General features: G+C 39.8%; 6 protein-coding genes across 8 annotated transcripts; 3 read left to right on the top strand and 3 right to left on the bottom strand.

Annotated features, from left to right (window-relative positions):
* The first annotated feature begins 21,098 nt into the window (after window positions 1-21,098).
* il1rapl1a (interleukin 1 receptor accessory protein-like 1a) lies at window positions 21,099-168,132 on the top strand. The gene is made up of 12 exons (XM_063005967.1): window positions 21,099-21,366; window positions 52,276-52,376; window positions 103,028-103,313; window positions 115,748-115,934; window positions 116,025-116,178; window positions 135,769-135,843; window positions 153,271-153,403; window positions 160,532-160,677; window positions 163,346-163,492; window positions 164,739-164,909; window positions 166,062-166,106; window positions 167,417-168,132. The coding sequence occupies exons 2-12, from the start codon at window positions 52,292-52,294 to the stop codon at window positions 168,130-168,132; spliced, it is 2,145 nt and encodes a 714-aa protein (XP_062862037.1). The 5' UTR covers window positions 21,099-21,366; window positions 52,276-52,291.
* Window positions 168,133-194,020: 25,888 nt separating this feature from the next.
* gja5a (gap junction protein, alpha 5a) lies at window positions 194,021-195,265 on the top strand. Its single transcript, XM_063005565.1, has one exon. The coding sequence runs from the start codon at window positions 194,021-194,023 to the stop codon at window positions 195,263-195,265; it is 1,245 nt and encodes a 414-aa protein (XP_062861635.1).
* Window positions 195,266-197,051: 1,786 nt separating this feature from the next.
* Window positions 197,052-205,366, top strand: acp6 (acid phosphatase 6, lysophosphatidic). Of its 2 annotated transcripts, none has more exons than XM_063005921.1 (11): window positions 197,052-197,154; window positions 199,065-199,272; window positions 199,461-199,589; window positions 200,079-200,209; window positions 200,316-200,395; window positions 200,534-200,621; window positions 201,578-201,710; window positions 201,947-202,047; window positions 204,036-204,128; window positions 204,942-205,107; window positions 205,195-205,366. In XM_063005921.1, the coding sequence occupies exons 2-11, from the start codon at window positions 199,075-199,077 to the stop codon at window positions 205,339-205,341; spliced, it is 1,266 nt and encodes a 421-aa protein (XP_062861991.1). In that variant the 5' UTR covers window positions 197,052-197,154; window positions 199,065-199,074; the 3' UTR covers window positions 205,342-205,366. The 2 variants fall into 2 exon arrangements, with proteins under 2 accessions (XP_062861991.1, XP_062861993.1); XM_063005923.1 differs by lacking the exon at window positions 197,052-197,154 and adding an exon at window positions 197,753-197,829.
* A 2,714-nt stretch (window positions 205,367-208,080) lies between these two features.
* Window positions 208,081-215,167, bottom strand: si:dkey-229b18.3 (uncharacterized). The gene is made up of 7 exons (XM_063006536.1): window positions 214,718-215,167; window positions 213,300-213,373; window positions 212,953-213,187; window positions 210,385-212,588; window positions 209,999-210,199; window positions 208,638-208,740; window positions 208,081-208,476 (listed from the first exon to the last, which is right to left on the bottom strand). Exons 1-6 carry the CDS (start codon window positions 215,025-215,027, stop codon window positions 208,639-208,641), a joined length of 3,126 nt encoding a protein of 1,041 aa, XP_062862606.1. The 5' UTR covers window positions 215,028-215,167; the 3' UTR covers window positions 208,081-208,476; window position 208,638.
* A 7,184-nt stretch (window positions 215,168-222,351) lies between these two features.
* Window positions 222,352-231,083, bottom strand: chaf1b (chromatin assembly factor 1, subunit B). 2 transcript variants are annotated; one of them, XM_063005996.1, is made up of 14 exons: window positions 231,002-231,083; window positions 229,705-229,837; window positions 229,441-229,573; window positions 228,366-228,486; window positions 228,172-228,275; window positions 227,656-227,752; window positions 227,476-227,560; window positions 227,219-227,312; window positions 227,063-227,132; window positions 226,861-226,952; window positions 226,597-226,756; window positions 225,133-225,642; window positions 223,322-223,428; window positions 222,352-222,753 (listed from the first exon to the last, which is right to left on the bottom strand). In XM_063005996.1, exons 2-14 carry the CDS (start codon window positions 229,828-229,830, stop codon window positions 222,623-222,625), a joined length of 1,830 nt encoding a protein of 609 aa, XP_062862066.1. In that variant the 5' UTR covers window positions 229,831-229,837; window positions 231,002-231,083; the 3' UTR covers window positions 222,352-222,622. The 2 variants fall into 2 exon arrangements, with proteins under 2 accessions (XP_062862066.1, XP_062862067.1); XM_063005997.1 differs by having other exon boundaries at window positions 223,340-223,428.
* A 3,511-nt stretch (window positions 231,084-234,594) lies between these two features.
* LOC134324170 (MORC family CW-type zinc finger protein 3-like) lies at window positions 234,595-253,359 on the bottom strand. Its single transcript, XM_063005860.1, has 15 exons — window positions 253,293-253,359; window positions 247,581-247,653; window positions 245,262-245,388; window positions 244,845-245,068; window positions 244,536-244,689; window positions 243,002-243,137; window positions 242,750-242,881; window positions 242,496-242,615; window positions 239,873-239,970; window positions 239,576-239,656; window positions 239,116-239,160; window positions 237,349-237,391; window positions 236,227-236,622; window positions 235,940-236,055; window positions 234,595-235,809 (listed from the first exon to the last, which is right to left on the bottom strand). Exons 1-15 carry the CDS (start codon window positions 253,329-253,331, stop codon window positions 235,656-235,658), a joined length of 1,938 nt encoding a protein of 645 aa, XP_062861930.1. The 5' UTR covers window positions 253,332-253,359; the 3' UTR covers window positions 234,595-235,655.
* Window positions 253,360-264,512: the final 11,153 nt, after the last annotated feature.

Genomic DNA, 264,512 nt, shown 5'->3' with positions numbered 1-264,512 from the left:
GTCAATTGCTCCGATGTCCAGTTTCATGGCTGTGTGCCCATTTTAGGTGCTTTCTACGGTGGACTGCAGTAAGCATGGGCACTCTGACTGGTCTGTGTTTATGTAGCCGTATACACAGTAGGGTTGATGCACTGTGTTGTGACACATTCACATTCATATTTACATATAACGATGTACAGTACAACAAAATTCTTTCTTCACATATCCCAGCCAACAGTGGCTGCATGGCAGAGCTGGAATTTGAACTCTCAGCTTTTCAGTTGATAGCCCAAAGCTCTACCACTGTCCCAAGTACTGAAGCTGAGGAATGAATGATAGTGCACAAGGATATTTGTCAAGAGATAGTAACCCAACACTGGTTATTGAGCCCACTAGTGGCTGTTGGGCACTAAGCAATCGGTATGGGCAAGCCATAGCCTAGTGGTTAATGTACTGGACTAGTAATTAGAAGGTTGATGCTGTTGAGCCTTCAAGCAAGACCCTTGACCCATAGATGCGCAGACTGTATACTGTAACTGTAATGTAAGTCGCTTTGAATAAAGGTGTCTGCTAAATGCTGTAAATGTTATGTACATTTTGGTGTAACCAGCTTTAGTGAAAGAAACCCAGTAGAGTACCCAGAAGAAAACCATCCCAACACAGGACAAAATGCCTAACCACAGTTAAACCTCAAACCCTCTTGCCTATGACCCTCTAGCTATGTGGCACCCACACTAGTTACCTAGTTAAAGTGAACATACAAAATGTAAAGAGATGTTTGTTTTTTGCATCTTAGTGAGCTAATAAATAGGAAAAAAAGCAGTGTTTTCAATCATTTGCATTTCTTTCGTTTAAAAAGGTCAGTATAAAAATAATGTTAAAAATTGTTTTAGCTCATGGGCCTCAGAGTTGTAATCTTATATGATGTAGTTTGCTCTCAAAGTGGACTATGCCAGGCTCATCAAAGATTATAAACGTACTGATTTTAGCTGAACGATAATAGATACCTCACACTTTCAAAAGACTTCCTTCCTGTCAGCCCAGGAGACACAGTCTATCCTGGAGTTTAAAAATATCACCATGTATGGCATTTCCTGTGACAAAAAGACAGCGTTACATCATTCCTGTGTGGGAGGCTCAACTGTAGTTGGAGCTGTGAGAGGAAGGCCAAAGAAGAGCCATGTTATGAAAATGTCAGCGCTAATTTTAGTTGTAGAATGGATGAAAGAATGAGTTGATTCATCTACTTTATTTATTTCAACTGAGATATTTAGACACAGTCGATTTCATTCAATTAAATCCAGGGCTTTGTTTTTACGTCAACTGTAGGGTGTTTGAAAGGATGCAGGTGATGGGATTGCTGTGCTAGTGTTCTTTAGTGAGGGTGATGCTGTGATCTCGTCTTTTAATAATGGACTCAGAGTACACGCCATTCTCTGTCCAATATAGAATTTGAAAGCTGGATGCTTCATATACTGCAGGGTTTTTCAAGCGACCCACATTTTTTCCATGATTTGTACTGTGACCCAGGCAACACAAACAATCAAAATGAAACACAAAACAAAATATACTTAATTATTAAAAATGGTGGCAATCTAGTCCCACTGTGGTTTACAAGATGTAACAAAAAAAAACTCCACAAGGGGGCAAACGTGTTCAAGTTCATTTTGTGTTTATGTGCCTGTTATAATTAGTTTATTTAATTATTATTATTTTTCTCTGCGACCCTTTTTTTGGCTCGCAACCCACCCAAGGTTCTCGACCCATGGTATGAAACACCCCGATATAAGAAGAACACCTTTATGTGTCATATATACGTATACACATGTACAGTACAGTAACATTCTTTTTCCACATATCCCAACTTGTTTGTAAGCTGGGATCGGACCAAAAGGTCAGCTATTGTACAGCGTTCCTGAAACAGACAGGGTTACTGGCCTTGCTCAGGGGCCCGACAGTGGCTGCATAGCAGAGGCTGGATTTGAACCTACAATCTAACAACTGATAGCCCAAAGCTCTACCAACTAGGCTACCACTGTATACTGGATATTAGTGCTGGTACATTAAAACGTGAATATATGTGATCAAATAAACCCACTAAACATGCTAAACATTTCTGCTAGACTCTTGAATAATACTTTTGTTTTCCAATCCTTAGTTTGTGTGTGTCTTTGTGTGTGTGTGTGTGTGTGTGTGTGTTTAAGGGCAGCCAGAAGAAATGGATGCACTGCATGTCTGTAAATGCCTGGGGTTCGATTTTTATTCGTGCTATCAGATAGGTGCTGTTATGAGGCACTGGATGATCGATTTTTTTTCCTCTGATGTTGATAACCGACGGTGGCATCATGCCAAAGCCATGTCTTTAACCAAGTCAGAGAGGTAGTAATGTTAAGGAAAGGCCTATCATGTTATACTACCTTTTATATAGCTGTAAAATAAAGTGTGCACGGCTTAATGCATTAGCTTCGCTTCTTTAACCCGGCCGCGTTTCAGTAGCACTAGCTTTTAACGACCTGACGTTACATTACAAGCTAGAGAAATGTTCACAAAAATGTGTTAACTACCAGATCACGGAGATTTAACTGCTTTTATGTCGAGGTTCTCTGGCTTGTTTTTACAAGAGCCGTTCATAGGCTAAAACAACAGGAATAATGTTAAGCTTCATCCCCAAACTCCAAAACGTTTTATCAGAAGGATTTGCAGGTCAAGCGCGCTCATAGATCAAAATGACACCGATGTGTCTGTGTAGGCTATGTGGTGTTTATTATCAGACGTTCCTGCCAGAGATATGTAGAGTCAGGGTTGTAGTTCTTGAGACCTGTCTTGATATTACTGCGCCTTGAACGTGGTCTTATTTTGGTCTCGAGCATTTTTTGCATGTTTTAATCTTATCTCATCGACGGCTCTCACTGAGGAGGGGCCGGGGTGGCAGCGCCTGTTGTTATTACTAACCCCATTTCTTTATTTATTTCAACTGAGATATTTCGACACAGTCGATTTCATTCAATTAAATCCAGGGCTTTGTTTTTACATCGACTGTAGGGCGCAGGTGATGGGATTGCTGTGCTAGTGTTCTTTAGTGAGGGTGATGATGTAATCTCGTCTTTTAATAATGCTCTCAGAGTTAGTACACGCCAGTCTCTGTCCTATATAGAATTTGAAAGCTGGATGAAAAAACAAAAACGTGTTAACTACCAGATCACGGGGAATTTTAACTGCTTTTATATTGAGGTTATCTGGCTTGTGTTTACAAGAGCTGTTCATAGGCTAAAATAACAGGAATCTTATCTCATTGGCGGCTCTCAGTGGGGAGGGGCCGGGGTGGCAGCGCCTGTTGTTATTACAAACCCCATTTCTGGAAAATTAGGACATTTTGTGGAACAACAACAATCGATGTGATTTGTTAATTCTCTTGAGCATTAATTTAACTAACATTAGTACAAATAAATTAATCTCATTTGCGGCATTTTTAGCATGCGCTTTTATCCGAAGCGACTTACAATTATTACTAAATACAATTTGGGCTAACTGAGTATTAAGGGCCTTGCTTAGGGGCCCAACAGTGGCAACTTGGGGATGGTGAGGCTTGAACCCTCAACCTTATGATTACTAGTTTAGCAGCTACCACTGCTACATCTGATCTGCTATTTTAAATTTTTTAATTGATAACAGTGATGTTTCCTGTGAAGGCATGTTATGGAAAATACTGTCTACTACTGCATTTTTTTTCTTTTTTTGAATTCCATTTTCATGTTTTACCATCACTTTACCCCGATCAGGGTCGCCATGTGTCCGGCTTCCCCTGAATCACTGGGCGCAATGCATAATACACCCTGGACAGGACGCCAGTCCATTGTGGGGTCTCTGCTTGTGTGCCTTTTGTACATGGTTTTAAAGGTGGACATTAATCACTATGAGCATTTTGACTCACCTGTGACTATGCATTCATACACAAAATGATTTTATACATTGTGCATTGGGAACAATTTTTGCATTATTATTATGATCTGTTTTTTGAGCTACAGTAGCCTTCATGTTCACTGGCATCAAGTAGTTTCTGGCTTGTTCCTCTTTGGACCACTGTCTGTGAGTACTCAGAGATACTTTAACCCAGTCGACCGGCTCTAACAGTTTGATGTAGGCTTTGCCATGCACATTGTTCAGAGTGGTTCTAATGTTTTGGCTCACCAGTTTATATAAGAAAACTAGGCCTCAAATGGTATATTTTTATTACAGCTTTCACTCCTCTAGTAAGGTCTATATTTATTTATTAGGATTTTAATGTCACTTTGGTTACATTCATGATAGTTACTGGTTACACAAGATTCATCAGTTCAAGTCTTTAATGTCAAACACAGTCATGGACAATTTTTGTATCTCCAATTCACCTTACTTGCATGTCTTTGGACTGTGGGAGGAAACCGGAGCTCCCACAGGAAACCCACGCAGACACAGGGAGAACATGCAAACTCCATAGAGAAAGGTCCCGGACCGCTCCGCCTGGGAATCGAACCCAGTACCTTTTTGCTGTGAGGCGATGTTACCCACTGAGCCACCATGCTGCCCAGGAAGGTCTTATACAAGATTTTGGAGTGCTAATGTGACAACTTATGCCCACTCAATCAGACACAAAATGAGTAGGCAGGTATGAATGATTTATTTGCTTAGATTCATTGTTTTTTCCCCCTCTTTTTCTCCAAATTTTTTCCCCCCAATTTTCTCCCCTAATCTAGTCGTATCCAATTACTGACACACGCCCCCTCCGACATGTGTGCAGTACCGACTGCATCTTTTCACCTGCACGAGGCAAGTTCATATGTGGATCAGCCTTGTGCACGGAGAGCCACACCCTGATCAGCATTATTCCCCAATTCTGCACAGGCGCCATCAATCAGCCAGCAGAGGGCGTAATTGCACCAGTTATGAGGAACCCTGGTTTGGCTTGTCCCAGCCTGTGGATGGCAGAGCTGAGATTCGAGACGATGTGTTTGAAATCCCAGCTTTGGTGTGCTAGCGTGTTTTACCGCTGCGCTACCTGAGTGGCCCGTGTTTGTTCATTGTTAAATTATGAGTAGATAAAATAAACACACTTGCATTTTAAATATTTAGACAAATAGTTTCTAATAAAAAGCAAGTAAAAGTAGGAAGAAGAATATAAACTCAATTATAATGTATGTTTTTGTTCACCTACATTGTGCAATGCTTATTCAGTTATTCAGCTGTGTAGGTCATAGGTCAATATTTATTTTTATTTCTTACATGTTATTTATTCGTTTTGATATTAAAATTTGTTGTTTAATAAAACACACTGGCCTGTGTTAAGCCCCTATCGTAAAGAATATGACATGCTAGCATTTACTGTTTTAAACAACTTGACCCAGCGTGATCTTTCTTCCTGAACTAATCTGCATACAGACATTATAAAAAACGACAGTGATAGTGTTTATGTCCTGACATGCACTACATCTCACAACTGTTACTTCAGTAAACGTAACTGAGTAAATGTAGAACCTATGTAGACCTTAAAGGCTCTTCTGTCTGCAGGTCAGGGAATGTGTGTGAGTCAGTGAGGACATGATGGAGGCCCTGTTTAGACCTTCTCTTCCAGGAAAGCCCACAGAATCCTTCAAGCTCAGTCTATTGCTCCTGATGGCTCTGGCACATTTTTTATATATAAGGTACCTGCCAAAGACACACACACACACACACACACTCACACACTCACACACCATGGGCATCTCTAGTGAAGACTCATCTGGAAGAAAAACAGACAGTCACACTGTGAAATCAGCCAGCCGGATCCACACCAGCTGATATGTGTATGTATGTGTGTGTTTGTCATACTAAAACAGTCCATTTGTTCATTGCTTTCTCTCTCTCAGAGCAACTTTGTGGGGTGCAGGCAGGCTAAAATCCAGCAGTTCTGTGTTTATAGCCTGAAGTCTAGGTGGGATTTGAATGTTTTGTACTCAATGTTCAGAATACTTGTGTAAGTATGTTTACTTAGTGGGCACACTGTGAACTATCTGTGGTATGGAATTAATTCATTTTCTTCATCTGGGGGGTCCTGGTGCTAAGGCAGGTAATGTTGGTACTGCATAGCTCCAGGGTCCAGTTCACTTGGGTTCGATCCTCTGTGTCTGTGTGGAGTTTGTCGGAGCACATTTTTCTCCAGGTACTTCTGCTCCCTCCATTTCATTAGGTGAAATTACTTTTCTCAATTGCCCCTAAAATAGATTGGGGCTCTGTCCAGGGTTTACTCAGGGCTCGCAGCCAAGCGTTTCCGGAATAGGCTCCCAACACACTACTGCTCTGATTGGTATGAGACCTTTACTGAACATGAATGAATGAACAAATAAAGTAACTATTATACACTAGTCAGTGCTACGTAGACACAAAGTGAGGATTTTTTTAACAAATACATGGTGAATATTCACAGTCACATTATTATGACCACCAGCTAATATACAGAGAAACCGCACAAACAGCACCTACATGGGCTGGGAGTGACTCATTAAGGTCCTGGTAGGTTGTCACAGGTATCTGGGGCCATGCTGACTGCAGTGTATCCCACAGCTGCTGTAGGGGGCATGGGGGAGGATCCATAAAGCGAACACTACGATTGAGGTCCCACAGAAGTCTGGGGAATTAGGGGGCCAGGGTAGTACTTGGAAGTCTTGGTCATGCTCTTCTAACCAATTGTCTTGCTGGAAGATCCCATCCGCTCCAGGGAAGACAATTTTACCCATGGTACGAGGGATATATGTGCAGACAGCCTATCACACACCTTATATACCCACCAAGCCAGCTTACCAAACACGACTTTCTTTATGGGCTACACACTGCCACAGTTGAAAGTAGGAAGTGGTCATAATAATGTGACCAGATCTGGCCAAAAGTATTTGGACACCTGACCAAGAGGTTGTTGGACTTCTCATTTCAAACAGTATCAAAAGCAAACAACCTCTGTGTTATCTTTTTAAAAGAGCATTTATATGGCTGGGAACTTACGTTGGTCAAGAAAGCTTAATTGATGTTCCAGTTCATTCCAGCTGTGCAGTGGGGCTGAGGTCAGAACTTTGTTCAGGACAGTGGACTTTCTTTAAATCAAGCTTTTCTTCATGTCTTTGTAGAGCTTGCTTTGTGCACAGGAAACAGTCATGCTGGACCTTTGGAATGAACCAAATCATGTCTTGAGAATCAGGCCTTCTCCAACATCAGTGCCTATCTATTTGATCTAAATGGTAAAACAAATTTCTTAGACACATTTAAAAGTCACAACCTCAGTCAAAAAGAGAGTGGAGACTGCTATAGCTGCAACTCCACATTAATCATTAATGCTCATGGTTTTGGAATGAGATATATAACAGCTCATAGTCAGATGTCCACATATTTTTGGCCATGTAGTGTTTTGGTGTTTTAGAAAACTGTCATTAGTGGTAAGTGTGTGATGATTTAGTTTGCCTGATGCTACATTTGCAGCTATATGCTTCATTTCCTTGTTAGCAACATTAGCCTCATAGCTGCAGTGCTAAACAGAAGCAAACATTAAACGCAAAATATGTCATGACTGATGGGCTCGTGTGCAGGGGCAGAAATCGACACATTCCATCTTCCACTGAACACTTTCCTTAAAGCAGCGTATTTATTCCTGCAGAATTGGCTGCATTAACTGTGTTTTTTAAATAAAGGCCTTTAATAAGTCGTCTAAAAAGCAGACACGTGTTCTACACTTTGTAATTACTGAGCGTGGCGTATGGAAATCTAAACACATGATTTACTAATAGCAGGAGCCCGGTTGTGCGCGGTGGAGGTGCGTCGCCCTTCGCTATCTGTCTTACCTGTGTTTGTGTGCTTGTTAGAGAAAGTAATTGTGTTTTGTTTAGCTGCGAGTGCGTTTCACTCTGACAATTCAGCCAATTCTTCCAAAACCGTATCTTACCAATACTGCTATTAGAAGCAGAGCATCCATGCCCTGAAGCTGTTAGCATTTTAATATGCTTCATTGTTCAACCGCTTACAAAAAGCACTTTACCCCCCTTATTATTTCCACAGTGCACAGAGAGTTTCAGATGGTGGAGGACACACACTGAGGCTTGACAGGAATCTAAGGGCTTTATATAGACTCATATTAATCTAGTGGCCTTCACAAGTGCCTTTGATTAACCCACATAACCAGAATAAGATAATTACCTTTGCTCTTTTTCTCAGTAATTCTCCATGGATGTAATTTTCTGACAGTAGGCAGAGAGTCAGAGGGAGAGATGATTATCTGTGGATTGTTAATGTGTTGTTATTGTCTAATTAAGTCATATCATTTATCTGACATTCACATCCTTGTTAGAAGAGTCACTGCAGAGGTTTTCAGAGGTTTCTTTCATGCAGTCAGATAGTCAACAAACGTTCAGAATATCATCCTGTTTTCAGGTAATTATAGAGATACAGAACTTTTATTATATGCTGTCATTTATTATTTTGTGCTGCCTTGACTTCCACCTTTTACTTTATTTCTTTATTCCTGGAACATAAAATCTTTACCTTCATTCACAATCACCTGTTTTTTTCCACATAAATGGTGTTGAGACTATATACATCTCATCACATTTCTTCCTGCAAATAAAATGCCACAGTAATAAATGCTTTTAACTTCTATTATCATGGACGTTAATCCCTGATGATTCTACAGACACTCATGAACACAATTCTGAGAGAACCTAATTGGCACTGCTCCCCAGGTGGAGGGGATGGCATGGCTTGTGATTATAGCACCACTAACCACATTTAATGATCTGAACAATGCACAGCCTGAGCTGAACAAACAGACTTTCTGAACTGAATTGAATTAAATTAAAAATAGAGCTTGCCTACGAGGCGAGTGCAAGACCACCTGAGTTTTGCAATGTTTGCTGAGGGCAGCGTATGCTTATGTCCCTGTGGGGCGAACATCTTTTTTTTTCTCCTCTGGGCGAGCTCATTGAGTGTGATGTCCCTACTCCGACTGTCGCTCTAGTCTATCTGATGTTTCGTATGGATACTTGCCTATTAGTCCCAACCAATCAGAGCTGAATGAAGCATTGAAGAGCTGATTTAATTGACAAGCGTTACACATGGGAGGTCTATCAAAGTGCATTTAATCGCTGCATTCATGCACCATGGCATACTCAAACACACCCAGAGCGAGAGAAAGAGGTGAAGAGGTGACGGCAGCCAAAAGAATGTCTCTTATTATTATTACAGAAGTCTGAATCATTTTTAAAGCGGCATTTTAAACAAATGCAGCAAAGCCATCCACGTCAGCATCCACATCAGCATCCACATCAGGTTAGATATGTAACTGCTGGGTGTAATCCCTGTTTGATCTTCATGACAACTATTAGATTATAGTGATAAACTGCAGGCTTGATTTCACATTATGATGTAAATAATGGCATTATATGAATGCGCCGGCTCTGCCCACATAGTGTCGAGCGCCTCAGATTGAACTGTACATATGTGCAATCCATAGCATTATGTGATGTATCAGTGTAGGCAATGCAAAGCAGGGTTGTAACCCATCATAGTTATTATATGGTAATTCTATTTGGCTAGGGTTTTTTTAATTGAATGTGTCTGGTAGGCCTGGCAATACAATGGTTAAAATGTGTGTACGGATGGGGATTTGGTTCACTGGTACCATTTACATACTGAGATCATTAGATCCAAGCTGTAGTCTATCACAAAACACAGTGCAGAACTGCTTTGTATATAGTACATAATTTCTATGTGAAAGGAAGTGACAGAAGAGAAGATTTCATTCATACAAGACTCCGAATGAACACAGGTTGTTATTAAAAAGCACACCAGATCTTCTCAATAAATATCATTTGTTTACTATTTCTCCATGAAGAATTTTATTTGCTATGATTTGCATACTATTAGAAATGTACATATATTGCACATATTTACTATTATACATGTATTCCAATAAAGCTAAAATAGCCACACCTGTATAAAACTGGAAACAGTCTTATCAGTTTCTGTAGAAATAACAACTGGCAGCAACAACTTTCTTACTTTTATTTCATTTTACAAAATGGAAATGGTCTCAGTAGTTATATACACCTATCAGCCATAACATTAAACCACTTCCTTGTTTCTACACACATTGTCCATGTTATCAGCTCCACTTACCATATAGAAGCACTTTGTAGTTCTACAATTACTGACTGTAGTCCATCTTTTTCTCTACATACTTTGTTAGCCCCCTTTCATGCTGTTCTTTAATGGACAAACCCCCCACAGAACCACTACAGAGCAGGTATTATTTAGGTGGTGGATTATTCTCAGCACTGCAGTGACACTGACATGGTGGTGGTGTGTTAGTGTGTGTTGTGCTGGTATGAGTGGATCAGACACAGCAGCGCTGCTGGAGTTTTTAATCACCTCACTGTCACTGCTGGACTGAAATAGTACACCAACCAAAAATATCCATCCAACAGCGCCTTGTGGGCAGCGTCCTGTGACCACTGATGAAGGTCTAGAAGATGACCAACTCAAACAGCAGCAGTAGATGAGCGATCGTCTCTGACTTGACGTCTACAAGGTGGACCAACTAGGTAGGAGTGTCTAATAGAGTGGACAGTGAGTAGACACGGTATTTTAAAACTCCAGCAGCGCTGCTGTGTCTGATCCAGTCATACCAGCACAACACACACTAACACACCACCAACATGTCAGTGTCACTGCAGTGCTGAGAATGATCCACCACCTAAATAATACCTGCTCTGTGCTGGTCCTGTGGGGGTCCTGACCATTGAACAGGGTGAAAACAGTTTTAAAAAAAGCATGCAGAGAAACAGATGGACTATAGTCAGTAATTGTAGAACTACAAAGTGCTTCTATATGGTAAGTGGAGCTGATAAAATGGACAGTGAGTGTAGAAACAACAAGGAGGGGGTTTTAATGGCTGATCAGTGTATATATTTTCTGCCTCTAGGCCATGGACCAACTGCAACCCTGACCACCTGACCAGGAAGAAGCTATTATTAAAACAATATTTTTTTCCCACCCAAGTCAGCGGGCTGGCTATTTAATAAACTAAGACTAATTTGTCGGGAAATCCAGTCTGCACAATCTAGGGAGGAATTAACTATTTAAAAATCATGTTTTTATGTTTCGGGGCTCTTTAAGGGCAAACAGGGAGCTGCCTGCTGTATTACACTCACTATATTGGCCACAGGAGAAACGGCATTATTATTTTTTATACCAATTATTAGGTCACTTTTCTTTTTTCAATTTTATGCAGATTTTTGCTTGCTTTGGCACACTGTGATCAATTTCCCACTAGTACAATGTTAGGATCTTTATAAATATTAAAATGAGGGTTTGAGGCATTAAAACAGTCAGCGCTGCTGTGCTTCCAGAAAAGCACACGAATATTCGGGTGTACAGGTTTTAAAAGCTTACAGTTCAGTCATTCATGTCATTTATGCACCTCCAAACTGGCAAAGAGTTTAGTTTTTTTTTTTTTTTGTTGCTATGAATAGTCCTTCATGGCTTTATCATATCAGCCTGAACTGACTAGACTTACTAGCTCATTTATTATACTAGACTTTTATTACACTAGAAACACTAAATACCTCACACAGAAACATGGTCCCATGACAAAATTATTCAGATGCTTTGCTGTCTCCAAACTGTGTTTTGCTTTAAATATCATTGAGGTGTGTCTAGAACTCAACTGGACTCACCAGTTGCAATTTGAATTGATTGGGCATAGTCCAGAAGGCCACACACCCGTGTCTTTAGGGCTCACAATTTACACTGCATTATCAGGACAAAACACACCCATGATGACAAGCGGTGTGTGGCAAAAAATAAATCTTCATCAAAAATACCAAAAATTGAAATTGAAGTGTAATTCATTGAGCTTGTCTTCATTAAAATTCTCAGGGTTTCAATAATTGTAACACTTTTTTAAATAAGAGTATTTTAATTAAAACCTAACATTGAATTAATTAACTTTTATAGACGCTTAGATTTTTGCATATTTTTGTATGAGATGGGGTTAATTAACAGACTATTTTTTCATGTTCCTTTCCCCCCCATCTTTACCAGCAGTGCGAATCATTTTAAAGCTCTATGTGTGTGTGTGTGTGTGTGTGCGTGTGTGTGTGTGTGCGTGTGTGTGTACGCGCTAGGTCTGAAGAGCAGTCACACTCCCATATTTCATCGAGGCTGCAGCAGTAAAAATGGAACTTGTCAAGCCAGGGTCTGCTCAGCCTCTCTGGGAAATTGCCACTTGTACAAATTTGTTGGCTAAAATATTGACCTGGAGCGGATACTTTAGTGGGCGACCATAAGATATGTTTGAAAAAGAGCTGCCTCTGACAGATATAGTTGCTATTAAAGATAGCATGTAGTGTGTATTAAAAAAATATATGATACAGTTTGACAGACCTTTACAAATACACACAGGTTTGCGAGTATTCAGTCACCTATCTATTACCTAATAAACCAGCAGTAAAATCGAGTATATTGTTTTTCCATATGCACCCAGTTCACTTTTTATAAGCTACTAAACGTGCGAACCTAATAAACCGAGCGCGGTGTGCATGTTTATTAGCATACTGTTTACATTTACTGCGGTATAATCAGATCACTATTTAAGCTCATGTTGACGAAGAAAGCGGGTTTGATGACCTATTAAATGTACAGAGACACAGACGGGTGCAAAATCTGTCCGATTTTATATAACAACATATCTGGAGATTCATAGATATACGGGTTTAGTAAATTAAAAGGTCTGGATTTCAAAACTGAATATATTGTACCTGGTCTTAAAACTATATAGTTTGAAAGGATCCACGCAATAATACAATATTTCTTAACAACATTTAAAAATAAACATCTGTCAGTACAGCATCAATAATCTGCAAGTGGAAGATAATGGAACCACAAATTGTTCCCAGACAGCTGTGCCACGCAAGATTGAATCAAATGCCAAGGCAAGATTGATGCCTGTCTTCCTCGAGTTCTGGGTGAAGGATCAAGATGAGCAAGACTTGTGGCTCTAAGATTGTGTGGTACAGATTGAGGTTTTATGATGCTTGCTTGTAGGCAAGCATCATTGTTTAAATATGAAATAAATCCAGTGAAGAGAACGCAGCAGTGGGGAGATGTGGCAGTGTTTGGCAGCTGCGTTTGGAATCATTTGCAGGGGTTTAATACTGGACATGGGAGCACCTGCCAGGAGGAAGTTGCAGTAGTCCAGCCAAGAGAAGACAAGTGACATCATCCAAGGAAACAGGAATGATGTTCCAGGACAAATAAGAGAATAATTACATTTCATCAGCCAAAAAATGGATTCTGGATGTTTCAACAAAACAACAACCACAAACTACAGCCAACAGAACTCAAGACTGAGTTGTAGAAAAGCAGGTGACGGGATCTGCATGGCCTCGCAAATCTACTGACATCAATCCCATTCACAGTCCAGTCTTTTTTGTAAATACATATTTGGATTAATATAAACATAATGTACTTAATAATTCAGTTTATCCTTAGAATAATGGTTAGTCATTACATTCTGAAATCAATGAACAATTTAATGAAAAATAAGTAAAACCACTGTCGTGCCTCTAAAACTACTGTAGATAATTATGTTTCTCCATTCATTATTAATTCTCTGTTTTGTTTTAGTCTCATATGAAGTCATTTGAAAGAGGAAAAAAACAGTAAATGCACAAATAATTAAAATTTGTTCCACTCATTTACTGATGATGAAGCCAAAATCAATTGTAAGGGTGGGGAACGGCGCTGAATGTAAACAAACTACTCCCATAGTACAAGCACTAAGCTGGGCTGTTGTACTTCAGCAGGTAAGATGATCAAACTGGTGATCAGAAGGTCACTGGTTCAGGTCCCGCCATCTTCAAGTTGCTACTGTTGTTTCCTGGCATTAGCAAAGCGCCTAACCCTGGAATGCTTTACTGTGTTCAGTCAGTATTGTACGTACATTGCTTTGGATAACAGTGTTTGTTAAAAGTGAAGTAGACTAAAGGACTTTTATACACATGAAAACAGTAAAAAAAAACAAAGAGGAAACAGATTATAACATGTTAATATACAGTACATGAGGGATCTTCAAAAAGTTTCAGCACTTTTATATTTTGGTTGGAAACGGTGAGGGTGGGGGAAGTACTAATCGGTCGTGTCTGAGAGACTGAGAGACGCTTATAGTCCGGATTTAGCACCATCTGATTTCCACCATTTTGGATGCTCAAAGAAGCTTTAAGGGGAAGAAGATTTCCATGTGATGATGATGTGAAAGCAGCGGTGCATCAGGGGCTACACACTCAACCAAAAACATTTTTTGATGATAGCATTTAAAAAATGCATCACAAAGGAAAGTGACTATGTAACAAAGTGATGTAATTTGTTTTTGAAATTCTTAATAAATAATAGAGTTTAAAAAGTGCAGAAACGTTTTGAAGAGCCCTCGTAGTTCAGATTATAGAGATCTATTTTTCACAATAACAATAATAATAATACATTTTATTTATATAGCGCTTTCCAAGATACTCAAAGACACTTTACATTTGACATAAAAAGCAAATAATCATAAAAACAACACAAACCGTACAAATCGTAGTACAAAATTCACACACCACATTAATCAGCTTCAAGATAATAATTAAAACATACCAGGAGGAAGAAGAAGAAAACAGCATTAAGAAAACAGCATTAAGATTTTATTTCATTTGTTTTATTTGTTTTGTTTACTCTATTTTCCTTCACCACACCTCAGACAGTAAAAGATTATGTTGGAGTGACGAATTCTGTCTGTAATGTGCCTGACCCATCCAGTGACAGGATAGCACGAATTTATAATATTAAAAATGGCCACAACAGAGCACATGCGCTCACCAATTTACAATAGCTTAAATTAATCTTTAAGAAAAAAAAAAAGACAGGGGTGGAGGGGTGTCTTCATTATGAAACTGTTGTAGCTTATTTATATGTTTGATGTTTGATGTCTGCTGTGCCAGCTTTTCTAGATGGTACCAGTCTGGCCAACACACAAACCCCATCTAAAACCATTTAAGCAGACCAGCCTGACCAGCCAAGGCTGATTACGGGCTAAATGAGCTGGTTGGTCCAGCCTATTTTAAAGCAGGGGAATGTACAACTTTGCAAAATGTAAAAGATATATTAAATATTGTTCTTAATGTTTATTTAATAAATTGATTCTGCACATATTCACTTCTGATTAACGTTAATTTGTGTAAAGCTGGCAATAAGCTTGTGTATACAACCGTAGATAAGAGTTTATTAGGTAGAATGTGTGTGATCATGCAGTGTGCATGTTTATTAGCATCCCGTTTACATTTATAGCTGTATAATCATCTGACGATTTAAGCGTCTGTGGACAAAGAAAGTGGGTTCAATCTGGTTGAAGTGTGTATCCTAATTACACTCGTAATTCACTGTTTGTTCATCGATTTAACAAATCACTCTTTATCCACTCCATGCATAATAACACGTCATTCAAATGCGGACGCGGCTGGGCATTGTTTGCTTGCGGATGTTGGTAATGCAGGATAATCATTCATTATTAAATGTTTTGAAGAGTTTATGGGCCCCCCATCTCACAGCCAGATCTAATCTTATAAGAAAAAAGCAACTTTTTAAACTAAGCATTGTTTTAAATCTGTTTCAAACTGTGGCAAAAGAAAAGTAAGAGAACGTCTGTGCTCACATTCTCTCTCTCTGAAACCCGCCACTGCAGTCTGTGCACTTCAACCTTTAAGAGGAGTTTGTTCATAAACCAAGCAATCCAAGCCCTTAGTAACTTTCTAACTTTAGAAACCGTAAGATATAATTTAATGCAGCTGAGGTGGTGAAGTGGGTAGCGCTGTCGCCTCGCAGCAGGAAGGGTCTGGGTTAAAATCCCCTGCTGGTAGCCAGGGTTCTTTTTGTGTGGAGTTTGCATGTTCTCCCTGAATCTGTGTGGGTTTACTCTAGGTGCTCTGGTTGTCTCCTTCCAAAAGTCTAAAGACATGTGGGAGCAGGAGGTGCATGATAATGACCACCTCACATGTCATGTCTATAAAATGTGTCAAACTTAGCCAAATGTCCATGCAGCAGAGCTTCAGAATATTCCAACTATGCAGGAAAACTGTACACCTGGCAACCGGATGTGAAGTGTTTTAGGAAAAGGAACTACTAAATTGTGCATGTGTGTGTGTGTAAAACTGGTCAGTTGATCCTGGTCAGGGTCACAGTGTGTCTGGCTTTCGCAAAATGACTGAAAGCAATGCAGTAACACACCTCAGACAGATCAAATCCCCCCTGCCCACACACACACACACACACACAAAAGCAAAGCTGATCATGTTTGGCCGTAGGTGCCCAATTGGCCAATAGCATCATTGGGGGTTCAGACCCTGGATCCCAGTGGTAGTGGGCTAACATAATGTACTCCTGCGCCACCTAAGTGTGTGTGTGTATTTTTATATTTCTGCTGTTTATTATTATGCTTTTTTTATTTTGAAGTACTTGAAATGACTTTTGTTTATTATAGATCAACCCCTGCTCACTCTGAGATCACATCTGGCTGTGTGAGACTGTAGGTGGTGGTGAGGAAAGAGGTCGTGGTTTAGTAAAAGAAGCAGTAGAGCACAGATGCGTGGTGAAGCTGTGTATAGAGATGTGATACTGTATGTATTAGTAATACTCATCTGTGGAGAAGAACTGGACACTCTGGTTCGTGAATCCTCCGCGGAGAAGCTGAGTGGGCTGCTTTTACTGGAAGTTTGAAGAACTCTCTGATGGATAAATGTAGGAGTACACTCCTTCCCTCAGGCAGGGTGAGAGATGGAGAATTAGAGAAGTGTGTGTTTGTGTATGTGTGTGTCTGAGTGTGCATTTGCAAAAAAGAAACATCGAGACAGAATGACAGGGAAAAGTGAATATACGTGTGTGTGTGTGTGTGTGTCCTTTGAGTGGGCTTTTCTTTCAGCGCGAACCTCCTCATCGTTATGCAATGCACAGTGTAAGAGACTCACCCTGGACAGGACTGCAAGTGACTGGGACCACACACACACAAACATCAGCGCTGTCTCCTTTCTAAGCTAACTGACACAGATGTACACCCACATACAAGTACCTAAGTAGACCCAACATACGCACACTCTTGGACTGTTACCAGGTCATTTCAGCTGACGGGTGTTATTTCTTTTCTTGTGTTTACGATACCGTCAGAGTGAAAGTCGACAGTACTGATCGGTGGTATTTACTGGAGCTATGAATACTATTGGCTATAAAATTCATCACATTGTATGTTCATGTGATTGGGTGCCGATTTATTTCTTTGTTTACTGATCATCAGGGTCAGGTCTCACAAATTCAGCTGAAATCTGTAATGTAATTAGTCTGGAGAAAGTCTGCGCAAAAATTGGCTACTACAGTATTACAGAAATTTAGAAATTCAATTTTGCTGTCCAGTTGTCTCCCTAAAGAAAAGAGTCACTAAATTAATACTAAGTAATGAATATTTGCATAATATAATAAAACATTTTTACTAATGAATCTAGACTCCTCCAATCCACATGGCTTAAGGAGGCACAGAATGGGTGATAAATATAACAGTGATGTTTATCAAATGCTTTGGCCTTAACAGTTAACAAATCCCAACATATTTAATCACATACAGGAGATTTTGGACCACATTGTTTGACGTTGTTGCATTGTCCATCGCTATTCAAACTCCAGTTGAGAGAAGATTGTTCAAATCAATATAATTGCATTTCTTTGGGACAGTTCAGGAGACTAAAGCAAAGCTGATCTAGCAGTTTACTAAGGTGCTTTATGTTTCATCATATGACTATTTATTTTTTATCAGTGATTCCAAACCTTTACAATCAGGCTGCTACAGTGGCCGAGAATCCGTCTCATTTACATTTACATTTTCGGCATTTAGCAGACGCTTTTTATCCAAAGCGACTTACATTACAGTTACAGTATACAGTCTGAGCAACTAAGGGTTAAGAGCCTTGCTCAAGGGCCCAACAGCAGCAACCTAGCAGTGCTGGGGCTTGAACCAGCAACCTTTGGATTACTAGTCCTGTGCCTTAACCACTAGGCTATGGCTTGCCCTTGTCTCGAGTGCCACACACACATGCAGCATATTTCTTGGCTTAGAAAATCTTCTCTGTTTCAATTTTAAAATAAGCAGGGTTTCAAAGAGTTCATCTAACAGCAAGCAGCACTTTAGCCTGAAGATATGGACTCATATGCTGTACAACAGAAGGGGCGTATGGTTGGTTATGCATTATTTGGCAGTAATGCCCTGCTAAATAAATCCCAGCATTCATCTTCATGGGCGACCATGAGGCTACGGTTTATAAGGTTTTGCTTGGGACTGGAATGAGACAGTACATCATGGCTGTGTCATAGAGTGACAGAAGCACCAGGTGTAACCAGCACCTGAGATATTAGAAGAGGAACCCAATTTTTTATCCATGAAACAAAAGAAAGGAAAATGAAAAACAACCCCCAATCTACAATTTGAAGTGGGACTTGAAAGACACAAATTGAAGGATGGCTGGATGCATGACTGGAGTAGTAACAGTGCAATTCATGCAGTGTAAACACTAGAGATCACAGGAACACACACAAGGACAAACAAAAGAGCACTTAGGTGCAACTGAGCCAGCTACTCAGTCCACTCGCAAGATACAACCCAAATGCTCACCAGAGAAACAAGACAGGAAAATCTGAAAACCAGTAGTGGCTAAAGAACCCAGGAAGCTTGCAGTGTCACCCATGAGAACACTTTGGACCAGCAGGGTGCCCATGGCAGCTGCATAGTTTACCAACTGCATTCCCAGAATCAAGCTGAGACTGTGGAGTTAGTTAGAGCAATAGAATATATGAGGAGTGAGTCTCTACACCTGCTATTGTTGTGGCTGAAACATGTAAATTCAAAAATTAGGAATGTCCTAATACTTTTGTCTATATAGTATAAATGCATTGATTTTCTAATCTACACCTATCACACTTGTGGGTATGTAATTACTGGCTGTTGCCCATCTGGCGCTCTGTACTTTTGGTCCTCCACTGTGATGACACTTGTTAATGACATAATCATGTGTGTTCTAGTATGAGTTTATTAGGTGCAGCAGTGTTGTTGGGATATTTAAATACTGTTTAAACTTACTGGCTTCTATATTAGGAACACATGCCCTGTTAGTGCTTATTGTGTGTGTGCAGTTTCAGACTGGAGATGTTTACCTGCTACACATATAGTAGTGCAACACACACTACCATGTTATTACCATGTTTCATTGCAGTGCTAAGAATGATCCACCACCTAAATAAAATCTGGTGAGAGATTGACTGATAAATGTGGTACGGGGTGATGACGAGGAATACAGAGCTACAGGACTAATGTGAGTTTTCTGAAAATCTGCTGGCTCACAAATGTAAATATAACAACTTATTATTCTAAAAGTTTTACATCTTTATTTAATTTTCGTTAGTGATTAGGATCTTCGTAGATCTCTAAACGTGGATTATACATTTTTACAAGCCAGGAATCAACACAGGTGAACACAGGTTTCACTGTCCACAGTCAAGCAAGCATTACTCTTCATGGGCTTCAAAAGCAGCACATTGGGTATGTTCGAAAAGCTAGGGAGCTCTCTACATAGACAGCATTTTACGTCATCCTACGCGCGCTCCCGAGAAGGAGGCTGTTCGAAATCCTAGATGCCCTAATAAGCTGTCTAGTTAGGCATCTTAAAATTTCAATGTTATTTTGACTCAAGAACGAGTGAGCATCGGAAGCGTCCTTAGTGATCAAGGCAATCCCAGCATTCAGTGCGGCAGCTCTTCTCTCACAGAAAAATAAAAAAAACATGGCTGACGGTGCAGGGAAACGAATGGAGTTATTTTCAAACGTAAATAAACTATTATTGATTTTTAACTTGTATAAACTTGTACCGAGTGTTTTTATTTGCAAGTTTGGGCTTGTCAGCGAATGTAACCGTTTTCGGGACACGAGGGGGGTTTTAGTTGACATGCTAGCGCGCTGTGCCACCCCATCCCATTGGTTTGAATGACGAGATGCTAAATGCGAAACCCGATGGAATCGCTGTCGATTAGCACGTTCCAATAATCTGACTTATAAGTCATTGACTTATTAGAATCCTCTCTACTGAGGCAGCTGCCTATGTAGGCAGTAAGACAGCAAGGCAGCTCCCTAGGTTTTCGAACACACCCATTAAATCTCATCTGAAGTTTATTGGACGTCTTCTGAAAGTGAGCTTTGTGCTGAGATATAACAAACATTAAGTATTTTGGCCATAATGAATCTGATTTCTATGTGAGTTTAAAATAGAAGCATTTGGACCAGTGGGCCCAAGCTTTTGATCCCCACTGTAGGTAATTTCTGCTGGTTTAAATGGGCTGCATGTACATTTACATTTTCTGCATTTAGCGGACGCCTTTATCCAAAGCGACTTACATTACAGTTACAGTATACAGTCTGAGCACTTGAGGGTTAAGGGCCTTGCTCAAGGGCCCAACAGCAGCAACCTGGCAGTGGTGGGGCTTGAACCAGCGACCTTCTGATTACTAGTCCAGTACCCTAACCACTAGGCTATGGTGTAAATTCATGTAAATGAATGAAATCTTATTAACATCCAGGTAACTGCCAGTGCAGTCTTTTTTTTTTTGTAAACACGTTCCTCAAACTTGTATAATTTACATCTGAAACGCGACATGCCCTGTATAATGAAGGTACAGTTCTGGAATAATGACCCATGTGATGTTAGAGCGTGCGTGAGTGCGCGTGCTTCCGTACAGAACCAATGAGAGTCGGAGCGCTTCATCAGAGCTGCTGGAGCACCGAGCGCGCGCGCACACACGCGCACACAGAGCTCACCTCAGCGAGCAGAGAACCGAGCGGTTAAACGGCTCCATCTCTCCTTTATCTCTCTCTCCTCCGGATACCTGCCACATATCGCGATATAGACGTTACCTTTATCTTTATTTGTATGCTACATTGTTAAACTGACCGGTATTGAGCGGGAAGGAACAGTACCGGTCCGGCTACGAGGCTTCCCCAGTGAATAACCAACATTTCGGCTCCTTCTAGACTGCTGGACTGCTGGACTGGGCTGTTAGAAAGTCCTCAGCTCTCTGAACGTCGAGACACGAAGAAACCAGTTCCTTTTCTCCCAGTTACCACAGACCACAGCGGCGTTGGGATACATTTAGTGTAACGTGTGGATTGGTGATTTTATGGCCAATTTGCTCTGGACCAACCTGGCGTGATGTACCTCACTACCACAGACACCGAGTTTCACATCAACTGAGTCGGTTTGGGGAAGAGAGCTGACGGTAAGCACGGACAATTGTTTGTGTGTGTGTGTGTGTGTGTGTGTGTGTTTATGGCAAAGTTTTACATCCGACTCGTGCGTAAAAAGTTGCCCGTGTAAGGGTTTACACGACGCCAGTTTTATTCGCACCCGTTCTCAGGAGGAGCAGCTGATGGTGGAGGCTCGGTGCGCTGGTTTGAGATGGTAACTGCATGGTATCGTGGGCGGAATGACGTTGGCATGCAGTCTCAGAGCGCAGTAACGCTGCAGAAGTGATGATGCCTCGTTTACTGCATTCCTCTAAATCAGATGGCATGTGGGAATAGGAAGCCAGTCCTTTATTTCACTACTAGGGAAACTGCTACTGGGATTGGAACGGTTACTTGTTGGGTTGAGTATGAGATGAGCACATGGATGCAGGGATGCTGGTTCATTAGTGAATGTGGTCAGTGTTGCTGAGGAACAGATACTGGTGCGGTGTTGGCACATGACTTGGACCTGCTGCTATAGCAGGAGCTACACACACACAGGCTCACCAACACGCCATTATGAATGGCTGGATTTAACTTTTATTAGTATTTTATTTCAAAGTTATACTAATTAAAATATACAGTACTGTATTTTTATAAGATGGGAGATTATAGATCAGGTGAAAATACAACAACTAAACACACTTACCTGGGGAAAGATTAAAACCCAGGTAGCCTAGTTCCCCTGGTAAGTCCCAGCACCCACTTTATTAATGCCACCCAGCATAAAAATGCAATCCTGATCAGGGTCACGGTGCGTCGAGTGCTATATTTAAAAACCCTGGGAGCAAGTTCTGAACACACCCTTGACAGGGCACCAATCCATCGCTGGGCAGCACAAATTTACACATCTACTTACTATTAACACCTAGGGAGAAATTAAAAGTAGTCCATCACTTGTGGTTTGGGAAATGTTTTTGGGAGGTAGGAGGACACAGTTGTACCAGTATGAAACCCACGTTGACAGTGGAACTTCTAACAGGCAGGTTTGGCGAGGTTTGAACCCTGGTGTGTGTGCCACTTTGCTGCCCTTTAATTGTAGCATTAAAGAAGATTCAATCTGAACATGTGCACATTTCTAATGAAATATTTTTTTTTAGCTTTATTAGAATTACTAAGTAAAGTAAACGTCTAATAACAATCACAGACGGCAATAAAATGAAAATATCTTTATTATTTTACTTGAATAATTACAAAGAAATATTTGCTTATAAATAATTTTCCAGTATAAATAATCTCTGGCCCCATATTACACTAAATAATAAAAAATATGTCATTTTTAATAGTACATATATTTAGAACATGGAGATATTTGTAGCCCTAGTGAACAAATTACAAAAACATTAAATATAATCTTAACATTTAGGAAATAACGGTCAAAATGACTAATTCTATGAAATTAATGACAAAACTATTATATTATTATTCATATATTTGATTTAAACATGCAAAAAATGTAGATATCTCTAGTGATAATGTAGTCCTTACCAGTAAAATAATACCAATTACAATTTACTTAAAGCAGTTCTTTTAGCTTGTTCCCTTTATCAAATAAGGCGCTCAGGTGTCTGAGCTTACAAGCTATCAGCTGGCCGGGTGTCTACACAGACATGGTTGGCTATGTCTGAGGGATGGCTGAAGCCCTGTGATGGATTGGTGTCCTGTCCGGGGTTTTCCTGCCTTGTGCCCAGTGTTTCCTGATGAAACCGGATCCACCTCAACCCTGATCTGGATAAAGTGGTTGATAAAAATGTTTTTGAATAAAACTGCATCCTTTTAAGTAAAAGCTACCTATGTTTCGTTACATTTATGGTCATGTACATTTTTGGTTTCCATAATGAGATTAATACACACACACACACACACACACAAACACTGCAGTCTCTGTCTTTACTATCCACAACGAAGGGAGAAAAAATAACAAGGCAGATTTCTCTTTCCCTATATTTCCTACTTTACCTACTTTGTGTTGCAATAATATTGAAGTAAACGTTCACTTCAAAGTCTAAACTAAAGGATAAATCAGTACTATTGTACCGGATACAGGATCATTTTCTACTGGGGAATCAAGCTGGATTTATTGTCAGGGTAGAACCGAGACTGGGATTTATGCTTGTGATAAGATGATGAAGTACTGAGTTTCAGCCGCTTACTAACGTGCAGCCATGCACACACACCAATAAAATCTACCCTCCCCAACTATCAACACCATCCCACCAATCAGCATCAACACAACTCTGCCCGAATCAACGTAGGCATCCCATTTTTCAAGCTGCAAAATGTTCCCATACTTCATAAAAGCTGCAGCCAAGAGGATTAGATTGAAACTTAAAGGAATTGGTTTGGACAGCGTAATTGACTCCTTTTACCGGAAGTGCCACTCTGGCTTGGAAAAAAAAATGGTACCCTCGAACTACCCCACCCCCAGTCAGCTATAGTGATGGCTAGCAGTAAATAAGGCATGCAGCCCTGCAGTGCTGTTCATAGTACGTTAGGCTACGGGTTAATTTGGAAAGAGGCCACTTTAACAAGGTCAACCTTCGAGATACAGAGTGCACTCCAAAGTGCTTTCTCTAGCAAGACAAGCCATCGCTGTAGGCAGTGAAATGCCCTATTATCAAACAGGGACAAGTGGGTGTGTTTGTCAGCTTATCAACTATTTCCAGAGAGGATAGCTACGAACACTGTCAGTTTATAATAAATAATATAGAATGTGAGTTTTAATGTGAGTTGACTACACCACCAACACTAGATAATTAACATAATATTTCTGTTGAGCTATATTTAAGTTTTCCGCTGACTTTCACTGTAGAAATGTGTTTTAAATTGTTGCGTAAGCTAAATCTACAATATAGATATATATAACGGTATACAATATAGAATGTTATGGGTATACAATTACTAACTGTAGCCAATCTGGAGCTGTGTACACTTTGTTAACCCGTACCTCATTTATCAATCCAAGGGATGATTTAGTGATGGCTAGCAGTAAATAACGCATGCAGCCCTGCAGTGCTGTTTGTAGTGCGAGAGGCTGCTGGTTACACTGGGGGTGGGGTAGTTCCAGGGTACCATTTTTTTCCAAGCCAGAGTGGCACTTTCTGTAAAAAGAGACAATTACGCTGTCTAATACAATTAAACAAAGTTTCACTCTAATCCTCTTGGCTGCGGCTTTTATGAAGTACGGGAACATTTTCCAGCTTGGATTGTGAGATGCAGAGTTGTGTTGATGCTGATTGGTGGGATGGTGTTGATAGTTGGGGAGGGTAGATTTTATTGGTGTGTGTGCATGGCTGCACGTTAGTAAGCGGCTGAAACTCAGTACTTCATCATCCTATCACAAGCATAAATCCCAGTCTCGGTTCTAACCTGACAATGAATCCATCTCGAACAGAAGACCTCTGCAGGACCCTCACTGATGGGATATTGTTTGGTTGGTATCGTTCTTAGTACTGCAACGTCACTAACATGGTAGTGTAGGTTGTTCTGGTGCAATTGTATCAGGTACAGCAGTGTTGTTGGGTTTTTGAAATATTGTTTAAACTTACTGGCCTCCTTTAGCAACACATACTTTGTTTTCTTTTTTTTACTTTGAGTTTTGTCTGTATGAAGCACGTATTGTGTGTATTTTTCCTTTATATGGGGTTGTGTTACAGAAACTGAGCATTATTACATTTCAAAGGACTGATAATACAGAAGTGACTCTTCAGTTCTTAAAACAGACGAACCCTAGAAAATCATTTTCAAGTGGCTGCTTCTGTAGAAACAGCTAAATGTTCACTGCACACTGAACAGTGAGAAGCTACAGTGGCAAATCACACAAAACTAATTTTAAAAGTAGGTTAGAATTACGTTTGACCCCTGCATGCTCACGGTCTGCAGACATTCCTATATTTTGTTTGTTGTGGAGAATGGTATTGACGGTTTAGATGACCATTAACTAGAGCTGTTCTGAACGCTCTTGAACCTTTAGAGCTGGACACACATACTATAAAAAATAATAAATGATAAACAAAGCTTAGAAACGCCATATTTTCTGAAAGAATCTTATTTTTGCAAACATTATTTTTCTGTATCAAATCGAATACTTTTTTCCATTCAAATGGCACTTTCCTTCCTATTTTTTTCAAAATGTGATTAGTTACAATATTTGTTGAAACCCTATCACAAAAAAAGTAAACCTATCATTCATGTCAGCTTATTTTATTACTAAATTTTAGCTTATTCAAAAATTGAATAGCAAATACAGTGGGGTCAAAAAGTATTTAGTCAGCCACTGATTGTGCAGGTTCTCCTACTTAGAAAGATGAGAGAGGTCTGTAATTTTCATCATAGGTACACTTCAACTATGAGAGACAAAATGAGAAAAAAAAATCCAGGAAATCACATTAGGATTTTTAAAGAATTTATTTGTAAATTATGGTGGAAAATAAGTATTTGGTCAATAGCAAACAAGCAAGATTTCTGGCTCTCACAGACCTGTAACTTCTTCTTTAAGAAGCTCTTCTGTCCTCCACTCATTACCTGTATTAATGGCACCTGTTTGACATCGTTATCTGTATAAAAGACACCTGTCCACAGCCTCAAACAGTCAACCATGGCCAAGACCAAAGAGCTGTCGAAGGACACCAGGAAGAAAACTGTAGACCTGCACCAGGCTGGGAAGAGTGAATCTACAATAGGCAAGCAGGTTGGTGTGAATAAATCAACTGTGGGAGCAATTGTAAGAAAATGGAAGACATACAAGACCATTGATAATCTCCCTTGGGGTCAAGATCTCATCCCGTGGGGTCAAAATGATCATGAGAACGGTGAGCAAAAATCCCAGAACTACACGGAGGGACCTGATAAATGACCTGCAGAGAGCTGGGACCAAAGTACCAAGGCTACCATCAGTAACACACTACGCAGAGAGGGACTCAAATCCTGCAGTGCCAGGCGTGTCCCCCTGCTTAAGCCAGTACATGTCCAGGCCCGTCTGAAGTTTGCCAGAGAGCATATGGATGATCCAGAAGAGGATTGGGAGAATATCATGTGGTCAGATGAAACCAAAATGGAACTTTTTGGTAAAAACTCAACTCGTCGTGTTTGGAGGAAGAAGAAGAACCCAAGAACACCATACCTACTGTGAAGCATGGGGGTGGAAACATCATGCTTTGGGGCTGTTTTTCTGCAAAGGGGACAGGACGACTGATCCGTGTTAAGGGAAGAATGAACGGGGCCATGTATCGTGAGATTTTAAGCCAAAACCTCCTTCCATCAGTGAGAGCATTGAAGATGGAACGTGGCTGGGTCTTCCAGCATGACAATGATCCCAAACTCACCGCTCGGGCAATGAAGGAGTGGCTCCGTAAAAAGCATTTCAAGGTCCTGGAGTGGCCTAGCCAGTCTCCAGACCTCAACCCCATAGAAAATTTGTGGAGTCCGTGTTGCCCAGCGACAGCCCCAAAACATCACTGCTCTAGAGGAGATCTGCATGGAGGAATGGGCCAAAATACCAGCTACAGTGTGTGCAAACCTGGTGAAGACTTACAGGAAATGTTTGACCTCTGTCATTGCCAACAAAGGTTATGTTACAAAGTATTGAGTTGAACTTTTGTTATTGACCAAATACTTATTTTCCACCATAATTTACAAATAAATTCTTTAAAAATCCTACAGTGTGATTTCCTGGATTTTTTTTTTCTCATTTTGTCTCTCATAGTTGAAGTGTACCTATGATGAAAATTACAGACCTCTCTCATCTTTATAAGTAGGAGAACCTGCACAATCAGTGGCTGACTAAATACTTTTTGACCCCACTGTAAATAATTTATTATATATATATTGAATATAGGGGGTGGCTCAGTGGGTACCACTGTCGCCTCACATCAGAAAGGTCCTGGGTTCGATCTCCAGGTGGGGTGGTCCGGGTCCTTTCTGTGTGGCGTTTGCATGTTCTCCCTGTTTCTGCATGGGTTTCCTCCGGGAACTCCGGTTTACTCCCACAGTCCAAAAACATGCAAGTGAGGTCAGTTAGAGATACAAAATTGTCCAAGACTGTGTTTGATATAACCGTGTGAACTGATGAACCTTGTGTAATGAGTAACTACCGTTTCTGTCATGAATGTAACCAAAAGTGTAAAACATGACGTTAAATAATAATAATAATAAATAATAATAATATAGAATATAGAAGCATGCAGAATGAAATGTGCTACACAAAAACAAAACAATCTAAAACAACGTTAAGTTTCTCTTAAAAAGTAAATAATCATTCACAATAATTGCTCACAACATTGATTGGAATTCTGCTTTTTTTTAGATCACTTCTCAAGATTGAAAACAGAAAGAAAGTGATCGATTAGAGATTGGTGAATAATGGCTGTAATAATAGTTTGGTTAGTACCACATTATATGTGGTGGCAAGTGGATGTTATTATTGGTAAATTCTTATTTATTAATACGCAATAACAATCATCCACAGTCACGTCTCATGTTCAGAGATACTTGAGAAACATCTTGTGTAATGAATACATGCAATAATTTACCATTACAAGCCTAGAAGCTAAAAGCTCAGGTATCACATCCACTACAGTGATATTAAGTCGCTACTCAGACTGAAGTGGTTTTTGGTTTGGTCCATGTGGTACAATGAATTTTCTGTCAGGGTGCACACTGAATTAACCAAGATTAAGTGAGCAGATTTTTCGCTCCAAACGATGGCAGTGTGACAGGTTTTCATTTCTAAGCTTTTCCAGTCTGCACTGTGAGGTAAATAACATGAGCAGGAAAGTACACGCTGCTGCTGCTTGATGCCTTGTTGTTCAAAATGCAGTAACCTGATATAGAACTTTAATTTAGTTTAAGTAATTTGTCACCTTTTGTACAATGAAACTAATAAGAACCAGAGATTTCTAGTGTGAAAGCAGCGAAAATTATACTAATAATTCCATGCTATAAAAACAGGCCAAAAACACCCCAAGGACAAATTTGCTTTGAAGAATCACATTTTTATCAGCTGTGAAAATTCATGATTACTGCATCTCAGTGTTTGGTGCTGAGGATCTGTACTAGATCCATTTGATATTAGCAAAAATGTATAATCTTTGCTGTATGACTTCTGTTCTGTATTGATATCTGCTAATTTGCAAACGTTTTTGTTTTCAGTTTCTGAGTTGTTAAGCATTTCACCAAACGTTACACTGTTTTATCTTACAGGGTCTCTTGTTTTTATAATATTTATGCGCAGACAGTTCTCCATCCTGGAATAAAAAGAATACTATTCATAAATGAGACCCAAAGGTTCCTCATCAGGAACCACCATCAGAGCGGCAATAAACAAATAAATGATAATGATAATGGAAGCAAACTTCAGTTTCCGAGACGTTTATCTTCTATTTTCAAGGACAGTGCCAGGTGCTGCAAAATTCTGGAAACATGTAATACCCTCTTAAATCTTTCCAAACTCTCAGTATGGTGGAAAACTGCTGGTCAGCATTCTGTCAGCTTGTATCACCTGGATAATAAAACCATAGCCCTTATAGGTCGGTGCTAAGTCAAAGGCCATTGCATCACCATTACATCTCCAACCTTTAGCAATAAATCAGAAAGCATCTAACCTCGCTCAGCCTCCACACAAACTGCAGGGATACTTAGACCAGGCTGCCTTCTATTATACTGCAGCACAGGACAGCAGTTCTGCTTCTCAAAGCCCTTAAACCTGTGGCTTTCTTCAACAAAACAATTCAGAAAGTTTAGATACAGCTGTAGGACTTGCAGGTCTGTGTGTGAAAAGAAATGCACCAAGATGTTTATTTAAAATAAATTAATAAATAATTTATTAGTCATTATTATTTTTCTCTCTGATGTGGTTGCTTTGCTGAGTTCTCACTTCACAAATACACTAACTGAACAAAAGTATTGGGACACCCCTTTGAATTTTTAAACTCTCTCTTTCACCAACAACAATTGCTAACAGGTGAAATGAATCAATTGTTTAAAGGAAATGATTTGCTTCCAACTTTGCAGCAACAGTTTAGGGAAGGCTCTTTCCTGTTTTTAGCATGACTGTGCCCCTGTGTGCAGAGCAAGGTTTATAAAGACATGAAGAAACTCTAGTGGCCTGCACACATTTGATTATACAAAATAACTCAACTGAATTGTAATAATTAGTTTATTAATAAAAAACTGAAACTATAGTAATATAATATATAATATAATAATATAAAAGATGATAACACAACGTTAATAAGCAGTGTGTGGTACTTGGTCATAATAAAGCTCTTGAAGAAGTAGATGGTGCACTGTCACTGGCTGATGCTTTCGGACAAGAACATGAATTCATCCTTATTGAGTGCTAATACATAATCAAAACAAAACAAGCGTTTTACTGAATTATTTGCTTGTAATTTCAAGATAATTAATATACTTTAATAAATCTATTCCAACACAACAGCTAAACACGAGCTCTCTGAGGTTAAAAGAAATCCCGGATGTGATCCTGACGACTCAAGCATTCAGTTTTATTATTGAGTTGATTACTGAGTGTTTGATTACTTATACAGACACTTTTCATATGATACGCATTTTTTTTTATTCGTTCACCACAAGCCTTTTATATGATATGCAGCAAAATTGCTTTCTGCTAGTGCTACTAACTGACAGCATTGACAGTTTATTCATGTGTAGTTTTTTCATCTTCTACAATAAGGCTCTGGCAACCCTCGTTATCTGGAGATGTGAGAAAAGTGGCTTCATGAAACTTTATTTTTTTTTATTAAGCTGAGGGGGAATTAAATCATAATAAGGAGCTTCGAATTACAACAAGCGATTCCAGGATTAGGAAACTTGCTACCTATAATGCAATGTAATGTAACCTGGTGTCCACATTTCACAGCTCACTAGTCACCATGCCGAATTTTTCCCACAATGCTGTGGTTCTAATTTAAGGTGAAATAAAACAGTTCAGTGTTTTGAGAAACAGTGAGAATCAGTTTATCGTTATCTCTATATGCCATATAAACAATCTGTCTCATCGACTGTGCCTCGAGGCAGCACCGCCTCGCCTCGCTGCATAGGAAACAACAGCACAGCAGCGCTAAAGCAGCTTTGCCCAGCATCATGTGAACGCACTCACCAGCCAATAAGATTCATTTATTTTTGCATGGTACACGAAATCACGTACAATCTTGTAGCTGGACTTAATTTTACAAACAGCAAGTGGTGTCTGTGTTGTGAGCAGAAAGCATGAAATGTAATCATCGTAGTTAGGAAGTTAGCAAGGTACATTAGCCTGTATGTGTTAAAGCGCAAATGAAATTTATCAAAGTGCTGCAATGGCAGGACGAGGGCTGCTGGATTTGTAGTCAGAGCGACTTTTTAAGTTTAATGAAGAAAAATGGAGAGCTCTGGGAATGGCTGACCAAGTGCGCTGTTAGCATGGACCCAACAGGGTTAATGTTTTTAGGTTAGCAACAATGAGCATTACCCATGGCAGACAGGTTCTGTGCACAGTAATAAACTGTATAGCTTGGGATCCCCGCTGTTCTATAATAGGCGCGGTACTTGGAACCACTCTGGTTTTGCAAATATAGGTTCTCTGAATTTGGGATTTTCTAATGGACACAATCAATCTGTTGTCGTTAATGGCTGTTTCTGCACACTTGATGAGAGCCAATGTTCTCTCTTTATTTTACGCTGCTTGCGCGTATAATAAAGCTGTGTAATGTTCATGCTGTGATCGCTTCCATACAAAATTGCTTTCTCACCAACAGTGACCATATTAACCCCATAGAATACGTAAAGTATGTTCTTCCAGCACCTGAAGTTGTCGCTCACAGATGCCAGAGGTCCTGAAGAATGTGTCTTTGTATTGGATTCAATGCTCTGAGGAACTGAAAGCCTGAAATACACACTAAAGTCACAATCCAGTTTCAATTTGAGATCTCTCCGTGTACTGTTGTGCAGAAGCAGAGTGATAGAAATAGCTTCCTGTGGAAAATGAACTGTGAAGCCGCCGTCACTCAGAAGCAAAGTGAAGACGACAGTAATATGATTGCAGACTATTTCTGCTGCATCAAAACTTATTAGTGACTTTTTTAATCATTTGAACTTTTAAATCTAAGTCTGCTTAAATAAGTCTGGTGAAACAAGGAGCAGATTTAAATAGTGACAATTTAAATGTCTCCCTACTGTGCACAGATGCCTCTGTCCGTGTAATAGAGGAATCTAGTTGGCAGATTGAGCAATTAAGAAGGCTACGACTACGTTTAGGCAGCGGGGGAATTTTTTTTTTCACTCAGACAATCTTTGCTTCTTTACCTGTTCCAGTTCCAGGGTTTAAATATAGTAAGCACATGTTGACAAAAATACACTTCACTGTAGGAATGAGCATTGCTTAATGCACAAGATAAAGATCGGTTGTTATAAGGCACTATCATTAATAATAATAATAATAATAATAATAATTTCATGTCCATGCTTTCCATTGCTTAATCCTGGTCAGGGTTGCACTGGGTGGGGTTTCTCTCTAATCCCTGGGAACAATACAGTAACACACCCCGAGCAGGACGCCTAACAATCGATATTATCGATTAATAATAATAATTTCATTTCCATGTTTTACCACTGCTTTATCCTGCTTATGGTTGCACTGGGTGGGGTTTCTCTGGAATCCCTGGGCACAATGCAGTAACACACCCCGGACGCCTAACAATCACCTGACGCCTCACAATCGCAAACCCCAGACCAGCCAATCATGTTCATATTTAGGCGACAAGAAAACTGATAAAACTGCTGGGGGTGTGAACTCAGGGTCCCAGCCGTAGTGGGCTAGTGTAATTCATTTTAAGCACCTAATAATAATAATAATAATAATAATAAATTTGATATTTATCGAGTAATAAACACTGATAAACTGACTGTTCATTCAATCAAATAAAATCCATTTGCTTTCCTTTTTTATACCAGTTATTTTTAGGCACTATAGTGGTGTTCTAGTTCTAGGTCTACGAATGGCAAAATGACTTAAATAAACCAACTTTTATTTCAGATCTGTAATATATTCTTTGATCTGATGTATTACAAACTGAGTTGTTATTTTGGTATTATTGGCAGGGCTAACCTACAGCTCTTTTATACATTTGTCATGGTTTCAAGTCCCACACCATTTTTCCTGAGGGCATTGATAGTATTTTACAGGCTGCAGAAATCCTGCGTGTCTGCTGACAGGAGCCGTCACGAGTCTGCATCACCATGAAATAACAGTGTAACAAAATGCTTTGAAGCTGGTTTTCCTAAATTAGGCAGCCCCCCACCACACACTTAAATGACTTTTAATGCACATCACGATCTACACGGTAACCGGCTGATGCTTTTAGACAAGAGGATAAATGATTTTTTCTTGCTGGAGATAAATAACACGACTACTATTTATCCATCACTGAACAGTATTGCCTCTATCTCTGTCCCAAATGACAGAGCAGCTTCTAGTGCATCACAGCAGAACAGCCTTGCTTTTTAATGCCGTTATTTACTGATTGCTGCAGTATGTTCTGCTGCACTGCCCAACCAAACACAATTTATAGGACGATCGCTGTAACGTTTTTGGGATTACATCCATGAGGGATCTACTGAAAGCATCCAAACATTACACTTAAGGAAATGTAAAATGCTGAACAATTTTGACAGAAACCGATGCTGTTTCCATTTGAAGCTTTCTCCAGACTGAAGACTTCACAAATCATTTAAATCATGAAAAAATGCTTGACAGCTCAGCATCCTGTGCCCTTCTGTACTCCTTAAACTGTGCCAGCAAGTCTGTGTAATATCTGACTATTTATACACATGCATACAGCAGATTTTCAGGCACCACCCGATCCGTATCGCACATGCATAAACATTTCACTGCAGTGACTGATAATGAACGTTTCTCATTACCATGCTTATTTCAGTGCATATTTAGGAATTTCGTTTTTCCTGACCTTGTTTTTGCCGTGCAGCACCCATGCCACTATCTGCGCCAACGTGCCGCCTTTATGATTTATACAGTTACACAAAAAAGCAAAATAATACAACATCCTACACAAAACTAATCCAACATTCGGTCTTCAGTTTAGCCCATTTTGCTTAGAAATTGTTCATTTGTGGCTGCTTCTGTGTAACGGGGTGGATGCTGAATAAAGATTTGGCAGTTAATTCACGTTAAGAGCCGTGTTCTGCTGTGTGGCCTATAATGACAGTTTTCTCAGTGGCATTTTGGCTTGGTGTGTAGCACTGTTGCCTTACAGCAAGAAGGTCCTGGGTTCTGTTCCCAGGTGGAGCGGTCTGGCTCCTTTCTCTGTGGCATTTGCATGTTCTTCCTGTGTCTGCGTGGGATTCCTGAAAGGAGCTCCGGTTTCCTCCCACAGTACAAAGACGTGCAGTCAGATTAATTGGAGATACAAAATTGTTCATGACTGTGTTTAACATTAAAGACTTGAACTGATGAATGTTGTGTAACGAGTAACTACCTGTTCTGTCATGAATGTAACCAAAGTGTGTTGCTAAAATCCTAATAAATAAATAAAATAGTTCTCTATAAATATCTGTCTACTTTGTCAGCGTGTTGGCTGGTACACCTATTTTCTCTTGATGCCGTGATGCCAGATTACTCGGTCTGCTCTGGTTCTTGCTGACGCAGAATGTCAGCATACTGTTGTTTTCTGGGAGTCCGCCCTGGTTTCTCAGGTCGGTTTGGGCCTCACATGATGCACGTCCAGTTGCGCCACGACGTCCCAGTGTCCTGTGGTGAGACTCGGTCATAAATCCACAGCAGGCGCAGGTGAAGCCTGAGTAGTGTGGTCGGGTGCTCACCTGTTCAGGACCGGAATCATGAGGCACAGAAAGCTCTATTACTGTCCTTCTTTCCAAGAGTTTGGTTTGTTGCTGATGACAGGGGTGTGAGTGCATCACACATCGTGACATCCAGCTCTTATTGCTATGTTATGACTTTTCTATCCTCTGTTCTCTGTAGTGGTTATGAACCTTATATTTTGTACTTATTTTCTTTTATTAGTTTGTAACTTCCTTCTGATTCTCACATTTTAGTTTGTGGTTCTTTAGCCACAGTATTGTTCTTCCTTGAATTGAATATCTGTGTGTGGATTCTATTTTCTTTCCACCAGGTGTGTGGTGATTTCTTTTGCTCTCTCTGTATAGCGAGGCGCTTCCATCCCTGTCTCACATCTGCAGAGCTTGCTTAGTTTTGTTGCTTAGGTTTGTCAGCTTGTAAAATTATCTGCCAATGCAGAAGAAGAAGGTTGAATGCTCTGACACATTTTGTTTTCTCCAGGGTTATGTACTCCAGGATGCACTGTAGGACAATCCACCTCACGGCCTCCAGACTTTGAAGGAAATGCTGGTGATGTCCTTGTACCAGATACTGCAGGACTTAGGGTTAGGGTTAAGGTGGTCCTAATCTTTTGACTCATCAGGGTAAATACATGATACTGTAATTATTTCTTGTTTTGAAGAGTCTGCTTTCCACGTCTCTGTTTCGTCAGTCAGTGATTCATTCATTTGTTTAGTAACTTTAAAATGATCACTTTATCTTGATCAGGGTAGTGGTGGGTCTGAAGCCTACCCCACAATACTGGGTGCAAGACAATAATCCACCCTGAATAAAGTTACTATTCATTACAACTGTCATGTTTTTGAATGTGGAAGAAAACAGAACTATTAAAAGAAATCACACACATGGAGACCATGATACACCCCTGACAGACAAAAACGGAGACCCTGGCACCATGGGGCCACACACATACCCACTGTTTAGTTACGTGTAACAACACAACTTACACAGTACATACAGTTAGTACATCCAGTTTATAACAGTACACAGTTTATGATGCAGCCTTAGTCTCTGCCACCTGCTTTTTTCTACTTTCTTTTAATCTTTATTTTTGTAACTGTAAATAAAACAATTTCATCACAGAATAAAACAAACAACAAATGGAGCAGTTTTCTAGAAAAATGTGGCTTTTGTAGATAAGATAAGATAAGATAAGATAAGATAAGATAAGATAAGATAAGACTTTATTGTCATTGTAGTTATACAACAAAACTTTGTTTGGAAGCTCTTAGTGAGACCAGCAGCAATAATAAAGTGAACATAAGATAAAAAATACATAAAATTATATAAAAGATAGTGTATTTACGCGGTGATATGGATATATACACAGGGTCTGATTAGTAAAAAACAGAACATAAATAATATTAGTTATTATTGAACAAATTGTATTGAATTTATTTACATAATGTAAATTGATCTGTGCATTTAATGAAGTTTGTTTGTTTATTAGGATTTTAACGTCATGTTTTACACTTTGGTTACATTTATGACAGGAAAGGTAGCTACTCATTACACAACATTCATTAGTTCACAAGGTTATACCAAACACAGTCATGTTTAATGAAGTACAAATTAACATGAACCAAAACATTTTACTGTAAAGTACTGTAAGTAAAACTAGTCTTAAAACATGAGGAAATACAGTTCAGTACATCCCTAAACCAGTGTGTGTGTGTGTGTGTGTGTGTGTGGTTTGACGCTCCATGTATCCATGTACAGTATGATAGTCCTGCATTGCTTTTCAAGACTAATGAAACACTCCTCAGGTCAGGGGTTTCCAAGGGACCACTTTTCTGTGTGCGGTATCAATAATGTGTGTGTGAGTGTGTGTGTGTGTGTGTGTGTGTGTGTGTGTTTCATGGTTTGTGTGTATTTAATGAGCAAAATATGGTGGAGAGGCCTCATTATTTACCGGCTTGCGCTCCCACACCATTAAAACTGAGGGGCAGCGAGAAAGACAGCGAGACAGAAAGATGCAGCTTGATAGCTGAATGATTGAAACAATGAAGTGATTTCTCAGCCATCTTGTCAATAATGAAGGTTGTTATGAGTCTGGGGAATCAGCTCTCCACTGTGTAATGAAGGGTTCCTGCAGGCACGGCAATGAGAGTGGGAATGGCCCCTGCCCAGATGCAGATTGATCGGCTTCTCGGAGAAGAATAGCTATTGACTGGCAATAAGGGCAGAAAAGACACTGATTGGACGCCTGCTGCAGGAGATGGGAATTCCATTCTCACATGTGTCTGGAGGGAGGCCCTCTTTTAAAAGGTGTGTGTATGTAGTTGAACTGAATTAATGGAGATAAAATGTTAAGATTTGAAAACTTACACCTGTCAGTCATAAATAAAGCCTAATTCACGTCTGTAAAAATCACGTCACGAACCATAAAATGAGCCGCTTCCTGCTGTAAAATTTAAAATTTAGGGTTTGTGTCTAGTGATTTACCATTTTTCATTCGTGTAGTGTATGAAATATGAGGCGGTCCTAGCAATCATACAGCATCATACTGAAGTTAGTGTAAGAGACTTTTCTGTGCTGTAGTGTGCTGACAATGTTTGATGTACAACCCCTGGCAAAAATTATGGAATCACCACTCTTGGAAGATGTTCTGTCAATTGTTTAATTTTGTAGAAAAAAAATACATCACAGACATGCCACAAAACTATCATTTTTCAAAATGTCAACCTTCTGGCATTAAGAAACAATAAAAAAAAGAAACAAATATAATAGTTGTGGTCAGTCACAATTGCTTTTTTTAGATCAAGTAGAGGAAAAAAATATGGAATCACTCAAATCTGAGGAAAAAATTATGGAATCACTCTGTAATTTGCAGTTTAAAAACAAAACATCTGCAGCAGATTAGATTTGCTAATTATTCTTCAGTTTAAAAAGAGTGCTTACACCTCGGAGAGCTGTTGCACAAAGCAGATTCTCATGAATCATGGTTCCAACACAAGATATGTCAGTTGAAACAAATGAGAGGATTATAAAACTCCTTCAAGAAGATAAATCATTGTGGAATGTCGCAAAAGATGTTGGTTGTTCCCAGTAAGCTGTGTTTAAAATCTGGACCAAGTACAAACAAAATGGGAAGGTTGTAAAAGGGAAACATACTGGTAGACCAAGTAAGACATCAAAGCATCAAGATAGAAAACTTAAAGCAATATGTCTTGAAAACAGAAAATGCACAACAAAACAAATGAGAAACAAGTGGCCGGAAAGTGGAGTCAATGTCTGTGACTGAACTGTAAGAAATCACCTAAAAGAAATGGGATTTACATACAGAAAAGCCAAACAAAAGCCATCATTAACACCTAAAAAGAAAAGAACAAGGTTAAAGTAGGCTAAAGAAAAGCAATCGTGGACTGTGGGTGACTGGATAAAAGTGATCTTCAGTGATGAATCGCGAATCTGCATTGGGCAAGGTGATGATGCTGGAACTTTTGTTTGGTGTCTGTCCAATGAAATTTATGAAGATAACTGCCTAAAGAAAACATGTTAATTTCCACAGTTGTTGATGATATGGGCCTGCATGTCGGGTAAAGGCACAGGGGAGATGGTCTTCAATAAATGCCAAAGTCCACATTGAAATTTTGGACGCTTTTCTTATTCCATCAGTTGAAAGGATGTTTGGTGATGATGACTTCATTTTTCAAGATGATAATGCATCTTGCCATAGGGCAAAGGACGTGAAAACTTTCCTTCAAGAAAACATATAATGTCAATGGCATGGCCTGCAAATAGTCCGGATCTCAATCCGTTTGAAAATCTCTGGTGGAAATTGAAGAAAATGGTCAATGACAAGGTTCCAACCTGCAAAGCTGATCTGGCAACAGCAAGAGACAGTTGAAGGCAGATTGATGAAGAATACTGTTTGTCATTAGTTAACTCCATGCCTCAGAGAGTTTAAACCATTATAAAAGCCAGAGGTGGTGCAACAAAGTAATAATGGTGCAGTGTTTTCTAATGATTCCGTAATTTTTTCCTCAGATTTGAGTGATTCCATATTTTTTTCCTCTACTTGATCTAAAAAAAAGCAATTGTGACTGACCACAACTATTATATTTGTTTCTTTTTTTATTGTTTCTTAATGCCAGAGGGTTGACAGTTTGAGAAATGATAGTTTTGTGGTATGTCTGTGATTTATTTTTTTTCTACAAAATTAAACAATTGAAAGAACATCCTCCAAGAGTGGTGATTCCATAATTTTTGCCAGGGGTTGTATGTGTTTATGTATTTGAGGATTCCATAGTCAATGGAAAAGTGTACTTCTCTACACACGTTATCATCTCTCTGCAGTCTGTGCTCAAAAGAACAATCCAGTAAAGTATTCTGCTCCCGGTAGTCTGTCTATGTAAAGTTTATTTCTTTCGTTATAAACTCAACAAACTCTGAATCAAACGTTAGTCAAAATGTCCAAGATGTTGAAGTCTAAAGCAGCTAAAACATGACTGGGGTAACTGAGTCAGGTAACTCCCAATTGATTTTGTGGATGCAGAGACCAGTTTGGTCTTTGAAAGGGAGCTGTTAAGGTAGCTGTGCTGTGAATTGTTGCTTCCATTGATTCTGTAATTTAATGTGTAAGTGTAATTTAATGACTGACGTGAAATGTGGCTCTTCTCGTTAAAAATCTGTGAAATCTGTGATTTTTTAAAAACGGGGTCCTTAAAATGAAGCACATTTTCTAGTAAATTTAGTAGAGCCCTAATCATAGAGAATAGAGGATCGTAGAGGATCTTCAGCTCTGAGCAGTATCGTCAAGGGCGTTGATTCTCACTGTTCATGGATGTTTTACGTTGTATATAAACAAATACATTCAAACCCATTGTTAGATAATCGCACACACACACACACATTGACTCACACTTCACTGTTCTTGGTCGTTGATGACGTCTGACAAGTAATCTGTCTGGGAGTGTTTTGGCTTGGGCCTGCCTCACACTGTCACTTTCGCTATTACTGAGAGCTGACGGACTGTCAGAACCCTCAACGATTTCTCTGAACAGGATTGAAGCCTGCTGTGTGTGTATGCCCATGCATACGACCACAATGGAAAGTATGTGTAAGCAGTTTGGTTTAGAAATCACAAAAATAAAGAAGTGTGTGTGTGTGTGTGTGTGTGTGTGTGTGTATGTGTATGTGTATGTGTGTAATAAATAAATATAAGGTATATGCCATTCAAGGTAAGTCTGCCTACCAGTGCAGATTTTACTCTATATTTCACACACTGATATAGAGAGATTATTACAGCAGTGCACATCTGTGTCATTCTTTAGAGTAACATTTTATATAAAAGAACAAATCAAAAATGTATCTGGAGTGTGAATATGCTTTGGTTTTTAAAAAAGCTGACACTAAGCAAAAATACAAATCTCGTTTCCAGGAAAGTTGGGGTGTTTTGTAAAATGCATTAATAAGAAGAATCTGTGATTTGTTTATGTGTTTATTTATTAGGATTTTAACGTCATGTTTTACACTTTGGTTACATTCATGACAGAACAGGTAGTTACACAAGATTCATCAATTCAAGTTTAATGTCAAACACAGTCATGGATATTTAGTATCTCCAATTCACCTCACTTGTGTGTGTCTTTGGACTGCGGGAGGAAACCGGAGCTCCCGGAGGAAATCCACGCAGACACGGGGAGAACATGCCAACAAAAAAGACCTGGACCCCTCCACATAAGAATTGCTGTGAGGCGATAGTGCTACCCACCAAGCCACCGTGCCGCCCCCTTGTGACTTGTTAATTCTCTTCAGCCGTCTAATTGCCAGATTGTCACATGCTTCCTCTCCACCAATGCCGATCCCTGCTCTGACTGAGGACACGTGGGCAGCATGCCGTATGCATCTTGTCACCTACACTTTGACGAGTGCAGTGCAGCTCAGTGTTGTGTACGGAGAGACACACCCTGAGAGCACTCTTTTCTCATCCCTGTGCAGGCGCCATCCATCAGCCAGCAAAGGTCGCAATTGCACCAGTCATGAGAGAGAGACCCCATCCGGCTTAGTCCCGCCCATATCCGAACAACAGGCCAATCGTTGTTCATGTGGCCGGCAGGCAGAGCTGAGATTCGATACGGTGTATTTGAGATCCAGCTCTGGTTCCAGCGTGTGTTTTTGCCACTGAGCCACCTGAGTGGCCTATTAATGACACTTTTAAATAGTTTAGGAACTGAAGACACTAATCGTTGCTCTTTTGCAAGTAGAATTTTTCTCCATTCTTGCTTGATACGAGACTTCAGCTGCTCAACAGACCATTTTGAATCGCAGGCAAGTCAGTCAAGCACACACACTCTGTGATGGAGCACGCAGAATGAGGCCTGGCATTGTCCTGCTAAAATAACCATGGAGTTCCTGGGAAAAGACGTCACCTTGACGGCAGCATGTGTCTGTCTAAATTTCTAATATACGCCTCTGTGTATCTGGTATCTTCACACATATTCAAGTCACACATGGTCTGGGCACTGATGCTCCCTCATTCCATGACAGATTTTGGCTATTGTACCTTTTTAACACCTACCTATGGAGTTTTTGGAGCTATACCACCACCACTAAGATCTGGGATTGAATCTCAGCAGGGCTATCGTGTGTGAAGGGCAGTGGTAGCACAGTGGTTAAGGTCCTGGACTAGTAATCAGAAGGTTGCCGATTCAAGTCCCACCACTGCCAAGAGCTATCGTGTGTGAAGGGCAGTGGTAGCACAGTGGTTAAGGTCCTGGACTAGTAATCAGAAGGTTGCCGATTCAAGCCCCACCACTGCCAAGTTGCTGATTTTGGGCCCCTGCCAATTACTACTACAACCTTCTGATTACTAAGCCTCAATTGCTCAAATCATGTTTAGTCATAATTCTAAGTCTCTTTGGATAAAAGCGTCTGCTAAATGTTACCGTTGTTAGTATAGATGTATTGGCCGGTCAGGGATTTACACAGACATGATTGGCTATCTCTAGGGTGGGCAGGGGGTGTTTGAGGAATGGTCGAAGCCCTGTGATGAATTGGTGCTCTATCCAGGGCTCTATTTGAGCTTTTTGAGTTTTCACTTGGTCTTGTTCTCTCTCCTGCTTATTTTATTACTCATTCTCATTATTCTTTTAGTATTTTTTATTATAGAGAAGAAACAAGCCACTGGGGTTCCTACAGGTTGCAGGAGACTCCTAAGTGTTGCAGGAGTGAATAATGTGAACAGAAGGTGCAGTTTAATAGATGAGTATCTAGAAGGCAGTTATTCTGTGTGTGTGTGTGTGTGTGTGTGTGTGTGTGGCACTGGTTCAGGCTTATAAGTGTTATATGAGTGCTCTGTAAGCTCAGTGAATTGTATCTTGTTCCTTCAGTTATTGTATCTTAGGTCAATTTCTGGCCACACACATATGAAATAAACCCGCCTGCACATACTAGATTGATCACCGAGTCCCCTTCGAACAGGACCGCATCACCCCAAGCTTCAGAGAGGAGAATCCATTATTGAAGAACATGGCGTGTGAATGCTAAATTGGCTTGAGGCGATCATGGAAAGATGGTGAGTGCAAGGTCAGGCACTGCAACGAGGGATCAAATCTGAGACGAAGCCAACAAAGAAGCAGAAGTCTTGTTTGAGCCTGAGGCGCAGGGTCTGTAAACTTTGTGTTCTCGCTCGCCAGGTTTCATTTTCATTATTGTGTTTTTGGATTTTATTTGATCTTCTCCTTTCATTTTTCTTTGGCTTCCTAATATATTCGCGCCCCTCATGCCACCTGTGCGCGTGTGAATATTTATGTGTGTGTTTAAGCGCCAGGCTGGATAGCGGGGGACACGCATCACTAAATAATTAATCAGTACAGCAGTGCACTGAAGGACAGACCCAGGGGTCCCTTGTTAACCAGATCAGTGAGGTGTGGAGAGTGTGAAACTGCCCCCCTCCCACACACACACACACACACACACACACACATACACACACAAATACCTGAATGATTATTCATTCATTCATTGTCTGTTTTACCACCACTTTATCGTGGTCAGGGTTGCAGTGGGTCTGATTCATTGGGCGAAAGGTAGGATTGACCCCAAACAGATCGCCAGTTCATCACGTGGCAAACACACACACACACACACCTACTTAGAGCAATTTCTATTAGCTCCAATTGGCCTGACTGCACGTCTCTGGACTTGTAGGAGGACTCACATAAACACAGTAAGAACATACAAACTCCTCACAGACAGGACCCTCGTCACCCAGCCAGGCATATTCTGATGTGCTATGCTTATTTAGATACACATTATTAATTTGTTAATGTAAAAATTATGTAGTGTCATCTAACGATCAATTTTGTACCTAAGCCTACTTTAAATGCACCCAAAAACTAAAATGGACATAAAACTTTGGTCTCCTCAAAACCTGCCACGTCATGATCAGGAGGAAATAAATGCAAATGGTTAAATATAATCTAAGAATAAATAAAGCAAAAACTGTTTTCATTCAACTTTCTAAGAACATGTCTGTATATTTACATTTTGGCATTTAGCAGACACCTTTATCCAAAGTGACTTACAGTACTTTGACAGTACACTCACTGTCTGAGAGATTAAGGGTTAAGGGCCTTGCTCAAGGACCCAACAGTGGCAACCTGGCAATGGTGGGGCTTAAACCAGCAACCTTTTGATTACTAGTTCAGTACCTTAACCTCTATTCTACAACTGCCTTATACACCGGTCAGCCATTACATTAAAACCACCTCCTTGTTTCTACACTCACCGTCCATTTTATCAGCTCCACTTACCATATAGAAGCACTTTGTAGTTCTACAATTACTGACTGTACTCCATCTGTTTCTCTACATATCTCTTTAGCCTGCTTTCACTCTGTTCTTCAATGGTCAGGACCCCCACAGGACCACCACAGAGCAGGTATTATTTAGGTGGTGGATCATTCTCAGCACTGCAGTGACACTGACATGGTGGTGGTGTGTTAGTGTGTGTTGTGCTGGATGAGTGGATCAGACACAGTAGCGCTGCTGGAGTTTTTAAATACCGTGTCCACTCACTGTCCACTCTAGTAGATACTCCTACCTAGTTGGTCCACCTTGTCAATGTAAAGTCATAGATGATCTCTCATCTATTGCTGCTGTTTGAGTTGGTCACTTCTGAGACCCTCAGTGGTCACAGGACGCTGTTGGCTGGATATTTTTGGTTGGTGGACTATTCTCAGTCCAGCAGTGACAGTAAGGTGTTTAAAAACTCCAGCAGCGCTGCTGTGTCTTATCCACTTATACCAGCACAACACACACTAACACACCACCACCATGTCAGTGTCACTGCAGTGCTGAGAATGATCCACCACCTAAATAATACCTGCTCTGTGCTGGTCCTGTGGGGGTCCCGACCATTGAAGAACAACATGAAAGGGGGCTAACAAAGCATGCAGAGAAACAGATGGACTACAGTCAGTAATTGTAGAACTACAAAGTGCTTCTATATGGTAAGTGGACAGTGAGTGTAGAAACAAGAAGGTGGTTTTAATGTTATGGCTAATCAGTGTATATGTATATAGAGTGCTTTACAGTCACTGACTTGCTCCTGTGTATGAAGAGATGAATGATGGCTACATGGTAATAATACGTAAGTTAGGAAGGGTGTCCAAATATTTTTGGTCATTTAGCATTTAGTGTTTTGTGCTGTGTATAAATACTGCAATAAATGTGTGTGTGATGGTGTATAATGGTTAAATGTATTGAAGATGTTATTACAGTTTCAGCATGAGGTAGAAAACACCAACATTTATTCAGCTGAGCAGTTTTGCATTATTGCATTCCTGTGTAACCTGCAGCTTTTGATGTAAATATCTGTTGTTTTTGCACTTAGCTAGTGTAAGACTTAATTCCAACTAGCCTTAGCTGGTGCGTTGACTTTTATTATCATTTCAAAAAAATATTCATTTAATATTTAATGCTAATAGCTGTAGTTATCTACTTGATTGTGCTGAAAAATGCCTCAGCTTCAGTCCTTCAGTCCTCCGTGCACCGTGTGCTCTGGTATTTTCTCATGATGGGCTTGCTAATTAGCTAATGACTTGGAGCAGGTGTGTTTAATGCAGGAAAAACACTGAATGACACAGAACGAGTCTGCAGGGGACCGTATTGAGAAATATTGGTCTATAAAACAGTAATTCTGTCACTGTGGGTTTGAGCGAACCTGACATTGTGCAGATCATTTAATGCTCCCGCACGCACACACACACACCCACATGTACCGTGTCGTCGGCAGGGCTGATGTGTGGCACATTCGGCTGGCATGAGCAAGCTGGAATTGCCACACTAAATAAGGTAGGCCACCAAGAGGCTCTCTTATACTGTCGTACTCAGTGTGCGGTCGACTCTTTCTGTCTCTCACCCCCGCCGAGTGTCATACAGATCCTCAATATGGACGCCGTCTGCTGCTCCGTACATGTGTGTTTCAGTGTGTGTATTCAGTGTGTGTTTCAGTGTGTGTTTCAGTGTGTGTTTCAGTGTGTGTATTCAGTGTGTGTTATGTGTGTGTTATGTGTGTATATGAGAGAGAGTTCATTATGCAGCGGTGTTTCTCTAGAGGAACCGTTCTATCTCCAGCGTGGTAAATGTGTTCACTGTCAGGCTGGGGGCTGTGGAGAGTTTAAACTGGATTAAATCATAAAATCACCGCATCAATCAGCCACAGCTGTGCCTGCCAACATGCTCGTGTGAGTGTGTGTGTGCGAGTGTGTGTGTGAGTTTGATTAAACATATGCAGAGCGTTCTTTTTGCGGTGGATTTTGGCAGCTGTGTGTGTTTGCTTGGCTTTGAGCAGGCTCGAGCAGATAAGGCCTTTATTTTCTCTGTAACTGGCCTTGAAAAACATCATCTATAGGCTTTTTGCATCCTTTCAGTTTTGAGATCTTCTGAAATAAATTCAACCAACAGCGAGACATAATGGCTTGTCTCTGTTAGTTAGTCTCTTTGGTTTGTACTATAGGTAAGCAGAGGGAGTTTTCATAAGTGACAGAATAATGACTGCATCTGAACTGCATTCAGCCAGCAGCTGAACGGTGCAGCAGACTAATTAATGGTTACAGGAAACACTCGGGCCAAAACTAGGTATTAATGCTTCTGTGTCTGTATTGCTTTTTCTGGTCTCTTCTTGATCTTCCAAACCTTTTGTTTATTTTATTAACTCTTCAAACATTGAGATGTTAAAACATTTGACAGATGTTGCTGTTAAATATTAATTTTAGAATATTTATTACTACATGGGGCGGCACGGTGGCTCGGTGGGTAGCACTGTCGCCTCACAGCAAGAATGGGTTCGATCCCCAGGCGGGGCGGTCCGGGTCCTTTCTGTGTGAAGTTTGCATGTTCTCCCCGTGTCTGTGTGGGTTTCCTCCGGGAGCGCCGGTTTCCTCCCACAGTCCAAAGACATGCAGTCAGGTTAATTGGAGACACTGAATTGCCCTATAGGTGAATGGGTGTGTGTATGTGTGTGTGTGTGTGTCTGCCCTGCGATGGACTGGTGCCCCGTCCAGGGTGTTACTGTGTGCCTTGCGCCCATTGAAAAGCTGGGATAGGCTCCAGCAACCCTACGTGCAAACTTGATCCAAGATCAAAAATCTATGGGACACTTTATTAAATGTCTACATACACTATATGGGCAAAATTATAGGGACACTTCTTCATTATTATTATTATTAATGTTTTTCAGCCACAACATTTGCTAACAGGTGCAATAAATCAGTTATATAAAGAAATGATATGCTTCCAACTTTGCAGCAACAATTTAGGAAAGATCCTTTACTATTCCAGCAGCTCTATAAAGACATGAAGAAATACTAGAACAGCTTTGGAATAAACTAAAACATCAGTTGAGGTTTTCTTGACCAACATTATTAACCAGCCATACAAATACTCTTTTCAATAAATGGGCACAAATTCCCCAGACTCTCAGAAGAGTGATGTTGTTCCAGCTAAAAAGAAAACACATATAGGTCACTCTAATAGCATTTTTAATGGCGTGTCCAACAAGCTCATGATCAGGTGTCCAAATACTTCTGGCCATACAGCGTATGTGTAGCATTGCCGCAAGTCATTCTGAGAAAGGAAATTACATGTGTGTATACACCGATCAACATTAAATCTGCTCTTAGGTGAAGTAAATTACATTAATTATCTCGTTACAACGCCGCCTGTCGAGAGCTGGGATATATTAGGCAGCATGTGAACAGAACATCTTGGAGTTGACGTGTTTGAATAATGAAAATCGGCCACGCGTAAAAAATCTGAGCAACTTTGACAAATAGCGATAGCTAGAGAGCTAGATGTCTCGGTCCGAGCATGCCCAGAACATCGGGTCTTGTGGTCTGTTATCATGTTGTGGTGGTTAGTACTTACAGAAAGTGGTCCAAGGAAGGACATCGGTGGATCAGTGACAGGGAAACATTAATAACGGCATACGTGTTGCTGTCACAAGGAGGCACAAGATAATCTCAGCTCTCCTCGGTCAGTGCGGTCGGTGATGCAGGGATTAAATTAAATTAAGAGTACAAATAATTAAATGAAAGAAATAAATTAGATTCTTGCAGCATTGTGGTTCAGCTTTGATACATTCTTCTTGACTGATTGTTTCTAAGGTTATTAGTGACTTTATAACAGATAATTTGTGGTTTTTATTTGAATTTAGGTATAACTGTAGTACTGACAGGGATGTTGAAGTTGTCGGCTTTGGCTTTGTGTTTTTTTTTCATAAAAATAAATGCTTAATAAAATCACTGCATTACAAAACAATCACATATCTGAACCTTTCTTTGTTTGTATGTTACCATTACATAATCACATTTTTGATAGAGTGACTGAATACTTTTACCCTAACAATGTAGTATTTTTAACATACACATACAAAAGTGTTTGGACACCCGACCCAACAACATTTATTACTTTGTGCATGTTTTTATATACTAGCACCTTCGACTGCGTATGCAAATGAATACTCTGTGTTTAGGATCTAGTGAATCTCAGCCTTCTTCTCTCTTGCTTTTTTTTTCTATCCTCTGCTTCCTACACTAGCCCTGTGTTCTGTGAGAGTGAGTGATGATCACCCTTTTAGAGTGAGAGAGAGAGCGAAAGAGAGAGCGAGAGAGAAAGAGAGAGAGAGAGTAAATTCAATTAGGTGCTCAAAGCAGTGCTCATTAAGAGATGCTATACAATCTGCTCTTTGAATTTTCTTTGAAACATGCATGCAGAATGATTTTCTAATTTATTTCTGTGGTAATTGAGGAGCATGTTGGACTGAAATCTTTTCACATCTGGATCTGCTACACTTCACTCTTTAACTCAGTGAAAGGGAGATAAACATCAGAGTCGAGTCCTACTGTGTTGCTATTTTGGCCAGCATGTGGGGCACAGAGGCACAGATGATTAATGCACTTTGTGAATGTTAATTGGCTGCTACTTTGTCTGGCAAATCTGGATTTTTTTTAAGACTGTGATGCCGGGCTGCTTAGTTTTCTTCTGACATGTGATGCTGGCGTTCTGTATCTTTTTGGAAACTCACCTCGGCGTCACAGTGTTTTGGCCCTGCAATGGAACCTCCGTGGGAGGCAGATTTTCCCAGATGTGGCAAAATGGCAGTGCAGAAGGACACAGATCTTAATTTGACTCACTGCCCAATTCATTCAGATGAGTCCCATTACACTGATATACTGGCACTAGCACTTTATTCCAGATGTGATCATCGGTCATTATCTCTCACAAATGTCATTTTACACACCATAATTGCAGGAATTCTGCTCATTTAAAATCCTATTATTTACAGTCCTATACAGCCGGTATGAGAATGTAAAGGCTGACGTCCTCTGTCTAAAAGCACGAGGCGGCAACCACATCTCTTTTTTTTTGCCGCTACTCATTTTGAACACGTCGAATTCTCCTTTTTGTTTACATGAGCTCACAGATGCTCAAGAGTAAATTTTGTCCCGTTGTTTATTAACGGAAACAAGAATTTCATTTCTCCCTCAGATGACTTTACCATCATATGGGACTGAATTCAATCTCTTGACAATAAGCTGAACATTGTTTTGTGTTTTGCTTCTCGGGAGAACATTTCAGCCCTTTTTTTAGGCTCAGGACCAGAGTCTGGACATTTCTAGTACATAGATCGCTTCTTTTTACCTGCCAGGTCTCACAGTCCGCAGTTCAGGTGCAGAGAGCCACGCACTGCCCTTCATGATCAGCCACCCATGAGCAGGCACCTCGACTGGTCAGCAGAGGTCATAATTGCCCAGGAACGTGGATCCCTGTTTTAGCCATTGTTCCTCACACTACAATCATCAAGCTTGAGATTTCAGCACTGGTGGGATAGCACGTTTTACTGCTGTGCCACATGAGCGCCCTAGCATTGATTTTTTTAAATGTATACTTTGTGTGTATGGGTAACCATGATCATGTAACCACTACTGCTGAGGTTTCCAATCTCAAATTTCTGCTGCTCAAGCATTTGCACAGACTTGATTGGCTATGTCTGTGGGGGAGTGGGTGGTCGAACAGCCAAGCCATTGGGAGGTGCACTTGCCAGTGAGCTCTCAGTGCTGGTTCAAAGCCTGGACAAAATAGATAGGGTTGCGTCAGGAGAGGCACACAATGTAAAAACTGAGCCAAATCATTTATCTGGACCAGAATGATCCGCTGTAGCGACGTCTAAATACAGAAGCAGCCTAAAAATTAATTGCTGAATCTGTTGTGACTCATAAACCACTATGACCTTAGCGGCACTTGTTCCTGTGTAGAACCTGAAACACTTATTAGCATACGTCTTAATCACAGAAGCCATTCAGGCAGTGGTCATCTAATCTACAGTCCATTTGTGTTCAGTAATTACATAAGCTACTGTTTTGTTTTCTACAAAGCAATATACATTCATCCACGGTCACTGCAATGTACTGCATGATTTGCTATTGTGGAAATGGAAAGCACAGTGGAAACTTAAATAGTATTAAATATTATATAATGGTGGATATTACCATGGCCGGTCATCTTCAAAGACGTGACTGATCGAAGCTCTGTGTTGAACTGCCGCTCTGTCCAATCATTTTTAAGTACCTTCTTTATGTAACACATTTTAATCACTCCAAATAAATACTCCCTTTTAGAAGTATTTGCAATCCAAAATGCCAGGTTCTTTTTTAAAGGCGTTATTGAATCATATAAAATGCTACATAAAGTAGTTTGCTCTAATTCTCAATCTAGGATGTTTCCACCAACACTGGATTGATTTAAAAATACCACACATCATGTGGGACAACCAAGATAACAGAATGTTATTTTGTTATGCTTTTATAAGTGAACAGAAAGTTCTGGCTGGTCAGGTGAAGCCGGATTTCCTTGTAAAATCAAGCACCAAAAAGAAATAGAGGCAAAATCTAACCACTCAGTTCAGCTGTAATACCTTAATAATCGTGTTGTAGAAATAATCCTGATCTTTGTGGTAAAGTGACAGGGTTAGTAACTTTTCCACAAATATTGAGCCACGCTTAGTTTAGGTTAAGGGCGGCATGATGGCTTGGTGGGTAGTACTGTTGCCTCTCAGTGAGGGGGTCCAGAGTTCAATTTCCAGGTGGAGCGGTCCGAGTCCTTTATGTGTAGTTTGCATGTTCTCCCCATGTCTGTGTGGGTTTCCTCCAGGAGCTCCTGTTTCCTCCCATAGTCTAAAAACATGCAAATGAGGTGAACTGGAGATACATGTCTGTCATAAATGTAACCAAAGTGTAAAACATGACGTTCAAAATCTTAAAAAAATTAATAAAATAAATAGTTTAGGTTTATGGTTCTGTTTACTGTGTCATATGCTAGAACTAGTCAACAGTCTGTTTCATAGATCATCAGTCTTCATTCCTAAAATACTGTCCTATTAGATTTTTTAACAAATCCTTGGTCTTTTACCCAAATCAAAACCTAAATTTATTTCTTTTAGCTTAAGCCATGAGCCTGGCAGCTTAAGCACCACACACTGATTTCTGTATTTTCAACTCATTCCCCCGTCCCTAATATGTGTCACCTTAATTAGCTGTCAGTGCACACAGTTTTTCTTGGGTTTGTTTGCCCAGTGTTTACCCACTGTATAACTGTGGTGCAGACAAAGAAAAACTAATCTTTGTGATATAAAGAAAGTCTCTTCTTTTACTAACACTTTCAAATAGTACGAATTAGATTCTGCCAGAATTGTGAAGAATTAGAGCTTTTAAACAGTGCAGCCATTAAAAGAATTTGGTCAATTTTCAGACATCATATGTTTGAGTTTGAATGATGCCATAGCCATCTGTGGCCAGAAGTTAGAGAAAACCTAATTAACTCTGGCATTCTTATCTCCTCTGTAGAACTGCATCTGCCAATTGCAGACATCTGTTAGCACATGCATATGCACACTGTTTGCAGGATTTGTTTGTCTGAATTTGCATTTTATGAATTTAAGGCTTAATATGTGTACATTCAGTTTCATGGTCTGATTTTTTTAGCCATTTTCCTTTATTTGTTCATTTTCACTTTGTACAATTAACACTAACCAAACTGACATGTCTTCAAAAGGTGGGTGAAAAACAGAGTACCCAAGTACCTAACCCGCACTGAATAAAATAATTAAAAAACAGTATAAAAATCAGACATAGTCAACCATGTCTCTGTAGATGCCCAGCCGGCTGATAGCACTGCTGAGATTCAGATGTCAGTGACCTGAGCGCCATATAAAATAAATATTTTTTAATGCACAAATTGGTAACAAACTCACCTGCCATTGAGATTGGCGGCGTTGCTTGGTTACCCAACCATGTCCTCCTGCCGTAAAACATGGGCAGCAAATAGGGCATGGAGGGGCGGATGATTGACGTGTCAGGGCCTCATAACTGACAGTAATCTGTTGTCGCCTCATTGAGCGATAATTCACTCCAGGTGGAAGTGTCTCTATTTATCACGTTTCTGTTTATCATATGTGTCTTTCTCGCTGATTTGCCAGTTCCTTTGATGGCAGCTTTTTCTCTGGAACTTGGGTGCCCTGCTTGGTCCAGTCTGGTTTTCTGCTGGCGTGAGGTGCCTGCATACCTTTAACTTTTTAGTGGATTCACCCAATGACGGCCCTTTGCTGAAGCTGACCCCACGTGTGGGCAGTCGTTGGAAGCGAGATGCGCAAGTGGTTGGGGTTGGAATGCTGGTTGTGCATTGCTGTTCCAGGCTTGTTCTGGGTTTCCTTTTTTTCCTTTTTTCAGAGAACTGGCTTGTCACGGGCCATATTGTGACAACCAGTTTTCATTTCTGCTCTTTTCTTTTTCTATTCACTTTCTCTGTTGCGGCTGCAGATGTTTTTGTGTCCTTCATGTTTCTATTATTTTGCCCACCAAATGTACCTGTGCTTATTTTTGCACTACTGCTCCTGCATACTTCATCTGTATCAGTCATACATAATTTTAATATGAACCTTTAAGTTTTTTAACATAATTGATTGTACAAAAGTAATTTTCTCTACTCAATTAGAGTAGATATTTGGATGTGTACCACCTCTGCTCTCTCCACATTCATGAGGAATAAAAATAAATTAAGGGAATTGGACAGCCACTATAATCCAGATTTTTTTCCAGCTATAAAACAACCTGTCATGTTTAACACTTTTATTTCATCTTCCTACTCACGGGCCAAATGACTAGATAATATAAATGTCATTTTTAATATTCTTTCTCTTTACGTAAAATTAAAATGGGTCATTTTGAAATAAACGGAACATGAGAGTTAATAGAGAGAGACCTTGTTATACAGACGTCAGTAGAAGTCGGTGCAGTCTTTACGGCCAGTGCTTTAATAATGTATGGAACATGTTTACTCTGATATGTCCTGACATAAACCTGTGTGCATTTTTACAGCTAAAAGTTCTCTTCCACTCCTCCTAATATCCTTTAGGGAAGCAGATTTGTCTGCATTGAGTATAGTGCGGCATGTTGGTAGAAATGTGCTTTCTGATTGATGTATAACCCAGTCTTTTTTCTTTCCCCTCCCCCCTTTTCTCTGTGCAGACCTGAGGAGGGGAAGATGACAGCTCTAATCCCAGCACTGCTTCTGCTGGCTGGCATCTCTGTGGCATTCACTCTGAAGGTGGTGTCGAAGAGAGGCTCAGGTAGGCCCTGCTTCTGCCCTCCTTCCTGCCACGGTTAATCACGTGTGCTATCTCCACAATGATAAAGTACCTTTTTATTTTTATTCATGAGGGTCCTATACGTAGCCATGTGTGTACGTATATGTATGCACATAAATGTATGTGTATGTATATGCATATGTGAATATATAATACGCACACACACACACACACACACACACACACACACACACACACATATATATATATATATATATATATATATATTCCAGCTTGTTTGGAAGCAGGGGTCAGAGCACAGCGTCAGCCATTGTACGGGGTTAAGGGCTATGCTCAAGGGCCCAACAGTGGCTACATGGCAGTGCTGGGATTTGAACTCCCAACCTTTCAATTGATAGCCCAAAGCTCTACCCATTAGGCTACCACTGTCTCTTATAACTCATATATATTTATTTGATATTTATTTATCTGTCTCTATAACTTATCGTGCAATATTTGTCACATGTCATTTTACTATTTAATAATTTAATTACTATTTAGGTCTTACTTTTTACTGAAACTCCACCTCCTGCACATTCATGTATCCATTGCTTATAACTGCTATACTGTAGAGACTTAGAGACTTGTGTGTGTGTGTGACTTAATGGTATCCATATATTTATTTTATTTATATTAATCTTTGTTGTATAATGCTACTGTGGCTTTAATTTCCTTCGGAATCAATAAAGTATCCATCCATCCATCCATCCATCCATCTATCTATCTATCTACGTTTGAAAACAATGTAACCTGCTTTTAGTTCTCCGGTACATATGAGCACTTAGCACATGTCATGCCTGTACCTCAGTGGTGACATCTCTGTGTTGCAAATGCTCCACCAATTATAGGTGTAGGTACTGATATTTTTATAATGGATGAACTAGAGGGGGACCTGACAGATCGTGTATAGCAAGAAGAACTTGACATGAACTCTGTAGCTGACAGCTTGTTTTTCAAATCAGTCAGCAATTTTACTTGATGAAAGATCTCCATCCCAATTATGTGTACATTCATATGTTTTAAATCTACCGATACGTATCTCCTGTATTTATTCTGTATTATTAAAATAAAAGATTACTGCAGGGACACTGTGTATCAGTGTTTGCTATTTTAATCCTGCTGAATTACTAGCTCTCAGTGAACCCATTAATCGTAACAGATGTATTTATTTCAAATCATTTTCTTATTCCTTTCATTATACTATAAGTCTAAATTGCTTTCTTTTTTAATTTAAAAATATTACTTAAATCTCCAAGTGAGAACTCATTTATTATGATAAAAAACAGTTGTGTACAGCTGTTACATCAGTCTTGTTGCATAATGTTTTCATTAATCCCTTTTATATGTAAAAAAAATGCCAATTTGTCTACCTAAAGGGGGAACTGTTATGTCTAAAACCACTAATACAATTATTTTATTTTGCAATTGGCTATTATTTAATTACATTCTCTTCTTCCTGCCTATAAAATACAGTATATAGACAAGTGTTGGGACGCCCCTTCAATTTTGAATTGTCTTTCAGCCACAACAAATTCAAGAAGAATGCAAAATACAACAATTTTCACTAACGATCTCATGAGGGAACAATTGAAATGATCCCATGATCCGATCTATAAACTAAACAGGCAGACACAAGACAGCACCAAAACACAGACAAGTCATAATGCTGTCAGAATGAACACACACAATCTCTGTTTTAAAAATGATTTATAGGTATAGTAAATTATTAAATAAGCTGTGGAAGAAGTGCTAAATGTATCTATTTGCAACAGCCCAGCTTTTATTTAAATGATTATTATTAAACCTCACCAGATTATATTCATTAATACAAACACGAGATGCAGAAATAAAATGTTATAGGCAGATTTGAAAGATTCAGTCCACTTTAGACACAGTTATATAACCAGCTTGCATAAGTTTTAACACACACACACTTTACTGGTGAACCAAAGCCTGGCTGTGTTTTCTGTGTCTGTTCAAGACTTTTATTTAGACATTTTAATATTTGAAGATCTTTTATTCTTGATCTTGTGTCTGACGCAATGGAGTGCAACACATGCAGCTGAACTTTAAAACCAGGACCAAATTGGTGACCAGTAACTGAACATAAATAAATAAAAAGGATAAATAAAAATAAATCTTTAAAAAGTGTAGAATAATAATGAATGTAAAGGTAATCTATATTAGGAAAGTGACTTGTCATGCATTATTATCATGTAACAATAATAACATTTTTATAATAATCCCTTTAGAGGATGATTTTAATTGGTTGTGCATTCTTTGTCTCCTGTAGAACTGAGAAAGTCACTTTAATTAGGCTATTTGTGGCTGGAGCATTGTGGGTTTGACAGTATTCTTCCTCACTTCTTACTTGTTTGGTTTTCAGCCAAAGAAACATTTGTTCAACCTTTTGCAATAAACACATCAGAGATATTGCACTAGAAAGTGTAACAAAGGTTGTTTTTTTTACGATCTGGTGGAGATGTGGCTGCTGATTTGGTTTTTCACCCATCTGAACTAAAACAACCATTTTAAAATCCATATTTATTTTAAGTGAATCCACTGCTAAACAAAATGAAAATTAAGTTGAGTAAATCATGAGAATGAGTGCATGCGTTTTGTTTCTCATTAGAGAGATCATGGAAAGAATATTCTCAGGTTTCTTCTGTTTTGTGTTTCCAAGTAAAGCAACATAGGGCAGTTGTAGCCTAACAGTTAAGGTTCTGGACTAGTAATCAGAAGGTTGTCTGTCACAATTGTAAGTTGCTTTTCAACATATGCATTATATCTAACAATCTTGTGTAGCTAGTCAGCAAACCTACCTCAGAAACAGGGCTATATAGATATTATGATCACTGTCTTATAGTGTTGAATGTGTACATTGTTTTAATCTTTGTGAAATTATTGTACATTGTTTTAACCTAAATGATGAAAAATGTAAAGTTTATTTAATGTATTATTTTTATTATGATTATTATTATTATCATATTATTATTATTATATTATTATTATCATCATCATATTATTATTATTATTATTATTATATTATTATTATTATTATGATTATTATTATTATATTATTATTATCATCATATTATTATTATTATTATTATTATTATCATCACCATATGATTATTACTATTATTATTATTGTTATTGTTCTCATATTATTCTTATTATTATCATTTAAAAAAAATGAAATAGTGGCGTGGTGTTGTGGGATGAATTGGCAAGGCGTTTTGTTTTCATCAGCTCCTGGTTCCTGACGGGTTTGGCACTGTCTCAGCTTAAGCCTAGGAATAACTTTTCACCAACTAAATTCTTTCTAGGGACGTTTTAAGCTTTTTATGTAACAGATGACTCAAGGAAACGTAGGGCCAAATGCAGGATACAGTCCCAAGGTCGAAATCTCACACAAACAGGCAGACGGAGCTCAGGAAAGAATATAAACTAACACTGGTCTTCAGACAGGCTAACAGGCCACCAGAGGAGAGCATAAACTGAACAAATGGTATAAACAGCCAAAGGTCAATACTTAAATAAACAAGTCAGACTACAAAAGAATAAACAAAGCTCCGAAACTTCGACAGCGAAAGACTTCGCAAACTTTGGAGACATGCTCAGGAGTGTGGAAAGTTCTGATGAGTCCTTATTAAGAAACAGGTCACGAGTATGACGCAGCGTTCAGAAAGGTGGCGACTCCAAATGCCAGGGAGCGGAAGGGAGCACGGCTCAGGGTGCGACATCATGTCTGTCAGAAGATGCTAGTCACAAATAGCAATGAGAAGTTTAAAACGCACTCAGCAACCTTGCATGGGCCTCAAGAGGTTAGAAAGTGACAGTTCCATGACTGCAGCTGGCTCCAAAGTGGAGAACAGAGCGTTGGAATTTGAAACTCTCTGTCCTGCGGTCCCAAGGTTCCATTTGCACAATTAGCATATTTTAGACATCCTCCCAATGCTGCATATTTATTAAGGCGTCAAAAGGTAACAATTTCTGTCCTCTGTAGCATCTGTGATTGTGATTAAGCATCTGCGATTTGGATTTGGTTCTGCATATAAAGTGAATCCTTAGCACCAGTTGACAAAGTGTCCTCTGTGTGCAGAGGACGCTCACAGATCCAGCCTTAACTTTTGATGTGCAGCGTGTTAGAGATGAGCATGTTGATTCCAATAAAGTATCCACATTCATCCCACAATTTGTTTCAATAAACTGGTATTTCATCTTTCCAAATTTACCCACACACCTTGATTAGGTAAAAGTACTGTAATAGAAATATACATGTCAGACCTAAAGGTATCAGTCAAATTACTACTTGAATAAAAGATTAAGAAACTATTTTGTAAGGAAGATAGTAAAAGTAACAAAAGCACTTTATACTGGATCAGATTTCAAGAGAAAACAAGCAGAAAAGGTGATGATAACCAACAACAAAGTCATTTGAAGAAGTTAAAATGTTCTAATGCAGGCGCTCCAGGAATGCTTTTTTTCCTTCTTTTTTTAAAATTAATTCTTTATTAAGAGCCCCCCCCCCCCCCCTTCTTTTTTCCACCCAATCTAGTCATGGCCAATTGGAGTTTATCTTTCTCAATGAGGGCCCGAGTCCTTACGCACTCCTTCGACACATGCACACCTGCCGACCACTTCTTTTCATTTTTTTTGCTGCCGAAACAGCCCTGCAACTGTGATGCTCTGTGTATTCTAACACCTTTCTATCAGAACCAGCATTAACTTCTTCAGCAATTTGAGCTACAGTAGCTCGTCTGTTGGATTGGACCACACACGCCAGCCTTCGCTCCCCACGTGCATCAATGAGCCTTGGCCGCCCATGACCCTGTCACCGGTTTACCACTGTTCCTTCCTTGGAGCACTTTTGATAGATACTGACCACTGCAGACCAGGAACACCCCACAAGAGCTGCAGTTGTAGATGCTTTGACCCAGTCGTTTGACCCATTTTTCATTAACTTTAAAGTCAAAATGTTCACTTGCTGCCTAATATATCCCACCCACTAACAGGTGCCGTGATGAAGAGATAATCAGTGTTATTCACTATATGCCTGGTCGGTATATATATATATATATATATATATATATATATATATATATATATATATATATATATATATACACACAGTATATATACAGTATATATATATATATATATATATATATATATATATATATATATATATACATATATATATAAAAACTGACAACAGTTGAAGTAAAGTGATCAAAATGAGTGTACACTACAGCTTATAAAACAGTACGTAAAAACCACACAAAGCCTGGCTGGCTTATTTACATTCTGAATTAAAGTAAAGAGCCCCTTCCTCCATCCCAATTTTTTTGTTCACAAATGAAAATGTCAGACCTGCACACTCGCCTACATCTAATGATATGGTTGCTGAGGAAAACCTTTGCTGTCACAGTGGGATCTGCTGCTGAGATTCACCTCGAAAACACTAAAGTTCCACCTTTGCACCATTAACGAAATCCAAACAAAAATGAATCACAGACCAACACCAATAAAACACCCACAGACACTGCACAGCATCAGGACCAGGCCAGCAGAATTAATCAATGTATAGCACTTCAAAAAGATCAGTACATCAGCCATTGTATAACCGCACTGACAAAATACAGACTCAGTGCACAAAATGTATATTTTCTTTAAAATTGTTTATTTTATATATTTTCATAACAGTTTTTTAAATGCTTTGGCAGTACTGTATTTACTACAAGAGCGCATTTACATGAGAAGCGGCTAAACCAAATTGAACCTTTACCCATTTTGCCGCTGACCTTTTCAAAGCTTCTCCAATGAGACAAACTGTTTGATGTGATGCAATACAAGCAACTCGGACAGTACAAACAACTCTTAACGAGAACAAAGCTTAATGTGACTTATTGTATTATAACAATGACTGAGGAATTTCACTAGTGGAGAGAACTGATAAGCAGTAATAATGAAGTTGTTGTTTTTTCAATACATTAAACCATGTTCAGCTTTTTTAATGATGAACGTTTTAGACTCTCTTGGAAAAGCTGATTCTTACAATTTCTCAGAACCTCAAGCTGTAACACAAGTTTAAAAGTGAAACAGTGAGGAAAATCCAGCTAAACACAGATACATGTGGAGCTTTCAGAGTGGATTTGGCGGTTATTCCACACAAATGCAGATCCGTCTCATATTCACACTTTGATGACATTTTACCGCACCGCTCAAGCCAAGCTCTGAGTGAGTGAAGCGCAAATCGCTTCTCATGTGAATACGCCCTAACAGTCATGCTTATAAAGCTCTTTGAATTGAGCTGAAATAGTAGAAACAGTAAAATGCTGCTCCGCAGGACGTATGTTCCTCACGTGAAAGAGCAAAGTGTGTCATTTCTTTCCGATTCTTCTCGCCCCTCATTATGTAGAGTATATAGTGGCCTTGGCGCTCATTTCGTGCTCTTTTTCCCTCACATACACCCCCACTTTTACACCCCCACACGCACACACACACACCCACACACAGAGGCATCAGAGTAACACCTCTAACAGATGGCTGGCTGTGCTCTTTCAGACCTCTGCTGTGCTGAAAACTCGTGTGGGTGTTTTTATTCCACTGTATTTGTGGATGCGGATGTGCGAGCGCCTTTGTGCCTGGTAAAAAAAACACATTCACTCTTTCATACTGCCAGCACCTATACACACTCTGAGCACATCAGGGATTCCTCTGACTGGTCTTTATTGTGCTGATTGGAAAGGGTCATGCTCTGATTGGTTCTTTTTGTGGCAAGTGGATTGAAAGTCACGCTCCGGTTGGCTCTTTAAGGTCAGGGCGGGAGGATGTGGCTGTGAAACGCAAGAAGACGTCTGTTAAAGACTCTTTAAAGAAGCAGAGTTGCTTACGGGAAACAAGGGAAGACCCCCCTCCTCACAACACGCTCTTTAGTCATTTCATCTTTGTTTCTTTCTTTTTTTCTGAGCCTCTGTTCACAACAGACTGCTGCTGTGCTGCCGATTAGCTTGTTATTTCTTTAAACTTGTTAACTAGCCCTTAAAAAGAGAAATATGTGCAAGTCTGGATGTGACATGCTACCCACTCATGTGTGTGTGTGTGTTTAGAACTAAGTGTTTCAGCCACTTTGCTCTGTCTTCAAAAAGCTCACTTTATTAACTGTTTCATGTTAGAATAAAGGCGCTCGGGTGGCACAGTGGTAAATTACGCTAGCTCACGACCACTGGAATCCAGGGTTTGAATCCCCAGTGGTGCTTTCAGCCAATTGGGCAGCTACATACAGACACAATTAGCTATGTCTCTGTTTTACTCAGATCGTGGATTCTTTATGGTGCATGGATTAAAATCAGGAGGTCAGGTGGCACAGCGGTCTATTATGCTAGCCCACGACCACTGAAATCCGGGTTTGAATCTTAGCAGTGCTATCAGATGGTTGGGCGTCTACACAGACAGGATTGGCTTTGTCTGTTAGAGGGACGGCTTAAGCCCTGCGATGGATTGGTGCCCGGCCCAGGGTTTTCCTACCTTACTCTCAGTGTTTCCTGGTGGAATCGGATTTTCATGTTTTACCACTGTTTTATTCTGGTCATGGTCACAGTGGTTCCAGTTTCCCTGGAATCACTGGGGTGGTTTTTAGTTTCCCTGGAATCACTGGGCACAATGCAGTTACACACCCCAGACACAACGCCGATCCATCTCTGGCCTCGGCCACCTTGAGTCTGTGACCTGAAGCAACAAGAAAACAATCTAAAGCACAAATGCAGGTTCATTTCTGAATGGCTGAAGAAGTTGAGATATGGAGGAGGTCTAGACAAAGTCTTGACTTGAATCCCTATTGAGATTGTGCAGCAGGAGCTTAAACGGGCAGTTAATGCTATAAAGCTGTTTAATTAGAAGGCAATTACGTTTTCACACAGTGCCAGTTGGTGTTGGATGACTTTTTTTTCCCTCCACAAATGAAATGATTATTCACAAGCTGTCTGTAGAGTTTAATCAGGTCGTCTTGTAAGAAATATCTGAGTCTGAAGACCTGAAATTAAAAAGCATCAAATGTAAAAATTCAGAGAGGGGCAAAAACCTTTTCACAGCACTGGACACAGTTTATACCGTGCTTATGTGTGTGTTCTGAAGATTGTATACACTGTGAGGCCAAAAGTATTAGGACACCTGACCATGAACTGTGGGTAGCATGGTCAGCAAGTCACTTCAGAGCAAGAAGGTCCAGGGTTCGATTCCCAGGTGGAGCGGTCCGGGTCCTTTCTGTGTGGAGTTGTGCATGTTCTCCTTGTGTCTGTGTGGATTTCCTCCGGGAGCTCCGGTTTCCTTCCACAGTCCAAAGACATGCAAGTGAGGTGAACTGGACATACAAAATTGTCCATAACTGTCTTGAGCTCTTCTGAGAGGGCTTCTTACATGAATTTGAATGAGTTTGTTTGTCTGTGGGAATTTGTGCCCATTAGTCAAAAGAGCATTGGAGGTCAGGGCTCTATCTTTATAGACCCTGCTTTAAGCACATGGGGACAGTGATGCTGAAACAAGAAACGGTCGCCCATAAACTGTTGCTACAAAGTTGGAAGCAAATCATTTCCTTTATATAATTGATTTTTTTACACGTTAGCAGTTGTTGTGACTGAAACACATAAATTCAATAATGGTGTCCCAATACTTTTGACCATATACACTGATCAGCCATAACATTAAAACCACCTCCTTGTTTCTACACACACTGTCCATGTTATCAGCTCCACTTACCATATAGAAGCACTTTGTAGTTCTACAATTACTGACTGTAGTCCATCTGTTTCTCTGCATGCTTTGTTAGCCCCCTTTCATGCTGTTCTTCAATGGTCAGGACCCCCACAGGACCACCACAGAGCAGGTATTATTTAGGTGGTGGATCGTTCTCAGCACTGCAGTGACACTGACATGGTGGTGGTGTGTTAGTGTGTGTTGTGCTGGTATGAGTGGATCAGACACAGCAGCGCTGCTGGAGTTTTTAAACACCTCACTGTCACTGCTGGACTGAGAATAGTCCACCAACCAAAAACATCCAGCCAACAGCGCCCCATGGGCAGCATCCTTTGACCACTGATGAAGGTCTAGAAGTTGACGAACTCAAACAGCAGCAATAGACGAGCGATCGTCTCTGACTTTACATCTACAAGGTGGACCAACTAGGTAGGAGTGTCTAACGGAGTGGACAGTGAGTGGACATGGGATTTAAAAACTCCAGCAGCGCTGCTGTGTCTGATCCACTCATACCAGCACAACACACACTAACACACCACCACCATGTCAGTGTCACTGCAGTGCTGAGAATCATCCACCACCCAAATAATATCTGCTCTGTGGTGGTCCTGTGGGGGGTCCTGACCATTGAAGAACAGAGTGAAAGCAGGCTAAAACAGTATGTAGAGAAACAGATGGACTACAGTCAGTAATTGTAGAACTACAAAGTGCTTCTATATGGTAAGTGGAGCTGATAAAATGGACAGTGAGTGTAGAAACAAGGAGGTGGTTTTAATCTTATGGCTGATCAGTGTACTGTATATACCTTATAATATACTAAGACGCTCTTTAATAGCAACTGAGGAAACACAGAACGGTTTTACATAATAAAAAAGACAGACAGAGAAAAATGGATTTGCTAGTTTGACGGCCCTAAAGCTGAATGAGTTGTGATGGATGTGGTTTGTGACAGATGTGTTAGCATACATTAACATTAGCAGGTTCCAGTTCATGTGAGTGTCATGTAGTAAATGACAGAAACTACAATCAAATACAAGCTTTTCAAACACACACACACACACACACACACACACACACACACACACAGAGTATCCCACGTCAGCTTCACTACAGTCTGCATTTCTTGCTCTGTTTTTCCGTATCTGGTTTCTCCGTATGCTAATGAAGGATTAGCCAGCACTCTGGCCTTGGGTTTTTCTTGCCTTTCTTCTCTGGATTCTTGCGACACTCTCTCTCGGGTCTCTTTATTTTGCTTCCCGTCCTTCTGACCCTCACGCTCACTCTCATTCCAGTGGGAATTAAAAGACCCCCAAACACACCACACAAGAGGACAATATCCTTCTCTAGGAGTTGAATTTTACTATTTTCCACTTCAAATCTGCTCATAATAAGGGCTCTCAGCTCTTAGTGGTCATCTGAGCCACCTGCTCGCCTTGTGCGGTTGCTCAGCTTTTGTTGCCATGGCGGCCGAAGGCGGAGGTCAGAGCCTGAGAGGTATGGGAAAAGATTTGGGACGAACAGTGGCGGTATTGTCCAGGGTAAACTGGTTTCTCTGAGGTTAGTGGAGATTCTGATGGGTTGAACCGAGGTTATGGAAAGGTCAAAAAAAAAAAAAAAAGTGGAACCCAGTAATGCCACAGTGGGGGGTAACCATGGAGATGTCCCCAGACTTCCTTATAGATTCATAATGAAACGAAGTGAAGGTGCGACACGCATTTAAATGAAGATTTTTGTGATTAAACTTGGAGTGAAAGCTGAATGGCCGGGACACTTCTCTAGAGATTTTAATAGATCAGCAGGAGGTTGGATGTGAGGACCATTGCTTTTGGAGACACTGTTTGGACTTTATGTTCACACTGTACCTAAAAGTGACCCAAATCTGTCTCTCCTGTCTTTTAATGCCAATGTGATCAGCAGCAATGACATGAAATTTAGTGGTTTTCAGAATTAAACCTGATTCAGGATGCTTCACCAGGGCAGAACCATGATAGGGCTAAAGAACCACAAACAAAATGTAAAATGTATTAAAGGAAATGCAAATCAAATATCAGAGGACAGGAAAGATGTAGCAAATGAGAAGGAGGACTATTTGTCACAAAATGCACCAGCTGCTCAATCCACCAGCATGTGACATTCATCACGTCATCATGACATTCTGCCCGCGTCCAGCATGGATACACGTGTGGGGTCAGCAGGATCAAACAATTTACAACAGAGAAGCCAGCAATCGTCTGACACAGAGGTCGATATAATAAACACGCTTCTCTACCTGAAGCAGATTAATGCTTGATGAGGCACAGAGACTGCCGGTTAAAGAAACTGGCACTGTCAGTCAGATGCACCGCCATTCTCTCCCTCTGCTGGCTGTTAGTGGCATGCCAGGTACATGATACTGTAGTCAAATGACATGTTTAGATTGTTTTTATATGAAATGTTCTATTATATTTATATTGTAAATATTAAGTTTGATTTGCCTACACGGTTCCATTTATTTCACACACAAATATAACAAATCCCAAACGTTTACCTTTTTGCCATAAATGTGCTCTATATAAGTTGGAAATCCAGAGCACTTGGTGTTAATTGGCTTTTGAGATGCTGCCATGGATAAAATGAAGTGCCTGATGATAATATATTATTGTTTATAATTATAATTATCAAATTTACTGACCACTTACTGTGGTCAAAGTAGCAGTAGGTTCAGCATACACTATGTAAGGGCTCCACACTCACTCACTTACTCGCTCACTCACTTACTCGCTCACTTACTCACTCATTCACTCACTTACTCGCTCACTCATTCACTCACTCACTCATTCACTCACTTACTCGCTCACTCATTCACTCACTTACTCATTCACTCACTTAATTACTCAATCACTCACTCACTCACTCACTTAATTACTCATTCATTCACTCACTCATTCACTCACTTACTCGCTCACTCATTCACTCACTCATTCACTCACTCACTCACTAATTCACTCACTCACTCGCTCACTCATTCACTCACTCACTCACTCACTCACTCATTCACTCACTTACTCATTCACTCACTTAATTACTCAATCACTCACTCACTCACTTAATTACTCATTCATTCACTCACTCACTCACTCACTCACTTACTCATTCACTCACTTAATTACTCAATCACTCCCTTACCACTCACTTAATTACTCATTCACTCACTCACTCATTCACTCACTCACTCATTCACTCACTCACTTACTCGCTCACTCATTCACTCACTCATTCACTCACTTACTCGCTCACTCATTCACTCACTCATTCACTCACTCATTCACTCACTTACTCATTCACTCATTCACTCACTCATTCACTCACTCACTCATTCACTCACTTACTCATTCACTCATTCACTCACTCACTCGCTCATTCACTCACTCATTCACTCACTCATTCACTCACTTACTCATTCACTCATTCACTCGTTCACTCACTCGCTCACTCGCTCACTCATTCACTCACTCGCTCACTCATTCACTCACTCATTCACTCACTTAATTACTCAATCACTCACACACTCACTTAATTACTCATTCACTCACTCACTCACTCACTCACTTACTCATTCACTCACTAAATCACTTACTTACTCACTTAATTACTCTCTCACTCGCTCACTCATTCACTCACTCGCTCACTCATTCACTCACTCATTCACTCACTTAATTACTCAATCACTCACACACTCACTTAATTACTCATTCACTCACTCACTCACTTACTCATTCACTCACTAAATCACTTACTCTCACTCACTTACTCACTCACTCTCACTCACTCACTCACTCACTTAATTACTCACTCTCTCACTTAATCACTTATTTGCTCACTCACTCACTCACTCACTTACTCACTCATTCACTCACTCACTTATTCACTCACTCACTTAATCACTTACTCACTCACTTAATCACTTACTCACTTAATTACTCACTTACTCTCACTCACTTACTCACTCACTCTCACTCACTCACTCACTTAATTACTCACTCTCTCACTTAATCACTTATTTGCTCACTCACTCACTCATTCACTCACTTACTTAATCACTTACTCACTCAATTACTCACTCACTCTCACTCACTCACTTAATTACTCACTTACTCTCACTCACTCAATTACTCACTCTCCCACTTATTCACTTATTTGCTCACTCACTCACTCATTCACTCACTCACTTAATCACTTACTCACTCACTTAATCACTTACTCACTCAATTACTCACTCACTCACTTAATTACTCACTCACTCTCACTCACTCACTTAATTACTCACTTACTCTCACTCACTTAATTACTCACTCACTCTCACTCACTCAATTACTCACTCACTTAATTACTCACTCTCTCACTTAATCACTTATTTGCTCACTCACTCACTCACTCACTCACTCACACACAATTTTTGTGTGTTTCGGGCATCAGATTGTAAATGTATTGTGTTTTTAGAAGCAGATTTGGTTCTAGTAATAACTGTCAAATCTAGAAAACTTTGTAAACGCTGAGTTTAAATGGTTTTTACATTCATCTTACTGTTTTACATTACTGCCACATGTGCTACATCATTAAATGTTCATTAAATAAACATACAGACTTGTTTATGTGAAGCTCAGTGGTGTGATGTATATTTTGATGTTAGTTCACCTGTCGACTAATGAGGATTGATTATTGGTTAGAAAAATGGCTAAAATTAGAGAAACGGGTAAAAATGCTTTAAAATGCTCATTTTGAACAACCTAAATGTAATCAAAATGTGATTAAATAATTGTTTAATAATCGTCATTGATTCAAGGTTTTGTATCAGTACAATAAAAGCTGCGTTTATCTTTGTAACAGGCAGATATAAAGTGAGGTTTCAGTACATGGCTTTCAATGTACAATATCATATTCTCATTATCATGTATTCTATTGTTGCCATATTTGTTTATATAATTCAGCATCAGTCAGATGTGCTCATGCTGGTGTTCAGGCCTGTGTCGTATAGGTATTGTGTGTTAAATGCTAAAATGAACAGTATTACTAACAAACATTGGATTTGAAAAGAAAATCACAATTAAGCATGCATGTGTAAACAGCCACAGATACACTGACTTCAACAAGCATTAATGATGCGTACACGCAAAAAAAAAAAAAAAGAGCCCTGTGTTACCAGCCCCCATCATCACATTCGGTGTGTCTCGCTCTACGGAGAGCAGTAAAAAATGAAAATGCACTGCAGCCTTTATGGGTCTGGGTGATTGGATTTGCATGGCGCTGAGCCAGTCTGAAAAAAACACACGCATTCCAAACCCCCCCAATATAAACCCAAAGAGATCCAGTAACTCAAAGTCAACATGGCAGTTTTATTGGGGTGCAGTTTGAATATCTAAACCGAACAACCATTTTTAGCAGCCTCCAGCTCACCGCCCGAGCTTCAGAGAGAGAAAGAGAGCGGGCTGAGGGAACCAACGAAGGGAAAGAAAAATGGAAACAGCCAATCCAGGGAATCAAAGAGTCAATCAAGTGCATCTCATCGGAATGTGAAACTCATCTGGACAACGATCGAGCATCTTTACCTCTGTACTGAGCGGGTCAGCCTGGAGAAAAGTTCCATTAGACGAGCACACAGTCTCTGAGAAACTGGGAAGTGTCGCAAATGTTGGTTTTACTCGCTCTTCCAGAAACCGGCTGCAGCTGCAGAGTTTAGCAAGATATCATGCATCGTCCTATCTTCATAAAATAAAGTCCTTCTGTTTTCTCTCACTTTATTTTTGAAGGCTGTGACATTTAATTACGTGCAGTTCTGACTGACTTGTCTAAATCAATAGAATGGGCTGGATTTCCTGACATTTTTAATATTGGCCATCTCTCTCTCTCTCTCTCTCTCTCTCTCTCTCTCTCTCTCTCTCTCTCTCTCTCGCTCTCTCTCTCTCTCTCTCTCTCTCTCTCTCTCTCTCTCTCTCTCTCTCTCTCTCCCAACGACTGTCCTGATGCTGATGTATGAGCTCCCGTTCACATGTCCTGACCTCTGCTGTACTGGACTAAGTTTTATAATGCTGTGTTATTGTGACTGACTCTAATGTATCATTTATATAAGTTGAAAGTGTGGTTTGAGGGTGCTTGGGTGGTGCAGCTAACCAGCTACTATTAGCTGTTTGGGTGTCTAAACAGACATGACTGACTGTGTATGAGAAGGGTGGCTGAAGTCCTGCCATGTATTGGTGCCCTGTGTAGGGTATTCCTGTCTGGTATGCAGTGTTACCCAGTGAAACTGCACTTGTGGTGACACTGACCAGGATAAAGCTATTTATTTATACAATATTTATTATGATTTTAACGTGTTTTACATTCATGACAGGACATGTAGTTACTGGTTATACAAGATCCTGGACCGCTCCACCTGGGAATCGAACCCAGGACCTTCTTGCTGTGAGGCGACAGTGCTACACACCGAGCCACTGTGCCGCCCTTAATGGCTTTATAAAGCTGTAATGAAATAGATGTGGGAGTGGTGGTGTTTGATCCAGCATTAAGCACCCACTGCCTCTAGTTTTGAGCATAATTTCTTTCACTTGCTGGAAGTGATTGCCGAGAGTGGTTTCCAAGTCCCAGTGGATTCCACAGAGTGACATTACTCAGCTTGGGGTTTGTTTTTTCCTAGATTGCAGATTAAAACATTTACGCAGTATTGATTAATTATTACCATTTTATTATTATTTAGATAAATGCTTACCCACTGAGCGTGTTTTGGGCTGCATTTGTTACAAAACTCTGGCAAATCATTTGTTAAAAACAAATAAAAACTTAGTTCTAACAGAGTTTCAGCAGATTTGTGTTCTTGTACTGTTGTCTACTTCAACTAGAGTAGGGAAATGTTTACTGTGGAAGCTCTTCTGTAAGTCACTCTGGGTAAGAGCATCTGCTAAATGCCGAAAATGTAAATGTAAATCATAATATAATAACTATATAAAAGGTTTTAGAAGTTGCAGGTCTGGATCATTTAGTCAACACTAAATATAGATGATATATAGCTACAGGTCCAATTTAAAAAAGTATTTTCACAGAACTGACATGAAGTCTCAGCAGAGGAAGAGTAATTATTGATACATTCACGTAATTTTATAGAACGTAAGTTGACGTCAATGAAATGAAAAACATTAAGTTCTCTTGACAAATGTCCATGTTCACTATTATTCATGGCTTGATGAGCTCTAATAAGTGAATTCAGTAAATGCTGACAAGCTTCTGACTTTTCTCTTGTGGAATCTTCAGCATTCCTTTTGTGCAGAAGCTTTCAGCTCGTTGAGGTTTGATGGCTTTTGTGCTACATCTGCTTTTTTTAAATTCCACTGAAGAGACATAAGCCTGGAGACTGGGATCCACTTCAGGATATTTTAGGACTAATTCCTTGACCAAGCTTTGGTTGAGTTGGAACTTTGCTTGGGATCCTTGTCTTGCTGGAAAGTCCAATTATCATCAAGGTTCAGTTTCACAAAAGAAGGCAGAACATTCCTCCTCAAAATGCCCTGGTATTCCATTAAACCCATGATTACCAGTTTCTGCAGCACAAAACATCTTTACGTCATCACTGACCACCCTCATGCTTGACCATGGATATAAGATAACTCTCACCTTTCTTGTGTCAGACAAAACCACTGATCCATTTGAGCTTTGAATAGTCTCTCAATAGAAACGTGTCCTAGAACTCTGCAGACCAATCCAAATTCTAGTCGACTCCTGTGCTTGGTGTGTGTTGTGAAGTCGGGCTAGGTGAGGCCATATGGTTGGCACTGACACATTTATCACACTCTTTATCAGGTCTTAGCGTTCTTCCACGTCCAGACAGGTTTGCTGCTGTGGATAAGTGTGGGACCTCCAGACAGTATTAACATTAGTGTCTCTGGGAATGTTCATGGTTTTGGAAATCTTCTCATACCTGTCGGCCTTTTGGTGCAATGAAATGCAAGGAGCTTTTGTAACAGCTCTTTAGTTTTCACCATGGCTGCAACACACCTTGAACACTTGAATCTCTGGGCTTATATAACACATCGTAGCTGACGCAGATGAAGCCTGGTTATTGTGTTCTAATGGTTTAATCATGTTGTAATCCAACCTACTGCTAGTGTGTAGAGAGATCAGCAGTAGTATGTAGGGGTTTAATAGTTGTGGCATGGTAGTATGAACAAAATCTTTGTTTTTTTTTGTTCATTTGCTGCATAATTCAAGTTCATTCATTATTATTTTTATTAGTTATAAATTCTTTGTTTCATTATGGGGGATTCAAATATTTTCGATTGAAACTGTAAAACTCATATATTTGCGTTCAGGAAGGTAAATAAACCTGAACTTCCTGAATATATCTGAACAGAAAACCTATCAAGCAATGCAGCTAAGCATATTTCCTTCATTGTGTGTTCCCATCTCGTGACATAGCCAAGACTACATGAATACGTCTGTATGTTTATATTTATTCATCAGGCAGATGCTTTTATTCAAAGTGACTTACAAGTAAAGCAAAAATCAATCCCAGAGTACTCTGAACAGCAGTGGATTAAGGTCCTTGCTCAAGGGCACAAACCCACTACTTGTTCCGGGATTTAAACAGCCTTCTGGTTACTAGCAACCAACCATAAAAAGACGTTTCACTCTGAATGACCTGCGTGTCAGTACTTATATTTAATCACTACCAATAAATCAGTACCTATAAATAATTTTAAATGTATTTAATGGGTCGTTTGATTTATTGTTTGTGGCGATACAGCTTCAGGACTAGTCCATGTAGCAGTAATCGAACAGGTCCCAGTTAATCAGATTGTGGGTTTGCATTATGAGTGACGTGCACAACTGAGCTGCAATAAAGTGAATATCACCTCACAGCAGTGTAGTGAAAATCATTAAGCTTCTATAAATAATTACTGATAATCAGCAGGATTGGCTGGTGTTGATTTTTTATAGCTCAGTTTACCCTGAAAAATCCCTCAAACTTGTTTCTAAAATTCAACACATGAACACACATGACATGGAGATAAATGTGCTGGTTAAACTCTGGAGATGAACCATATGGCTACAGTGGGTGTGTTGGAAAACCTAGTGAGCGCTCTACATAGACAGCATTTTACGTTACCCTATGCGTTCTCCCGAGAAGGAGGCTGTTCGAATTTTTAGATGCCCTAAAATGCTGCCCACTAACTCACCTTAAATCTGAACGGTATTTTGACAGAATAACGAGGGAGCATCCGATGCTGCCTTAGCGGTGAAGGCGATACCAGCATTCAGTGCGGCAGAACTTTTCTCACAGAAAAAAAACAAATATGGTGGACAGTGCGGAAAAATGAAGTTATTTTTGAGTTATTTTCAAACGTAAATAAATGATTATTGATTTTTAACTTGTATAAACATGTACAAGTGTTTTTATTTGCAAATTCCTGCTTGTCAGAGAATGTAACCGTTTTCGGTACACGGAGAGAGATGTTAGTTGACATGCTAGTGCATTGTGCCACCCCATCCCATTGATTTAAACGGCATGAGGCTAACTGCATTAGCTTAGTAAGCGAAAACTGATGGAATCGCTGTCTAAGTAGTGCATTTCGAATGACCTGCCTTGTAAGTAGAATCCTTTCTACTGAGGCAGCTGCCTATGTAGGCAGTAAGACAGCAAGGCAGCTCACTAGGTTTTCGAACACACCCAGTATGTGGACACTTCTTCCACTTACTGAGTTCAGAGTCACTCACTGTTTAAAATAATTATATATTTTTTCAATTAGCCAATTAAACTAGCCCACCACACTTGGACTAAGGGGTGAACTTATTAACACTGTATAAGGACCCTGGTTGCCTAGGCTGCCTATACAGAAAGTGGAAAAGTGCAGAGATCGGGGCGTGGCTCTCCGTATGCGAAGCCAAATCTCATGTTCGGATTGGCTGCACTAAATCAGGAGGAAAGGGGGTAAAATGCATAAAAAGAAAAAAAAAAAGTAACTCCATGAGGCAACTTCTCTGTCCTACTTTTAGTACAACATGCACTGTTGGTGTGAGTCGATCCATATTTTTTTGGCTGTTTTTGTTTTTGGTTGTTGCTCAGAGGACAGCTTTGTGGTTACGTGTGGATCAAACACAAAACACAACCAGCAGAAAACAAAAAGGAAAGATTTTTGAATCGATCATCCTGTAGGCCACTTTGTTTAAAAAAAATTCTCACAAAAATACCTCAGACAGCTGATTCATCCTACATTTCTGTACAATACTTAATGTAGGATTTCATCGATTTGTTTTTCTTCCTTCACTTGCTCAAATGGCAGCTTTGTTATGTTGTTTTTCAACAAATATTGTAATTGAACTTCCATCTAAGCCAGCCGTAAGAGTGATATTCATGATACTTGGTTCATAACAAAAAGCCTGATTAGTCCAAGGGGAAGGTTTTGGAAGACTTGGGTTGGAAGTTACTAGGTTTAGAGGGTTTAGGGGGAGAATTACTTTTACACATGGGTGATGTAGGTGTTGAATAAATCTTTATCTTTAATTAATAGAATGATTGAAAAGCTGCATTTTGTCTTTCCTCATGTCGTCTTTATCTTATATTAAAATTAGCTGGAAGTTCTGAAATGTTTAAATGTGACAAATCGGCAAAAAATAGGAGAAATTGGGCAAATACTTTTTCACAGTACTGTATCTGGTATTGGTACTGTACATGGTGGTGGAGCATCCTTGGCATTCGATGGTGGCACAGAATACCGTATGCGTAAACTCTAAATAAGGCCAGCATAACTCCAGCCGAACACTTACTGCTGCAGAGACAACTATGCTGGGAATAGCTTTCAGTCGACTCATTCCACAAAAACCACTAAGAAGTGGTTTATGGACCACATGAAAGCAATTCTGCTTAAATGCAACATCAAACCATCTATCTTGGAAGCCAAGGCAGTCGACTGAGATGAGTGGAGATCCCTATGCCAAGCAGGTCTACATAACTTTCTAAACGAAGGGTTTGAAGCCAGTCAAAAACGTCGCGCAAAGCCACATGATGCTGCAGCAATTCCTAAGGTTGGCCCTCGTTGTCCACACTGTAATAGACCATGTGCATTGGACTTTGGCCTTCGCAGTCACCTACGGATTAATATGACAAAACCATTAATAAATAACTTTAGTACATTATCGTCATCGATAATCGATGGACTACTACTACTACTATCTGGTATTAGGATTTTTCCAGCAGGTCTACACCAGTATGTTGTGTGATAAATCATCCTGTAGTGCCATCTCTTCCATGATGCCCAATTATTCACCTGATCTCAGAGAAAACAGGATTTATTGGAGCAGTCCTGTTTCCATCGCTCTGATGTCTAGTTCTGATTCCTGTGTGCATACTGTAGATGTTTGTGACAGTGGACAGGAGTTGCACCCCTGATATAAATTAACTGTGTTGTATTTGAGTGACCTGGTGGCACAGCTGGCAGTTCTGGTGCCGGGAGGCATCAAAGGAATTAGGGTGTGGTTAGCATTAGCCTCTGTTCACCTCAGTGGCTTTTTGCTCGGTGGTGCAGCGTGACACAGGCGGTGCGGTTCATGCACTTTGTCATTTTTCATTCACACATTTTTCCGCTCCAAGAATTTAAGTCGATGACCGGAGGCACAAATGTAATGTGACGTCCCGCCAACATAAATGCTTTTTTTTGCTGAAGGCACCACGTTACTAAGAGAACACAAAGCAATACAAGAAAGACACAGACGAGGAAATAATGTTTAGAAAATGTTTAATTGCTCATTAATACAGTAGAAGTGAGTACTATGCTTCTCTTCCATCTCATACTCTGTTAGGTGAACTGGTTATAGGTGTTTGGGAATGTGAATGTGTGAGTGAGTGGGTGTGTGATGTCCTGTGATTAACTGGCACCCTGTTCAGGGTGTATTTATACCTGGGGCCTGTTGTATGTGTAAATGATCGTGCTGTAGAAATGCATTCCTTTCTGGAATTTCATGATTATTTCACATTGTCTCGCCCACTTCCACACTGGATTTCTCACCAGTGTAATACCCAGACTGGCAGAAAAAGGGTAAGTGAGAATAAAAGCCCTGGATATTTTTCTTTCAGGATTCTTTTACTACATTCTTCTATCTGTAAATAATATAGTGATTTATAGATACATCATGAGGAGCAAATGACCTTGTGTCTAATCAGCTCTTTAATTTATTTCTATTTAAATTGTTAGTTTTGCTCGAACACAGACCTTAAAAATCCTAAATCTGCTTTATTTACACTTACCTTTAATTCCAAACTGCATCATGACATAAGTTTTGTTCTGACTTGTATTTGTATAGTATTTATAATTAAATGTTCATATTTATTATACATTTATGAATAAACCTACTTTTAAAATCATTTCTTTATTGTTGTTAGAGTATATTACACTAGTCTACCACTGCTGAAATCTGGGTCTAAGTATTAGCAGTGCTATCAGCCAGCCAGGCATCTACACAGACATGATTGACTATGTATTTATTTTATAATTAATTATAAAAGCGACCTGGAGGACAGAGGCCAAATTGAAGGAGAATTAACACGTAAATGACTCGAAAGCAAACCCATGCTTTTTTTCTCTCCTCAGTCAGTCTTGCATTTTTGCTGCTGAATTATGTATGCAGTTATGTAAAACTGCTGAATTCTGGGTCTGAGTATTAGCAGTGCTATCAGCCAGCCAGCATCTACACAGACATGATTGGCTACGTCTGTGGAGATTGCTGAAGCCCTGCAATGGATCAGCAGGCTTGAGAGTTTAACTCCTCAGTGAGGATGGGCAAACACATTAGACCGCTGTGCCACCTTAGTGCCAAGTGCATGACATTTTCAGGGGGCCCATTTTTTTGCAGCACCCCAGCACTTACCCATTCACATTCTAGAAACCAATTCACCCCCATTTAGGGACAATATTTTTGTCAAAAAGTTCAGTCCACCTACTTGCATGTTTTTGGGAGAGCCCATGCAGACACTAAGCTCCTCGCAGGCCGTAACCAGAGGTGAGGTTTGAACAAATCCCCAGGATTCCGGAGCTGTGTGATACCTACACTGCCGTGCCGCTCCAGTAATGCTTCAGTATAAAGTTATTAAACGGATTTTGAAGCTGACCTTCTCTGCTCGAGGGCATCACTTCGTGGTTCTCTAAGGTAATCATTGTGTAGTACAATACAGAGATGTTCCACTCACATTAAATACAATTTAAACACGCTTTATTGTTTCTACTCTCCTGATGCCACCAAACCTCATCATGAGGAAGTCATTCATGAGTAATTCGTGTGTACTTACAAGCAGCTTCCTTTTCCCATCACTAAAGGTAAAGAGAGAGAGCAAGGCAGAAAAAAGATGTGTAGATGTAAAGAGAAGGATGGGAGAACCCAGGGGAAGGAACGACCTACAATTAGTGACAGTTATGTAATAGCTCATGGCCAAACTGCGGTAGATTAGCATATTTTATAATTGATTATAAAAGCGCCTTAGAGGACAGAGGCCAAATTGAAGAAGAATTAACACAGAAATGACTCGAAAGCAAACCCATGCTTTTTTCTCCCCTCAGTCAGTCCTGTGTTATTGCTGCTGAATTATGCAGTTATGTAAAAGCTATCTTCAGGTGTTGGGGAGTAAACAGACCTCATATATTGAACATGACCTGAGGGACTGCATTTTTGGGTGTTTTTGAAAACAGATGTACCTGTCAGTTATCTCAGTTGTTTACACACATTACTAAAAACAGTTCCTTTGCTCTAAAGGTCTCGACTCAATTCAGAAAACTTTACTCAGTTGTGTTTGAATCTGTACCCTCTATCTGGAAAAGCTGGGACATTTCGTGAAGTGCAATAACTGACAAACATACAAAAAATACTTCCAGTGAAATGGGGTTTGTATTATGTGCTCTATAAAACACTCGCTCCACAAAATAACATATAGACCCTAAAATATTAGATGCACCAATCATGTCAGCTTCTGTAGCAATGCAGATTTTTCACTGCAGTCAGAGATTGAGAGAATATGTATATGGACACTTGACCATAAGCTGGTTGGACATCCTGTTTTAAAAACAAATGGTATTAAAATAGAATGACCTCTGTGTGATCTTTTCACGTATAACAACAACCACTCATATGAGACTTTTCATAAGATTTTAAAGTATGTCTGTGGGCATTTATGCAAATTTAGTCAAAAGGGCATTTGTTTGGCTGGAAATTGATGTTGGTCAAGAAAGCACCGATTAATGTTCCAGTTCATTCCAAAGCTGTCCAGTAGGGCTGAGATCAGGGCTCTTTTTTCTGAGTTTCTGGGCGATTAGACTTCTGCATCTCACAAATGCGGGGTTACACCTTGCACCACAAGGTGCTTACCACCCCATGACAATTTATATATTAAATTTATATCATATTTTAGACGCTTAGATGCCAGAGTGGAGCGGATTTTGCTATTGGCCGGCCGGGAGTCTACTCACACATAGATTGGCGCCTCGTGTTTTCAGGTGAAACTGGACCTGCCACAACCCTGACCAGAATAAATGAATATTATAAAGCAGTGGCGGCTGCTGGTCTTTCAAAGAGGGGAAGCTCATTGTCGGCTTACATCATAAAATTTGTCAATTTATTAACACATAAATTCTGCCCTCTGTTCCTTTTACAAGAAAATGGCCTGAAATGGGTTACAGCAGTTTGTCTTTCGACTTCAAAATCCGCGATGGGACTAAAGCTCCTAGTGATTAAGTGACTAATGAAGTGTATTGCTTTGGCAATACGAATGTCCCTATTTGTCATGCCAATAAAGCTTCTTTTGAGTTTGAGTTTGAGAAGTGACGGTGTAGCGCTCAAACGAGCTGTCAATCAAAACGGGATTCAGCCTTTCCACTGATCCTCCAATCATCTTGCAGAAGCTCAGCGTCCAGACCCGGAGATGCTCAGCGTCCGGGGGCGGGTCAAAATCGAGGCATTTATTCAATGACCGGCGAGTTTCGGAGCATTAAAAATAAAACCTCAACGCAGTCCCATAGAAGTGAAGAGACGCTCAGCTTCTGCGGGCAAATGCATTGACGCTACGGGAATGTATGAGTTAAGTTAAGCAAATCGAGTCAATTTGTGATAATTAGTTGATTCTGAACGAACTCGTCTTCGAGATATACATGTTCTAACGCATTTGTAGTCAATGAAATGTTAACACAACTGTACATCAGTGTTGCCAACTTAGCGACATTGTCGCTATATTTAGCGACTTTTCAGACCCCTCTAGCGACTTTTTTTTAAAAAAGCGACTAGCGACAAATCTAGCGACTTTTTCTGGTGTTATTGGAGACTTGGAGACTCGAACGTGAAAACACATATTGTTCTGCAGTTATTGTCCTCAATGAGCAGCGGGTCCTGCCGTGAGCCCCTCCGCCCTCCCAAAGCACTCACGGGCGGTCAGTCTCACAGTCAGGGTTGCCAGATTGGGCGGTTTCCACCAAAATAGCGGATTTTGTTGGAAATTGTTTTAAAGACATGCAAGCAAAATAATTTGTCCTTTATAATGTATAATTACTGATCTGTACATATAGATATTAATTTGTACGTCATGATGGTTTAACTGATTTATTATTTGTGAAATGCTAAACATCATCTGCTTATCCTGTGTTTTGGGCGTTGTTTTTCATGCATTTTGACTGAAAATTACTGTCGCAATCTGGCAACCCTGCCCAGAGTAGCTCAGTGTTGTCTTAAAAAACAAGAACAAACCACGAATCAACAGAAGAATGTTTATTTGTAGTTCTAAACATATTTAGGGTGTTTTTACCCACTTTTTGTCTCTCCCACGATGTTATTCCTCTTTTCTACAGCGTCAATTACATGCAAATGAACCTTATGCAAATTGGTGATGACGTCATTTAGCGACTTTTAGCGACTTTTAGGACATCCAATAGCTACTTTCCTTACTGAGGAGTTGGCAACACTGCTGTACATATTTGACCATTTAATTTTGGACATTTTAGGGGAAGCTGAGCTTCCCTTGCAGTCTTAGAGACATCGCCACTGTTATAAAGTATAAATTAAAAATAGAACTGTACACCTGATCTGCATTTTAAATTCAGTTCAGCTCGTAATTTGATATTCTCTCCAGTCAAACAACTCTAAAATCAGATCCAATAATCCAATAATGTGCAAATTGTGTTTAATGACACGGTCAGCCAGTGTAGCCCTGAATTTCATTTGAGCAATTTGTAACTTTTCCCCTCTCTGTGCTTCCTCCATCCCTCTTGATTATACCGCACTTAGCAACACAGGCCCTTTATTCATGTGTCATCATGTCCGATAGCCCTGTTAGGAAAGTCTTTGGTTGAACCTTGGCAGGCGGCTGTACGCGTGTTACACACAGTAGATCACTGTGTGCTTTTCAGCATGAAATTAACCATGCAGAAATGCATTCTACTTTCTCTTTCTCATTAATGCAGTTTGTATTGAAGGTGAACTCATGCGAAATATATTTCCAGTTTTGCATCAGTGGTTTCAAAATGTCTCAGTTTAGTGGAAAATGTGTGCCAGTGTGCAATACTGGTCTTTAAACAATTATACAGTGGTTTACTACTGCGACTTGAATTTGATTTCAAGATTATTCCTTTATTGTGCTTTTAATTTGTCCCACATTTACAAAAGTAAGAATGCTTCATGCTGGGACTATAGAGACCTGACTTTTTTTTAGATGTGAAGCCAAATAATTGACATTTGAATGATTGTAAGCTTTAATGTCCGAACACAGCACTAAATGAATGTGATAAATTGTACAGATTCTATTTCTGAGTCTTTTTTTACTCGTTTTTTTTGTTAAATAATAAATGTTTTCCAGTTGGTTACATTTTATATTATGAGTAAGTCTGTGTACTTGGGTGGTAAAACGGTCTGTTACACTAGGCCGCCACTGCTAAGATCCGGGTTCAAATCACAGACATGATTGGCTATGTCTAAGAAAGGGAGGGTGGCAAAGCCCTGCGGTGCATTGGCACCCTGTCCAAGGTGTTCCGGCTGTTTTACTCAGACCCTGACCAGGATAAAGCGGTTGATGAAAATGTAATAAGTGAAATCATTTATGAGTAAGTAGTAGTCACTATCTATTTCAAAATGATAAAAGAATGATACACCTTTGATGTGTGACTCTCTAAGAAGTTTAGATGAAACTAAAACCCCCTCAATAACCCCTAAATAATCATTAAAGAAATACAGTACATAAAGCACAAATAAGATTTAAGGCTCACAGAGGTGTTGTGATGTCGAGATTGACAAGAATACAATTTATTTTACTGCATTTCTGTTGGTAATCATTATGATCTCTGTTACCCCCCTGAAATGTCCATCTTTTGTCTACAATCTTGTTTTGAACGACATCATGTAGGGTGGCACATGGTGGTACAACTGGTAGAGTGGGTGCCGCACAGCAACATGGTCTGGCTCTGCAGCTCCATTATTTGTACACAGTGAACCCTTGACTTATGAATTTAGTTGGTTCTGAAGGGCTGTTCTTAAGTCAAAATGTTCGTTAGTTAAACCTATTTTTCCCATAAGAAATCATGTGAATAGAATTAATTCATGCCAGACCTCCCAAACCCCCCCTTACCTAACCTGTCTTAAATGGTCTTTTTGTTATAAATAAACTATATTTTCCCCTAAATCTTAAATTATAAAATAGACATTACTGTAATAAACACACATCACATTTCAGTACAGTACGTGTGCTGTATCATACACTATAATACATTTCCTTTTTTTTAATATAAAATGTATCTACCAGAAACAACAAACACTCTCAAATTTCTCTATTATTTCCTTTTTTATTTCAGTATTGTTGTATTTTGTAGGTGTAATTGCACCAAAGAAAGAATACTTTACTGAGCCGAGTTCCTTCTTCTCTCTCACTCACTGTCCCCTCTGTCTGATACACAGTGACAGCTACTGGCAGGAGTAATTACACAACAACAAATAGTAATAGATTTGTTCATTTTCTCACCACTACGCCTTGGGGACATTTTAATATAGAACTTTACAAAATATGAAGAAAACACCGGAAAAACACTGTCCACTGTCCAAATGTTTGCTCACTGTATATATAGAGAGAGAGACGGTCAGAGTGAACATGTTCGTGACGTCACGTGTTTCGCGAATTTCGGTTCGTAATCCGAAATTTGTTTGTACGTTAAGTTGAAAAAGATCGCTTGTAACCCAAAATGTTCATAAGGTAAACGGTTCGTAACTCAAGGGTCTACTGTATATGTGAATGAGTAAGTGTGTGTGTAAGTGAGTGTGTGTGTGTGTGTGTGTGTGTGAACACAGTAATTGAGTGAATGAATGAAAGTGTGTGCATCTGTAATTTTTATATATTGTATATTATTATTATTGTTTTAAATTTGTATATTATACTTAAGCTTTGGCATAACGAATGCCCATATTTTGTCATGCCAATAAAGCTACGCTTGAGTTTGAGTGAGTGTGTGTGTGTGTGTGTGTGTGTGAGTGTGTTACTCTAAGATTAATTGCTGGCCTCTCCAGGGTGTTTATCTGCCTTGCACACAGTGATTCCACATCACAAGCCAGAATGAAGAGCTTAACAGAAGAGGAGAAAATGAATGAACGATGTAATTTGAGTTTTGTTCTTCACATTCATCGTTGTGGCCTGTCGTTCCACAGCTATCCAGGTAGGTGCATGTCGGCAATCAAACACAATTTTGTGAAAACCTCGTAAGCAGACGGCGGCGTAATTGCTTGTACGAGAGTGTAAATCATTGTTTAACAAGCTTGATAGCTCATGGTGAGTCAGTCTTTTCATGTCAAAACATCGCTACCAGAATGAACTCCTTTATCAAGAAAACAAAGAATTTTCTTTTTCTCTTGTTGAAGCACCGCTCAGCTGTGTTCAAAACCCTCTGCTGCTGTAATAACAATGTGTAAGCAATCCTGCAACACCAAACATCTGCACTAGAAACATGAGATGTATAAGCTCCAGCTGTTTATTCTTCATTATCATTACCTGATTCACTACACCAGGAATACTGGTCGATGAAAATGTATTAAATGAAATAAATTACAAGTAAGTTGTAGTTACTATCTAATTTAATATGATAAAAGAAGGCAACCTCTTTGATGTGTGACTTTAGAATAACCTAATAACCCCTGTATAACCCCTAAACAATCATTAAAGAAATGTGTAACTGTCTGCTGCCGTAATAACAATGAGTAAGCAATCCTGCAACACTAAACATCTGCATTAGAAACATGAGATAAAAGCTCCAGCTGTTTATCCTGCATTATCATTACCTGATTCAATACATTAGGAATACTTTTCATTTCATTTCATTCTGCTTTATTCTGGTCAGGTTGGCACTGGGTCCGGTTTCCCTGGAATCACCGTGTGCCAATCCACTGCTGGGCTTCTACCATAATGTCTGTATGTAGACACCTGAGCAGCTGACCAGCACCTCTGAGGATTCAATCCTGGTAGGCTGGTAGTGGGCTAGCACATTTTACCACTGCGCATACCAAGTGGCCAACATCAGGAATCAATAAGAAGTCAATACAGAGTCAATAAGCACTAGAGAAGAGAGCAAAGCACTTGCCAAATAATTTAAAAATGCTCTCTATCTTCAAGGGTTGGATTCGTTTAAAGCCAATAGTACTTCATGTACTGTTGTTCTTATCTGCACAGTGTTCTTATCTGCTGTGAAAGCCCGTTCATACAATACATTTATCTCAGGTACCCTATCTTCTAGTGGGCAATTTTGAACTTGCAAAAAGCTGTAGTGTGCTCTAGAAACACATAGCAGACATTTTTTTTACAAATACTGTAGCAGAAAGTTCAGTCAAATATAATACTTAAAGATGTATAAGGATGCACTGAAAATGTGAAACCCTGCACCTGCGAGGTCGTAGATGCACAGAGGATTGACAGCACAGTTTCATTTGATAGGCGTTTCAAGGGCGGTCTCTGCACCTCATTAAGCATAAGTATGATGCAGCTAAAAAGGTTCTTCTGAAAACCAGCCTTATTTGGTTATCAGCTCAGTGCTGGATTCTCTGTTGACCTGAACTATCTTTCTTTTTGAAGCCACCGTGCCAGGCTAGCTGGAGGCAAAGCAATTTTTTGGCTCCTCTTTTCTGCATTAGAACACCACACCTAGATGTGCCACACAAGCAGCATCAGTTCCTAAAGTTGTAGTTCTGCAGCATCATTATAGCCACTCCTAGATTGACTGAGTTCTGTCTGGGAACTTGGGTTCTCACATGCTGTTGGCACAGGTAGCTGGCACTTAGGAGACCCGGATCTCATTCTTTCTTTATTACTTCTGTCCTCTCTCTGCTTTGGACTGCAGATCGTGGGTTTGGTTTTCCTTTGGTTTAGTTTATTACTTTAGGCTACTACTTTTTGGATTGTGTTACCAGTGTTACCTTTTGATTAAGCATCTTGCAGCTGGGTTCAGTTCTCAACCAGGCACCTCCATGGTGACACATACTCCTTACTGTTACAACTGTCTGATCATCATTATATAGAAGGTTACATATGTGTGTTGGTTGCATGCAGGTGCGTGTGTGTGTCTGTGTGTGTGTGTGTGTGTGTGTGTGTGTTAAGTAGAATTGATTAGCTTTCCACAGACTAATCAATGCCTCTTCTGGTAAGACCTGACTTGGCAAGTCCATCATTCCCACAATCCCAGTCTTTGCCCTAAAAGTGTCACTCTTCTCATGATCACACACAAACACACTCACACACACACACATATACACACACGCCACTGCGGTTGAGTTTGGATCTTCAGGCGCAATACTCATTTGAAGAAGTGTAAGCAGTTTTATCTGCTGAAGAGCTGAAAGCTGTGTGTTTATCTGCCTGATAGATGGATTAAGTTTCTCTGAGCCTTTGTCAATATCCACTCAGTGATGAGCACACACGCTCCTGTCCTTCTGCCACCAATAACAAACCACTGTGTGCTTCTGAATGGATAAATATTGTTACATATGCTGGTTAATGCGGCTAAAAATGGGTGTGAGAACATGTGACACATGGTCCAGTGACCTTACGAATCTTCTCTGGTTACTTCAGTGTTTTTCTCCACCTCTCAAAACTTGCAAGTAGTTGGATTGGCTAGCCTAAGTTATCCTAAGTTACTCTTAAGTGCGGGTAGGTAAATGAAGTGTTTGATTCTGTGCAATGAACTGGCAACCTGCACCACAATCCTTATCAGGATGAAACAGTTATTAAAAATGTCACCTTTATGACTGGTAATACTGGCTGAGAGGATGTGGGAATGCATGTAATTAGTAAACAATAACCACTTTTTCCTGATCAGGGTCATGGTGGGTCCGGCGCTATCCATAAACTCTGGACGGCAGGCAGGAAAAGTAAGGTTATCCATAAATAAATGTGAACATGAAAACAAGGGGTGATAGTGCTGGCTCAGTGGTTAAGGTACAGGACTCGTAATCAGAAGGTTGCTGGTTCAAGCCCCACCATCAACAAGTTTAACCCTTAATTGCTCAAGCTATATTCAGCTGTAATTTTAAGTCGCATTGGATAAAAGGCATCTGCTAAATGGCACAAATGTAAATGTAAAAAACACTCCAGGCCAGACAAGGTTGTGACTGTGTGTGTGTGTGCTGTGGGGTAGGGGGCATTGGATAGAGTGGATTAGTGGTAATCCTGGGCACAGAGATTGATTCCCCCACAGAGGCAAAGTGAGCAGGCAGCTTTGAACCATTACACACACATACACACCCACAAATACAAATACACACCCTATATATAACATGTAAGACAATACTGTCCCAGGACATTTCCTATTGTGATAACACACACACACACAAACATTCATCAAAATCTCTGTGCACAAATGTGCGCAGTGAGGAACAAATCGGCTAATCCCTCTTTATTCAGTTTTTGTACAAAACAAACAAAAGGATTAAAATGTGTAAATGCTTCATTACCAGCGAGTTATTTCCTCCAACAAGCCACCGCAGAGCCCTGATTGGCTGAGCTCAACTAGCCCTCCACTCCACATGAGCTGCTGCTTCTCAATATTTCACAGCCAAATGTGGTTTCTTCCTGCAATCTCGTGTAACGAGTGGGACTCCGGAGAACACACACACCATCTGCACAGTTTTAATAGGGGTTTCACTGGAGTCCACGGCAGGGCTGAAAACACAGGCACGCAGGCTGAATGTTGCCAAATCTATTCCTAAGAAATTTATAAATAAAAGTTGTCAGGCTTGGGTCGAAATCAGTGAACTCTGTGCAGGAGTATTTAGAAAGTAAATAATCAATAGAAGTAGCTGAGTTGTTTAAAATAGTTGAGAAATGAGGGAGAATTTGGCTGAGAGCAGCAGGAAACAATGAGTTTCAATAGAGGAAAAAACAAGGAACAGGTGGTGGCAATTAACAGAGCAGTGAGAGCAAAGAGCAAGGACAATAAAAAACAGCAAAAAGCTTTAAATCAGTTTAACAAGCATAAACAGCCGAACGAGTCAGAATTATATTAGTCACAATTTATTTCATTTCATTTTCATCAACCGCTTTATTTTCGTCGGGGTGCAGCGGCCCGGTTCCTCCAGGAAACACTTAGAATAGAATGCTTTTATTTCTCATATATATACACTGATCAGCCATAACATTAAAACCACCTTCTTGTTTCTACACACACTGTCCATTTTATCAGCTCCACTTACCATATACAAGCACTTTGTAGTTCTACAATTACTGACTGTAGTCCATCTGTTTCTCTGCATACCTTTTTAACCTGCTTTCACTCTGTTCTTCAATGGTCAGGACCCCCACAGGACCAGCACAGAGCAGGTACTATTTGGGTGGTGGATCGTTCTCAGCACTGCAGTGACACTGACATGGTGGTGGTGTGTTAGTGTGTGTTGTGCTGGTATGACTGGATCAGACACAGCAGAGCTGCTGGAGATTTTAAATAACGTGTCCACTCACTGTCCACTCTATTAGACACTCCTACCTAGTTGGTCCACCTTGTAGATGTAAAGTCAGAGACGGTCGCTCATCTATTGCTGCTGTTTGACTTGGGCATCTTCTAGACCTTCATCAGTGGTCACAGGACACGCCTACGGGGCGCTGTTGGCTGGATATTTTTGGTTGGTGGACTATTCTTAGTCCAGCAGTGACAGTGAGGTGTTTAAAATCTCCAGCAGCTCTGCTGTGTCTGATCCACTCATACCAGCACAACACACACAAGCACACCACCACCATGTCAGTGTCACTGCAGTGCTGAGAATGATCCACCACCTAAATAATACCTGCTCTGTAGTGGTCCTGTGGGGGTCCTGACCATTGAAGAACAAGGAGGTTAAAAAAGTATGTAGAGAAACAGATGGACTACAGTCAGTAATTGTATAACTACAAAGTTCTTCTTTATGGTAAGTGCAGCTGATAACATGGACAGTAAGTGAAACAAGGAGGTGGTTTTAATGTTATGGCTGATCGGTATGTACAGGTGTACAGTACAACGCAGCTTGTTTGGAAGCTGGGGTCAGAGTGCAGGGTCAGCCATCGTAAGGCACCTCTGGAGAGGGTTAAGGGCCTTGCTCAATGGCCCAACAGTGGCTGAATGGCAGAGCTGGGCGCAGGGCAGGAAAACCCTGGACAGGCTGCCAACCTATTGCAGGGCTTTGGCCACCCCTCCCACCAGATGTATCCAATTATGTCTGTGTAGGTGCCTGATCGGCTGATAGCACAGCTGAGATTTAAAGGAAATATAACTGATCATTTCAAAAGGGATTTTCATTTGACCAAATAATTGGAACAGATGTTTGTAGCAGCTGTAATGCAGTTAATACATTTATGCCTAAAGTCCTACCTAATTTACGGCCATGAAAGTTGCCTCACGAACCGTAAAAAAAAGCCTTTTCTAGTGTAATATGCAATTTGCTGTGAAATTCAAAATTTAAGGTTTGTGTTTAGCGATTTAACGTTTTTCATTCGCTTAGCAAGTGCCTAATGTTTACTGGTTAATTTGCATTATAAGGCGTTCTTGCCTTCCTACTGCAATTCAGTTAGCAAGCGGTCAGTCAAAATGTTCAAGATGTCGAAGTCTAAAGCAGCTAAAATCACGACTCAGATAACTGAGTTTGGAAAACTCCCAACCAATTCTGTGAATACAGGGGGGTTAAACACAGACGAGTATTTTCATATTTGAGACGGAGCCTCGCACCGTCGCTAGATCTTCTGTTTACATTCAACCGTTAGGTAGGCTGTGCTGTGTATTGTAGCTTCCATTTATTCCATCATTCAATTTATGAGTGTAATTTAATGACAGCAGTGAAATGTGTCTCTTTTCTTTACAAATCTGTGATTTTTGGAAAACAACGTCCATGAAACATTTTCCCATTTCCCATTCCAATTTAGTAGGACCCTATTAATGACTTTTTCTTTCTCTTACAAGCACAGCCAAATGAACCTGTGTGGGAACTCAGGCAGTCATTAGCAAAGCTAGGATTCAAACTCAGATTCTATAGTTGGTGGGCTAGCTCATAAGATGTCTGTATCTGCACTGGTTCTTTTTCTTAATGCTCTATTCTTACCTAATGCTAAACTGACTCTCCCAAATGATCCATTTTATTCAATAATTTTTCTTTTGGTTGCAGATCAACACGCACCCTTCTGAACCAAAAACAAAATTCAACGAAGCTGTCAAACCTTTGGTAAACCTACAGCCGCCTGTGGGCGTAAGTCGACCTGTACATCACGACTATCTGTCGGTGTGTTCTTTCGCTTCGGTGCACACCGCGGCTCCTGCCGTCGTCCCGTGCTGCTGCTAAGCCTCCATGGCTGTTTGATTGCTTTGTGCAGCAGAGGCACAGCTGTAAGCTGAAAGCAGCAAATCTGGAGTTCATCCCTCTGATAAGAACTGTTAGTGAAGGTCGGGGAGGAGAGAAGAGCTCAGCGCAGGATAGACAGAGTGAATGAAAAAGGTGTGGATGTGTGCAGAATCACACATCGTTATTGGTATGATAATACTCTTTCTCAGGGGCTCTACAGCTTCTCATGTTGCCAGCCTGGTGGGTTGTCCAGAATGCGCAAACGTCTTGTATACTCGTATACGACACCGACACCTCACCCCGGAGACACCCGGCCTCTATAGCATACTTTGAGCTCAGAGAGAGGTTGATGATGTTAGGTTTGAAAGGAATGAGGAAGAAGAGTGGTGGAGAAATGCTAAAGGCAGAGGGGATAAAGAATATAAGATGACAGAGACTGTGTATACTATAGAATATATTTTAAATAAGAAGTAGGAAAGAAGGATCTAGATAGAGTGAGATAGAGACTGTATACTATAGAATATATTTTAAATAAGAAGTAGGAAAGAAGGATCTAGATAGAGTGAGATAGAGACTGTATACTATAGAATATATTTTAAATAAGAAGTAGGAAAGAAGGATCTAGATAGAGTGAGATAGAGACTGTATACTATAGAATATATTTTAAATAAGAAGTAGGAAAGAAGGATCTAGATAGAGTGAGATAGAGACTGTATACTATAGAATATATTTTAAATAAGAAGTAGGAAAGAAGGATCTAGATAGAGTGAGGTAAAGACTGCAGGAGAGAGTCGGTTTATTTTGTTTTTCATACTTATTAAGCACATGATGCCTCAGGGAGGCTTTACTCATGAGTATTACTCAGGCAAAGAATTAATGGCTTCTGCTGAGGACGCACCTCCACACATAAAAATACATACAAAATCTGCACCCCTACCTAAAGGTAATTAACACTAATCTTACCCTACTAAACATTAAAGAGATAAAACCAGCCCTTCTTACTACAGTATGAGGCGCAGATAACCGTCAATGTCGGTTCCTTTAATAGGCTATTTAGAAGGCAGTCTCTGCGCCTCATTAGGCATTAATACGCTGCAGCTGAAAGAGTTTTCTTTTAAACCAGCTCAGTACTGGCTTAATTGTTGACCTGAGAAAATATGTGTTCTCCTTCGTTGAGGCTGTCATGTCAGACCTGTTTCGGCCCGGCTTTTTCTGCCGGCGCTAATGTGGGCATTCTTTATCTTCTTCTGGGGAACTCAGCCAGTGGCACAATGCTCTATTTGGCTATGGTCCTTTTTATCGTTCTGGACACACCACATCTATATGCAGATGCTACGAGAGAATCCATGTTGGACGCAAGCGGTGTCAGTCGCTGGAGTGGCAGTTCCACAGCATCTTCTTTTATACTCTTGGATTCACTCTTTTTTAATAACCACTTTTTTATTGTTGAGAACAGGTGTTTGTAAATAGCACCAGATAAAGTGTTAAAACCTTTAGAAGAATATAAAGTAAAACCTTTAGAAGAGCTAGTCAAGTCAAGTTACATTTATTTGTGTAGCGCTTTTTACAATGGACATTGTCTTAAAGCAACTTTACAGGATGCAGCACCAACAGACCAAAAACCCTGTTAAGCAAGCCGAGGGCAACAGTGGCAAGGAAAAACTCCATTAAAATTACAGGACGAAACCTTGAGAGGAACCAGACTCAGCAGGGACCCACATCCTTCTTGGGTGGCCTGGAGGAGTAAAATTTATTATTGTTACCACTGTTAAAAAACTGAGTGTCCCAGTATTTTTGTCTGAGTGGTGTATTTATCTTGTACAGTCTGGATATGTGAGCAGTCTGAACATTAGTTCATGACCAAATCATCATCTTCTGAGCCCCCTGGTTCTTATTCTTAATGTTTAATTCTTACCTAATGCTGAGACGGCTCTCCTAGATGATCCACTTTATTCAATTATTTTTTTCCTTTTGGTCCTATATCAACATGCACCCTTCTGAACCCAAACACAATTCAACTAAGCTGTCAAACATTTGGTAAACCTACAGCCGCCATGACTGTACACCACATTTATCTGTATTTATTTATTTTACTGTGTTTATCCTGTACAGTCTGGATATGTAAGGAGTCAATGTCTGAATATTAGTACATGACCAAATCAATGTGGAAGTTGATTCCCTTGCCGACTAGATCTTAACCTAAATTATTGTCTATTGAATCTCATCCTTAGAAGCACAGCAATGTTTATGTGAAACATAACCCTTTTAGATTGCATGTTCATGGAATCAATGATTTGTGTAACATTAACAGCCCCACCACAAAAAAACTCAAACAAAAGCTAATCAGAGAGCTCTACATAAAATAATTGTCTCTTTTGTGTGTCTGCCTGCTGAACAAGAAAGAAAAATAATGCAGAATTCTCTACAAATGATTTTGTAATGAACATAAGAAAATACATATTTATTAAGCTGTCAGATTCACTTGGACAGAAAACCAGTTATGGTGGCATTTACAATAAATATAAAATATGAACAAATTCAAATTGACTTTATAATAATTGGATTTTGAAAGGGTTAAGTAATAAAACGATACTTCCACCTACCTCATTTAAATAAAAAATAAAGGAAGTGAATAGGTGCACGTGTGGTTCAGTGTTGAATTACAGGATGAAGCAGGTTAAGATCGCCAAACCACTGCAATGGATTGACACCCTGTTTTGGGGATTCAAGACCCTGACCAGGATAGTGTTTTTTTTCTTATTACATACCTGTTTATTATATACATCTCTCTCTCTCTCTCTCTCTCTCTCTCTCTGTGTGTGTGCGCATGCGCGGTTGTGAGCTGTGGAGAGCGGAGCGTGGTGAGCGTGAGTGGCGTTTAATGCCAAACTTTTTTCTTTTTCTACAGTTTTGAAAGTTGTTCAGATAGATTCTGAAGTTTGAGTGTTTGTGTGTTGTGTGTGTGTGTGTGTGTGTGTGTGTTTGTGTTTGCTTGCGTGTGTGTGTGCGCGTGCGAGGTGTGCGGGGAGTCTGCTACCGGCATTTTGCTGGGAGTATGGCGTTTCCAAACACTACGGCGTGCGAACACCTGACACGCCGGCACGGTGTAAAGGTGGAATCCCGGGTGAGCGTGGAGGAATGCTGTTTGGCGGTGGGGAATGTCGTGGGGCATTGTAACATTGTTTCTGCCTCACGCATGAATAAAGCGGTTGTGGTGTTTTTGAACTCGGTGGAAAAAACGAATGAACTGATTCAGAACAACATTGTGATAAATGGTCAGTTCACTCAGGTAATGCCCCTCAGTACACCAGCTAGGAAAATCATTGTGTCTAATGTTCCCCCCTTTATTAAAGATGAAATGATTGTAAAAGAACTGTCTTATTTTGGAAAAGTAGTTTCCCCAATTAAAAAAATCCCTCTTAGCTGTAAATCACCCCTAATTAAACACTTAGTGTCTTTTAGGAGGTTGGTTTACATGGTGCTCAGGGACGGTGCTGACGAGCTAGATTTAGCTTTAAAGTTCAGAGTGGAGAATTTTGATTATGTGGTTTATGCTACATCAGAAACAAGTATGAAGTGTTTCAGGTGTGGGCAAGTGGGACATCTTATCCGTGCTTGTCCCGAAAAAATTAATGATCATGTTGGCAAGGCTGGCAGTGCTGAGCGGATGGGGTCAGTCGTGGTGGAGCTCGTGGACGCTGTTCCCCCTACAGCTGATACGCAGCTGCCCGCAACAGTCCCCAATACTACATCAACACCAGAAGAAAATGAACCCATGACTGAGCATGCCACAGATGAAACCATCATGGCAACTCCAGTCATGGATGATCTCTCCTGTGTCAATCCAGACGTGGAGGAACCTAAGGTACAGGAACCTCACGGTGAAGAGCAGGATAGAGAGACAGGGGATAACTGTATTGAGATGACTCCAGACCAAATAGCAGTAAATGTGGCTGAAGTTGAGATAGAAATGGATGACGAGTCTGTGTTTAAAGTTCCTCATAAGAGAAAGAAGCGAGCACAAAGCAACAAAAAAAAACAGGCCAAGAAAGAGGTCAGAACAGAGGACAACGGAGAATCTGACAGTGATGGCTCCATCTCTGATTCAGGCTGGTCTGTGTGCTCACAAGAAGAGAACAGACCTATTAAATATACAGCTGAACAAATTAAAAAGTTCTTGCGAGTAACTAAAGGACAGAAGGGTGTACAGGTAGAAGAGCATTTTCCTGATAGTTCCCAGTTCACTCTTGATGTTAAAAAGTTAAAAAAGGAAGATGCTTTTAATGACTTGGAATTTTTCCGTTTAAAGAAAATTTTGACTAAACTTAATAAGATAAACAGTGAAGAAGAGTTTTAAATTATTTAGCATATCTATGGGTGAAATAGTTTTTATTATCAGTGTGTTATATCTTATTTATTTTTTAATGGGAGATTTTAAAGTCGCTACTTTAAACATAAATGGAGCAAGAGACACTGAAAAAAGGGCAAAGTTTTATGAGCTGTTAAAACAGAAAAATATTGATGTTGCCTTTGTACAAGAAACACATAGTGATGCCAGTAATGCTGCTGATTGGGTGAAAGAATGGAGGGGGCTTGCAATTTTAAGTCACAATACGTCTCTTAGCGGTGGCGTTGCTCTTCTTTTATCACAAAGTTTTATCCCATATTCATATACTGTAGATGAAATTTTAAGTGGGAGACTTTTAAAAGTAAGAGCTGTCTTTGAAAACCATGTGTTTGTTTTTATTTGTGTTTATGCTCCGACTGGGGGAATAGATAGGATGATCTTTTTAGACACACTGAGCAATGTGATTAGAGACTGTAGCACCACAGACCTTTTAATACTGGGTGGGGATTTTAACTGCACAGCAGACAGCATAGATAGAAACCATATAGAACCACATGCTGCTTCACGTAAGCGCTTACGTGAAATACTGATGGCTCAAGACTTGTGTGATATCTGGAGAAACCTTCATAATAAACAGAGACAGTATACATGGGCTCATGCCAGAGATAATACACTCTCACTGGCAAGGCTAGATCGTTTTTATGGTTTTAATTATCAACTGTCTGCTTTTACACATTGTTCGATTTTCCCAGTTGGTTTTACAGATCACTGCATGGTCCAGTGTACAGTCGCTAAGGGTAATGTGAAACCACGAAGTGCATATTGGCATTTTAACTCAGAGCTTTTAAATGATGCCAATTTTAAAGAATCTTTTATATTCTTCTGGGAGGTTTTTAAAGCACAGAAAACATATTTTACTTCACTGCAACAATGGTGGGATGTAGCCAAGGTACAGATTCAATCATTCTGTCAGCAATATACTCTCAATGTCACTAGGGACATAACTAGATCTTTAAAAGCTTTGGAGATTGAGGTAGTGGAACTCCAATGTTTAGCAGAGGCCACAGGAAATCAAGAGCATATTAAGACTCTTAAAAGAAAAAAAAAAGCACTAGATGATCTGCTAGGTACTACAGCTAAGGGGGCGCTGGTCCGCTCACGTTTTCTGAATGCCACTGAAATGGATGCTCCTTCAAAGTTCTTTTTCGGTCTAGAGCATAAAAATGGACAGAAAAGATTTATGCATGCTGTGCGAACAGAATCAGGGGATCTCTTATCAGAGCCCACTGAAATTCGCAAGCAGACAGTCAGCTTCTTCTCAAAGCTTTATCAGAGCGAGTGGTCAGTGACAAAAAAGGTAGAGACAGAGTTCTTCCAGGACCTGACAAAACTCACAGAACAATCAGCTACAGAAATGGACAGTGAACTCTCACTTGGGGAGCTATATGAAGCTCTTCAAGGAATGGAGAATGGCAGAGCTCCTGGCATTGACGGACTTACGGTGGAGTTCTACAAGGCTTTCTGGTCAGTGTTGGGACAAGATGTGCTAGATGTTCTTCAGAGGAGCGTGCAGGAAGGGAAGCTCCCTCTCAGCTGTCGGAGGGCTGTGCTGACACTGTTACCTAAGAAGGGAGATCTAACGTGTTTAAAGAACTGGCGCCCAGTCTCCCTGCTGTGCACTGACTACAAGCTGCTCTCTAAAACATTAGCCTCGAGACTGGGGAAGGTGATGGAGCAGGTGGTTCACTTTGACCAGACGTACTGTGTGCCTAGCAGATCTATTTTCGACAATGTATGTCTAATTAGAGATATTTTGGACATCTCCAGACTATTGGCTTTGAAGACTGGTCTCATTTTCCTAGACCAGGAAAAGGCTTTTGACCGGGTTGAACACGGGTACTTATGGAAAGTTCTGGAAAACTTTGGCTTCAACCCTGGTTTCATAGCTATGATCAAGGTATTGTATAGTGACATTGAGAATGTACTTAAAGTTAATGGTGGTTTATGTGCCCCTTTTAAGGTTCACAGGGGTGTCAGACAGGGCTGTGCACTCTCAGGAATGTTATATGCTTTAACCATTGAACCCCTGTTGTGTAAACTAAGAGAGAGAATCACTGGTTTTTATGTACCTAACTGTAATAACCCTTTATGTGTGTCTGCATATGCGGATGACCTTGTCATCCTGGTAAGCACACAGACAGATGTGGACATTTTAGTTAAAATTTTAAATGATTTTAAGGTTTTATCATCAGCAAAAGTAAACTGGCACAAAAGTGAAGCTGTATTAGTTGGAGAATGGAATGGAGGGGAACCTACACTCCCTGATGGACTGACATGGAAAACAGGAGGGTTCAAATATCTAGGGGTGTATTTGGGGGACAGTGACACTGTACAGAAAAACTGGGACAACATTGTTGAAAATGTAAAAGGGCGTCTCAGAAAATGGAAATGGCTGGTCCCCCAAATGTCTTACCGAGGGAGAGTACTTATTATCAATAACCTGGCTGCGTCCTCTTTGTGGCACAAATTAGCCTGTATTGACCCCCCACCACACCTGCTAGCTAACATCCAAGCCCTGCTGGTGGACTTTTTCTGGAACCGATTACACTGGATACCACAGGGAGTACTTCATCTGCCCAAGGAAGAGGGGGGACAAGGACTCATTCACCTGGCTAGCAGGACCGCTGCTTTCCGCCTACAGTTCATCCAACGACTTCTCAGTGGCCCCAAGGAGCTCGTCTGGAAGGAGGTGGCCTGCAGAATTCTACACACAGTAAAAGGACTAGGACTGGACAAAACCCTGTTTTTAATGGACACAAAAACATTGAACACGGCTGGATTACCGAATTTTTATAGGGGACTTTTAAAGGTTTGGAGTCTGTTTAAAGCAAAAAAACAGAATTCTACCACCTTACACTGGCTCCTTAAAGAACCTCTTCTCTATGGAACCCGTCTGGACATTACAAACACAACTACACCTGCACTAGACAGAATACTTATCTCTTCGGGAGTCACAACCCTCCAACAGCTGGTGGACGCTGCAGGACCAGAACTTACTGACACAGAGAACCTAGCTGCAGGACTAAGATTGAGGTCCCTGCGAGTTTCGGGCCAGCTCCTACACCGTTGGAGATCAGCACTAACTTCGGAAGAGCAAACAATGGTAAAGGACTATGGTGCAGGGGCGATCCACCCTACAGAGGATGACCCCTTTCCTGAACTGACTATCTCTCCAGTTCTACATGACTGTCAAGGACCCCTCATAGAGTGTGAAGGGGAAATGGAGATGAACTTTAATTCAGTTTCAGGTAAGCTACTGTATAAGGCTTGTGTAAAGGTTTTAAACAAGAAGAAGCTTGACAAAAGAACTGATACACCATGGAGAAATGTATTGGGGCTATGTGATGACACTAAACCAGAATGGAGGGCTTTGTACAAACCACCATTAACAAAAAAGTTTGCTGACCTGCAGTGGAGAATTTTACACGGTATTGTAGCTGTCAATGCTTTTATCTCTGTTTTAAATCCTGAAGTTTTACCACAGTGTCCTTTTTGTGCTTTTAGAGAAACTGTGTTTCATGCTTTTATGGACTGTTTTAGGCTACGTCCCCTTTTTGAGATTTTAAAGAATGTTTTCATGTCTTTTAATGAGAGTTTTACCATTCAGACTTTTATCCTTGGTTTTAAATACGTAAGGAGAAAGAGGTCCAAGTGCCAACTGATTAATTTTATCCTCGGCCAGGCCAAAACCGCGATATACATTACTCGAAAAAACAAGGTGAATGAAGATACAGATTGTGATGTTGTGAGAACTTTCTCCAGACTGGCTAAAACCAGGATTTTAGTTGATTTTAAATTTTATAAAAGCATGAACAACATTGAGAATTTTATAGAGATATGGTGCTACAGAGAGGCAATATGCTCTGTAATCGATGATGAACTCGTTTTTGCTCTAGAAATCTGTTAAATGCACATAAATCGTTTTTTATTTTTTATTTTTTTCATTTTTTATTTTATTTAATTTATTGACGAATGCATATTGCACAGTTTTATTTAACTTATTGAATGAAATGATTTAATTCAACTGTCAAGTGTCCATACTTGGTTAAAATAAAAGACCGTCAAAAATCAAATCTCTCTCTCTCTCTCTCTCTCTCTCTCTCTCTCTCGCTCTCGCTCTCTCTCTTTCTCGCTCTCTTTCATTTTTTTGTATTTCCTTTAAAGGTCACAGCATGCGCTAGCAATGGGTTGCCATGTAAATTACACCTGACAGCGGTGCACAGGGTTCTACTAATCCCCAAACCTGAGATGTGCAAGTCTGCATGCGTCATTTCATACATATGGAGACTGTGTGTGTGCGTGTGCGTGTGTGTGTGTGTGTGTGTGTGTGTGTGCTGCTGCTGCAGTACAGTAATTTAAAGTAGTTTACTGGATCATTGCATGTTATGTGATTTTTTTCTTCCCAGGTGTGGATTTCTCAGTCTGTTGTGTGTAATAATGTGCTGATTTATGAACTCTGTGGAGAACTGCTTCTATTAAATCAGCTACAGAACCCTCAGATCTCCTTCATATTAATGAATATAGGACTTGATTTGGGATTTTTTACGCAGGATTCTTTCAATGCAAATTGATTTATTTTGCATTGGTGGTCGGTCTTATTAAGTAGAATTTCAAGCGTGCAGTTTGTGTCTATTAATACAAAAGAATTGATTTGAATGATTCTAATGCACGAAAACACTTCCTAATGAATGTTTTTCTCACCATTTTCATGTTTTTTCACCGCTTTACCATTCAGTTTCCCCCAGAGTCAGTGGGCATATGGCCCGTGGATCCCAACGGTAGCATTATTCACTGCTGCACCACCTGAGCGCCATGAACTGCATTAACAGGCACATTTTGATTTTATGTAGCTTATTTCTAGAGGACTGCAGGTAACTGAATATAAAGTTTGTTTACAGCATGTCCTGCTTGTCAGAAGCGATTTGTTACTCTCAGTGTTTGAATTAAATTTTAGTGAGAATTTTTTACATTTTGATGCCTTAATATATTCATATCACAAGCAAATGTGTGAATTTAGTTGAACAAATTATTTATTTAAAATTATTCTTTAACACATGATAACACAAGCACAGTGTGTCAGTTTAGTCCTAGTCTTGAACATGTTACTAATGTAACCATAACTATTGAAGAGTTATGAATTTATTTGCATTTATGTGGTAATGCTGCGTAATACTGTGTTTAAGATAAGATATCATTTATTTGTCATATATACATATACAGGTGTACAGTACAATGAAATTCTTTCTTCGCATATCCCAGCTTGTTTGGAAGCTGGGGTCAGAGTGCAGGGTCAGCCATCGTACGGCGCCCCTGGAGCAGACAGGGTTAAGGGCCTTGCTCAAGGACCCAACAGTGGCTGCATAGCAGAGCCTGGATTTGAACTGCCAGGCTTCTGGTTGATAGTCCAAAGCTCTACCCACTAGGCTACCACTGTCCCTAATATTGGGTGTGTTCGAAAAGCTAGGGAGCTGTCTACATAGGCAGCATTTTACGTCATCCTGTGCGCGCTCCCGAGAAGGAGGCTGTTCGAAATCCTAGATGCCTTAAAATCCTCACTACTGAGGCATCTTATTATTTCAATGTTATTTTGGCTCAAGAACGAGTGAGCTGCCTTAGTGATCAAGACAATCCCAGCATTCATGGCTGACGGGGCGGAGAAACGAATGGAGTTATTTTCAAACGTAAATAAAATATTACTGATTTTTAACTTGTATAAACTTGTACCGAGTGTTTTTATTTGCAATTTCGGGCTTGTCAGGAAATTTAACCGTTATCGGTACATGAAGGAAGATGCTGTGCTACCTCATCCATTGGTTTTAATGTCAAGATGCTAAACGCGAAATGCGAAACCCGATGGAATCGCTCTCTAAGTAGTGCGTTCGAATAACCTGCCTTATAAGTCATTGACTTATTAGAATCCTCTCTACTAAGGCAGCTGCCTATGTAGACAGTAAGACAGCAAGGCAGCTCACTAGGTTTTCGAACAGACCCACTGTTTAATACTAGACTTAGAGCTCATCCCTATGTGTAGTTCTGAATGCAGTTCTGAATTTTAGCTTTTTTTGGTTTTAGTTGGATACTCTGGTACCAGAAGCTTGTTGGTGAACTATGAATAAGTGAGTGTGTGTTGGTCCATGATTGATTGGCATCCCTAAAGATAAAGAAGAATTACAGTATAAGGATAAAAGTATGTGGACACTTGAGCATGATCTTTTTGAACATCTTAAAGGCTTTTACAAGATTTTACAAAACATCAGTCAAAAGTGTTTGTGAGGTCAGGCACTGATTGACTAGAATACCTGACCTACAATCAGCGTTTCAATTCATCCCAAATGTAAAAACAACACAAATACCAACATCTCATTTACATGCTTTTTTTCCCCCTGTTTATTCTGTTTGTACACTTAATTTTGAGCCATTTAGTGCATTTTCAGCAAAAATGAAAAAGAACAATGTTTTCTCAGCAGGAAACAATAGTATGTTTTAGTAGCATGGTAGCAATAGTAGCATGAACCGTGATGACATTCGTTGGCGTGGCATGTTGTGGAGGAAAGAGAGAGCAATGATGGTGTTTTCTTATCACCAATAGGGGCTTTCAGATCAAACACATACAACTGTAACAACAGCACAAATTCTCACAGGTGATTTATGCGCTCCTCCAGCTTGTTACTACTGTTTCATTCTGTTGTACGTTGTGCAACACTCTCTGTAGATGATGCATTCTTGATTCTATGGTGCAAACACAGACCGGTTCTATGAATAGCACCAGGGTTCTTATAACCCTGAATGTAACCAGTTCAAGACCCAGAGCTATTTTGGTGGAAAAGAGCAGAACAGTGTGGTCTGGTGTGGTGAAGTGCACTTGTGATTCATCCCTCAGGACCACGGACAGCGAATCAGTTTCCCATCAGCACCATGGAAAGTTCTGTCAGATTCTCACACTGGTGTCACACCAGACAAAAAATTAGGCTGTGCTCACTGACGCAACTCAGGTGCAAGACGAAACTATTCAGTCTCTGAAGGAGTTTATATTTAACTGTCTTAGGCTGCACATTTCAAGTAAAGTACTGTTTCCCCCTTAGGTGATCCATGAAATAAATGTGGATTATGTTATATAACAGGCCAAAGTCTTTCAACAATGTACTTAAAAAAGAAAATATCAACACCTGTGTAAGACATTTGTGCATCAGGCACTTTTAACTACTCCAGAAAAAAGAGCACCTCTCATCTATTATTATGGTAAAGACTGTCCAAACAACAAATCTAATATGTTTTTATAGTTTTAGATTAGTGCACAGGCAGTGAACCAACCTCAGACCTCATGTAACGTGTCCACATGGTGTACAGAGCTGGCTGCTGTATCTGCAGTATCTGACTCACCTGTCAGCTATAAGCGTTGGCAGAAGACTTGGAAGCTCAGAGAAATCATAGTACCAATCCCTCGAATTAAATGCCTCTGCACCTCATTAAGCGCTGATGTGCTACAGCCATGAGAGAAGGTTTCTGGCTATTGCTGGGCCCCTAATCAAGGCCCTTAATTCTAAGTTGCTCGAATTCAGACGTAGGTCATTTTGGATAACTGGAGAACACTGCTGTACGTGTTTTAAAAAATTACAAACCATGCCATGCGAAACATTAAAGTACTATCCCAGCAAAAAATGTACATTTGAACTGATTAGTTACCAAACATGTAAATCAGCAGTGTGATTACTTAAAAATCATGAAATGATGTTGATGGATTTTTTTTGCTAAGAAGAAAATGAGCCTCTAAATCAAAATGAAAGTGCTGCAGATTCAGGTTGTGCCTGTGATTTCTGTTGAAAAGTGTTGTGGGATGAATGTTTTGATGGCTGTGTGTGTGTGTGTGTGTGTGTGTGTGTGTGTGTGTGTGTGTGTGTGTGTGTGTGAATTAGGCTGGGTTGATTTGTGTGTGAGGGAACAAGGAAAGAAAAGCCAGATAATTGATTCCTGTGTTAGACAGGATTGATTTGGCAGAGTTGCTGTTGTAGATGACTGGAAGGAGTGTGTTGTATGCTGGGTGGCTTTAAGTGTATATGTGTGTTTCACAGTGTTTGTGAACCTGCAGAAGGAAGAACACTTAACAATGTTTCTCCTCTTTCACCGTCGTCGTGCTTAACTTTCCATATACTCGTCACAAATAATGTTTGATCTTTCCTGACTTATTTTAAAATAAGTGGCTGTCTTTGGTAAGATTTACAACTGTGGTGAGGAAGAAAATGAAGAGTGTGTTTTATAAAGCAAGAAAAGCCCTTACAGAGTGAGAAAAAATACAGGCAATAAAAAGAAGGAGGGAGTGAATGACGTTTTGTCTTCTGCGGCAGAGGAAGCCGTGCTATAATGGGTTTCGCTTAATTTGAGCTCAATTGGAAAGTTATTAGAGAGCCCGATTTAGCCATTTGTGAATTTGGTCAAGGGCACTGCAGCGGAGCGGCGGCTCAGAGCGCCGTTTGGAAACAGCGATGTGGAACTAGTGGAGCAGAACTACACCGAGGATGAGTCGCTGAAACTTACTCGTACCGATTACTCTTACTCAGCCTGATCCTCCACAGTCATTTCTGCTAGCTCTGTGATTGAGAATAAACCTGTGTGTGTGTGTGTGTGTGTGTGTGGAGGGTTTGCTGCACTGCTGGTGTGTGTTTGTTTGCTCTGTATTCTCCAATAGCCGTTGGCAGGAGCTGTTCTTATCAGTCCAGCTTTCAGGTGGATTGTGTGTTTTGCCAGTAGGGGATTTTCTGGCAGAACCTTCTCTGTTTGTTCTGGAGGTCACTTCAACTTTATTTATTTATTTAGCAACAAAAGTAAAAATGGTGTAATGAATTACCAGCTTGCAACAATTATTCTGAAAGTCTGAAAACCTGTAGCCATGTAGCAAATTCAGTTTTTGTGAGTTTCAGGACGGGGACGGGGCATTTATGTTAAAAATGTACATCTTTTTAAAAAATTCATAAAGTTGAATTCAGTGTTTAGAAGCTAAAAATAAAGTCTAAAAAAAAAACTTCTTCCAATAAATGTTAAAATGCTTCAGTTTTAACACATTTAGTTTTTTTGTTTGCACCAGATCACTGAAGTTGAGAAAAAAGTACTATCTTATATCACTCAGCAGAGAAATGGACAAAATTATGTGCAATTTTTCATTACAAATGATATGAGGACCATCAGAAGATCAGTCACTGAGTACTACTGTAAACGAGTAATACTGTAAATTGCATCTGACGACTTTGAGCGGAAGAATTTGATCTCCTCAGTAAAAGCAAACACATCTGCAGCCATTGTTTACCTGTTATAAAAATGATCACACCATAGAGTTAATAAATCAATAATTCTTGTTTTTTTTAATGTTTTTAAAAACCAAAAGAAATTATTCGTCATGAAAATTTTTATTAAAAATGTATGAATAAAATAGCAAAATATCTGTCTATCTATCTGTCTGTATATCTATATGTCTGTATATCTATCTATCAGTCTATATATCTATCTGTCTGTCTATCTGTCTGTCTATCTATCTGTCTGTCTGTCTGTCTGTCTGTCTGTCTGTCTGTCTGTCTGTCTATCTATCTATCTATCTATCTATCTATCTATCTATCTATCTATCTATCTATCTATCTATCGATCTATCGCTCAGCTGGATTTTTCTATAACAAGCACATTTGTAGACCAGCTGCTGAGCTACTTTTAAATACATGAGTAAAAACAAGTAGGATTTTAGTACCAGGTATAATCTTCTGGTTGCAAAGTGTAGCAAAATGCACCGAAATAACTGCATTATAAAGTAGGTAACACCAGCACATAGCTAACAGGCTAGCTTACGACCTGCTTATCAAGGTAGCTGGGATTACTCATTTATGTTAAATGTCCTTCAAGAAGGAAGAAAGATGGCACTCCTAACCTAAAACACACACACACACACACACACACACACACACACATCTGTTCTTGCAAGTACTTAGTAGGTTTGTAAATCTTTTCATAAAATGTCACTTTTGTGCTTGTTGACATTTTTAAGCAAACAAAAATACTGAAGGCTGTAAACATGATCATGTAGAGACGTGGGGGGTTTTCAGCAGGAACATCAGCAGCAGGCAGCTCAGTGAGCAGTAAATCTGACCTGCTTCACTTTATGGCTCACCCTATTTATTTAATGAAATCTCCACTAAGCTCCGCCCCTTTTCTGATTTCACTGGTTACCAGGCTGGACCAGTAACAAATGTGTCTGCTGATTGGCTGACTGCAGGTTAAGAGAGAATTTGTATGTAATGAAAATGTTTCAATGCACAATAAATAATGCATCTATTAATTATTTATTCATTTTCATCAACTGCTTTATCCTGGTCAGGGTTGCAGTGGATCTTATTCACTGGGTGAAAGGCAGGACACACCCTGGACAGGCCGCCAATCCATCACAGGGCAAACACACACACATACACACACTTGTACCTAGGGACACTGTAGTTTCTTTATTTAAACTGACTGCACGTCTTTGGACCGTGGGTGGAAACCGGAGCACCCGGAGAAAACCCACGCCGACATGGGGAGAACATGCAAACTCCACACACAAATGACCCGGACTGCTCCACCTGGGATTCGAACCCATGACCTTTTAGTCAGTGCTATCCACTGAGCCACCATGCCACACCTTGTACCTTTATATCTTTACATAGATACACACACACACACACACACACACACACACACAATCATACCACCTAATGCCTAATTGCGACACTGAGGCGTAATTAGTTTAAGTGTAATTAGCAGAAGGGGTTCATTCTTTTATTACTGAATGCAAAATGCACAATGACTCACACCACCTTAATTTCTCATAATAATTATGATTACCCTTCATATTGATTAATTTCACGCTGTGTGCATTGTGTGCTTAAAGGGGAGGTTTGTCAAACATTATTAATTAACCGTACTCTGAACTCCTGAGTCGAGTTGTGATTCTTCCTCTGACCCAGTGCGTCACATCGTAAGCAGAAAACTTTGTGTAAACATAGTGTTTCTTCCCAGAGGCACCAAATATGTTCATTTACTAAAACAACTTGACTGAAGGTCAAGATCAGATCAACAGCCATCAAACAAGCGCTTGACATGCTTGTATTTTCTATTAGCAGCCTGACCTTTGCTTGGCTCTTTCTGTGTGGGAGCGCCATATGATTGCACTGTTATTTCAAACATCACTCGCTGTTTCTTATAGCTTTTCCACAAAATCCTTTCTGTCAATACACATGTTGGTCAGCACAAGCAGTCGGATTCCTCCCAGCTACAGAAATGGATGATTGTGTACAATATTATCAGAGATAAGCATCACTGTCTCTGCCACTGTCTGGTTTTTGTGGAACACAGTCAATCAGACACACGAGTAGAGATTTTTAAACTGATTTCACCCTAATGGAATATTTAACCTAGTAATGGACACGGTCATGTCGACAGGCCGCTATCCAAACTCACTGAAGTGTTTGTAATTAAAGCAGCAGTATGTGACTAATAGGAAATATTAAATCTGGTGTTGCAAGTTTCTGGCTGCGTTCAGAGTTTGAGTCACTGGAAACTGTCAGGTCCAATTTGGCACTACTTTTGTCTAGTTTATTTAGAACTGACCCCACAAACTCGAAGTCTGCAATAGATTTTGAATGTGCATTGACTTAGAATATGTAACCTTTAGATTAATCTGCACAAATGAGGAGTTTAAAGAGCAGTAAGATGTTATGCAGTGTTTCTCTAGAACATTCTGTCCTCTGTTTGTGTCCATTCACCTTTTTGCTGACCATCTTCTTTCTTGTTTTACCTTCAAATCTTACAAAACTGTAACCTGTTATTTAATTATGGCTAGTGACATTATGAATGTGCATAACTAAAGTCTTAGTGTACTGTTAAATAAAAATGTTAAGTAGTCATAGAAGCTGATCTTCATTTCACCATGTCACAATTATTTAACCCCTGTATAATATTGCTGATCTTACAACCTACTGCTAGTCTGTAGGACCTAAAGTTTGGTTACAACATGTTTAACCACTGAGACTCAATAAGCAGCCTTCATCTGCTTCAGCTGTATTGTGTTATATAAACACCACCCAGAGATTCAAGTGTTCATGATGTGTTGGATGTTTTTTTTTGCATTTCCCCCCCAATTTTCCTCCAAATGTAGTCATATCCAATTACCTGATTGCATTACGCTTCCTCTCTACTGATGTTGACCTCCATTCTAACTGAGGAGAGCCGTGACTAACATACGTCCCCTCTGACATGTGTGCAGTACAGGCTGCATCTTTTTCCCTGCAGGAAACGGGTTCATATGCGGATCAGCTTTGTGTACAGAGAGACACACCCTGATCCTAATTATCCCCCGTCTCTGTGCAGGTGGCATCAATCAGCCAGCAGAGGTCGTAATTGTAGCAGTTATGAGGAATTTGCCACTGAATTTGAATGAATACATGAGGGTGTGATGCCCTGCAATGAATTAATACCATGGTATATTTTTTGCCTAGTGCTCAGTGTTTTCATTATAGGCTCTGTACTTGCATTGACCCTGATCAGCATGAAACAGTTATTTAAGTATTAAGATTAAATTAATTAAAACTCTTACTCTCTCTCTCTCTCTCTCTCTCTCTCTCTCTGTTATTGTGTGTAGTGGACGGCTGTACGGACTGGTCAGTGGACTATCTGAAGTACCGGGTCCTGCACGGAGAGCCGGTGCGGATCAAGTGTGCTCTGTTTTACGGCTACATACGCGCTAACTACTCTCAGGCTCAGAGTTCAGGTCTCAGTCTGATGTGGTACCGTAGCTCAGGCCTTGGTCACGGAGACTTTGAGGAGCCCATCTCCTTCAACGGCCTGCGCATGAGCAAAGAGGAGGACGCCATCTGGTTCAGACCTGCCGAACTGCAGGACGCTGGCCTCTACTCCTGCGTGCTGAGGTGAGAATGGGATAAACACACACATACACACACACACACACACACACACACACTCCCTCACATATGTGCTCACTTGGGCTTTCATGCACATGTGCTACTACTTATGGAACATGCAACCTCTAATTTTTATCAAAGGTACAGAGACGTACAGAACGTGTGTGTGAGTGTGTGTGTGTGTGTGTGTGCTCATATTCTATATGTCTAACACATGTACATGGTTACCAATCACAGCCCACATTCAGTACAATATACCACTTCTCACCTACAAAGCTCTTCATAATCTCACTCATCATTACTTGTCTGATTAAATTACTTCATCCATGCAGTCTGAGACGTTCTCTTATAACCTTCTACCTGTTCTAATGTTTTAGCTCTTATCATTATGGGACAGTTCATCTGATGTTATGGCTCCCAAACTCTGGAACTCATTACCGCAAAACACACGCTGTAGAACCAAAAGTATTCTAGTTTGTTGGACGTCTAATTTCAAAAACAAATGGTGTGAAAATAGAGTGACCTGTATGATCTTTTAAGTTCTTAGCTTTTAAGCCACTCTTCTGAGAAGACTTCACACAAGACATTGAGTATGTCCGTGGAAATTTGTGCCCATTTACTCAAACATTTATATGGCTGGGCACTGATGTTGGTCAGAAAGCCTTAATTGATGTTCCAGTTAATTCCAATGCTGTCCAGTGGGGCTGAGGTCAGGGCCACTGAAGTTTCTTTTCTTTAAACTGAGCCTTTCGTCATGTCTTTGTGAACAGGGATACAATCATGCCAGAACTGGAAAGAACCTTCCCTAAACTGTTGCTGCAAAGTTGGAATTTCCTTTCTATAATTGATTTATTATACTTGTTGGTAATTAGTGTGGCTGAAAATTAGAGATGGGACGATCGATCGGCTATGAATCGGTATCGGCCGATTTTTAATCAAAATATGCTATCGGCGATCGGCGATATTTCCTAAAAGTAGCCGATCCGATCGTGTGATATATAAAGACCATGTTAAGTTAACAGCTCAGTGGATTGATCCAGACTTTGAGCTACGACGCGCCAACCATCACATCACCATTCATCAACCATCGTACAGAAACCACAGTGAAAGTTCTTCATGACCTAAAATAACATCATTAACGTTGTGCATCATACATACGATGTAATTTTGCTGATTGTAATATTTACTTTAAAAAGATAATTCAACCTGGTCACATCTGAGTCGATTCTATCAGCACGTTATATAAACTCCTGGTTCACTTTGGTAAATCGTAAGTGGTTCTTACTTGTGATGTAGATGAGAACAGAAAACGTTACAGAGCCAATCAGAGGCAAAAGTTTATTCATTACCAAATTCGTTAGTTCAGGATCATCTGCTGAACTTTTAGCTCCTTAGACGGAACGAGTCTGACGGTCGGTTACAGATCTGTGGTAATAGCAGTTTAATGAAGCTTTTTAATGTAAGAGAGTCACACAGAATGTTCTGTACTAGCTGGTGTTTATTTAAAACCACGACATTTAATTAATAACAGTAAACACGGAGAGATAACCGAGAAGAGAAACTTACGCTTCGCGAAAAATGACTCGTGAATCAATGAATCACTTATAGCGATACAGTGAACAAAGCGTCTCTTCTAAAGGCGCACACACACACGCACACGCGCGCGCGCTGCTCCGGTTTATCTTCCGGCTCTTTTTAAGTTTATTTATTTTATTTACTGCTAAACCCCCCCCTTTTTTTTTGTTCTTTCTGTCTTTTAAGACTTCAGCTGTTATCGTTTCCTCTGGTGTGTCGACCTTTTAACGGTCCTAACAACAAATTACTGGTTAGAAATTGAGCAAGAACTGGGAAATTGCACCCCAGAGACCTGTGCCACCTTTTTCTCATCACTGCTTGTTGCTGCAGGGAACATTTGGGAGAAAAAGCTGGAAACACACAGGGTGTGTTGGGAAACCTAGTGAGCGCTCTACATAGACAGCATTTTACGCCATCCTATGTGCGCTCCCGAGAAGGAGGCTGTTCGAATTCTTAGATAACTTAAAATGCTGCCTAATAAGGCACCTTAAATCTGAACGGTATTTTGACAGAATAACGAGGGAGCATCCGATGCTGCCTTAGCAGTAAAGGCAATCCCAGCATTCAGTGCGGCACAACTTTTCTCACAGAAAAATAAAAAATATGGCGGACGGTGCGGAGCAACAAACGGAGTTATTTTGAAACGTAAATAAATGATCATTGATTTTTAATTTGTTTAAACGTGCACAAGTGTTTTTATTTGCAAATTCGGGCAAATTTAACCGTTTTTGGTACACGAAAGGAGATAGTTAGTTAGTTGACATGCTAGCATGTTGTGCCACCTCATCCCATTGGTTTGAATGCTTAGCTTAGTAAGCAAAAACTGATGGAATCGCTGTCTTAGTAGTGCATTCAAATTACCTGCTTTATAAGTCAATGACTTATTAGAATCCTCTATACTAAGGCAGCTGTCTGTGTAGGCAGTAAGACAGCAAGGCAGCTCACTAGGTTTTCGAACAGGCCTATAAACTCCTAAAACCTAAATAGTCGTACTAGTAATACACAAAGGTAAATTCATTACATTTCTCAGAATATGAATGCACTTAGCGGTAAAACAAGCTAGCCCATCAGTGCTAAGATATTGACCTCTTGAGTTCAAATCTCAGTTCTGTTGTCAGTCAGCCAGATGCCTACACATACACATGATTGGTTGTGTATCTGTAGAAGAAGGGAGGGTGAAACAGGGTTCCTCGTCACTGGTGTAAATGCGACCTCTGCTGACTGATTAATAATCACGGTTGGCAGTACGTGGCTCTCCGCACATGATTCTGCTCTCTGTGAAACCCTGTCCCTTCCAGGTGGAATAAAGTGATCAGCACATGTCAGAAGGGGTGTGTGATGGTCTCATCTCTTATCGATCAGGGGTGGGGGTAGCAGCAGCGACGAGAAAAGAGCTCCAACTGACCATGACTAAATTGGGTGCAAAAGAGGAAAAACAAACATGAGTACAGTTTTGATTTGGGGAGTGTACATTTATTACTGTACTGTGTGAAGTACAAGTGCATTTTATCAAAAAAGGACAGACAGAAAGAAATGAAGGAAGGAAGGACGGACTAACAGGCGGACGGATAGATAGAAGAAAAATTAAGGGTGGATGGACGAGCAGGCGGACAGGTGGACAGGCGGCGTGTGTGAATTATAAAGCCAGTAAAAGTGACTGAGTGCAGAGAGACAGCAGAGGACAGAGTGAAGCTCACCCAGCCATCAATCAAACACTGACACGCTGACACCAGTCGCAAGCTTACCGCTCTCTTATTGGCTCAGCTGTCCATCTGCTTTAGGTTAAATCTGATAATCTACGCATCATGCCAACATTAGCATCATGCAATGTCACTTTCAATCCAGCCCCATATGTGTGCAGGTACACACAGGCAGTCTAACTTTCCATTTATTTGCATTGGATTGTGTTTTCTGAGCAGTGCTGATATGCAGTGTGCAGTAGGATCATTTGTGGCCTGTAATTATGTGCAGGGTCTGTGCTGTGTAATTCATCACACTCATTCAGGACCTGTCAGTGAATCATCAAGAAAATGTGTCATATTCAATCTGAGAACAATTTCTCATTTCAGACCAGTCGATACACCACCAATAGCTGGTATCATGTTCAGTTTTCATTTGTTTAAAACATTTCTTATGCGTTTATATACGCATTTATATACGGTGTCTCCTCACAGCAGGAAGGGTCTGTGTTTGATTTTCTCTGTGTGTCTGTGTGGGTTTCCTCTGGGTACAGAAACTTGTGGTCAGGCCAGTGGGAGCTTCCAGAAATGTGTGTGTGTGTTTGTGTGCTACCTTTTGTCATTAGGTCAGAATAGCATTTGTGAAGTCAGTATTTAAAGAGAAAAATAGAATAGAGAATAATGTCTTTATGTGTCATATATACATATACAGGTGTTCAGTACAAAAAGAAATTATTTCTTCACATCCTTGTTTGGAAGCTGGGGTCAGAGTTCATGGTCAGCCATCGTACGCCGCCCTCGGAGCAGATAGGGCTAAGGGCCTTGCTCAAGGGCCCAATGGTGGCTGCATGGCAGAGCTGGGATTTGAACTCTTAACCTTTTACTTGATAGCCCAAAGCTCTACCCACTAGGCTACCAGATGAGAAGGTCTGGCTCACAGTTAACGTTCCAACTCAACCTAAAGGTGTTTACAAGGGTTTTGTTTGTTTGTTTGTTTATTAGGATTTTAACGTCATGTTTTACACTTTGGTTACATTCATGACAGGAGCAGTAGTTACTCATTACACAAGGTTCATCAGTTCACAAGGTTATATTGAGCACAGTCATGGACAATTTAGTGTCTCCAATTCACCTCACTTGCCATGTCTTTGGACTGTGGGAGGAAACTGGAGCACTCGGAGTATACCCACACAGACACGGGGAAAACATGCAAACTCCACACATAAAGGACCCGGACCACCCCACCTGGGGATCGAACCCAGGACCTCCTTGCTGTTTGGCGACAGTGCTACCCACTTAGCCACCGTGCCGCCCTTACAAGGGTTAAGATTAGTTATTAACTTGCTTTAGTCATGCTGAAACAGTGTTGCGTTGCCACAAAGAAAGAAGTATCATTTATAGTGTAACCCTGTAACTAATGGGTATGGCTAAAACACATGCACTTATTTAGGAGTGTTGGTCTTACAGTTTAGTACGGGTAGTATTTATAGTAAAACATGCACATGCAACTATCTATAATGCTAGCCCACCACTGCCGAAATCCAATTTTGAATTTTAGTGATGCTATAAGCCAGCCATCCATCTACACAGACATGATTGGCCATGTCTAATGGGCGTGGTGGGTGGGGGCGCAGGGTTTTTCCTGCCTTGAGCCCAGATTTTCCTGGTCGAACTGGACCTATTGTGACCCTGACCAGGATCAATCAGTTAATGAAAACAACTGAATTAAATAAATTATCTGCAACTGAAGTCAAAATTTACATCTACTCATTAGTGTGATGGATGTCGAGGCAGCCCTGGGATTTCTCTGAATAAATTATTCTTTGAAAGGAAAAAAAACACCAAACAGCTTATGGTGCTTTTTACTGTTGTTGTTGTTTTAACTGACAAAAAAAATGAAAAAATATACACACAGTAATTTAGCTCAAAGTACAGTAATCACATATGTTGATTTTTCTGTGTCCATATTAATATCGCTAGTTTAACTTCATCAATTAGACTAAGCCTTAAGCCTTAAAATGTCCAGACACTCTGTATAAATCATAAAAAACCATAATCATATATGCTCACACATCAGGTGTGTCACCTGTAGTCCTTTCTAAGCAGCTACAAGTCTTAACATCGTCTGTATTAGCAGTAATATTTTTCTTATTAAATAGGAACTGGAAAAGTGGTGTGATTGTTTTTTGTCACGCTCACAAAGAAACCAAAACTGTCATGTTGTGATTAGAGAGAATTTGCTCACATGGCCGAATGTAATTAACACCTTTTACCAACCAAAGTTCAAAAGCACTGGGGTGTAATTGGTAATAATTAATGTCAAATAGCTTTCCTCTATTATGAGCCCAAAAGTTCCAGTGCAATACTAAAGACTCCAAATTAGCACACCAAACATGTCCGGGCAATTGAGCACAATTGGATTAATGGAAAAAAATCTGTGTCAATTTGATTTTACCCAAATGACTCATTTAATATTGCTATGAAATCTAACCGGCTTTGAAAATGATAACATTGATTTTCTATTAAGCGTTCTGCTCTTTTAATCGTACTGGCATTAGCTGAATAAACATGATAAAGCAGATGAGATCAGCAGTAAATCCACAAAAACCTCCTGATTAAATGTAAAGATACAAGGTGCTATTTCACTTGCACACATTATTTTAACTTTTGTTACTCATTAAAGCAAATGCAACTTCCTGAACAGAGTAAATAAAACAGATCATTTTACTGATACACCAACAATGACAAATGAGCCTTTATTGACCTTTCAAAGAGTCTTTCTAAACAACAATAATTTATCTGTATAAAACCAGTAAAAAGTGAAAAATGTGTGTGTGTGTGTGTGTGTGTGTGTGTGTGAGAGAGAGAGAGAGAGAGAGAGAGAGAGAGAGAGAGAGAGAGAGAGAGAGAGAGAGAGAGAGATGAAGACACAAGGAAATATGTAATTAAAAATAAGGCAAGGCAAGGCAAGTTTATTTGTATAGCACCTTTCATACACAGTGGCAATTCAAAGTGCTTTACATAAGGAAAAATTAAAAATTTAAAGCATTAAAACATTCCTGAGATCTAGAACCTCAGAAAGACTTCTTGCAAACATTTAGTTACAATTAAAAACATGAAATTCAAACAAGAGAGATAAAAATTAAGAACTTGAAAAATTAAAAGAAAATATTGTAAAATATACCCTACAATTTGGTAAATATGAAATTAAAACAAGAGAAATAAGCAAATAAAACATAAAAACTAAAAGAAAATATAGTAAAATATACCTTACAGTTTAGAGAATATGGAATTAAAACAAGACTAAAAGAAATATGGTAAAATGAGGGTAATAGTAAAAATATCGAGCTCAATCATAGGCACAAGAAAAAAGAAAAGTTTTTAACCTGGATTTAAAGATTTCTATGTTTGAGGAACATCTAATATCTCCTGGCAGTCTGTTCCAGTTATATGCAGCCCAACAACTAAATGCTGCTTCACCATGTTTAGTTTGGACTCTGGGCTCTACTAGCTGACCTGAGTCCATGGATCTAAGAGATCTACTGGGTTTATATTCTCTGAACATTTCTGAGATGTATTCTGGGCCGAACCCATTCAGTGATTTATAGACCAGTAGCAGCACCTTAAATTCTATTCTGTAACTAACCGGAAGCCAGTGTAGAGATTTCAGTGTGTGTGTGTGTGTGATCTGGTGTGCATGAGAGTGTGTGTGTGTTCTTGTGTGCATGAGAGTTTGTGTGTGTGTGTGTGTGTGTGTGATCTGGTGTGCATGAGAGTTTGTGTGTGTGTGTGATCTGGTGTGCATGAGAGTGTGTGTGTGTGTGTGTGTTCTTGTGTGCATGAGAGTTTGTGTGTGTGTGTGTGTTCTTGTGTGCATGAGAGTTTGCGTGTGTGTGTGTGTGTTCTTGTGTGCATGAGAGGTTGTGTGTGTGTGTGTGTGTGTGTTCTTGTGTGCATGAGAGGTTGTGTGTGTGTGTGTGTGTGTTCTTGTGTGCATGAGAGGTTGTGTGTGTGTGTGTGTTCTTGTGTGCATGAGAGGTTGTGTGTGTGTGTGTGTGTGTGTTCTTGTGTGCATGAGAGGTTGTGTGTGTGTGTGTGTGTGTTCTTGTGTGCATGAGAGTTTGTGTGTGTGTGTGTTCTTGTGTGCATGAGAGGTTGTGTGTGTGTGTGTGTGTGTGTGTTCTTGTGTGCATGAGAGGTTGTGTGTGTGTGTGTGTGTGTGTGTGTGTTCTTGTGTGCATGAGAGGTTGTGTGTGTGTGTGTTCTTGTGTGCATGAGAGTTTGTGTGTGTGTGTGTGTGTGTGTGTGTGTGTTCTTGTGTGCATGAGAGTTTGTGTGTGTGTGTGTGTTCTTGTGTGCATGAGAGGTTGTGTGTGTGTGTGTGTGTGTGTGTGTGTGTGTGTTCTTGTGTGCATGAGAGTTTGTGTGTGTGTGTTCTTGTGTGCATGAGAGGTTGTGTGTGTGTGTGTGTGTGTTCTTGTGTGCATGAGAGGTTGTGTGTGTGTGTGTGTTCTTGTGTGCATGAGAGGTTGTGTGTGTGTGTGTGTGTTCTTGTGTGCATGAGAGGTTGTGTGTGTGTGTGTTCTTGTGTGCATGAGAGGTTGTGTGTGTGTGTGTGTGTTCTTGTGTGCATGAGAGGTTGTGTGTGTGTGTGTTCTTGTGTGCATGAGAGGTTGTGTGTGTGTGTGTTCTTGTGTGCATGAGAGTTTGTGTGTGTGTGTGTTCTTGTGTGCATGAGAGTTTGTGTGTGTGTGTGTGTGTTCTTGTGTGCATGAGAGTTTGTGTGTGTGTGTTCTTGTGTGCATGAGAGGTTGTGTGTGTGTGTGTGTGTGTGTGTGTGTTCTTGTGTGCATGAGAGGTTGTGTGTGTGTGTGTGTGTGTGTTCTTGTGTGCATGAGAGGTTGTGTGTGTGTGTGTGTGTTCTTGTGTGCATGAGAGGTTGTGTGTGTGTGTTCTTGTGTGCATGAGAGGTTGTGTGTGTGTGTGTTCTTGTGTGCATGAGAGTTTGTGTGTGTGTGTGTGTGTGTGTGTGTGTGTTCTTGTGTGCATGAGAGGTTGTGTGTGTGTGTGTTCTTGTGTGCATGAGAGTTTGTGTGTGTGTGTGTGTGTGTGTGTGTGTGTGTGTTCTTGTGTGCATGAGAGTTTGTGTGTGTGTGTGTGTGTGTGTTCTTGTGTGCATGAGAGTTTGTGTGTGTGTGTGTGTGTTCTTGTGTGCATGAGAGTTTGTGTGTGTGTGTTCTTGTGTGCATGAGAGGTTGTGTGTGTGTGTTCTTGTGTGCATGAGAGGTTGTGTGTGTGTGTGTGTGTGTGTGTGTTCTTGTGTGCATGAGAGGTTGTGTGTGTTTGTGTGTGTGTTTTCTTGTGTGCATGAGAGGTTGTGTGTGTGTTTGTGTGTGTGTGTGTGTTTTTGTGTGCATGAGAGGTTGTGTGTGTGTGTGTTTTTGTGTGCATGAGAGGTTGTGTGTGTGTGTGTGTGTGTGTGATCTGGTGTGCATGAGAGGTTGTGTGTGTGTGTGTGTGTGTGTGTGTTTTTGTGTGCATGAGAGGTTGTGTGTGTGTGTGTTTTTGTGTGCATGAGAGGTTGTGTGTGTGTGTGTGATCTGGTGTGCATGAGAGTTTGTGTGTGTGTGTGTGTGTGTGTGTGTTTTTGTGTGCATGAGAGGTTGTGTGTGTGTGTGTGTGTGTGATCTGGTGTGCATGAGAGGTTGTGTGTGTGTGTGTGTGTGTGTGTGTGTGTTTTTGTGTGCATGAGAGGTTGTGTGTGTGTGTGTGTGTGTGATCTGGTGTGCATGAGAGTTTGTGTGTGTGTGTGTGTGTGTGTGTGTGTGTGTGTGTGTTTTTGTGTGCATGAGAGGTTGTGTGTGTGTGTGTGTGTGTGTGTGTGTGATCTGGTGTGCATGAGAGGTTGTGTGTGTGTGTGTGTGTGTGTGTGTTTTTGTGTGCATGAGAGGTTGTGTGTGTGTGTGTTCTTGTGTGCATGAGAGGTTGTGTGTGTGTGTGTGTGTGTGTGTGTGTGTGTTCTTGTGTGCATGAGAGGTTGTGTGTGTGTGTGTTCTTGTGTGCATGAGAGGTTGTGTGTGTGTGTGTGTGTTTTTGTGTGCGTGAGAGGTTGTGTGTGTGTGTGTGTGTGTGATCTGGTGTGCATGAGAGGTTGTGTGTGTGTGTTCTTGTGTGCATGAGAGGTTGTGTGTGTGATCTTGTGTACATATGAGGTTGTGTGTGTGGTTGGGTGTGCGTGAATGATTTAGAATGCATGTGTAGGTAGGGCAGTGGTAACTTAGTGGTTAAGGTACTGGTCTTGTAATCAGAAGGTTGCCAGTTTTAGCACCTCTATCTCCAAGTTGCCACTTTTGGGCCCCTAAACAAGGCCCTTAACTCTCAATTGTTTGTATTGTATTTGGTCATATTTGTATGTCGCTTTAGATAAAAGTATTTGTTAAATGCCACAAATGTAATTGTGTGTTTGGGTAAGTGTGTGTGTACATGGTTGGATATGTGTGTGTGTGTGTGTGTGTGTGTGTGTGTGTCTGTGTGTGTTTGTGTGCATCTGAGTGTGTGACAGTTTGCTTGTATAAAAGAAACAAGGAACAAACAACCCCAGACATGAGAGTACTTTACTGTATCACATGCAGTGTTGTTCTGTACTGATGTGTACTGTAGACTCATATATTATTAGAAATGTAATAAATAGAACTTACAGTCCAACAAACCCTCCTTTTATAATAAAAGAAGAGATGAAGCAGAGGTGATGTTCACCACAATCAGAGGTCTGATACTCATCCCAGGCTCATCCTGGGGACCAAATCACAGCCATAATGCTATTTGCGATAACTTACTCCCTCAAGTGTTTTATTGATTTTTCGCAGTGAAAAAGAGAATGAAGTGAAGAAAACACAACATTGTTTAAAATACCTGAATTTGGTCTCAGCGTTCTTCTTCATTAGAACTCGGGTGGTGCAGTGTCACAAGTTGGACTCTCAGTAGAGCCACTGGCCTGTATGGGCATTCAGACAAACACAACTGCCTGTGATTGACAGAGGGAAGGTCGTACAGGGTCTCTTCTCGCTGCTTTTCTGATATGTGATCTTCAGGGCTAATCTGGGGAAGGCACATAGCGCTTAGTGTGGCTTACCATATGCGATACAGCTCTGTGTTGGAACCCAATACTGGCAGGTGATAAGAAGCAGTTGCAGATTGGGGGTTGTGCAAGCGGCAGCAGATTTACAGTCGGGAATTGGAAATGACTACATTGGAAGATAAAAGAGAAAAAACTCAAACACAAAAAAAAGAAATGTAGTTCCATTTGTGAGGCGACAGTGCTACCCACCGAGCCACCATGCTGCCCTAATATCTAAATAATGTAAATGTTGCATCAAGTGGGAGTAACTCTGTATATTATTACTTCATCCCAAATCTGTGTACACAAGTAATTATGATTGTTCTATCAGTGAATTTTAAAGGTGCTTTTATGTTCCTATACATTTGTCAGTTAAGTATTTTTAATGAACAGTCTAATCACATCATACAATCCCCTGAGAACAGTTGCTTTTTCCTTTTTTCTGACACAACGCACTAATAAACGAGCATCACTCTCAGTGAATAAGACATTTTTTATGGGGGAAAAACAAGTTTGGAAGCGACTGCTCAAGCAATGTTTCTTCAGTCTGTTTTGCAGCTGGTTTGTATAATCAGTCACCTGCCTGCACGTGAGTAGTACAGCAGTACAGCAGTGGAGTGAAGTAAGAACACCTGAGAGGTTCCTAGAACTTAAAACTGTTAAAAACAAAAACACAATGTCCAACGATAAAGCAACAGATTGGTCACAGTGCTAACATGGCTAATGAGCTGAGAAGTCATTCATCAGCACTAATGGCAGAAGGACAGAAATGTCTCACTCGAGTAAACAAAATAATCTGGTAAAAGTTGAAGCAAAAATCGTGTTTGTCCCCTTTTCTCCAAATCTAGTCATTTCCAATCCCCTATTTGTAATTCCTCTTCTGCTTGCACTATTTTTACCCTGACCGAGAAGAGCTGCCGATTATCACGTGCCGCCTCTGACACATGCAGTCGCTGGCCACTTCTTTTCACCTGCTAGAGGTGGAGTAGAGTCTCGCAAAAGGCTGTATCACACACAGTGAGACACACTGTGATTTTTTGTGCAGGCGCCTCATCCAGACAGCAGAGGTGCCATTTGCAGCAGCAATAAGGAACCCCACTGACCTTTCTCCCTCAGGCCTGATCAAATGTATCTGTTGGATGCCTAGCCAGGTTAATAGCACAGCAAGATTTGAACTTGAAGGCTCAAGATGTCAGCAGTAGTGGGCTAATGCGTTAGACCTCTGCACCACCTGAGCGCCTCAGTCTAGTACACTTTTAATGCCACAGGAAAGATTGATCATTTTTTATCTGATACAAAACAGACAAATACTTCACCCACGTTTGTAAAATGAATCAGATTTGGTGCTTGATGATGCTCAGTAATAAATTCTGACTGTTTAACTATGAAAAAATCAGCTGCTTTAATTCCAAAGTAATTTATCTCTTTTGAATATTAAGGAATGAAAAGTATCGATTTTATTATTTGTAAATGTAGAAAGAAAAATGTTAATAATTACAAGAAATATTAAAATAAAAACTACAGCAACAAAGTAACATACATAAATGTTTCCCAAAAAATCATTTAATTTATTTATTTATTTATTTATGTTCAGTAATTTCTTGTTCATAATCAGGGTCATGGTGGAGCCAGCAACATCAGAAAACACTGGGTACGATGCAGAAATACCCCCTGGAGAGGGTGCTGAAACACTGCATGCCTTTCAAATTGTTAAAAAGACAAAAGTATCAAAGCATATAAATCAAACACACGTCCCAAGGACCATGGAATTGTGTATCACCCACAACTGTAGTATCACCACTGTTCACCACTGTTCCGCTCTCCTCTCTCAACCCAGTAAGGTCTGGACAGAACCATTAAAAAATGTAAAGTCTTTCTTGTGCTGGATGCAGAAAGGAAATGACTTTAGAGTAAAGTGAGAAAGTCTCAACTGCAGATTCGGTCCTAGTTATCACACTGACTAAACCATCATGTTTTCATTCAGTGAAAATCTCAGAGTGAGCCGTATGTGAGCAGTGTGTATCTGAGCAGTGTAGAGTATGAAGTCTGTTTCTCTCTGGATGTAACAGGAACTCGACGTTCTGCATGAAGGTGTCCATGACTCTGCTGGTGGCTGATAATGACACAGCGGCCTGTTATAACTCCAAACTTCGCTACACAGAAAAGGCCGAACTGGGCAAGAGCAAGGACATCTCCTGCCCTGATATTCAGGACTATGTCCAGTCTGGCCAAATGCCACAGATCACATGGTACAAGGTAGAGTATGCAGTATGTTCGCCTCCAGGCTGTTCTTCTTCTCTCTGTGGTTGGTAGGTTGACTTTAGTTTCTCTCTCTTTGGGTAACAGGAATGCAGTGAGTGGCAGTGGAGGACAAGTATACTGCAATCTGGAGACACGTTATCCATTCAGGAGGTGACGGAGGAGGATATTGGGAACTACACCTGTGAGATACCCTTTGCAGGCTTCTTGGTGCGCCGCACCACCCACCTGAGTGTGACAGGTAACGTGTCTGTGTGTGTACATTTGATCTGAATATTTTTAGTATGTTCCTGGAAATTGATTATGGTTCTGCTCATGCTGCCCTGTTGTAATTGTGAGATAAACACACATAAACACCACAGCTAACTGTTTATTACTGATATTTACACTGATCAGCCATAACATTAAAACCACCTCCTGGTTTCTACACACACTGTGCATTTTATCAGCTCCACTTCCCATATAGAAGCACGTTGTAGTTATACAATTACTGACTGTAGTCCATTTATTTATCTACATACTTTTTTAGCCTGCTTTCACCCTGATCTTCAATGGTAAGGACCTCCACAGGGCCACCACAGAGCAGGTATTATTTGGGTGGTGGATCATTGTGGATGGATCACTCTTGTAGAACTATAAAGTGCTTCTATATGGTAAGTGGAGCTGACTAAAGGACAGTGAGTGTAGAAACAAGGAGGTGGTTTTAATGTTATGTCTGATCAGTGTATATAAACACAATGTTTGAGTTGGGACCTGTTAATAAAAAAACTAGCATAATTAATTATAAACGTACATAGAGTGTATTGTGCCTTGACTGTATTTATGTCTGTATCAGTGGCAATGAAACTTTTGCAGTCTAAATAACACTACAGCTCTTCTTCACAAACTGTGTATGCCATTCCATGTGTTCAGCTGGCGGTTTAGCCACTGTTAGCTATTTTCTTGCAGTAAGCAAATAGAACCTTCAGTTTTTTGATGATAGATTGATAAAAGTCATCAGCAAAAGAAACTTTTCCAGCAAATTCATATCAGCTCATATTTATGACATTACAATGCTAAATTACATTGACAGCATTTCTGGACCGCACTTTGTGTTTTATTTATTTATTTTATTAGGATTTTAACATCATGTTTTACTCACTTTGGTTACATTCATGACAGAAACGGTAGTTACTCATTACACAAGGTTCATTAGTTCAAGTTTTAATGCCAAACACAGTCATGGACAATTTGGTATCTCTAATTTACCTCACTTGCATGTCTTTATGCTGTGGGAGGAAACCGGAGCTCCCGGAGGAAACCCACGCAGACACAGGGAGAACATGCAAACTCCACATAGAAAGGACCCGGACTTCCCAACCTGGGAATCACACCCAGGACCTTCTTGCTGTGAGGCGACAGTGCTACGCACTGAGGTGCCGTGACATCCAGACACTGTTTGCGATTGTGATCTGCTTCCAAAAAAAAAATAGAATAATGTGATGTCAAACATGTCATGTTACTATTTCACTACAAATCTGAACAAGTATTTACATGTGATTACTTTCTGCCAGTCTGTATTAGCAGTGCGTTCTAGATAATATATTGTGTTCTAGTGCATGTGTAGAGTAAAGAAGATACTGTTTGGAGCATAGAGCTTGTATGTGGAAAGTCATATAATATTCTTATGAATTTAATCACCGTATTGTTGTTGTTTGGTGGTGCAGCTGATAAAGTGAAGGTTTTAAACCCTTTGTTTAACTGAACACAGTCATTTTAGGGTGTTTTAATATCTGAATAGGCTGATTAATGCCTGTGAGAAAAAAGCAGGGGATCTCTAGACCAATGATGACACATTTTTACTTTTAGGTAGAAAATCTTTGACTCATTCCCCAATAGCCAGACAGTCTTACATGATAAATTAGGATGCCCATGATTTATCAGTGAAGAGGTAGTCTAAAGAGTACAGTTGACTTACCCTGTTTAATACAGACACTGAACGTATTGACTAATTTTTTTGGCTTGTTTGTAGTTGATAGTTTTGATGTAATGTATTTATGCATTACAGTTTTTCTTCAAGTAGTTCGATATAAACAAAATCCATCTGTGTCGACTGTTTCCATTTCAGACTATTTTCATAGCAATAACTCTATGATTTATTGGAACAGGGCTAACAATGTAGCACCAGACTTGGCTTTGTGGGTGTATTTAAGGTCATGTGAGTTCATATGCTGCCTGACATTTGAAACATTCTTCAGACACCTAAGTATAGCCTGCAGATAGAAGAGAATGGTTAGAACCCTATTGTCTGTCTCAGATGAGAATGGGTGAGAATGAAATTGAACAGATTAATGTATGTATTTAATACGCCCGTGCCTCGCCCCTCTCGAGGCTGTTTAATAAAGCGATTTCAGGGTGCTGTGTCTTCATAATGTTAACTGTGGTGATAAAGCACTTCATTATAGAGCAGTGACAGCCTAGCAGACCCACTTTACTACACTCACATGCACACACACTTAACTTCTATTATTTCTGTGACCTTCCAGCTGCTTTCTCTCTCTCTCTCTCTCTCTCTCTCTCTCTCTCTCTCTCACACACACATGCACACACACTCATGCTTATGCAGACACATGCACATGCCTACTAAAGACATACAGAGCAGCCTTATATTTGTCTTCCATTAAAATTCAATTCATGCCAGTACGACCTGCACAATTAATTGAATAGTAACTGGTCGAGCTCGGTTCGCTAATCGTGTACGGCAGCACGCGGTGCGTTCCATTTGTAGCATGTTCACTGCTTCAGAATTAATCATGCCAACATTACTCAGCAAATGAGCTGTAGAACAAACCACAGAGACCTCTGATGAGCGAGCTGGGAGTCCAGTGACCAGCGGCAGATGTTCCTGTTGAGTGTTCTGATAAATCACAGCCATTCACGTCGTCCATATTAGTCTTATTCTGTGCAGTGAATTTTGTAGTCAAATGTGTAATCCCTGTTCTCCACAATCACATCCATCAGAGAAATAATCACAGTTATCATTTTAGTCTAGCATGAGCAGTCAGCTCTGGATATTTAATCATCTGCTGATTATTGAAGCGGAATAGGAAGTGGGTAGCAGAGTGTATAAAGGTTAGAAAATATACTGGGACGTACAGTTCAGTCTGTCTGCTGGTGTTTTAGTGTCTTAATTTAGTGCTGCAGTCAGTGATGCCAATGGAAGCCAGGATAAGGATCAGTGCCCTCACAGGGAGCGCCTTGTATTATATAAGCAACAGTTTGCTGTATGTAGAATATGTAACTTTCTTAAAGGGCAAAACAAAGGTGGGTGAAGTAACCAAAAATAATACTTACATAAACATATCTGAGTGAAAATCATATAAATTACAACTTTAATAAAGTAAAGGAAAGACATTAGAGCTAGTTTGGCTCTATCCATTAAAAAGTACTTAATACAGTGGTCTGTTTTTTAAGTTTGGAAAGAAACCCAAACTGTTACATTACGCTGAGAGGAAATATGTTCAAACTGTCAGATCTAATCCAAGATCCACTATAAGAAAGTTCTGCCATAAACAATACGCTGCTGGAACGCTGGTGACACAGTCATGAGCTTAAAGACACTGTGCATAAAGCAGGTCAGAAAGAAAACACAAACTGTCACCTTCAGTTTCCAAGATCATCTGTATCAAGCAGAAGCTTAGACTGCCTTTTTTGTCCGGCAGCCTCTCAGCTCATGATGATGAAGCTTTAGCTTTAGCTTTTTTTAATGAAAATAATGTTTATAAAGAATCAAACAATGTTTCTCAGTATTACATCCATTTAATCTTTAATGTCTGTTAACTGAGTGAGTTAGACATCAGAGCCTCACCTCAAGAATATCTGAGTCTATTAGAATAACATAAGCTGTTTTTTGTTTAGCTAATACAATTGCAGTGATATGGTTGTGCAGTGGGTAGCATTGGGTATGGTCCTTCTTATGGTCCTTCTCTTTGTGTCTACATGGGTTTCCATCCAGTGCTCCAGTTTCCTTCCACAAGTTTAGGGACATGCCGTCAGGCCAATTGGAATGACTTCAAAACAAACTTTATAACATTTATTGATTCATTTAAATGTTTTAAAATTAGGTTAGAAAAGCAGGACAGTAAAAGCAAGGTTATAAATTCAAATATCAGAATTAGAAAGTGAAGAAAGCCAGTTTAGCAAGTCAAAAAGCAATGTTAGAAATAACAAATGCAATGGTAGAAAGTTAGCCAGAGAAAAGTAAAAAAATTGCAAAACAAGGTTAAAAATTCAGAAATCTGTGATAAAATGAGATGGAAAAAGTTACAATGCAGAATAAAAGACACAAAAGCCAGGTAAGAAAGTGAGGAAGCCTGGTTAGAAAATTAAAAAGCCAGGTTTGCCAAGCTAGAAAGTGAATAAATAATGTTATTCATCAACATAAAAAAGTTAGAAAATCAGGGTTAGAAAGTAAAAACACGGTTAAAAAGTGATATCAAGTTTATACACTCAAGCAGTAAGTACAGGAAGAACAAAATCAAGGTTAGAAAGTTAAAAAGCAAAAAGTAAATAAAATAAAGTATATGCTTTCAATAACAGTTTGGGGAAAGTCTTTTCTGTTCCAGCATGAAATAAACACATAGTCTGATGAGATGGAGGAACGCCAAATTTCTTAATTTAACCGGGACGAACTCCTATGAGATGAATTAGAACATCTGATGTGAGGCAGGCCTTCATATTCAAACAGCAGTGCCTGGTCTCAAAAAATGCTCTTTTGTACTGAACAAGTACAGTCAATACAACTCGGCGTTGCCACCGGTCGGCTGGGTGTCATCTAGCGGGCATAATTGCCAGTGCCTGCAGGGAGGGATGACTGGAATATGTGGGTGGGGTCTTCAAACGCTGTGTAAGGACCGTGATTGGCGGATAGAGGCTCCTGTGCAGAATGCATGGGTGGAAAAGTGTACTGTTAAGGGCTGCACATGGGTCGTGAGCAACAATATACCCACCTCAACTGCAAAAAATCAGGGATCCCCAGCAGTGGGGGACAAATTGACTGCGCTAAATTGGGAGATAAATTGGAGAAAAATGCATAAAATGTATATATATAAAATCCACACACCCAACCCCAAGTCCCGCCCCCTCCCCAAATCCAGCTAATCTTTCAACATCAGAGAATGAGCTTTAATCATCGGCCTTTTTGTGGACCATTTACCATACTGATAAATTTGAAACACTAATGAACATGCAGGGGATTAGCTTCTCCACAGCCAGAAACCATGTACGTTCATGCTTCAGTGCTTTCTCTGCTTGTAATCACACAGATGGTCTGCGATTAGCAGCAATAATCAACAGGTCAGGTGTTCACATGATCAGCAGTGCTTCAGACATGCACGCCCACTGTAGTCTGATCGTCTTCCTGCCACAAGAACAGTTTACCGCTGTGAGACGGAACGGTTGCATCACTGCAGCGTTTTTACAGTAACAGAACAGAAGGTTCAGTTCTGACTACAATTAGCTGAAGCTTTTTTTCTTTTTCATTTAAAAAAAGTTCAGAAATCTCACCGGTCGAGCTGTGCACAAATGTTATTTGTCAGTGGGAGTCCCTCTGAGTGCTTGATAGGACTCACTTCCAGACTCTGACCATTTTCAACAGCAGCATGGTTACAGTAATTGCTCTTCTGTCTGCTTCTCATGCTACATCAGTTCTCTGGTGGAGTTTGATGGCCTTTAGCCTGAGAGACGTGCAGCACAGAGTCTCAGAATGGCTTTCTTGTTTTTGACTACGTCCTGACAATCTATTACTGCAAACATGATTTTAGTCCTTCAGGCTTTGTGTGTGTGTGTGTGTGTGTGTGTACAATTGTGCAAGCAAGGTAGTTTTTTAAACCATTCAAAATTAACATGAAATTTCTTGATATGAATGACAATGTGAGGTCTCAGTCAGCACAAAAATACACACACACAAACACACACACACACACACACACACACGCTGGCATAGTCTCATCTGAAAGAAAGTCTATCATGGACAGAATCGAATTAAAATCTCACAAGGAAGATAAAGATATCACCTCTGCACACTCCTGGGTTTGCACATGGTGTGTGTGTGTGTGTGTGTGTGTGTGTGCAAGCAAGGTAGTTTTTTAAACCATTCAAAATTAACATGAAATTTCCTCATATGAATGACAACATGAGGTCTCAGTCAGCACAAAAATGCACACACACGCACACACACACACACACACACACACACATACACACACTCATCTCTGGCATAGTCTCATCTGAAAGAAAGTCTATCATGGACAGAATCTAATTAAAATCTCACGAGGAAGATAAAGATATCACCTCTGCACACTCCTGGGTTTGCACATGGTGTGTGTGTGTGTGTGCGCGTGCGTGTGCTTGAGCAGAGCACTGATATTATTAGGGTAGATAAATGGGAACAGAGATGACTGAGTATGATTGAGTTGTCAACCGCTATCAAATTATATACACACACAGTCTCCTCACACAGTCCTTCACTCAGACACACAATGAGCCATCCATAATAGTTAACAGACAATAACAACAAATATTCTTCCATTACATGTGACACCTTGGTGATTTTTTATGTTGTGATCGGTCCAGCAAATACAGTGAGGAGAAGCTATTTCAGTATTCCACCACTTAAAATTCAACGTGTTCAGACACAACAAATTATGAACTAATGTGTCATTCAGTTTTGGCTCATTTCTCTTGGCAATATGGCTTTAATTTCCCAAACTTTGAGTCACATTTTTAAAATCCTCTTTTATTTTCAATAGGATTGAAGTCAAAAGATAAAAGACCAGGCTGGTCCTTCCAAGCCCCTCTCCCTCCTTTTCTATAAACCAGCCTTTACTTTATGTTTTGTGTTGTTATGCTGAAATGCCCTGATTTGGTTTCTGGCATTTTAAATTCTTCACTAGTGTATCTGGTATATTGTAGCATTTATTAATAAGAAAAGCACTTTATCTTCCTGAGAGCTCAGCTGGGGTCACAGCACTTTTCAGGAGTCACGAGGAAACAGCTCTGGATGAGCAAGTTGTCTCGGACACAGTGTGACGATCCTTTTCCAGATCAGGCCCCACATTTGGACCCGTGCTGGGTGCACGCTGTGCCAATTGGTAGGGTGACATGCTGCTCGGGCGCTGCCGTCCCTGGTGTCTTCTGAGTTTGCTTTCTTTTCTCTTTTTTTCTGAGAACTGGGTTGTTACAGCTGCTATGACCAGTTTTCCATACTGTGACTATTTCTGCTCGTTCCTTTTTTCTGTTCACTCTGCCGTACATGTTTTTGTCTTTCATTTGTTACTTTGCTTTTTTTTACATTGGATCACTTTTTGTTTTACTGTTACCCTTTTTGTTTGTGGCTTTTTAGCCACAAAATTGTTTAGTTTTTAAACCAGGCTACACCTGGTGCCTCAGTAGGGATGTACAGCCCATCTTATTACGGTAATACAGGGATTATTTTCATTTTTAAAAAATCTCCTATAAGAAATTCATACCTTTGTTCATATTTTGAAGTAGATGATCAAGACACCGTCTCTGTACACATTTGAAGTGGAAACATGCAATAGAATATATTAAAGAACATCAGAAGTAATTGCATACTTGTTTCCTCTCACTGTATATATTAAATTCTCTTTTTTAGAGGTTTTTAGTGATTCGCTTAGATATTTTTCCCTCTAAAAAAATCTACATGGTACATGCACATGCCAGGCTACTGGGAAGAAAGGACCAAGCTAAGAGGACTTCAGTAATAAAGACTTGAACATTGATTTGTAACTAATTAGCAGAACTGTAGAGCCACTTATCAACACCAACACCGCTTTAGTCTCTGCCACACTAAGTGTTAGAAGTCTAATTGCTCGTCTCTGAGCTTTACATGGGCACAGATTCATCAAAGCAGCACTCGCAAACCCTCGCGCCGACGTACTTGCACATTTTTCCGCGTGAAAGCTATTTCAGATTACACGGTTTCCATGGCCACCTGTGTGGTGTCCATGCCAACAGCAGATTGGGACTGGATGCTGTGCAAGGATACGGATGTTCGTGCGCGAGAGGGGCCTGTGGAGGTGTGCCAAGGGCGATGCCAAGCCTTTCTCTGCCGCACACACCTATGCCCACCTGTGCCCACGCTACTGAGTCACCATGGAAACAGAGAATAGAACAGAGGCACTTTGGTTTAAACACGAGTGCTAGAAGTAACTTCGGAGATGAAGCGGCTTTGAAGATATAATGTAGCAAACTGGAGGGAAAGCTACACTGATGATTCTTTAGCTGTGAACATTCTACACCTCTGCAAATACAGTATATGGACAAAAGTATTAGGACACCCCTCCTAATTACTCAGTTCAGATAATTCACACCCATTCCTAACAGATGTATGAAGTCAATTATGTAAAATTGAATATAAGCCCCCAAATATGTGGCAACCGTTTGGGAAAGGTCATTTCCCTTTACGTGTGACTGTTCCACAAAGCAAGGTCTATAAGACATGGTTTGACAAGTTTGGTGTGGAGAAGCTATACAGCAAGACCGTCTTGTTCAACAAGGGCATCTGACTTCACAACTGTTCTTTTGACTCTTTTGAAACCTTTTCAAAAGAGTAAAGTCTGTCATTGGTAGTGCTGCCACCATAGTAATACCTACTTTTTTAGAATTGGGTGTCCAACAAGCTCATTGTAAGGTGTCTGAATACTTTTGGCCATATAGTGCACTTCATCTCTGGAGGATTACTAGAGGTGCTAATGCTCTAAATGCATACGGTGCCTAGTTTTCAACCAACCTAAAAGCTGCCGCATCACCCCACTGCTGCATTCTCTTCACTGGCTTTCAGTAGCTGCACACATTCATTTTAAAACAATGATGCTCGCCTACAAAGCCAAAGATGGACCAGCTCCAAACTATCTCAGAGAGCTCAGTAGTGCCACTAGTCTCGCTCGCCTTGATTCTCCACCCAGAACTCAAGGAAAACAGGCATCAAGGTTCTTCTCTGTACTAGCGCCCTAGAAACTAGAGTTTCTCGCTGTCTTCAAAAAAACAATTAAAAACCTTCATCACCACTAAACACTTAAGCTAAGAACTAACATGTACTTGCTAATGCTCTTATTTATTTCTTATTTATTAAAAATGGAAACCTAGAGCTAACAGAGTTTCAGCAGATTTGTGTTCTTGGACTGTTGTTTACTTAAACTAGAGTAGCAAATGTTTACTGTGAAAGCTCTTCTGTAAGTCACTCTGGATAAGAGCAGAAAAAGTAAATGCATAGGGTATTTTTTTTAAATCTGGAGGTAAGACATGTATCTGGATTAACTGCATCTCTAGAGATGCTGCACACTTGCTGATTGAGCAGCTCTTTAAATAGGGAAGTCATGGAGACAATGCAGCTCTGAAAAACAGCTCTAAATGTAATAACACACTGAAGACACTTAAGCTTTAAAGATTCCACTACACTGGAGATCTTGCTTCTCTAGAGAACATCACCCTACTGTAGCAACCCTACAGACACTGCAGCTTTTAAAATAGATCAATACGGGAGGTAAAGATTTCAGTACTTCTGACCTCTAATGAATACAGCAGTGTGGAAGGACCTGAATAACATGGTAGAGGGTCATTTCTCTCACTAGAGATGCTAAAGCTCTGGAGATTAAGAAGTAAGAGAAAACTTTTTAATGATCACTAGAACATTACAGATATGCTGTATATCAGGATGGGTCACCTCTGGAGTATCTGCAGTCTGCAGCTGTGGGGATACAATAATAGAACACCGCTGTGGAAAAACCATCTATTCTCCTCTCAGTTCTTAATTAGCATTAGAATTATAAAAGAAACCTGCAAAGTTTTCAGATAACATGTTAATTAACAAACATTTAAAGGTAATAAAATAAATAAATAAAATATATAAACACCTGATCATAGTTAGCCATCCCATTTGAAAACCAATTCCATGAAATAGAAACACCCCCCTGTTTTGTAGCTGTGGACATTGAGTTTAAAGAGGATTTGTGATTTCAGGTACTGATGCTGGATAAGAAGGCCTGGCTTACAAACAACACTGTACCAGGTTCACAGCTAATTGATTTAAAAAAGATTAAAGGTCATATGGAAACATGTTAGGTTTGCTGTATGAGGTGTGCTTGTGTATATTTATATTTATGTGAACTTAATTTTGTTAAAAAAAATTGTTGTTTGTTATAAAAATGAAACTTTTACCTCTTTGGATGAAGGAGTTGTAGTAGTCACAAAAAGAACAGTAGTAGAAATATTGAAAATCCTATGACTAGATGGCCCTTTTGAACTTTAATGTATAGCAACATTAATTATGTGTATAATTATCGACTGGTTTGTGTCTGTACGGGGGGTTATAATGATGATTCATTTCACTTTTGCTGATGTTCATCTGAGCTCATTTGGCTTTGAAATTTCCCATGGTACTCTGGGGTTGTGATCACACATCCATTACACATGCTTTCACTGCCATGCAACTGTTAAGCCTAATCAGGGTGAGGTGTGTGTATGCGTGCAGCGGGATGTGTGTGTGTGTGTGTGTGTGTGTGTGTGTGTGTGTGTTTGCCCTTAATCAGGGTTGAGTGTTATGTAATTATAATTATTTAAAGCTTAATTACAAAAGCTGCTAAATTCTTGCTAAAGTGTCTCTGCACATCAGCACACATACACACACACACACACACTCACACAGGGATCACATTTGCATGCCTGATCAACACATGAATTCTTTTTAAAATAAAATAGAATAGAATAGAATGCCGCTATTTGTCATAATATATACAGCTGTACAGTTGTACATATTACATATGTACAAAAGTTCTTCCTTCACATTTCCCAGCTTGTTTGGAAGCTGGGGTCAGAGCGCAGGGTCAGCCATGATACGGCGTGCCTGGAGCAGAGAGGGTTATGGGCCTTGCTCAAGGGCCCAACAGTGGCTGCATGGCACAGCTGGGATTCGAACTCTCAACCATTCAGTTAATAGCCCAAAGCTCTACTCACTAGGCTACCACTGTCCCTTTTGTGGTTTTTTTATTTGTCATCTTGTAGTACAGCCTTTATTTCGTATTACAGTGTTTCTTATCGATGCATGATAGTAAAGTAGCTTTTACATTTTGTTTGAGTCCAGACCCCGGAAAGTTCTAGACATGTTCAGGCAAGGGCCTTACACACAGTCCTCTCAAACCCTGAATCAAATCTGCAACAGTTTAAGCATGTCAATCGTGCAATGAATCTTATGTTTAATAAGGGAGAAAAAGAACATCATGTTATATGCACTATGTACTATGTTGCTGCTTATCTTGGCCAGGACTCTCCTGCAAATGAGATTGTAAATCTCAGTGAGATTAATTTTCCTGGTTAAATAAAATAAAATTAAAATAAATAATAAATAAATATCAGCTTTAGCCTAGACAGGATGCCAAAACATTGCAAGACTTTGGCCCTTCCATGCTCAGGCATAGCCAATCCCGTCTGCGTAGATGCCCGGCCAGTCAATAGCATAATTATGGACTAGCTTAATAGGCCGGTGCACCACCAGAACACCTTTTTTTCTATTTTTTCTCCTTTTCTCCCAATTTAGTCGTAGCCAATTCGTCTTCTGCTGCTGGACACTCCAGTCATGTCTGAGGAGGGTATTTTTGCCTCCCTCCGACGCGCAAGCAGTCCTAACCCCTTCTTATTCGCCCACACATTCAGTGAATTCACGCCTAAGGCACTGATCACACACTGATCTTCATGCTCCTCCTTTTTCTGTACAGGCGCCTCAGGCTACTAACACAGCAGTGAAGACCGCACCCACTTTTAGTTCTGTTTTTTTTCCACCCAGCAGATTTTATTGGCCAATTTTGTCTGCTGCAGGCATTGCCAATTATGCCTGCTAGGGGGCACCCAAACTTGGGAAATACAGAATCCCAGCACTGGTGTGCTAGCAGATTGTCCTGTCGTGCCACCTAGGTGCTCAGAACACCTTTTATTATTATTATTATTATTATTATTATTATTATTATGGTCTGTGATTATCCTCTGATCACTGTTATAAAAATGAAAGACACATGATTAATTTATCAAATCATGATACTTGATTCTCAGTCTTAAATGTGGATCATTTTTACACACAGTGGGTCTCACATCCACACGCATCTGAAGCAAATTTCAGATCTTTGTTTTTATTTAAGTACCCAGGACTGCATCCTGACCAAACATACCAAACTCAGGGTGTAGTCAGACCTGGATCAGGAACAAAAGTGTAATTGTGACATAAAGAATACAGGAGCAAAATTCTGCAGCATCAGGATGGGTTCTGCACCTCCGCCTACCATATTGTGCTCCCCGAATAGTTCCCTGTGTCCTGTGAAGCATCCAGTCTGCCCTGCTTGTACTGTTTTGCTGGGTTATATCCCAGTTGCAGGGTCACAGCTCGGTTAAGAGGAGGACCAATCCACGGTGCGTGTCCGAGCGTGATGCGGGTTTGAGTTGTGTGTAATGCCGCGCAGGACCGCGTATTGTATTGAGGTGTGTCGTGTTGAGCGAGTGTGCACTGGAGCGCTAATGGAAAAGCATTGTAACAGCTTCCAGCGGTTGAGGCAACTTTCAGAGATCAGTTCTATTATTCACGCTGCACAGCACAAACACTGCAGGGAAACTGGTGTAATACACACCAGAACCCGGGCTTGCAGATGCTTACTGTTACTGTGTGCACGTGTGTGTGATCTCAGAAGGAGTCTGTACCATGACTACTCTCCATCTGTCTGTCACAAAGCACATGAACAGTCTGCCAGCGTGTACATGCATGCGGGTACATTCTACACTGAGACAGACTGCAAACACACACACACACACAGGGAGGTAGAGGTTAAATAGAGGACCACTTTGCCCCCCCCTTTACTTTTTTCAGTAGATTTCACCTCGCCATTTCTAACCGCTCACCCACAGCGCTGGCTCTCATTCCATTCTTTACCTTTTCTCCTGCACGCCACGCCATCCCTACATCACACCCTGCCTGTAGTCCTGAGCCAGTCCACGATACAGCTCCAACATTCTCAGCAGGAACAAAGAAGTGGACGTGTAAGAAATCATCTCACTGCCACCTTCCCCCCAGGAGGCCTCAGAGTTCTTTCTGCATTTTCTTAATGAAAGTGTTTAGCATATAAAACACAATGTTTTCCACCTACTTTTCCTTCCTTTTTAAGAAATGTTAGTGTTAGGGAAAATAACCCAAGCAAAAAACAAAATGCAAATCAATTCGATATAATAATAAAAAATATGTTTACACATAAAATGGTTAATGTACGAGGGTTCTTCAAAAAGTTTCTGCACTTTTTTAACTCTATTTATTAGGAATTTCAAAAACAAATTACATTATTTTTCTACAGTCACCTTCCCATGCATTTTTCTCAGCATCATCAGCAAAAAAAGGTTGTTGGTTGAGCAAGTAGCCACTGATGCACCGCTGCTTTCACATCATCATCACATGAAAATCTTCTTCCCCTTAAAGCTTCTTTGAACGTCCAAAAAGGTGGAAATCAGACAGAACTCAATCCGGACTATAAGCTCTCTCTCTCAGTCTCTCAGACACGACCGATTACTGTTTCCAACCAAAATATAAAAGTGCGGAAACTTTTTGAAGGTCCTTTGTAGTAACACTATGCTTTGTCATAATGCTGGCAAACAATGAAAAACATGTCAGGTCAGATTCCATTCCTGCCATTCTTCTTACTTGTTAAAAACTACATCATAAATAGTTACAAAAAGGAATCAGGAATCAAAACAAACCCAGTCTGATGCACAGTTTGCACCATGATTGCAAGGCCAAAACCAATTCATACAATTTAAAGAATATTTTAAAGATACTCGGGGTGACACTACATTTTAATTCCTGAGTCTTAATGGTTCACCTGGCCTCGTCTTGTGCCTTAATGTCAAAACTGATTGTCTGAGAAAAAAAAGAGTCAAAAAGCTTTCTGGCTGAGGCACTGACATGAATGGCTGATGGATACAGAGAGCCTGGGATGGAAATCTCCATTCGTAAGAATTCACCACTGTCAGGTAAAGAAAACCAACCGTGGCTTCACATGTCAGAGAGGACGTGTGCTAGTCTGCAGCCATCCTTGGCCAGCATGTATTCATATTATTGTTTTACTTTATGAACAAAAACAACTAAAAAGTTACACTTTTAGATTCTAAATTTCTCAGACTTTTTTGTTGATGTTGTGTTTAAATATTTGATTAAAGATACAATAAGAACTAATTAGATTCCCTCCCTTATATAAAGATGCATATTTAAACAATACAAGACAAGAGGGAGTGTGTTATAACTAATAAAACTATGCTTGTAATTTGGTTGCAGCAGATCATCACAACTGTGATTTTATTCGCAGTAACACAACTTTGAGTGTTTTATTACTTTTATACAACAGCTTTGGAACGTAAACAATAAAGCCGTTTCTGATCCCAGTTCTTCCACACGTTGCTTGTTGCTATGCGACAAAATAAAGCATAAACTAATGCAGGGCTGGATTAGTGTGCTACTTTTATTACAGATATACTCTCTCCCCATAACATCTTTTCCTTATATATAATTAAATCCTCATCTATATCTTATATATAATTAAATGATAATGATAAGAATAAAAATAAATATAGTGGCAAGCAGGGATTCTGGGGTCCAAGCACAAATTAGCTCATTGTGGCCCTGTATGTAAGTTTGGGACTGTTCCTGAAGCAAAATTTCTTGTTAATCTTTGTTTGAGTAACATTAGCTTGCATGTTATAGCGCCACCTAGCACTGAAGTTACACCATATTTTTGCTATAACGTACAAACCTTCTATGCTACGTGCCTCTGAAGTTTGGTGATCAGTGCAATGCTTTCTGAAGAAGAGCTGTGTATGTGTGCTTTATGCTTGCCGCTGGTGTTTTTACCATGGTTTTGATTGGCATCTGGCAAAGAAACTGAGCTATTTGTTTTTTTGTTTTTTTACTTTTTAGGGCATGAGACAAGTAATCAGGGGGGAAAATAATTTTGTCTTTATGCCATACAGGGTAGGAAATATGGACCTCGAAAGTTGATGCTCCCCTATAGGGCCACCACTGGGCCAGTTGGGCTGAGCTTGAGTGCCTGAGTAGCAGGAGGGACTAATACCCGTTAACTTAGTCTCATGATCATATGACTTATGGTTTGGTCTGTGCATTTCATTTTACTGGAGAAAAGGAAGAACAAAAATCCTTACAAAAACAACAGAACCTCCAATACTACTACTACTACTACTACTGGTAGTGGTAGTAGAAGAAGAAATAATAGTAGTAGCAGCAGCAGGAGAAGTAGTAGCACTAGTTGTAGTAGTAGTAGTAGTGGTAGTAGAAACAAAGAAGTAACAGCAGTAGTAGTTGTAGTAGTAGTGGTAGTAGTACTAGATGTAGTGGTTGTAGTTGTAGTAGTAGCAGCAGTAGTATTAGTATTAGTAGTACTAATAGTAATTGTAGTAGTTGTAATAGTAGTAGTAATTGTTGTAATAGTTATATTAGTAGTTGTAGTAGTAGTAGTACTAGTAGTTGTTGTTGTAGTAAAACCAGCTACAGACCTCATAATATAAACACTACTTCTGTTTAAGGGAATTATTTTCAGGGGTGCTGTGACCATGAAAACTAATGCAGATCATTTCATGTATTCATAGTTGTAAAGCATTGTGTGAAGTATCACAGTGTGTGATGATTACAAATGGATTAATAAAGCACTGTAATATTCTAACTGTTACCAGTTCAGTTTGGCTGCATTTCCTCCTAATGTAGTCCAGGCTACAGTCTCTGCTAAGTGTTCTTCATTATTATTTGTTAGTAATCTTACATTATTGTTAAAGCAGTGGACACAGCACTTACCCATTAGGACTAAAACCTAAGCTAACATAAGAGCTACACAACAGAACTGAAAAAAGCTACACTTTAAGGTTATGCCCTGCCAATAGCAATATTGTACAAGCATGTTTGTTAGAAGGGATGTACAGATAATGTTCCATTACAGTATGGTTTACACTCACAGTTCCTCAGTCCCTTTGTTCTTATCACCGTTGTTCTCTTTCCCTTTTTCTTTTTTTCGATTCATTTTGTCGACAGAGTACACTCTCATTCAAATGGACCCAAGTCACGTACAGTACATGCTAACACAATCAAGCCTTTTAGAGAGGTTCCATTACCCATCAGTGGTTACAGGGATCTTCCTACTTTGTATCACCCTTTAGGGACGCCTAATGCTTGATGCCTCGGGTGATTCCATGCCTCGCCTGTCTCGTATCACCTCTGAATAGCCGCACTTTAATCATTTATTTTAGGCACAATCCATGTTCCTTCATGTTCTCTCAAAATCAAATATTCACAGTCAAGTAAATGGATGAAGCCATGTGATGCACTGGAGTCCTGTCTGGGGTGTATTCCTGCTGCCTTGTGCCCAATGTTTCCAGGAAAACTGAACACACTGTGACCCTGACCAGGATAAAAAGGTGGTAAAAATTCAAATGAAATTAATTAAAATGAATATATATACGTATATACACACACCGATCAGCCATAACATTAAAACCACCTCCTTGTTTCTACACTCACTGTCCATGTTATCAGCTCCACTTACCATATACAAGCACTTTGTAGTTCTACAATTACTGACTGTAGTCCATCTGTTTCTCTGCATGCTTTGTTACCCCCCTTTCATGCTGTTCTTCAATGGTCAGGACCCCCACAGGACCACCACAGAGTAGGCATTGTTTGGGTGGTGGATCATTCTCAGCACTGCAGTGACACTGACATGGTGGTGGTGTGTTAGTGTGTGTTGTGCTGGTATGTGTGGATAAGACACAGCAGCGCTGATGGAGTTTTTAAACACCTCACTGTCACTGCTGGACTGAGAATAGTCCACCAACCAAAAATATCCAGCCAACAGCGCCCCGTGAGCAGCGTCCTGTGACGACTAATAAAGGTCTAGAAGATGACCAACTCAAACAGCAGCAATAGATGAGCGATTTTCTCTGACTTTACATCTACAAGGTGGACCAACTAGGTAGGAGTGTCTAATAGAGTGGACAGTGAGTGGACACGATATTTAAAATCTCAAGCAGCACTGCTGTGTCTGATCCACTCATACCAGCACAACACACACTAACACACCACCACCATGTCACTGTCACTGCAGTGCTGAGAATGATCCACCACCTAAATAATACCTGCTCTGTGCTGGTCCTGACCACTGAAGAACAGCATGAAAGTAGATAAAAAAAAGCATGCAGAGAAACAGATGGACTACAGTCAGTAATTGTAGAACGTCAAAGTGCTTCTATATGGTAAGTGGAGCTGATAAAATGGAGTGAGTGTAGAAACAAAAAGGTGGTTTTAATGTTATGGCTGATCAGTGTATATATATATATTCCAGTAGCAGGAGAGAAGCTCTTAATTGTAGTCAGTAGTTTAGCTCTGCATGCTTTAGACAGGTGGTACTTGCATTTTTACTTGATCCCAATTTAAACTGAATATTTTCTGTTTCACTGCACACATTTTTTTCCAATTTGTGCTTCATTATAGTTGAATCTCATGGGCTAACTGCTGTGCATGACAACAATTACATTTTTTAACTCATCCTTACTGAGAAGAAGAATGAGCTTTTAATGGGCAGAATTCCCAGAGAATTGTCACCTCATTGACCTTTAAAACTTGAACATTTTTGCTTGATTGTTAGTAACTTCATTAACTTTTTCTGAGTTGTTTTCTAAGCTTAGTGATTTGGTTTTTTCTGGACAAGAACTTTTAAAGTAACAGTACTGAGTTAACACAGACGTGGACAGACTGGTGCTTTTTAATAAGAGTATTATAAATGAAAGCTGATTCAGTGTTCTTTTTCCACTGGTGCAAAGCTCTGCCTGAGAAGTGTGTGTGCATGTGTGTGTGAGAGTAATTCATTAATTTGCCGCATGCCGTCCACCACTGGGCCGCACTAATCTGGCGGGAAGGTCCAGTGCGCTTTCCGCCGGTGAAGGAAAATTGGATTTTGGATGAGCGATCATACAGCTTAAAGCGTCACCATTGCCCCCGTCTGTTAACCACACACAGCATCACACGCCCTAGGCTTAAAAGCAGTCTGAAACAGAACCCATACGCCCGTGCTTTTTAATAAACCTGTCTTAATTTCATCAGTTTTCTGTCATTCACACATCCAAGGCTTTACTCGTACATGTTCTATTACCTTACTTGCTGCACACAAGGAAATACACAAGCAAGAAGGCAAGAAGTGGTTCATTGTATTAGCATGTGCTTACATGACTGTAACTGAACAAATAAGGCTAAAGCAGGTTTTCGAGTGAAGGACAAGGAGAAAGAAAACTAGAGAGAGAATGAGAGAGAGAGAGAATGAGAGAGAGTGAGGATGGAAATGGGAAGGAGCGCTGAGCTGGGCTGGAAGGAATGACCTGTAATTTGCAGCCTGCCTACACAGAGAGGAGAGATTTTAAAGTGATGATAGAGACTGACTGTGCAATTGTGTGTGTGTGTGTGTGTGCGTGTGCGTGTGTGTGTGTGTGTGTGTGTGTGTGTGTGTAAAAGGCATTGTGTGAAAATTTTATATCTGTGATCTATCTGGTTATGAATTGGTAGTTCTTTAGTGAGTTCAATAGTCATTCTAACGTCCTGTAGACTTTGCAGGTGCCCATGTGGCACAGTGGACTGATTTTAAGCTTTTAAGCTCTCAGTTGTGATATTAACCTGGCTGGTATCCAACAGGCACAATTGACTGTGCCTGAGGAAGGGCAGTTTGAATAGGTTCCTTATTACTACTGCAACTGCAGCCTCTGCTGGCGCGTCGGGATGCCATCTTGCAGTGTGTAACTCTCTGTACGCTATAGGGCTCTCGGTAAGACGAACAGTGCATGTGTGTTGGAGGAGCCGTGTGATAGTCTGGGGCTCTCCTTGGTCAGGGTGGAGGTCTGCATGCAGTCTGAAGAAAAATGCAAAAATAGAATTACAAACAGCTTTTAGATATATAAAAAATGTCTTTACAGTGTGTACAGTCCTAGCCTGTTCCATTTGTGCTGTTACTTAATTGTCATTTATCTATATATATTGTCATGTATGTATAGATAGATAGATAGATAGATAGATAGATAGATAGATAGATAGATAGATAGATAGATAGATAGATAGATGATAGATAGATAGATAGATAGATAGATAGATAGATAGATAGATAGATAGATAGATAGATGATAGATAGATAGATAGATAGATAGATAGATAGATAGATAGATAGATAGATAGATAGATAGATAGATGATAGATAGATAGATAGATAGATAGATAGATAGATAGATAGATAGATAGATAGATAGATGATAGATAGATAGATAGATAGATAGATAGATAGATAGATAGATAGATAGATAGATAGATAGATAGATAGACATTGGTTTTTAGTGAATCAGCCCATAGTAGACAGCGCAGCTTTAGACACCTTGGTGATGATTATTATTATTACTGCAAGCTGTTGGTTCTGGTGTTTAGAAGCTTAAGGGACATTCACAAGCTTGTGCTTTGTAGACTGCAGTTGGCAGGACTGGGCAGAAAAAAGAGACTGGATAAATACTGCTCATCCTGTCAGTATGGGTAGCTTCTCTGGAGAAGATCAGTGTACTCCTGCCTTGCATAATGGTTTATATATGTTAATTTGTTATACATATTTAATGTCGTAATTTCTTGTCTTTTTTGCTAAATGTCAGGGATGCACCATGCTGCAAATGTTTTGCTTTAACTCTGAACTTGTGTGTGTGTGTGTGTGTGTGTGTGTTACAGCTCCTTTGACTGAAGAGCCTCCAAAGATTCTGTTCCCTCCTGAAAACAAGCTTCTCACCTTGGACATGCAGATGGGTAAGACTGAACACGTGTGCATGTGTAAACAAGTATAATGAGCAGGGCTCTGTTGGACTGAGGATGAAGGGAACTACTTTCTCCTGAGTTTGAAAAAAATGAACAAAGAAAATCCACTGCGCATTCCTGTCCCCTGTTGATTAATTCCTCTACTTATTATTCAGGTATTTACATGATGCAAATGATCCAGTAATTACATTAACTGCTTTTCAGGAGCTACACTTTAAGTAATATGTACGTTTTCAGGGTTGAGTATCGTTGGAGAGCTAAGTTGTTATTAACCATTTAAAATCCACATAAAATCTGTAATCAATAATGTTACTGGAGAACAGTGGGTCGCTTTTTCTAGTCTTCTGATTCTCTTTTGTTTTTAATAAAATTGGCCATTTTCATTTGTTTACTCACGTTTTAAAAATGGGTCATAGGGGGTGCAGCTTTCCCCATTCACTGAGCACAATACAATAACACACCCCTGACAGGACACCAATCCATCATGGGGCCTCAGTCTCTCCTCCAGACACAGCCAATCATATCTTTATCTAGACATCTGACAGGCTAATAGCACAGCTGGGGATTCAAACCCTGGATCATAGTGATAGTGGGTTCGTGTAATATACTGCTGCACCACCCAAGCACCCTATAACCATATATGTTTACTTTCATTATATTATAAATTTACTAGTTTAAATATTATAAGTAATACTGTTAATATAATCATTTATTTTTTATTGAAGGCATATTTTTGTGTGGTTTTAACATACATAAATCATCTGCTAACTTACTGTTTATGCAATCTATTATGTTTTAAAATCTATTTATAATAAATATAAAAATAAATTTGGATAAATGCACTTTTTTCCGACTATATTAACCTAAGATCCATATTTTGGTTATTCTCTATAATATCACATTGTAACATTTCTTCTACTTTATTTCCAATTCAAAATGATAAATATTCTGTTTGGTTATGCAGGTTTAAGTGTTGGGAGTTGATCAGACAGCTAGATTAATTCCGTGCTGCACTTATTTCATGAGGAGTTTCACTATTGCTCAGCTAAGCAGCATCGTTGTGGGTTTAAGTTTCTTGGTGTCGGAGGAAATAAACAGCCACTAATAAACGGTGCTGCTCTGTTTATAGCTCCAGACAGAAATACAAATCCTTTACATCCAACAATAGTGGCTTTATGTGCTGCTGAAATATTTACGACGGCGCCACATTGATGTGTATGCGTGCATATACGTGCGCTCACTTGAGCATTGGATAGAGGCGCGTCTGTTTGTTTGGCCAGGAGTCAGCATGCGTGTGTGTTGCCTACAAGAGCGGAATGGAGCATATTGCGCAGACTCTGGACCTGCTCCTGCTTCAAAGCGAGGGGGGAAAACAGGACTGCACAGTGGCTCCAGAGTGCTACACATGTGATGCCTTAGAACTCTCACTGCATGTGTGTGTGTGTGTGTGTGTGTGTGTGTGTGTGTGTGTGTGTGCTCCTGTCGGTCTGACTGCATGCCTGTCCACTCTCTTGCTTGGCATTTTCTCTCTCTCTCTCTCTCTCTCTCTCTCTCTCTCTCTCTCTCTCACACACACACACACACACACAGAACCTTCCTGGCTAAGATAAGAATAGGTGTAAGCTCTTGGTGACATCTAATTACACAGAGAAAGCATTTACAGAGGGAGAAAGAGCTACAGAAAGCCATCAAAGGGAGCAGAAGCACAACGGAATTAGCGAATAATTGGCCCAGCTCTGCGCTGACTCATACACCGCCACATTTAAAGACCTATGAAGGAAGAGTGCTTTTTGTCAGCTGTATAATGTTGGTGGGAGTTCTGTGTGCCATGAAGGAGTGTGGTTAAATCTCACACATCTGTTGCAATAAGAGTGATATACTGGCATTATATAATAAAGCTCACACTGTGCGTTAAGGAATGAAAAATGAGCTTTGAGGATAAGTCATTTTTGGAGTGGAATGATGGAAGGAATGAGCTTAGGCTGAACCCATCATAACGTTATTAGGGGCTGCCAGGGAGGGCACGCTCACACACACACACACACACCACGGTTTAGTGGAAATGATGTTTGCTTTGTTACTACTGATCTCATATTATGCACTGGGGGGAACACTGATATTTGTACTCCAGTATTTTGCAATCTAATGTTTGTCTACCTCATTTGTAGCATATCCACCGAGCAGACAGGACCAACCCCCGCCCTCTTCCACAAAATGTGCTTGGCAATGCCTAATTTGCAACTATTGTGTCTGTGCAGATCAGTGATATATATATATATATATATATATATATATATATATATATATATTTATATATATATATCTACTGATGTTGACTAACACATGCCCCCTCCTGTGCAATAGCCGACTGCATCTTTTCACCTGCACGAGCTGAGTTCGTATCGTATGTGGATTAGCTTTGTGTACGGAGAGACACACCCTGTCCATATTATCCCTTGTCTCTGTGCAGGCGCCATCAATCAGCCATCAGAGGTTGTAATTGCATTAGCTATGAGGAATCCCCTCTGGTACCTTCCGTGAACAACAAGCCGATCATTGTTCGTGTAGGTGCCCAGCCTCCCCATAGCAGAGCTGAGCTTTGAACCGACAAGTTTGACATTTCAGCTCTTGTGTGCTAGCATGTTTTAACGCTGCACCACCTGAGCACTCGATCAGTGATATATTAAGTGTTGGCCTGTAGTTACTTGTTGTACACATATTGAATATTGTAGATATTCCAAACAGGCAGCCACGGTGAGTACCAGTTGACAGTGGTCCAGGAATGGATGAACCATGACCTGCCGACAGGTTGCTGGATGGCCAAGACTCATTGATGCAACAGTAAAAAAAAACTGTTTATTGGGCAGTTTAGTTGCAGGCCAGTCAAAGTACACATGATTACTCTTGTCTACCATCAAAAGCACCTACAGTGGGCATGAAGGCATCAGAACTGGATGCTGAGAGCAATGAAAGATGGTCAGCTAGTCTGGCAAATCTACAAGATCATGTGGATGACCAGGCACGTGTGCATCGTGTACCCTTGCAGGAGATGCACTAGGATGCAGTGTCAGGTGAATCACCTTACAACATACAGAAGATAAATGACTTGCTGGTCATGTCCTGGTATCACATACCACAGGACCATGTCTCAGCAGGTCTGGAGCTGTTTTGACAGCATGTTAGATGTGTGGTCTTAATGTCTTGGTGTATATGATGAACAACAACATTTCTACATATTTCTAGTACCAGCTAACGAGGTTCTAAAATTCCAAAAGAATCATCTTTCATACATTGTAATTCCAGGTTATCTTTGCTATCTGTTTGCTTTCTGGCCACCAGAAGCTATACATCATAATTAAGGCCCTACCTAGTTCATGGCACGTTACGAACAGTGAAGCCGTTTCCCTTGTAATATGCTGTAACTTGCTGTGAAATTCAACATTTAAGGTTTGTGTTTAGCAGTGTAACATTTTCATTTGATGACTCAGGTCACTCCCAACCAATTCTGTGGATGCATGTTGGGGGGGGGGGGGGGGGGGGGGGGGGGGGTAGGTGTTAAAACACGGACAAGTATTTTCGTATTTGAGTCAGAGCCTCGCACCGTCGCTGGATGTTCTAGGTTTACATTCAACTGTTAAGGTAGCTGTGCTGTGTATTGTAGCTTCCATTTTTTCTATCATTCATTTTATGTGTAACTTAATGACTGCTGTGAAATGTGTCTTTTTTCTTTAAAAATCTGTGAAATCTGTGATTTAAAAAAAAACAAGGTCTGTGAAATGAAGCACATTGATCCATGAATTCAGTGGAACCCTAATTATAGAGTCAAACAGCCTTGTGTGGGGGGACTAAGATTTTCCCAAAACATAATTAGTCCTATATAATCCAGCTGATAACATCCTATCAGTGACCAAAACAAGCATCCAGTTCTTTGATGTAGCACAATCATCAGTGTCATATGCTTTATTTGTAGAGGCAGAATAATGTTCTAAGCCATCTGACTCTCACAATGGATTAAAAATATACTGCAAAACAGAGATTGCATGTAGTTATCCACATCTGTGATGGGATCCATTGCCTAATAACACTACTCTTTAAATATAATTGGGACGTGTAAACAGTGCCGCGTATACAAGTGTATCTATTTCTTTTCTGAACTGTAATCCCATGTTGTTAATGCTAATGCTCTGATTACTAACTTATTTTATTATGTTGAGCCGTTCTTTCTACATTTTAAGCTGAATGTGAAAGCTGGCTACATGAAGTTACACAACATACACTAACACGACCATGAGCTTGATGGACACCTGAACCCATTTCAGAACCATGCACTATAATATTGATCCCAACCGCCTTTATGGCTTTAACAGCCTCTACTCCTCTGGGAAGGATTTACACAAGATTTGTGATTTTATGCCCATTCTATCAAACATGCGTTTTTGAGGTCAGACACTAATGTTGGAGCAGAAGGCCTGACTCTCAATCAGTGTTCCAATTCATTCCAAGGGTGTTTTATGGGGTAAGGTCAGGGTTCTTTTCCTTCTACCAAACTTGTCAAACTTTGTCTATATGGATGTTTCTTTGTACATTCGAGCATAGACATGCTGTTCATCTAGGAAAGGGACAAACAGTTTTCTCAAGTGTTTTCATAATTTATTTTATTATGGAATTAATTTTGTTCTTAAAACCTGTGAAAGTCAGGGGGTAGAATACTTTTTAAATCCCTGGTATGCTTAAATTGTATAGTAATTTAAAAGAAGTCAGTTTGTGTAACAGTAAACATTTTCTAGGGGCATTCCGTCAGTACTGTTGTCTCCTGCTGAGTGTTTGGCCGCTCCATGCTGCGTTCACATCCAGACCTATTGTACAAACACATCCACTTTAACACACTCATGTTTCAAAAAGTGTTCAGAAGCCTGGGCAGGCTAGCAGTGTGTGGGAGAGGATCTTCTTTATGCCTGCACAATGGAACCTATGATATACTACAACATGCCTGCAGCAATAATCGACTGGAGGAACCATCACACAGATGCAGAAATTCACAAAATCTACAGCGGAGCAGAAATACACAGTAGGAACAGAAGAGATGATAGAGGTGCAAAAAGAGAGGAAATAAAACAAGAACGTAAGCAGAAGCCGTTTCCTGTCAGAGCTCTGCGAGCCATGGTGGAGACGTGAGAAAGAGGGAGTGCGGAGGAGGGAGGTCACGGGGAAACTCTGCCTCGTCTGCGTGCAGCACATTTGTTTGATTTGAATCGAATTACATTTCAATTAAAGCGAATGAGACTCTTCTCTATTACATCCCTAAGGAAGTTAAGAGATGACAACACTCTGGCTCATGCACACACACCCACTCCAAGCCGAGAGAGCGTATTTGTGGTGCTGTTCAAAGGACACTTAATATTAATCACACTCTCCAAAAATAATACTGTTGTTGCTTAGCAACAGCCAGGCCTCCTCGGGCGATAAAGGAATTTCTCTAAATAAATAGTGTTCCTGCACAATATCGGCTGTAACGTTATTGAAAGTGTTGCTCACTCCATACAGTGCAGATGTGTTGTAGTTCTGATTGGCAGTTAAGATTAACTTCTTTAGTTTTTCAGTAAAAGTGATGAGAATGTAACAATATCAGTTCTACATTATTCACAGTTCTGTTTCTTTTTTTAATGAAGATTTTTTTTAAACTTAGAAAAAAAAGAGTGCCCAGTTTATTACTTAGTAGTAAATCATTATAAACTGGCCATTCAGTCTGTGTGTGTGTGTGTGTGTGTGTGTGTGTGTGTGTGTGTGTGTGAGAGAGAGAGAGAGAGTGTGTGTGCATGTGTGGACCTGATCCCGATCCTTTGTTTTTTATATTGAACTGATTGTGAAAAACACTTGAAAACACATTATAACAGCAAACAGAAAATAAAACAAGCACAGAATCTAAATGTTTGTTAAAATCATTCATTCATTGCCTGTTTACCACCCCTTTATCCTGGTCAGGGTTGTGGTGGGTCTGATTAATTGGGAGAAAACCAGATAACACCCCACACATTTCGTCAGTCCATCACAGAGCAAACACACACACACACACACACTTAGGGCAGTTTTAGTAGCTTCATTCGATCTGACTGCATGTCTTTGGACTTGTGGGAGGAAACTGGAACACCCAGAGGAAACCCATGTGGAACATGCAAAGTCCATACAGAAAGGACCCTGGTCAGGGAATCAAACCCAAGCCCTTCTTGTGAGATGAAAGCACTGTGTGCTATGCAACAATTTTTAATGAATAGTGAATGTAATCCACAAAAGTCAGAGAACATTTAATACATTTGATAAAGCAAACATAAAAACTGCATGGCATACAAACCTTTATTACTATCTAAACACAAAAATATGTAAATGTAAAAAAAGACATAATTTACCTTATTTTACAAGAATCAGAACAATGTGTAGTTTAATAACTACCACAGCAGAAACATGTAGGAGGTAAAACAGAATGAACTATATTATAATAATTTAAAACATTATTTTAGTTAAAACATGATCACATTAACCTTTACTGTTTTACAAAGCAATGTATTTATAAAGTTTTAAAAAATCATGTTTTTATTTTAATATTTTTCTATGTAAAAATATCCTCTCCCTCACCTCTATCTGTGATCTTAACCTCAGCTTACTGATTCTGATTTAGATTCTCAGCTCTCAGTCAGACCCTGAACTTTAACCTTCATTCCCAGACTTGGCATCCAGTCTCTAACCTTTACCCTTGCTTCCTTGTATCTCTCTTCGCTTTATGCTCACTTTGCTTCCTCCCTGATTTGCCCTCAGCTCTGGTTTTCACCAGGACTCCCAGTCTCAACCTCAGCTTCTAGTCTCTAATCTCTCTACATAGACAGCATTTACATCATCCTACACGCTCCTGAGAAGAAGGCTGTCCGAATACTTAAATACTTAAATACTTAAATACCTTCAAATCCTACTAAGGTGCCTTATTTTGAAGTGATAATCTGACTGAATAATGAGGGAGCATTCAATGTTTTCTTATAGGTAAAGGCAATCCCAGAATTCAGTGCGGCACAACAAGTTCTTTTTAAATGTAAATACATTTTTTAATTCATTTTTTTCGTTTTTGTTAGCTGGCAAGCTAGTGGGTTGTGCTGAATTGATTTGAATGGCCTGAGGCTAACTGTGTTAGTGTAGTAAGTAAAAACTGCAGTGACGTAATTGCCGTAATTGCTGTCTACATAGTGGGTCTGAATAACCTGCCTTATAAATTCGATGTCTTATTAAAATCCTCTCTACGTGGGCAGCTGCCCAGGTAGGCAGCAAAGGCAGCTCTCTAGGTTTTCAGACAGACTCCTAGACTCAAGCTCATAGTACACACCCGTGGTTCTCAGCATCACCCTTCGCTCCCTGTCTCCCTCTCACCTTCTGTTCACAGACACACACACAGAGCTCCACGTCGGCTCCCACTCTCACCTGCAGCTCCCTGTCTCACCTGCATTCTCCTGTCTGTCTGTTCAGGCTCAGTGAGGTTGGGCTCTAATCAAGCACATGCTCATATAAGAGCCAACATGACCTTTCAGGTGCTGGCACTTTCTGGCGTGACCTTTAAGAGTGAATGGCTGAGCGTAGAGCTGAGACTAATGCGCACCGTAATGGAGGATAATGTGAACCGCCTCTCAGGGCTGCGCATACTCCGTGTGAGAGACACACTTATCTACTGTTTCTCTCAGTGCCACAATCACACACCGCTGATCCAATCCCCTTTCTCTCTTTTTCTTACTCTCTATCTGACTGTTTCACTTTTCATCTTTCTCTCTCATAAACTCTCTAATATTCTCTCTACATTCTCTACATTTCTCTCTAATACCACCTATTTCCTCCTCATACCTGCTCTTTTGCTCTTTTCCTCTCTAACAGTATTGGCCCTTTTTTGTCATCTTATCACAAAGTGACTGGCCTTGTTTGATCTGACAGGTTGAATTTAGGTTTAGCAAAGAAAAACAAAACAAAAGTACGCAGCGTTTCCATTTTCACAAATAAAATCTATTAGCCGAGACGTTTTACTTTAATGTAGTTTCATCGTTAGTTTTGCATAAAATCTATAAAGTTAATGTAGCGCACAAGTACTGAAGGTTCCACTCAACAGATTAGATGCATAACCACTCACTTTTTTCTTTCGCTTTTTAGTTTATTTTCTCTCTGCGTGTCTCTCTCTTTCTCTAAGGCTTGATTTTTCTTTTATTTATCAGCATAACTTGTATTTGTAATAGAATTGTTTTTTATTTTACTTTAATATTTTATATTTTTGCACTCTTAGAGGAGAGTAAGTGCCTTTATTCACACTGACAGAAAGGGCATAATGGCTCAGCCTTGTGTACTGTACTTCAAAATCCAAAATCGTGTTCTAAAATACACAACCTCCCAATTTTTCTCTTGTTTTTTTCTGTCTTGTTTTCTTTTCACACCTCTCTTAAAGTATTTATCTTTGATTCTTCTGTGTGTGTAGTTTTATGTTTTTGTAACAGTGTTCTCTTTTATATCAGATCATTCAACATGCTTTTTGCCCTCTTGAAATAAAAGGAGACATTTAGCAAAAAATATATAAATATATATAAATATAAAAATAATACATTAACAAAACTTCCCAACATCACCTCAAACATCTGTCAGTTATTAAAAACAGCTTCATTTCCAATGTCTCATACAATACATACATAATTTATATCTGTCTATTTAAAGAGTTAGTTGATCTCATGTTCTCTTTTTAATTTAGGGTCTTTCTTGATCAGTTTTCACATTGATCTGTTTGCAGTTTTGTCTCTTTTATTTTTCCTTTTCTCACCAGAAAGTGACTGTCTTCATTCTGACTGACATGTAGGTCATTAAACTGACACGTATAGGCCAATTTAAACAAAAAGACCTGATCTATAGTGATTAGTTCTTTGGATTCCAACTGACCAAAAGTGTTGTCTATAATTATATAGCCACACACTGTTCAGCTTCTCTCCACACAACCCTCTCAGAGTTCTTCCATTCTTTTTATGTATTTGTAACAGTATTGTCTCTTACGTTTGCTTGCTCCACCTGTTTTTGCTCCTTTATTAAAAGGTGTAAGCCCTCATGCTACTTGGCAGCCAACAATTCCCCAAAATACAGTCGATTAGCTTTCTAATGTTTGCTTATAACTTTTGTGCTTAATCTAGAAGACTCAAATTATGCTGATAATTACACGAGTATAAACTGCACACAGAAGTCGAAGTGTTTGAAATGCTCAAACAAAGCCATTTCTTATTCTTCTACCTAGTCTCAATGCTGTAGAGCTGTCAAAACTCCAGATGCAGCTTAGTTATATAAGTTTTTATCCATGTAAGGTGTTTGAGAGGCTTGTTTCATCAAATATTAATAAGAAGATGAAAGTGTGTGTTCCATACCTACTTTCATTTATTGTAAAAATATCTAGGGGCAACACGGTGGAGCAGTGGGTAGTGCTGTAGTCTTGGTTTGATTTCCCAGCCGGGTGTCCAGGGTGCTTTCTATGTGGAGTTTGCATGTTCTCCCTGTGTCCGTGTGGGTTTTATTTCAGGGTTTCCTCACACAAGTCCAAAGACATGCAATCAGGCCGATCTATTAGAATCGGCCCATTTGAACTATTCATATTTTTCCAATCAGTTCTTCAGGTTTGATATAATGAACTTGTCACTCATCTGCAGTTTCAATATCATTTGAAGCATGTATATGATTTTAGTCATATATTCATGAAAATTAAATAGATTATTATTTGGCTCATACGTCATAGCTTCAGTGCAGAACTAATAAAGAAACCGTCACACGAAATGCGTGGTGGATGATTGACACGAACATTTTTTAATCAACCCATTTCTTTAAACTCAGTGTGTAATTAGTGTCTTCTTGCCGCTGTTTGTGAGGCTTTAGTGCAGATGGAACCTCAGCTGGGCCTCTGTGCTTAAGTAAAAGTAAATAAACCAGTGCATACGAAAAATGAACAGCAGTTGTGCTAAAACTGACTCAATCAGTGTAACATATCTAGAACACTAGGATGAAGAGGTATGAGTCTGGTCTCCCACGGCTTGAATTCCCCGCATGAGACCGTGGTTTGATGACAGGCCCACAGAGAGACGGATGAGCGAGAGAAGGAGATGGGATGGAGAGAAAATAGGAGAACAAGAGAGCAGGAGAGCTGCGAGAGGAAGCTAAAGAGGCTGTGGGTTGAATGCCTACGGGAAATGGCCTGCCGATGTGCTTATATTACACTGACTTTAGATTCATCTTGGAGATTGAAGCCAATTCCCAAGAGAAATGAAGCCGGTGTGTGTGTGTGTGGCTCTCATCTCTGATTCCAGCTATGGAGAAGAGCTGCGGGGTACTTAGTAAGAAAAGAGCAGTGGGTGTGTGTTTTAGGATGGAAAATAGAGTGCTTCTTTGTTCCCTATTCACCTGGCCAATATCATGGTTATTACTGGCGTGTTGGGGCTGTGTAAGGGGGGAGAGCGACAATGACTCTATTATGTCATCAAAAAGGAGGAATCAGTGGAGAATGGGGGATAAAAAAGGGAGTAAAAAAGGACCTGCTCATACGGTGTGATTCTTTACAGCTAATTAAAGCTTTCCGTTGAAGGGAGGGCTAAAGAACAAAGGGAGAAAATAATAGAAGGAGGGAAGAGGAAGAGGGAAAATATCACAGGCTCTCCAGTCAGATCGCAGTTGCTGAGGCTAAAGTGGTAGTGTTATCCTCTCTCTCGCTCTCTCTCTCTCCTAATGTACTAAGCTCATAAGTGTCCTTTCATTAGAGCAATCATGAGTATGGTTTGTTTGTGCATTTACCAGAGAATCTGAAGTTTCTCGCTTGTTTGCACAGTCACGGTGATGATGTGTACAGAAATCGAGCAAAAAAGTATTTAGTGCACTGAGAATTACTGACATCACACATCCAAAACACACACCGTACCCCCCACACAACAGACACAGTTAACAAAGCCTCATACAGGAGCTCAAGCTCCCCCTCATGGTTAAATCATGCAGCTTAAGCAATAGCTGAAGCATTAGAACTCGTTTAGGGTCATAATTTAGCCACACCACCACCTTCTTCTTTTTCCCATTTAATTTCATTAGTACAACCTGCCACACAAAGCCACACAGCAAACAGCTATTTGATTAATAATGAAAAACATTTCTTTTAATGTCCCTCACACCATTAGCTTGGTCTTCAATTTGATCTATTTAAATTAGAGTTTCTGAAGGGAGACATTAAAAGCCCAGGGTTATATTCTACTCAGAATTACCATTTAAGATGACATGGGCTTTTAAAGTCAGAAATTTTCAGCTGTAGCTGGAAGTGGAATTGTCCTGTGATTCTGAGGTGCTGGTTGGTGAGTGGCTTTGTGGCTCAGAGTGGCTTTGTACTCACTGGTTTGTCTGGGTGTGGGAGGAAATGGGAGGTAGTTGTACAAACTATATTTATTATCGCAGGGTTTTTAAAACTTTTTTTAAAAATTTAAAAACCCACATTTTGTCTATGATTTTTACCATGACCTGGCAACACAAACAATGCATCAATACAAACACAAAACTAAATATACAATCTGGTCACACAATGGTTTACGAGATGTAACCTAAAGCCTTCACAAGGGGGCGTGTACAAGTTTATTTTGTTTTTTGTACCTTTTAAAATTAGTTTATTTCATCGTACTTTTTTTTTGCGACCCATTTTTTTGGCTCGCAACCCACCCAAGGGTTTTAAAAACCCTGTATTACACCATCTTGGATTGAATTGAATTTCATTTACATAGACCGCTTTATCCTGGTCAGGATCATTGCAGATCCAGTTCTTTCAGCTGGCATCTACACAGCTATGCCTGGTGTGAGATATGCCCTGCGATGGATTGGCACCCTGTCCAGAGCATTTGTGCCTTGCCCCTAAGTGATGATTAAAATTAAATAAAAAAATGTAAATCTTGTAAAATGCTTGAGATAAGCAGCAAATTATGTACTTTTTTTTAAAAAAATTCTCAACCAACTACAATAAACAAACAGAAGATTTATTTATTAAACTTGGTAAATCTAAATGCCAACAGCATTTCATGATTATAATGTTTGTTTGTATCCTCTACAGTGTTTAACTACTACCATGACTAAACAGATTGGTAAATAAACTGTTTTAAAAGCAAATAGAACTCGAGATTGTACAGGCAAAAGCCACATACAGTGAAAAACACACTAACATGGTATGTGCACGTTCTGTCCTTTACTTCAACAAAGTCCTAATTAATTACCATTGCACTTTCTTTTATTAATCAATAAGTCTTCTTCAGTGCTTATATTCAGGGTCACTGTCTGGCACCTTGAGGGAGCCTGGAAGCTATGCCAGAATTACTGGGTTTTAAGGCAAAAATCCAGCTTGTATACACCTAATACATCACAGGAAATCACATGCTTACTTACTTACACTTGCTTAGGGAGAATTAGGAGTAGCCATTACACCTCCTGGTAATGCCTTTGTTTTAAAAAGGAAATAAGAAGGTTAGCCACACTGACACAGAGAGTACATGTCTAACTTTACAGTGACAGTAACCAGAGGCAAGGATTGAACCCAGGTCGTTAAATGCAGACACAGTGTGGCACCCACAATACCTGCTGTACCACTGTGCAAGCCGTGACTACAAGATGTAAAATGGATCATCGATGAGGCATCACACACAAAACAGCACAGAATCAACACAATCAATAGACTATTTAGCCAAACTAATTAGCAGAAGAGAGAATAATTATTGGCACAGCACAGACGGATAAACATTTACAAAAGTGCACAAAACAACAAAGTTCTTGTCTTATACAGTATTTCAGCCAATCACTTACACTGTATGGACAAAGTATTGGGACATCCCTTCTAATTATTGAATTCATGTGTTTCAGCCACAACAACAGGCTGGAATAAATCAATTATATAAAGGAAATTATATGCTTCCAACTTTGCAGCAACAGTTTAGGGAAGGCCCCTTCCTTTTCCAGCATGGCTGTGCCCCTGTGCACAAAGCCTGGTCTATAAAGACATGAAGAAAGTCCAGTGGCCTGTACAAAGCCCTGACCTCATCCCCACTGAACAGCTCTGAAATGAACTGGAACATCAACTGAGGCTTTTCTTACCAACATCAGTGCCCAGCCATGTAAATGCTCATTTGACTGAATGGACACAAATTCCCACAGACATACTTTAAATTCCGAAAAGCTCATGGTCGGGTGTCCAAATACTTTTGGCCATATTGTGTATTTCTGTTTGTAAATAATAAGGACGAGACTCTGGAAGCAGTTCATGTGATTGGATTTTAGAGCATCACTCCTAACCACATCGTTTCAACCTGCTGTAATTCTAACTAGGCTCATTGTTACAGTGTGGCATGTTACACAAGGTATCATATTTACAAAAACAGCAGCTGAAATAAGGGGATCTTGTGCCTCCTGTTTGCACTGGCGTTACCAGTCTCATCAGAAATCAGAAGTAATCTCAGTATTTGCCAGGGCTCACGGCTTTGTCCAATCACCACACTATTTTCATGCTAAACATGTAAGCAGCCAGACATGCTTTTACAGTAATTGAAAGCATGCAGCTAAGCCATGAATAATGCAGAAAGAAAAATACATTTGTTAATGAATAATTCAGCTTAAGACAGACAAAACAATTTTCAAGTGTTTTACATAAAACTGGAGGAAATTATTTTGTACGTCTTTAAGTCATGCAACATTGTTGTAGACCACTAAAAAGTTTATATTTGGCTCGGCTTGTGAAGAAAGCCAGAATTATGCCTGAAGGGATTTTGTGAGGCATGATGACATCTAAAGGTTTTCATTTGTAAGCCCAATAGTGGTATTAGGTATTAGCTGTGAGGTTTACTGCAGATACCTTCAGATGCTACGGTCAGACTAGCTCAGAATAAGACAGCACTACTAGATGTCTTAACCTAATAATCTAATACAGTATAACCTAAAAGGATGTAATAATGACTGTTTACAGATTTTTAGGAAAACTTTTTTGATAAAGCAGATGTGCATAAAATGTTAAGCTTTATTACCTGTAGAGGATTGATAAATTGTCTTTAAACATATAGAGAATAATTCAAAAATAATTACATTTATGTAGCTAACACCAGAGCTGAGGGTCTACCCTGGTTCAAATCTTAGCTCTGCTATCGGTTGGCTGGGCGCCATCTAGCAGGCACTAATGGCAGTGCCTGCAGCAGACACAATTGGCCATCGAGTCTGCTGTGTGGGAAAAGACCAGACTAATAAAGTGGGTGGTATCTTCAAACGCTGTGCAAGGACCCTGGTTACCGGACAAAGTCCTTGGTCGAATAAGAAGGGGTCAAGGTACTGGGCACGTGTCAGAGGGGGTGTGGAGCAGGTGAATATACCCTCCTCGAACGCAGTCCGGATCCCCTGCTGAAGAAGGCTAATCAGGAGAAAAAGGGAGAAATTGCATAAATAAATAGAACTAGAAATATGACATTGAAGTCATTAATACTGCTCATGAACAATGCTAAAAAATAATGTAGAGATTGTTTACTTGAATAAAGTGTTAGATATCACGTTATGTGAATTACAACAGACATTGAATACAGAACCAAAAACTCCTAATGAACGGCCAAGCGCAACAGGACAAACTCCCCAAATATTACAGGTAAGAAACCTTGAGAGAAACCAGACTCCTGACAGAGACCTCCATCTTCCTTGGTGTCCTACAGGATCGATCGGATGTATTATTATTGGATTAAATAAACTAGATGTGTAAAAATTGTATTATTTCTAACAAACATTATAACAATATGACAAGTAAAGAATTAATTTTAAGTTCATCATGATTTAGTTCAGTCTAGTGCTGTAATAAAGTCTGATGGTGAATTTTTAGATATTGTGAATGCAGTCAATGCAGATTCCCACCACGTCCATCAGTACCTGCATTGTTGGTATGAAAGCCTCAAACCTACATGCTTCATCCTCAAGTGGGTGAAAAGGTTCACATCAGAACCATGTTGGAGAAGATTTAGTTAAAATACGATATGAACAAAATCATTAATAATAAGATGTGATTTACATAAAACATGTACATAGAAAGTTTATTTGTCTTTAACAAGATTAAAATGACCACAAGATCTTTATGTATCTCCATTGTCCTGCAGTATTATATTCCACTGCAGTATGCAGTTTCCGGGTACGTTTGAGACCATGATCTGATCTTTTGGTAGACAGGATGGGTGCAGGAATGTCATCTTTTTATGGCCGTATAGAAGAAAAGTGCAGAAGAAGTTAGTTTTAATGAGTGCTTGCTTGTCACGGAGCTGAGAGGAGGTGTAAGTAATTGTGACAGGTTAGGATCTGATTGGCTGTGTGAGATCTGAGAGCTGTTTCTATACTGTACATACTGATGCCACTGACATCCCTGTTGACGCACAGTTTTATGCCCCAGGGAAAAGTGTGTGTTCATGTGCATTTGTTTTATCCAGTAAGTGTGAGATAAAGTTTAGTAAAATTGCTAGTATCAGCCACTGAAGACATTTAGCATCAGTAATGTTAGCAGTAGTTGCTAAACAGATTGCACAATGATGAGAAGAAATTTTGATAATTCTGGGTAAGTACTAAACATCCTTTCTGTTTTAATACAAATTTCCTTTATTTTAAACACTTTGGTGCTTTGTTCAATTGTTTTAGTGCATCATTCACATATTTAAGCTTTAGCTGACTGCATTGGCATTGTCCAATACAGGTAATGATACAATGAATCATTTCCCCTCAATGATTGCAAGTTACCTAAGTCCAGAGGCAGCAAAATATACCAAAACATGGATGCATCTTCCATCATGCTTCACAGTTAGACTGAGACTTAATGTTGGCATTTTCCTTTTGTCTCAACTTTCATCTGAAGTTTTTATATAGTCCTGTCTCATGGTTTGTTTTTGCATTTTTCCCTATATCTAGTCATATTCAATTAGCCAATTGCATTACGCTTCCTCTACTGATGTTGACCTCCACTCCTGATTGAAGAGAGCGAGACATGACACGCCCCCTCCGACACGTGTGCAGTAGCCGACTGCATCTTTTCACCTGCACGAGGCGAATTCAAATGCGGATCAGCTTTTGTGTACCAAGAGCCACACCCTGATCAACACATTATCCCCATCAATCAAGGCACCATCAATCAGCCAGCAGAGGTCGTAATTGCATCAGTTATGCATTGCATCAGCTCTGGCTCCCCACCCTGTATGAAGAACAGCCAATCGTTTTCGTGTAGCCGCCCAGCCCAGTCGGATGGCAGAGTAGAGTTTCAAACCGACAAGTTTGAAATGTCAGCTCTGGTGTGCTAGCATGTTTTACCGCTGTGTCACCTGAGCGGCGTGTCTCATGTTTTTTTATTGATTTATATTTCAAATTGTGTTTGTTTAAAATGATGAAAGTTTAACTGAATTCTGCAGATCTTTTGGCGCTACCAGTTTTAATCAACTCCATTATAGTTGCTGTGGTGTTGTGTTCTTGGTGTGATCTTTGCAAGATGACCATTATTATGAGTGTAAAGTTTTTTTTCCCCTGGTTTCCCTATTGATTCACAAACAACATTTAATTCACACATTGATTCACACTTTAAAACATTTGTTAGCCTTTTTGCTGTCTTGTATCTCTACATTTTTGTTTAAGGTTTTCAGATTTTTCGTTTTTCAGGACAGTTAATATGAGCAGATCTTTTTTAAAGTAGTGTAGACTTTGTGTGTGGGTGTGAGGGGGTATTTTTAATGATAGGGCACCACTTCTACAATCATTAACACAGAGACTGGCCTACTATTTATAGCCTGAATGGTGAATGATTGATTTATAATGTATTTTTAATATCATTAGTTTTATTTGTTTCATTGATGTGTTTTAACATCCTCCAGTAATAATAATATTCATGACAATTTAAGAGACCAGATTAGATGTCGGTTTTGACGGTTTGAAGAATTTAAGAAAAAATATCTGATGCCTGTAAGGCAAATGGAGAAAAAATTAATTTGCCAGTCTAAAAGAAGCCTTCTACTCTGCGTCTCTAATGAGCTCTGGAGCTTGACCTCATTAGATAAGTGTGTAACACCTGAGTGCTTCAGTTCTGAAGAGTAGACGTATCCGCCCCAGTACATTACAACTACTGCTCTCAGTGCAGTAAAATTAGAGGTATCAGTGGAAACAACAAGGCGTAAAAAGCATTGGAAATGTTAATTACCTGGAGGCACCTTTGTGGAATTGACAATGCCTCAGAGTGTCGATTCCATCATGCACGCCACTCATCCTGATAAGCATGATGTCTTTGATGTCAACTCCACTTTACACAGGTGTGATGTGACTCATGAGTGCACGTGGGTGAATGTTAAGTGTGTCTTTCTGTGCCCTCGCCAGGCTCTTCGGTCAATCTGACGTGCCGTGCGTTCTTCGGCTACAGCGGCGATGTCAGCCCTCTCGTGTACTGGATGAAAGGGGAGAAGTTCATCGAGGACATGGACCAGAGCCGCATCCGCGAGAGTGATATCAGGTGAGACTAAATTACCCTGAGGACAGATTACACAGCACACTGCAGAATAAAGCTACTGACCCAACACACAGATCAGACACTTTGCTAAAGGCTAAGACACAAAAGATAAAACAGAGATGGTAATTGTTTACATGAGCTGAACATAATGCGCCGAACGAGAGCACATGCTGTTCAGATACACATCTCAACAAAGGCCTGGATTCTGAGAGTACATCAATTTCACATGGACTGTTTCCCACTGATCTAAAAGCTGAAGTCATATTGAATAATTCACTGTAATAACTCACGCCGAGTGCAGAGTATATCAATAATGCAGCTAATCGACTATGCACACTGAGTGCAAGCAAGAAAGCCAAGAAAGGGCCATGTATACAAAAGGTTTGCATACCCTTAGAACAAAATTAACAATGTAATTTTTGTGTTACTGATATTTTGCCATTTAATAAGGCATTTAACAAGTAATAAGGATGGCTACATTGTGTCAGTAAAACATGCTAGCTCACCACTGCTGAGATCTTGAGCTCCTGAAGTTCAAATCTCAGCTTTGCTATCAGCTCTTGGGGGCACCTACACAAACATGATTGGCAGAGGGTGGCCAAGCTGAAAGGATTCCTATTTAATGTTACAGTTGCACCTCTGCTGGCTGGTCGAGGCTTCTGCACATAAATGATGAATAATGGAGAGCAGTGCTTGACTCTCCATATGCAATACTGCTGTCTGTGTGAACCCGCCACATGTAGAGGTGATAGATCTGGGGAATTCGATACAACAAGATCGAGAGAAAAAGGGGACAATGCATTAAAAAATCTTTTTTAAGTCCCTGAACGAAAAACGCTTTTATTTCAGATGCTTACATAATTAAAACACATTATAGAGGCAAATTTATCATCACAGTGCAGAATTGTAATTTTCTGATTAAAACAGTGACTTACAGAGCAGCTCTAAGAAAGAAATTGTAATCACAGAGATGTAACATTATATTTGATTGCTTTATAAACATGCAAATATGTTGTTCAACTTGTTTTATTATACTATTACACTCATTAACATTTTTAAAATGACCAGCTCACCCATTTTTAATAATATAAATGCTTTTAATAGTAAGTGTTAGGCAAACCCTTTGCCTGTATAATTCCTTTTATAACACTAATAATTCCAAACAGATCTGCCAGGTTTATTGACAAATTTGCTTGCTATTTCTGCCATATTTATATATGCCATATTTATTCTGCTTGTTTTTACACTAGCTGTTTTACACTTGCTATTTCAAATCAGACAAGGTTTAATGAGGTTCAGAGTAAAATGATTTTTAATTGGTTCTGTTTCTTTTTTATTGATATTTTTAACATGCATGTTTCAGTGTTGTACTTTGGAATTTGTTTTTTGTTTTTTCTGGATGAGGTGATTTTTTAGTATTTTCAATTTTAAATGTAGGAGGATAAAAATAGCATTTAAGTGTACATACTGTTCAGCTCATGCACTCACAGTGTAGATCACTTTCTTTTCCTGTACTTTATCTGTATATATCTCGGTTAGGGTTAATAGACACCCCCGTTTTAATGCTCTAGTCAGAAGCTGCTAAAATGGAATCAGCCAGTTTAGACTTTAAATATGTTTTCTAACAGACAGCATGATAAATGACTACATGTTATTTTGTTCTGTATTACTGTTTAAATTGGCAGTGCTTTAGTCCTAACCGAAGACTTTCTACACAGACTACTTTTCCTCTGGGGCTAGACTAAGCTCCATGCTGAGAGCCGCTCTGGAACAGAGTCAATTTCATGATGACAAAATTACCTGTAATGCACAACTCTGTAATAGGCCTTAGATTGCCTTGCTAACAGTGGGCAGGCAGCCTCGTCAGGTCACTGTCCTGCTGTGTGCTAACATGCTCAGGGCAGTAAGCAGAAGGGAAAGTGGGTGAGTTCTCAGCTTTGGCAGACTCGGGCGTGACCTTCCCCTGAGAGATGTATGGCATTTCCATGATGCCCTTAAGTTCTAAGGAAATAAGGACAAGAGGGCTGCTATTAGTATATAGCTAAGCATAAGAGAGTATTAAAGTTCCCTTTTATGGCTGCTCAGGTGGCGCAGCGGAACCAGAGCTGGGATCTCGAATACATCGTATCAAATCTCAGCTCTGCCTGCCGTCTTGGCTGAGTGGCCACATGAACAACGATTGGCCTGTTGTTCAGATAGGGGTGGGATTAAGCTGAATAGGGTCTCTCTCTCTCATAACTAATGCAATTATGACCTCTGTTGGCTGATTGACGGCGCCTGCACAGAGGTGAACAGTGCTGAGCTGCACTGCACTCGTCAAAGTGTAGGTGATAAGATGCATACGGCATGCTGCCTACGTGTCGGAGGGGGGCGAGGTTTAGCTTCGTTCTCCTCAATCAGAGCAGGGATCGGCATTGGTGGAGAGGAAGCATGACGCAATCGGGCAATTGGACGAGCTAAAAAGGAAGAAAAAAGGGAGAAAATGCATAAACAAAAATATATTTTTTAAAAGTTCCCTTTTATTGTGGGGGGTGGGGGTATAAAACTGTAATGACCAGTTTTTGTTTGGGGTATCACATTACAAGAAAGAATAGCAAACTGGTTAGAATGTAGACTTTGACACCCACCTATGTATCCCAATAAAATAAAAATATCCATAGCCATGGTTCTTCTCCCGAGAAAGTCTTTTAGCTTGATTTAGGATAAGCAGCACTATTTTGTGTCAGTTTACAGCACAGCTCCAATGATCTATATATACCACGCTAGAAAGTGTCAAGCCAGCCAGCCCTAGCCAACCGTTAACTTATTGTCATAAAAGTATTTTTTAGTCACACTGACAGTTTTCCACCAAGCACATCAGCAGCACTGCCGTCACATTTAACCAAAATACAATACTTTAGAAAACAGCTGCTGCCATCTGATTTTTTTCCTCAGTAGCTCACAAATTCTGCTCATTAATGCTACACTACAGGTACTTTACAGAATCTGTTATAAAAAATCCATACTGTTTCAGATTTAAACTGGTCCTGATTGTAAATCATTCCCTTTTAGGAACCTGTTTTGGTAAAGAAGTTTGTTGGTTCAAACCCACCACCATCAAAATGTCATTGTTGGGCCCCTAAACAAGGCCCTTGACTCTCGTATTCTTTTAATCGTATTAATGGAATTGTTGTAATGGAAGTGTCAGCTAAATGCCATACATGTCATTTAAGAAACTGTAACAGTCCCAGTCCTCTTCATGGCATGTACATTAACTCAATCTTTTTGTTTTCACCCTTCACTCACTCGAGTCACCGCCTCTTCTCTCTGATTGGTTCTTTGGTTCATTATTCCCAGCTGCTCCACATTTCATCCCTGATTGGTTTGTGTATGTTTTACCCGCTCAGTCCTTGTCTCTTTGCCTGACGTTAATGATGCTGTGTGTTTTGACATGTTGATGGGTCTTTGTTTATTCAGTTTGTGCTCATCGATTCCATGGGGGTTTTTTCTCTCTTTTGATTTTCTGTTGTTTCTCTATAGTTTTTGTTTAAAGTTCTAGGTTTAGTTTGGTTGGTTAGCATTGTTTCTGGGTTGAGAGTTCATGTTTGTTCCTAGTTCAGTGATTTGATTAGCTTAGCTTGGGGATTAGTTTCAGTGTTCTCAATGTTTAGCATCAGTTTTTAGTATAGTACAGGGATTAGTGTCCATGCTTTTTCTTAGTCTAGTGATTAGCTTAGCTTAGCTTAGCATGGGGGTTAGTTTCTTTGTTCAGTGTTTAGTATTACCAGTCAGTGTAGCGTTGGTTATTGTCTAGTGTTCCTTGGTCTGTGTTTATAGTTTGTTCCTGTTGTGTTCATCCCTGATTCCCCTTGCTGGTTATGTATTTTTGTTACTATTGTTTTATTTTATCATGTTCATCATGTCTGCACACTTGCGTCCTGCATACTCAACCTATCATTACATAAAATCAATTTTTATGTTTTAACAAGGCAAAAAAAAAACTGAATATGAAAACTTAATAACTCTGCTTTCTTAAATATAGAATTAATGGTGGTTGCATGTCCTGGTTCTCTCCTGCTTTGAATGTCATTAAAAATAAATGAAGGATTTGAAATTTGCAATTCATCACCCTTTAAGTCTCATGTCTGAAGTAACTGAGAGTTGCATCTGAAGAAAAACACGATGAGCTTTGACTTTAAACAGCACTGAAATTAAGCAACGTTGCACAACTAGGTATACTTATGTTGGCTATGAATTTAAACCACATTTTTACAAAGATTGTTTCCAGCTACTTTTAAACAAAATTAACCAACACATTCTCTAGAATTTCATCTGATCAGGGGAATTAAAGGAACAGGCCAAAACATTTGATCATATTTATGAGTATAAAGACAAAAGAGGTGTGTAAATGTAAACAGTGGAAGTATAATAAATAGCCAAAAATAGATGACTTACTGTTATTGTATTGGATGGCATTCTATGCTAAGGTCAAAGGTAAGCACATTCTGAAACCCAGTTTATTTTTGCTCTTTTCTATGTGACTGTAGAATTATAAATAGATCTGAGTAATTTTTTTTTTTTTTTCAGTACAAACCCTGTAACTCTAGGTGTAAAAAAATGTCATGATGTCTGCATTATGTTCTCATCTGATGTAACATTATATTTTTTATGTTAAATCTGACCAAATATACAACCAGAACTGCTCTTCAAGAAATGAAAATAGCGAAATGTTTGTATTTATTTAGTATAGCAAGCTTTGCAAATCTAACAATCCTGTGTGAACAGTAATTGCGTATGACATTTGTGAATTCCCCTTCGTGAACGAGGTAATATTTCTGTGGCGTTTTTGGTGTTTTTGCTCATTACATGGAATGCTATGCAATTTTAGCAAGTCTCTGATTTGACTGCTCGGCTGTTAAACTATTTCATCTTCTTCAATCACTCTGACGTGACTGTGTTTTGGATTATATTTCTGCTTGACCTAGCTGTAGCTCAGCTTTACCTCACATACAAATGATTTTTTTTACACTCTTGAGAAATTTTGGAAAAGATGAAGGTCATTTTTAGCTTGAGGTTTACACATGAAGCAGACTGCTGTTTTAAAACCTAAAGAAATCTAAAACCTAAGGAGAACTACCTACCAGCTCAGAGAAATTAAATTATTTTATTTTATTAAAAGTAATCATTGTAAAACAACTAGCTAAGTATGTTTGTTTTTGCTTGTTTTAATATTAAAACAAATACACCAGCATATGAACCTATCTACAGCTCATTACTCCTATTAACTATACATTCAACTATACAGAATTCAAACTATACAGAAAACACTTCCACGTCAAACTTATAAACTTAAAGTACTTAAAATAACATCCAGAATTCTGGATGTACTTTACAGTATGTGACCAGATACAGCCCATTAGCAACAGCCTTTAGAAGATTAGTGTGTTAGCTAAGGGCAAGTGTAGTTTAACTAGTGCAGTCCAAATTTACATCACTGAATTATCACCAGATATTTCAGAAAGCCAGGCATTTCACTATTCATCTTATTCAATTTGATTTTGAGTAAATAATAAAGGCAAATAGTAAAGAGACTCGCAGCTATCTGCTATTAGCGTTAGCACACCAAATCATAACATTAGCACAGCAGGTTAGAGCGAAGCTTTTAGGATCTAAGATTAAATTTGCTCATCAAATACTTAGCAGTTTATATTACTTTTTTTTTAAGAATATAACAAAATAACTGTGAAGTAGATGATGTAGATAGTGCTGGTCAATAGTAATGCATAGCCTGAGCATAGCATGTGCATTAGCCAAGAAGAAAGCACACATTTTGGGGGCATTGTCATTAGCTAAAGATAACTTTTAGCAAGTTGTGCTTGCTGTTCTAGAGGTATCGACTTCTATTGTTTAAGTAAAGAGTTTAAAAAAAAAAGGACAGCAAGATTTTTTTGGCCCCTTGGTGACCATTATTGTACAGGAGCTCATCAGTCATCAGATACGAACAGTACATTTTCAGTTACACCTAATTTACAAAGCTGATGTTCTGCTATATGAGTCTGTTTATTCATGCAACCTGTGTGGCAACAACCATTACAAACAGTAATTAATGACTTGCAAAGAGGTTTTCCTCAGCAGGAACAGAATCAATTTGGCATTGATTGCATTCTGTTAATGCAGGGAAATGTGGGTGTAAAATTAGATTAATAACGCAAATAAACGAGTTTACCATTAATTACAGACTGACATAGTCAGCATTTTGTAAGGTTCCATAAGCAAACGATTCAGACATCCAAACTGTTTCACTGAACGCCTCATTGTTACTTCACAGCAAACAATAGTGTTTATCAAAGTGGAACGGTATCGAGGTTCAAATCTCGTCGAATCTCTTTAACACTTACAGTCCCCTCCACAGTTATTGGCACCCTGGTAAAGATAAGTAATGAGGGTTATAAGAAATAAATTTTCTGATGAATTAGCTCAATCTTACACTGGAAAAAACAGGGAAACTTTTAACCTTTTTAACATTTCTAAAATCTAACGTTTTTGTTAGTGTTAGATTTTAAAATGTAAGTTGCTGGATTGGCAACTTAAAGTAACTCTAGGTGTAAGTAAGTGTAATGAATGAGTGTGATGGGTTTTATTTTTAGCTTAAAATACATGCTGGTAGGTGGGTTGCTCAATCAGACTGTATTCTTGCCGTGCTCCCAGTGTTTCCAGGATGAATTGTTACTGAAGAGTATGCATAAAAATGGCCGGCACGGTGGCTAAGTGGGTAGCACTGTCGCCTCACAGCAAGAAGGTCCTGGGTTCGATCCCCAGGTGGGGAGCAGTCCGGTCCTTTCTGTGTGGAGTTTGCATGTTCTTCCTGTGTGGGTTTCCTCCAGGTGCTCTGGTTTTCTCCCACAGTCCAAAGATGTGCAAGTGAGATGAAATAAAGATACAAAATTGTCCATGACTGTGTTTGATATAACCTGGTGAACTGATGAATCTTGTGTAATGAGTAACTACCATGTCATGAATGTAACCAAAGTGTAAAACATGACACTAAAATCCTAATAAACAAACATAAGCATAAAAATAACAAAAAAACAGAAAACTACATAATATTTCAGTCTTTAAGTCTGTCCAGTCACACATGATTTTTTTTTAAAGGACTATTCGGGAGCACCTGGGCGAGCAGGAAATGTCCATCACTTTGACCATAGATTCATTAGAAGAAGGAGATCTGGGCAATTACTCGTGTTATGCTGAGAACGGAAACGGAAGACGACAAGCAAGCATACAGATCAGCAAACGAGGTATTTATATATGCATTTATATATTTATATACACGTTCAGTACAGTGAGTTCTGCAGTGAGGAAAAATAAACCGTGTTTCTTATAACCTTCCTACGGGTCTCCTTCAGGCGTGCATTATCATTTAGCGTTTCCTTTGAAGACAAGCAGCTTTAAAGGCTTCTCATCTCCTCTTCATATAGCAGTTCAGAAGAAGAGACGGTGTCAGAAGTATCTGAAATATTCCCTCTCAGCTTGTCTTCAGACAGGCGCATACAGCACACGTGCACACACACACACACACACACTGTAGTTCACAAACCAAAACGCACACCCTCCACATCTTAAAAGGAAATACGAGACTTCAGCTGCTCAACAGTCCATGGTTGGCATAGTCTGGTTCTTCTCTCCATGATGTGCCATACATTTTCAACAGGAGACAGCTCTGCACTGCAGGGAGAACAGTCAAGCACATGCACCCTATCAACAAAGCCACATCATTTCTCTGTATTATTTGAATCTTTTCACAGTGTGATGTACAGTAGATGGTAAAATACCTATATTATATTCAGTCTTGCATTAAAATTTTTCTTAATTGATTCACAAATTTAGCACAAGGTCGTGTGGCACAACCCAAATCCTCCAAAACCCAGTTGTAATTACCTTATTGCTAGGTACAAAACATTTTATGTCATGTATGAGAATGTACAAATCACAAATCTGTGTCCTTATTGCATTTTACAAAATGTCCCAACTTTTTCAGAAATGAGTGTGTATTATATAATAGCAAAAAATAAATAAAAGGACATTGTAGAAATAAATCTCATTAAAATGATCAAATGCAGTTTTTGGTGTGACAGTTATCAGCTAAATTGTATAATTGTGACAGACCTGTTTGTCAGAGTAGTTTTAAGGAAAAAAAGTAAGAAGGTTAAGTAGTTTTAAAGAGTTATTTTGAAAATGTACTTTTAATTATGCTGTCACATTCGGTCCTATTCTTTTGGATAAATGCTGCATGTAGGTGCTCATCAGAAAAGTGCCTGTACACCCACAACATGAAGAAAAGAATGGCAGTTCACAACAATCATCCTTATTTTACTTTGTAATATTAAAAGCAAACTGAATTTTAGTCCTTGATTTACACAGATGGGCGACAAATCAAAGGAAATACATTTACATTTTCAGCACTTAGCAGACGCTTTTATCCAAAGCCACTTACAGTGCTGTGACAGTATATTATCTAAGCAATTGAGGGTTAAGGGCCTTGCTCAAGGGCCCAACAGTGTTCACCTGGCAGCAGTGAGGATTGAACCTGCGACTTTTTGGTTACTAGTCCAGTACCTTAACCACTAGGCTACAACTACCCTTATAATTTATAAAAACTTATAATTTATTTAGTCGGTTGCTATCACCTGTAACTGGAACAGCTTCAGCGTGGCTTTTAGATTTTCTGAAAATGTACTGAACCCCATTCTTTCGGAAGACACGTCCCTCAATTAGTGGACATCACTGTCTGGTAGGTTATACTGGACTTTTGTTTTTCCTAAACTGGGAGAAGATCTATTAAAATATTAAAACATATAGTGACTGATATCAAACATGATTTAACCAGTCCAGTCACCCCTCTTGCTCTGAGGATGGGGACATTGTCATCGTAAAAGCATCCTCTCACCACGATCAGGTCTTCCATCATATTGATCAGGTGATCAGTCATAATAAACCTATATTGATTTGCTGTTATTCCTTCCTCTGATGGGACAATTTAATCCAAATTATGCTAGAGAAATAGCTCCACAGCATCTGCATTACTGTTTCTTTCTTTCTTTTTTATTATTTTTTCTTTAACTTGTCACCCAGGGACAAATTAAATTAGGACGTGTGAACAACAGCAAAGATTTATCAGGTTTAATTAGCTATTTGTTTATATTTAATCACATTTAAGTAGCCTAAAGTGCAACGTCACCTTCTTAACACTCGGCGCAATAACAAAGTTGTGAAGTGAATTCAGTTGAAAAAGATTTGGACAAAACATTAAATATTAACCCTCTGTTCTGTTTGGGGTCCCTGAGACCTCAGAGCTTTAACAGCTCACACAATATGCTAAGCCTTTTTCAATCAGCTTGATACTTCATACTTCACACCCCCAAATATATACACTTCTGTATGGGGTATCAGAGACCTTGGCTAGAATACATGATTAAAGGCAATAGATGTTCATACACACACAACTCTTAACAAGATTTAACCCCTCTTTCTCCTGGCTTTGACCTGGTAATTCCAGAACTCTCCATTTCTTTCATTTTAGCCTAGATTTAGTTTATATCATTTATTAACTACAACTGTTGGTAATTGTTGTGGCTGATACCAAAAAAATTAGAAGTAATGTCTCAATACTTTGTCCATGTAGTGTATGTCGTGGAAGGAAAGCCATTTGGGATTTGGCATGTGTGTTTACAGATATTCCTGAGCGCAAGTGTTGATAAAAAGTATTTTTGTTACACGTTTACCAAAGAAACCTTACAGAAATGTATGTTAAAATGCAGCTATATTGTATAAGTAGCATTCTTACTGGACTGTTTTTTTCTTTAAAGATTTATTAAAATAATTAAAATGACCAATGTCAACGCTAAACTAACAGTTGTGTTCTTGCTAAATGCCCGCATGACGTTTGCTTCCCCGTTTTGCCCTCAGTGGAGCTGATGTACACCATGGAGCTGGCTGGGGGATTAGGAGCCATTTTGCTGCTGCTCGTGCTGCTGCTCTCAGTGTATAAATGCTACAGGATTGAGCTGCTGCTCTGCTACAGACACCACTTCGGAGGAGAGGACTCGGATGGCGGTAAATACGCGCTGCATACTGGGAAGTGTGATCCAGCACTGCCCTCCAATGCACAGAATCAAGCATAACACCTTCAAGAACTAAATCCACAAGATTTCCGGCCACCCAGCAGTTTAAATTAAGAACGACATGAATTCTTGTTCTCTTTGGGATCCTAAAAATATCAGATCCTTTTTTTACTTTGCGCCTGGGGTCAGATTTTGCACTGTTTATTCTATTTTCTATTTTGTTTTTCTTTACGCCACTCCTGTATTTAGGGGCTGCCAGTGTGGCTCATCAGTTGTCAAAAGATTCAATCCACATATCTAAGGGCCTTGCTTAAGGGTCCAACATTTGCAGCTTGGCACATCTTGAACTTAAAACTTTTTGATTGAACAGCCCAGTACTCTACTTAACCTTGTTAGGAAGGTCAGACAAGAAAAAAAGAGCTTAAGAGGGAAAAGAGCTCTTGGACATGTACCTTGTCTGTTGTAAAAATAATGAAAATTATTGTGTTATTATTATTCATTTGATTTGAAAGATAAAATACGAGGGATCTTCAAAAAGTTTTCGCACTTTTATATTTTGGTTATAAGCGGTGAGGGTGGGAGGAGTAGTAATCGGTCGTGTCTGAGAGACTGAGAAAGAGCTTATAGTCCAGATTTAGCACCATCTGATTTCCACATTTTTGGACCGTTTAAAGAGGCTTTAAGGAGAAGAAGATTTTCATGTGATGATGATGATGTGAAAGCAGCGGCACATCAGTGGCTACATGCTCAACCAAAAAACATTTTTTGCTGATGGCATTACAAAGTTGGTACGACACCGGGCAAAATGCATTGGAAGGTGACTAAGTAGAACAATGATGTAATTTGTTTTTGAAATTCTTAATGCATAGAGTTAAATAAAGTGCAGAAACTTTTTGAAGAACCCCATGTAAAACTCACTAGGAATCAGGAAAATTCAAAATAAAATCTTTTTGTCCTCAGCAAGAAGCTGAACTGGCGCTTGGTTTAGTAGTAGTTTAGACTAGATCTTGGGAGGACTAGGTGTTTTCTAGAAGCTACTTTTGTACATAAGCATCCTTACCTCAGTTATGTATGATGTTGTTAGCATTTTAAAACATTTCTGATCCTTAAATGCATCCCACATTTTCAAAACACGTTACAGCTATTAGTTTTTAAATAAGCCTATATATGTTTGTAAATTTTTGGTGCAAACATACACTATTATAACATCTTTCTTCCTTTTTCTGTTTTTTAATCAGGTCATAAGGAGTATGATGCCTACCTGTCCTATAGTAAAGTGGAACTAGATCAGTGGGGGCAGGAGCTGCAGGAGGAGGAGCACTTTGCCCTGGAGATCCTTCCTGATGTTTTGGAAAAGCACTATGGCTACAAACTCTTTATCCCAGACAGAGATCTCATCCCCACCAGCAGTATGTGCAGCTCGTCTGTGTGTGTTTGTGTCTTTGTGTCATTCTGTTCAGCCATCAGTCTGTAGTTGTATACCTGTGTGCCTTAGTGTTGTGGCATTAAGATTCATAGAATGATGAGGGCATTCAAGGCAAACAGTTTTGAAGGAGTATGATAGCTTTGTACAGACCTCAGTGGTGAGCTAATAAAAGCCCTGAAATGATACATTTCCAGTAAGTACTGTAGCTAATGAAAAACTGTCAGACACGGCAGTCGCTGCATGCTGTCAGGTGACCAGCTGTGCGCTCGTTTCCTTGAATTAATTTAAACTCCCATATAAAACCGGCTAGTTTACAAACATAATTTACATAAATATGACTTGTTGGCTGTTTAAACCCATTAAAATGTACACAGAGCAGTGGTCTTGTGTCAAGGTCAAGAACAAAACCCAGTCACTTTATTCTGAGGAGACATTTATGTGAATGGTCAGGTGTAATTTAAGAACCACCATAAAACAGGTCTGCCAATAATTAGAAGCTGGTAAAACGTCAGTGTAGAGACTGTAGATCAATCAGCCCCTTCATGCTTGACTTAGGTTTGTTGCTGACCTCATAGACTAAATAAAAGCAGGAGAGAGCTTTTCTTCTTGTATTGCAGTTGGCAATGGATAATCCTTTAGCCGCCCCTTATTTAGGGGTCACTACAATGGATCATTGTGGTCAGTATACCTGACTTGGCACAGTTTTTATACTCTGAATGCTCATCCTGATGCAACCCTCCTTATTTTATTTAGACTTGGGAGTGGCACTGAGAGCACACTGACAAGTGCACCTCCATATAGTTAGGCTGTTCCACCATTCCCCCCTCAGACATAGCTAATCATGTCTGTGTAGATACCCGACCAGCCAAGCAGTAATAGGCTAACATGATGCACCACCAGAACTCCCAATAATACAAACACTGCAATTAAAATAATTTACCAGTTATTAAACATAAGCTTAATTAACCAAAATCATGACATTTTTATTTGCAGCATTAGAAATGGAACAATGTGAGATTCGTCGGTGCATGCTATATGTGTAGTCACTGTGTGTTGTTTAGCGTCTGTGTCAGATACTACGATTGTGTTGTGTGTTTTCATATTGCTGTATGAAAAGTTCAATGTTTATGTTTAGGTCTCAGCAGTGAACATTACCAGGATGAGACACAACTTGTTAGAGGTAGAGTTTCATCTCAACACACATCCAAACACATGTGATCTAGACTCTGTTCAAGCAGTTTCAAACATTTACAAGATTATTTCATGTGTCTTGAATGTGGTTGTATAATTTGTCTTTGGTGTTGTTTGTCATTTGTTATTCATTTTATTTACATTTATAGAAATTGTGCATGTCAGACAGATTCTCTGTATTTTCAAGTTTCATGTAACACAGATAGTTCACCTAGGCAGGTTGGTCAAACCCTGGCACAGTGAAGTCCAAATCAGAATCTGTAATAAATATTAAGGTATGTAGCGACACAGGGAAGTCTTTTTAAACACGTCGACGTGGACATGTGGACCATTCTTAGCAGTGCAATACCCCCAACAATGGTAATAACAGGACACCATTTTGACATGTTTTTGATTTCTAATTCTCAGGGACCCTACGCAGTGTCCTTGTGTTCCCTACACACTAATCATGTTATGTTGGCTAAGGGAACTTCAGTTGGTTTAATCCCCTCATTCGAAATGCCCTGCAACATCATCACATAAACTTTAGAGTTGCATTGACAGCAATCTTTGACTGTTATCTTGCTTTCTAAACTAGCAAACTAATAAAGCACATGTTTTATATTGTTTATGCAAACGTGATTTTATGGACACACGACAGGTTTGTGTCATGATTACATTAAATTGATTAGCTATGTAAAAGTTAACAAGCTAAATAAATTTTTTGGCGAGTTTTGCAGCGTTTCTAGACACTCACTGGATACTTTCCTGTAAATGGTAGTTTTCAGCTTAATGAATTAAACATTAGTCTGACATAATCCCACTTATACCGTTTGCTGCTGTCAGATAATGAGCCCGCTGTCTTAATGTGCAAGACAAGCGATGACTGATGGGTAAATTTTACTGTCAACTCTCTTTGTAGTGATGAATCAATGAAGTTCCCTTCTAACTTAATGCTTTCACTCCGTATAGTTTAAAATCTCACTTAAAATGGCTAAATTTTCTGTGTAGTAAACTTCACATGGAACTACCAGGGTTATTGGAATGCACCCTGAATCTTGAATAATCTATTCTTACATTATAAGAAGTCATAACTGGAATGGCCACATGCTGAGAAACTGGAGGAGCTGGAGTTACGAACTGAGAGACAATAGTTACCAATTGCGGAACCTTTAAAGTTGATGCAGTGATTTTCTAAACACACCAGAGAAATAAAAGGGAAAACGTACACAGGTTAAAATGACAGAAATAAGCCAAAGCAATAAGAAAAGCGAAGGGTACCATAAAAAAATCATCTTCTGTTTCTCTGTGTGTCTGCAGCATACATTGAGGATGTGGCACGCTGTGTGGAGATGAGCAAGCGTCTGATTATTGTACTGACTCCTGGCTATGTGCTGAGGCGTGGCTGGAGCATATTCGAGATGGAGTCGCGCCTTCGCAGCTCTCTAGTGTCAGGCGAGATCAAGGTGATCCTTATCGAGTGCGCGGAGCTGCGTGGTATCATCAACTACCAGGATGTGGAGGAACTCAAGCAGTCGATCAAGTCTCTAACCGTGGTGCGCTGGAGTGGGCCAAAAAGCAACAAGCCTGGTTCACGTTTTTGGAAGCAGCTGCGCTATGCTATGCCATGTCGTCGACCGCAGCCCAGCCTCCGCTCCCCCACGGTGGATGCAGGAGAGCCCAACCCATTTGCCCACCTGCACACGGTTTCGGCTATCTCAGTGGCCACGGCGGCATCCACAGCGGCCGCTCCAGCTCGCCCAGAGCTTCGGTCTGCGCTGCGCAGCTCGTACCGAGCGCATTCTCTGGCAAGGCAGAAACACGCCCACTTCCGCAGCTATGACTACGAGCTACCACTGGCTGCAGGGGCCACTCTGCCCGCACAGCCTACCTACTGCAACCTGCCACTTACGCTGCTGAACGGCCAGTGGTCAAGCACCAAGAGTCAGCACAGCCTGGATGAGCCGCACGCCAACAACAATGCCATGCTGCCACTGCTGCCCCGTGAAACCAGCATCTCCAGTGTCATCTGGTGACGGAGAGTGAGAAGGGATTATAGAACTCCTGTAGACAAACTAAGCTTGGCCAAAAACTCCTAGCTTGTAGGTGACGTAGAGAAGTTAGGCCAAACAGATATACAGAACGGCGTTAGCATCAAGCGAGCTATAGTCGTTCTGTATCCAGCTGCTAGATCTGCTGATCTCATACTGAGACCACTGTTGAAGTCAAGCTCGACAGTGAGGAATTAACTACATAGTGCCATATTAACTTAGTGGGAACTCTAAAGGTGACTAAATGAGCCTCACCACCTGAACGGAAACAGGGTCCCGTGCAGACGTCTGCAGTTTATGCATAGCATCACCGTATCCCTGTCTCTGTATGTTCAGTTTCGATCACACTGCCTTTTGTTTCTCTTTCATAGCTGAAAAGGTTCATCAGTGTGTTCGTTGTGTCTAACTGATGATCTTTTTACCGTACTTCTTAGACTTGCTGTTCATTTACTTTTAGTTGAAAGCAGTGTAGATCATTTTGAATTAAAGCCTGATTAAGTGAAAGGTTGAACCTTTTGTTTTCCCCAACAGTTTGCTCTACATGTCGATCCAAGTATGCATTTCTGTTGGCTTCTCTATGGTGTGTATTTATGATTTTTACTGGACACTTTGTAAGGGGGAAAATCACAGAGAATATGCAAGGAGTGGAGCCCATCCTCAAATAATAAAAGGTATTTTAAGAATCAAGAAATCTATTTTTATAAATAAGAACTGTTTCTCTCTAATATAACAACATCACCAGAAGAATGGTGTAAAGAACTTGTGCATTTGGGGTATTTTATAAATTTTGTTACATTGTTTGTTTCTGTTTGTACAACCTACAATAAAATAACTTGATGTCCTGAAATAAATTTAGGAAACAATAGTAAACTGCATTTCCTATAGATGGGTTGAATCTACATACAAGTACATGAAGTTTTCTTCTTTTCTTTTTGAATAACTCTTGAAGCTTAAAAGGACTTGAAATCCTGTGGGAGCATTTCCACATGCGTAGAGGATGGATATGTATTATGATTTGGATATTTATATTACTATGTATTATAAAACCACAACAGCCACTTGAAAATGAAGTGTTTATATTTCTAAAGGCACAATCATTCTTGTTTCCTTTTTTGTTTGTCACTGTGCATTAAAATCGCCAACCGCTGTCAGTGTATGTGTAGTGAATGCTGCGTGTGTGTGTGTGTGAGTGTGTGTGTGTGTGTGTTAGTTTGTGTAATCCAGCTGGTATAAAACAAAATGATGAATGGTTTACATGAAACACCCCACTTTATAAAGGTTTTTCGTATAATTATTCAACAATAATAATAATATTAATCTGTGGTTTGTTAATTCTCTTAAGTTCTTATTTAACTCATAGAAGTAGAAAGAGTTCCTGATAAACTGTGGATTGCACACAAATGTTGCTTACATATGGGGGTTAGGTTTTAAAAAGAATTTCTTTGTCTTTTTCTGCTGCTTTTTGAAGGGTCTTTATTCAAAACTAATCTGCTTTTTATAAAGTATTTTATTCATTACCAAAGTTGAGGACTTCACTCACTTCCAGCTACATGACTGTGGCAGATGTAGGTTAACACCGTATCACATCTATTAGAGTGTGTGCTGCACAACAACATGAGGTCCGAGGATCTTGGTTCAAGTCTCTGAGTGTGTTTCATCTTCTCATGGCCAACTGAGTTTTTTCCTGATGCTCTGGATTGCTCTCAATGATTGGTGAGTAAAATCATGAGTGAGTGTTGTTTTGCAATGGACTGGCTAATTGTCTAGAATCTGTTCCGGTTCTGAGCCCAGTATTTGGGTGTGACCGTCAAAGCAGTTATTAAAATTAAATTAATTACAAATTATGTAGTTAAGTTTTTTTTATTGGGAAAAAAAAAAAAAAAAAAAAAAAAAAGTACAGGATTCACTTGTAACAAATCCAGTGTCACAATTAATGTTTCAAATATTGTAAACCAAGAGTACAATTCCTGTTACAAACAAAACACACAGGTGTTTAAATTATTGATAGCAAAGATAAAACCTTGTATTAAAGGTAAAATAGCTGATTGGTATAAATATACATAACTAACCTTCTTCTCAATGAAAGTCAAACATTTAACACTTCCAAAGTTTCCAAACATTTATCAGTCAACTAGATAAATATGATATTTTTGTCTGTCAAGTGTATTTACAGTAAGTACCAAGCAAAAACTGCACCTGCTAGATAATAGTGTACAGAATAAGATTTCAGGTTTAGTTACTGAGAGAATCAATTCTGATATTGGAAATGAAAGTAAAACCACATTGGGGACAGGACTTTTAATCAGCAAGGGAAATTTATAATAATAAGCATTCTACTTCATTTAAATTGACCCAGTAACTAAAGTACAGTAATGTTTTGTACTATAACTATATTACAACCTTTATGTACATAGATGACATGCTTGTGGTGGGTGAGAGGTTTGGGCTGAAGAGGTTCAGGTAACTGATGGCACCATGGCAATGTTTATGTATGTGGTTGGCCAGGTGTAGAGGTTTGACAAATGACTTTAAATTCTTACAGTGTCGTACAATGGAAACATACGGTGGAAATGCATTTTATATTTGCATTCTTCACACAGAAGCCCCTTGGTGACTCAGCCAACAGGTGATTCCTTTCTGTGCACATTTCTGAAGCTCTGAATAATATTCTGTGGCATTTAAAACTGTAACTGAACTATAAATGTACTTTTGCATTTGAACATTTCTGAAGCTTTGTTCCTGAAAAATGCACCACTGTTGCTAAGCAAGCTGCAGCTCTCTGTTGCTGTGGTACTAAGGGTAAAGTCAGTTTAAAACTGAGCAGTTTAACCAGTAGTTGCATATTGGGTGAGCCAGGACCGAAAGTCATGCTTGGAAGGAAATACATGTTATTTTCTTTCTTTAACTAGAGTTTTATTGGGGAACATTTTGCAGTATATTTCTTGTCCACTGGAGGTAGCAAAAGTTTTACCAAAAATGGTAATTAGGTAATGACCAAAATGGCAGCACGGTGGCTTAGTGGGTAGCACTGTCGCCTCACAACAAGAAGGTCCTGGGTTCAATCCCCAGGTGGGGCGGTCCGGGTCCTTTCTGTTCGGAGTTTGCATGTTCTCCCCGTGTCCGCGTGGGTTTCCTCCGGGTACTCCGGTTTCCTCCCACAGTCCAAAAACATGCCACCAGGTTAATTGGAAACACTGAATTGTCCTATAGATACCTAGCCGCTAGATGCACTAGTGCATTGTAGTGCCGGTCCCAAGCCCGGATAAATTAGGGAGGGTTGTGTCAGGAAGGGCATCCGGCGTAAAAATTGTGCCAAATCAATGAGCGATCATGAGGATGACTCGCTGTGGCCACCCCTGAAAAAAGGGAAAAAGCCGAAAGAAGAAGAAGAAGAAGGTAATGACCAAAATAGCAAAAGTTACAAACAGGCCAGTTCAGGTCAATTGTTCAGTTGGCTTCTCCAGGTCGCCTAGCCTCACTTTTAGTCCTTGTCACCCCACTGAGCAGATCTGAATAGATGGGCTCTGATAGCTGCTTTTTAGTCAGTCTCAGAGCCTAAGCTTCCAGGCAGACTCCCTCTATGCACTAGACATCTGAGAACGGGATCAACAAATTTCCACTGTTACCCCACAAAGTCCAACCCCAGGGATCATGTCAAAACTAGGGCATGTAGAGTAGCTTTATCACTGCATGCTCCAAAACGAGAGATTTCTTCTTATTCAGCAGTCTTTGAAATGCAAAGCAAGGTACGGCTGCTTGCAGCTGAAGTGGCATCCACAATAGAATGCACTGTGTAACTTTAATACGTATAATGTTTCTTTAAAAAGGAAATTTAGTGCACCTTTAGGTTCCATTAGTTTTTAGGGTTCAGGTGTGAGTAGGTGCAAATGAGCATGTTATGAATTGGCTCCCAATCCAGGATGTATTATTACCCTGTGTCCTGTGCTCTTTGTGTCACTGTATGTGACTCTGAGCCCACCACGATCCTGACCAGGATTTAGCAGTCACTGTAAATGAATGAATAAATGCATGAATAGAGAACAAGTAAGGGAAAAGCTAGGCTTGTTTTTGTATGCAGTTACAGTCTTGTGCTTAACAAGTGGAAGTAGCACTAATAAAACCACTGTGTACTCACCCACAGGAAGGCAGGGTGTTATGGGCGAGGTTAATTTATCTGTGATAAGGTGAAATTTATGATATGTGTGAGGAAGTTCAAGCATAACGCTGTACAACACACACACACACACACACTTTATCGCTCACAGATAAGTTAAAACAATAGCTGGCTGCTTTTGGGCAGGAACACACCAGGTTCACGACAATCTTTAGCCAACGTTTGACCACAACTGTATAAAGGTTTACATACACCCATGAAAAAAAATCTTCTATGAATTTGCAGCTGCTGGACCATGGATGAAATTCTCCACAGTCAAAGCTTTACACCACCATGAGCTGAGAGGCTGCTGAGCAAGAAAATCCTCCCTGCTCCAAAATCAGCACCATCAAACTCAACTTCAGCCTTAGAAAAAGCAAAAGCAGGGGCTACTTTATTGAACTGTAGCCTCTAAACCGATTTAAGGATACTTGATTGTGGACAGTGTCACTCATGATCCAGCAGTTTCTAATTTACTGCAGACCTGTTTTTGGTGCTTCTTGGAATACATCTGATCATCTGGATGAATCTTTGCTCACCATAATCTGACACCTTGGGGTTTTATTTCTGACATGAGCATGAGAAGCCAGCAGTCAATGATAAGAGGACCATTACAAGTTAAATGACTTTTTTTTTTTTTCAAATTACCAAATTAATTAAAGTTTAACTGTTGTGTGTTTAATTATGTTGTAGTTTCTGTGTTGGTGCTATTTGTGCCTTTGTCTTCTTATTGGCTTTAGCTCCAAGTCTTTGACACTCTTTTGTCTGGATTTTTGAGTTTTCTTTCAAATCAGGGTACACAATGTTTTCCTGACCAATTTTTTTCAATTAGTTTGATTCTAGTTGGTTAGTGGTTAAATCTTTTCTTTGAATAACTGTTTCACATGTGAAAGGCAAAAGTAAACACGTTTTATAGTACTTAAAAAAATTATATATAAATATATAAAAAAACGAAATATCCTTTTTAAAAGAAAAGTAATTAGATACTTTATTCAGTGCTTTGTAGAAGCCCCTTTGGTTGCAAGAACAGCTGCAAGTCTTCCTAGACACATCTCTATAAGCTTTGCACCTGGATTTATGCAGTTTATTTGATTGTTCATGGCTGATTGTTTTGTGCTCTGACAGATTGGACATCTTCAGATCTCTCCATAGATGTTCATTGGGTCTGGGTGTTGGCTGGGCCACTCAAGGACATTTAGAGACATACCCTAAAGCCACTCCAGTTTTTTTTTTTTTGCTGCATGCTTTGGCCTCACGCCCCAGTCTGAGTTTACATGCACTCTTAATGAGGTTTACTTCAAGGATGTTCCTGTATTTGACTGCATTCATTTGTCACTCAGTTCCCCATTACGTTTTACCATAGAAATGGTGCTAAATAAAAAAAATTATATTCATCACATTTTGCAGGTTTAAACATGTAAAATATTTGATATATGTTCATTGCATATTTTGAACTATGGTGAGGTAAAACTGTACTCTTATTTATAGATTTAAATTCATGTACTGCCCAAATGATTCTTATTTCTTCTGGGAACCCACTTTGCCCCTTTTCAGTAATTTAATGATTTAAACTAAATGAACAGAAGCATTTTTACCATACAAATACACAGCTTGCACTGAACAAACAGATGTTGGATGTTTATACACACATCAGGTTTAAACAATTGCTCAGCCAACCTAAACTCCAGTTCACTGAGTTTTTCTGCTCCAGAAGGGCAGCAAGTCCTTCAAAGCCAGGGAGCAAATAGTCATGCCCCGGGCCAGCCATCATTTAAACCAGCCGACTGAGGTCATAAAGAATATCTTGATGGGTTTGAAGCCTGGCACTGCCTAGCTGGCATTGTACTTGTGTGGAACTAACGTGTTGATCTTGGACCGTGGTGAAAGAGCTGGCTGTCTACAGCTTCCTGTGGTCTCAGGATAGACCTGACCCAGCCCCACAGCTGACCTCCACACAATGCCTGACCCCCATATCTAAAATATCATTAGTGAATCTTAAAAAAAAAAACAATAAGCAGGATTTATAATATTTATTATATGTAAAGGCATAGCATAGCTGAAATTTAATGCAAAATAAACAAATACAGCCATAGATCTTTTTTTCTTTAAAAATATTTCCCCAAAGCAGTGCACACATTATTGGTATTGGGTAGAATGTCTGAATGCTATTGACTAGTGGTTGACGAGCAAGTAAATTTACTTCCTTTTACAGTTGGTCCCCGTAGTTGGTCATGGGTGGTCTACAAACGTATTGACAGCTTATAGGCTGTGAGAGGAAATACTCCAAAAATCATTGCCTACACCATTTATCATAATGACAATTGCATGTCAAACTTGGTTTAATAAAAACTGTATGGATTATTTTGTAATGGGACGGGTCACGCCTCACTGGTGAGGCCTAGCCAATGCTTTGTCAAATTATTTTAAAATATAATCGACCTGTAGCAGCCAAGTCTTCTCTAAGACACCTGCAGACTAAATGAACTTTTGGAGAAAGTGCTACTTTAACTATTCAACAACTTGTGTTGATATATCAGAATCAAGGTCTGAGTAAAATGCATTAAAGTAATTATGACTTAGAGCTGTTTAGGTGTACTGGTTTTCATATTGTAGTCATATTCAATATAGCAACAGTGGCTTATGATCATTCCTTAACTTTAAGCTGTTTTGAAAATGAGCCTACAAGAATTGTGGCTGTCGGCCTCACAGTTTAGACGATATAAATCAAAATATAAAATACTGAGCTATGTTGCCACCCATAGGCTGACTGGTCTCAAGCACACTTGCCTGAGTAAACGGATGGAGTCCCTCTCATTTACAAAGTTTTATAATAACTTAGAAGTTGGTCTGCATTCTCTATTTTGTCTGATAAACAATGAAACTAATCTTGACAAAAACAATAAGGTTTTAGCAGTTGTGGTGATTTAATACCTAGTGAACAAATCATTAATTATTTAGACAGATGAAATTAGATGATAATTATTATAAGGGTGATTGCATGGTAACATTTTATCCTGGAGACTTAAAAGTTTTTAAATCATTTTGGTTTGGCAATCTTGGTTCTCAGATTCTTATTTGCCCAGCTGAGGCAGGAATCTGAGTGGCATCAGGCACATGGACACAAGTTTCCCTTTCAGGCCTTTCCTCATATTGAATTATAAAGTCTGTCATATTCAGTCACTTCCTACAGTAGACAGAACCACAACATGATCACTAGCCTGTCCTGTACCACAAAGGAAATAGGGTTATTGTAACATTTGGTAGAGGATTGAAGGAATCACAGTCTTGCTGAATGAGTCAGTAACCAGTTTGCACCAGATACAGTTAATATTTGTGGATTTGGACTGGAAGTGAGTGAGTCAGGCTTGTCCGTGGGAAGTTCTCATATGAAAGTTCTCTTGTGAAAGTGTTGGTTTGTTTACTTACTTACACTTGTCATGAAAGGTCACACATCCAAAACAACATATAAAACTGAAGTGAAATGTTTGCACACACTTGTAGTGGTTGTATTTGTGCAACCTTTTTTTCTTTGACTGAATGATTAGAGCAAATGCTTCTTTGTCTATAAAATAGAAAATCACACATTCGAGTTTAAATCTGCTGGGTTAAACTATACATACAGCAATGTAGATAATGTTATTTAACTTTGTGACATCCTCAATCTGTTGTGTGAGAGGCCAAAGTGTGGCTCCTTAATCTGTTAATCGTGCTAATGATTGTATGCAGCAGGTGACTTTTCTGGGCCAGTATAAAATGTTAGCCTGTAGCCTAGTGGTTAAGGTACTGAACTAGTAATCAGAGAGTTGTGGTTCAAGCCCCACCAATGCCAGGTTGCTGTTGTTGGGCCCTTGAGCAAGGCCCTTAACCCTCAATTGCTCAGACTGTGTACTGTCATTGTCCTGTAAGTCGCTTTGGATAAAGGCATCTGCTAAATGCCCAAAATATAAATGTAGTTTAGTATATGAAGCAGTGGTCCCTTGACCAGGCTTGGGTACAAAATGCTATAAGAAGATTTGTGTTGATTAAAAAAAACAGATTATAAAGCACATGACACAGTAAAAGAAAAATAAGGGTTCATTAGGTGTTTCTTCATGTCCGTAGTAAAATGATGCTCCTGATTTACCTGCCTTGTACCACACAGCTCACAGGTATGAAAGATACAATGCTTGTAAGTAAAAGTGTAGTAACTTAGATGTAAGCGTACACAAAAACTTAAACCTGTTTGCTCTCACTTAAATCTACATCTGATCTTCACAGATCATATTTCTAAATATAACATAACCCCATCACATGACAGAACTACTTTATATCTGAGAAGCTGTGGATGTGGAGTATCAGGGTAATGATTGTAATACACAAAATGGCCTCGTGTTTACATAACTAGAACAACATTTCCTTAACTGGCACTCTGAACCTTGCTCTGTCTGTGCTTCTCTCCTGTAGAAGGTTATCAATTCCAGCTTCATTTCACTTCACCAAAGTACAAGTACAATGAAAATAACTAAGCTTTAGGAAACACATACAGTTCTGTGAAACATGCTGTAAAACAAGTTTTTCCTCCTGATTTCTTCTGTCTTTGTATATTCGCCACATTTAATTGTTTTAAACTAGATTTAATAGAAGTCAAAGATTACACAGGTAAACATCAAGTAAAGAAAAAAGTTATTTACCACCTACGCCTGACAACCAATTATGTGTGTATAACAATAGTGCTAATGGGTACAATTAAATACATGTAACATTTATAAATCACTGCTTTTTATTTGCATTATACCTACTGTCCCAACTTTTAGTTATTGGATTAGCAAAATAACCCAGTGATCTAATTATTAGGAACCACAGAAAGCATGTAAACTGAATTCAGTCCATCATTAAGAAGTAAAGAAAATGAAACCACAGCCACACCACTCAGGATAGGCCACCACTACACTTTTAGACAGTGAGGTGGAAAGGCATTTTTAGAATAATCTCTTTATCTCTTTATCCCGTGTAGATCTTTGAAGTGCATGGTAAATCATTTATTTATTCATTCATTGTCTGTTTTACCACTGCTTTATCCTGGTCAGGGTTGCAGTGGGTCTGATTTGTTAGACAAAAGGCATAAAACACTCCATCACCAGTCCATCACAGACACACACACACACACATTAACAATTTTTTTTGTAGCTCAAGTTGGCCTGACTGCATGTCCTTGGACTTGTAGGAAAAACTAGAGCACCTGGAGGAAACCTACATGGACACAGGGAGAACATGCAAACTCCACACAAAAAGGTCCCTGACCGCCTGGTCGAGGAAATGAGCCCAGACCCTTCTTACTGGTCCATAGTAAATCAGAAATAATTCAAACTACACAATGTCACTATCACTGTCTCATTTACCTCTGGTATACTACGCTCTAAATCAATCTGGAATAAGTGACTGCACAAACACACCCTAAAGCAAGGAAGAACACACACACACACACACAGGCCCTGTAGGAAGGTGGAATCAAATGCTGAAGATACACACACACACATATGTCATACACACACATTACAGACACCCTTCAGCAAGGTGGATCCAAACCTAACAGAGTAACACTACAAATACAATGTATATGAAAACCTCAGTTTATTTCAGAGTTGTACAGTTGGGAAATATAAACTTAGATTTGATTGCTGATTCATCCTTATCAGGGTCCAGTACTACCTGTAAACACCCTTAAAAAGTTCATGATTTGAATGATATTTTTTTAGAGGTGGGAGAAAACCAAATTACACAGAATAAACCCCAGTGGACATGGAGAGAAAATACCAAATTCCTTACACACAGTGATCAAAGGCAATACCTACTGTTCCACGTTCCAAGTTTACGTCCACCTGTGAGGTATGTGTGTACTATGGTAGTCTTGTGATTTCTGTTGCTCTTGAAAATGTTCTTTTATATCAGTTGGAAAATTAACAATTAAGGGAAAATTACACTTTCAAATAAAGGCTCTTCTATCAGAGGAAGCCTTTCTCTTATTAGTTTTTTATTTAATTGTTTATTTAGTTAATTTACAATTAATTTAGTTGTATTTAATTGTTCAGCCTACTTTATTTCTTTTGGGTCAATGTGCTTTTGTAACCTCTTTTGAAATTCAGTCTGTACCTAATAACTAAATAAGCCACATATACACCAGCGTGAACCGTTAAAAGTCCACACGTAGCCTGAGTTAAACACCTATTGTGTTCCAGTACAATCTCACTTCCTTTTCTAATGCTGTGGTATTCTTCTCACCAAAATAAAGTGCCAGCAAGTGAAGAGGGGGGCAAGAGACGGAGGAAAAGAGGGTGGGAGAACATGTATGTCTGTGTGTCTTAAGACGGGGGGTCAGATAGGAAACACTCCCAGAATGGTCCAGTATTTTTCTGTCTGTCCACACTCCTGCCCTCAGTCCCATAGCTCGATGAGAGTGTCACCAGATTTAGAACAAGTGTAGCTAACCAGCATCACACACTCATACACACGTCTCCAGATCCCACAGTGTACATCATACCCACCTCTCAGCAAGCACCATCAGGGCAGGACTCCCAGACTCCAGGAGAACCAGGACCAGGACTTTCTTTCCTTATCTCCAGAACAGAAGTGGAGACAAACAGCTGTCTCATCTAATCAGCAATAAGACAGGTAATGATGATCTTCACTTACAAAGTCAGGAGTTCCATGTCAGAGCTTTCCTGCTGTTTCTCTGACAAACATGATGATAAATAAATAATTTAAATAATGATAAATAATAAATGCAGATGATAAATATTAGGATAATTAAAGACTTAAATAAAAAAAGTAAATGTGAGTTTTTTCTTTGGGTAAAATAGCTATAAAAATATTTTTAGTCATAAATGATGACGTGAAATTAAGTGTTGAGCTGAAAAAAATGCTTTTCAATTGTATTTGTATTTAAAAAGTGGTTTTTATTTCATTTCATTAGTGGTTTTAGACTTTTAACCCCCACTGTATACATATACAACAATCGATTTTTAAATATTTAAAAATATCTATTAATAATTAATAGCAATTAAAACAATAAAAATTAAATATATGTGTTGTGATAACATTGTAGTACCTGTTTCCAAAGTGATATTTTGAAGACATCTGAGTATATAAAGTTATATTAATATTCATTCATTAATTTTACCACTACTTTATCCCGGTCAGGGTCATGGTGGGTCTAATTTAATGGTTGCTTTATCCACTTCTCATAAGTTCTTGTTTTGTACTTCATAATCTAAGTTGTGTGTGTTAATGCAATGGTCTTGAAAGAAACCGTTTCCAACAGTTTTCAGTTTTATGAACCTCACAACATACCGTTTTAACTGGGTCAGTTACTTGACTATTCAACTATGTAGTTAATTGTGTGGGTCTGATTTTAAGGAATTACCAGCTAATTTTAAACGAGCTTCAATTTGCCAGTACTGTTACTTTTCCATGTATGACATTATCTAAAAATATTTAATATTTTTCCAGTATTGGTTACTGATGCACAATTCTTACATCTTAAATGCTAATTTATGGCACACATAAATGCGGTTATTAACCTAACAAAATCTGTCTGCACACAGCTCTTGTTCTTTTTTTGTGAAGAGCAATCCATCATGAAAGTGTACTCTGTGGCTTACCAAAGTTTGCTTTCTGTGTATAAAAAGTGTAAACCACTTACTATCACCATTCAGTACTAATATTCACAGTCTGAGCTTTTGGTTTATGCAGCTTTAATCTATTAAATTATTATTATTGGCTTTGATAGCCACATTACAAAAGACTTTCACATGATCAGTAATTATGGGTGTGTGGGCAGAAAATGTACACTGTTAATGTGTTGAAGTCATACGCCACTTAAAAATTGTAAAATGGTAAAACCTCTGAACCCTTTTCCAATATGTTTATGTGATATGTACAATAATTGTGGGCTTTTTATGGATATTCAATTACTTACTCTAGCCCATCTCTAGCCCACCTCTTTTTTATCCCATTTTCAATTGAAAGAGACTCCCACTGACCAGATAATGCTTGGAGGGTGGATCGTTCTCAGCACTGCAATGAGACTAACATGGTAATAACATGGTAGTGTGTGTTATTCTGGTATATGTGCAGCAGGTGCATCAGTGTTTTGGAAATCTTTAAACACCTTTTTGTCCCTGCTGAGAGAAAAATAGGGCTCCAACCAAAAATATTCCATGTGATCAGTATCTACTGATTAAAGATTATAAAATTACGACACATTTTGCATGAAAAGAAGAAAATAACTCCAGTTTCTAACTGCACACTGTACACCTACAACAAGATGTGTGTTCCTAATTAAGAGGGTGGTAAGTTTAAACATTATTTAAAATTCCCACCAACACTGCTGCACCTGATACAATCACACCAGAACAACACACAGTACCATGTTATTACCATGTAGTGTCATTGCAGTGTTTAGAATGGTCCACCACAAATCATCTGGTCAGTGGGAGTGATATAAGGGTCCTTTTCATTTAGTAATTTGGGTACAAGGAGGAGACAAAAAGTACAGAGCAACAGATGAGCTACAACCAGTAATTGTATACCCACAAAGTTCATCTGTATGGTAGATCTAGCCCATAAATTAATGACAACTATAATTATTACTATACATAATATTAATCCCACAATTACATACAGCTCTGCAATTGTTGAGGTTCATGACTGGACATTTGTACTCATGACTACCTTTACCTACTATATACTAGTGTGGACCATTTACACTGTACTACAGATAATAAGGGTGGTGTTAGCATTAAGCAGTGTTGAAACACCTTGTAAGGTAACACATTATTCCTCTCAGTGGTAAAAGAAAGTTCTTTTACCATGAATGTAGTTGGGAAGCATCGTAATGTCTGGAGTTTCTGAGTTTTTGTTGGCTTGTACGTGTAGTGGTGGTTTTTCAGGTTTTGTTTGATTTAGCAACACTATTTTAACCCTTTAACAACACTTAAACAACTGCTCTGCAATTTGAGTCACTGTCCCCCCATGTGCATATCCAAGTTCATAATCATGTTTATGCACAGGTTCAGACTCTTACTGGAATTGATGCGTTACTCTATCCAGTAACAGGGAGTTATTTGTGGAAGCCTCAGCCCGTCTCCACAGCTGTCATAGAACACACAACTGATTTTCTGATGTTTGGAAACTTCATTCATTTCAAAATGATTTAATCTCCAGTTCTTAACTGAATTGCTGTATTTGGCAGTAATCTAAGCATACAGTGCCTTTAAAAAGTTTTTATCCCTAAACTTTTTGTTGTCTGTTTTATTATTATATTTTATTATAGTAATAGTAAGCTTGTTACTGCTTCATGATGCATACCCTGTTTGTCACAGTTTTGTGTCAAATGCCCTTCCTGACACAACTGCCTGACCGGCCAACAGCATCCCGAACCTCGGATCTCCATGGTAGCGTACTAGCTCATTTTATTGCTGTTCCACCCTAGAAGTGAAGTAAGTTATAATACAACAGTCCCAACTCTTTTTGGGATTGTAAAAGATTTGTTAAAAAACAATTTCCACAAAGAGTAGCAATCACTTACTTAAAAGTTATAGAATAAACCTGTTTTGATATCTGATTACTGACACTAAATTAAAAAAGTATGGTAGGAATTCTAAGCTGTAAGTGTGAAATGAGATGTGTTATTAAACTTTGGCAAAACGTTAACATTTTATTATGTAGTAATTTAAATAATTTTAATGGTATATATATATATATATATATATATAAAGTAATTTATAGTGCTAAACAGAGGTCAGCTACACACAAATTCAGTTGGGACAGCATTATATTCAGTTGATGGGACTGCAGTAAGGGGTGTGACACTGATTACGGTACTTGCTGGTTTTAGGTTCAGGGGAACAGACTAATGTAAATATTTATTCTTAGCTGGTAAACCTAGGAGCCATGTGTAAAAGCTACACATCCTCTTATGGTGCCTGCATCAGTGTGCCTACGGCAGCATCAGCACTGTGAGGAAAACCAGTGAAGCAGTGTCTGCCAACACAACCTGGCATCCTCACAGATCGTTGCTAGAACATTTCAGAGAGGTTAAATCAATGTTCTTAAAACAGTGGAGATTGGTATGTTAGTCTTAGGTTTATTTTTTGTTAATACATCAGCTTGACAGTGACATATTCATAGAGAACAGTTCATGTTATTAACAGTTTCACCCAGGTTAAGACCAACAGTCCCTCCCAAGTGTCGTTATACACTGTATTGACAAAAGTACGCAGACCTTCCCTCTCATGTGTTTCAGCCACAACAACAGCTAACAGATAAAATGCTAATAGGTAAAATACACCATTTATATAAAGGAAATTATATGCTTCTAATTTCCAACTAACAGTGTTAGTTAACTAACAGGGAAGGCCCTTTCCTGTTCCAGCAAATCTGTCCCCCAAACCAAGCTCTATGAAGAAATTAAGAAAAGTTAGGTTTAATGAAACCTCACTGGCCTCCACAGAGCCCTGACCTCAGCCTCACTGAGCAGATTTGGAATAAACTGAAAACAGAGGGAAAAAATACAGAGGGAAAACTCAAGACCTTAGATATTGATTTATACTCTTGCCCTGATCTATGCCCTGCCGTCACTTGATTGCCAGGATCCACAGACAGTTCTGTGGAATTTATAGTTTGGTTTTAGTTTACAGCTACTCTGTAATGCCGAGAAATGATGTTGGCAAGAAACACACATACAGTGCTATGTATAAACAACAGTGGGTATAATTAAGCACCCAGCAGTGGGCCTAGGATTTTCAGAAGACAAGAGACTGTCATCAAAAAAAATACTGCCCCACTAAACTTTTCCAGTTGAATTTTCATTTTTCCATGTCATCACACATCTAGTGACATTATTTACTTCCCACTTCCATGTAAGGCTAATAAATATTTACCATCAAAACTGCATCACTTAGGGCCGCTCAGGTGGCGCAGCGATAAAAACACACGCTAGAACCAGAGCTGGGATCTCGAATACATCGTATCAAATCTCAGCTCTGCCTACCGGCTAAGACTGAGCGGCCACATGAACAACGATTGGCCTGTTGTTCAGATATGGGTGGGACTAAGCCAGATGGGGTCTCTCTCCCATGACTGGTGCAATTACGACCTATGCTGGCTGATTGATGGCGCCTGCACAGAGATGAGAAAAGAGTGCTCTCAGGGTGTGTCTCTCCGTACACAACACTGAGCTGCACTGCACTCGTCAAAGTGCAGGTGATAAAATGCATAAGGTTGCTGCCTATGTGTCGGAGGGGGTGTGGGTTAGCTTCATTCTCCTCAATCAGAGCAGGGATCGGCATTGGTGGAGAGGAAGCATGATGCAATCGGGCAATTGGACGTGCTAAAAAGGGCATAAAGAAAATGCATAAAGAAAAGTTATACTGCCTGTATAACACTATATGTATTGGGACACAACTTTTATTTATTGAATTCATGTGTTTCAGCCACAACAGTTGCAGTAACAGTTTAGGGAAGCATTACTGTGCACAAAGTAAGTTCTATAAAGACATGAAGAAAAGTTTGGTTCAAAGATACTCCAGTGACCTGTACAAAGCCCTGACCTCAGCCCCACTCAACAGATTTGGAATAAACTGGAACATCAATTGAGGCTTTTTTGACCAACGTTTCAGTTCTTTTGACTTTGGTGTACTTCTCACACAATAAAAATCATGTTGCTTCTCATAAATCCTCATCTCTTCTCTCAGCTTAGTTTCCACTCTTTCACAGATGTTCATGCTGTGGCGAATATAATGTGTGCCTCTGAATATTACTGCAGCTTTGCACATCACCTCTGTGCTTACAAAATACAATCAGGGTGGTCATTCAACATGTTAAACATCAATTTAAAGATTAAGGGTAATAATATATGTTAGCAGTAACTAAAAAACACCAAGTAATTCCAAGGGTTCACAAACATTTCTCACACACTTGAGAAATCAGCATTGTTTAGGTGTGTGTGTGTGCGTGTGTGTGTGTGTGTGTGTGTTTCCCTTCTATTGTTTAAGCTGTTAGGAAAAGAGCAGATTTTGTTGTCCCTGTTTGTTACACTTCATAAATGTCTCATAATAAAGCAAGGCTGTATGATGGAGTGTCAGGTACATTGTCTCGGTATGTTGATATATAACCAGAGCGAATGACCCTATATGTCCCCTTTATGACCCCTCTCTCTGTTTCACACACTATGAGAAAATGTAAAGGAAAACTGGTTCTCCACTTACACTGTGACTTTTGTGAGAACTGTTTCCTCTAAAGTTCAGAGACTGGAGGAAATCATATTGTTTAAAATTGCTTCCTAGGACAAAAAGAAAAGGAAGATGGAAAAAAGGAAAACAGAAAAAGGATGGAGAGGGGAGGATGGAGGATGTGTGTCTTAAGATTTGTTCCCACAAAAGCACACATACACACACACACACAAACACACACACACACTTTTTTAAATTAATTTATTCATTCATTCATTGTCTGTTCTACCACCGGTTTTCCTGGTCAAGGTCGTGGTGGGTCTGATTTATTAGGCAAAGGCAGGAAAACCCCCTGACACGTCACTAGTCTGTCACACAGTATACACACACATACACACTTACACCCACACTGGGAGGAAACCGGAGCATCTTGTGGAAACCCAGGTGATCACAAGGAGAACATGCAAACTTTACACAGAAAGAGCCCTGGCCACTTAGCCGGGGATTCCCAGGGCCTTCTTGCTGTGAGGTGGCAGTGAACCAGTTAAACTGTTTGAGAACTGTTAAACTTTCCAGTTTTACCAAAACTTTATCTATATTAGATTTGCTTGATTCATTACACAAGACAATCACAGCATCATATTGTTCATAATGAACAATTACAATTATAATACCATCAATAATTAATAACAATTTATTTCTTTATAAATTTACATTAATGGGTCACTGTATCAAAGCTGTGTTTTCTATTTCTCCAGTTTTTATCTTCTTTTGAGTATATTTTAGGGAAAAGACCACACCCTAGACAGGATGCCAAACCACTGTGGGGGAAATGCATGTTTCCCTATAGTGTAACATTCAAAATCTGAAACAGATTAGGTTGGCAGTGTCACGTGGGAGAAAGGAGGACTCAAACGCAGAGATAATAAAAATTAAAGATCTTTATTTTTATTTAATAAACAGAAATATAACAGGAAAACAAAAACCCAAACTAAAAAACCGATCGGAACCTCCGACGGAAGCTGCCGGTGAAACCGACAGAAAAAAAAAGCAATAAGGAAAACTAAAAGAGAGGCGGACACGAACCCCGGTCTTTTGGGTGAGAACCGGGGACTTAAACACCGCGCCAACCAGGCACGGAATGAAGTTACGCGTGGGCGCAGAAAGTGCTACTGAAATCAGCAGCGGAAGCTACAAGCTCCGCTGAGCGTTGACCCCAGCACAGCGGTAGGCTGGCGGGGAAGTGATGCGGAGCGCACGGCTTACGGTCGCGGTGACAGGGGCACTCCGATCTAAAAAGGGGAAAAAGAGACAAGCACAGTTAGGAAGCTCCACTTGCGGATTCGAACCGGGGTTGGTGGCAGACCGGCCAAGCGCTTAACAAAGTCGCCACCCAGCGGTTACCGAATCCAAATACAATGTTCAATATGAGATACTGCAGCGAGGTAGCACCAGCGCCACACAGTGGTCCGGTGCGCACCCGCTAAGCTAATGGCTAAGGAAACAACAATAGGCAGTTCGAAGACTGCGCGGCGTCGCACCACCCTATTTCAATGAAGACGAAAGAAAAACCTCAATACCTCAAACCTTGCGGTTTCTACATGCCCGAATGGCCTTATGCCACCAGGGCTACCACCTAAGGCTATGAAAACGGCGTGGGCGAGCTACCACCGGCAACAGGAAACAAACAAAAGGTGCGACACCCGCCACTGTGTGATGCTGGCTTAAATAATCATCCCCACAGCTGCGGGTGATCAGCCCTAATTGGTGACCCACTACTTATGGCCTTGTTTTCTGAGCTCTGTAAGACCTGTTTCGCTGGGAACCCGGGGCACGTTCACCAGCTACTACAGGCTTCGTTATAGAACCCCCTCCTCTAGGGACAGCTCCTGAGGTCCCAAGACCCGCAGCTCGGTTCCGTCGGAACTCGCGGATCAGTTCCGGGTCCAGGATCTGGCGAGCCGGTACCCATGAACGTTCCTCAGGGCCGTAACCCTCCCAATCCACCAGGTATTGGGTGCTACCCTGAACCTTCCTGCTATCCAGCAGTCGGCGAACCGTGAAGGCAGGGGCACCCTGGATGATACGAGGGGCGGGGGGTTTGGGAGGGGGTAAGACTCCCCCGCACATAAATGGTCGGAGATGGGAGACATGGAAGGTTGGATGCACTTTCATGTGGGGAGGAAGCTCCAACCTATACGTCACCGGGTTTATCCGCTTTACCACCTTGAATGGACCAATGTACTTGGGTGCCAACTTGTGTGGGGCACCTCGAACGGGGAGATCCCTCGTCGAGACAAGTACTCTTTGTCCAGGCCGGAAGGTAAGAGCCGGCTGCCGCCTGCGGTCAGCCTTGCGCTTCATAGAGCGCTGGGTGGCTACAAGGGCCTGCCTAGCTTTCCGCCAGGCGGCGCGGCAGCGGCGGACATGAAGCTGTACAGACGGGACCGCTACCTGCTGCTCCTGCTCAGGAAAGAGCGGCGGAGGGTACCCGAACTGAGCTTCAAACGGTGACATGCCAATCGCCGAATGATGCAGGGTATTGTGAGCAAACTCTGCCCACATCAGCTTATCCGACCACGTGGTCGGATTCCCTGCCGTCAGGCACCTGAGCATCTTGCTCAGATCCTGGATCAGCCTCTCCGACTGCCCGTTGGACTCCGGGTGATACCCGGAGGATAAGCTGACCGTAGCGCCAATAAGTTGGCAAAAGGCCCGCCAGCACTGGCTTACAAACTGCGGGCCCCGATCTGACACAATGTCTGATGGGACCCCATGCGCTCTCACCACATGTTGCAGAATGATTTGCGCGGTACCCATGGCGGATGGCAGCTTGGGCAGCGGAACAAAGAGGCAAGACTTGGTGAATCGGTCGACAATTACCAATACAGCCGTGAACCCTCTGGACTTTGGCAAGCCTGTCACAAAGTCCAGGGAGATGTGGGACCACGGTCTAGCAGGTATTGGTAACGGATGAAGAAGGCCCCTTGGGCGTTCTCTGGGGCTCTTGTTCAGAGCACACACAGAGCAGGTACGAACAAGATCACGTACCTCATTCTCCATCCCCGGCCACCAAAATCTTCGGCGCAACAAAACCAGGGACTTAGTCACGCCTGGGTGCGCCGCAAACGGGGAAGCATGAGCCCATTCAAAAACCTGACGCCGTACGGATGAAGGTACGTACAGTCTGTCAGGAGGTCCCCCATCGGGGTCGGGTTCGGCCCTTTGGGCGTCCCGAATGACCTTAGAAATGCCCCAGGTGACTGGGGCCGCTATCTGGGTCGAGGGGATCACGGGATCAGGTCCGGTCTCCGACCTAGTCGGCTCCCACTGTCTAGACAGGGCATCCGGTTTAATGTTTTTGGATCCCGGTCTGTATGACAGTGTAAAGTGGAACCTTCCGAAAAATAAGGACCACCGGGCCTGACGAGAGTTCATCCTCTTTACTTGTTGGATGAACGACAGATTCTTGTGATCCGTCCAAACAAGAAAGGGATGTTTGGCCCCCTCGAGCCAGTGTCGCCACTCCTCTAATGCCAATTTAATGGCCAAGAGTTCCTTGTCTCCAACCGGGTAATTCCGCTCGGCTGGAGTCAAGCGGTGCGAGAAGAAGGCACACGGATGCAACTTCTTCCCTGGCCCCACTCTCTGGGACAGCACTGCCCCTACTCCGACCTCAGAGGCATCCACTTCGACCACGAAGGATTCCTCTGGGTCAGGTAACTGCAAGACAGGTGCAGTTGTTAAGAGAGCTTTGAGCTTATCAAAAGCTTGTTGGGCCTGCACCGACCATTTGAAAGCGCCCTTACCTGTAAGGGCCGTCATTGGAGCAGCGATAGAGCTGAAGTTCTTAATAAAACGCCGAAAAAAATTTGCAAAGCCCAAAAATCTTTGCAGTTGGCGTAAAGAACCTGGAGTTGGCCACTTCTCCACAGCAGATACTTTAGCCGTGTCCATGCGCAGGGTGCCCTGGGAAACCACGAACCCCAGGAATGAAACCATGGGGGAGTGAAAGACGGACTTCTCCAACTTGACAAACAAATGATTGTTGAGCAGGAGCTGGAGAACTCGTCGGACATGCCCTATGTGTTCGTCGATGGACCGACTAAAGATAAGAATGTCGTCTAAGTAAACATAGACGAATTTACCAAGAGTCTCCCGCAAGACCTCATTGATAAATCTCTGGAAGACTGCGGGGGCATTCATTAACCCAAATGGCATCACCAGATACTCATAGTGGCCAGTGGGCGTAATGAACGCAGTCTTCCATTCATCCCCCTGCCTGATCCGGATCAAATTATACGCGCTGCGAAGATCGAGCTTTGAAAAAACGGATGCTCGCTGAAGGGCTTCGAAAGCCGTGGCCATCAGCGGCAGCGGGTATCGATCCTTGATCGTTAAGGCATTTAGACCGCGGTAGTCGACACAGGGGCGCAGGGTGCCGTCCTTCTTACTTACAAAAAAGAACCCTGCCCCAGCTGGGGAGGACGAAGGACGGATGAACCCCTGTTTGAGGGCCTCACGCACATACTCCTCCATAGCGACCTTCTCTGGACCGGAGAGCGAGAAAAGGCGCCCTCTAGGGGGAGTAGAGCCAGGCAACAAGTTGATGGCGCAGTCGAACGGTCTGTGGGGGGGCAAGTCCTGCGCCCGGGACTTGCTAAAAACCTCCCGTAAATCATGGTACACAGGAGGAACTGTGGTCAGATCCGGGGTCTCCATTCTGAGTACTGGCGGAGTATGCCTCGTGCCAGCCTGAAGCAGGCACGAATCCTGGCACCGTGTTCCCCAGATGAAGATTGACCCGGTGACCCAGTCGATCTGGGGGTTGTGTCTTTGCAACCACGAGTGACCCAAGACCACCTGGAGGTGAGGAACGTGAGTCACTAAAAAGGTGATCCGTTCCTCGTGGTCATCTAGACGCAACGTTAACCATTGCGTCCGATGGGTAACCGGGCTGCCCGCTACGGCTCGACCATCCACAGCATGGACCGAGACCGGCTTGGTTAGCGGTTGGACCTCTATCCCCAGCCTGTGTACCAGATCGACATCTATAAAACTCTCCACCGCCCCCGAATCAACACATGCCCTAAGGCTTGTGCCCCCCGAACCCCAAGACAACCGGGCCGCAAGAAACAGGCCCTGAGTAGGGATGTTAATTGGGCCCTCTCTCGTGTCCCTGGCACGAGAGCGGCCTAGTTGTTTAACGGAGGCCTAGATCGAAAGGTCGAGCCCGATGCCGGGCGGGCATCGGGTCTTGACGATCCAAGCTGCATGGGTTCGGGCTCTGGTTCGGGTGGAGGGGCAGTGGGAGTGGCTTGCGCGCGAACAAACTGAGGACAGATGTTCCGCTCGCGCGCACGCTGGCGAAGGCGAGTGTCAATGGAGATTGCCAGCGTGTAAAAAGCCTTAAGTGTAGTGGGTGGATCCCTAGTGGCTAGCTCATCCTTAACTTTACCTGCGAGGCCACGGTGAAAAATGGCTGTAAGGGCCCCCTCGTCCCAGCCGCACTCTGCGGCTAGCGTTCGGAACTCTACCATAAAATCGGCTACCGATCGATTACCCTGGGTTATCTCGAGCAGGCGTGGCCCTGCCTCACGGCCCCCCAAAGGGTGAAAGAAGGTCTCCTTGAGAGCCTCCTTAAATGCACTTTCGGAAGAGCACTCGGGGGCGTTCTGCTCCCAGAGGGCGGTAGCCCATTCTAATGCTCTTCCGGAAAGCAAGGAGACGATGTAGGCGACTTTAGAGCGTTCAGTAGGGTAGCGAGAGGGTTGTAGCTCGAACGCCAGCGCACACTGCAGGAGAAAGCCGCGACACCTCTTAGCGTCCCCCGAAAACCTTTCGGGGGGAGGAATAGGGGTGTCGCGGACTACAGGCTCCGCAGATTGGGCTACGGGATTAGGAGTGGGCTCCAAGGTAGGCGGGTGCCGGGTAAGTGCTGCTACCCGTTGAGCCAGCTCATTGAGGGCCACCTCATGTCTGCCCAACGCCTGCCCTTGGTGGCGTAAAGCGTCCGCGAGGGGTCGGGGCTCTGCTGGGTCCATTACTGGTCGCACCTTTCTGTCACGTGGGAGAAAGGAGGACTCAAACGCAGAGATAATAAAAATTAAAGATCTTTATTTTTATTTAATAAACAGAAATATAACAGGAAAACAAAAACCCAAACTAAAAAACCGATCGGAACCTCCGACGGAAGCTGCCGGTGAAACCGACAGAAAAAAAAAGCAATAAGGAAAACTAAAAGAGAGGCGGACACGAACCCCGGTCTTTTGGGTGAGAACCGGGGACTTAAACACCGCGCCAACCAGGCACGGAATGAAGTTACGCGTGGGCGCAGAAAGTGCTACTGAAATCAGCAGCGGAAGCTACAAGCTCCGCTGAGCGTTGACCCCAGCACAGCGGTAGGCTGGCGGGGAAGTGATGCGGAGCGCACGGCTTACGGTCGCGGTGACAGGGGCACTCCGATCTAAAAAGGGGAAAAAGAGACAAGCACAGTTAGGAAGCTCCACTTGCGGATTCGAACCGGGGTTGGTGGCAGACCGGCCAAGCGCTTAACAAAGTCGCCACCCAGCGGTTACCGAATCCAAATACAATGTTCAATATGAGATACTGCAGCGAGGTAGCACCAGCGCCACACAGTGGTCCGGTGCGCACCCGCTAAGCTAATGGCTAAGGAAACAACAATAGGCAGTTCGAAGACTGCGCGGCGTCGCACCACCCTATTTCAATGAAGACGAAAGAAAAACCTCAATACCTCAAACCTTGCGGTTTCTACATGCCCGAATGGCCTTATGCCACCAGGGCTACCACCTAAGGCTATGAAAACGGCGTGGGCGAGCTACCACCGGCAACAGGAAACAAACAAAAGGTGCGACACCCGCCACTGTGTGATGCTGGCTTAAATAATCATCCCCACAGCTGCGGGTGATCAGCCCTAATTGGTGACCCACTACTTATGGCCTTGTTTTCTGAGCTCTGTAAGACCTGTTTCGCTGGGAACCCGGGGCACGTTCACCAGCTACTACAGGCTTCGTTATAGGCAGCACAGGTAAAGAACGCTTAAAGAGGATTAAAATGTGTTCACAAAGTGAAGCTAACAGCAAAACAACTAGTATTTTTCTGTGGAAAATATGCAACTAAATTAACATTAAAAGAAATACGAGCTCATTCTATTTACATAGCCCTGATTCAAACATATTCTACATATCTGTGATGGATTGAAATTATGATTGCAAGGCAGTAACTTCCAGTTGATTCCAATAAGTTACCTAATACCTTTACATTCATCCATCGAATAATTTGAAGTACTCTTTGATTTCTGTGGATTTTTTGTGTACTACGCTATTAAAACTAAAGGTTGCTTCACTACTTGTTTACTTTATCCTCAGAACTAAACATAGCATATTAGATTGTGCCACAGACATTTCCTGCATGAGAAACATTTATCTGGCATCATATTACTAATACTGTGTCCTCATTCCTGACCCTTCACTGTTTAAACATGCATGAATGTAAACTGCTCATTACAAATGTTGTATATGGCATTACCAAAGCACTTGAAAATGAAAAGACTTAATAGCTGACAGTTGGTCATGATTTCTGCTCTTTATAGATACACTATATGGACAAAAGTATTTAGACAGTGAATTCATGTGTTTCAGCCACAACTGTTGCTAATAGATATAATAAATCAACTATATAAAGAAATGATATGCTTCCAACTTTGCACAAAGTAAGTTCTATAAAGACATGAAGAAAATCTTGATTTAAAGAAACTCCAGTGTCCTGCACAGAGACCTGACCTCAACTCCACTGAACAGATTTGGAATGAACTGGAACATCAACGGCTTTCTTGACCAACATTAGTGCCTAGCCATACAAATGCTCTTTTCACTAAATGTGCACATACATTTCCACAGACTTTAAAGTTTTGTGAGAAGCCTTCTCAGAAGGATGGCTGATATTATAATTGAAAAGATCACACAAAGGTCACATCATTTTAATACTGTTTGTTTTTTAAATGGGACATCCAACAAGCTCATGGTCAAGTGTCCAATTATATTTAGCCATTTAATGTAAATTGTTGCTGGTCTGTTGTAATTTAGAGCTATTAAGAGCCACCAATCTTTTACTTGTAGGGTCTGAGCAGTAAAAATCAAGGAAATCAATGCAGACACACAAAAAAAGCATCTCAGATTTCACAAAATCAGTAAACAGAATGACTTTGTGAAGAGAGGTTGAGTGCACCAACACTACCTGCTACATAACTAAGCTGAGAACTATAGTGAAAAATACAGAGAGGCAGGGGAACAGCATCTTTGTCTACATTGGTCACCCAGTCTGGGATAGTGGGTCATCCAAAAGGGCAATTCCCAGGCTCCTGGTATAGACTGCTGAGCTTAAGACTCAACCCCCACCAACCCTGAAACTACAGCTGCCAGGATTAGAAACACTTATCCCTCTGTGCACATACTTTATGCTGGGTAGCTACTTTCTCATAGACACATGTTTAACCCTTATGTACAGTGTAATCTTACTGGGTCAGACAGGTGAAGCTAATTTAAGTTATACAAATGTTGTGGGTAGCTTATAAAAAAATTATCTGGCACAGTACAGGCGAGATTTTTGGCCAGAACAATGGCAAGTTAAGATTTGCCATTGTTCAGGCACCACTGAGAAAGATATATGTATTAAACAAGTAAACCAGTGTTTATAATAAAATGCATGCTCAGATAAGTTAGGGCAATTGTACTATCCTACATACATTCCAAACTGTATGTTTTACTGGGATGATACTACAGTGGAAAATTACGTGAGATGATAAATGAAAACAAAGATTACAGTTGACTGGATTGGAAGAATTTATTGGCTTGATTGCGGGTTCTTACAGAAGTGGAATAGCTGAAGAACAAAGAACAAAGCTGTGGCCCTCCCTTTAAACTGATCTAGTGAAATCACATTGGGTGTCGGACTTTGGAGCCTCCATTCTGTGCTAACTGTTTTTTCTTATTTGCTTACAACAGACATGTTGCTTGTCTCTGTACTTTAGACTCCCAGCCACATCTCAAGCAACCACATGACTAAGAATTTAATGCACTAGCAGCATAAAACTAATATTCAGGTGACATTAGTAAGCAGAAAGTCTAATTTTTCCATAACAATACTCTCAAGGGTATGTCTTTACACATATAGTTTATATGGAAAGTGAATTAATTACCAACTCATGTAATTGGTTCTTAGGGACTCTTACCACTGAGGGTAGACTCAAATAGTTTAAAATATATATATTAAAACTTATCTGTACAGATTCTTTTATTGACCGTGTACAAAATCAAAAGAGTAGTATTAGTGCCCCCTGCAGTACAAACTAAATATAGTAAAACAAAAAAGAAACATTACAAGTAACACCTCTAGGTCTTCCTTGACAAAATGGCACTTCCCTACAGAGATACTGTCAGTTTAAAATGTTCCCTTTTTATCTTCCATAGGACATCAAAGGTGCTGAGGAGTAATGGGGGACTGGAGTCTCCTTGGAAACTTCCTGGAAGAGGTACAGGAACACTCTACCTCTGTAGGAAAGGTATGGCTCACTATCCTCTTCATCTTCCGCATTCTGGTGCTGGGCACAGCGGCCGAGTCATCTTGGGGTGACGAGCAATCCGACTTCATGTGCGACACCCAGCAGCCTGGTTGCACCAACGTCTGCTATGACCGAGCATTCCCTATCGCCCACATCCGATACTGGGTACTTCAGATTGTCTTTGTCTCCACTCCCTCTCTTATTTACATGGGCCACGCCATGCATACTGTGCGCATGGAAGAAAAACGAAGGCAGCGAGAGCAGGAGAAGCAGGAGGCAAATGATGGAGGAGTGGGTGCTAAAGGTGGTGACAAGGACTACCTGGAGCAGAGGGAGAAAGCATCTGAAGCACCAGCCAAGTTTCTCCTAAAAGGAGCACTTCTGCAGACATATGTGTTAAGCATTCTGATTCGTTTGGTCATGGAAGTGGTCTTCATTGTTATACAGTACATGATGTATGGAATCTTTTTGGAGGCTTTGTACCACTGCAACACCTTGCCATGTCCCAACCCAGTCAACTGCTACATGTCACGGCCAACAGAAAAGAATGTCTTCATCGTGTTCATGCTGGTGGTTGCAGCTGTATCCTTGTTCCTCAGTGTTCTGGAGCTCTACCACCTTGGCTGGAAGCAGTGCAGGTGCTGCTTTCAAATGTACATGAACAGACATGCTAACAACAGTGACACTGACACCAGCAGCAAAAATGCCAAGATTTCTGCTCCAATGTTAGACATGCCAACTGCTGGAATGAATATTTCAGACTCCCCTCAGGTGCGCCAGTCTATAAACTGCACCCCACCACCAGATTTCAACCAGTGCTTAGCATCTGCAACAGGAACAGTTTCACCTCATCTTCATCACCATAATCTTAATCCTATCCACTCAAACTACCAGCCCTTCACCAACCATTTGGCCCACCAGCAGAACTCAGCAAACTTGGCCACCGAGCGCCACTCCCGCCGCAGCCAAGACAACCTAAAGGTAAATGAGGACTTTCTGAGGATGAGCTATGAGCCTTCGCTAAGTGTTGCACCTTGTAGTCACAGCCTTTGTGCAGCAACACCAAGTGCTCCCTCCACACCAAAATCCAGTTCCAGCTTCAACACAGACAAACGGCACCTTAGTAAGACCAGTGGCTCCAGTACCAGCAGAGTCCGGCCGGACCTGGCAGTGTGAGACAGACAGAAACTAGGCAATGTGCTGGTGTTCTGAGACGTGCAAATTTGTGTGTTTGGGTTTTTATTGGTTCTACCAATAATTGTAACTATTTTTTTAGCCAGCTCTTTAAATTAAGAGTGCCTTAAGAGGCTATCAGGACGAGAAAAAAATAATGGAACTAGAACAACGGTAACGTGAGAGCATCTGTATCAGAGCACCTAAATCAGTTTCATTGAAACTACTGTATTATGTTGGAAATAGGATGATTACAGGGTAGTCCCAGTTTACGGACTAAATGTGTTACAGTGTGTGTGTGTACTGTATGTACAGATTAATTGATTTGTGGATTGTGTAAAAGACATGGGTAAACAAATGACAGACATGGTTAAAGAACAACATGCACTCTAATATAAAGAATAGCCCTTATTCCTCAAAGCTGCATAAAAAGTGCACAGAATGATGCATGAACCTGTGTTGAATCAAGTGCCTGCAGTTGTATCTGATTTACATTGAATTTGCATATGGCACACTTCAATTCAACCTCATTTACATGAAACGTAGCATAGTTCATAGAGATTTAGCTTAGTGTGGCCCAAGATGGAAAAAAAAGAAAAAAAAATGTATTAAAGAGAATTTCCGTAAAGCAAAATTAAAAAGCAAAGTCTTGGGTAGCTTTAACAGATTATAAGCCACTGCTCAGTTTGTATCACTGCACAAATTCAGACTTTTGCAATTTACATTACAACAATTTCGCAAATTACAATATTTAAACCTAATTATCCATCATTGTGGTATGATGACAAAAAAGTAGATTTTCTTGTGCTTAGATAGTTCCCAGTACTTAGGAAAAGGGAAGGACATTATGAGTACCCTCTTAACAACGCTCTCAGTCTCACATTGTCGATAAAAAATACAAATCAAGCCTGAATCACTATGAAATAGGCACTGTTAAATAGAGACCACACTGTGAAAAAGGACTTCAGCTATTTATTTAGAGTAATAAAGTGCAATGATACTGTGAATGTCAGCGAGATAGACTTTTAATGAGACTTTACAGTTCCTGTACACATGCCACATGTCAGAAAATTTGCTTGACATACCAAGACAAACTAGGCAAGCTAAAACAGTAATTTGCATGATATTCATATTTATTGATAGATGATTTCTTGTGGATGTAAGAAAATCTTTCTGTTTTGAATCTTCCAGATTAAGAGGCCAATGTTTGCTGGTTCTTCTTTGAAAATTTGCCATGAAAGAATAAACCACAATGCTTTAAAGATCTATTATTTTTTAATATAGACATTTTAAAGCAGCCAGTAATGGCATTGTGACAAATACCGGTTATTAATGTGTGGTGTTTAAACACATTTTTCAATTTATTTTACATTTGTGCATGTTTATAAAAACATATTTTTGTAATTACAAATGTAAAACGTTGTGTTTTAGTTTAAAGTTTATCTTTGCACTGAATATACAAAAACAAATGTTTTAATGCCCCATATCAACATTGCCTCATCTTTGCTTTCATGTTAAAATCAATAAATTATTTTCGATTGAACTTCAACCCACGTTTCATTTTTGTCTCTTGGATTGTTTACATTGAATTTTTATGAAAAAATATAATCATGATTGTATGAGAATAAGATTGTGATATACAGTATTTAGCCTACAACATTTCGTTAAAAAAATCCCATTGTGATTGTCCAGGTTTATTATATAAATATAATAAATCACACAAAAATTGTAAACTTCAGTAAACACATTCAGTCGGGGGCAGCATGGTGGTGCAGCTGGTGTAGTTGGTGCCACATGGCAGCCTGGGTGCCCTGTACAGACTGGATCCCCAATGTGTGCCCAGTGTTTCCAGACGATGGCGGACTCGCCGCAACCCTGATCAGGATAAACAGGTTGGTTAAAATAAAGGATGAATGGTAGTCTAGCAGAAATATCAGTGACAGAGCTTAAGTGCCATGAAATATAGTCAGTTGATAGATCATATAGTTCATTTGACTCGGTGCTTTAGAGTTCATTAAGGGTGCTCAAATTTTGCCAGTTTCTTTTATCCGATTACCGACGAGAATTAACTGATTACCTTAAAACCTGAAGCGTCCGAACATAAAATACATCACAGAGTTCCATGTGAACATGTTTTGTACTTTATTTAATAAAGAAACAGCTTAATGCAGTGAACATTGCAGTAAAGTGGCAACGCTAGTAATGCTAGTAATGCTGACGCCGGCATGTGGAATCGACTCCATGAACATATTCAAACAGGACTCGACTCCTTGAAATCGACACTAGAATGAATCATGTATTACACCTGGGGGTATTTTTGTAATCCTCATATAACACAATATTTACGGTACTAGATGAACACGTTGAAGCGGGTGTTGCTGATTTTGGGAATTGTAGTTTTTAGGTCTTTCTTGACATATTGCCTGATATTAGACAACCACTCGGAGAAAACTACAAAGTCCAGCAGGCGGCTCTCATTCAGCCGGTTTGTGCCTTTTTAAAAGTCAAAGTTTGCCTGCTGGAATGAATGTAAGCTTGGTAATTTAAGCGAAGACCATTAAAGTAGAGTAAGTAATTTGATTTTGAGCCTATTCTTGTAATATCCGTCATTTATTTGTTTAACATGACTTCGTAGTCGCTTAGCATATTGAGCGTTTAGCAGCAGTATGCTCACGGCTTTTGACAGCTAGCTGGTAGTGGTTACTCATTCCTCTATCCAAATTTAAAACTTTACTAAAAACCCATCTCTTTTCTCTGCACTTTTCCCCTTCCTCCCCTGCTATTTTGGTGTGATTGTTATTTTTGTTATTTTTGTTTGTAAAGCGACCTTGGGTTTTTGTGAAAGGCGCTATATAAGTGTAACTTATTATTATTATTATTATTATTATTACTGACATCAAGCCAAGCCAGATGTCAAGTCGGTGAAGTTTTAAACCTGCTGGTGTAGTTGACTGACTTTCAGACTGGTGTGAGAGTCCACAAAAACTGGATTTGCTTAAGACATTCAGTGTTCTTGATAGACAGTTTGTGTGTCTGTGTGTGTGTGTGTGTGTCTGTGTGTGTGTGTGTGTGTGTGTGTGTGTGTCTGTGTGTCTGTCTGTCTGTCTGTCTGTGTGTGTCTGTCTGTGTGTGTGTGTGTGTCTGTGTGTGTGTGTGTGTGTGTGTGTCTGTCTGTCTGTGTCTGTCTGTGTGTGTGTGTGTGTGTGTGTCTGTGTGTGTGTCTGTGTGTCTGTGTGTGTGTCTGTGTGTCTGTGTGTGTGTCTGTGTGTGTGTGTGTGTGTCTGTGTGTGTGTCTGTGTGTCTGTGTGTGTGTCTGTGTGTGTGTCTGTGTGAAAGAGAGAGCGACATCAGTGGTTTTTAGGAATTGATTCTCATTACCAAGAGCAAAAAATGGTATTTTTATTTTGACATTTTATTATTTACCAATTAATAACACCCAACCTGTAATAGGACTAATACTCAACCTGAAGGTCCTGGGTTCAATCCCCAGGTGGGGCGGTCCGGGTCCTTTCTGTGTGGAGTTTGCATGTTCTCCCTGTTTCTGCGTGGGTTTACTCTGGGTGCTCCGGTTTCCTCCCACAGAGGTAAATTGGAGACACTAAATTGTCCATGACTGTGTTTGGTATAACTTTGTGAACTGATGAATCTTGGGTAATGAGTAACTACCGTTCCTGTCATGAATGTAAACAAAGTGTGTAAAACATGACGTTAAAATCCTAATAAATAAACAATACTCTAAAACTCAGACCTCTAAAACTCAGACCCAGTCAGTGAGTACGTTTTTCTCTTTCTTTCTCTTCAGATAGAGCATCATGTGGGCCCGTGTGAGTGCTATGGCTACAGCAGCCCTCAGTTCCTCTGTGTTTTGGGCGCATCAGAAGGACACAGAGCCTAATGGTTCACATTCAACTTCTGACCAGTCTTCATCACAGTATGAGCTCAAACTTGTTCAAGTGTTGTTCAGACATGGTGCAAGAACACCACTGAAGTCCATACCGGATGTTTTAGAGGTGCATATAATTAATTACTGGTTTACATGTGATATACACAAAGGTACATTCTTGTAAATGTTATTTACCACTGAAGCAAGGCCACAGAGTTAGTTCATCTGTCTATGCACTCCACAAATATGTTAGGAATTTGCAGCACATTCAGGCATGATTTTAATCATTATGTAGGTCTGTTGGTCTTTTTATAGGCACACTGGGTTCCTGAGCTGTTGCAGGTTCCAGAACACACCAAAATCAACCATGTGGTCACAGACCTACAGGGAGGCCCGAGACCACCATCTCCAGTGGAGGACAGTTACAGATCCAAAATACTGACGGTCAGTACAAGTGTATATGTTGCATTAAACGCATTAAGTAGGTTATTAATATTTATTTTAATGAATCCACCAATACTGTATAGCTTCACAATGCCAATCCTTCCCCCAAATAAGTGATACTTATACACTGTTCCCCTACATTATTAGGTGAACGTATCTTGTATACATATTTATTGGACAATTTATGAGCGAAGTGAAGAAATTGACCCCCTACTTTGATGTTTAAAGACTGAATCTATCATCCAGCCATGATAATAGCCATAGTAGCTGACATGGCATTAAGAATTAAACAAACAAATGTGAAGTGTATGGAGCAACGATTGGGATACAAACTGTAATTGCATATTCGCAAAATGCATCTATGTGTGTTTTGTAGCTAATAAAACAGATTGTCACAATGCCTCTTATACTTTTTTATTAACTTATTTCTGTGTTTTTCCTATAAGCCTGTCAGTCTTGGGCATTGACTTGTAACTCCTTACATTTCAGGGTGGCACATATCCAGGTCAACTGACAACAGTGGGCATGCAGCAGCTGTATGATCTTGGAGTGAGGCTAAGGAAGAGATACATTCAGGATCTGGCCTTTCTAAGCTCATCTTTCAATGCAAAAGAAGTTTAGTGAGTTTTTTTGTGGATTCTTTCATTTTTTTAGGATCCCAGCAGTAGACTCTTGACTCTTACTGCAGCTATGAGTTTGATTTGGAGTTTGCCTTTTCCTCTACAGCATTCGCTCAACCAACATTGTCCGTACCATTGAATCAGCTAGGTGTTTGGTGGCGGGACTGTTCCAGCAGAAGCAGTCAGGTAAAGACTACCTTTTTTTATGTGTAAAAAGTAAAAAAAAAAACATCACCGTTTATTTAAAGTCCTTTGTGTGTGTGTGTGTGTGTGTGTGTGTGTGTGTGTGTGTGTGTGTGTGTGTGTGTGTGTGTGTGTTTCCAGATGTTGTACCTATCGTCACACAGTCAGGAGAAAGAGAGATCCTCTATCCTAACTACTATGCATGCAAACTGCTTAAGCTGCTCAGTGGGTGAGATTCATGGCTTAATAGGGAACTTTTACTGCTGTTTGGAGAATTGTTATGTGTGGAGAATTATTATTCTGGCATGCTGGGCTAAACAACAAAACTAGAACCACTTGACATCACTTATTACTTATACTAGAACCACATCACTTATTTAAAAAGTATGTATGCCAGTACTGCTACGTGCAACTAAACAAAGTATCATTGTGCAAAAATATTCATGGCATTCATTAGCAGACTCCTCTTATCCAAAGTGACTCACAATTGTGACCATGCTAGCAATACAATGCTAGCAACTAAGGGTTAAGCACATTGCTCAGAGGCCCAGCAGTGGCTATGGTGGGGTTTGAACCAGCATCCTTCTGATAACTAGTCCAGTACCTTAACCACTTAGCTCCCACAAGTATATTAACACTAAACACCATTCTCTTCTGAATTTCTTAGAATGTAGACAAACATCTTTATTCAGATGGTAAACAATGCTGACCTGTGCTCAGCGGCTTAAAGTAAAAGCTTGTTGTTAAAGCAGAGTGCTAATACATACACATACTCTTTGCTGTTTGTCTGTGTGCTCATTCATTTGTCTGCACACACCACCAGAGAAACAAAACCCGAAAAGCCGTGTTTTCATGGGAAAAGCCAGTAAATGTTTGCACCAATTACAGCCAATATTTCGAAATATATTATAGAGTATAAGAATCCCTATACTTAATACCAGGTTATAGTTATCAGTCAGATATAAATGGTATCAGATATGGGTTTGTTTACGTTGCAGTTTTATGTGAACTATTTATTTTATTTGAAGCTGAAAAAAATTGTCTACACGTCACATTTTGCTATTTGAGATAACATTGTTTCATTTCAGAGGATGTGCCTAAAAACAGTATCTATATTGTTTTAAAAAAAAAAGTAAAACAGATGTTGCATTTACTCTGTACCTAAGTGACTTTTCTGGACTGCAGTTCTCGCTGGGCAGAATCATCTACATTGCCAGACATTGCTTCAGATCTACAGCGCATTCGGAGCGTGCTGGGTGTCGGGCCTCATCAACATCTCGACTTCATTCTTATCAGAGATGACATGGTGGCCAGAGAGGTTATTCATTTGTTATTCACATTTATCTGTGACACTGTAATAGTTTTTAAGTAGTTTTATAATGTCTAGTGATCTGATAATTTTTTATATTATATTAGTACTAACTAAAGTTAATATCAGTATTGTGTATATGTAGAATTGAATATAGAAGCCATGTTTGCAGAAAGATAGTTTTTTTGGAAACTCTTTTAGCGTCAGGCTGGATGTAATCAATTTTTTCACTTGTTTTTTTATAGACTCACGGTTTGCCGGCTCCCTCAGTGCTTAATAGCTGGAAAGCTACAGTAGAGCAGAGAGCTGTGGATATGATTTACCACGTGTATGACCCCAGTAACAGGTTAGTGTGAAAATTTAAGTTTGCACATGTCTATATTGAAGTGGTTGAAATATTTGGCTGGATTGGATCAGCCCCAGAAGAGAAAGAGGGTGGGGTGTTGAGGTGATGGAATGGAGTAGGAATGGGATGACATGGGTGCCGGGGGATGGGATGAGCAGGGCCGGGAAAAGGGCTGAATAGAGCCGAGGAGTGATGAATAAGGGGTGAGGTGACTAGGGGTAGGATGCATAGGGTTAGGGATGGGATGAGTAAGGCCAGGATAAGGGATGAATAGAGGAAGGAGGTTGGGACGAATGGGAGTAGGGGGTGAGATGACTAGGAGTAGGATGCATAGGGTTAGGGGTGGGACTATTTGTGTGGTGTGTGTTTGTAGTAAAGGATGGCATTCTTATGTCCCCAGGAAATTACTGGATGCTATAAAGATGGGCTTGATTCTGCTAGAATGCTTAAAATAAGAAGATTTTTCAAACTGTCAAAAATGACACTGTGGGCCGCTCAGGTGACGCAGCAGTAAAAACACATGCTGGAACCAGAGCTGGGATCTGGAATACATCGTATCGAATCTCAGCTCTGCCTGCCGGCTAAGGCTGAGCGGCCACATGAACAACGATTGGCCTGTTGTTCAGATATGGGCGGGACTAAGCCGGATGGGGTCTCTCTCTCTCTCTCTCATGACTGGTGCAATTACGTCCTCTGCTGGCTGATTGATGGTGCCTGCACAGAGATGAGAAAAGAGTGCTCTCAGGGTGTGTCTCTCCGTACACAACGCTGAGTTGCACTGCACTCGTCAAAGTGTAGGTGATAAGATGCATACAGCTGCTGTCCACGTGTCGGAGGGGGGCGTGGGTTAGCTTCGTTCTCCTCAATCAGAGCAGGGATTGGCATTGGTGGAGAGGAAGCATGATGCAATCGGGCAATTGGACGTCCTAAGAAAGGGGAGAAAATGCATAAACAAAATATATAAATAAAAATGACACTGTGTTGGGTCCTTAAAGCACTCGGGTGGTACAGAGGTAAATTACACTAGCCCACTACCGCTAAGATCCAGGGTTCAAATCCCCACCATTGATATCGACTGCTCTGGCATTTACATACAGATGTGATTGTCTATCTCTAGGTTGAGGGAAGGCAGAGATTCTCGATTGATTGGCATCCTGCCAGTTCAGAGAAACTGGACCCACCATGACCCCTTGAGTAGCTAAGTCCTAATCTAAAGTCCTTATCTAAACATCTGTAAGGAAATCTCCCACAGATTTTGCTATACATCAAGCTCCTCAAGCAACCTGGCAAAATCTGAGTTAAATGACCTATTCCTTTTCCGAAATTTGTGTCAGTGTACACAGTTAGTTAAATAAAAATTAAATAGCTGTGAAAGGATGCTCAACCAAGTACTCGTTACATTTTTTTTAAATTTTATTATTATTATTTTTTATATAAATCTCATTCCATGTTTTATGTTATGGCTACATTTAAACCCCTCAGCAGACCTTGAGATGAGGTTTAAACTGATGACTGTGCTTTACCTGTCCAAATTCAAGTCACTTCTCAAAACTCATCTATTCAGAGTGGCATTTAACTTGTAACAACACAAAATAAATGCTTTTATTTTTGCTATTCTTTTTAATAGTTTTTATACTTAGATCACGACAGAAATGTGAAGTCCTAGATCCTAAAACTTGTAAAGTTTTCAGTTTCCTGATTGCATGTAAATCTGTCCTGCTTCTGTCTAATTTTAAGAAATTGTTCTATATTTGTTGTTCTCTCTCATAATTTAGCTAATTTTTAATGAACTGTCTTATGCTGCTCTCTTTGTTTTTATCTTAATTATTCTTGATGTTGATGTACTATTTTGATTTTGTACTATGATTTGTATGGTGTATGTACGTATTTGTTTTGATTATTTGTCTTATGTAAAGCGTCTTTGAGTATCTTGAAAAGCGCTATATAAATAAAATGTATTATTATTATTATTATTACCTTGTATTTAGGCAGAGTCTACAACTCACTGTGGGTCCTTTTCTCCACACCCTTCTAGCCAACATGGAAATCAGAGCTCAAGATAACGCGTCTGATCCAGATAGGTGAGCTTTTTGAACTACTTAGCAAGCCTGAGTGCTAATTCCAGTAGAGCATTTATCCACTAGACTATGGCTGCATTTTAGGGCCACTGTTAAAAAAATGAAATAGTCTTTGAAAATAAAGTTTAGTATTGATATGACAGAAGATTAAGTATTTCTTTGTCAGTGAAACCCAAAAGTATAACTTAACATGAGAAGGCTGCCACACTATATGGCCAAAAGTACAAGTACATGTCTTAAGAGAGCTTGCTTTGTGCACAGGGGTACAGTCGTACTGAAACAGGAAAAGGCCTTCCCTAACAGTTGCTGCAAAGTTGGAAGCACATAATTTTATTTTGTATAATGGATGTTTTACACTGTTAGCAATTGTGGCTAAAACACATTAATTCAATATTCATGTCACACTACATTTGCCCATATTATACTGCAACTATTCCACTTTAATGTCCTAATTTACGACTTTATTCTCGAAATATTATGATTATTTTTTAAAGTCTACTATTTTTATTTTGTTTAATGGATGTTTTACACTGTTAGCAATTGTGGCTGAAACACATAAATTCAATATTGATGACACACTACATTTGCCCTATTATACTGCAACTATTCCTGGTAATAATGCCACTTTAATGTCCTAATTTTACGATTTTATTCTCGAAATATTATGATCATTTTAAAGGCTACTATTTTTATTTTGTAGTGTATCTTGTATATAGTGGAGCAGCAGACGCATAACATGGTGTAAATTGTGTTCTGCATCCCCCTAGTGTTCAGACTTTAAATTGTCTTGATAAGTCTCTCTGTGTGTGGCTTAAGGAAGCTGTTCCTGTACTCTGTGCACGACACCACACTGATGCCATGCTTGATGGCACTGGGTGTGTTCGACATGAAGTGGCCACCGTACGCTGCCGACATCACACTTGAGCTGCACCAGCATCGGCACACCAAGCAGCACCACGTCAAAGTTTCTTACGCCGGTCAGGTAAAAGCCATCACTCAACCACTCACACTTGCAGGTCCAGGGCGCTTTCATCCATTCACCTTTCTGCTGTTCTTGTGTGTCTCCAAGGATCAGAAGATTCCAGGCTGTAGTGATGTCTACTGTCCTCTGGGAGAGTTCAAACAAGCGCTCTCTATATACACATTGTCCGAGGAGAGCTACCACAACCTGTGTGATCACACCACAGACCGCGCTCATACTACCTCACGTCTTTGAAAACAATATATGCTCTGCACATGCATACAGCTTCCTTTCCTTTTAATTAGGTTTACACACACTCGTACTTGAACCTGCTTTTCTCAGTTTTGGTTTGCTTCTTACTGGATTTGTTCTGGCTTCTACTTAATGGTAAATGCTGATTTAGATTTCTGTTTAGGATAAAACAAAAAAAAACTGGAACTCCATACTGAGTCGTTTTACCTAAGAACATGTAAAACACGTATGTTTGACTTCTCATGTACTGTGAATTCTAAGAACATAATTTTTTTTCTCATTTAATTTTTATCACACGCCTTTTACTGGTTAGGGGCACAGCGGTCACGGCTCCATGGAAAGCAGTGGCTACTGGCCCCCCGTGTCTGTGTAGATGCTCGGCCGGACTGTAGCCAATAGGTAGTGGGCTAATGTAATAGATTGCTGTTCCACCCGAGCGCCAGACTGCAATGAGGTATTGTATTGCTAAAAATTGAAACCAAGGCTGATTATGGTCTAAAACAATGTCAGAAAGCAGATAAAATTTGTCTTTATTATGGCAGCAAAAAGCACCCATACATTTTTAACATACTGAAGTAGCTTTTTGAGGAATTTGATGTGATTTATTTTATTAATTAAATTTTTCCTTCTTCCTAAGACTGAAGCTTTTAATAATGGATATTTAATCATAAAATAAAAGAATAAATGTAAGAGCAACACACTGGAATTATATTTATTTTTAAATCGTTTTGTTTTATTATATATTTTTTTTATTTGTGTATTGATTGTGAATTGTGAACTATGTTCAGGTGCCAGTTGAATTTTAAAAGTTAGTGTAAAATACAAAAAGCCTGTTTTACTCAGTTAGTGCAAACAACTTCAGATTTTGTTCTGTGAAGTGTGCAGTGACACTCATGTAGTTGACATCGATCACAGAAGTCCAGTGGTCCCCTGCGAGAGCGACACACTTTGCTTGCTCAAGCATGTTCATTCTTTATGCCATCTCGCTTTCAAACAAAGAGTGCATTCTTGATGCGATGGTTCCTCTCAAGGGTGGATTATACAAGGTGTTTTCTTATGCCATTTGAAAGGTTTCCCTCAATCCATCATCATCTCTTATGTTAATTGGAAGTTTTAGCTGTCCAGTTAACCAAAGCAATAGTTACCTTCTCACTTACAGGTTTTATTATTTGTCCGTGAGTTCCACACTCTTGTAATTTAAACTGACGAGGCCCAGAAGAGATGCTTTGAGATGATATGTCAAAAACAAACGAGTTCTGTGGTATTTAAATTCATTTTTGCAAACTGTGCAGAAATGCAACTTTTTAAACTAGCAGCAACTTTTTAAAGAAAAACTGTCAAACAAGCCCATCCTTGTCATTATTTATCTTTAGCCAGGATGTTCCAATTTTAAATACTTCAAATGAACAACAACAATTAAGTTTGACAGCACTAGTGTACTAATGTGAATCAGGAATAAAATCCCACCTTTGTGTCTGTAAGCTATGCAAACATGTTTATCAGCAGTTGGTTTTTGCTTACCATGACACTATTAATCATTTTTGGAGTTTTAAGTAATAAATAAATTCAAACAAATCTGAACTTTGACACTCATGTTTTACTTCATTTTTATGAATTCTGCACAAATACTTTTTTTTGCACAGTTTGCAAGTTTAGAATAATATCAAAAGGACACTCAGCCACGGTTTGTTTAAAATACACCTTCATCAGCTGTTGAAAACCCAGTGAAAACAGTGATAACCATACAGCTGCTGTCCAGGGTCACAGACTTCCTGGTACCATGTATTAGAAATGAGATCCGATACCAGACTGTGTGTCTGTGAAAGTGTTCATTCTTCCAACGCATTTCAGTAACCATAATATTGTACAAGGCTGTATGGAAGTGTGAAGTTGTTTCTGTTGTGAGTGCTGGCAGAAAAACTGCTATGATGGCATAAAAGAGAGCCAGGTTAAATTGAAACCAGAATGAAAATGTATATATTTCATGTTTGCCACAGTTAAGGTTGTCATGCACATTCAAAAGACTGCAGGACAGCTATGAACAGTTGGAACAATACGGTCCATACTGCAAAGGTCTTCAGGGATACAAGTATTAAATACAAGACAGACTAGTAGGAATAAAAAATATTCTCATATTGCAACTTTTCCTTATGTGCTTTTGAGTCAATTCAAAAGACAAGACGCTCAATCGATGGTATTACAACATTGTCAGACAATCAAAGAATAAAATGCAAAATTTATTTAGATTGATATCGGCCTTTAACAGTTTGAAAACATTTGTGGTTTCAAGCTAAAAATCACTACATTCAAAACTTCATATAACTTTACTGCATTAAATCCTGTGGAAGCTTTGAATAAAAAAGCTCTGAAATTGAAAAGATATCTGATGAACTCCTTAATAACAAATATCCAAAACAGTAATTTACGGAAACTGTCATTGTAAAAAGTCACATTTAGACCTGTTGGGATTCCCTCATTTTAAAATAGATGCAGAGTCTTATTTTAAACAACACTAAAAACCCTGCCCATCCACACAGCTGGAAAAGATGCAAAGAAATGCATTTATACTATTTTACCAACCGTCCCTCTTTACTTGGAGAACAATTCAGTGCCTGTAACCTCCATCTGGAACAAAGAGCAAATCGCAAGCCTCCTCCTCAGCAATCATTCAAGTAGATCCCAGAACCTCTCACCTGACCGCTTCACAAGTATTCTTAGGTTTAAAAACAAAGCTACTTTAAGTGCACTCAAAAGATTATACTATTTATAAAAATAATTATAATAACAATAATAACATAATTGCAGTAATTACAATAGTAGTAATCATCTTAAAGCATTCTACACAATCCTCATTTACAAATATTACCATTATCATTGGGCTCCACCCCCTGAGAGAAACGTCACTGGTTCAAATTTCGCATCTACAGCAACGGCAAAACTTTTTTAAGTTTGGTTATTTAAATAACAATTACAATAATTGTACAGAAGAAATCACACAATGCCAATAACCATAATTACAACTATAGACTGGACTTCATTCTCATGTTACACATTTAAGGTATTTACAGTTTCATATTTCTGGAAATTATAATAAAAAAAAAAAATCCTCCTTCACTGTCTCGTCTCAGTGTTCTCCACCTATAGAATTTTTACAAAATATTAGCAAATTAGGTACTGTTCATAAACCAAAATTTGGTGGTCAAAATTTAATTAAAAAATGTTTGTTAAAACATATTATAATACTAATACAACAGCTACTACTACTACTAATAATAATAATACAAAAACACAATTGTTACCTTAGGAAGCAGCAATACATTGGCGACATTTGTAGAGTTTAGGATTGTGTGTCTTTATGTGATTTCTCACATTGATCTCTCTGAAGAATGTCTTGCTGCACAGCTGTAAGAATGTCAAAGGAAGATTGGAATTAAAAGCACGTTTCTAATCTGTATAAATATCATATCATCTGTATAAGCCGTAAATTTTGGGGTTTTGAGATTCTGACCATCAGAACAAATGTGAGAAGAATGTGACATTTTGAGTTTCCTTGGTAACCTAGGCAAAGGACCACCGTTTTATGTACACCAACTGGTCACAACTAGGTAGACACCTGACCATGAGCTTGTTGGACATCCCATTCCAAAACCACAGGAATTAATACAAAGTTGCCCCCACTTTGTAGATATAACAACCTTGACGATTTGAGGAAAGATGATAAGTTGTTTGTATGGTCAAGTCCTGATGCTTGACTAACAATCGTCATTCCAAGGTTCAGTGGGGTTGAGATCAAAGCTCTGTCTAGGCCACTGGAGTTCCTGACATTCACTGTGCACAGGGGCACAGTCATGCTGAAACACGAGACAGCCTTGGAAAATTATAAACCTGAAAGTATCCACCTGTTAACAACATCTGTGGCTGAAACTGCCAAATGTAACAATTAGGAGGAGTGTTTATAAATTTTTGACAGTGCTTAAAGGCTGTTGTTTGTACAGATGATCTTGGGACCTGTGGTGACTCAGACCTGTGACATTCCTCACTTTCTATCATCACTAAATTCACACTTTTTTGACAAAGTATTCAAATTAAAATCATCATTGTCACAGAAGTTGCAAAAAACTACTACTGAATAAGCATTGCACTGCATGGTGAGGTAATGCTGTAGGGTTGGGAAAGACCTTGCATAATATAAAGAACCACACAGCAAAGTCAATAAAAGTACTCGGTTGCTGAGGTCAACTGGTTTGGATTTTTCAAGAGAATTTTTTACTAGATTATTACTACAATCTAGGGCAGGGCTACATCTGCTTGTGAAAACAGATTCATTTTATTTCATTTACATCAACTGCTTTAACACTGGGCACAAGGCAGAAACACCCTCAGATTAAGACAATCATGTCTGTTTAGATGCCCAACCAGGTTTGAATCTCAGCGGTGGTGGGCTAGCACAATGAACTGCTGTGCTTTATCCTGGTCAGGGTTGGGGTGGGTCTGTTTTTTTCAAAATTGGGCGCAATGCAGTAACACACCCAATATGGAATGCCACTGAGGGTTTAAACCCTGGATACCAGCAGTAGTGGCCTAGCGCTACACAAGCTCCGCCCCACCAACTTAATTTCTTTTAAAATAATGTGCACTGTAAAATAATGTAAGCACTTACCGGACATGGCCAGTGTTTGCCTTCAATGTGCCTGATTCGATGCATGATGAGGCTATCACAGTCCCTATAGGATGCTCTACACTGCAGGCAAGAGTGGACTCCACTGGAGGCCTGGCCCCGGGTGGGCTTAGGCTGGTTGACACAAGCCTGTCGGATGGACTCCATCATGACGGTGCGCCGACTGCTCACAGGGTGCAACTTCTTCAAAAATAAAAACATCAGAACCAGAGTGCAGATTTTAAACAGAGTATGTAGCGAACAGTTCATCACAAGCTTTTTCTAAAAACTCGTGTTGTTATTATGAGATGATAAGCAGAGTTTTATCTTCTTACTAGAACATGATAACAAAACGTTACATTACAAAATACAAAAAATATAGCAATTACCTTGGTCTTTGGTGGCTCTTTTTTAACTTTACAGCTTTTCTTGCCGACTGAAAGCTGTGAAGTACTTCTAATGGCTTTTGAGTGATGAGATATGCTCGTTTTCTCCTCTTCCTTCTTCACACGGAGAAACAATCCTCGAGAAGATGACGTTGACCTGTTTCCAAGTCCAGCCCAGTGAGGGCCATTTAGGCCAGATCCATCCGACGAGAGCCTTGCCTGTATGCGATCTCTTCGGACAGCGGCAGGTGACATGTTGCTGTGGGAGGTGCTACTGTGCGAGACAGAGCGGGTCAAGCAGATGTCCACACTCTCCTCCTCTCTTTTAATTCCTCCAGGTGGTCGGCAGAGCCCAAAAAGAAAACCCTGGTCCAGCAGTTTTACAGGTGGTTTGCTCTGACGTTTACCGAGGTCTGAGACATCACTAGTTAAGAAGGACTGCGTCAGGGGTAAAGGGTCAGCTGGCTCTTCTTTTATAGCTTTGTAAAGCGGATTGTTGTAGTGCTCGTGGTTGGTATTGGAAAGATTCCAACCTCTGGTACCCTGTACATCTGTAGCATTTTCTTCTATTTTCTTTTCATGTGACATGTTCTTTTTGTTCTTTTTGACCTTAGCCATGCAACTTTGCTCTGGTTGAATTCTTACTTTTAAACTATTCTGTCCTTGTTTGGACTTTTCTCGGACAGATTGGTTTTGTCTGATGAGTTTGTGCTTGTCGGTTGTTGTAGATTCCATGTTATAATGCACCTTGCTTTTAGATTCTGTAGTGGTGATTGCTGATGGTCGGCTGACTGGTGGACCAACCTTAGGTGCTGAAACTCTAGCTTTAGAGGAAGCCACAGGTGGCACCTGGCGACGTCGGGTACCACTTGGGGCAGGCTGTGAAATTATGTATTCTGTGGGTTCCTCCTTTGTCTTGAAAGACGTTTTCTTTGGTAAGGCATGAGCTTCTCGTACTGTGACCCTTTCTCTGCCTGCAGGTTGAGGTAGCGGATTGCCTGAACGCCTGGAATGGCTTCTCAACGGACGGTCATTAAAGGACCCTGCATGCAGTGACTGGCTGCGTGTGGTTCTGACACTTAACTGCTCTATTTGCCCGATTGTGTCTAGTTTCCTCTTTGATCTCTTGTCTAAGCCAACCTGAGGTTCTACTTTTATTACTTTATTGAGAAGATCCATTCTGGTCATGTCACAGAGAGAAAGAGATGAGCTGACACCTACAAAGCCTCCCAGATTAGTTGCATAGCTACCTTGACTTTGGGTACGTGGTTTACGTCGGACTGTGAGAGAGTAGTCACTTACTTTAAGTTTCCTGAGCCTTTTCTTTTGCCCCCAACCTGCCCTCTCCTCTGGGCCAGGAACTAGGGACCTCCGCTGCAAGCCAAGAAAACTAAGTAGGCGATATTTCTCCTGAGCACGAGGACTGTGCACTTCATCCTGTGGAACAATGCAGCACATATCCTCCACTTCAGCCTCCTGCTTCACCTTTACTGGTGTAACCTGTGTCGCAGAGTTATCGGACTTTACCCTATAGGGCCGGTGAAAAGAAGAGGACTTTCTCTTCCTCTTGGTAGCGAGGTCAATTTTGGGCAGGAGTCTACGAAGGGCAAGTGCAGCTCCTGGGGAGGAACGGAGCAGCCTGCGGGATGGAGAGGACGACCGAGTGGCAGTGGACGGACTCGAGGAAATGACTGATGAAGACGGCCGAGGGGATAGTTTCCTTTTGCTGGATGGAGATTTGAAGTCCATAAGTTTCATCCGCCGTGTTGGGCTGCAGGGAAATCCATTATCTTCTGCCTGGGGACTGAAGAGGACCTGGCTTTGACACTGAGTGGGTCCTGTTTGGGCAGACCAACCTTCTTGGTCAGATTCATCTGTGCCTTCTACCATGTGGGCTCTGTTCTGCAAAGAAACCCCAAACCGGCCCTTCTCCCTCTTTCTTTTAGACCCCACTGTCCTGTCTAAAGAGAAGCTGTTCATGAAGGAGGAACCAGACATTGCAGAGGATGCTTCAACGGGTGTCGACAGTTTGGCAGATTGCAGGCCAGCCTCTTGCTCACTCTGGAGAGCAGAACAGGCCTCCAGGGCAGGCCACATGCGAAGGTGGCGAGCCATTGCAGCTACTTCCATCAGAGTACCCAAGTTCAGTGTCAATGTGGAAGTATAGGAAAATTCAAGCAAAGCAAGCAAACTTTCCTCACTAAAACCTAAAAAAAAGCCCAAATAATACATAGTTAGTAAATTATGTTCCAACACCTACAGGTAAAGTTTACACATACTTTTAAAGGACATGTTTGTCATGTCAGGCTCAGACATGATTAATGATTAGAGCACATACTCCTTAGAGCACAAACTCCTTTTGGCTGCTTCAGTAAGGCATCACCACAGCGGCACAGTTTTACGCCGGATGCCCTTCTCGACACTCTCCTATTGAGAAATGTGTCTGTTCCGTACACGCCCCCATCCCAAATTGCTAGATTCACATCTGTAAGAAAATCCCAACGGCCACCTTATGCTAAGAGGAACTTTGTAAGCTCAGCCTAAACGAGAAGTTGTTTACAAAATGCTTACCCGTAAGGTCAACATGCGGCTGAGGTTCTGCAGCAGAGTCCATCTCGGTAAATAATTCCTGGAAATATTCACTTACAGCTGCCAACACAGCCTTGTGCGCAACAAACGAGTGTCCGTTGCCCGTTTTAAGTGTGATGTCACAAAACAGCCCAGTTTCTCGTTGACTGTTCAGCTTGCTTAGAACTTTATGGCTATGTGATTTCACCATCTTGGAGACATTTCTTACTTCTGAGCACTAAAAGTAAAGGGGAAGAGGAAGACAGATGGACAGACACAGACATTGAGGAACGTCCAAAGATGTCAACAAGACCAAGGTAAGTAGTACAAAACAAAAGATGGTTTCTTACATCTACTTTTTTATTCCACATCAGCTGGCATTCATCACAGCTCAGAACAAAGTCTCTCACCTGAAAATACATTCCTGAAAAAGGACAAATTGATAACATCACAAAAAGGACAACAGTTTTATGCCAACAACATAGTGTCATTTGCAGTAATTTAAAAGATTCTAGATTGTTACAATATCACTATGCCTCTCTGGCATAAATTAATCTAATAAACAAAACATTATATACTTAAGCAAGTCTGTGTTTTTGCTATGCCTTTTAATTCTTTTGCAATATATTATTTTGCCAAAAAATATGATAGTAGTCATATGCATAAACCTACGAGCACTTGGAGCACTCAAAAATCCCAACACTTGCCACAAAATTCAGAAACATACAATTTGTGAGCTCATGTGGCATAATGTTAACCAGAATATTGTCTTACACCTCTTTTACTAATCCTGCAATCACACTAGCTAGTTACAAGTTCTCATATTACTTGCAGTGTGATACCTGTTGACATCCATTGTTATGCTTTTTTTTTAAAATCTGATTAATGCTAAAATATACACTGTCTAGTGTAAAAATAAATATATGCAACTCTATTACTTCTATTTTAAATTTTTTTAGGTTGTGTAATCAACCCCAGAAACAGATGCATCCACAATTAAACATTTAAAAAAACTTTAAAGTTTCAGTAATCGGACAAGAGTTTTCCTATAGCAATAAATCCCTTGCACTAGCATAAGAGGGCTGAAACTTTCACACACCCCCTTGGACTGCAATACAATAATTGGGTATGGTTAGACTGGAAGATATATTGTGGGGAAAATGTAAAATAGCCACCAAGAACACTGCATTATTATTATTTATTTGTTTGCTATGATAAACATTTCCAGGATCACTACTTGAAAGCACACCCCAGACCCTAACTCACCCATGCTCATAAACTGCTTTTATATCTACACAGGAAAAGTGTGGAAATTGGTCATTGCTCAAACACTAGCATAAAGGATGCGTTTCAAATTGAAAGTTTCTTTAACTTTTTAAATATGTGCAATACCTGCTGTAAAAATACTGTTTATATTTTTGTAATTTTTTATATATTCCCACTTTCTACTTTTTAATATATATATGTACATATGTGTAAACACTTTGTATTTTTATATTCTTGAAAGCTGCTGTAACACTGCAAATTTCCCCCCATGGGATAATAAAAGGCTATCTTATCTTATCTCATCTTATCTCATCTTATCTCATCTTATCTCATCTTATCTCATCTTGGCTGGAAAAGTTAAAACTATTGCATGTGGTACACTAGGGATGTGTTGAATATTAAGATGAATAACACCATGGGGGACGGGGTTACTACATCACTGAGTCTCTTACAAGTTCTTAAAAATCCTGCTTCTATATTCAATTTGGAAACTAACTCATACCTTCCCACCAGTAGTGCTCGGCGACCAGGCGGTACGTGTCCTCCAGGGTGTGGTGAGGCGCCCCGGGTGTCTTGACGTGAAAAGCCTGGATGAGTTGGAGCCGCTTGTCCTCGGCCAGCACCTCGCGGTACTGCACCTGACCTTTCTCTAACTTTTTACGGTACAAAGAGCCGCAAATGGTCTCGAAGAAGGGCGACGAAGAGGCGTAGGAGGAAGAGGAGGCGCCGTTGAGGTAGCCGGAGAAGTGCTGATGTAGCTCCGTGTGGCACAAGCGTGTCTCATCGCCTGCGTGTGAGCTCTCATCGGCCATTTCTCCTGGTTTAGGTCTGGTTTTAAAACGAAACTAGGTCTAGATCCGTTTCCGTGTTGTGTACGCGTGTAAACAGGTCAACATCAGGACGATCAACAATGTCTCAGATCCTGGGATGAAATCAAGGATGCTGAAATGTCACTTCACAAACTTTTGACAGGATCGGATAGAGCCAGGGCTAAAGCTGATCACAGGTGGCATCGGTCGTGATTATATGGAGCTTGTAATAGGTAAATGATGTCGTGTTAAAGCTGCTGAATTGTTTGTAAATGAATCCAGAGCATCAGAGCAGGAGCGGGTTGTGAAAAGGGAAATCCATCCATGTGTGGTTCAGGATGCGCATCACAACGCCATGGCGTCCACAATTACATGCGCACTGCTCACATTCAAGTTGCAATGTGTATCAGGTTATCAGGTAGAAATATAATTCGATGTGATAAAGCTGCTGATTAAAGAGAAGTAAATACACATAAACATTTAGGCAGTATTTAATTCTGTAAGGTATATATGATGGATGAATGAGTCAAACACCTAACCCAACAACTCTGCACCTGAATTTGCATCAATATTGTGGAGAGACTCCCAGCACAAACCCTCTACTGATCTTATTTACTTCATCTTATTCCAATGATACTACAGCAGCAGCATGTGTTTTTTAACTTTCTGATAATTTCTGACACATCAGACTGATAAAACAAATCCAAAACTTAAATGAGCTTCACTTGAGACATCAAACTTGCAAATCGTGTTATTAAAATGTTCCAGTTGTCACAGGATCGTCCTATTCTTCTATTAACTCACACATAAAATATTGCACCAGAGCAGAACTCCCAGCTGAATCCAGGATCTATAAGGATCTATAAGGATCTGTGAAGATCTATGAGGATCTGAGGCTTGTAGTTACAGATGCGTGCGCACATGCAGCGCGTCTCGTGCTAACTTGTGCTTTCTTTAACTCGGTAGCAACATGCTGCGCCTCTCCATCGCCCAGCATCGCCGATCCAAAACACCTACGAGTCCCTCACCCACAGCGGAGCGCTAAATTCCAGAAACGGCATTACCCACCGGCGCCCATCCAGTTAAACCAGCTCTGTGTGTGTCCACTTCGCCGAAAGTCCAGTCACAAGTCCGAATAATTCGATTTTTTTTTTAAAACTCGTCACCTTCTGCTAGATACCGTCTGTCAACCTAACTTCTTCTCGACGCCCAACAACTCGCCCCGCCTCTCACCGACGCCTATTAGTAGATTCTTTAAAGAGCCTCTATTACGAGCGCTCTGATTGGTCCGAGAGGCTGTCAATCAAGTGCGCTCTGTACCCCCCCCCCCCCCCCCCCCCACCGCACACACTCCTCTCTAGATCAAGATAGGTTGTTGACGTCAGAGCTGCCTCAACGAGTGAGCCCGGTTAAGTTCATCATTATGGAAATGAGAAACAAGGTGGCGTTCACTTAGCTGCCTTTCAGTGTTTTGCTTCTGGTTTTACTTCTTAATTAAACCACTTAAGAATCGGATCGACATTGCACACGATGTACATTTCTTAAACATTATTAATTGTCAAAAGGTCACGTACATTTTTTGCAACTACACATTAAAGTATAAAACAGCAGCTGAATCAGTGGTCACAAACACTGGGTTAATGTCCTGTCTGCATTTCATTTGTTCACTTCTCAGCTGACTAGTTAAATTAAATATAAAGTCTAGTATCCTCTGACCGACCTGCTGTGTGGAACACTGTTAACCCCTTGGCTGTCCAGCCTATTTTTGTGCATTTTCCGCCTAAATGACATACCTAGTTTCTAAGGCTTTTCATTCAGAAAATTTATAAGATAACACAGAATTTATACTTTAATGTTATTTAAAAACCCTTTAAAGTATCAGAAAAAACAGCTAAATGCCATGATGATATTTAACCATGCTCAAATGATGATAAAAAAACCCCAAAATATAGGCGCTTTTTACAATATTTTTTAATTCCAAAGTTTCAGTGAGTGTAAGTAGGAATGCAGGTCTGCAATGCCATTACCAACACTTTATTTCTGTGGCAAATGTTGTTTACTATCACCATCCCAAATTTTAAGCTTCTAACTAATTCTGATCTGGAGTTATTGAGGTTGGAGTAAATCATACAGTGCTTGTTCATGTTCCCTCTAAGGTTATCTATGTGATAATCAAAGTGTGGTACAAATACCTGTAATAAACCTCTGGATGCTTAAAATAAATGCTTGTTTGTCATTTATATATAAAAGTAGTATTTATTTAGTTCATTATATTTTCATCTGCTGCTTTATCCTTCAACAGAGTCGCTGTAGGTCAAGTTCCACCGGGTAACATGGGGGGCATGGGGGGCATGGCAGGAATACTCTAGCTCCAATTCATCACAACTTCAGCCACCCACCCCTCAAACACAGCCAATCTTGTCTGGATCAACAATTGCTAGCATACAAGACAGCTGCACCACTGGATCATGCTATTTGTTTAATAAAGATTTCTGCTATGCAGACACCAAATTTCACTACAATTACACATCATGCATGCAAATATCAATAATAAAAAATAAAATCTAGTATTAATTCATGGCTGAAGGAAACTGACGCCAGGAAGAATGATGCCAGCTTTGATGGCTCCTGCATGGTATATAAGAACAAAAAGGATTTTTTAATGTGACATCTAAAGTTAACAGACTGCTGTGTTTGTGCTAGCAATCACTTACAATGTTGGTGGTACAGTACAGTTTATTGAAGTTTGAGGTGTACTCTTGACAGGACAGAGGAAGTACCAAAATGTGCTAAAAAGACTAATTACTGTAAAAAAAAGTGTGTTCTTGTGTAAGGGGAAATACAGGTAGGTGATTCTTGAAAGTTTTTGGTTTAATCAGGGGTGGTATTTGGAATTACTGCTCTGCATCAACAATCTTATTGCAGAAAAAATCTTTAACGTTTAGTTTGACCTTTTTAGTTTGAAAGGTTTGACCTTCTCTTTAATCCCCAAGTCTAGTCATCACTGTTTGAAACTGTATGGAACACTAATGTTACTAATAACACACAATATCTACATCAACCAACAATCCTCTCCTATCAATGTTTTTACATCTTGTCGATGCATCTTCAGTATTTGTTTAGCACTTAATACTAAAAGATACTGAGAGATTGTACAAATTATTTACATCTTGTTATTGGTTGAAAACTATATTGGTTTTTAATCTTCTCTAAATATTTTACTAAAGAAAAGACAAATACAATTTAACTTACCTACATTATTTTTAAGTGGGCATTGATAAACATAGTTCTTAAACTGTTAGACCATTCACTCACACAGCTTTTCGCAAAGAGGTGAAACTCGATACAGAAGTCTGCTGCTCACCTCCTCACCCGCTCACATCACATTACACTCATCCTGCAACATCTTAACTGTCTTCCTGTAAAATCGCATACAATTCAAAATTCTTCTCACTTACAAAGCTCTTCATAACCTTGCTCCTTTCTTGCCTGATATAATTCCTCTTTACAAACTAGTTTGTACTCTCAAGTCTTCCTCTGCTGGACTACTGACTATCCATCATCTAACCTACATCGGTATGGTGATCATGCAGCCCCGGTTCTGGACTGCTTTGCTTGGGGGGGGCAGTAAAACCTAATGAGGGGGCATGTTGATAGTCATGTTTTTGAAGCCAGAAATATATTCAAGGCTTGATTTGTGCATGAATGATGACAGCCAAGCTATTGATACTGGCTTAAAGTGATGTATGAGGTAAAGAAATAAAAATGCATGTTTTCGAACTTAAACTTAAAACCCAATGATTAAAAAATACATGTTGATTATGTAAATGGAGAAAAAAGATTATCTAATTGTATTTCATTTTAATACGCCCCCTTAATTAAATTGCCATTACTAATAGAACAACTCTATTTCTTGAAAGGCTTTAATACAAATTTAAGTCAAAGCTGACAAATGTACCTACACACAGACTGAGAATATTCAAACGTGGAAATAGGAATGAGTGAGAATATTTATATTATTGGGAAATTAAAATATAAAGAAAACAAAAGAATACTAATTCTGTAAAAAAAAAGTGTTTACCAGTATACCTGCCTCTCGCTCACACTAACAGAACATATACTGCCGAACTGAACTGTTTGGGGCAGTCTGCCGATTTTTATATGACTCAAAGAGCCAATCAGGAATAAGCAAGGAAATATCTTCACACTGTAAAACAAAATGCATTTTTGTGATTGGTTCAGAGATAATTTTAAAAATAGCCGTTGCTTGCATTGTGCTTGGGGGGGCAAAGACACAATTTGGGGGGGCAATGCCCCCCTCAGCCCCCCCCTAGCGCCGGCCCTGTGATCATGCCTTCTCTAGGCTGGCTCACAGACTCTGGAGCTCTCTCCTCTTTGTCCAATCCTATCTGCATATTTAAATCTAAACTTAAAACCTATCTCTTCTCTCTAAACCTACAATTGTTCTCAACCTTAAATCAGACCTCTACCAAGTCTTGTTTCTGCCTGTCTTCATTGTTCTGTGTTTGGAAATTTTAAGCGTCATTTATTGACAAGTGCTATATAAATATTATTAACCTAGTTCATAAACAGAGCCTTTTGTTAATGCTCCTTTTGCGAGTAATTATGATACCATCACCCTTTACGTTCACTTTTTACCTGTGTAAATTCTTGATCATTCAGAGATGGCCTGGCTTAGTTGTACCGATTCATCCCAAAAGTTTCCAGCAGGGTTAAAGTCTGGACCCTCTGCAGGCCACTGGATTACTCCTCACTGGAACTAAGTGGTCTGGCCCAAACCCTAAAATAACTTTAACCATTAATCATTATTAGTTAAACCTGAGCAACAGACAAATCATTTAATCTTTTCTTACATAAGTAAATGTGCCACTAATTTAATATTCTATGCAGGCAGCTTTGCCACACCTCTCTATGAAAATAAGCATCAATCAAAATATTCAATACACAAACCCCATTAACAGTTTGGGTGTTAAAAATTCAATAAAAAAAATTTGATTTGATAGTTCTCTTAAATCTTGGTTAACTGATATGAGTAGAAAGAAAGATTTAAAATGTTTTCACTGATTAAATTTGTATTTTTTGTATTGTATTTCAGAACTTGAAGCCTGCAACACACTCCAAAAAAGTTGTGACTTACGCATGTTTAACACCATATTTACCTTTACTATTAATGAGACTTTACTCTAGTGGATTTCTGTTGCTCAATGCTCAGCTTGGTCATTACTAAAATACTAACACATGGATGCATCCATAACCAAATACTGTTGTCTCAATGATTATGCCATCGGTTGCTATGATGTCAATAATGCCAGATTACATTGGCAATTAGATGGACAGACTCTCATTCACTTCATTATTTCTGTGTTGCCAAAGCCTAATATTGAACATTTGAACACCAATATTCAGCTTTAGAATGTATTTAATTATTATTATTCTCAAACACCTGACCAGGGAATTGAACCCAAGCCCTCCTTGCTGAGGTGACAGCACTACCCACTGCGCTGATGTGCTGCCTAGAATTACTGTAGATACAGTTGTGTTCAAAATAATAGCAGTGTGTTTAAAAAAGTGAATAAAGCTCAGAATTCTTATAATAGCTTTTATTTTCATACACACAAATGCATTGACAACACTGCACATTCTTTTCCAAATCAAAACATGAATTAAAATTGATCAAATGTGTTATTACTTTACAGAAAGTGAAGAAAAGGGAATATTAGGCTGTTCAAAAAAATAGCAGTGTCTGCATTTTTCTTTACAAACTCAAACATTTACTGTTTAAACTGAAAAATGCTTCAATATTTAGCTTTACTGTAAACCACTAAACTAATAATCAGTTGTATAACCATTGTTTCTGAGAATTGCTTCACATCTGTTTCATGGAGTCAACCAACTTCTGGCACCTGTGAACAGGTATTCCAGTCCAGGACGATTGGACCACATTCCACAATCCCTCTGCATTTCTTGGTTTTGCCTCAGACACAGCATTTTTTATGTCACCCCACAAGTTTTCTATTGGTTTAAGGTCCGGAGATTGGGCTGGCCAGTCCATAACATTAATCTTGTTGGTCTGAAACCAAGATGTTGCATGCTTACTGGTGTGTTTGGGGTCATTGTCTTGTTGAAACATCCATTTCAAGGGCATTTCCTCTTTGGCATGAGGCAACATGACCTCTTCAAGTATTTGGATGTATTCAAACTGATCCATGATCCCTGGTCTGCGATAAATAGGCCCGACACCATAGTATGAGAAACATCCCCATATCATGATGCTTGCGCCACCATGCTTCACTGTCTTCAGTGTACTGTGGCTTGAATTCAGTGTTCGGCGGTCGTTGAATGACAAACTGTCTGCGGCCACTAGACCCAAAAAGAACAATCTTGCTTTCATCAGTCCACAAAATGTTGTGCCATTTCTCTTTAGGCCAGTGAATGTGTTCTTTGGCAAATTGTAACCTCTTCAGCACATGTCGTTTTTGCAACAATGGGACTTTGCGGGGGCTTCTTGCCCATAGCTTGGCTTCACACAGGCATCTTCTAACTGTCACAGTACTCACAGGTAACTTTAGACCTTCTTTGATCTCCCTGGAGCTGATCATTGGCTGAGTCTTTGCCATTTTGGCTATTCTTCAATCCATCCGAATGGTAGTTTTCCCATTTTCTTCCACGTCTTTCTGGTTTTGGTTGCCATTTTAAAGCATTTGAATCATTTTAGCTGAGCAGCTTATAATTTTCTGCACTTTTTTATGTTTTTCCCTCTCCAATCGACTTTTTAATCAAAGTACGCTGTTCTTCTGAACAATGTCTGGAACGACCCATTTCACTCTGTTTTTTAGAGAGAAATGCACCATAACCAGCATGTACAACATCTGCTGCTTTTATACTTTAATAAGGGCCACCTGTTTGACACCCATTTTTTCACAGAATGAATGACCTCACTAATTGAACTTTACACTGCTATTATTTTGAACACACCCCTTTTAGTTACTTATTCAATTACACAGAATCAGCAGCATGCATGTCATGATGGTTGGGTCTGTTGGTTTTTTATTACTCTACTACATCTACTAGTAAGTTTTTTTTGCCATGTATAAATATAATTTCTACCAAAAACAGTGACTGATCTGGTTAGTGATGTTGGACTGCTATTATTTTGAACACAACTGTATGTGATTAATACAGTTTATAATATTTGTACAGGTTTTGGTGCACCTGAATACAGTATGCAGTACAGAAATTGCCCGAATGGCTTTTTGTAATTAATCTAATAACAACAAAAAATAAGAGGTTTTAAACAAGGTAAAAGTTTTATATATATATTTTTTGTATTCAATAAGACACTGTTCAATGAAGTCAACAAAAACAACCAATTACACCATTTTGCAAAATTCATTTAAACATTACTGAAGAATACAAGGTATAAATACATCATTAATCCTGCCGGTCATTAGAATGCTGCTTAGATTCTGTACTAAGACCAAGCCATCACGTTTAACTAAATGAACACCAGGAAGCTTTATATACAAAACGTTTTGAGGAGCTTAGCATGAGGAGCTCTGGTTCCCGTTACATGCTAATTATGCATCCATAATTGACTCTGCTGAGGCCTCAGTGCTGTTGTTGCTACTTTCACTTGGAGCTCCATCTGTCTTGGGGCGCTTGGATTCAGGTGGCTTGCACACTGGGTCATTTGGAGGAGATGGCCTCTCTGAAATGAAGAAAAAATCATTTGCACACTTAGTACCTCATACAACAAACATTAAAGAGCAACAACTTCACAAACAAGCACTCGGTGGCTCAGCGGTCTATTGTGCTAGCCCAACACTGCTGAGATCCGGGTTCAAATCTCAGCCATGCAATCAGCCAGGCATCTACACAGACGTGATTGGCTATGTCTGAGATAGGGATTCTTGGGGGTGGATCGCGAGTCAAAAAAAAGGGTCACAGAAAAAAAATAAGTAATTAACTGATTAACAAGTACATAAAAACAAAATAACTTGTACACAAATGCCCCCTTGTGGAGGCTTTGTTACATCTTGTAAACCACAGTGGGACCAGATTGCCACTATTTTATTAAGTATTTTTCGTTTAGTGTTTTGCTGCATGGTTTGTGTTGCCTAGGTCACAGTAAAAATCATGGATAAGATGTGGGTCGCTTGAAAAAAAGCCTTGTGCCCAGTGTTTCCTGGAGAACCCGAGACCACTGCAGCCCTGACCAAGATAAAGCGGATGATGAAACTTCATACCATAATCATTATGTACGAGTTAACACTTACTAGGTTTAGTTTTCATACCATGTTTAGCTTTTTCTGTGGACGAGGGAGTAACAAAGGTCTTGGCGGAAGCTGGAGTTCTGGAGATAACTGGCGTCAGAGAAATTCGCCTGTGTTCAATGAAAAGAAGAAACAGCATTTGTATTTCAGAGTGATACTAATGCAAACATCGTTTGTTGAGATTGATTCAACTCATGAAATAAGAAGACTTAATACTTACTACAATGGAAAACACAGTGAATTAAAAAAGTATTTAGACCTCTTAACTTTTTGCATGCTTTGTGTTGTAAATTTGATTTTAAATGGATATAAATGAGATTTTAACCATCGCCACTCATAATGAGTTTGTTTGCGATCTAGATAAGATCTTTTTTAAAGATGTTCCTGTATTTGTCTGCATTTAAATGCCCATTATTCTTATCAGTCTCCCCATTTCTGCAGTTGAGACGCCCTATAGCATGCTGCCACCACCATGTATTAGCAAAGGGGCACACACTGCACATCACCTGGCTGTTTGGTCTCATCAGACCAAAGAATATATTTAAACAATAATTAAACTCCAAACGAGCAGTTGTGTCTTTTGCTCAACAGTGGATTCTGTATTGCCCCTCTGCCATAAAAGCCTGATTCGTGGACTGCTACAGAGATAGCAGTCTATCTAACGGTTCTCTCATCTCTCCATAGTGTGTTCATTGTCTTCTTTATCTTCCTGACCAAGGCCCTTCTTGCCAAGATACTTAAAATGAATCCCAATTTGACCAGATTGCCAACTCTAGGAAGGTTGTGCCAAGCTGCTTCTATTTTGAAAGCAATGTAAACTTTGGGCCACTAAGGACCCATGTGAGTGTCTTTCCACACAATGGCTAATCAGGTCAGATTTCAAAAGTTAAACTCAACTTGAGATCTAGACAGACATCAAGAATCAAAGAACAATTTCAAATGATTTCAACATTTGGAGTGCCACAGCAAAAGGGACTAAATACTTTTGTAGAGATTTTAGTTTTTAATTTTTTCATCAAATTCGAAAAGCATTTTTGTACATAATTATGGGCAATTTTATTCATTCAAAATTAAATCCACAGCACAATGTGTGCAAAGTCTCAGTGGGATCTACATACATTCTGATTACACTGTATAAAAGTGTTTATTTACTGGTCTTCCAAACAAGATGGATTAAAGAAATTCACAAACACATGAGACTGGCCTAAAATACAGGGCAAAGTAAAGAGGAATTGTTTACAGACAAACACAGAAAGTGGAACTGTGTATAATTCCTACCAACAGTATGACAGCACCTGGCAACTTGTACTATATTCACTATATTCAATAATCAAACTGGTGGTGCCATGTTAACCAGATATCACAGTGTTGGCACACTGACACCAGTAAACCAACTATTCTTGCCTTTTACTGAATGTTGACTTTCATAGATTTTGTTTTTAAACACCAACAATCATCATATAATCAGTACAATCTCCCCCATTCTTAACGCCTTATTAAAAACAATTGTATTCTACAAACATTTGTGAATTGTTTATACTTGTTAGTTATTTCTTCTTCACTCCACACTTTACTTTTAAAGATCTATACAACTTCAGTAACAGGCTAGTAATGACGCAATACTGATCTCCGTGTGATCCTGCCCCACACAGGTGAAAAGAAGCGGTTGCCAACTGCACGACTGTTGGAGGGGGCGTGTTTGGTATGACTGACATCAATCAAATGTAAGGTTTTGTACTAGATTTAGTTTAAAATAAAATAAAAACATTAATCTGCTGCTCACAAAACAGTTCACATCTAAGTAGCTCTCTTACCTGGGAGTGGGTCCCTTAGGTGTTGTTGCATTTTTGGCATTGACTGGTGTAAGCGGGGTGCTTGGGGCAGTGAGAGGTCCCAAGCTATGCAGTGGAGTGGTAGGGGCAGATTTGGGTACACTAGGACTGCTTGTAGGAGGTGCAGTGGGTGTTGCTGGGGATTTGGGGGTGCTTGGTTTGCTCCAACCCTCCAGTGTGTTGAGGGTAATGCGTCTAGGCTTAGAGTTGGCTTTCAGGCCTTGTGGTGTCTTCTTATCTTCAGGCATAGCAGAGGAAGCTTCTTTCTCCTTCTCCTGTGTGACGGGTGAAGGGGTGGGCCGGGGAACAGGCGAGGCCGTTCGGCCACTGCCTGGTGTTCTCTTGTTCTTTTTCTCACCAGCATTGACCGGGGTGATCATTTCTAGTTGTGGTCGCTCTTTTAGTGGTGTGCCCAGCTCTAGCTCCTCAAAGGAAACAAATGAGCAATAGCCATCAGTGGAGGACACAGCAAGGAAAGAGCCATCACGAGACCTGAGAACAAAAAGAACATCAAATGAAATTACTGCAAGTCTACAGTAAGATGCTAAGATGATAAAAAGGTTCTGACAACTCCTCCTGCCTAAAGACGGCAACCTAATGACAGTCTTCTGCCTGTTAACTCATACAATGTGGTCTTTTCTTGTAGGGTCCTTTATCTTTTTTTGGTCCAGATTTTATTTTTTAGTAAACAGACTGGTCCTGTATCCTAACTGTTGAGCTACTTCTACCCACACTTACATGTGTAACTGAACACAATTTAAGCAATTGAAAGTTAAGGGCCTTGTTCAGGTCCAACAGTGGCAACTTTTTCAATGGCGGGGAGGCGCTTGAACCAGCAACCCTCAGATTACTAGCCTTACCCTAACCACTGATATACAACTTCCCTACATGAACCTATGCATCAATCTATTTTAGGTGAGCTTGAGCTCAGAGGAGGGGTAGCATTTTTTCAAGGCCTAAAGAAATTTGTTGCAATGTTGGTGCTTGAACCAGCAACTTTCTGATCACTAGTCCAGTTCCTTAACCACTAAGCTACCACTGCTCTGTTATTCGCAGGGGTCCACTAATGGCTTTTGGCCTTGTGTTTAAGTCAGCAATCCATTTGTAATATTATGCACGTTAGACAGAAAAATGCCTAAAATCATTGTTGGATGATACAGGTCCTGATACCAACCTTACTCTTAAAGAACTAGACCCTTCCTGGGTGCTTCTTCTGTAACCTAACATGCTTTGTGTCTGTTTTAACATTTTACAACATGCCTAGTTAACAGCTCATTCAAACTTATTGGAGGCATACATTTCAGAACCACCATATACTTATATCAATTTATTAAAGCCAAACATTAAATATCTTGTCTTTGTACTGTTTTTGTTTAAATACAGGTCAAAATGGATTATAATCTGCTTTTCTATCGATAATGGAGATTTAAAATAAAATATGTTTACCAGCTGAGGTCACTCAGGGTATGGTAGTGTATATTGGACACATAACCAAACGGCAGCGTCTGCTGGGTGTCGTAAAAGAAGATTGAGTCTTCAGATGCCACAGCAAACACCAGACGGTAGGGCAACTGAAATGTGTTGGGCAGCGGTTGCTCTGATCCATCTTCAATACCAATAGAAATGGAGAGAGGAGAAATTAATCACCAATAGAAAAGAAATAGTATAATAACTACAGTAAAAGTGATGGTATAATACAATGGGACTCACCCTCTCCCTTCTTGGTTCTAAGCTCAAAGTAGACAGGGCAGCAGCGTACAGCTAGTGTGGCTTTAGCAGGGCAAGGCAGGTGGGCTATTGGTCTGATATAACAAGACAAACACATGAACACATTTAAAGAGCCAAAACATAAATACAAACATTGTCTGGAACATGGCAGAAAAAATATCAAGCCATTCTAAAAATGGACAACCTTTTGAAACTTTTCCGAGAGAAGACATAGGTGGTGTTTGTGACGTTTTCTCCCGTCTCCACACACCCAGCTAAAGATAAACACAAAGCTGATTATTAAAACCAACCAGGACCAAAACATGCCATTTCCTCTTATCATAGAACAGGATAAGCATACCAGGTGCCAGCAAAAACGAGCCGTCTGGTGTGAAGGAGAGGCGTCTGAAAAACGAGCGCATGCTGTCGTCGTGGAACATTCTGTAGTTCTTCACCTGAGAGATGCAGGGTGGATAATTTCACAAAAAATGTATTATAATGTGTTTTTACATTACACAGTATTTTCACATTTCATTTCTAGGTTTTACCACTGTTTTATCAGCAATCGCTGGATGGATGCAGATAGAATAACAACAACAATTTTACCGACATACTGACCTCTCCCTCTCCAGCAGAGCCCGATGTCATCTTGCTCACGCTGTAGGCCCTTTTCTTTGTGTGCACACTATACACACGCATAACCCTGGAAAAGCGAAGGAGGGAAAGGAGGCGTGAAGAGTGTAACTACCCAAACAAGATAACAGCACCTTAGCAAAGACTTATACACACACACTTTACCTGTCACAGCTAAGAGTGCTGATGTACTGGCCGAGTGGGTCCCAGGCTACACCCTGCACGTAGCTCTTATGATCATTAAAGATGTATATCTTCTGACCTGCATGAAATGCACATGACAGAAAATTAAAGGTGAGACAAGTTTTGTGACTTTTTTCATAAACCACCTTATTCTGGACAGGGTTGCAGCAGGTCTGGCAGCAGGGCTTCCGCCACACCCCAACCAAACATAGCCAATCATTTAATATAAAAAACAATTATGACTAGACATTTAAGTGCTTTATACCCCCATGACACACATTTAGTTTTACTGCTTTCTTTGTTGTATGATTTGATGTCTTGTGTATTTCTGTTTTCCATTTATCACTAATTATCCCCATTCTGATGAACTTTTTCAAAAGGACAATATTAAATAATTTGGTTAAGCAGGCGGCAGCAGATTTAAAATTGGGAACTGCAAATGACACTTTGGGAAATAAAAGGGTGAAAAATCCATAGTAAAATGGCTTCACTTCATACCCTTTTGAACATCCCACATGATGGCAGTGTTGTCCACTGAACCAGAAACTAGGAACTTTCCATCACTTGTCCAGGAGATGTCATACACGTCCTCAATGTGTCCCCTGTAACACACAAACATCAGGTGTTCTTTTAAGTTATAAAATAACTGGAGTTTACAAATAGAAATGATAGAAATATGACGGAAAGATTACCTGAGAGTCTTCACTACAATCCAGCTTTCCTTGTTATGCTGATTATCTTCATCCTCCTGAAACACTGGGGTCTGTTCAGGCTCTTTACTGTCATTTACTTTCCACAGTAAAATTGCTGCATCTGAATTAATAAAGAAATTCTATTTATTATATACACCAAACTGTTCACTTTTGTATTACTAATAAAATGAATATTTACTTTTAGCCTTTGGTTAACTTAACAAAGAATGGAGAAGAGTTCATATTCTACAGTACCAGATCCTTATGGTTACATTTACAATTTTACAAGCCCTGTTTAAAAATGATAATATTTCGTTAAATTATCATGTTTTCCCAGAATTACAGGGTGCAATGCAGTAATTTACCCCAGACAGGATGGCAATCCCCCTCAGACATAGTCAATCATTTCTGTGTGTAAACACTTGACCAGTCAATAGCAATTGGCTGTAATAATCAACCCCTGGATCCCAGTGGTAGTGGGCTAACGTTATGCCACCCGAACGCCCCTGTTTAAATATGACATTAACTACATTAACTAAACTTCGACACGAACTCTAACAGGTCATGTTCCAGAATGGACCCACAAGCACAAAAAAATCAAAGATTTAGCCACAAGGTTTATGGAAATTAACACCCTGGGAATGTCTGAGAAGAGCTGTATACATGTATACATATATTCCAAGCTACAGCTGATTAGTACAGGGCTTTTCTTAGGCCATAACCCAAAACTGCCAGAGTGGAACTGCAAAACTAACATAAAATTTATATAAATGGTGATCTAACCGTATCAGACATAAACTAAAGTAGCCCAAACGGGAATCTTGCCAGACTGAATGTGATTATTCTTTTAAATATAAATAGAAATATCTTTCAGATTAACATAACACATATGTTTCAGCACTGCTATAGGAAAACAAACCCCAGATAGAATAGCCTTTAGTCACATGTGCCGTGATCGGATTAGCCAGACCGACTGCTTTACATGAAATCTGATGTTAAAAAAAAATTAGAAATGTATAAGGGTATGAGATTTCTAAGTGCAGGGGGAGAAAATAAAAAAATAAAAAACACTTACCATCACCACCCGAGGCGAGTATCTCTGAGGTTGGGGAAAAGCGAACCACATTTACTGCCTTAGTGTGGCGAGCCAAGTTTGACAGAAACTCAACTACAGCCTTTCCGTCTGGTCCTGTATCCACACGCCACATCTGTACAAGACAGAACAAAGGACATAAGAAGAGACTGTTCCCTGCTAATAAGCAGTTAAACCAAACAAAGTTGCTCCTTCAAGATTTCCCAATTCAGAAATCATTTAAGCATGCCAGGAAAGCTTACTCACGCGCACAGTGGTGTCCACTCCAGCGGTGGCCAAACGGTTTATCCTGGCCTCAGCATTCTGTTGGAAATCCATACTGTAAACTGGCTCCTTGTTGTGCCAGGCAATCTCACAGGTTACCACCTTCATCTTAAATCTAATTCACAAACAAAAAAAATAAAAAGAAGGCAAAAGATGAAGACTATAATGAAGGGAAGGCAATAGTTATTGTGCAACTTACAATTGCGTGTGTGTGTATATATATTGTATATATAAGTAAAAAAAAAAAATACTTAACAAGCAAAACTTCAGACCCTACATTCAACACTTTAAAGGAGCTCTATGGGAGCTATAGTTACACTGCCTCAGCACATGACCTTTTGAGCTTGTTCTCTGTTTTTTTTTTTTTTTTTTTTTTTTTTTAATATAAAGAGTGTCCATTAAGTTTTTTCGTACCTTCCTGGCCAAGGCTCTGCTTGACCGGAGAACTTAGTCATTCGGATTGAGTGATGAAACGTATCTCTACAACAAACTTGTGTCCAGATGAACTGATTCAACTTTGTGGATTTGTGTACCTGGATTATTGAGCATGCATCAAGAGAAATTGTTTTATAGTTTTGCCACAATATGATCGTCACTTTGACTTGGCTTCAGTCCTAACAAAGTGTAAATATTGGGCTCTTATAGACCCAGAGTTCAGACACAAACCAGACAGGGCTTCAGCAAAGGTTCTGAATACTTGTTTTAATGACTTCTATCTAAAACATGTTTTCAGTTCATGGTTATGGCTGATGGGTAAATATTGCAATTATATTTAATCAAAATCAGATCCACAACAAAAAGCACATAAAGTCTGAGGGGGTGTGAATACTTTCTAATCCACCGTGTTTGTGTCCTTACATCTGCAGAAATACAATCAGAATAATGCACATCACACATTTAAAAACCAATAAAGAGATATAATTTTCTGCATTATTATTAAAGCATAAAGTATAAAGAGTATATTAATAATATTACATTATAAACAACATTATAAACAAAAACAAGGAATAAGAAGTAAACCAAACATCCTTCCCAACAGTATTAAAACACACAGCAGGTTATATACACACAACAGATAGTACAAGGAGCCATTATACAGATTTATGTAATTTTTAATGATTTACATGCTGATTATTACAGAAATAAAACAGAAGCTTAAACACAGTAACAGTCGGTATAAATATGAGATGTACAGCTCATGCTACAGTTATATTAGTGAGTAAACACACAGGTAACACACATAACCGTTCATCTTAAACTAGTAAATAACTGAACTTACCTGAGAGTTTACCAAAATAAATAAAAATACTGATTTAGCTGCTTCTGAACGTCCCGCTTTCTTCTCCTCTTTCCTTTTCCCGCGCTTCTTTTACATTTAGCACTTCCGGTTTTGCAAGGTTGCCAGATTGGGATCCTAAACTATAGTGTGATGTATTTTGTGTACAAGAACTTTAACTATGGAGAGGAATCAGTGACAAATTGAAATGTTTTGTAATTTGTCACTGATTCTTCTCCATAGGAATCTATTTCTCTTCTTATTTTAACGTCATGTTTTACACTTTGGTTTTCCCTATTATTCCCTATACCATGCATTCATTTGTTGCCTCTGACATGAATAAAGTGGTTAATAAAAATACAAAAACTAATTGTAATTTTAATATTCTGATTATTGTGCTAGTTGTGCTTTACCCATAATATTTTTTTTACTGCAAACCTATGATGTGCCCAATTAGACACAAGCTAGAGAACATATAAAGTTATATGAGATAACTATAAATTAAAATATTAAACCAACTGATCCATACAAACCTGAATGCTATTTTACATTTGTAATATTTTCTTTTAGAAAAGATAATAAAGTACAACAATCATACAACAAATTTACTTAGTAATAATAATAATAATTAATAATTAATAGTAATAAGTACATCAAATTATTAAGCTTTTCTTATTATTCTTCTGGTAATTATTATTATTAATAATATTATTATTATAATGAAAGGGTGGCACGGTGGCTAAGTGGGTCCTTTCTGTGCTGAGTTTACATGTTCTCCCCGTGTCAGCGTGGGTTTCCTCCGGGTGCTCCGGTTTCCTCCCACAGTCCACAAACATGCCACCAGGCTAATTGGAAACACTGAATTGTTCTATAGATACCTAGCCGCTAGATGCACAAACCAGTGCATTGTAGTGCCGGTCCCAAGCCCAGGATAAAATAGGGAGGGTCGTGTCAGGAAGGGCATCCGGCGTAAAAATTGTGCCAAATCAATGCGGATCATGATCCGCCGAGAGCCGACACCGCAACCGAACGGGACAAAGGCCGAGGAAGAAGAGGAAGATTATTATAATGAAAGTTTTACAACAAGTCAAGACAACAACCGCACAGACAGGGTTGGACCAACACTTTCTGTTAGCCAGTAAGGGCAATAGTAATGTATTAGTAACAGTAAATACAATGTATTTATTTATTTTTCATTTATTTTTTCAATATTATTGATGTTTTTAATATTATTAATGTTTGTTTTTTTAAAGAACAGCTAAAAATCTTAATCTTAATATCAGTTTCCATTATGTAAAACGTCTCAAAATATTAAGATATGTTTTATGAATGAACAACATGCCCATTTTCGATTAAAGCTTTAATTGTGTAATTTATTCTTATTTGGCAACCTCGCCAACATCAAGCTTCAACAACGTTATGGAGTCGTTTACATTTCCTACCGTGCAGGGGTGCACAGCTGCTAATAAACTCATTTACCAAACTAATACAAAGCTTTCCAGCTGTATTTTATGTAAGTTTGGGTTAAATAAGAATAATTTCATACAATAAGTATAGTAATTACTTCTAAAAATGAATCTAATCGCGCAGTTAAAAAGGCTGTGACCCCCCCACAAAATAGTTTGTCCAAAGTGAAAGCGCCGAGAAGACCAGAAACTAGAAACAGAGAGAAACTCCACAGAGACTCTAAAGTAACCTGAGCCATTTTATTATTACCTTTTTTATAATGACTTTTTTCGTGCTGGGTCTAGAGCTGAATCTGGAGCTTGTCCTGGAAATACTGGCTACAGGGTAAATTACAAGACAAGACAAGACAAGACAAGACAAGACAAGACAAGACAGGGCATCCAGTGCAATGCAAACACTCAAGGTGGATTCAGAAAGTATTCACACCCACTGACTTCTCACACACTGTGTGTTGGGGATGAAATCTGTCATCAACTAATTATTATTTTTTTATGTAATATGTCGAATGTTATTTATGACCAATTTGTATCTAAGAATTGGGCAGATGAGATTAATGTGCTAATGTACTGGGGGTTTTTTTAGGAAACAAAAATGAAGGTAATATTTCAGTCATAGAAATGCAACAAGTAAACAGCACAGTTTACCACCTTTATTGAACAAAATGCAAATCCTAAGCTCAGTGAGCAGTACACTGCATCTGTTTCATTTTGCCATAGCTCAGGTGTGTGATTTTACTGTACGTAAACTTGTGTTACATTTACATGTTCGTGCAAAACCAAACCATAGTTATTAACAATTACACTCGTGTGTCCACAGCGGGCTGAACTTCTTATGTCCTTTTTCTGTCTTGTTCAGATGTGGCGTGTGGACACAGGACCAGACGGAAAGGCTGTAGTTCAGTTTCTGTCAAACCTAGCATGCCACACTAAGGCAGTAAATGTATTTCGCTTTTCCCCAACCTCAGAACTATTGGCCTCAGGTGGTGAGCTACACCTTATTTTCTCCTCCTGCACTTAGAAATCTCATACCCTTCACATTTCTTGAACTTGAAGTTAGCAATAACAAAGCCCACCCAATTAAAGGGAAGATTGTTTGGTCAGTTTTACTATCATTTGAAATCTGGCTCTCATTACATTACTACTTCCTTGACAGTTTCCATCTAACATTGTTGCAAAATTGCTCTTGGCAATTACAGAATTAATTATCTTTTTGCAGCATTGTGGGTCAATTTCTTAAAAAATGTCTTCAATTTCCCATGCTTTTCAATATTCCTTCATGGAACACAATTTTTTGCAGGTTTGCAAGTGGAATTTTTCTCCACTCTTGCTTGATGCTTCAGAAAGTCAGACGCACTTTTTAGTTCTGACTGCCCATTTGTAAGCAGGTACCATGTATGTATTAATGCTGGACAGCTCTTTTTATAATTGTGAGGCCCAACCTGCCTCGTTATAGTGAAAATAGTTAAAGGGTAAAGATATTTTTTTTTTAAATAGATTTCTTTGAGCACATACCACCGGATTGTCCTTTCATACATTTGTTAATCTATAGCAGTGACTACCAATGTGTCACCATTCAAAATCAAACTGTAGTTTTAGGTAAAGTTAAATGTTTTGAAAACCAACAAGCCAGACAAATTAAGTGTTGTGTCAGTTTTTCCTTCCAACTCAAACACATGCATACAAGCTGCTTAGAGCCCCTGAATACTGCAACAAACAAAACGGACAATTTGTCAGTCTTGCTGTTTGGTAAGATTTCCCTTTCACAACCTTCATCTATTTACAGAGACTAGTAAACAGCAAACAACTATTTTTAACTAAAAATATACTTAATAGTAGCTCACTGAATTTAAAACTTAAAATACAAAAATATTTAGTCAAATATTAAAAATATATATTATTACAAAAAACTGGAAAGGGTTGTGAATTGATTAACGTAACAATTTTGGGGGAAAAAACATTAACAGCGATGCATCAATTACAATATGGCAAAAAGAGAAAATAAATATTAAACAGTAAACAAAATTAATGCTGAGTTTAAAGAAGCGAAATTAAAGAGGAAAAAATCAAAGACGCAAGGGATATTAGAAATAATTAGAAATAATGCAGTCAGAGTCAAGATCTGGTCAATCAACCTGAAGCATCAGAGTTTATTTACCATAAAAAACAGACCAGGCCTGTTACAAAAAGCTTTAACTGAAACAAATCCCACACAACAAAACAGCAGAGAATCACATGTGTCTAACCTTGATTGATTCAACATTTCACATAGCAGGTTTTCACACATTAGTTGAACATTTCATTTTCATACAAGTTCCATTCTTCCAGACACATGATCATTTTACCCATGGTCAGTATCTGTATCCTTACTTATGTGTGTACACTATTGCCAAAAATTATTATTCCTTTGTCCAGAATGAGAGAAAACTTTAAAGATGTTGAGCTTAGCATTACTGTAGATCACTATAATAAGATTTAAAAAAGTTTATATATATATATATATATATACGTTTTTATGCACATATATTTGGTTAGGATATATTATGGGTTTGGTTAGGATTAAATTATTATACACTGGGTTTGGTTAGAATTAGAGCACTAAGCATAATTTTATTGGCTAATTTTGTAGTTTTTTAGAGTGGTAGTTTATTGGTTTTGTAATATATTTTAATGATTGTATTATATGGTGTATAATAAGATATTAAACACAACTTAACTGCCCTTTATTACAGATTACATTTTACTTTTAGTAGTGTTTATATCTGGATTAACTATGTTATTTAAATTAATATAGGCCTTGTGATTAAAATAAAAGTGGCTCCCAAAAGGCAGCAACAACCTTAATTTTGGACTGAAGTGGCTTAAGAAAAACAGATGGGAGACAAATTTCTAATGTTTCTCCCCCGTTGCATCCATTTATATTTGTCAGAGCGGAAGCTATCATTTCTAGTAACAGAAATAGCAGATATAGGCCCAACCTTAACTAAATTATTATTACAATAAACACTTTTCAGGGACATGCATGTAATAACATTGGTGGGATTTATACAAGACTGCAGTGGGCACAGGCGTGATGAAACTGGAAAGTTAAAAACTGAAAAATTGTTGCTGATGAATCTTTAAATCTATATATACATTAACCAGCTGAGTAATGAATGTAAATCTGGGGCTCATCTGTACTACCAACATACACTTTATGTAGAGGCGGCCTTTGAGATCTCATCTATAACTCCTCTGAAAATCTCATCAATGTCTTGACAAACATTATTTACTTTCTGATGATTCAGAGGAGGAACAAATTTAGACAGAACCTGCGCCACACGTTGACTAAGTTCATTCAATGTAGTCCTGAAAAAGAATTAAATGATTCTATATTAGCGCATTGTTATCTAAAAACTGACAATGCTAGTAAGGTTTCACTACACAGGCTCCCAAAAATCACTACACAAGATTGTCTTGGTGTTTTCTATTATCTTACTTGTATGCCTGTAAATTGTTGTTCTCTTGTCCTTCATTCAAATTTTCATTTTCGTATAAATCACTCTCCATGCTTTCAGAAGACAACGTGCAGGTATCATCCTCCTGATTGCTCACCTGTGTATAAAGATTACAAATAAATTGTTTGTAGTTTTAGAACATGACATTACTGTGATTATTCAAATTTAGTGTAATAAACCTAACTCTATTTTAATAACTTTTTTTTAAGTTTTAAATGATTGGTATAACTGGCACATGTGACCATAAGACAACACTTCAGTCACTTACCTTTTCTTTTAGTTGTTCTTGCTCATGTTGAAGCTGGTTCATCTCCTCTTCGTCTTGCTGAAACAGCAGTTCTTGGTCTCGGGATTTCTCTGAGCTCACACTGTTATTGTCATCCAACTGCAACCCGGCTTCACAATCATCACTATCAGGGATGTTTCTGGTTTTTGAGGAACAGGCCTCTGATGCTGATGTATCTGCTGTCCTGCTATCAAATCTGGGTTTTTTGGCCTCAGTATTATCTTGGTTTTGAGCTCTCTTATTTCTAGATAGATTAGACAAATGTAATGGTTTAGGGGTTCTTAACATCATGTTACTAGGGGAAAAAAGTGTTTTGTACCTTGCAGGACTCTTGACAGCAGGGCCAGTCTGAAGAATGGAGTCTGATGAAGATGGCTGCTGTTGGTTGAGCAGGAGTATGTAAAAAATGAGAAATTTAAAATCAAGTGTAGAGATAAACGTTTGTGTGTGTGTGTGTGTGTGTGTTCATTCCAAAGCTATAATTATCACTGAAGCATGATGGTTTCTTATTCAGTGCTGTCTGAGGGCCTAAAAGTCAAGGTTTTTAGCCTGGAAGGAGTTTTCTCCAGATTTCCTGAATCTTTTTACAATATCATGTAAAATAGATTGTGAAATATCTAAATTACTTGCAATCTTGTATAAAGAAATGTTGTTTGACTGAACTGGTGAGCTACAACCTATTTTTCCTGCAAAGACTGAGCATTTGGTGTATACTTTTTCTATAGCCAATCATGACACCCCCACTTGTTATTAATTCACCTGCTTATTGTGAAATGTTTCAAGATTGTGTACCTTAAACTTTTCACTCTTATTTTGCTACTTTTATTTTCCCTGTCTATTTTTTGAGTTTGCTGAAGGCATCAGGTTATTGTGACGCAAATTGTATGTATATATTTACACAAATGCACATATTTCTTGACTGCTTTTTTGTGAATTGTCTTACAAATTGACAGTGATGTTTTAGGTGTGTGCAGTGACACTGTAGCATTTCTAAGCAAGTCTTGTTTAATAATTTTGTCCATAATGACATTGGGTCATTTTTTTTAAACAGAAGATAATACAGAAAATGTACTGCTGAGTAAAAAAAAAGAGACATAACATCACCTGCTGTCTTTTTGTCACACCAGACAAATGCTGTCTACTCTCGCTGTTGAGAAACACACACATATACTTACAGTGTATCACAAAAGTGAGTACACCCCTCACATTTCTGCAAATATTTTATTATATCTTTTCATGGGACAACACTATAGAAATAAAACTTGGATATAACTTAGAGTAGTCAGTGTACAGCTTGTATAGCAGTGTAGATTTACTGTCTTCTGAAAATAACTCAACACACAGCCATTAATGTCTAAATGGCTGGCAACATAAGTGAGTACACCCCACAGTGAACATGTCCAAATTGTGCCCAAAGTGTCAATATTTTGTGTGACCACCATTATTATCCAGCACTGCCTTAACCCTCCTGGGCATGGAATTCACCAGAGCTGCACAGGTTGCTACTGGAATCCTCTTCCACTCCTCCATGATGACATCACGGAGCTGGTGGATGTTAGACACCTTGAACTCCTCCACCTTCCACTTGAGGATGCGCCACAGGTGCTCAATTGGGTTTAGTCCATCACCTTTACCTTCAGCTTCCTCAGCAAGGCAGTTGTCATCTTGGAGGTTGTGTTTGGGGTCGTTATCCTGTTGGAAAACTGCCATGAGGCCCAGTTTTCGAAGGGAGGGGATCATGCTCTGTTTCAGAATGTCACAGTACATGTTGGAATTCATGTTTCCCTCAATGAACTGCAGCTCCCCAGTGCCAGCAACACTCATGCAGCCCAAGACCATGATGCTACCACCACCATGCTTGACTGTAGGCAAGATACAGTTGTCTTGGTACTTCTCACCAGGGCGCCGCCACACATGCTGGACACCATCTGAGCCAAACAAGTTTATCTTGGTCTCGTCAGACCACAGGGCATTCCAGTAATCCATGTTCTTGGACTGCTTGTCTTCAGCAAACTGTTTGCGGGCTTTCTTGTGCGTCAGCTTCCTTCTGGGATGACGACCATGCAGACCGAGTTGATGCAGTGTGCGGTGTATGGTCTGAGCACTGACAGGCTGACCTCCCACGTCTTCAACCTCTGCAGCAATGCTGGCAGCACTCGTGTCTATTTTTTAAAGCCAACCTCTGGATATGACGCCGAACACGTGGACTCAACTTCTTTGGTCGACCCTGGCGAAGCCTGTTCCGAGTGGAACCTGTCCTGGAAAACCGCTGTATGACCTTGGCCACCATGCTGTAGCTCAGTTTTAGGGTGTTAGCAATCTTGTTATAGCCCAGGCCATCTTTGTGGAGAGCAACAATTCTATTTCTCACATCCTCAGAGAGTTCTTTGCCATGAGGTGCCATGTTGAATATCCAGTGGCCAGTATGAGAGAATTGTACCCAAAACACCAAATTTAACAGCCCTGCTCCCCATTTACACCTGGGACCTTGACACATGACACCAGGGAGGGACAACGACACATTTGGGCACAATTTGGACATGTTCACTGTGGGGTGTACTCACTTATGTTGCCAACCATTTAGACATTAATGTCTGTGTGTTGAGTTATTTTCAGAAGACAGTAAATCTACACTGCTATACAAGCTGTACACTGACTACTCTGAAGTTATATCCAAGTTTCATGTCTATAGTGTTGTCCCATGAAAAGATATAATGAAATATTTGCAGAAATGTGAGGGGTGTACTCACTTTTGTGATACACTGTATATATACAGTATATATATATATATATATATATATATATATATATATATATATATATATATATAATGGCATATATATATATATATATAATGGCACATTTCTTAACTCTGCTTCTTCAGAATCTTGGGGCTCTTGTTCGGCATCACAACTCCTGTTTACATAAGACATTTATGTAAGCTAGCACACATTTACATTTACATTAACATAACAAATCTATACATACAGTACTGTATAAGTAGTGGCAATATGCAGCAATAGCAGTAGTAATATGTTTAAACTTTTATTGGTACTTACAGTAGTTACTAATAATATTTCAGAAATATTCCAAAAATCTAATGAATTGCAGATTCCTCTAGCCATCTTAACTACTAGCAACTTACCCACTACAAAGACAGTATATTTAAAGTTTTATTTAAAATGTCTTTTTTTTTTTCATAAATACTGTATAAGGTTTTTAATGGTTGCAACATATTACAAAACAAATTGGGGGCTTGTTTACCACTGTGTTACATTGTTACTTTGGTGCTTAAATTACATTTGACCAGCCACTTTTTTTTTGTACTCACACACTATCCTTAACAGCTGAGTTTGTTTGAAGAATCCCACAATACTCTTTAAGCTTAGTGTTTAAAATCTGCATGGTTTTCCTGCACAAATAAAATAACGTTATTACACCATGTACAAATAAACAGAACTGGTATTCTATCACGGTAAAGCTTATTTAGGACTTAAGAAAATTGACTGAAATCATCAAGAAATTACCTAACAAATATAAGGAACAGTTATAGATGACAGTAATGTTGAGTTCCTCTTACATCTGTATTTGTAGCTAAATATTTCTTACAAACTGTGGTTAAACAAACCTGTACTCATCTGTAGGCATAAAGTCCTGCTTGTTGTGGGTTGGAATTAGGTAGTTACACTCTATTATCCCAATAACACCCACTCCTGTGCTTTCTGCCTGTTTACAGAACACAAAACAATATTAACATGTGATAGTGCATACAGAATGGAAGGTTTATTTAATCTCATCTACATTACCACATAAAAATTTAACTAATATAATTAAATGCTTCTTTATATATATATATATATACAGTGTATCACAAAAGTGAGTACACCCCTCACATTTCTGCAAATATTTCATTATATCTTTTCATGGGACAACACTATAGACATGAAACTTGGATATAACTTAGAGTAGTCAGTGTACAACTTGTATAGCTTGTATAGCAGTGTAGATTTACTGTCTTCTGAAAATAACTCAACACACAGCCATTAATGTCTAAATAGCTGGCAACATAAGTGAGTACACCCCACAGTGAACATGTCCAAATTGTGCCCAAATGTGTCGTTGTCCCTCCCTGGTGTCATGTGTCAAGGTCCCAGGTGTAAATGGGGAGCAGGGCTGTTAAATTTGGTGTTTTGGGTACAATTCTCTCATACTGGCCACTGGATATTCAACATGGCACCTCATGGCAAAGAACTCTCTGAGGATGTGAGAAATAGAATTGTTGCTCTCCACAAAGATGGCCTGGGCTATTAAAGATTGCTAACACCCTGAAACTGAGCTACAGCATGGTGGCCAAGGTCATACAGCGGTTTTCCAGGACAGGTTCCACTCGGAACAGGCTTCGCCAGGGTCGACCAAAGAAGTTGAGTCCACGTGTTCGGCGTCATATCCAGAGGTTGGCTTTAAAAAATAGACACATGAGTGCTGCCAGCATTGCTGCAGAGGTTGAAGACGTGGGAGGTCAGCCTGTCAGTGCTCAGACCATACGCCGCACACTGCATCAACTCGGTCTGCATGGTCGTCATCCCAGAAGGAAGCTGACGCACAAGAAAGCCAGCAAACAGTTTGCTGAAAACAAGCAGTCCAAGAACATGGATTACTGGAATGCCCTGTGGTCTGACGAGACCAAGATAAACTTGTTTGGCTCAGATGGTGTCCAGCATGTGTGGCGGCGCCCTGGTGAGAAGTACCAAGACAACTGTATCTTGCCTACAGTCAAGCATGGTGGTGGTAGCATCATGGTCTTGGGCTGCATGAGTGTTGCCGGCACTGGGGTTCATTGAGGGAAACATGAATTCCAACATGTACTGTGACATTCTGAAACAGAGCATGATCCCCTCCCTTCGAAAACTGGCAGTTTTCCAACAGGATAACGACCCCAGACACAACCTCCAAGATGACAACTGCCTTGCTGAGGAAGCTGAAGGTAAAGGTGATGGACTAAACCCAATTGAGCACCTGTGGCGCATCCTCAAGTGGAAGGTGGAGGAGTTCAAGGTGTCTAACATCCACCAGCTCCGTGATGTCATCATGGAGGAGTGGAAGAGGATTCCAGTAGCAACCTGTGCAGCTCTGGTGAATTCCATGCCCAGGAGGGTTAAGGCAGTGCTGGATAATAATGGTGGTCACACAAAATATTGACACTTTGGGCACAATTTGGACATGTTCACTGTGGGGTGTACTCACTTATGTTGCCAGCCATTTAGACATTAATGGCTGTGTGTTGAGTTATTTTCAGAAGACAGTAAATCTACACTGCTATACAAGTTGTACACTGACTACTCTAAGTTATATCCAAGTTTTATTTCTATAGTGTTGTCCCATGAAAAGATATAATAAAATATTTGCAGAATTGTGAGGGGTGTACTCACTTTTGTGATACACTGTATATATATATATATATATATATATATATATATATTGACTGCAGTTAAATCATTTTAAAGTGTTTATTTACAACAAAGAAGGTTATTTATAAAACCAAGCAAAAAGAGTATCACCAGGCAAAAAATACAACAAAAACCCTCCAGGTTTATTGCGGTTGATCTGGCTTCCCTGAAATCACTTGGTGCAATGCAGTAACACACCCCAGACTGGACGGCAATCCATCACAGGGCATCATTAATTACCTAACGCTTTTTAGGTAAGCTTTGCAATTTAATGTGATTATTTAGAGATAAGTTTGTATTTGTTGTAACTTAGATTATCCTAATGTATAGTATTTCTGTTATAGACACCTATAAACTGAAAAATATGACACTTAACCTCTTTTCTGGTTTATATTATGCACAGTCCAGAGATGAAAAGCCATTAAGGCCACACAATAGTATATAATGTCACAGAAATCAATAAAATAATGTTTTTTGTTTTACATTTTTTGAGGGGCTTTGTAGTTTCTATTTCCTAATGGAAAATGTTTGACGAGCTAAAAAAGTGGGGATATTCTGAGGATTTAATTCAGCAGTTAAATTGCACTAGCCCACTTTTACTGTATTATGCCTAGTGATTCTAGGAAAACGGACCCCCTTTGACCCCAACCAGTATAACGCAGCAGTAAAAAAGCTGGGAGATAGGTGTAACCTTTAAAACAACACACTGCACATTTATACAACAAAAGGCACACTACTGTGCATCTGATAATCTGATTCCATTGAAAGAACCTTGTAAAAGTAAATAACCTGCAAGATCCTGACCTTGCGTTGACAGGCAACGGGTTCGTAGGCTTTGATAAGGCGATTGTTGTGGTACATCATGATGCCATAGTGATCTTTGCTCTTTGTGTTGTACCCAAAGGTGATTTCAATGCTATGATTCTGAGACAAACACTTAAAGATCATGACATTTAAAATAATGTTTGATAATTAGATTGACATATTCATCACCATTTATTTGTTGGTTATTGTTTGAAACCTTTCATAACACTAATAATTCGCTAATAAAAGGATACAAGAAATTTGGGTTTGTATCTGTCCTTAGAAATGTGTGCTAGACCTTTGGAAACACGCTCCAAAGTTTTCACTTTCTCCCCTCGAATAATAATCTGCATTTTTGGGATCAGGTACAGGATACTGCAGTATGCCTAAAACAAGAAAAATAAACACAAACACATGATCATGCAGAACTAATAGTTGTTATCACAGTAAGTTAAGGTGGTAAATTGTGAACAGATTTATTCAGCTTTCTTCATTTAAACTCTTACCCGCAGTGAATATTCACTTTCAGGCACTGATGAGCCTTGCCATCTCATTTGCTCTATGGTGCTCTCATACGCGTTATCCGGAATCCGGATGTCCAAGTCTTGAGAGAAGTCAAGTTCTAATACTGAGTTAGTTCTGCTAGCGAAATAAAAATTTATTATAAAAAAAGCCAGTGCCAACAAGTTCCAACAGTAGTTTTAAACTTTTAATTGTTCTCTTCTAAAATGAAGTTGAGTGGTATGAAATATCCAACCCATAACATGGCAACAGTGATGTCGTTCTGTAGTTTATTTACTAAACATAAAATTACAAAGGTATTTTTAATTTTTATTTTCATGTGGATGTTATGTAGGTAGGTTGTACTCAACCTGTAAATGCTTTTAGGAAACACTGGACAACAATGTTTTGCAAAAGTTTTGCTTACTTGAACATTGTTGGTGATTGTGAGTTTTAGTGACTCATTCAAGCTTAACACAAATATAGTTTCTGATTGTCTGTATCACGTAGCTATTTTGAGGAACATGAAATTAAGTTTTACTGATTATAATGGATTTAGGCCATACACGTGTCATTAGTTTAACCAAGTTAAAAGTGTATTGCTGCTGATTCTGTGCTCAGCGTACAGTGCATCTTCTATAAGTGTCAAGCAATAGTCAGCCAGCATTGACGAATTCCAGTTGCTTTCTTAACGTTATTCCATCATGTGTGCTTGCCATGTTCATCACGTACTGCACCAAGATTAGCAGGAAAGAAATCCAAGTGTGAATGCAGGAAATGGATCTTCAATGACATGTTTCACTTTATCACTTTGTAAGCTAGAAGAAAGTTGTCATCCAGTTTAATGTAGTTTGGCACTCAATAGTTGCAAAGGAAATTTTCAGCAGCAATCCTTGAATGATTTCCAAGCGATTTACTCAGCCAGCGGCCCTTTAAACTGAGTGTATTTAATGATGTGTCAGATTTGTGAACCAACAAAAATGCCCTCCATAATCTTGGCATTAGTTATTTGTGGGAACATTTGTCTCGAATAACAAAAACCTTTTCCCTCCTTGTTCACTGCTTTTACTAATTTTTTCATTAGCCCATGTTTATGTGAAGTGGATACAAAAGTATATTTGTTGGTTCTACAAGTGATTTATGTGCCACATCTTTATCATGGTTGTCCCATTCGCAAATAAAGCAGCAGTATATCTGAGCTGCAATCCAAGCAGCAGTGCACAGTCTCCACAGGTGTTACAGTTGTAGTTGCTGTACTGAATCAAAACACCGGTATGTGAAAGGAAACTTTTGAGAAGATTTTCGTTATCAGCAGCTCAAAATACTTAAGACACACCCAAAAGTGTTCAAGAAGCAAAATCTCTGTTGACCAGTGAGATTATCACCTGTACTGCTTTATTGTTAATAGTATTATCACATCAGACATCAGACATGTCCTTAATGGTAAAATGTTATACCAGTACATCATCACATTTTGTTATACTTATTAAATCACTCAGATACTCATTCCTATATTTTACTTCATGCCAGCATACTTACTAGCGCAGGTTCCAGATGATTATACGTGTTCCTGTTGATTGAGGACTCTTTTCATCAATGAGCCTAAGTTCAGTCAGCAGTTCCTCCTTGGTATTAAACAGAGAGTATTTCAGGATAGCCTGAAGACTTGCCTCATGCTCCGGTTCAACATCAAGTGAATAATGAGGGTTAAGGACAAAATTTCATTGTGGAACTATTAAAACTCCAATGAGAACCTGAATTATTTATGTCTCATAAGAAATTCTGTAACTTCTATAAATATTGTGTTGTTTGCAACCTCTAAAACCTTGCTCTTAAAATAAAGGATATAAGTTTGTCCAGTAGGTGTGAATGAGATGATTGGCACTATGACATTCTCAGCTGTTATTTCCTCAAGGTAGGTCTGTGACAGAAGCCCCACACACATGGTATCTGCTCTCCTGGAGAACACAATAGCATCCCTTCCCAAGCGCATAGAACTTGACTTGAATCCATTACCATACCGGCCCACTGGAACATGGTTCCTAAATCTCTGTTTATCATTGAAGCCAAAACTAACATAGAGAAAATTTAAAGTCTGGTGTTAAGATGTGCATATATATATATATATATATATATATATATATATATATATAAATGGTTAAGATAATAAATATAATAAATAAAATGTCAGTTTCTATCTTAAATAAGTCTTATTTTCAATAATTTTGCTTATTACTATTGTAGTTTTAAAGGACACACTAATACCTGAGCATTTTGTGCATCTCATTAAAGTCCATGCCTGCACCATTATCCATGAAGACAAGGCGGATTTGTCCTTTGACAATTTGTTTGTCAATCCAGAACTGCTTGGCTTTTACATCAAAACCATTGTCTATGAACAGAAACAACAAATGCAGTGTAAATTACAAAACCAAACACAAAAATTAAATACAATATAAAAGACAATATTTCTAATTCAAATAATAAACAGAAAGCAGGGGTTTAACTGAAAGAAGCATAGAATACATTTAATATTGAACTGTATTATATTGTTTTGAGTAAATATATTTCAGGTAAATTATTTTCTTTATTTAACATATTCCAAAAATATTGGGACATATGCAAAATAAGACTGGAAATGCTGTAAAATGTGAAAAAATCTGAAACCGGTAATGGCACATCTAAGTATAAGAGAAACATCATCAAAAGACTTTTTAGTTTATAAAAAAGAATGGGTCAAAGCTATTAAAAAGATGTGTAATGTTATGGAGGCTAATATAGATAAACATAGACCAGGCATGTCCAAAGTCCGTCCCGTCTGATTTTTTTTTGTGGGTATAAATCTCTGTCTGTCCATAGCAGCGAATATCAAAATGGCCTGTCCATCAAAACTGCATATCTTCTCCTTCTTCCCCTCTGGTACTGTTTAAGAAGCGAAACTTGTTTGCTGTGTGATGTTTCATCTGTACAGTTTATTCAGGTTATTCAATTGCATTAATGTAAACATGATTTACATTTGTGATGTTTGTAGTTATTTACATTTGTATCTGATATTTATAAGGACTTTTACATGGACTGTATTAATGAACACAGTTGAAGGTTTTTATAGCTACAGTCAATAACTTAGTAAAGATAAACAATAACTTAGTAAATAACAATAACAAAGTAAAGATATTGTCTGGAACCTTGACTGTTTCACGTATTTACATGTTTTTAAATGGTAATTTAGAACAGTATTTCCCAGTCATGTTTCTTCACAACACAGTATTAAAATGTTTTTTTTAATAGATCTATGAAATAATCATATCTGTGTTTTGATGCTTTATTGATGCATAATATTAGATCAAAATATTTTGAAAAGCATGATTTCTGAGTTAGCCAGATAACACAGTGTCAAGGATTGTTCAGTATGAACCTCTTTTTTTCTCTTTTGTCTTATGGTTATGAAATACTCCAAAGGTAGCCATGCATTGTTATAGTTTAAACCCAAACCATGTGTGACACCTGAATGCTTAAATTTGGTTGTTGTTTGCTGTGTGAAAATAAAATTATGAAATAACAGTGTATTATGTGCATATTTTATTGTTTAAAATAATGTCATCAGGGACTGTTGGCCCTCGGGCACTTTCACATTATCAAATCTGGCCCTCCTAGAAAAAAAATTGGACACCACTGGCATAGACCCTGGACTGCTGAGCAGAAGAAATGTTTCTCCAAGCAAGAATGGGTAAAAAAAAAAAAATCACAGCTATACAGATTGGTCCTTGTTGAAAGGAAATATGATGTTGAACATAAACATGCCCCTGTCCCAACTTTTGTTGCAGCCAATCAAATTTATATTAATAAGTAAATACAAACAGTAAAGGTGATTAGATGAAACATCAACTATCTTGTCTTTGTACTGTTTTAAATTAGAAATTGGTTAAAATCATTTGCAAATCAATGTTGTCTGCATTTTTTTAAATTTTTTGCAACGTTTTGCAATTGGGGTTGTAGAAATAATTTATTATTGTACTTATGTAAGTTTCAAGTCTTGTAGCAACCTCTGGGCCATTTCTATGGCAACACTCAACATCTGGTTTGTTTTGGTTTTATGTGTTTCCACGCCCTGTCATTGCTTGTTTTGTCTTGTTTTTAATTCTGCTGTTCATGGTTATTACCTGCTCCCCATCATCTAAGCTTTATATTTAGTGTTTATATAAAGTGCCCAGGTGCTCAGGTGTCACAGAAGTATTTACTTCAAATTTAAAAGTTTGTAACATCTTCCCAGATCAGTGTTACTGTCACCATGGCAACACCGCATATGTTATTCCAATGTGTTTTTACCTCTACTTTTTACATAGCTGCTTATCGAATTTTCCACAAATTAGATCAGTGTATTCATATAAAAACAAACAGCAGTAATATGCAAATCCTTTTGATATCAAGTGCCATTGGTAGTTTTGCTATTTGGTCAACTTTGCCAAAAGACAGTCCTGTAATGAACTATTAATACCCCAAAACACTTCACTGAATTGTTTCTACCAACTTGCTAGCCAAACCTACACCAAAGTGTATAATCAAGTGGAACAAGTTGTGACTCACCAATCAGTTCTGCTATCGCACTGAAAGGCCATTTGTGACTGGTGGAGTTTGTGTGGAGGTATTGTGGATTAACCTTTAGAAGAAAAACAAGATGTTTAAGTCACTAAAAAATAATAAAAATTAATAACTTTTGAAGTGTCAGATTATACTTCTTTTGACAAATGCATTTTTTATTTATTTCTTTTCTTTCTTTTTAAGGTTAACTGTATATTTACACAATATTCAACCAAAATTCTTTTCTTCGCCCTAATTTGCATAAGGGTTAGAACATGTCGATAGGTCTATATATTATTATACACTGTAGGTAGCACATCTCGATAGATCCATTGATCTGTATCTCAGACATACAGTGTATCACAAAAGTGAGTACACCCCTCACATTTCTGCAGATATTTAAGTATATCTTTTCATGGGACAACACTGACAAAATGACACTTTGACACAATGAAAAGTAGTCTGTGTGCAGCTTATATAACAGTGTAAATTTATTCTTCCCTCAAAATAACTCAATATACAGCCATTAATGTCTAAACCACCGGCAACAAAAGTGAGTACACCCCTTAGTGAAAGTTCCTGAAGTGTCAATATTTTGTGTGGCCACCATTATTTTCCAGAACTGCCTTAACTCTCCTGGGCATGGAGTTTACCAGAGCTTCACAGGTTGCCACTGGAATGCTTTTCCACTCCTCCATGACGACATCACGGAGCTGGCGGATATTCGAGACTTTGCGCTCCTCCACCTTCCGCTTGAGGATGCCCCAAAGATGTTCTATTGGGTTTAGGTCTGGAGACATGCTTGGCCAGTCCATCACCTTTACCCTCAGCCTCTTCAATAAAGCAGTGGTCGTCTGTTTGGGTTCATTTTCATGCTGGAACACTGCCCTGCGACCCAGTTTCCGGAGGGAGGGGATCATGCTCTGCTTCAGTATTTCACAGTACATATTGGAGTTCATGTGTCCCTCAATGAAATGTAACTCCCCAACACCTGCTGCACTCATGCAGCCCCAGACCATGGCATTCCCACCACCATGCTTGACTGTAGGCATGACACACTTATCTTTGTACTCCTCACCTGATTGCCGCCACACATGCTTGAGACCATCTGAACCAAACAAATTAATCTTGGTCTCATCAGACCATAGGACATGGTTCCAGTAATCCATGTCCTTTGTTGACATGTCTTCAGCAAACTGTTTGCGGACTTTCTTGTGTAGAGACTTCAGAAGAGGCTTCCTTCTGGGGTGACAGCCATGCAGACCAATTTGATGTAGTGTGCGGCATATGGTCTGAGCACTGACTGGCTGACCCCCCACCTGACAGCACTCCTGCGCCTATCTTTCAAAGACAGCAGTTGGATGTGACGCTGAGCACGTGCACTCAGCTTCTTTGGACGACCAACACGAGGTCTGTTCTGAGTGGACCCTGCTCTTTTAAAACGCTGGATGATCTTGGCCACTGTGCTGCAGCTCAGTTTCAGGGTGTTGGCAATCTTCTGTAGCCTTGTCCATCTTCATGTAGCGCAACAATTTGTCTTTTAAGATCCTCATAGAGTTCTTTGCCATGAGGTGCCATGTTGGAACTTTCAGTGACCAGTATGAGAGAGTGTGAGAGCTGTACTACTAAATTGAACACGCCTGCTCCCTATGCACACCTGAGACCTAGTAACACTAACAAATCACATGACATTTTGGAGGGAAAATGACAAGCAGTGCTCAATTTGTACATTTAGGGGTGTAGTCTCTTAGGGGTGTACTCACTTTTGTTGCCGGTGGTTTAGACATTAATGGCTGTATATTGAGTTATTTTGAGGGAAGAATATATTTACACTGTTATATAAGCTGCACACAGACTACTTTTCATTGTGTCAAAGTGTCATTTTGTCAGTGTTGTCCCATGAAAAGATATACTTAAATATCTGCAGAAATGTGAGGGATGTACTCACTTTTGTGATACACTGTATATCTCAAATTTATTTATTTATTAGGATTTAAATTAAATTAAAATTAGCCAGTATAACATTTTGTAGTAAATAATATGCTAACCCTTACTGAGAAATATCTTCTGAGGTTTTACCTCTGTGATTTACCCTGTTGGATAAAATCCCAGTTAGAAAACTATATATCACACAGAACAGAACTGACAAGGAAAAAGCAACAAAAATTGTTTTACGTATACATTCAGCTAAGTACAAGATAACGTAATAAATGCTCGACATATTCACTCAGTAATGAACTGTATTAGACACAACCTTTACTGTACCAGCTGAACTGCTAAGAAAGCACAAAACTGAAAAATAACCAAATACATTGTGTTGTCGTAATGTTAAGGTCACAGATGGTTATTTAAGCAACAGAACACGAGAGGGAGTGTGTTATCGCGATTAACATAACGGCTGTGATTTGGTAGATCATTACAGCCGTGATGTTATTCACGATAACACACGACCTCAAGTGTTCTATTGCTTTTATACAACAATTTTTACAAAATAAAGAAAGAAAATAAATCAAAGAAGCCCTGAATTTCTTACTAAATATGCTTTAATATTGACAATACCTTCTGCCAAAAAGTAGTTCCACAACGAATGAGTTGCTGCTATGCAACGGTAAAAATTCCTACCCTGCCTTAACACAGCAGGCTAAAAAAGGCATATAGTTTAACACTACAAAGTAACACTAGTTTGGAATAAAAATAATAAGCGAATATGAATAAGTGAAGATGAAAGGAAAAGGAGAAAAGGCTAAAAATAAAATTAATTAAGAAGTAAAAGATAGAATTTAGGTCGAATGTCATCTGAAAGTGATCAATTTTATCAATTTCTGTGTATGAGCACAAATAGGCCTACAAAACAACCGGCGGCTTGTGTGCATGAAGCTTGTCGTTACTCGCAACGCGTCAGTGGAGTAATACAGTTGTGGTGTGAAAAGGCCGTGCTGTTATCACAAATATCAGCATGGTTAGAACGCTAGATTGTAAGGTTGGAACTAACTGTTGTATAATTAAAAATGAAAGCATGTATAAACGTGGTTAAATTAAACGTTAACAAATAGCATTAGATAAACAACTGTTATTCAACTGTTTGCAATTAAGTATTGCCAATTTGCCAGAATTATAGGCGTTCCTCATAACGAGTCAAAAACCGATGTGCGCATGCTCGGTAGGACAAATTAACAGAACGACAACATCTGCTGCTCGTTGAGGACAGTAACTGTAGAACGATATGTGCTTTTACGTCCAAGTCTCCAATAACACCAGAAAAAGTTGCTAGATTTAGTCGCTAGAGGGGTCTGAAAACTCGCTAAATATAGCGACAAAGTCGCTAAGTTTGCAACACTGGCAGGAGGCTAGCATTAACATAATCCGCCTGACGGCACTCTTAGGGCATTAGGACACTTGGGTTCGTACACACCGGAATAGACTAGCGGGTTAAGCGCTTGCCTCTGCAAACTGACTAACGCGACTCAAACTCAAAAGAAGCTTTATTGGCATGACAAATAAGGACATTCATATTGCCAAAGCTCAGTTACAGAGAAATAATAAAAATAACAATAAGAAAGAACAAATATATACAAAACAGTTACATGTGCAAAAATATAAAATATAATAATATAATAATAAAAACTGTGCAAAATAATAACAATAAAAATTATAATATTTACAGTAATGAGGTAGAAATAACGATCAGTTTGTGTGCGTGTGTGTGAGACATGGTCACCCACTGTCCCTCACCTGGTGGCAGGTGTGTGTATAGAGTGCTGCTAGTGTGCAGCTCTCTCTGTGCTCCCCCAGTAGGTGGGGCAGTTTGTCGGGGGTCTGAGAAGGAGGTAAAGTTGGGGATGACAGTGTTAAATCTGGGGAAGAATTGGGACCGGATGTGGTGGTACTTGGTACACTGGTACCCCCTTTCCACCAAAAACACCATGGTTCTTGAACCGGTTCTGTTCAGGTTTCTCTGAAACTGTTTTGTAGAGAACCGAATCGCGTTTCCACCAGTTTTTGAGAACCAAGCAGCGTCATCATCGGTGGGCGTTACATACTAAGAGTTAAGAGAAGTAATATCATGGCAGAGTGTGTATATTATGTGCGAGCATTTGTGCTGCTGTTACAGATGTTTGTTTTTATGTAAAAAGCATCGATCTAACAATCGGTGATAAGAAGATGTGACGTGTTTGTCTCAGTTGTTTTCAATAGTTCATTAACATGAGAAGCGTTTTGTGCTTCGCTTTCACCGTGACCCTCAGCACAAATAGCCGATTTGCTCAGCGCTCAGCTTGAGCGGTGAAAGATCACTTAAGTTCCACAACACGAACATCCATCTGTGTGAAATAACCATCAAATCTACTCTAAAATACAACATGTATCTGTGTTTAGCTGGATTTACACGTGTGGTGTTTATGCAGCTCGGGGAGTTGAAAAAGCTTCGCGCTTTATTTTTCACGTTAAGAATTTTCCGTTCTGTCCGGGTCACTTTTACGACGTCATCACACAGTTCACCTTTTTAAAGGCGCTTTGAAATTATCAGCGGCAAACTGGCTCAAAATGTAATCAGGTGAACTTTAAAAGATAAAAATGCAGCATTAGGCTCCATACGAGACCCCAGCTGACGCCAGGGTACGTCACGGTTCGGGCTGAAAAACCAAGTATTCTGTGGTGCCAGATTGGCCCGCTAGTTCGCTGTCTGGAACCTCTTTTTTCCGGTGGAAACACGCGGAACCGGTTCAAAGTCAAGTTCGGGAACCGGAACGGGCTCCGTGCCGTGTCGGTGGAAAATGGGTATGGGTGAGGAAATGCAGCTCTGTCTCTACTGTACTGAGAGTGCAGTGCTGACACAACCTCTCCTCCCGGGGTAGCCAGGACCGGGTGTGTCACCCCGTCTCCATGGCCAGGTCGTGTGACTCTCTTTTTCTGTTTTCTACGGATCGGCTCCATCCCAGCGACAGCGAAATCCCGCTTGGTGACCAAGGCTGTATCGCGAGTTATTTATCTCGCCAATAGTGCGGTATTGCTTCTTATGACTTAGTAGGGACAGCTGTGGCCTAGTGGTTAAGGTAGCGGACTAGTTATCCAAAAGTTGCTGGTTCAAGCCCCAACAGGTTGCCACTGTTGGGCCCCTGAGCAAGGCCCTTAACCCTGAATTGCTTAGACAATATACTGTCACAGTACTGTAAGTCGCTTTGGATAAAAGCGTCTGCTAAATGCTGAAAATGTAAATGTTATGACTTTTGTATTTTTGCTTTGTTTTCAGATCGGCCACTTCCAGCGCGGAGGTGACACAGCCGAGCCCGTTTCCCAAACTGCGCTTTTGCGAGTCTTGGTTTTTGTTTTTCTGGACTCTAAAGTCCAGTATGTTTTGATTTCGGCGCTTCATCAGCGCGGGGTTCTCAGTTCACTTTCGGATTCGGTTAGCGCAGCGGAGAGCGCGACCAGCAAACCAGCGATCGGGGTTCGAGGCTCCGCGTCCTTGTTTTCCTTTTTGCGCTCCAGTAGCCTCGGCATCGATCTGGGTTCGCCCGATTTGTTTTCAGTTTCTAGTTGATAATATCATTTATTTAATAAAAAAGTTTTGTTTGACCTCTATATTTTGGGTCCTGGTCCTTTCCACATAACAGAATATAACAAAGATAACCATTTAAAATAACATTCTACTTATAGTACATTATATAGTCTACAATTAGAGCTATTGATTTATTACATTTTAGTCTCTTATTTACTTACCGTGCTTATAGGTATTCCATTAGTTCTAGGTGCTGCCATTTTTTTTATTATACAGTATATGAAATATGAAAAGGTTGTCCAGTTTAAAATTGTTTTTTCAGGAAGAAACAGTACACTCTTCTGAAGTTAATCAAATATGTTGTGATGACTAGAACAATGACATCCGTTTATACTGGCTGTGTTTTTGCATGTAGCTTGGGAGTGGTTTGGCAAAGATGAGATAAACCTGCGCAGGTAAACTACACCCAGGAAATGAAACTAAAGAACCTCCCTTACTTTGTGTCAATCAATTTTCTAGCCAAATCCAGAGCCGTATAGAAAAAGAGTTGCGACACTCCTTGATCTCGTCGCCACGCTGTCACGTGGTTCATGTGACCCTTTATGTAACCCTCCATAACCCTTCATGTTCTCATATGGGACAGGCAGCAGTGAATGAAATATTAAACGGTAAATAATAATTTGTACAATTTCTGGGTATTTTCAACTGCCTTTACATTTACTGCATCTGCTTTAATGTCAATCTGATATATAAAGTGGAAGATTGATGTTTATAATGACTTGTTAATAGGTCGTTCTTGTTAGTTTGTAACAGTGATGGAATCATTATTGGTTATAAAAGAATGATCCACCAAAGGTTTAGTGTTTGCAAGAAATAATGGGTTGTGGATCACCATTGTGTACCAAACCTAATAAAAGATTTGTCAATCTGTTAAAAAAATAGAAAACAGCAAACATATCTTCGGAGGTTTCTTTTAATTATTCATATTTCTGTTTTGCTGTTCGGTACAACTCCAGACTGGACCTGGTCAATCATGCTGAAGAACAGACAGTCCAATTCTAAACTATCTACATCCTAACACATTCTACCTTATCCACTTGTCACTACCCTTACCTATGAATCTGTGACTCACTAATTAATTCTGCTATAGCAGTAAAAGGCCATTTGTGGTTGGTGAAGTTAGGAGGTATCATGGATGAACCTGTAAAAGGTCAAGAGGGACACAAGATATCTGAATAAAATATAATTAATTAAGCACTACGCAATATATAATGCTGGTATTGAAATAAATTGTTTAAATCTTTCAGACCCACAATAAATTTCTTACAAACCCCACTGCAAGATAAAAGTAAAGAAAATAAAATTAAAAGCTAGTAAGATAATATCAAAAATTTGTGAGCTGGGCCAAGAATATGGTAGTAGAGAAAATTACAAAGTGTGTATACACAGACTAGTCATAACATTATGACCACTGACAGATAAAGCAAATAACACTGATTATCTCTTCATCACGGCACCTGTTAGTGGGTGGGAACATTTTATTCTCAAAGTTGATGTGTTAGAAGCAGGACCAATGGGCAAGCATAAGACAAGGGCCAGATTGTGATTGCTAGACGACTGGGTCAGAGCATCTCCAAGACTGCAGCTCTTGTGGGGTGTTCCCAGTCTGCAGTGGTCAGTATCTATCAAAAGTGATCCAAGGAAGGAACAGTGGTAAACTGGCAGCCAAGGCTCACTGATGCACGTGGGATGCGAAGGCTGGCCCGCGTGGTCCGATCCAACGGACGAGCTACTGTTGCTTAAACTGCTGAAGAAGTTAATGCTGGTTCTGTTAGAAAGGTGTCCATCACCAAACGCATCCAATTTCTACCCGTCAATCATCCTCTCACTAATGCTGGTCCCTGCTCCTGATTGGGGAGGACGAGGCTGCTCCATGCCCCCTCCGACACGTGCCCAGCAATTGAACATCTTATCACCTACACTTGACAAGTGCAGTGTGGTACAGCACTGTGCACGGAGGGCCACACCCTCTACCGCACTCCTGGATCATGGACATGATTGGCTATGTCAGATAGGAGTGGCCAAACAGCCTAGCCATTGAGAGGTGCACTTGTCAGTGTGCTGTTAGTGCCGGTCACAAGCCTGAATAAAATAAGGACGGTTTGGTCAGGAAGGACATCCAGCATAAAACTGTTCCAAATTAGGTACTCAGGCCAAAATGATCTGCTGTGGTGACTCCTAAATATTGGAGCAGTGCAAAGTAATGATTTATATACGTATAATCTGTTGCTTAAAATTGAAAACAAGTATTGTTGATTAAAAACAAATATAACATGGGCATGTAAGCCTCTGTTTTAAAAACAACCCACAAGCTGGCAACTTGGTAACAAAAAGGGAAAAAAACAATAAAGTTTGAACATTTTTATAAAATATTTTTTTATTTAAAAATGTCTGTGTTAAACATCCCTTAGTCAGAAGTCCCAAAGTAGCACCAGCTACCCAAACTGTAGCCTGATTTTTTAAAGATCCATTTCAATCAATAAAGCTTCATTAAAATGTACATTCTGGCATATTAAGAATTTGTTCTTGTAGTTGAACCTCAGTGATTAACAAAGTGATTTATTTCCTGCTGTAGAAGTTCAGCTCTGCTGGTAACCACTAATACTATGTAGATGCTGCTTCTGAAGGGGAGATCTCATCTATAACCTGACTGACAATCTCATCGATGACGTCACAATCGTAGTTCACCTGCTGAAGGTCCAGAGCAGGGACGAAGGTTACCAGGAGACGCGCCACCCTTTGTCCGAGATCCCTCAATTTAAGCCTGAAAGGAATAAAAAAAGAGTCACTCAAACAGCCTTTGCTTTACAATATAGGTAAGAGCTAACTATGACTTGTGTCTGACTTGCATCATAAGATCCACACATCATAAGATCCACACATCATAAGAACAGGTGATTAATTTCATGACAAAATTACAGAATCTTTTAGGAAATCTTACATGCATGTCTGTGTGTTATTGTCTCCCTGTTGTCTTTCACTTGCTGCTTGTTTCTGTGTATCATCCTGCTGTAAGTCTCTTCCGCTTCCTGGGTTTGATGATCCTGCTGAAGCTGCTTCTTTGAAATCTTTCTGCAGGCTCTCACAGCAGGTCAACAAGTTACGCTTCTCATCCTCTAGACCAGGGGTTCTCAACTGGTCTCAGCCCGGGACCCACATTTTCTCATGGTCATTAAGTCGCGACCCACTTTTATAGAATACAAACCAAACAAATTTATTTTTGAAAAATAGCCTTCAAAAACACATTTAAACATACATATGCATGCAAAGTGAATTTAAGAGCAATTTTTTAAAGAAACTGAGGAGGACCATGCCAACTGCATGTATAAAAGTTACTACAATAAATTTAAATATCAAAACTGCATAAAATAAATAAGGCTACAAAACAAGATGCTTTCACCTAACCTGTCTTTTGTGGAAGTCAGTGAGACAGTTGGGCATGTACTTTACTTCTGATCAGAGTTTCAAAGTCTGGGGTGACAGTAGACAGAGTTACTCTCAGATCATGCTCAGTGTTCAACCTGTTTCTCTGCTTTGACTTGAGCTGGACCAAGGTAGAAAAGCCACTTTCACAAAGATAGGTAAGACGCCCGGAGTGCATGTTCTTGTTTGGAGCAAGATGCTGTCAGACACTTCTGTGATACCTTCAGCTCATTTACATTTTTACATTTTCAGCATTTAGCAGACGCTTGTATCCAAAGCGACTTACACAATGAGCGGAACACGATGAGCAATTGAGGGTTAAGGGCCTTGCTCAGGGACCCAACAGTGGCAACTTGGTGGTGGCGGGGCTTGAACCGGCAACCTTCTGCTTACTAGTCCAGTACCTTAACCACCTAGCTAAAAAACTCCACCGGATTGTCTTTACATGCGGGATGTTTCGTTTGTAAATGTCGCATTAGTTTGGATGGTTTCATGCTCTCATGTGCCAGCATGAGAGCATTACAAATAACACACTGGGGTTTCTGTCCGTGTTTGTCCTCAATGAACGAAAATCCACATTTCAAATACTCCGGGTTATATTTACAAATTAATTATACAAATTTAAAGAGGTAAAGGGTAACCGGCAAACGAATGGTGGTTACCATGGCAACGAGAATGCTGTGCTCGTCTGATGCGTGCTTCTCTCTGTCTCTTTTTTTTTCCAGATAAAAGACGAGTACAAAATCAGATGAGCATTAATTTTTTTTAATTTTTTTTTAATGTATTTATTTTTTACAAGCTGTCCGCGACCCGCCCAGAACGTGTCCGCGACCCACTTTTGGGTCGCGACCCACCAGTTGAGAATCGCTGCTCTAGACTCTCCACCTGTGTGAAGATATAGCAGACAGAGGGAAGGTCGAGAAACAACAAGACAAGATGTGTTTGTAAGATAAATATGATTGGAATCAGGAGGCCCAGCAGCCTGGCAAAGAATGAAGTGAACCAAAACAAGTCGAGATTTAATTACATCCTCAAATGGCAAGCATACTGGTATAAAATTTACTGACAAATCTCTAATCAGTTTGTTTTTGAATCCAGATAACATGGTTGCAAAGCTGATTTAGAACATTGTCATGACAAAGACAAGAACTTTTGGGCCTTGCAAAATGGCCTTATACAGTAGTGTTAAAAAAATAGCAGTCCAACACCATTAACTTGATAAATCAATGTTTTTAGTAGAAATGCTATTTCTACATAGCAAAAAATTTACTTGAAAGTGTAGTAGAGTATTGAAAACAAAACAAACTCAACAATTAGGACATGCATCCCACTCATTCTGAGTAATTGAAGCATTGATTGAAAGGGGGTTGTTCAAAATAATAGCAGTGAGGAGTTCAATTGGTGAAGTCATTCATTCTGCAGAAGAACGGGTGTCAATTTTGGCCCTTATTTAAGGTAGGAGGGGGGCAAATGTTGCACAGGTTGGTCATAGCTAATTTCCTTTTAAAAATACTGGGTAAAATGGGTTGTTCCAGACATTGTTCTGATGAACAGCGTACTTTGATTAAAAAGTTGATTTTAGAGGGAAAAAACATACAGAGAAGTGCAGCAAATGATAGGCTGCTCAGCTAAAATGATCTCAAATGCCTTAAAGTGAAAACCAAAACCTGAAAGATGCAGAAGGAAGAGTGGAACTACTGTTTGAATGGATCAAAGAATAGCCAGAATGGCAAAGGCTCAGCCAGTGATCACCTCCAGAAAGATCAAGGAACATCTGAAGTTACCAGTGAGTACAGAAGATGATTAAGTGAAGCCAATTTACCAGCAAGAACTCCTGCAAAGTCCCGTTGTTAAGAAAAAGACGTGTCCTGAATGGGTTCAAATTTCCCAAAGAACACATTGACTGGTCCAAAGAGAAATGGCTCAACATTTGTGGACTGGTGAAAGAAAAATTTTTCTTTTTGGGTCTAGTGGCCGTAGACAGTATGTCAGACGACCCTCAAGCACTGAATTCAAGCCAAAGTTCACTGTGAAGACAGTAAAACATGGTGGTACAAAACTATGATATGGGGATGTTTCTCATACCATGGTGTTACGTCTATTTATCACATACGAGGGATCATGGATCAGTTTAAATATATCAGAATACTTGAGGAGATCATGTTGCCCTATGTCGAAGAATAAATGCCCTTAAAATGGGTGTTTCAACATGACAATGACCCAAAACATCTTGGTTACAGACAAACAAGATTGAGTTAATAGAGTGGCCAGCCCAATCCCCTGACCTCAATCCCATAAAGAACTTGTGGGCTGAAATCTGAAACGCGTTTTTTTGAGGTAAAACCCAAAATTGCAGAAGAACTGTGGAATGTCGTCTAATCATCCTGGACTGGATACCTGTTCAGAGGTGCCAGAAGTTGGTCGACTCCATGCAACACAGATCTCGGAAACAATTATTATGCCACTAAATATTAATAATATATTAATAACACTAAATATTCAGTAATTTAAAGTAAAGTGAAACCTCAAACATTTTCAGTTTATAGATACATTTTTTGAGTTTTTAAAGAAAAATGCTGGCACTGCTTTTTTTTTTAACAGCCTAATATTCATTTTTCTTAACTTTCTGTAAAGGATTAACACAAACTGGCTACATTTAGTTAATGTTTTGATTTAGAATTAAAAGTGTAGTATTTTCAGTGCATTTGCATTTATGGAAATAAAAGTTATTATAATGATTTTGTGCTTCATTCACTTTTTTAAAATCACTGCTATTTTTTTTAACACTACTGTAAAACCTTTGTACATGGCACCCTATTCTGTGAAATCTCAGATGTTTGCAAACTGAGGTCTGTGAAATTAAGCACATTTTCCCATGAATTTAGTAGGGCACTACTATAAAGCCACGAAAATATCTTCTTGTTCAATTTTTGTTCAGTAACATACACTATATACAGTGTATCACAAAAGTGAGTACACCCCTCACATTTCTGCATTTCTGAAATATTTCATTATATCTTTTCATGGGACAACACTATAGAAATAAAACTTGGATATAACTTAAGAGTAGTCAGTGTACAGCTTGTATAGCAGTGTAGATTTACTGTCTTCTAAAAATAACTCAACACACAGCCATTAATGTCTAAATAGCTGCAACATAAGTGAGTACACCCCACAGTGAACATGTCCAAATTGTGCCCAAAGTGTCAATATTTTGTGTGACCACCATTATTATCCAGCACTGCCTTAACCCTCCTGGGCATGGAATTCACCAGAGCTGCACAGGTTGCTACTGGAATCCTCTTCCACTCCTCCATGATGACATCACGGAGCTGGTGGATGTTAGACACCTTGAACTCCTCCACCTTCCACTTGAGGATGCGCCACAGGTGCTCAATTGGGTTTAGTCCATCACCTTTACCTTCAGCTTCCTCAGCAAGGCAGTTGTCATCTTGGAGGTTGTGTTTTGGGTCGTTATCCTGTTGGAAAACTGCCATGAGGCCCAGTTTTCGAAGGGAGGGGATCATGCTCTGTTTCAGAATGTCACAGTACATGTTGGAATTCATATTTTCCTCAATGAACTGCAGCTCCCCAGTGCCAGCAACACTCATGCAGCCCAAGACCATGATGCTACCACCACCATGCTTGACTGTAGGCAAGATACAGTTGTCTTGGTACTTCTCACCAGGGCGCCGCCACACATGCTGGACACCATCTGAGCCAAACAAGTTTATCTTGGTCTTGTCAGACCACAGGGCATTCCAGTAATCCATGTTCTTGGACTGCTTGTCTTCAGCAAACTGTTTGCGGGCTTTCTTGTGCGTCAGCTTCCTTCTGGGATGACGACCATGCAGACCGAGTTGATGCAGTGTGCGGCGTATGGTCTGAGCACTGACAGGCTGACCTCCCACGTCTTCAACCTCTGCAGCAATGCTGGCAGCACTCATGTGTCTATTTTTTAAAGCCAACCTCTGGATATGATGCCGAACACGTGGACTCAACTTCTTTGGTCGACCCTGGCGAAGCCTGTTCCGAGTGGAACCTGTCCTGGAAAACCGCTGTATGACCTTGGCCACCATGCTGTAGCTCAGTTTCAGGGTGTTAGCAATCTTCTTATAGCCCAGGCCATCTTTGTGGAGAGCAACAATTCCATTTCTCACATCCTCAGAGAATTCTTTGCCATGAGGTGCCATGTTGAATATCCAGTGGCCAGTATGAGAGAATTGTACCCAAAACACCAAATTTAACAGCCCTGCTCCCCATTTACACCTGGGACCTTGACACATGACACCAGGGAGGGACAATGACATATTTGGGCACAATTTGGACATGTTCACTGTGGGGTGTACTCACTTATGTTGCCAGCCATTTAGACATTAATGGCTGTGTGTTGAGTTATTTTCAGAAGACAGTAAATCTACACTGCTATACAAGTTGTACACTGACTACTCTAAGTCATATCCAAGTTTCATGTCTATAGTGTTGTCCCATGAAAAGATATAATGAAATATTTGCAGAAATGTGAGGGGTGTACTCACTTTTGTGATACACTGTATCCCAAAAACATGTAGCAAAAGATCGTTTCCTTTTCCAGAATAACTGTGCCTTTGTGCAAAAAGTGAGGCCGATAAAAACATGGTTTGGCAAGTTTGGGATGAAGGAACTCTAGTACCCAGCACAGAGCTCTGACTTCATTAAATACCTTTGGTTAAACAGGAACATCATTCATGAGCCAGGTCTTTTCAACTCACCAGTGCTGTTTTGACTGAATGGGTACAAATGACCACAGACACATTTATAAAAAATACTGTTCAAAGCCTTCCCAAAACAGTGGAGGCTATTAGGGAGGGTATCCCTCTTCATTATTGCTCATGGTTTTAGAATGTGATGTTCAACAATCTTGTAGTAAGCTGAGTGCACACAGATTTGGCTACACAGTACATTTGATCACAGTATAACTGGTGACTGTGAATTTGAGAAAGAATCCATTAAGCAGGCTGCAGACCAATCCAAACCACTCACCTTTTTCATCAGCTCCTCTTGCTTCTTGTTTCTCTCGTCCAGTTCCCTCAACAGAAGATCAATCTGACAAGCCACCTCATCATCCACTCTCTTTGCTTTTGTTTTCTCTATCAAGTCCCTTCATCTTCAGCTCATCCAGCTCCAGCTGAAGCTTCTTTATGTTCTCTTTGGCCTCTAGGTACTGAACTTTGTAGTCTTGAATCATCTCAGGGCTGGTCTGTGTGCTCTGATGGTTCTGTTCCTTTTTTAGTGTGCTTTGTTTGAGCTCCAGCAGCTGACTCTGAAGCTCTTCCACCTGCAGGATGAGGCGATGCTGCTCAGCACGGCTTTCGTCACGTTCCTGAGCAGCTGCCTCCAGCAGCTCCATCAGATTGTCCTGTTGCTGCTGGGCGTCCACCACATTCAGAGTCATGCTCTCAAGTTTCGCTTCTGTTTTCATGTCTGACAGAGGTTTAGCAGAAATGTTTGGACTTATTTGATCAGGGAACTCTGCACTATTTGACTTTTTATCAAATTTTATAGCATTCTCATTCAGTTCCATGGGTTCTTCCTCAATAGGCCCTAGCTCATGTGCTGTGCTCTGCTGTTCTTGCCTATGTTCCATTTCTAATTGATTCTCTTCTTCTCTGTTTCTGTCTTGCATGCTATCTGTTTTGTCCACTTCTTTTTTCACAGAGCAGTCTTGGTTAGTCTGGGTTGATATGCAGACATGTCCAGTGGATACAGATAAAGAAGTTGTAGCAGTAGTCTTATTGTCCTCCATGGCCACGCTGTCAGTACCATCAACGTGTTTTTTCTGTTTATCCTCACTCTCCTTATGTTCTAACTTGACTTTGGTTATGTCAAAGCTTGGCTGTGTTAACTTGGGCCTAGGTGTGCTGCAGCTCTCAATAATAACAATATCATCATCAACATCTTTCACTGCTGTTTTATTCCCACTGCTATCAGGAATAATCAAGTTTGGTGAGGAACAGCTGTAGGATGAGTTTGAGAATGCTGATGGACTGTTTGGTGTGTTGCCATCAAAACCATTTTTCACTCTGGCTCTCTTTATCTCTCCGTTTTCGCTGCTCATGTCAAGAGTTCTTTTAATCCTAAAATGAAGCAGAGATTAAATTATAAAAAAAAAAAAACAATGCTAGAGCTGCAATCACATGCCACACCGCGTAACTGCTTTTGCGCTGCTGAGCCGTTGTTTCCTTCAGAGTGAGGTGGTGCCACTGCGCTACCTTGAGTGTCACACACTGCATATGTGCCACTCAGTTTGTCACTTCTTGGCACTGCTTTTAATATTCAACCTGGTTGAATTTTGACCTTGTTTATCACTGACCTTTTCAAAGCACCACTAATGAGACAGATTGTTTATATGACGTAGAAGCAAAGAGCAGCAGGAAACACATCACAGAGCATCACTGTTTCATTCCAATAAGAATTAGAACCATGGCACTGTGAGACTGGCTTTGCATTATAGATAGCAATGCTACGTTTCCTAATCCTGGAATCGCTTGTTGCTGCATCGTAGCTCTTCATTTGTGATTACATTCACCCTTGGATTAATAAAACAGTAAAGTTTCACAAGGCCACTTCATTGTTCTGCTGGGTTTTTCTCATGTCTCCAAATGGCAACGGTTGCCTGAGCTTCATTGTTTAAACTAAAATATGTTTCATAGAGCACTTCTTGCAGAAAGGGGTTTTGCTGCGCATCATGTGAAAAGCTTAAACGCAGAAGTAAGGTGCAGCATACACACAGTGTCACGGTAGGCTGGGCATAAAATGCCTATCAAGTAAAAACCAAAAGTGATACAAATGTGACACAGTGATGTACCTTGCAGGAGTGGAGAGGGAGATGACATGACTGATAACTGGAAAGTCATCAGAAGGTTTTGAGCCTGTAGTATTTAATAAAAAAAGAACCAAAAATGTAAGTAATTATTTCATTTTAGAGCAATATGCACAAATAGATGAAAATAAAATCATTACCAGATCCCCTGCAAGGGCTGGAATTAAGGGACAAGTTGGGTGTGGCTTGGATGGGTGACGCAGGTGAAGAAGGGCTCTATTGAGAAAAAAACTAAATTAAATAATGCAAGAGCTATAAATACATACATACATACATACATACATATACACACACAATATGGACAAAAGTATTGGGACACCCATAATAATTACTGAACTTGCGTGTTTCAGTTACAATAACTGCTAACAGGTGTAATAAACAAACAAATAGGGCTCATTTGTTTTTAAACACACTGTCCAACAAGCTTATGGTAAAGTGTCCAAACAGTTTTGGCTATATAGTGTGAGCGTGTGTATATATGTATATGTAAATACATAAAATAATTTGCTAATTAATATCAGAAAAAGATTCTGAAGGACATTTGCAGGTGTGAATACATTATATGGCCAAAAGTATGTGGTCACCTGACCATGAGCTGGTTAGACATCTCATTCTGAAACCATGGGAATTAATCTGTATGGCAGTTATAACAGCATCCACTTATCTGTGTAGTCAGGCACTGATAGTAACAAGACGTCCTCACTCGCAATCAACGTTCTGATTTATTTCAAAGGTGTTTAAATGCTTTGAGGTCAGGGCTCTGTGCAGGCCACTAACTCATTAAACCATGCCCTTATGGACCACAGTTTCACAGACATAATGAAACAAAATGGGGGCCGTGAGAAGCATAAATTGCTTTTATACACTTTTCAACATTGGAATTGCTAGAACAATAATTTATATCAATAATATAGTAGGGGTCTTGATACTTTTGGCCATATAATGCTGGTGTTCATTTACCAAGAAACCTAGTCATCACATGCTACTGATATACAGTGTATCACAAAAGTGAGTACACCCCTCACATTTCTGCATATATTTAAGTATATCTTTTCATGGGACAACACTGACAAAATGACACTTTGACACAATGAAA

The sequence above is a fragment of the Trichomycterus rosablanca genome, chromosome 12 (assembly GCF_030014385.1).
Source record: "Trichomycterus rosablanca isolate fTriRos1 chromosome 12, fTriRos1.hap1, whole genome shotgun sequence".
NCBI lineage: Eukaryota > Metazoa > Chordata > Actinopteri > Siluriformes > Trichomycteridae > Trichomycterus > Trichomycterus rosablanca.
This window is presented reverse-complemented; position numbering and strand designations above follow the sequence as displayed.

What these genes read in the sequence shown, in the direction of transcription:
- si:dkey-229b18.3 (XM_063006536.1), bottom strand. Translation starts at nt 215,027, where the DNA reads ATGGCCGATGAGAGCTCACACGCAGGCGATGAGACACGCTTGTGCCAC. An exon ending in TGTGGAATAAAAAAGTAGAT is followed by an intron (nt 213,188 to 213,299) that starts GTAAGAAACCAT and finishes CTTTACTTTTAG; the next exon opens with TGCTCAGAAGTAAGAAATGT. An exon ending in GCCGCATGTTGACCTTACGG is followed by an intron (nt 212,589 to 212,952) that starts GTAAGCATTTTG and finishes GCTTTTTTTTAG; the next exon opens with GTTTTAGTGAGGAAAGTTTG.
- chaf1b (XM_063005996.1), bottom strand. Translation starts at nt 229,830, where the DNA reads ATGAAGGTGGTAACCTGTGAGATTGCCTGGCACAACAAGGAGCCAGTT. An exon ending in ATTGTAGTGAAGACTCTCAG is followed by an intron (nt 228,276 to 228,365) that starts GTAATCTTTCCG and finishes TGTGTGTTACAG; the next exon opens with GGGACACATTGAGGACGTGT. An exon ending in CATGTGGGATGTTCAAAAGG is followed by an intron (nt 227,753 to 228,171) that starts GTATGAAGTGAA and finishes CATTTCATGCAG; the next exon opens with GTCAGAAGATATACATCTTT.
- gja5a (XM_063005565.1), top strand. Translation starts at nt 194,021, where the DNA reads ATGGGGGACTGGAGTCTCCTTGGAAACTTCCTGGAAGAGGTACAGGAA.
- acp6 (XM_063005921.1), top strand. Translation starts at nt 199,075, where the DNA reads ATGTGGGCCCGTGTGAGTGCTATGGCTACAGCAGCCCTCAGTTCCTCT. An exon ending in ACAGATCCAAAATACTGACG is followed by an intron (nt 199,590 to 200,078) that starts GTCAGTACAAGT and finishes CTTACATTTCAG; the next exon opens with GGTGGCACATATCCAGGTCA. An exon ending in ATGACATGGTGGCCAGAGAG is followed by an intron (nt 201,711 to 201,946) that starts GTTATTCATTTG and finishes GTTTTTTTATAG; the next exon opens with ACTCACGGTTTGCCGGCTCC.
- LOC134324170 (XM_063005860.1), bottom strand. Translation starts at nt 253,331, where the DNA reads ATGGCAGCACCTAGAACTAATGGAATACCTATAAGCACG. An exon ending in ATGCCTACAGATGAGTACAG is followed by an intron (nt 239,657 to 239,872) that starts GTTTGTTTAACC and finishes TTATTTGTGCAG; the next exon opens with GAAAACCATGCAGATTTTAA. An exon ending in CAAGATTCTGAAGAAGCAGA is followed by an intron (nt 237,392 to 239,115) that starts GTTAAGAAATGT and finishes GTTTCTCAACAG; the next exon opens with CGAGAGTAGACAGCATTTGT.
- il1rapl1a (XM_063005967.1), top strand. Translation starts at nt 52,292, where the DNA reads ATGACAGCTCTAATCCCAGCACTGCTTCTGCTGGCTGGCATCTCTGTG. An exon ending in CACCCACCTGAGTGTGACAG is followed by an intron (nt 116,179 to 135,768) that starts GTAACGTGTCTG and finishes TGTGTGTTACAG; the next exon opens with CTCCTTTGACTGAAGAGCCT. An exon ending in ATCCGCGAGAGTGATATCAG is followed by an intron (nt 153,404 to 160,531) that starts GTGAGACTAAAT and finishes TTTTTTTTAAAG; the next exon opens with GACTATTCGGGAGCACCTGG.